Here is a 235,000-nt window from a genome sequence, read left to right as displayed (position 1 = left end):
TAAGGTCTTTCCCTATGTTCATGACTAGTGGTTCAGCTTCACATGACGATGGAAGCCCTCCTCCCGCTAAAAAAATCAAACTAGTTAAGCTGGCAAAAGCACAGCGAAGAACTGTGCGTTCTAAGAAGATATCACAAATCCCCAAGGAGAGTCCAAGTGTGGTGGCGGTTGCGATGCCTGACCTTCCCAGCACTGGACGGGAAGAGGTGGTTCTTTCCACCATTTGCACGCCCCCTGCAAGTGCTGAAAGGAACACCCACAGTCCACTTGCTTATATGCAAATTGAAGATGTCACTGTTGAAGTACAACAGGATGAGGATACTGGTGTAGCTGGCACTGAGGAGGAAGTTGGCGAGGAGGATTCTGATGGTGATGTGGTTTGTTTAAATCAGGCTCCGAGGGAGACAGTTGTTGTCCGTGGGATGAAAAAGCCCATCACGGTCATGCCTGGGCAGAAGACCAAACATTCCACCTCTTTGGTCTGGCAATATTTCTATCCAAATCCGGACAACAACTGTCTTGCCATATGTACCATATGTAAAGGTGAAATAAGTAGGGGTAGGGACGTTAACCACCTAGGAACATCCTCCCTTATACGGCACCTGCAGCGCGTTCATAAAAAGTTACTGTCAAGTTCAGAAACTTTGGCTCGGACCGTAAGCAGTCCAGGGTCACCTAAATCCCTTTTTCCTGTTTTATCCAAGGAATCGATGGATGAGGAGGATGAGGACGACATCTTGCCTCCGTAGAACCAGTTTGTGCAGGGACACATTAATTGCCAGCTTGTTTTGTGGGGGCCCAAACGAACCAATCATTTCAGCCACAGTCATGTGGCAGACCCTGGCGCTGAAATGATTGGTTTGTTAAGTGTGCATGTCCTATTTATACAACATAAGGGTGGGTGGGAGGGCCCAAGGACAATTCCATCTTGCACCTCTTTTTTTTCTTTGCAGTATGTACAGTTTGGGGCCTAGTTTTTCAAACTGCCATCCTGTCTGCCACTGCAGTGTCACTCCTAGATGGGCCACGTGTTTGTGCCGCCCACTCGTGTCGCTTAGCATAGTCATCCAGCTACCTCGGTGCAACCTTTTGGCCATAAAAACAATATTGTGAGCTGTGAGGTGTTCAGAATAGACTGGAAATGAGTGGAAATTAAGGTTATTGAGGTTAATAATAGCATAGGAGCAGAAAAACCCACAAATTCTGTGATTTTAGCTGTTTTTATGCTTTTTTAAAAAAAATACAGATCCAAAACACAAAACCCAGAACCCAAAACACGGAAGGGTGGTTTTGGCAAAACCAATCCAGATCCAAAACACGAAGAAAGATTCAGATCCAAAACCAAAACACAAAACACGAAAAGTGGCCGGTGCACACCCCTAATATAAAGGGATAGTATGGTAAGCCTATATATATATAAAGGGATAGTATGGTAAGCCTATGTATATATAAAGAGATGGTAAACCTATGTATATATATAAAGGGATGGTATGGTAATCCTATATACTGTATATATAAAGGGATGGTATGGTAAGCCTATATATATAAAGGGATAGTATGGTAAGCCTATGTATATATAAAGGGATGGTAAGCCTATGTATATATATGGCAAGCCTAGTTTACTGGGTTGCAGTTCCCACTTGGTTTAGTACATAGGTTCCCAAACTTTGTCCTCAAGAGCAGACTCGATTTCTGCACTCATGTGATTGTACAATGTGACTCTTGTCAAATATGAATTATCAAAATGAAAATGAATGATTTCATGAACCTCAGTTCATTCCATCACTTTTTATTTTTGAAGTCCCCTGACAGCCATCAATATTCATTCGAGATCCAAAACGGTTTTACTCATCTCTATCTGCAACTACAGTATCATCACCGTAGTCCAGGAATGGGGAACCTCAGGCCCAGGGGCCGTATAAGGCCCCCGGAGTCATTTGGTCTGGCCCTCTGAGTTTTTTTCTGATAGCCTCATCTGGCTAGCAGGGTGCCTATAATGTCACCCTGCAGCCAGAATCTATGCAGTAGTGCCGCCTGGAGCATCCGTAGGAAGCTTCAGACGGTCACACCGCTGCCCTTACAGCTCCCCAAAACATCCTCAGGATGCTCCAGGCATTGCTGTAATCACTGGCGATTGTGGCCCCGTCCCCATGTGACATAACACGGAGGGGGCGTGGCCTGTTATATATATCAAAATGGCCCTCGGCAGAAAAAAGGTCCCCCACCCCTGCCGTAGGCAAATAATCTATGACATCATGTTGGGAATCGGTATGTAATGCCGGCTGTCGGGATGCCTCCTGTCAAAATACCGACAGCGGCATCCCGATGGTCGATATCCCGACAGGGGACGGGTAAGTATACTTACCCTCCCCCCTTCTCCCCCTAACCCTCCCTTATTGTAGCCTAACCCTAACCCTCCCCACCCCACACCCTAATCCTCCTCGTTAGTGACTAAAAACCTAACCCTCCCCCCTTAGTGCCTGCCCAACCTTAAACCCCCCCATTGGTGCCTAACCCTATCCCCCTCCCCTAGGGATGCCTATCCCAAACCCCCCCCCCAAAAAAAACCGAATGCTAACCCCGCTATGCTGCCTCACCCTAAACCCCCCCGCGCAGCTAACAGCTAAGACGCCCCCGGCTTACCTCGTCCGGGCTGGCGTCTGTCTGTATTCCGGCATCGGGAATAAGATAGGCGTCGGTATTTCGATGTCTATCTTAAATCCCGTGTCGGGCTTCCACAGTTGGGATTTAGCTGACGGTCTGCTGTCCGCCGGTCTGCTAACTACATCTCTCAAGCTGCATTGAAAGAGTTAAACAGACAAAATCTGTGTGTTGTCATCGAAATTCACTGTTTTTACAATTTACACCGCTGAACTAACACGCAATGCTTCGAGATTTATGGATCTCATGAACTCATGAAAAGTGTTTTGAAAGAAAATGTGCACATTCCCAGTCGAGAATGAAACCGCGGCAGCGCTAATGGAGTTGGATTAGAGGGAACGAAAAAAATAAATAAAAGATTTTCCATGTCCTGGGAATGTGAATGTTATCAGGTAAATTTCAAGCTGGACTAAAAAAAGAACATGCTATACATTAATGACCTTTATATGCTTTAATGCCAAGCCTGCTTTGTTTATGCTATCTGTAGTGAGTTTTACACTAAGTAGATTATATACCGTTGCCTAGTTATTACACAGTGCTCTGTATATTTGGTCTGTTTTTGCTAGCGCTATGTACCTTACATGATAGATAAGTACATGTATTTATTTACTGACGTAACCATATTTATAGCATGAATGACTGCTAATTGCTCCTCATGTATTGTGGGGGTAATATAGTTGTCGAGACTGACCGATTACCCGGGCCTGAAAAGGGGGACTCTTCAGTGGCGATCTATCCCTCTCAGTAATACTCCCGGACTCCTGTATCAGGCTCAGAGACACAGCTGAGCTAGTCAGTAAGCACAGCACTGTCAGAGGCTTCTCCATGTTTACAGTCTTTGTGAAGCTGGGGCATACTTGCCGACAATCAGTTCCCTCCTTCCGGGAGGGAGCTGATTGTCAGCTAACAGCGGGGGGCGTGCCCGGCAATGATGTCACATTTGGGGGCAGAGCTGGGGGTGGAGCTGCGTGATCGCGTCATCGTAGCCCCGCCCCCTCTTCACAATGCCATTATTTTTGGCATGGTGAACCAGGGGGCGGGGCCACGATGACACGATTCAACGCGAATCGCGTCACCGGCCCCCCCGCTGCGGGGGGTTTTCGTTTATTCTCGGGGGTGGTCGGGAGGGTTGCCAGCTGCCGGGAGGCTTGCCTGCCTTTCCGGGGGGCCGGGAGCGGCACCCGAAAATCGGGAGGCTCCCGGCCAAATCGGGAGGGTAGGCAAGCCTGAGCTGGGGATCATTAACTGAGCTCTGAGATTAGGGCTGTCCCAGAAAGGAGCAGCGTGATTAAATGAAGCAGATCTCCACTCAAAGTGGAATTTCCTGTATTAGGAAGTAGCCAGTTATCCACCTGGTTGGAACCTGGCTGGTCCCCGGCCTCATGTGTGGCATAATGGGAACTGGAGGCACTACAATGTGGCATATTGGTCCCCATTTAACAACGGTTGTTAATGAAAGTATTAATTAATACTAAGTAACGTTTGCAGCTCTATTTTAGGTTTCATTACCTGGATTTAACAATATCTATGCAGTCGTTGAGTGAAAACGAAAACCAGGCTACTAGCGCTATCTACACTTGGATGTAGCGCTGACGGATGAAGAATGGAGGAGTGGCTGAAATGAGTGGCAGGCAGGAAGGAGGGGCTAGGGGTGACTGGAGCATGAGCAGACGGCTGGTGAGGATGCCATTACAGCCCGTATGTCGGGTTAGTTTAGGATCATCACCGCTTCACAACACCAACAAGAAGGTGGAGAAGACTATTAGACTCAGCAAATGGTACATTTCAAATAGCGCTCACTGATGAATACATCAGACTGTCATTTCTTATAGGACAGTGATAAGCGCCTGGCGCTAGCGGCACAGTGAATAACACACACCCGTGCCACCAATGATGAAATATTTTGTAGTTACTGCAAAATAGATGGACCAATCAGCATTCGCCTAGGCCTGGATGCTGGCCAATGAGCTGATGGGAGGGGGGTGTTGAGAATTACTGGCATTTGGATTGTGTTGCAGGCATAAGCTGCATAGGCTTGAGAATTGATAAGAATCCTGGGTTTTTTGCTGGTTGGGTGTCTTGACAGGACAGCCTTGTTACTAAGCAGATTAGTAGGGTTTAGTGGTCAGGTGGTTGTTAGCTGACCAATGGTTTTAATTGCGGGTGTGGCTGTGATTGGAGTATAATAGAGGGGTTGTGCATGTGACCACCCTCTTTGTCGAGTCTGGAGGATAGGCTAAGTATCGCACCCTGCACTTCATTGTCTTCCTCCCTTTCTCTGCGCTTCCAGTTCATCCCATCTCACCATGCCCCATCCTAGGAGGTCCGTCCCCCCCCCCCGTTGCTTGGCTGAGTCTGCATGCACAGCCACTAAGGCTGCACCTGCCAGCTTCCCTGTGCGCCTGCTTCCCCCCCAGATCGCCCCCCCTTCACTTACTGTGCCCCTTCTGCCCTGCCCTCCAGGTTCCCCTGACTTGTATTCCACAGCGGGTGCAAGCTCTCCCGCATCCTCTGCTGTTCCCCAGTCACTTGCTCAACCCTCAATTCCCGTCCCTTCGGCGGCCGTCTACTCCGCGTGGTCCTCCCTCCTACTGCATGGTCCCCCAGCCCTGCTCGTACGGCGGGCCTGGCGCCCATTTTACCTTTGGTGGCCATTTTGGGTCCCACTTCAGTAGTGGGATCCAGCCCCTCCTTCCAGCCCCAAGTTAGCTTTGCAGCTAGAGCATCCATGCTGCCTCCTACACTTGCCCCAATACCTGTTTATGGTGCATATCCCCCCACAGCCTGTCCCTTTGCTGGCAGGTTCCTTGCCTGCCAGCACCTTTTACAACCCCCACTTGTCCCCCCCGTCCCCTTTTCCACCTGGCCCCAGCCTTCTTGGAGTGCTGATACTACTCCCCCTATCTTTCCTTCTGTTCTCTCTGCCCCTCCTTCTTCTACGTATCCTCCCTTTGTTTTTCCCTTCCCTGCCTTATGGCTACCCTTATTGGCAGACTGCCTCTTTTTCCGGCCCTTCTCCCTGGCACTCTTGCCCCCCATCCCCACTCCTTTTATACATCATCCTTCTACCCCTGGTTTCCCTCATGCTCCCCCTACACCTGTGCTCCCTGTTCCTGCCCCTTGTTTCTGCTCCTCCAGTGCTTTCCACCTCTGTTTCTGCACCTCCTTTGCCTTCTCTCTCCCCCCCCCGCTGTTCCTGCTCCTGCTGTTTTCCACCCCTCTCCTCCTGTTATCGCCCCCCCCCCCCTTCTGTATTTTTACACTTGTGCATAGTTGCGGGCACTGGTAATGTCGGCGTTGCGCATTATCTTGACGATCTTCTCTTTATGGGTGCAGAAGGGGGCGAGGTTTGTACAGATCTCTTTTCCACCACAGCTTTGTTTTGGGTTTTAGGGGTTCCTGTTGCGCATGACAGAACTGAGGGCCCCTCCTCTTGCCTGTATTATTTGGGCATTGAGATAGATACGGCGGCCGGCTGTTGTCATTTGCCACACGATTAGTTCCGTCAGTTGCTTGATCAAATTGCTGTTTGCTTGGGAGCAGATAGTGTTACATTGCGCGTAGTTTAGTCATTGTTGGGTTCGTTTAATTTTGCTTGTTGTATTATCCCCATGGGACGGGTTTTTTGGTCGTTTGTCTTTAGAGATTAAGGAAGATCTTCGTATGTGGTCCAGTTTTTTGGTACGTTTTAACGGTGAACGCATTTGGCCTTCTGCTCCTGTGGCGAATGCTGCTTTGCAGCTTTTCACCGATGCCGCTGGCCCATTTGGTTTTGGGGCCTTTTTTGACGGGGAGTGGTGCACAGCGCCCTGGCCACCAGCTTGGCATTTGGAACGCCTTACTGGCAATTTACTGTTGTTGGAACTTTTCCCTATTGTCTTGGCAGTCGAGCTATGGAGAAACCGTTTGTCTAGTCAGCATGTAGTTTTCTTGTGCGACAATCTAGGGGTAGTTCAGGCCATTAACAATCAACGCTCTTCCTCCCCTCCTGCTTTGCGTCTCCTTAGACATTTGGTTTTGCATTACTTAGAGGCCAACATTCGCTTTCACGCACGTCACGTCCCTGTAGCGCATAATGCGATTGCTGATTCTTTGTCCCGGTTTAAATTTTCCCGTTTCCATTTGCTGGCTCCGGTGGCTTCTGCTGTGGGGTTACCTTTCCCTCCTTTGTATGGCAAATCATCAGGCTGGATTAGAGGGCCTGGAGCAACGGTCGCTGGCTCCAGTAACACGGAGTGCTTATTCTGCGGCGTGGCAGGACTGGCAGGTTTTCTGTTCAGGGCTGGCAGGTTTTCTTACCCACCTGTACCTCAGGCGGGTAAGTCTACTGCGGAGATGATTTCAATGTTCGTTTGGGGGCATTAACAGCATGGTCTTTCTAAGGCTTCTATGGCCTCGGCCCTGGCGGGTATTTCCTTTTTCAGCAAGTTGAGACCCCAAGTCATTCCTCCTTTTTAAAGCCCTAAAAGGTTGGGCCAAGGAGTTTCCCGCCATGGCTGATTCCCGTAGGCCTATCGACCTTCATCTCCTACTAAGGTTGCTGGACATGATGGACAGGGTAGCTTCGGACTCTATCGAGGTTTCGCTGTTTCGCTTGGCTTTTGCAGTCGCGTTTTTTGGGGCTTTTAGGGTTAGCGAGATTGTAGCTTCCAGCAAGTCCTTGGTCTCCACAGGGTTCATGATGGGGGCCATCGTGTTCCAGGAGTCATCCGTTTTGTGCAAACTTCGGTTTTCCAAGATGGATCAGTTTGGTTGGGGCAGGTGGGTTACCTTGCATAAGCAGGGTGACTCCTCTGTTTGCCCAGTGTGTCTTGCTGCGTTGTTTATGGCTTGCCGCCCGTCAGGTGCTGCCCAATGGTTGGTGCATGCAAATTTGTCCCCTCTTACAAAGTTTCAATTTGCTGCTGTTATACGGTGTAGGTGTAGTTTAATTGCATTAGGTTTAAATGGCGCTAGTTACGGGACCCATTCCTTTCGGATTGGGGCCGCAACTAGTGCAGCTGTGTCAGGAGTGACTAGCAGTGATATCCAAAGGGTTGGGAGGTGGAGGTCCTCTGCCTACAAATCTTATGTTCACTGCAACAAGCTTTAGGAGCGCTTCCTGCACCAACCCGAAACGTTGTTTACCTGCCAGTTATAGAATGGTTAGCATTCGATAAGTGGGGGTGTTAAGGGCTTTTTAAATTATTCCTCCCAGGGACCATCATCTGGCCCACCTTGGTTCACGGTGAAGGTATTTTTAGTTTTTCTTCTTCACTCGGGTTACCTGTTTTCCCCATTTGCATCCCTGCTAGTTTAGTCGCTGTGTTTTGATTTTCTTGTGTACAGCTTGGTTTTGGTGCGGTGGCTCACGGTTAGGGTGTTCTTTCCTTACAGTGGAAAGACTTTGGAGAAGAGCGGATTTGGCTGGTCAGCCATTCCTATATTTTCTGGGCAGAGCATCATGGTTTTTGGGCAGTAGGCATGTTCACTGGATTGGTGTTGCATGGCCTGCTGTGTGCATTTGTTAAGGATTTGTTGTTGGAGTTAGCAGTTAAATGGGGGGTGCCTGATTGGTTGGTCCTGTATGTTGGTGGGAATGATCTTTGTAAGTTGAAAGGTTTGGAGTTATCTTTTCGGTTGAAAGAGTTGGTTGATGCGGTGCCTTTGTTGTGAGTGGCCGAATGTGCGCATTGTCTGGTCTGAAATTGCGCCGCGGCTGGTGTGGCGTGGTGCACGAGATCATAAAGGCTTGGACAAGGCGGGGCATAAGGTTAACAGGGCTGTGAATAAGCATGTTTTTTCTTTTGGTGGCTTGGTAGTCAGGCATAGCTTTTGGGGTTTGGATTTGGACAGATTTTTTCGTCCAGACGGTGTTAATCTTAACAATTTGGGTTTAGGTTTGTTTATTAAGGTTTTGCTTGCTTTTTTGGACTAGTTAGTTTTCTCTAGGTGGCGGGCCAGTCTCCTTTTGATGCTGGCTTTGGCGGGAGAACGCTGCATCTCAGTGGCTTTATTGTGGCGCAAGAGAGCATTGTGAGGGTGCTGGACCTCGATGTATTATGGCGAGTTTGTCCTTCTCATATAAGGGGACCCAGAGGGAGGCGAGTCCTTCACAGCATAAGTGCATCTTTAGGGGGAACGGTTCAGTTATTCCCCATGTATTGCTCCAACTTGAAAGCTAGAATTGAGTATGCAGCGTCTCCTGGCCACCTTGGTTAGGTGAATTAATTAATTGATAAATAAAAGCTGCGACCTTTTAGCCAAGCTGTTATGGTGTCCGTCTCTTTATTTATTAGATAAGTTAAGTGCTAAGTTAAGTAAGGATGTTTAAGGTATTTAATCAGCAATAAACCAATGGAGATCTTATAGCAGGCGAAAGCTGCATAGGCTTGAGAATAGATAATAATTCTGGGTTTTTTGCTGATTGGCTATCTTGACAGCCTTGTTTCTAGGCAGATTAGTTGGGTTTTAGTGGTCAGGTGGTTGTTAGCTGACCAATGGTTTGAATTGAGGGTATGGCTGTGATTGGAGTATAAAAGAGGGGTTGTGCATGTGACCATCCTCTTTGTCGAGTCTGGAGCCCACCCTCCCTTCCAAAGCTTTGCTGCTGGTATTATGTTCTACTCATTTTTATTCCTTGGTTCAGGAAAGGCACAGCATGGCGGGAGAACATCGCATCTCAGTGGCTTTATTGTGGCGCAAGAGAGTGTTGTGAGGGCGCTGGACCTCGATGTATTATGGCGAGTTTGTCCTCCTCGTACGAGGGGATCTAAGCGATTTTGTACGGAAGCGCTCAGACTAGGCTATTATGGTGTCTTTCTCTTTATTTATTAGATAAGTTAAGTGCTAAGTTCAGTAAGGATGTTTAAGGTACTGTATTTAATCAGCAATAAACCAATGGAGATCTTATAGTTTGTTTTTTACTCCAGATTTGCAAAACTTGTAATGCGTTTTAAGAACTAAGGCCCTCATTCAGAGCCGTTCGCTATTTGCGGTCGTTCGTTTAAAAACAAGGGGTGGCTATTCAAATGATCCGTACGCACATTGCAGTCTGTTCACACCTCTAAGTCTGAACGAACGAGCAAAACATACGCTCGTTTATTTGTTAAAAACGCCCCCTGGCCGCTCGCATCCTACGTCATGTCCGCTATTTATTAGATTAATCGAGTACATCGACAAGGGTATGAACTGCTCGCTATTCTTGTGGTTGGTGTTTGCTACCACAAATTTGCGAGCAGTTCTGGCTCTAAAATAACCCAGTGACGTGGTCAATGACGCTGCTGTTTTAAATATACACACCCATAAAACGCCCGTTTTGACCTTTAAGCACGCCTGCGTTCGGATCTCCACTCCCCATTTTCAAGCACCTTCCCCTGTTACCACCCACATACGCCTCATTCTGTCACTCAAAATAGCAGGCACTCGCTATATAGCGTACAAACGATTTTCGGCCGCACTGACTGGTTCGCGCATGCGTACTAAAAAGCGTACGCATGCGCAGATGTGCAAACATCGCTCGGAACGAGCGTACTGCCGCTAACGAGCGGCTCTGAATGAGGGCCTAAGTGACAAAAAGTGATCAGTTCCATCTATGGAAAAAGGAATAAAGCTTCACTGCTGGAAAGTCATTATACAGAGGGTTCAATTGCTGAGGAAAGAAATGAGCTTGTTCTAAAAGCAAATCCTATAAGTGGTTTTATCACTTAGTTGTGCGGTGTCTTATTAGATGTATTATTATTAGCCAGAATACAAGCTCTTCTGCTAATTAACTTTTATAGCTCACAACGTTATCACTTTTATCTTTGTAAACCATATTTTTTTTATGAAAGTAATTATATCCAGCAATTCATTACATTTCCCTTACTGAAAGGTGGCAAAACCTACACACTGACAATGGAATATAATGAACTTGACAACACAGTAAGAAATATGTAATTAATGATGTAAACTACTGTAAAAGGTATACAGCACCTTCTTTGGCAGAGAATGTAAATGGAAAAAAAATGGTTTATTATATTGTGCATTATACAGGTTTATTTTATATTACTGTGGGGGAGATGTATCAAGGCTTGGAGAGAGATATGGGGGTAAATTTACTAAGATTCGAGTTTGGGTGAGTTTGCAATCTCATTTGAGTTTAGGCATGTTTTTCATCTTGCAAATTTACTAAAAGACAAACTCCAGTGAGTTTGGAAGTGAGTTCTCTCTTTTCAGTGTGATTGCAAACTCGAAAAACTCACCATCAGCCAAATTAGGAAGTACTTTACATGAAAAAGGTGCAACTCGCAAGTTTATTAAGAATCAAGTTTCCAATCTCGTGTGAGATTGTAGCAAACTCACTGTGAAGTTGAAGTTTAAAACACCTCACCTCCTGAGCTTCGAGTTTGGCAGAAACATACACAGATCAGTGTGATTTGCCTGTATACCTAATATAAAGTGTTTTTGTTATAAAAAAAAAAGACATAGGGCCCCCCAAAAGCTTAACCAGCCTCGGACTTCCCAGCCAGTCCTGGTTCCTATAATTACGGGGAACAAAATGAGTAGGGTTCTACAGTAATTTAGGTACCAGCACCAGGCTGCAGAGCCAGTCCTGGTCTTAATTATAGGGGGTTAAAAAAAGTGTAGGGGTCCCCCTATAATTAAAACCAGCACTGGACACAAAATGACCGAGGTGTAATGCCACAGCCTGGAGATCCTACTACTGGGTCTACATGGCCAAAGCATTCTCACCCCAAGTCACTCAGGCGAAGCCGGGGATCTCAGGGGAGGTGTGGACCCCCGAAAAAAGGGGTCCCCTCTCTCCCAAAACCCCAGGCTTGGTCTGAAGCCCGGGGCTCTTCCCCGTACCCCTGGGCTGTGGGTACGGGGGTAATAAAGTGTTAAATTGAAAGAAAATTATTGTATTTTACAGTGGAACTACAGGTGCCAGCATGCCTGCCCTTTGGCACTTGTGGAACTACAAGTGCCAGCAGGCAGCCAGCACCCGTACCTCCACTATAAAATAAATAGTTAAATAAAGACAGTACACACCTTAGATAGTAGAAGTTTATCAAAATCCCGATGCCAGCATCATGCCAGGGCTAGGATACTGACACCTGTCGGTAGGTATCCACACCCCCCTCCATATCCTCCCCCTCCCCGCACCCTAAACCTCCGCCCTTAGTGCCTAACCCTCCCCCTAACCCCGCTACTTACCTTCAGGATGTCGGTAGTCAGGATTGTAACAAGTTTCGGAATTCTGATGTGGGCATTCTGACCGCTGGCATCCCTTTTGTTGGGATACTGAACGTATCCCCTTACACTAGCTAACTGTGGTTTATTCTTATCAGAAGTGGGGCTTACCTTGCAGTGGGGAACTCCAATACCTTTTGTTGGCAGCACCACCTATACAGTGCCGTTGGCAGTAAGTATCTGTGGAAGTGGGTGGGTGCAGGGTATATGTTGTGGGCCCCCCCTGGACCTCACACCCTTCACCCATTAAAGATACACCATGGGCTTGTCAACATTTCCCTCCTCACATACACCCCTAACATGACCACATGAGATCCCACACTCATCTCATGTGATCAGGGTCAGAACAGAGATCTATGCTGCCCTGTGCCCTAAACCAGTGATGTTAACCCAGGAGGTAGAGCAGCTGGCTCTGGAAAGTAGAGCTCTGGTTGCACGATGCCTGTCTGTAGCGTTCCTTGGATACTCTGGGTGGCTCTGCAGCAGTACTACTGGCTCCCTGCAGGCCACATGTAGGTGCCATTGGAAAGCAAAGATGCCGACCCCAGAGCCCTGCACCCTCGCACCGGCACACCCCAAGTAACGCCCCTGTATGTGACACAGACAAGAAGTAGATGGAGGCTGTAAGATTCTCATAACAAAGTAAAAATGATGCTGGAACCTTTGATTCATTGTGCCTCAAATTACAGCACATGAATTACAAAGGCTGCAAACTCTGCCACAAGTGGCTTCAGCAGAAGAGCAAAATGTCAGGAAAGTAGAGTAACATCATTCTAAATACAGGGACATTCCATGCCTTCACGTATGCCGATAGGATATTGGATCTCCAGAGAAGGTTTCCATTTAATCCCGGATATTTGCAGAGTGTGAGGTCACCAGGATGTTCCCTATCTGATGTCAGGCAGCCGGATGCATTATGCTGTGATGGATTTTATTGCACCCGCAAAGTGAAAATACAATGAATTTTATAATTGAAAAAAAGTCTATCTGCATAATGAGGAACGCAGGAAAGATATAGACAAGTACGAGTTATTTATATGGCAACTAGATGACGAGATTGGATCTACTGTACGCATGATATAAAAACCCAGCATAGGACATGCTGTATAGAAACATGTCTTATGCTTTAAGGTACATTACCGTAGTCGCAAGCAGTGGCGGCTCGAAGATTCAAATAGGGGAGTCACACCAACTGCCAGTGAGTCCCGGCCATCTATGTGTGACAGCGTGAGAAATGGCAGTTGGTTGGGTTCCCCTATTTGAATTTTGGACAGCGCTGCAGGCCCACCTCTGGAGCCTCCACTGCTCACAAGCATTAAGGTACATTACTGAAGTCGCTTACAGTGAGTATTTACGCACAGCGTGATTGACAGGAAGCGTTTGGGGGAGGTAACGGAGAGTGGAGGTAAGGAGCACAGGCGTGTCTCGACTGTTGTGGGAACTTGTCTACTCTGCCACTGCAAGCCCATACTCAAAGAAATACGGATCCCGTGTCTCACTTCCCACGGCCATTCTGCGGGATCACAGACCCACTCAGGACTGCGACAATCCAATGGTCTGAGGGTCTCATTCAGACCCGCTCGCAAATGCTTGATCGCTCGCAAGCAGGTCGATGTTGGGCTCTGCCCACGCACAGCGGCCGCACTGCATGTGCGCAAGCCACGGAGAGAGACAGAAATTCTCTTGCTCCGGGGCTCATTACAAAAGGGGCGGCTGTCGATGGTGTACGACAGCTCGCCCCGTTTTGTAGGCGTGGCGGGGGGGTGGCTTCACAAATGGAGGCATTCCCAAACGAATGCCTGCCGTTTGTGGGCGGCCCCACTGACATCACCAGTTTTGCGAGCAGCTATGAATGAGGTCCTGAGACCGATGCTGCGTCCTTGTACACAGAGTCTGAGACATTTTACGCAAATGTTTGGATTTGCAAAACCGCAGGTGGGTGATACATCTCCCGATGGAGAAATATTTTCCCATGGCAGCTGCGTACACATTTGCGGCAGCTGCAGCATTAATCAGGTCCTATGTATTTTAGGGATGAGTGGGTTCGGATTTCTGAAATCCGAACCCCCCCGATCCGAGTCGTATCCGAGTCAGGCTCGACTTTCCCCGCCTGACTCGGATCTGAAATCGAGGCAAAATGTCATCATCCCGCCTTCCGAGTCTCGCGGGTTTTGGATTCTATAAAAGGTTCCCGCGTCGGCGTCATTTCTCACTCCGGCTGTCTACAGTGAAGAGGGAGGGTGGGAGCTAGAGCTGGCTGGGCTGTGTTGTGTTGTGCTGCTGTTGTCCATAGGGGCTGGCTGGGCTGTGTTGTGCTGCTGTTGTCCATAGGGGCTGGCTGGGCTGTGTTGTGCTGCTGTCATAGGAGCTGGCTGGGCTGTGTTGTGCAGTCAGTTGTCCATAGGGGCTGTGTCCACTCCAAAGTCTATAGGGGCTGGCTGGACTGTGCTGTGCAGTGTCTCATAAAGGCTGTAGTCCTAGAGGGGTGCTGTAGTGTTGTCCAGGGGGTGATCTGTGCATCAGGGGTGTTCCCCCAAAGTGCACTCCAAAAAAAATGTTGTTTTTTTTTCTGTGTTTGTGAATTGTGTGCGCAGTAGCCGCACGTGCATCAACAAAGTAGCGCCAAGCGTGCGCCTGTGTCATAAGTAAAGGGCCAGCTGGTTTGACCATTAAAGGGTGCTGTAACCCCCAAAGTGCACTCCAAACAAAATAAAAAATTATTTTCTGTGTTTGTGAATTGTGAGCACTGTGGCTGCACGTGCATCAACAAAGGAGCAGCGCCAAGCATGCGCCTGTGTCATAAGTAAAGGGCCGGCTGGCTTGTCCGTTAAAGGGTGCTGTAACCCCCAAAGTGCACTCCAACAAAAATAAAAAAATATTTTCTGTGTTTGTGAATTGTGTACACTGTACGTGCATCCTCAAAGCAGCAGCGCCAAGTGTGCGTCTGTCCATTAAAGTCCAAAGTGCGCTCCAACAAAATAAAATAATCTTTTTTTCTGTGTTTATGTGTGAAATTTATGCGCAGTAGCCGCACCTGCATCCTCAAAGCAGCAGCGCCAAGCGTGCGTCTGTCTGTTAAAGGGTGGTGTAACCCCCAAAGTGCGCTCCATAAAAAATAAAGCATTTTCTTCTGTGTTTGTGAATTGTGTGCACTGTACGTGCATCAACAAAGGAGCAGCGCCAAGCGAGCGCCTGTGTCCCATAAGTCTGTTAAAGGGTGGTGTAACCCCCAAAGTGCGCTCCACAAAAAATAAACAATTCTTTTTTTCTGTGTTTGTGTGCGAAATGTATGCGCAGTAGCCACACGTGCATCAACACAGCAGCAGCGCCAAGCGTGCGCCTGTGTCATAAGTCAAGGGCCGGTTTGGACATCTGGTCCGGACTGAAGGATGTGCCAACAATTTCTGACATGTCTACTGTCACCACTGACAGAATGGTGGAGGATTACATCGGTGACAGCATCCAAGTAGACATGTCAGACAGTCCGTACCTGTACTGGCAGGAAAAAGAGGCAATTTGGAGGCCCCTGTACAAACTGGCTCTATTTTACCTGAGTTACCCCTACCTCCAGTGTGTACTCCGAAAGAGTGTTTAGTGCAGCCGGGAACCTTGTCAGCGAAAGGCGTAGGAGGTTGCTTCCACAAAATGTGCAGAAGATGATGTTCATAAAAATTAATTATCAACTCTTCCAGGGAGACCAGCCTCCAGATCCTACAGAGGGACCTGTGGTGGTGGATTCCAGCGGGGATGAATTAATACTCTGTGAGGATGAGGATGTACACAACACTGAAGAGGGTGAGGAATCGGTGAATGAGGAGGATGAGGACAACATCTTGCCTCCGTAGAGCCAGTTTGTGCAGGGACAGATTAATTGCCAGCTTGTTTTGTGGGGGCCCAAACGAACCAATCATTTCAGCCACAGTCGTGTGGCAGACCCTGGCGCTGAAATGTTTGGTTTGTTAAAGTGTGCATGTTCTATTTATACAACAGAAGGGTGGGTGGGAGGGCCCAAGGACAATTCCATCTTGCACCTCTTTTTTTTTTTTGCATTATGTACTGTTTGGGGTTTAGTTTTCAAACTGCCATCCTGTCTGCCACTGCAGTGTCACTCCTAGATGGGCCACGTGTTTGTGCCGCCCACTCGTGTCGCTTAGCATAGTCATCCAGCTACCTCGGTGCAACCTTTTGGACATAAAAACACTATTGTGAGGTGTGAGGTGTTCAGAATAGACTGGAAATGAGTGGAAATTAAGGTTATTGAGGTTAATAATAGCATAGGAGCAGAAAAACACACAAATTCTGTGAAAATACAGATCCAAAACACAAAACCCAGAACCCAAAACACGGAAGGGTGGTTTTGGCAAAACGAATCCAGATCAAAAACACAAAGAAAGATCCAGATCCAAAATCAAAACACGAAAAGTGGCCGGTGCACACCCCTAATGTACATACACATTGCAAGCACACACAGATGTAAGCAGAGACATGTTGTGACCGATACTGAGGTGTCTTCCTCAGCTTTTTCCTATAGTGTTCCACTATTATCTGATCTTAATTGCATTAGTACTGTAACTCTGTAATAGCACCCGTGTACAAGACAAGTACCTGCTTTCCTTAAAATATGTAACCCTCATATGTACAGCCATGGCCAAAAGTTTTGAGAATGACACGTATTGGTTTTCACAAAGTCTATACTGAAGTAACATTACTAGCATTTCCTAAGTGTCAAAGGCTTTTATTGACAATTACATTAAGTTTATGCAGAGAGTCAATATTTGCAGTGTTGACCCTTCTTTTTCAAGACCTCTGCAATTCAAATCAACTTCTGGGCCACATACTGACTGATAGCCGCCCATTCTTGCCTAATCATTGCTTGGAGTTTGTCAGAATTTGTGGATTTTTGTTTGTAACACCCGTCTCTTGAGGATTGACCACAAGTTCTCAATGGGATTAAGGTCTGGGGAGTTTCCTGGCCATGGACCCCAAATTTTGATGTTTTGTTTCCCGAGCCACTTAGTTATCACTTTTGCCCTATGGTAAGGTGCTCCATCATGCTGGAAAAAACATTGTTCCTCACCAAACTGTTTAAACATTTTTTGACAGAGATTAGCTTTGGGGGACTGTCTGAAGGCTGCAGGGGGGTTCCCGCAATGTTGTACCCCAAAACCCCAATTCTGCACTATTTTCCACTGCTATTCATAGGCAAAACTTTTTTGCCTATTACATTGCATTGGCTTCCCGCCTAGGCGGAAAGTCTTTCAAATTGAATACGGAGATACTTTTCCGTCTGGCGCAATAACATCATCGGCGAAAAGTGTCCGCCAAAAACACGCGAAAACAGCTTTTCGCTCCAAATTGAATACGGCCCATAGTATAGTAAGATTGCAAATTAATTTAGCTAGAGCAGGCAATACGCAAATAGACTACCTGAAGCAGCCAGATACTGCAGCTGGTGGTCATCACCCTATAACCAGGTACAAGAGGTGCACTGCCTAAGAGATGGATCTGCGGGGGGGGTGGGGGTCCACACTTAATGATGTTGCATCTCCAAGAATTATGCTACAATTTCATGAACATACCTTTATTGTACACAACTTAGAATTGTCCAGGCATACGGGGGCACAGGTTCACCATGTGGACCAATCTAGATGCAGATGTATTTTGCTGTTACTGCGCAGTTTGGAAATTCATATATCTATGCCTCAAAAACATGTTTTTACTAATTCGTGGTATTATGGGGTCTATGTACTAAGCCCTGGAGAGAGCTAAAGTGGATGGAGATATATTTGGGGAAGATGTATGAAGCTCTGGAAAGTGATAAAGTGGAGAGTGATAAACGACCAACCAATCAGCTCCTAACTGTCATTTTTCAATCACAGCCTGTAACATGACAGTTAGGAGCTGAGTGGCTGGTGGTTTATCACTCTCCACTTTGTCACTTTCCAGAGCTTAATACATCTGCCCCAAAGTACCAACCAATCAGCTCCTAACTGTCATTTTTCAAACACGACCTGTAAAGTGACAGTTAGGAACTGATGGGTTGGTACTTTGGACCTCATTCAGAGCCGCTCACAAAATGCGAGCGCTCGCTCTAAATGAGGGCGGCCGCTTCTCTGTAAAGAGCCGGCCTCCTGGCTGCTCGCTAAGCTGTGGGTGACCACCCAGAGCTTTAGCGAGCAGCCAGGTTGATGGTCGCGATGGTCAAGACCATCGGGGCTTGCGACGAGACCCTTGTGGTAGGGTCTCGTTTACCGCAAGCCACAGGCAGCTTCCTGCACTAACAGAGCAGGAAGCACCCTATTGACATCACTGGTGATGAAAGTGGGGCCGCCTACAAACGGCAGGCGTTCCTTCAGGAACACCTCCGTTTGTCTGGCCACTCCCCCACCACGCCTACAAAACGGGGCGAGCTGTCGATCACCATCAACAGCCGCCCCTTTTATAGTGAGCCCCAGAGTGAGAGAATTTCTCTCTCGCTCCGGTGCTTGCGCATGCGGCGTACGCACGCGGCGAGTGCGTAATGCCCCACCATCGACCTGCTTGCGAGCGCATAGGCGCTTGCGAGCGGGTCTGAACGAGACCCTTTATCTCCGTCCACTTTATCTCTCTCCGGGGCTTAGTATATATAGACCCCTACAGTATCTTTTAAATTACCTTATGCTAAAATTGACTCCAGTAATTTTCAACCTAATTTATATGACTTCACCAAATGCCATTTACTAAAATAACTGTAAAACATTTTTTCTTTTCTTTTGCAGCACCTAATTAAAAAAAACAACCTTAAACCATCTAAAAGTGTATTAGAACAATATAATTACTTATTTAAATGTTATTTAGTTTTCACTTTGTCCAGAGGAATCCATTTAACTAGGCTGATTGACAATGTTTCTGAAATAGTTACAGTGAACTGAAAGTTTAATTTACTAAGCTATTTAAAGACAGAATTGTTTTGAGGATTAAATGAGTGCAAACCAATGAGTTTTAACTAGTTTGCAGCCTGATAAAAGGAAATGGTGACGTATTTCCATTTAATCTAGCACTATGCAAAATGATATGGAAAATGAAACATTAATGTTGTACAATTTGCAATTCAAAACAGGTCTGACCTGATGAAGAGGATATAGTATCTAGAAACATATGTCCCATATGATTGAGCCATTTGTCTAGATGACACATGTTCTATGTGTGGAATAATAGATAATAGAAAATTTAGTGCAGAATATGAATACATTTATTAATAGATTTGACACAATTGAATTAAAAAATGCAATTAATGCAAAATAAAATAGCTTATCAATCTGTGCATAAAAATTGTGCAGCGTTACGATATGTAATTATGGATATGGGTTTAGGTCATGCTTAAAATCAACACAAACGTATTTATAAAATGACCCCGTGTGACTTTGAGCCTTACTCTCCCCTGCAGTGATCTACATCAAATAATCTTAAATTGAAATCATCGTAAACAAGAAGTAATATGGAAAAGAGATGCAAACTGGTTACTTTTAACATTACAGTCTCGCCTGATCGTTTCCAAATAAACCACTGACCTAAACAGCGACCACAGAGTTTGGATCTATCAGATTATAGCAAACAAACCCACTGGTGTCCGTTCACATGGTTGGGCGGCTGAAAGTTAATAAATACATTGAAGGAGAGATGTATCAATCCTTGGAGAGAGACAAAGTGGAGAAGTTGCTAAATGCAATAATGTATACTTTATTAACAAGGAAAAAAGTTTTATCACTTTCTCTGAGCGAAATAACAAGCTTCGTATAACTAAAGATATACTTTGGCTAGGAATGATGGTTCTAGGAAAGCAGTGGTCCATTCTATAAATGCTGGGTAGTCATTATGAGAAGCAGTCGGGAAGCCGACGGACGAAATCCCGACCGCCGGCTTCCCGACTAATCCTGGCAAGTGTCTAATGACAGGCGTCGAAATCCCGACGCCTGTCATGAGACCTATGCCGGGAGCCCGACACCCAGCTTACCGATCGAAGGTAAGCCGGGCGCAGACAGCCGCAGGGGGAGAAGGTTAGGTTAGGGGCTCCTGGGAGGGATTTAGGATTAGGCACCCCCCCGGGAGGTTAGGGTTAGGCTAGGGAAAGGGGGGGTTAGGTTAGGTACCCCCCAGGAGACTTAGGGTTAGGTTGCGGAGAAGGGGGGTTAAGTTTAGGCACTTAGAGGTGGGTTAGGGTTAGGCACTTGTAGGGAAGGTTAGGGTTAGGCACCGCTAAGGGAGGGTTAGGGGGGGTTAGGTTAGTAAATAGAAAATATACTTACCTGTTGGGATCTTCACTAACGGGCTTCCGCTGTCGGGATTTCAACTGCCGGTCATGGTAATTCATACTGATCCCAGTCATTATGTCCTATCCAAATGTGAATTATTGTACTACACTTTTGTGCTAAAATAATAAATAATGGCTCGATACATAAATATACATCCAGTCCAGCTGTTCAGCTTTAATGCATTTTGATTTTCTCTGTATGTGTGCAAACACAAAGTGTTATTACTGTATGTTTAGAAACAAATACTGAAGTCAAAAAAAGTTGATTCATTGCCTGCAGTTATATCGGCAGTAGAGGAGCTCACGCAGTGCGGTTACTTTAGGGAAATACATTCAACATTTTCAACAACGCTATATTCAATTGGCCTGGAGAACAATCGTTGAAACAAAATATCTGATAATCAGTGTGTTATTTTTGAACATAGAAAATGGAGGCTAGCCTGGTCCCCTATTGTTTTATAGAACCGTTCTACGCTATTGCCACTTCAATCTAAAAAGAATTTAAGTAAACATTTTAGAACTTTAATTTAGGCATGAATGAAGCTGCGTCATTATATTTCAGAAGCCGGCTACTACAGATGTATGTGTAGCTTATTAGCACAGAAGCAGCCTTTGAATAATTTCTTGTTTGAATCGTTGATAAGCATGAAACAACGGCATGATTCATGAGTGGAGTAGATGACTGTATAATATACAGCACCAAAACACTCACTGAATATAGCCCTGTGGGTAGGGTTAATTAGTAGGCCATTTGTGCAGTGTTGAATTCTGGTCAACACGGTATCTTCACGCCAAGCTCCTCAACAAATGTGTCCAACTAGTGGAGGGAGGACTTTGATCCATCCACATCAGAAGCTTCAATTATAGTAGTTCTCAAACCTGCTGAATCAGAAAGGAACGCAGCTCCTGACTCCCATCATATGAGACCCGTTCATGTAAGCAGAGGGGCAAGCTAGGGAGAATGTTGGATTTACTCTGTCATTTATCTACCGAGAGGAGAGCATTCATGGATCCCAACACATCATGTCATTTGCATAGAAGGTCACCTTCTCCACACGTTGCTGTACCCTCAAACCCTGCTCATTTGTAATGGCAATAACTCTGGTGACACGGGGCATCCCTGCTCTTGTGCCACTACCCAGACACATGCCCATTAATACAGACTCTACCAACAGGGTTTGAGTATAATAGAGGATTTAAACTTGGGGCCCATACCAAATCTATAGAGATCTTCATACAATTAAGGCCATTCAATGGAATCAAATGCCTTGGTGGCATCCAAAAACACCACCACCCCATCTTCCTCCAAGTCGTGCTGCAGTTGCAGATGAGTGTATAACCTCCGGAGAGTAATAGCTATAGATTTACCTGGCATAAAGCCAGTCTGGTCTGGGTGAACAACCTCCCCAATGACTCGGTTCATGCAGATGACAGGGACCTTGACCAGTATCTTTACATCGGCCGTAAGTACAGTAGGGAGATTGGACGGTAGGAGCCAGGATCATCCCTCAACTTGGGAATCACCACAATTATTGCCTCTGACATGGAACACAGTATAGTAACTAGCTCATTAAGCACATTAAATAAGTCTAAGAGCATCAGGAGAAAAATACGTCTATTTTTTGTACAGCTCAATGGTGAACCCCCCCTGGGGCCCTACCATTAGGAAAGGTGGAAACTGCAATATCAATTAAATTAACTACATATTACATTGTAAGCTTGCGAGCCTTCCTACCTATATATCTGTCTGTTATTACCCAGTTTTGTTCTATTAATGATTACAATTGTAAAGAGCAACGGAATATGCTGCGCTATATAAGAAACTGTTAATAAATAATAATAAATAATAATTATAACAAAAACAACAAAATAGCAATATAATACACAATGGAAGCATTCATTATGATAACTTTGATAAAATCCCAGAATCCGTTGTCGAGCTAATGACCCGACCATTTTCTGCTTAGCACCTGAACCATAAAATATATTTTGAATTTGGACATTTATTTAATTTATATATATTATTCTGATGCGGAGGACTAGTTAGCAGTACTTTTCCCATTATAGGGATGTTCTTCTCTAAGAAATCTGGCTAAGCAACATACCAGGAAGGATAATTAAGACTGTCAATATCCAACTGAATATTTATAGATAATACAAATTTACATGAATAGTGTTCTATGGGGGTCATTCAGACCCACTTGCGAGCGGCAGGCCGCTCGCAAGTGGGTCGATGTTCCCCACTGCGCATGCGCACGACGGAGGGAGCTCCGTCGTGCGCATGCGCGAGACCCGGCGAGCGAAGGACTTTCCATCGCTCCGGGTCTCGCACCAAAGGGGGCGTTCTGTCGATGTTGATTGACAGCACGCCCCCTTTGGTGGGCGTTCCGGGGGCGTGCCTGCCAGAAGGAGGCGTTCCTATGGGAACGCCTACCGTCTGAAGCCGGCCCCACTGACATCACTAGTGATGTCAGTGGGAGTGATTTTGGCTCTGATAGAGCCAAAATCACTCCTGGCCTTGCGGTTGAGAAACCCGACCACAGGGTTTCACTCGCAAGTCCGATGGTCGCGATGGTCAAGACCATCGCGACCATCTTGTTGGACGCTCGTATATGCTGTGGGTGGTGACCCACAGCTATACGAGCGTCCAGGAGGACGCTCCATTTTAATGGAGGTGGGCCCTGATTCAGAGCGAGCGCTCTGGTCAGAGCGTCTGGCTCTGAATCAGGGCCTATATCTGAGTACGCAGATTAATAGATAATAATATTACAAGCTGAGTCTCCCATATCCAAAATGCTTGGGACCAGGGGTATTTTGGATATCGGAATATTACGTATTTTGGAATAATTGCATATCATAATGAAATATCTTTGGAATGGGACCCAAATTTAAACACAGAAAGCATTTATGATTCATATACACCTTATACACACAGCCTGCAGATAATTTGATACAATATTTTCAATATTTGTGGCTCAACCAATGGGCCTGATTCAGACCCAGACGCTATGCTGAGCTCGCTCACATTGAGCGATTTTTTGCAATCTGCGAATGCGTATGAGTAGCAATGCGCGTGCGCGAACCAGTCATTGCGATGGGAAAGTGCTCGCCAGTAGTCGGGCCGCTATTTTGAGTGACAGATAGTGCCGTTTGTGGGTGGTAACAGGGGAAGGTGCTTGAAAACGGGGGTGTGGATGTGCGAACGCAGGCGTGCCCGACCGTCAGAACGGCGTTTAATGGGTGTGCATAATTAGCAAAGTAGCGTAATTACAGACGTGACTGGGTTGTATTTTAGCCAGAACTGCTCGCAATGTTGTGGTAGAAAAAGGCTACCACAAGCGCTGCGAGCAGCTCCGATGGCTCTCGATGTTCCCGATTAATCCTACAACTGCCGGAGATGACGTGTGTTGCGAGTGGCAAAGGGGCGTCTTTATACAGATGCAAGCGCATAGTGCGGCCGCTCGCTATTACTTAGTGGGCGGCTTTACGCGATGCATTGCGAGCACATGATTTAAATAGTGGCCCCTTTTAGCCAGCGAGTGGACGCAAATAGCGTCTGGGTCTGAATCAGGCCCAAAGTTTGTGTACATACATGAAATTAATTTATGTTTCATATACACCTTATACACACATCCTGAAGGTAATTGTATACAATATTTTTAATAATTTTGTGCCTTAAACAAAGTTTGTATACATTGAACCATCAAAAAGCAAAGGTTCCACTATCTTAGTCATATTAAAAATATTCCGTATTTCGGAATATTTGGATATGGGAGACTCAACCTGTATATGGAAGAGATATGTCATTTAGGGGTATAAGCAGTGGCGTAACTAGGGCAGGGCGAGCGGGGTGCGTGCCCTGGGCGCCGTTGGACCGGCGGCGCGGGGGGGCGCCGCCGGCCACGGTACCGGCCCACCCGCCCTAGTTAGCCAGTGTAGCGCCCACCGCAATGAGTGCAGTCGGCGCTACACATTTACACAGGACCAGCGCGCTAGGCTTCCAGCGTCGGTCCTGTGCTTCACACCTGAGCCCGTTCCCTCCCCCTGAGCGCTTGCCCAATAGCGCTAGGAGGCGGGCTCAGGCAGTGCATAACACACGCATCGCCGCCAGCGCTGGCGGCGATGCATGTGTTAAACAGCAGCCAATGAGAGTCAGACTCTCATTGACTGCTGCAGCACCCACTGCGAGAGCCGGACTTCCATCCGGCTCCTGCAGTGGGTAATGGGACAGACGTCATGACATCTGTCCCATTATGCTGAGCGCGCCAGCCCGGGCGGGAGCGGCGTCGCGAGAAGGACCAGGAGCAGAGATTCAGGTAAGTATATTTTTATGTATATATATATATTTTTTTTTAACCTATCTGCACAACGGGGGAGGGGGGTGGCTACTACTGGGGGGACCTCTACTGGGGGAGGGGTGGCTACTACTGGGGGTGCCATTGGGAGGACCTCTACTGGGGGGGGGCTACTACTTGGGGGGGAACTACCACTGGGGGCATTATAAAAGGGGCCTACTACTAGTGGCACTGCACTCGGGAGACCACTACTGGGGGCAATAAAAGGAAGGGCCACTACAGGGGGCACTGGATAGGGGGGATCACTACAGGGTGCCTGCATAAGGGGACCACTACTGGGAAAACTGCATGGGGGGGGACTACTGCTGGGGGCACTATATAAAGAGCACTGCATAGGGGGGGACTACTACTGGGGGCACCATATAAAGGGCACTGCATAAGGGGATACCGCTACTGGGTGCACTGCATTGTGGGGACTGCTACTGGGGGCACTGCATAAGGGGGAACACTACGTGGGGCACTGCATTTGGGGGGCCACTACTGGGGGTACTGAGTAAGGGGAACTAATTGGGGGCTGTATAAGGGGGACCACTACTGGGGATACTGTATAAGGGGCACTACTATGGGCCTGCATAAGAGGGACCACAACTGCATACTGGGGGTACTGTATAAGGGGTACTACTGGGGTTAAGGTGCATAAGGATAGGAATGTTCAGCGTGAAAATAAAGGGGTGTGTCACGTTGACACGCCCCATTTTTAAGTGACCACGCCCATTTTTTTCCGCACACATCTCGGGATGTTGGGGGGGGGGGCTCCCTTTTCTAATTTGCCCTGGACTCCAAATACCCTAGTTACGCCACTGGGTATGAGCCTTGGAGAGCGGTACCAACCAATCAGCTCCTGTTATTTTTCAAACAGAGCCAGTAACAGGGCAGTTAGGAGCTGATTGGTTGGTACTTTATCTCTCTTCAAAGTTCCCTTTCTAGCACTATGGAAAATGACCACATTATATTATTCAAATGATATGTTAGATAAAATCAGTCCAAAGACAGAAGTAAGTGGTAAGTCCCTGAGCGCACCTCCAAAAGCAGCTGGTAGTCACTAACTTAGGAAGGTATAGGTCAAAAAATGAAGGTGTGGTGAGACTAGCACTGAAGGCAGAATATGTCCCAGCTATCTCTAATATCCAGTGACAAAGTGAATTTATTGAATTAATATCACAATAAAACAAAACAAATATGATAAAAATAGCAGCTTTCAAAATGCATACAGTATAGCTGCAAATACAATAACCATGAAATGCACTAAATTCAAAATGTCCTAGAGCAATCAGAATAGCTCCATATCAAAGTGCATATAGTGACAGATTTCATAGGGCATAAAGTATAGCAGCAAATACAGTTACCATGAGATATATAGTACCATGGATAAATAAATATAAAGGGGTGTATTTACTAAGCAGTGTTAGGAGACATAGTGAAAAGTGATAAGGTGCCAGCCAATCAGCTCCCAACTCTCATCTCACAGGCTGTGTTTGAAAAATGACAGGAGCTGATTGGCTGGTACCTTATCACTTTTCACTCTGTCTCCTAACACTGCTTAGTAACTAAACACCTTAGTAACTAGACCCCTATGTGCACTAAGGCCCTCATTCAGACCCGCTCGCGAGCGCTATGCGCTCATAAGCGGGTCAATGGTTGGGCACTGCGCACGCGCCGCGCACATGCACAAGCCCCGGAGCCAGTGACAAATTCACTCGCTCCGGGACTCGCTACAAACGGGGCGGCTGTCGATGTTGATAAACAGCTCGCCCCATTTTGTAGGCGGGGAGGGGGGGTGGCTGGACAAACGGAGGCGTTCCTGAAGGAACACCTGCCATTTGTGGCCGGCCCTACTGACATCACTCGTTATTAGAGCAGGGAGCTCAATGGGGCTTGCGGCAGACGAGACCGTTCCACAAGGGTCTCGTCGCAAGCGCGATGGTCGCAACCATCACCTGGCCGCTTGTAAAAGCTGTGTGTGGTCACCCACAGCTTAGCGAGCGGCCAGGAGGCCAGCTAAAAATATAAAAGCGCCTGCCCTCATTCAGAGCAAGCGCTCGCTTTTTGCGGCTCTGAATGAGGTCCTAAGTTCAAATGTAGTAGAGCAATCAGAATAGCTCCATAAGATAGTCCATACCATTTAGTTACAGATGTGCGGGTTCGGTTTTAGTCGGTTCTTATCGCCAAATTAGCGCAAGTTCGGATTAGTTTGAATTTATCCTATTGGCTATCCAAAACACGTGAGAGCTGGGTAGCCAACATGATGCCGTTTATGAGAACCGAACATATCCGAGTAAAACCGAATCCGGGGGAAAGAACATGAGTTCCGGACATCACCCTGTTCGAGACACTCACAGACAGCCTTGACAAAGAGCTACCCAGCTCAAAACGCGTCGGCGTTGATGTGCTGTATCTACTACCTATACTTAAGCCCGTGAGTGTCTGGAACAGGGTGGTGTCCAAAGTCTGTATGTTAATGAAGATATGTAAATATTAGTCCCATGCCAGAGTTGCACAATCTCCCCCACAGTACGTGTTCACACTCGCTTGATCATAGGATCTCATGTTACATATGTTGGTTGCAGGGTTCTCTGATGGTTATTCCCGTCTTATTTCTTCGTGCTGAAGATCAAATTCATCGACAGAAATGACCCCCGGCACAGAGGCGGAGCAGGGCTCACTGACGCCCTGAGCCGACTCCGCCCCAGAATCTGTGATGTCATGTGAGGTGGCAGTAGAAAGCTGCATGGAATTTCTGGACGGCTCTACACACTGCAAGATGTGTGTCCATTTGGATATGGATAAGTAGAATTACAACACAGAAGGGACTTTATAAACATACATCGGGCAGATGGAGGAATGAAGGTAAGCCAGTTTTGCAGAGGAATCTTTTCACACGGCGCTTGCTCCTGACCCGAGTGCACAAATCGACGAACCATGCTGAGTAGGGATGGACATCTATGGTCGATGTTTGACGGCCATCGATGTTTTCTTGCGATGTTAGTGTTTTCACCATTCGATGGCAGCATTCCGATGTTTGCTGCCATTGAATGGTAATCATTCAGTGGTGTTGCGATGGTGGCTTCTTTTCTTTAAATACTAAAAGCTATGCCTCCCATGGCTGCTGTGTGCTGTGTCTCTGCATGTGATGATCTCCATGGCTCATGCTGTTGGGATCGTTGACCTAGCCCTCCTTCCCCTCTCTGCTAGCTCTGATTGGCTCTCTGAGGCAGTGAGAGCCAATCAGTGTGCAGCCCTGGTCCTGCAGCAGCAGTCACTCACCAACAGATCCAGACTCCCAGTGTCCGCTGTGACATAGCCGCAGCAGCAGGGGAAGTGACAGTGTTTCTCTCTCCTCCTGGTCCGCACCTCTGCCCGGCTGGCCTCAGGTGTTTTTTTTTATTTTCTGCTCCGGCTCCGAGCCCCGCCCCCAATCCCGCCCCTTAACTAGTCATATTAATAGTTTTTGCCATCGAATTCTTTTGATGTGATGGTTAGTTACCATCGCATGGAAAGATTTGATGGTGGAAGCACTGCCATCATACAGTATGATGGTGGGCTTTCCGATGTCCATCCCTAATGCTGAGTAAATACGCAACCCTGAGCAATGACGGTGTTCACATGTAGACAGGGCCAGATCAACAATGGGGCGGATGGAGCTACAGCTCCAGGCCACCAAATAAAAATAGGCCCATCAACACGACAGAATGATTACCAGCTGCCTAACTAGCCATAAATTTTAAGTAGTTAAATAGTTTTTCTAGTCCCCCGTTCCCCCCAAAAAAACAAAATTATGCAATTTTTCTATTTCTATGTAGTTAGGGATGCATTGTGGTCATAGGGGCTCATTCAGACCCACTCGCAAGCGGCAGTACGCTCGCAAGTGGGTCGATGTTCCGAGCGCATGCGCGAGACCCGGACTGCGACAGCCAAGCTATCGCTCCGGGTCTCGCACCAAAGGAGGCGTGCTGTCGATGGTGAGTGACAGCACGCCCCCTTTGGTGGGCGTGCCGGGGGCGTGCCTGCCAGACGGAGGCGTTCCCATGGGAACGCCTACCGTCTGAAGCCGGCCACACTGACATCAGTAGTGATGTCAGTGGGAGTGATTTTGGCTCTGATAGAGCCAAAATCACTCCAGGGCTTGTGGCAGGGAAACCCTACCGCAGGGTCTCCATCACAAGTCCGATGGTCGCGATGGTCAAGACCATTGCGACCATCTTTTTGGACGCTCGTATTTGCTGTGGGTGGTCACCCACAGCTATACGAGCGTCCAGGAGGACGCTCCATTTTAATGGAGGAGGGCCCTGATTCAGAGCGAGCGTTCTGGTCAGAGCGTCCGGCTCTGAATCAGGCCCATAGTTTAGGGGGTGTATACACCAAGGTGACTCTGACCACAGCCACACAGCACCGTTCACAGCTCTTCCCCTTCTCAGTATAGGCCCTTGAACATTTTCAGCTCCAGGCCCATGTGGGCCTTAATCCGGCCCTGCATGTAGACTACGTTTAGAATGGGCCTGTAAATGCATCTGTGCGGAGTTGTGGAAATAATTCTGTTTTCAGATGGGTCTTGTACACCAGGTACAGGTCTGTTGCAGTGTGTACTGACGGTGATGATGACTATCAAACAAAGGGCCTGATTCAGACCCGCTCGCAAGCGGATCAATGGTCCCCCTCTGCGCATGCGCCGCCTCCGGCGCGCGCATGCACGAGCCCCAGCGAGCGACTGTAGGTCAGTCGCTTCGGGGCTTGCTACAAGATGGGGCGGCTGTCGATGGTGAGTGAGTTTTGTAGGCAGCGAGGGGGGGTGGCTGCACAAACGCAGACTTCCCTTAGGAATGCCTGGCGTTTGAGGACGGTCCTACTGACATCACTCGTGATGTCAGTAGTGGACTTCCTGCTCTATTACAGCAGGAAGTCCACTCAGGCTTGCGGGAGCCGAGACCCTACCCCAGGGTCTCGTTGCAAGCCCGATGGTCGCGACCATCTCCAGGCCGCTCGCACAAGCTGTGGGTGCGAGGGGGCTGGTGAAAAAAAAACAAAATACACCCATCAGACCTGCGAGCTGCCTCTGTCAGCGAGCGGGTCTGAATCAGGCCCCAATTGTAGAAAGAATTCAGCTTTCACTGCTGTGGGCAGGCTGTAGGGTGGAGCTCACATTAGAGCTCCTGCCCTAACCAGCTTTATACAAGATAGGAAGAAGCTCCCTGGGAGAAAAAGACATGGGTATAAAACCAGCCAATGAGGATAGAGCTAAGGTTTCTCTGCCTGGTTCTTGTGAGGCCATTTGGACCGTGTAAGCTAAGCGCTAGGGATCGCCAAGGGGATATTCTTTGGTTTATGTGAAAGTCTTCTGCATTCCTGACAAGTAAAGCAAATGGTTAAACCAAAGTTACAGTGTGAGTGTCATCTTACAGGTGTCAGTATCACAAGTGGTGTCCTCCTACTTAAGGAAGTCAAATTCCACTTTCCTCTAGCCCAAACTGATACAAGTAACTACAAGTAACCAGGGCTCAGGAGGAGACCGCTAGGCTGCTGTACAACGGAGCCTGTCAGTGCAGAAATAAGGGGGTGCAGCATACTCCACCCCAGGAGGCAGGGGCGTAACTAGAACTTTTTGGGCCCCATAGCAACATTTTTAAGGGGCCCCCTAACTTAGGTCTTACACAATAACCACAGTAGTTCCCCTAAAACATTAAATGCCCACTGTAATGGTGCCCCTTATTCAATGCCCACTGTAATGGTGCCCCTTACGCAGTGCCCCCAGTAGTGAGCCCCCTGTAATGCCCCCAGTAGTGAGCCCCTTGTAGTTGCCCCCAGTAATGCCCCCAGTAGTGAGCCCCCTGTAATGCCCCCAGTAGTGAGCCCCCTGTAGTTGCCCCAGTAATGAGCCCCCTGTAGTTGCCCCCAGTAATGAGCCCCCTGTTATGCCCACAGTAGTGAGCCCCTTGTAGCTGCCCCCAGTAGTGAGCCCCTGTAGTTACCCCCAGTAGTGAGCCCCCTGTAATGCCCACAGTAGTGAGCCCCTTGTAGCTGCCCCCAGTAGTGAGCCCCCTGTAATGCCCCCAGTAGTGAGCCCCTGTAGCTGCCCCCAGTAGTGAGATCCCTGTAGCTGCCCCCAGTAGTAAGATCCCAGTAGCTGCCTCCTGTAGTTGCCCCCCCTCCCCCCGCACGCGCACACACACACACACACACACACACACAAAACAACCACTTACCTTTATCCCCGCTCCTGTGAAGCGAAGCCAGCGTCCGCTCCTCGGCACTATGGGAGTGACGTCATTACGTCACTCCCATAGTGCACTGCGGGACCCGGAAGATGGAGTGAGCTTCGTCCTCCGGCTGACGCCAGGGGTTTGACTAGGAGCCGGGCGTCCGCTGGTAACACAATCTCAGCGGGCGTCCGGCATATGGAGGGTGCAGGGGGTGCGATCGCTGGGCCGGAGCGCCCCTTAAGCCGCCGGGCCCCATAGCAACCGCACCCCCTGCACCCTCCATAGTTACGCCACTGCCAGGAGGAGACCGCTAGGCTGCAGCACAACGGAACCTGTCAGTGCAGAAATAAGGGGGTGCAGCATACTCTGCAGGAAATGACGCTGAACAATCTTGAGGCGTATCTGGTGGATTCCTTGAATATGGTCCCATACATTCACCGCACAGACGCAACCGAACTGTCATAGAGATTTATATTTAATGCACATATATAATGACAATTAATTATATGTATGGGAAAGTAATTTTTTTTTTGTAAGTTCTTTCATCTCAAGCTGTACACCTGTTGACATTTTTATTTTGCTATAATGTATACGCCATGTTCATTCATTAGCCCCCATTGCCTCGAAAAAGATTGCTCGGGTTGAAACGCGTCGGGTGCCCTACGCTGAAATCCTAGCCCTCTTGCTAAGCATTTACAGCAGAAGAAAACCAAATACAGATCCAGGGAACATCTACAGATGTGTCCACATACATCTTACCTCCGTGCGCTACAAGTCGCGTTAAACATAACGAGTGAGCGCTGTGCAACTTAGTAGGGCTGAGCGTCTTTTTGTGCGACTTTTTACCTTCAATTGCGTCTTATTCACAAAGTGATGCGAATACAGTAAAGCACACAAGCAGCTTCTGCTGATGAAAATGATCTGCGCCAAATATGCTGTGTGCGGCTACATCTGCATGCGAAATGCTACAATGTCAGAGGCTGCGACACTATAACGTAGCATTTCAAATGCAGGTACTCCCGTAGTTTATCTGAGATAAAAAGTTGCACGAAGACGCTCTGCGCCGCTGAGTCAGGTCACTTCATGGCGCGACTAGAAGGGCTGTTTAACCTGCGAGAAAGTAAGATGTATAAGGACACGTCTGTAGCTGCACACCACTGCAATCTCTCTGCTGAAACAGGATAGGGGAACTTGCAGGACCCTAAAGGGGAACTTGAAATTGAAATGTATCATTGCTATGGTCCTAAGTCAGAGGTGCATGGAAATCTGACGCAGCTGTGATCTAGTACAAAGCACATGTGCGAAAATATGCAATTGTCACAGCAATAGGATTTGTATTGAGACGTCTGGAATCTGCCGCATGTGTACAAAGACACGCCATCGATCTTCTGAGCAACCCTGTGGTCGCTCTAAATGTCCGTTGGAAATAAGCTGCTGGAGCCTTACTTGCTGTTTACAAATTCGCCATCGCCCCGAAACGGTCGCGCCACGCCTGCATTTGAGTCACAACTCCCTCCGATTACCTCTCCCTAATCCAAAAGCTCCCTGTCAATCACATTGTCCAAGTCCTCACTGTGACCGCTGTCGGTAATCTAGAAATCTTTATAATGTAAGCTCTAACGAGCAGGGCCCTCGTCCCTCATGTGCTTCTCTTGCCCCTACCCAGGGCTGCCATCAGAAATTCTGGGGCCCAGTACTAACAAAATAGGCAGGCCCCCCCCCCCCCCAGGTATAGGGCAGAGTTGGTCGGAGTTGTGGATAACGTGAGTGGAGCTATATCAGGGGTGTTGCCTAAATTTGTGCGTAAACCAGGGAGGATGGCTAGGCATGGTGGTGGGGGGGTGGTACAGGGCAGGGAAGACTGGCCTGGGGTGGCAAAGGGCAGGGAAGTGTGATTGGACTAGGGGGGCAAGGGGCAGTAGGGGAGGGGCAGAGAAGACAGGCAGGCAGACTGGCTGGACATGGGGGGGCAGCGAAGACAGGCTGGCAGGCTGGCTGGACATGGGGGAGGGACAGAGAAGACAGGCAGGCACGCTGGCTGGACATGGGGGGGGCAGTGAAGGCTGGCTGGACTGGGGCAGAGAAGACAGGCTGGCTGGACTATGAGGGGGCACGGGGAAGACTGGCTGGACTGAGGGAGAGGCAAGGCAGACTGGAAGGACTGGGGGGGGCGTAGGGAAGGCTGGCTGGACTGGGGGGGCAGGGAAGGCAGGCTGGCTGAACTGGGGGGGAGCAGGAAAGGCTGGCTGGCTGGATTGGGGGGGAACAGTGCAGGGAAGGCTGGCTGGACAAGAGAGGGGGGGACACAGGACAGGGTCAGCTTACCTGTTCTCCTGTCCTGAGAGAAGGGAGCCCAGCTGGCAGTGGTGAGGAATGCACCGGGCGGCAGGAAAGGAGAAAGATCATCAGCGCTGTGTCATTCAACTAAGGACTTGAGCCGGCCTCAAACATCAGGGGTGCTGCAGCAGCCCAATCAAGAGCGGCCACTCCTGATTGGCTGATCAAGAGCTGCTGTTCCTGATTGGCTGCCGTTCCGTCAGCCAATCACAGCTTGCGGAATGGCATCCAATTAGGATCGGCCGCCCCTGACTGTCGTTCCGCGAGCCAATCACAGCTCGCGCTCGGCTCCAGTGACAGTCCATAGTTGAAATGTCACAGTGCTAATGATCTTTCTCCCTGCCTGTCGTCGCCGGTGCATTCCTTGTCGCTGTCAGCCGGGCCCCCTCTGTCTCCGGGCCCGGTACTGGAGTGCCGGCAGTCCCCCCCTGATGGCGGCCCTGCCCCTACTTATACTATAATTTACTCATAACTGCCCAATTGGCACCTAACACTTGGTTGCTGAGGCCCTGCTGCTTGTGTTATGCAGCTATATCTATAAACCATGTCCTTGTCCTGCATTGTATTGTACGGCTAATAACTGTTTGTCTTGTGTGCTCATTTATGTACTGTGTAAGGCGCTGCGGAACCTTTGTGGCACCATATAAATAAAGGCTAATAATAATAATCTGTCTTGCTGCACTCGCAGTATAAAAAAATCACTCACATCTGCAAACATTGAATTTTTCACGCAGCTGTGAGTCAGGCGCTATGGGCCTGATTCAGAGCCGCTCGTAAGCGGCCGCTCGTTCGTTCCGAGCGATGTTTGCACAACTGTGCATGCGTACGGATCGTAATACGCATGCGCAAACCAGTCAGTGCGGCCGAAAATCGTTTGTTCGCTAAATAGCGAATGGCTGCTATTTTGAGTGACATGAGGAGGCGTATGTGGGTGGTAACAGGGGAAGGTGCTTGAAAACGGGGAGTGGAGATCCGAACGCAGGTGTGCTTAAAGGTCAAAACGGGCGTTTTATGGGTGTGCATAATTAATACAGCAGCGTCATTGACCACGTCACTGGGTTATTTTATAGTCAGAACTGCTCGCATGATTGCGGTAGGAAAAACCAACCACAAGAATAGCGAGCAGTTCATACGCTGGTCGATGTACTCGATTAATCTAATAAATAGCGGACATGACGTAGGATGCGAGCGGCCAGGGGGCGTAGTTTTCCAAAAAACGACCGCATGTTTGGTTCGCTCGTTCAGACCTAGAGGCGTCCGGCTCTGAATCAGGCCCTATGTTTGTAAGTGAGACTGCATGTTATTCATGGTATATTAAATATAGAAAATAATGTGCTAGAATTGCCGACCTTTTCTCTGAGCGTAAGGCATATAGAGTCCTTCCTGGGAATGTAATATGTCCGACAGCAAGTCTAACGTTCTGCCCGGACATTAATTAATAAGTGTCGTAACACGTAGCTTGCAGTCTGCGTCCCCCAATCTTATCATACCTGCAAATTCTCCTCCTGTGTTTTGTTTTTTGCAGTTTGCTGGAATAAGTTCTAATTACCCTGCTCATTATTATTAGGGGTGTGCACCGGCCACTTTTCGTGTTTTGTGTTTTGGTTTTGGATCTGGATCTTTCTTCGTGTTTTGGATCTGGATTGGTTTTGCCAAAACCACCCTTCCGTGTTTTGGGTTCTGGGTTTTGTGTTTTGGATCTGTATTTTTTTGAAAAAAAGCATAAAAACAGCTAAAATCACAGAATTTGTAGGTTTTTCTGCTCCTATGCTATTATTAACCTCAATAACCTTAATTTCCACTCATTTCCAGTCTATTCTGAATACCTCACACCTCACAATAGTGTTTTTATGTCCAAAAGGTTGCACCGAGGTAGCTGGATGACTATGCTAAGCGACACGAGTGGGCGGCACAAACACGTGACCCATCTAGGCGTGAAACTGCAGTGGCAGACAGGATGGCATTGAAAAACTAGGCCCCAAACTGTACATAATGCAAAGAAAAAAAAGAGGTGCAAGATGGAATTGTCCTTGGGCCCTCCCACCCACCCTTATGTTGTATAAACAGGACATGCACACTTTAACAAACCAATCATTTCAGCGCCAGGGTCTGCCACACAACTGTGGCTGAAATGATTGGTTCGTTTGGGCCCCCACAAAACAAGCTGGCAATTAATCTGTCCCTGCACAAACTGGCTCTACGGAGGCAAGAAGTCGTCCTCATCCTCCTCATCCACAGATTCCTCACCCTCTTCAGTGTTATGTACATCCTCATCCTCACAGAGTATTAATTCGTCCCTGCTGGAACCACAGGTCCCTCTGTACGTTCTGGAGGCTGGTCTCCCTGGAAGAGTTGATCATTCATTTTATGAACATCATCTTCTCCACATTGTGTGGAAGCAACCTCCTACGCCTTTCGCTAACAAGGTTCCCGGCTGCACTAAACACTCTTTCGGAGTACACACTGGAGGGGGGCAACTCAGGTAAAATAGAGCCAGTTTGTACAGGGACCTCCAAATTGCTTCTTTTTCCTGCCAGTACAGGTACGGACTGTCTCACATGCCTACTTGGATGCTGTCACCGATGTAATCCTTTAACAGACAGATGCACGCTTGTCGCTGCTGCTTTGAGGATTCAAGTGCGGCTACAGCCCACACAATTCACAAAGACAGAAAAAAAAAAAGAATATTTTTATTGTTTGTGGAGCACACTTTGAGGGTTACACCACCCTCTAACAGACAGACGCACGCTTGTCGCTGCTGCTTTGAGGATGCAAGTGCGGCTACAGCCCACACAATTCACAAAGACAGAAAAAAGAAGAAGAATATTTTTATTCTTTGTGTAGCACACTTTGAGGGTGTCACCACCCTTTAACAGACAGACGCACGCTTGTCGCTGCTGCTTTAAGGATGCAGGTGCGGCTACAGCCCACACATTTCACAAAGACCGAAAAAAAAAGAACAATATTTTAATTGTTTGTGTAGCACACTTTGAGGGTGTCACCACCCTTTAACAGACAGACGCACGCTTGTCGCTGCTGCTTTAAGGATGCAGGTGCGGCTACAGCCCACACAATTCACAAAGACAGAAAAAAGAAGAATATTTTTATTGTTTGTGTAGCACACTTTGAGGGTGTCACCACCCTTTAACAGACAGACGCACGCTTGTCGCTGCTGCTTTGAGGATGCAAGTGCGGCTACATCGCACACAAGTCACAAACACATTAAAAAAAAAATTTTGATTTTTTTGGAGCACTTTGAGAGTTACAACACCCTTTAACAGACAGACGCACGCTTGTCGCTGCTGCTTTGAGGATGCAAGTGCGGCTACAGCCCACACAATTCACAAAGACAGAAAAAAAAAGAACAATATTTTAATTGTTTGTGTAGCACACTTTGAGGGTGTCACCACCCTTTAACAGACAGACGCACGCTTGTCGCTGCTGCTTTAAGGATGCAGGTGCGGCTACAGCCCACACATTTCACAAAGACAGAAAAAAAAAGAACAATATTTTAATTGTTTGTGTAGCACACTTTGAGGGTGTCACCACCCTTTAACAGACAGACGCACGCTTGTCGCTGCTGCTTTGAGGATGCAGGTGGAATCTAGACGGGATTTGGAACCGAGGACACACTACCTCCATCAATTGTCTAAATCCCACTGCACTAATGTCGGATACCGGACGAACGTCTAACACCAACATAGCAGTCAAGGCCTCAGTTATACGTTTTGCTTCAGGATGACTGCTGTCGTACTTCATCCTCATCGCTAGGGACTGTTGGAGGGTCAATTGTTTAGTAAAAGTAGTGATGTTCCTACTTCCTCTCTGGGATGATGAACAACTCCCAGCAGCAGCAACAGCACTAGTAGGAAGTGGTTCTTGATCTTTCCCTATTTTATTTTTATCAGAGAAAGTTTGGTCCTCCATTTATGTTATATTGATATATATACGTGCGGCTAAAGCGCACACAAACACAGAAAATATTTTTTTATTTTTGCTGGAGAGTAGTGCACTTTGTGGGTTACACCACCCTTTAAGAAATGAGCCAGCCGGCTCTTTACTTATGGGACACAGGCGCACGCTTGGCGCTGCTCCTTTGTTGATGCACGTGCAGCCACAGTGCACACAAGTCACAAACACAGAAAATATATATTTTTTTGGTTTGGAGTGTACTTTGGGGGTTACAGAACCCTTTAACGGTCAAGCCAGCCGGCCCTTTACTTATGACACAGGCGCACACTTGGCACTACTTTGTTGATGCACGTGCGGCTACTGCGCACACAATTCACAAACACAGAAAATAATTTTTTTTCGGTTTGGACTGGAGTGTACTTTGGGGGTTACAGCACCCTTTAACGGTCAAGCCAGCCGGCCCTTTACTTATGACACAGGCGCACGCTTGGCACTACTTTGTTGATGCACGTGCGGCTACTGCGCACACAATTCACAAACACAGAAAATAATTTTTTTTTTGGTTTGGACTGGAGTGTACTTTCGGGGGTTACAGCACCCTTTAACGGTCAAGCCAGCTGGCCCTTTACTTATGACACAGGCGCACGCTTGGCACTACTTTGTTGATGCTCGTGCGGCTACTGCGCACACAATTCACAAACACAGAAAATAAATTTTTTTTTGGTTTGGACTGGAGTGTACTTTGGGGGTTACAGCACCCTTTAACGGTCAAGCCAGCTGGCCCTTTACTTATGACACAGGCGCACGCTTGGCACTACTTTGTTGATGCACATGCGGCTACTGCGCACACAATTCACAAACACAGAAAATAATTTTTTTTTTGGTTTGGACTGGAGTGTACTTTGGGGGTTACAGCACCCTTTAACGGTCAAGCCAGCCGGCCCTTTACTTATGACACAGGCGCACGCTTGGCACTACTTTGTTGATGCACGTGCGGCTACTGCGCACACAATTCACAAACACAGAAAATAATTTTTTTTTTGGTTTGGACTGGAGTGTACTTTCGGGGGTTACAGCACCCTTAACGGTCAAGCCAGCCGGCCCTTTACTTATGACACAGGCGCACGCTTGGCACTACTTTGTTGATGCACGTGCGGCTACTGCGCACACAATTCACAAACACAGAAAATAATTTTTTTTTTGGTTTGGACTGGAGTGTACTTTCGGGGGTTACAGCACCCTTAACGGTCAAGCCAGCTGGCCCTTTACTTATGACACAGGCGCCCGCTTGGCACTACTTTGTTGATGCACGTGCGGCTACTGCGCACACAATTCACAAACACAGAAAATATATTATTTTTTTAGCACTTGGGGGGAGCACCCCTGATGGACAGAGCACCCCCTGGACAACACTACAGCACCTCTTTAGGACTGGGACACTGCACAGGACTTTGGAGTGGACACAGCCCCTATGGAGAACTGACTGCACAACACAGTCCAGCCAGCCCCTATGGACTTTGAAGTAGTGGACACAGCCCCTATTAACAACAGCAGCACAGCACAACACAGCCAGCCCCTATGGACTTTGAAGTAGTGGACAACAGCAGCACTACACTACACTACACTACACAGCCCTAACTCCCACCCTCCCTCTTCACTGTCCACAGCCAAGTGAGAAAATGGCGCCGACGTGGGTACCTTATATAGGATCCAAAACCCGCGAGACTCGGAAGGCGGGGTGATGACGTTTTGCCTCGATTTCAGATCCGAGTCAGGCGGGAAAAGTCGAGCCTGATTCGGATCGGACTCGGATCGGGGGGGCTCGGGGGGGTTCGGATTTCAGAAATCCGAACCCGCTCACCCCTAATTATTATGCATCTCCAGGCTTAGCAAAAACAGGAACTCTGCTAAAGATCTTATAACAGCAGCGTAGAAATAGAAATATACAAGTTATGACAAGTGAGCCTTATAATTATTATCATCATATATTTATCGAGCTCCGAGAAATTAGGCAGCCCAGCACATTGAGGGGGATAATACATATAACTAACACGCAACCACAATGGCGTGTTGCTGTGTAAATGACAACCGAACGCGACACATTATAACACAGTAGACAGTAGTCACTCCTGGCAAGCAACGAAAACACTTTCTAAATAAATATATACAGTATGTTTTTATCCTGCAACCTCACGCTGTTCATTTCAATTACATTTTCTCTTGGACAGAAAGCCCATAGAATTGCCTATGTGCCATAAGGAAGCAGTGCCTGAAATATACATGACACCTCTGTTCTCTCGTGTTCCAAAAATCGAGTTCACCTTCCGAGTCCTGGGAGACATTCTCCACACGTCTGAAATTCAAATGGTTTGCTGAAATTCTTCCTTTAGGCTGAGGAGCCCCAGTGTCACATGTGATTATATTACAAACTGTCCAGTTTTGTTCTGCTCTCTCAATATTAAATCAGCAAGCTGCATTCATTTATCTAAAGGCCCCCAATAATCAGCATTTGATTGCAGCAATCGTGCAATTTGCAATCGATTGAAAAAGAGAAAGATTTTTATACACAATCGATTGCAAATTGCACGATTGCTGCAATCATTTGCTGATATATTGGGGGCCTTTGCTCACTGCACGTACACTACACAGCTGACCCAATTATCTGTTTCATTAATTGGCTACATCGGTGTATCTATAATGGGTGCCGGGTGTGCGATACACATGGACCCCTTGATCCAGAGGGGACCCACAACGCACACCAAGCACCCATAAAATTATACTTACCTCCCCAGAGTGCCATGTCAGGCAGCGCTGCAGAGCAGCAGAAGTCACCGGGAAAACGGCGTAGCGGACAGCTTACCGTGACTTGCGCATGCACAGAAGAGAAGTCTCTCATTGCCATCTTCCCTTTGGCACAAAAGGGGGGTATTCATGAAAGCTTGGAGAGAGATAAAATTGTGGAAGATCAAGTACCAAGCAGTCTGCTCCTGTAATTTTTCAAACACAGCCTGTGACATGGCAGTTACATAGGCAAACGCAGGGGGGGGTTCCATCTGCCTGGAAACCCCCCTCCCCAGCACACACCATGGCCACAATAGAAATAGTAATATAATACAATGTTACTAGTGCTGCATGTTCTTCTCAGTATCACAAATGAAATGATTAGCACCAACTGTGGATCTTTTAAAATGTGTCAGCCATTAATAAATATACCTGTGCACCAACTAGGAGATGTGGAAAACATGCACTGTTAGGGGTGCACTGCTATAAACCATCAATACTGTTAATTATTAATACTGTATAATAATACACTATCCAGTGCATAAGGAGATCAATATGTACATATATGTCCAGGGCAGTGCTAAGTTCTTCTGCTGCTCCCCCAGACTCCGGGACTTGCTCCAATGCTCAGGAATGGTGCCCACATCTGAAAAAAAAACATTCTGCTCAGACAGGATGGACCTACTGCCGCATCTAATGGCTCACTGTGATCACTGACCCTGTATATGGTGGAATTATGCAACACAATACACTTTGTATGACGCATATTAAAGCTGGATAAGTGATAATTATGCCCTCTTCATGGACTGGCCACACTCACTCTAAAATCAAGCATTTGGAAACCCCCCTCTAGAAATCCTGTGTTTACCACTGTTTAGGAGCTAATTGGCTGGTACTTTATCTCCTTCCAAGGCTTATGGTGCATACACACGGTCAGATTTTTCCTTCAGATCTGAACGATAACGATTTAAAAATCATTCAGTCGTTCGTATCTGATGGAAAATCTGACATATCTGAACGATGGACGATGAACGATGCGCGTTCCCGTTTGTCAGATAACGATATCTGACATCTGATGTGTTTGCAGTCAGACTTGAACGATTCCATTCATTTTAATGCAGTCAAAAATCGGTCAATCGTTCAAATCGTTCAAAACTTTGGTAAAATTGTTCAAATCGTTCAATCGTTCATCTGACAAATCTGACAAATCTGACCGTGTGTATGCTCCATTAAGCTGCATACACACAACGATTTTGTTACCAACGATTTTCTGAACGATTTTCTGTCAGATTTTTGAAAATGTAATGAACGATTTTTTTGAACTACAAACGATTTTTGCATATTTCCTTAATGAAATTCGTTGCGTTGGCCAGTCTGACTGAACTACAAACGTGAACACGCATGAACGTTAATCGTTCATCGTTTTAACTTAGAAAGTGAACGATTTTTTCCCACTTAATTCTCTCTCTCCAAGCTTTCATGAATACTCCCTAAATCAGAGGTTACTGCCTTTCCAGAGAGGAGGGGTCCTGCACGGAGCCTGCGCAAGGAACCTCTCCTCTCCTAAACTGCCCCTTATTGGATACTTTATCATTTACAGTGTAGTTCCCACATATTCTGTCTACCGTTCTGGGAAACAAGAACATATTAGCTTTCTGCTAATCGCCATGTGTTAAAATGAAACCACAGCACAAAAAAAACAATATAGCGACCCATTCCTCCACGCCCCGTAGATCTTTATGTACTATCCAGGCAAACCAGGCCCATGACTGGGGCAGCATCGGTCAAGGAGGAGCTTTGATATCTAAAGTAGTTTGTAGATGTTATTTACTTATTTTACAATTATTATTTCTTTGGTTCCGCTTGTCTAATATCTCCCTATAACATTCTGGAAGGGAAGTTGTTAGAAAGAGAGGACAAATTATTTTGGGCAGCGGTGATCGAGCCTCCACATGCAGCATAAGCGTGTGCACAGGCCATGCAGGGTGTGTGCGTGCTCAACACTTAGGTCACGTGGCCGCCAAACATCTACACTGAATATAATCATCGGGGGTAGCAGACACCAATCCTGGCTATTTACCTGGCGCAGGAGTGATGTCGCTAGAATCCAGTGTAACCGTTTCATCAGCCAAACCCCAGTAAGAGGTGAGTGGTGTTTGTCAGGGTGGGAGGATGGGTGGCGGTGGGGGGGTATTAGTGTCTGTGTGGACGTTATGCAACAGCCACACATAGAACCTGCTCACGCCTGAGGCCTGTGGGCCTGATTCAGAGCTGGACACTCTGACAGAGTGCTCGCTCTGAATCAGGGCCGGCCTTCTGTTTTTTTAGAGCGGCCTCCTGGCCGCTAGCATAGCTATGGGTGACCACCCACAGCTATAGCGAGCGGCCATGATGATGGCTGCGATGGTCAAGACTCAGGCTTGCGACAAGACCCTTGTGGTAGGGTCTCGTTGCCGCAAGCCCTAGAGTGCTTTCGGCTCAAACAGAGCCGAAAGCACTCCCACTGACATCACTTGTTCCATGGGAACGCCTCCGTCTGGGCAGCCACTCCCCCGGCCCGCCCACCAAAGGGGACGTTCTGTCACTCAACATCGACAGCACGCCCCCTTTGGTGCGAGACCCGGAGCGACGGTTTGCCCGTCGCTATCCGGGTCTCGCGCATGCGCACGACAGAGCCGGCTCCGTCGTGCGCATGCGCACTGGGCCACCATCGACCCGCTTGCGAGCGCTCAGCACTCGCGAGTGGGTCTGAATCAGGCCCTCAGCTCCTTCCTGCTTTATTGTTACGTTTGTTCTAGCTTGCAACTCTTGTTTAAAATGCCTGATGTTATTACAGATAGCTGTCTCTTTCTTTGATTAAATGTATTGTTTTAACTTATTACGGAGATCATGGGCAATGTGTGCCACCTCCGAAGGTTAGAGAGCCGTCTACCTATGCAGCTCTGATATCAGTTTCCACTTCAAACTTCATTCCTGCAACCTTGACTGCCTAGCCCCCTCCGATGGCTGTCTGGACTGCTAAACCTAAATTCCTCTTGCTCCTACTGTCGCTCATTCTCCCCTCACTCTACCAAATTACTATGAGAAATTAATACATAAAGTACAACAAAAAAATCTGCCAGACAAAAAGTAAAAGACTAGCAATACTGTTCTTCTTCATGGTCTTCAATGTCCGTGAAGGGGATGAAGTCAGGAAGCCGAGGGTCTAAATACCGACCGCCGGCTTTCCGACTGTCAAATCCCGGCAAGGTACGTCGAATTACCGAACGAAGGTAAGCCGGGCGCGGACAGCCGCGCGGGGGGGGGGGTGTTTGTAGGGGGGAGGGTTAGGTTTTAGGGCTCCCGGGGGGACTTAGGGTTAGGCACCCCCCCAGGAGGGTTAGGCAGGCTAGGGGAAGGGGGAGTTAGGGTTAGGTACCCCCGGGAGACTTAGGGTTAGGCTGCGGGGAAAGGGGGGGGTTAGATTTAGGCACTTAGAGGGGGTTATGGTTAGGCACTTGGGGGGGGCAGGTTAGGAATAGGCACCCTTAGGGGAGGGCTAGGGGGGAAAATAGGGTTAGTTATACTTACCTTATTAGCGATCGGGATTTTCACCTCTGCCGGGCTTTCAGCCGCAATACCTACTAAACCTGCGAGAAGCTAGGGTGCCATTTCCTTTTAAATATAAAAAACACGACTTCCGCCCCTAAACGGAGATGGTCGCAGGGTAGTACTGCTCCAGGAAGCCAGCAGCTACATCTCTGTTTTCGGACCCCCCCGTGGGTCTTAACAGCCGGAATACCGCCGCCGCTAGTGCAGGGAGAGTCAAGCAGTGCATGGAGAGGTATTTACTTCTCTCCATGCCGAATAAACAACAGCGCCAGCGCTCAGATCGGGAGAGGCGCGAATCAAAGATGGCGGCCGCGACCTTCCTGCAAACACAGGCCCAAGCTTCTTCTTCACCTTTAACTGTGCCAGCATCTGATTCTCAGGGTGGGGAAGTTCATGCCCCTGTGTTAGCCTCCTATGCTGATATAGTGAAAGCTATAAGAGACACCATGGACCCTCTAATGCAGGGGAATAATTCTTCTGTCATCCACCACAGTTGTTTTCCGTGGCCTTCCGGGTCTTTTGGTGTTGCTGAGCTCTCCGATGCGTTCTTTCTTTTTAAGAATGTTCCAAACAGTTGATTTGGCCACATCTAATGTTTTTGCTATCTCTCTGATGGGTTTGTTTTGATTTTTCAGCCTAATGATGGCTTGCTTCACTGATAGTGACAGCTCTTTGGATCTCATATTGAGAGTCGACAGCAACTGATTCCAAATGCAAATGTCACACCTAGAATCAACTCCAGACCTTTTACCTGCTTAATTGATAATGAAATAACGAGGGAATAGCCCACACCTGTCCATGAAATAGCTTTTGAGTTGATAGTCCCATTACTTTTGGCCCCTTAAAAAGTGGGAGGCACATATAGAAACCGTTGTAATTCTTACACCGTTCACCTGATTTGGATGTAATTACCCTCAATTTAAATCTGAAAGTCTGCAGTTAAAGCACATCTTGTTTGTTTCATTTCAAAGCCATTGTGGTGGTGAATAGAGGCCAAACTATGAAAATTCTGTCAATGTCCCAATATTTATGGACCTGCCTGTACGTATTGTGGGTCTGCCGAAACCATTAAGGGTGAGTCCCTTACACGTTTTATTGCCACATCATTGCCGGACTTGCTGGAAATTGGTGACTCCTGTACTGGCATGATTGTTGAACGAGCACACCGTATTGGACCGCCACGCGACAAACCTGACGCCCGGCCGAGAGTGGTGATATTTCGCTGCTTGAATTGTCTGCATCGCGAAGCTATATGGCAAGCATCTAGGCGACGCCGCTCTCTGGTGTGGGAAGGTCATAAGCTGTTCATCTTTCAAGATTATTCTGCGGAAGTAACCAGGGCTCGCAAGACCTTTTCTTCGATTTGTGCTGGTCTAGTCAAAGAAAATAGGCGTTTCGCCTTAATGTACCCGGCAAGGCTTCGTCTGTTCACTGAAAATTCATTTTTGGATTTTTCAACAGGAAGCCAGCAGCTACATCTCTGTTTTCGGACCCCCCCGTGGGTCTTAACAGCCGGAATACCACCGCCGCTAGTGCAGGGAGAGTCAAGCAGTGCATGGAGAGGTATTTACTTCTCTCCTTGCCGAATAAACAACAGCGCCAGCGCTCAGATCGGGAGAGGCGCGAATCAAAGATGGCGGCCGCGACCTTCCTGCAAACACAGGCCCAAGCTTCTTCTTCACCTTTAACTGTGCCAGCATCTGATTCTCAGGGTGGGGAAGTTCATGCCCCTGTGTTAGCCTCCTATGCTGATATAGTGAAAGCTATAAGAGACACCATGGACCCTCTAATGCAGGGGAATAATTCTTCTGTCATCCACCACAGTTGTTTTCCGTGGCCTTCCGGGTCTTTTGGTGTTGCTGAGCTCTCCGATGCGTTCTTTCTTTTTAAGAATGTTCCAAACAGTTGATTTGGCCACATCTAATGTTTTTGCTATCTCTCTGATGGGTTTGTTTTGATTTTTCAGCCTAATGATGGCTTGCTTCACTGATAGTGACAGCTCTTTGGATCTCATATTGAGAGTCGACAGCAACTGATTCCAAATGCAAATGTCACACCTAGAATCAACTCCAGACCTTTTACCTGCTTAATTGATAATGAAATAACGAGGGAATAGCCCACACCTGTCCATGAAATAGCTTTTGAGTTGATAGTCCCATTACTTTTGGCCCCTTAAAAAGTGGGAGGCACATATAGAAACCGTTGTAATTCTTACACCGTTCACCTGATTTGGATGTAATTACCCTCAATTTAAATCTGAAAGTCTGCAGTTAAAGCACATCTTGTTTGTTTCATTTCAAAGCCATTGTGGTGGTGAATAGAGGCCAAACTATGAAAATTCTGTCAATGTCCCAATATTTATGGACCTGCCTGTACGTATTGTGGGTCTGCCCGAAACCATTAAGGGTGAGTCCCTTACACGTTTTATTGCCACATCATTGCCGGACTTGCTGGAAATTGGTGACTCCTGTACTGGCATGATTGTTGAACGAGCACACCGTATTGGACCGCCACGCGACAAACCTGGCGCCCGGCCGAGAGTGGTGATATTTCGCTGCTTGAATTTTCTGCATCGCGAAGCTATATGGCAAGCATCTAGGCGACGTCGCTCTCTGGTGTGGGAAGGTCATAAGCTGTTCATCTTTCAAGATTATTCTGCGGAAGTAACCAGGGCTCGCAAGGCCTTTTCTTCGATTTGTGCTGGTCTAGTCAAAGAAAATAGGCGTTTCGCCTTAATGTACCCGGCAAGGCTTCGTCTGTTCACTGAAAATTCATTTTTGGATTTTTCAACACCAGATGACGCAGCAGCTAATCTTCAGGAAGAGGCTGAAGCTGTGATGGGTGATTCTTCTTCTCCTCGTGTGGAACCCTAGGGGTGACTGTTACTTTCAGACTAAGTAGTCTGATATTTGATATGTCCATTATTTCCTATGTTTTATATACATGCTTCTAATCCATTTTTCTCTCATACAAGTATGGATATGCTCCGTTACGTTTACGTATTAATATTATCTAGATCTTTAGAGATCTTATGTTGTATTATTTTATTTTACATTGTTGTATTATTATAATGTTGTCGCTGGCAGTGGCGACTATTCTGTCCAAAGTTATATATGTATGCATTCCACCTATATCTTTTAATTCCTGTTATATCGTCCATGGCTGCTTATTTAAAGTGGAATGCGTTCAATAGCTGCGGCTCCTTAGCGACTTGTCCCCGTGATACCAATATTGGTTGTTAAAGTTTACTAAATTTTTTATTGCTAGGAAGTCCCAATTGTAGCCTGATGGTTTGCAAGATTGTTCTTGCACTGTTTTGTTTTTTTTCCATTATTTTTTGTATTGTGAAATATACCCACAATTTTATTTACCCCCATTTTTTTCTTTTTTTTTCATCATTTCTTATATGCAATCCCCCAATTTTTGGTATTTTTTCTTTCAATCATGACAATGTCTTTTCACGATACACTCGTTTCATGTAATGAGCTCTTTGCGGAATTTTTTACAATATCCAGATACTATTTGTTCCTTTCAATATACAATGCAATGGATATGTATGTTTTGATAGATTTGTATCCCCTCATTTTTTGATATGGCCCCATTGAAATTTGGTTCCTGGAATGTTGGTGGGATTAATTCCCCCGTCAAACACAAGAAAATTCTCACTTACATACGAAAATTGAAAATGGATGTTATTATGTTGCAGGAATCTCATCTGATGCCACCGGAAGTTCTTAAGCTTAATTGTATGGGGTATTCAGTTTTGTGTTCTTCCTCGTATTCCTCTAAAAAAAGAGGTGTTGTCACGTTGATTAGGAATCAGTTAACTCCTACACTCCTTTCTTCGTATGCTGACCCCTCTGGTAGATATACAATATCTGAGGTGAATATTATGGGTGATAAGTTCGTTATATGTAACTTATATGCTCCAAATGTGTATTCAAAGAGTTTTTTGCAAGTATTATTAGCTAAGTTATCTCTATATATGGATTCATCTATTATATTTGCGGGTGACTTCAATATGGCATTTTCAGAATATATGGATAGACAACGACCCCCAACACGGGTACGTAACACTCCTTCGTTGGGTATTCCTTTGATGGCCTCGGAATTGTGATTATTGGATGTTTGGAGAGTGTTACACCCGACTGATCGGGAATATACTTGTTTGTCAGCCGCTCACTCCACTCTGTCTCGAATTGATTATATATTATTATCTGAGTCTCTTTTACATAAAGTGGAGGACTCTTTTATTGAACCAATTGGATTATAGGACCATGCATTGATATGGTTTCTTATGGCTCCGGTGGTTGATAGTGGTTCCTATAGACCATGGCGTTTTCCAGCATACCTTGCAAATTCTGCTAACTTTTGTAGCATGTTGGAGGCAAAGTGGAGTGAATACGAAACTAATAATGATATTCATAGGTACAACCCCTCTTTGTACTGGCAAACCGCCAAATCAGTTCACAGAGGGGAAATAATAGCTTACGTTTCCAAACATAAAAAAAAATGCTCCAAATTATATTTACAGGCCCATGCAGACTTAACTACATCTTATAAAAATTTTAAGGTTACTCTTTCCCCTTCTAACAAAGAAATGTATTTAAAGGCGAAGTCACACTTTGATGCCGTGGTTGATCAGTTTGCTGCCCGACATACCTTTACTAAAAATTGAAATTTTTATAAGCATGGTAATAAGACAGGCCGCCTTCTTTCTAATTTGATTAGAAATCATTCCTCCCCCACCTCCATTGTATCCCTTTTGAACCCGTATGGCGATATGGTAAAAAAAAAGTCAAGATATAGCTGAATTATTTGGTAACTTTTATAAAGATTTATATTCAGACCCACACATTTATGAAAGTAAAAAGTGGGAATTTTGGGAACATATTACTCTTCCTGTTATTTCTCAGGAACAGGCAGACATGCTTATTTCTCCAATAACTTTAGAAGTTTTGGCGGGTGTAAAAAAATTAAAGATGTTAAAAACACCCGGTCCAGATGGATATTCTGGGGAAATTTTTAAAATATTACAAATTAATATTTGTCCAACCCTAGTCTCTTTATATAATTATATTCTTACAAATAATTATATCCCTCCATATTTTAATTCTGCGACTATTAAGGTGCTTCCTAAACCGGGTCGTGACCCATTACTTCCGGCATCTTACAGGCCCATATCCTTGTTGGATACAGATTATAAATTATTTATGAAAATAATTTCTAACAGAATAAAATTAATTTTGCCTCAGATTATTGCCCCAGATCAGACGGGCTTTATTTGGGGACGCCATTCTGCGATAAACATTCGTAAAGTGATTTCTGTGATACAATCGACAGCCCTGGCTTCAGATAGGTCACCCAAATCCATTATTTCAATGGACGCCGAAAAGGCGTTTGATCTTGTAACATGGGATCACCTTTATTGCACCTTATCCAAATTTGGTTTCCCTGATCAATTTATTTCCTTATTGTCCACATTATATTCTTCCCCAATAACTCAGGTGTCTAGCAACGGGTATCTGTCTTCCTCGTTTTGTGCTCAGAGAGGTACTCGCCAGGGGTGTCCTCTATCTCCCCTCCTTTTTGCAGTGGCGTTGGAACCTCTGGCGATTGCTTTGAGAGCCTCCATTGACTTCAAGGGTATTTTGGTGGGACCCACTGAACTTAAATTATCTTATTTGCAGATGACATGCTTTTGTTTGTCTCTGACCCAATATCTTCCATCCCGGCTATAATTAAATTACTGACTGGTTTTGGTTCATTCGCGGGGTACAGAATTAATATCCATAAATCTGAGCTGATGCCCATCGCGAATATTTCATCTACTGATTTACAACACCCGGTTTATAATCATTTTCGGATTTCCTCAACTCAATTTAAATATCTTGGTATTAATATCCCAGTGTCTCTATCATCACTATATCATCTAAATTACTCCCCTATTATATCACAATTATCCAAAATACTGGATGCTTGGAAACTGTTACCCCTCTCCCTTCTGGGTAGGATAGCCTCATTAAAAGCGTGGCTTTCCCAAACTGTCTTATCCAATACAGATGCTTCCTATTTGCTTAGGATTGTCGGATGTGAAAGCTGTCACTAAAATGTTTACTTCTTTTTTATGGAAAGGAGGTCATCCTCGTATTGCAGTGACCAAGTTGCAGTTACCCAGATCAAAAGGAGGCTTAGGACTGCCTGATATTCTAACCTTCATGAGGGCTGTACATTTCAGATATATCAGTGACTGGTTACTGAGTAGAGACACATATACACACCCAAAAACTGAATCAGCCATGTTTGCGCCGTATTCAGCTGCAGCATTACTCCATTCCCCTAAGCATCTTATTCCTGATTATATCTTCAAAAATGTTTTATTTCATGACACTTCTGCAGTTTGGCGAGCTATATGTTGGAAACTCAATAGGCCGCACACTATTTCTAGATATGTTCCATTTGTAGGTAACCCATTGTTTACCCCGGGATTAGAAAATTATTTGTTTCTTCAATGGAGGGATAAAGGAATTGCCTTGGTAAAAGATGTTTTTGATCCTGGTGGAATTGTAATACCTTTTAGCGTCATACATGATATGTACGGTATACCCCACAAGCAATTTTTTATGTATCTCCAAATAGTTCATTTTGCTCGTTCTATTATGTCACAAATTTTTTCTCTAGTTTCACCGGATCCGCTTCACAATCTATTGTCATTTATTTTACTCCATCCATATAAAACTAAATATCTTTCATTAGATCTTGTTGGCAATACATATAATAAAGCCTGGAAACAAACGATAAAGTCATGGGGTAGAGACATACCTTCTATAACTTCAGCTGATAACTTGCTTTTATATTACGACTCTACCCTGAGATTTTTGCGCTGCTCTTGGTTGCAGGATGTCCATATCAAGACTATCAATAGAGTGTATATATCACAAGCTCGAAGGAGATTGATGGTAGCGGAGGAGTCGGGTGACTATCTGAAATGTAGGCGCCCGAACGCCACCTTTTTTCACAATTTATGGCTATGTCCGAAAATACGTAAATTCTGGGGGATAGTAGTTTTTATTAATATATTTTTCATTTAAAACTCAGAAGTGATCCTTTAGCGCTTTTGTGTGCCAATTTTAGTAACTGGGACCTTGGTGTGGATAAAAAAAATATAACCCCTCTCCTTACAGTCATTGTAACCATAGCCAAAAAAGTTATATTATGTAACTGGACTACCTCTACTCCCCCATTTTTGGGCTCAATAAAATCATTATTGCTCACTACCTTATAGTATGATAGGCAGACTGTTCTCCCGGATTTAGAGTGTGGTGTGGTTTCCTTTTATAATAAATGGGGCACTTATATTGAGTCGTTAGACTCCTCCACACAGTCAAAAGTGCTAAAAGTGTTTGAAACCACAACATGGTACTTGTATAGAAATGTGACATGATGGCGGACATTCGTGTTGGTGCTTAAGGTGTTTTGCTATATCAATATGATTACCAGAAATTGATTTGAACCTTGTTATATCTTTAAACATTGTATGATTGAATACCTTCCAATCCTCTCCCCTCACTCTCCCCTTATCTTATTATATTATTTTATATCTTAAAATAAAAAAAGGGGAAAAAATTATATATATGTTATTTTATATATTTTTTTTCTTTTTATTTGTAGTATACTACAGTTGATGGTATTATATATAATAGTTTTTTTGAATATGTGGTCAAACTTTTGACTTCAGAAGTTGGATTTATTATTATCCCACTGAGGAAATTTCATGTATATTTTGAAAATATGAACATTATGTATGGTTCTTTTATACCACTATTTTGAAATTTGAAAATTGTAAATTTTTAAAGCATTTTTGAAAACACATTGCTGTATTGTATAATGTTCTATTTGAAAATTATAAAGAGATATTAAAAAAAATATATATAAAAAACACACTTGTATTCTATAACACAAATTGTCAAGTAAAGTCTTAAAACTATTTTAATTCCAAAAAAAAGTCATATATTACATCAGGTTATAAAAAGCATGGGAGTCATGATTGTCTCTTTGAAGTCGTCGATATATGCGAAACTCTCCATCATAAGAATAATATTCAGACCAGGATAAACCGCGGGAGAGATATGATAAGGTGGCTGCAATGATGAAGCATACTGTACCCTGGTCTGTATCCCTGACTATCCCTTTCCCAAACCAGTGGTTCTGGGCAACTGTAAACCCCCCTGTGCCTTGTATCTACCCTATATGTCTCATCTTCCAAGACACAGCACTATGGGAAGGATTTTAAGTAGAGAAGTACAGTACAAATACTATACTAAATGGGGCTAAATTTCAAGACTGAGTAAGGAGGGATGCTTGTAGGAATGTATTGCTAAGATCTATACCTTCACCGCTATTAAAACTCTCTCCTAACTAAAAAGTGATTATGGAAAACATGCCTGACTCTGAAATTTACCCCAACTACAGGTTCACATGTTAGAAGCAGCAGCTACATCCACTGAACTTCTAGCTGGCACTTAGCAACAAATCCTAGCAAACTGTATGCTGACATTACGGTTCTTCCTCTGGGTTGGTCATTATGGAAACCCTGATGGCATCCTTATCTTCCCACAGGCCGTCTATATATACCCAGGTGCCACAAGTAATTTGTTAGGAGTGGGCTGGATTACAGACCCCAGCATATTGACTCACGTGGGTTTAAATAACTGCTAGTCTACTACACTTGCACCGGAGATAGGTTTGCTCTTAGGAGATCTTGACACCAAGCACCAAATCTAGAAAAGCAGCTCGAAACCTTCCTAAGACTACACAGTCAACCCTAGCGGATAGTTATACTGTGCCGCCTGCAATCACATTTTCAAGATCAAGTTCGGCTTCGCTAGTCACATAAGAGCGCACGCTAGAAGATGATGTCAGGGAGTCGCCGGTGACAGACTGGTCGTGGAGGACATAATCATCATCAAATTGTGAACGCTTGGCCTTTGCTGATTCGGATTGTCATTTGGATCATATTACCTTCTGACTTGACATCTCTGAATTCTGCTTTTGTCTGCCACCAGCCCTAACCACAGGTTAGGTTTGTCTGCCGCCAGCCCTTACTCTTGAAAGTTATTGCCCGTTTTTAGTTTGATTTTATATGTATTGCTTTTAGTCCCATTGCAGTCTCATCCACTTAAGACCTTGTAGTCATTCCTAGTGTTCCATTCATCTCTAAACCTCAAAAACAAAACATTTGGGTGATCAGCCTTCAGTAGCTGGAGTTGAAGACCTCAGGACATTTGATTACTGATAAGCGTATCCTGCTTTAATGGAGAGGCGGTTTGCATTGGAAATCAGTTCTGATCACCTCTGTGCTCGTATTGCCCTAACAATCTCCTAAACTTATTGAATTAATGTGTTGGCTACTAATTTCCAAAGAATAATCAGATAATTACAGAAAACATATCATATTAATTAGCTGAAGAAGACGGCCTTTTGTGGACCTTAGAGATATTGCTTAATTATATTCGCAGGGTAATTTTTTTTTTTTTTTATTAGTAAGAACTATTTTTACAGCCCACAAGAGAAGTTTAGCAGCTTAAGAAAACAAGCGGCTTCATATTCCTTTATTTAGTTAATAGGCTGCCTCAATCTTCACCTGTTTGTTTGTATCTTCCTATGCAAAAGAAAAAAGTCTGACATAATGCAGAAAGACTGCACTGTCAGCACTGATCGGACTAATAATCATGACACAGAAGTTTAAAATGTCACATCTACTGCGTGTCGCGCTTTGGCACGCACAGTGCAGAACAGTCACCAAGCTTTTAACTGTAAATTATAGCTAATTGTGCTGATTAAAGTAACCTATCTAATCTGATCCAATCAGGGGATCACTGGAATTCAAAACTTTTTAACTGAAAGCAAAACTTTATGATCTTTGAAAAGAACACGGAAGGGAAAAATAAAGCAGCTTTTAATTCTCTAAGTTATACACATTTCTGTAATTATTGTTATTTTGACTCTGTGCAGTTCCCTTAATAACGCTTTTATACCTAAATTCCGGGTCTGACCCGGAGGTTGGAACAGGGTTCCATACCAGATCAGACCCGGAATTTAGCCGGCGCCGACCCAGGATATTCCGAGTCGGCGCCGTTGACACAGGAGCCGGGTTTGCAGTGAAAGTGGAAGCTTGAAGATGACGTCATCTCCAAGAACCACTGAAGCCGGCGCGCTCCAGGTCATCGTGACCCGGATCAAGCCATTTACATTGCAGGGTTTCACGGGTCATTCCTGTGTTAAACCCTGCTAGTTACCTGGGTTGGATTGCCGGGTCACTCGACCCAAGGAATCCAACCCTCACCCCTTTTACACCAGGGAGCGACCCTGGTTAACCCTGCAATAACCCGGGTTTTAGCTCTGGTGTAAAAGGGGTATCACTGACAATGGATGGGATTAACTTTCTGCTACTGAGTATGAAGGGCCTGGGGGGGGACATGATGTTCTTAAGCGGTCCATTTATTCATGAACGCATTTGCAATGTAATCAAGGTGCAATATTAGCGCCCATTATCGTATTGCAGGATGCAATCATAACACCCGAATTCAACAAATTGCCTAAAAGGAACCCGTCCCTGATATCTGATGGGAGTGAAACGCCCACGTCAGCGGTCTCTTCACTCCTGTGTCGGCGATCCTATGGCTGCGTGGCCTGTAGACAACACGTGCGTGGCAGTCACTGGCGGGGGAGGGTACTTATGGAACCCTCTCCCGGCTAGTATTGCGATGTGTAGCCCGTAGGCTGCAGCGTCTTACGCCATCTTCAGATTGCGCAAACTGCAGGGACCAAGTTCCAGAACTTTGTAAATCTGACAGCATTCCCCCGAGGAGACCTATCGGGGATGCAACTGCTGCCGGAAATGGGGGGACAGCCGTAGATTTTAGAGATATCTGCTGCAATCCCTCCATAATACATGTACTAAATATTTGCAGGTATCCACCGAAAACGGGTGTTCGCAGCGCTAAAATCCATCAGTATCAGTGGTGCCGAAGCAGCCTGTACTTTTACTGCATGAGAAAAACAAACTTGCATTGCATTGGCCTCCCCTCCCCCCCCTAACATTGCCGCTAGGTTAGTCCAGGAGGCGCACACTTTAGCAGGATTCTTATGTGATTTTAAAATAAATGTTAAGTAACAATATTATAGACACAGATAATGGTTACAGAACTGTGTAACAATGTGTGATTGCATCCCCTACTGTGAAATGGTATACGTTTAGGATGCCGGCGGCCGCAATACCGACCGCCAGCTTCCCGACTCCTCAATCCCGGCGAGGGTTAAATGACAGGCGTCTAAAATCTAGACGCCTGTCATGACCCCTACGTCAGGAGATCGGCAGTCAACAACCCGATCAAAGGGATGCCGTGCACTGCGAGCGGACAGTTAGGTTTAGGGCTCCCGGGAGGGACTTAGGGTTAGGCACCCCCTCCGGAAAGATTAGGGTTAGGCTAGAGGAAGGGGGGGGTTAGGGTTAGGCACCCCCGGGGGGAGGTTAGGCACCCCCCAGGGGGGCTTCGGTTTAGGCAGTGGGGAAGGGGGGGGGGTTTAGGCACTTAGAGGGGGGAGGTTAGGATTAGGCACTTGGGTGGGGAGGCACCCCTAAGGGAGGGTTAGGGGGTAGGTTAGGTTAGTTAGTACTTACCTGGGGACGATCGGGATTTCCAGCGCTGTCGGGTTGCCGCTGCCTGGATCTCTTCCTCTGTCAGCCTGACGGCCGGCGGTATTACATACCGATTCCCTGTGAAATATAAGTGGTTAGTTACTGAGAAGCCCTAGTATGGGAACAGCACACGTCACCAGGGCTGAAGGCTTCAAATTTACTTCTTAAATTTCACAGTAAGGGGCCCATTATCCCTGATAATACATAAGTAGTACAGTATTCAAATGCAATATATAACAATTGACATAATAAATTAAATTATGATTTTGCATAATTAAGTCTTTTGATTTCAACATTTCTTTTTTTTTAAAAGGGAGAAAGGTCCTGTAGAGAAGACAGCGGGGCCGATAGGTGCACTGTGAGCTGTAGAACATCTGGCTGAGGTAACAGAGAAAGAAAAGAAGGAGTCACAAGAAATTATATATATATATATATACACACACATTAGTCGAATACAATATGAAGCAGTTTGAATGATATATACTGTATTGGGCAAGTGTGAACTAAGGTCTTATGGGGAGATGTACTCTAGCGTTGAAAAGTGATAAAGTGCCAATCAATCAGCTCCTGTCACTTTACAGGCTGTGTTTGAAAAATGGCAGTTAGGAGCTGATTGGTTGGTACTTTATCTCTAGCCACTTTCTCCAAGACTTAGTACATAGATCCCTAATATTATCTTTCATGAGGTCATGTCAGAGAGGGACAAAGAAAATAATATCTATCACAGCTCACGGTACATAAAGTCACATCGCTCATGAATTATATCAGCGTTAGGCAGTCGCTTCCATGTTCTCAGCCAATCAGCGTGTCCCAATTCGCTTAAATAGAGTGACCGTGAGTGATCCAGTCACTGCCGTCACGGCTCTCCACTGAGCGAATCCATCGGATTATCCATTTTGCCAAGATCCCAGGATGCCTACATGGATCGGGGAGGACCTCATTCCAGATTTTGTGAGTATCAAAGTGGGGAACGCGAGGGCTGTGCTAACAACGATAGCTTGACAGGGTAAATATCCATGTCAACATGGTTAGAATGTCAACAAATTCATAATGTTGACATTTAAACATGTCAACATCTGTTTTGCATACTTTACACTAACCCTAACGCAAAAATGTACTGTCGACAGTCTGGTGTCAGCATGTTAAATGTTGACACCACGAACATGTCGACATTTGTGCATATCAACGTTTTTCGTGTCAACCTTTTGTCCATGTCGGCATCCTGAATGTCAACAGTCTAACCGGATCCCAGATTTGAGATCCGTCCTCTGTACGCAGTGGCAGCGCGCATGTTGCGGGCTGAGCCAATAAGCAGCCTTTTCATTGGATTTGACCATACTCAGACGCTCTGCTCAATCCAATCATTTTTCCTTTCAATGTGTAGGCGAAGTTTTTTTTCTCTTTGGGTGGCAGACATTCAACATTTACAAACTTGGTAGATGGACGCTAAGCTGGTCAGTTGCTTCCGTGTCCTTCCTATTAGGAAGATAGTCTGCTCACGTTAGACTGATAATGTAGTCTGGAGATGAAGTCGCACTTCAGAAGTTTGTACTGTGATTCGACTGTGAGCAAAAGTAACTGTGGCAGCTTCACGCACCAGAGGCCCAGGCTGCACGCACCAGAGACCCAGGCATCACGCACCAGAGACCCAGGCATCACGCACCAGAGGCCCAGGTTTAGCTGGGTAAGCAGGCCGCACCTTGGTTCGACGGTTTGAAAGTGGTCCAGCGTGACAAATGGGTCTCCTCTACGACTGAAAAAGGTGGAGCAGGAGGGGAGGAGCAGCACAGGTCACCTAGTAGGAGAGGGACTGACTTTACGGGTGTCACTCAAAACATCCTAGAGTGACACACTTGTGACATTAGTGCCAAGGAAATCTCTCAGCTTGCGGTTTATTGGGGAGATTTATCAAACATTGTCAAGAGGACAAGTTGTCCGACCAATAATATTCGAGCTATCAGTTATCTAGCGCAGTCTATAAAATGATAGGTACATGCTGATTGGGTACAGGCTTTGCTATACAGGCAGGTGCATAAATATTGGGACATTGACAGAATTTTCATATTTTGGCCTCTATTCACCACCACAATGGCTTTGAAATGAAACAAACAAGATGTGCATTAACTGCAGACTTTCAGATTTAATTTGGGGGTAATTACATCCAAATCAGGTGAACGGTGTAGGAATTACAATGGTTTCAATATGTGCCTCCCACTTTTTAAGGGGCCAAAAGTAATGGGACTATCAACTCAAAAGCTATTTCTTGGACAGGTGTGGGCTATTCCCCCATGATTTCATTATCAATTAAGCAGGTAAAAGGTCTGGAGTTGATTCTAGGTGTGACATTTGCATTTGGAATCAGTTGCTGTCGACTATCAATATGAGATCCAAAGAGCTGTCACTATCAGTGAAGCAAGCCATCATTAGGCTGAAAAATCAAAACAAACCCATCAGAGAGATAGCAAAAACATTAGGTGTGGCCAAATCAACTGTTTGGAACATTCTTAAAAAGAAAGAACGCATCGGAGAGCTCAGCAACACCAATAGACCCGGAAGACCATGGAAAACAACTGTGGTGGATTACAGAAGAATTATTTCCCTGGTGAAAAAAAAAACCCCTTCACAACAGTTGGCCAAATCAAGAACACTCTCCAGGACGTAGGTGTATATGTGTCAAAGTCAACAATTAAGAGAAGACTTCACAAGAGTGAATATAGAGGGTTCACCACAAGATGTAAACCATTGGTGAGCCTCAAAAACAGGAAGACCAGATTAGAGTTTTCCAAACAACATCTTAAAAAGCCATTACAGTCCTGGAACAACATCCTATGGACAGATGAGACAAAGATCAACTTGTACCAAAGTGATGGGAAGAGTATGGAGATGGAAAGGAACTGCTCATGATCCAAAACATACCACATCATCAGTGAAGCATGGTGGTGGTAGTGTCATGGCGTGGGCATGTATGGCTGCCAATGGAACTGGTTCCCTTGTATTTATTGATGATGTGACGGCTGACAAAAGCAGCAGAATGAATTCTGAAGTGTTTTGGGCAATATTATATGCTCATATTCAGCCAAATGCTTCAGAACTCATTGGACGGTGCTTCACAGTGCAGATGGACAATGACCCGAAGCATACTGCATAAGCAACCAAGGGGTTTTTTAAGGCTAAAAAGTGGAATGTTATGCAATGGCCAAGTCAATCCCCTGACCTGAATCCGATTGAGCATGCATTTCACTTGATAAAAACAAAACTGAAGGGAAAATGCCCCAAGAACAAGCAGGAACTGAAGACATTTGCAGTAGAGGCCTGGGAGAGCATCACCAGGGATGAAACCCAGAATCTGGTGATGTCTATGCGTTCCAGACTTCAGGCTGTAATTGCCTGCATAGGATTTGCAACAAAGTATTAAAAAGTGAAAGTTAGATTTAGGATTGTTTAGTTTGTCCCATTACTTTTGGCCCCTTAAAAAGTGGGAGGCACATATAGAAACCATTGTAATTCCTACACCGTTCACCTGATTTGGATGTAATTACCCTCAAATTAAATCTGAAAGTCTGCAGTTAAAGCACATCTTGTTTGTTTCATTTCAAAGCCATTGTGGTGGTGAATAGAGGCCAAAATATGAAAATTCTGTCAATGTCCCAATATTTATGCACCTGACTGTATCTCCCTCTCAGCAACAGCAGCAAAATGAAAAAAAAAAAAAAAAGTTATTTCCTTAATATCTCAGTTGGAAGAGATTTGGGGATATTAAGCCACGAGCTAGTGAACCAATTAAGCCTCCAAATCAGTTGACCGACGCCTGCAGAACCCCTATTCACTGCCTGAAGCACTCAGAAGTGCCCGGTTGCCACGGGTGATGAATTAAAAAATTAATACTCTCCTCACAGATCTGATTACTGGATGGTGACATAAAATGGATCCTGTCAGTTTAGCGCTGTTATATAAATCCCTATCACATTATTGTAATTTGAGTTAATTTAATGCAATTGAACTTTTCTTGTTATTGCTAATGTAAGGGTCTCGCTGACGTTTCTCCAGACACCCCGGAGAAACTGTTCTCAGCTTTGATACATTTCTCAAATACTAAATGTGACCTTGTATGTGTGTATGTGCTATACTAGTGCTGTTATTATCGTTGTGGATTTGTAAGGCGCTGCGATTTGTGGGTCGGCTGGTGAGAGTGTATTTTTAGAACAGGGCGCTCATTTCTGTACTGCACATACTGTATGTTGGTATATTACTGTACAATTCTACATCTCCTTACTACCTGGAGAAGGGAATCGAAGGCGTAGCGCAGTAAACATGTCTTCCCATAATTGTGATACCATTGGAAGTGTTTTAGGAGGTGTCTAATTGGTGGTGGGTGCTGGAAGGCTGGTGTAACAATCTGCAATAATGGTAATAATGATGATCAGCAACTAACGATAGCCTGGCGATTACCTGGCGCAAACGCTACGGAGTTTGTGCAAGGTGCATCATGAGGTTTTCCCAACTGAACAGATGGAATGCCCATGACTAGGCTTTATCTTGCGTGAATCTTTTCCTGTGTATATTCCGGGCACAAATGTGTCACACTCTGGATTTATGATGTCCCCTTAGCCTAGTGTCTGCGTTGGAATGTACAGATTGATGGTGACCATATATAAAAGCTCCATGATTGATGAAACCTGCACTCACCTCTCACATACAAATATCTGCTCTTGGGGAGTCTCCCCTCACCGCCCTGGGCTCACATACAAGGAAATTATTGAGCCTGTAATTCCGTGGTTCTCAAACTCGGTCCTCAGCACCCCACACAGGTGACGTTTTGCAGGTCACCCAGCAGGTGCACAGGTGTATTCATTGCTCACTGACACATTTTAAAAGATCCACAGATGGAGCTAATTATTTCACTTGTGGTTCTGTGAGGAGAGCTGAAAAACATGCACTGCTTGCGGTCCTAAGGACAGAGTTTGAGAACCTGTGCTGTAATTGAAACTTATGGATACAATGGGTTTATTACAAAATTATTATTGATCTTCCTGTTACACAAATTTAGGAGATATATATATATATAATTATATACATATATATATATATAGAATGAGACACTACAATTAATTATAAGGCCTACCTACAGTATGAAATGGTCCCAGACAATATATTAATGATCGTGAAGCTACAATTTACAAAAGTGATAACTCAATGTCGGCACTTTACTCTGGTTTAAAACTTTTTTTAAATGGACATATTCTGTGGATATAAATTTTCCAATTTAAAAATAAAAAATAGCAACAAAAACTGCTGCTTGGTACATTGACCCCCTATATGGAGCTTTATCCTCCGTAACACATCCCAAATAATATCAGCACCCGAGTGGAATATTTTCCCTTCTATCGCCTCCCTTTGCAATCTCTACAGGCATCAAGCACCACTTCTCTTATCTCCCATTCTCTCGGCTTTAGTAAATTACCTTTAGCTCAAGCATTACAAGGCAACCTGTCCATCACAGACACTGGATTACATTTAGACTTTGCTTATGTGTGGAAGACGTTCTTCTACTTTAATTGGTGACTCACACGAAACAAAGACAGCCGCAGCGTTCTGTTACTTTGAGTCACAAAGACAACCGCAGCGTCCTGTTACTTTGAGGAGTCACAAAGACAGCCGCAGCGTCCTGTTACTTTGAGGAGTCACAAAGACAGTCGCAGCGTCCTGTTACTTTGAGGAGTCACAAAGACAGCCGCAGCGTCCTGTTACTTTGAGGAGTAACAAAGACAGCCGCAGCGTCCTCTTACTTTGAGGAGTCACAAAGACAGCCGCAGTGTCCTCATACTTTGAGGAGTCACAAAGACAGCCGCAGCGTCCTGTTACTTTGAGGAGTCACAAAGACAGCCGCAGCGTCCTCTTACTTTGAGGAGTCACAAAGACAGCCGCAGTGTCCTCATACTTTGAGGAGTCACAAAGACAGCCGCAGCGTCCTGTTACTTTGAGGAGTAACGTGAATCCACAAGTGTGAAATGAACAATACATTTAGAGAACAATGAAGAAGGGTAAATTAAAGCCGGAGACTGGAAAAGACATAGCAGCCGTGCCTAGCATTGCCGTGTTTATGCGCAAGACCTCACGAATACGCACAGGGGGCCTAATTTTGAGTTAATGCTCAGAAATTAAAGAGTCTCTTCGCCTGTATTAAGCACTACGAACATCTATGTGCACTCGCCGCCCCCAGTAATCCGCATGTGAAAGTAGCAGTCATCTTTATCCGCACATATTCGCACCAAATCCCTATACCTGATGCGAGAGATCTGGCGTGATGTCTGCGTACGCTCAGCTCCGTGTAGCCCGCAAATTCTTCTAGCATGTCCACTGCACGCCCTCAGAACGCTAAGGAGTCAATCCTATTCCATGCGATGTTCTCATGGGTGAGAGTCATCGCGGCAATGGCTGCGCTTGACGGCCATTGTCGCGAGGTGCCGGTCTGTTGCAGGTGTTTTAACGCTGTTGCAACTCGCACCCTTTGCATGGAATAGGATCGACCCCTAAGATCCTGCGTGCAAATGGCCAGTAACACACACACAGCCGCAAGTGTGGGTGCGACTGAGACGGCTGCAATTCTGAATTGGCCGTAGTTACATATGTTTAGCATGTACAAGTGCGACAAAACCGCAAGACAAATCTGCAAGAATCAGGCAAAGAACGCTTAGCCTAACTGTGACCATACTCAGTATTACGCACAGCCTTGCCTAGCGCGCCTGCTTCAGCTGTGAGCGGTTTAAACTCCGAGGTAATTGTGTCACATACAGGAGGAAGCAGAGTTTAATGTCATTAGATCAGACGCATTCTCCTGCAGGACACACAAATGCTCTGCGTCGTTCCATGTCTCTACGTACACTTTGTAAGACGTGTCAGGTTTTATTTACTTTTTAGTTGTGATTTTCTATTCTAGTACTTGCCAAGCCCATCGTTATATGGGGAGGGGGAGGTGAATTTCTCTGACTTTGCATACATTTGCAGCATTGTAGAATAATTAAGGATGACAGGCCAGTTCTTTATGTATTTCTATAGGATAAACCAAAGAGACAGGCGGACGCTGCTGCTGCTTTGCAAAAAAAAAAAAAAAAATGAAAGAAAACTTTTCACGTACTGTATAAGCAGCCGGTGACATGGAAAGACCAAGTGCGCAATTCTTACAATTTGCCTCCAGTTTTATTTTACCATAAAGAACACACAGGGGAGATGGGTTTTAAAACATTTTTATTGACATAAGTAATATTATGAAATTATTATTTATTTTTTAAAAAAAGGGAAAACATACAGCAGAAAATATTGCAAACTTCAAAAGCTCATGTAGGAGAATTTTGGCCGATTGTGAACTGAGGTGAAAGACAAGCGGAGAGGGCTAATTAGCCTGCGGTATTCACCCTTATGACAAACAATTTCTTTGCGGTTAGGACGAATAATCGCTCGTTGGAGGCTTGAAAGCCTAAGATGGGATCGCTGATCTCTAGACTGGCTACCTGCTGCTTAGCAACCTGCCCCACGTGTCTCCCCTCTTTCCTGTTGTACAGAACGGTGGACATCGGAGTGGGCTGGCGGTAGATGAATATCCTGCGTACGCACTCACACAGGGCCGCGTAGGAGAAATCGGGAGCGCACGTGAAAAACTTCTTATCTTGCTTCGATGCCTGGACGTAGCCTGAAACGGGAAGAAACACAATGTAAACACCTAGTGCTCTGATTGGTTGCAGGATGGCTGTAGCTCCACCCATTAACTTATCCACAGGAGGTAAAATAAACACTAATGAAACATTTAAAAAAAACAACTAAAATAAATGTATAAGAAAATAAACAAATAAAATAATTAAACCTCTGTACAGAATGCAAACAAATCATACAATACTCGGTAAAACAGGAAGAAAAGTTCATATCTATGTTTAAAAAATTCTGTTAAAAAACAAATAATAAAAAATGACAAAGACGTTCTGGAAGAAAGATATATGGGTCCGATTCAGAGATGAACGCAATGGCAATACTTTCGCAGTTGAGCGATTAACTATAAGTCGCACAGCGCATGCGTCAAGATACATTACCGTAGTCGCTCGCAGTGGTTTTTTTTACAGTCATTGAGCGTTTGTGGGAGTGGCGGCTTAGAATGCAGATGTGTCACGACCGTTTTTGTGGAGTCTAATAGCCTGCATCTGCGATCCCGTACACAGTAGAAATTGCGCCAAAGTTTCACATCCCGCGCCCATTGGGAGTAGCCATAGGCTTACTCGGAACTGAGATCAATCGAATCATCTGCGGCCAATGCTGCGCCTTTGTGCGCAGGTGCACGGATTTGCAAAGCCGCAGTTGGCGTCTTAATACGTATTCCCAGGATGGCAGCGGCATTTGCATTTTTACAAACAGCATCTGCGTACACAGATGCAGCAGCATTAGCGTACATCTCTGAATCGGGCAGTTTATTGTTTACAAAAACATACAAACCGGCGCCGGAGTTATAGACTCTGGGCACTAGAGTGTGCCCAGAGTCTATAGTGTATGCACAGGTCACCGGGAAAATGGCCGCGGCGGCCATTTTCCAGTCATTTTACAGCGTCGGACCCCCACCCCCGACGTGTGATTCTGTAATATTATGGGTGCAGGGTGTGCAGTGCGGGGCCCCCCTGGACCCAGGGGCCCGTGTTCCCCGACCACCATGCACCCATTATAGATACGCCCCTGGGTCTTTATAAGCACATTATATTTTAACCTGAAAAGTTTACCCAAATAATTTAGCATAAACTGCACAGCAATAAAGTTCTACTAAAAATAATAAAAAAGGACAAAAGTATCACAGTTCCTTACATGTGACTAATTATGTTGTGACGGATTTGGGTAGCATAACTAAGATTCCACCTGAATTTAGCTTCTAAAGACACAGAGAAACCATATAAGGACAAAAAACAAAGGCAAGAACTTGCTTCAGTGTATTTACAAATATTACCTTTACTCAACTGAATTAGTATTAAGTGATGGAACATTATGTACAGTGCAGTGGGTGTTATAGGTCCACAGTACGCACCATTTAAGCATAATCTCTCAGCTGTCTAAACTACCCCCACAAAATGCTATGACCCCTGGCAGCAGTGCTGGAAAGATGTTTTTATATTTCTAACAGGTCATTAAACCGATATTAATATGAGCTTTTCTTCTTGTCAACGCAAAATAAACAGCAGCGATAGGTGAGATTCTGTTGCCGTGGAAACAGGATTTAATCTTGCAAGCGACAAACTTGCCGTGCCACCTGACGATGGTCTATAGGACATCCGATTCCTGGTCAACGGGTAAGCTGCAAGTGCCACAAGAGTTACAGGCTTCGGCGCACAAGTCCGCTCATCTGCGTCGCGACACCAATTTCATTTTCACACCATCCTAAACACTTTTTTCCCTTATTTGCAGATATAAGGCAATGCAATGCAGACCAGGCATCAGATTCTATGTGGCTTTACAGCAAAACGTGTTAATTCCTGCTGCTATCTTATGATGCCGGAAAGCAGCTAATAACCACCTTAATGATCAAGAGTTTTGACAAATAATCAATATACACCTTTTTCCTCCTTCTCCTTAAAACAAAAACACATTTGTAAAAGTGTTAATACTGTATCGATTTAAAAAAAAAAAAAAAAAAAAAATCTGTTTCCAAGAATAAAAAAAATTGCAACATAACTATAAGTGTATAAAACATATGTACAAAAAAAACATATTGCAATTAAAAAGTGTAAATGTAGCATGTGAAAAAACAAGAGCTATGGTAAGAACTTACCTTTGTTATCTGTTTCTACGAGGTCCATAGGGTCCACAGGCCAACCCCTCCTGTGAAAACCAAAGAGGACGAACAAAGAATCAAACTTCCGAATGGAAGTAGTCCGGTCCACATAAACTTTGAGAGCATGGACAATATCTAAGGAAGCCTCACTAGCCGAGAGATCATACGACCGGCACAAATGTTTCCTGATTAATGTGGAACTTAGAGACCACCTTAGGAAGAAAACCCAGACGGGGGCGAAGCACTGCCCTGTCCTGGTATAAAATCAGAAAAGGAGAACGGCAAGAAAGCGCGCCTAATTCTGACACTCTTCTGGCTGAAGCAATCGCCAGGAGAAAACAGTCTTAACTGTCAACCACTTGAGTTCCACCGACTCAAGAGGTTCAAATGGAGGACCCTGTAGGGCCAGAAGCACCACTGCCAAATCCCAAGGAGCCACTGGGGGGACAAAGGGAGGCTGAATCCTGAGAACACCCTGGAAAAAGGTGCGGACATCAGGCAGAGTAGCGATCCTACGCTGGAACCACACAGAAAGTGCAGACACATGAACTTTCAAAGAAGCTAGGCGAAAGCCTAGGTCCAACCCAGACTGATGGAACGCCAAAATCCTAGAAACACAAAACGCTTGAGGATCATAGTTTCTGGACTCACACAATTGAAAATAAGTATGCCACACTCTGTAGTAAATCCTGGCGGAAGCAGGCTTGCGCGCCTGTAGCATTCAGCTGATGACTGAGCTGGAAAAACTTCGGGACCTTAAGACTGATATCTCAAGAGCCACGCCGTCAAAGACAGATGACCCAGATCCGGGTAAAGGCAGGGCCTCTGAGACAACAGGTCCTGACGTTGAGGCAGAAGAAGCGGAACGTCGATTGATAGACCCCGAAAATCGGAGTACTAAGGACGTCTGGACCAAGCTGAAGCCACCAGCAGAAGCGTGCCGCCGTCCTGTTTGAATCTCCCAAGGACCCGAGGCAGCAGGAATATCGGAGGGAATAGATACGCCAGCTGAAATGTCCATTTCACTGACAGCGCGTCCACCAGGCTTGCACCGGCGTCTCTTGTCCTGGACCCATACATAGGCAGCTTGCGATTGTGATGGGAGGCCATAAGGTCCACCTCCAGCAGTCCCCACCTGTCCACGAGTAATTGAAATACCTCCGGATGAAGGGACCATTCCCCGGGATGCACGTCGTGACGGCTGAGGAAGTCCGCTGCCCAAATGAGAACTCCTGGATTGAAGACTGTCGAGATGGCCGGAAGGTGGCACTCTGCCCCAGGTAGGCGTCCAGGGAGACCATATAATCCCCCGGTTCCATAGCCAGAATGATGGAGCGCAAAGTCTCCATCCTGAAAGTGGGCACTCAGAAGAACTTGTTTAACGATTTCAGGTTGAGGATAGGCCGATAAGACCCATTGGGTTTCGGAACCAGAAATAGAGGACAGTAGTAACCAGTCCCGCGTTGAGAAAGTGGAATGGGAACAACAACCCCTACTTTCAGCAAGAACGCTATGGCTTCTTGAATCTGCAAGGCCTTGGTCTTATCGTGAGAAAGACTCGTGCAGAAGAACTGTTGGGGGGGGGTCTGTGAGAGAAGGACAGGGCAGGACAGGGCGTACTCCTGAGAGACCACTTCTCGCACCCAAGCATCCGTGGTGGTGTTGCACCAGCACTGGGCGAATTGAAGAAGTCGACCTCCCACTCTGGGATCCCCCAGAGAGAGCCCCGTCCCATCAGGCTGAAGGCTTATCCTCTGGCTTGGAAGCAGGGCGTCTAGTGCTCCAGGCCTGCTTCTTTGGTTTAGGAGCAGTCTTGGTTGACGATTGCCTCGGGAAGGACTGACCCTTGGACTTACCCGGAGTACGATAGGTCCGAAAGGCTGAGGTCCTAGCCTTAGAAGGTGCAGCTGCTGATGGCAGAGATGCCGACTTAGACTTTGCCAAAGTATCAACAATTTTGTCCAGGTCAGGACCGAACAAAATCTCCATTAAAGGGTAAGGCCTCCAGAGGCCCTTCTTGGAGTTTGCATCCGCTCTCCAAGAACGAAGCAACAAAGACCGGTGAGCAGAGATCGCTGCCGCCAAAACTCTGGAAGTCAGAAGACTGGCATCCAAAGACGCTTCTCCAGTATAGGAAGCGGCATCCCTCATCTGTCCAACTAAAGCTCTCAATGGCTTTAGCCACCCAAGAGATGGCCATGGACAGACGGGCCACCGCACCAGAGAGAGAATAAATGGATTTTAAGTATCTACTTTCTTGTCCGTGGGCTCCTTTAGGGATGAAATGGGCGGCATAGGCAAGGTAGCACTCTTGATTAGGCGAATAACATGAGAATCCACCGCAGGCGAGGTTTCTCACTTTTGCAATGACTTGCAGGAAACGGATAACTAGATGCTAAACGTTTCTGCGGCTGGAACCTCTTACTAGGCGACTGCCAGGCCTCCGCCATATAATCAGTCAGCTGGTCAGAGAGAGGAAAAACAACAGAAGTCACCTTTGCCTGCTTAAAATTTGGATACTTGGACTTAGGGGCCGGGGCGTCATCCTCTATATCAAGAATGGACCGCACCGCCCGCACCAATGCCTGCACATTAATGGAAAATTTCGTCTCCACTTTCCGGGCAGGGGAATCCGAATCAGAGTCCTCAGGCAATTCCCCCTCATCCGAGGACGCATCTGAGTCTGATAGTTGCTCAGACTGGGATGACATAACCGTGCGCTTTGACGCCTTGTGAGGCTTGTCACTACGCAACATAGTTTGAAAGGCTGAAGATGAAGCCGCCAAACTCTGGACTGAATTGGAGAACACATCCACCCATGGTGGTTGACCCGCTTGCAGGAGACCCTGGAAGGGAATGACGGACTGCTGCGTCATTGGAGGAGACTGAACATACATAGGGAAGCCCGCATATGAACAGTCTGAGACCCAGGGGGAGACTGCAATAATTGCGGTACAACCGGAGAAAGAGGGATGGCTGTTTGGGGTAACCCCCTATGGGGGAGAGCAGTCTGGACCGCCATACGGTCCGCGATAGAAGCCAGCACCTGAGAAAACACAGCCCAAGGAGGATCATGTCCCGAAATTGGGGGGTTAGAAAGACCAGGTAACTGACGGCACCTCACACACAGCCCATCCTGTGATAAATCACCCATATTCCCCTCTGCAGCGCAGCGTCTGCAGGAGAGCAGAGTGGGAGCCGTAGAGCGCTCAACTTCCTCATCAGATATGATAAAATATATATACCCAGATATATACAGCAACACAACAGGGAAGCTCAGAATGTACTCTTGGCGCACCCACAAGTATGCAGCACACAAGACCACAAATATGGCATCGGGCAGCACACCACAGTATGTGACCGACCTCACAAATACATGAATTTCTATAAGTGAGATCCAAGAAAAGCCCTTCCCACACACACCTGCCAGGCATGTAGGAGAAGGAAAGGGATAGTCATAGACTGAGTAAGTAGAGATAAAGCACAGACAGTCAGCACTAGCAAAAGTCACATACAATGCAGAAAGTTAATACTCTCTGCACTACAATCAACAGCCCAGATTCAGTGTCTGGGAGGGCTATAGTGCTGTGTACACTGACCTTTAGCAGGGGAAAGGTACACAGGGGGACCGACCGCACACTGCCTGCGAGATCTGCGCTGCCACTGGAGAGAAGATGGCCGCCGAGCTCAGAGGAGGAGTGGCCGCAGGAGGAAGCAGCTCAGCATCGCCAGACCTAAGCGGATAGGCGCGCTGAGCTGAGGGGAGGAGCCGCTAAACAGGGAAGGCTGCCTCCCCTGGCTAGCAATTAACCCCAGGGATGCTGGCTCAGGCTGACGAATAATACCCTGGTGGTCTAGTGGTCCCGCGGGGTATGCCTTCCGGAGAGGGGGAGCCCGCCGCCACTGCTAGCGCCTCCGTCCCCAGAGACCGGAGGCATGCGACTACAAGCAGTGACCCGCGGCTTACCTTATCCCAGGCGCCCCAGCAGCAGTCGTGGGAGAGCCCAGAGCCCGTGCTAGTACAGACTCTGGGGTCCCGCCACGATCCCCAGATCTGTACTGGCGTCGCGGCGCCAGCGGGGTGTAGGAGCGGCAGCTTGGACGTCCAATGGACAGTCTGATGCTGCCGCTCTGAAGAGTAAATAATAAAAAAAAAAAAGTAATTAAAAAACTCTAAAAAGAAGCTTAGGGGCTGCCAAGCAGCCCCCCTGCGCTAAGGTAACCCGACTCCGGCCGGGCACCAACTAACACTGAGGTGCCTGTGGCTGGGGTGGGGTATAGAGGAGGATGGACCCAGTGCATCCTGGGAGCAGCAAAATCTTTAACTGTGTGGTGCCCGTGGATCCAGATCCAGCTATACCCCAAGGTCAACCCTGTGGACCCCCTATGGAACCTGAAGTAGAAACATCAAATAAACTAAAATGGACTATAAACTAGAATATCCAACCAGTGCATCACCAAAATGTGTATGTAATAGAAGTTTCAACTGTGAAATTATGATAAATGTGAGTTGACTTTTTAAATGTAACCAATATTTGTTCATGGCAAAGGGCCATATTCAATTAGAAGCAAAAAGTGAGTTGCCAGACTTTTGGCCATCATCGTTGATTTCAGATGCAAAAAAGTATCGTGCGCGTGGTCGCGTATCACCGTATTCAATTGCAAATATGCGAAAAAGGGACCCGGCAAATTGAAATTGGCGAAAAGTTCTGTCAGTTTTTGGGAAATCAGGCTGACAGCCCCCTAAAGATGCTCTGACATGGGGGTTAACTATGGGTACCCCTGAACAGGTCTGCTAAAGGTATTTGTGGTTTTTAAATGGTCTCAATTGGTGCTATTTAGCGTCTTTCAGCAAGTGGTGAAGAATAGCACTTTGCAACTTGTTTGGGGTAAAATAAGTATTCCCATCAAATTTGGGGTACATGAAAATGGGTGCAAGCATTAAAAAATGCACCTTCTGCAAACACCTGCAATCAAAACACACCTCCCCCATACTTCCAGACCCCCCAAAAGGCTATTTTGTTAGTTTTTGAACTTGTACCCCCACTTTTTCAAAGTGCTTTTTTGGGGTGTCCTTTGTGTTTTTATAAGCAGTTAGCGTCGGGGGGGGGGGGGGCGGGGGGATTCCAGTGGTCCCCGCAACATTGCACCCCAAAACCCTAATTCTGCACTTTTTTCCCGCTGGGTATTCACAGGCGATACTTTTTCGCCTATTACGTTGCATTGCGTTATCGCGCCGGCGAAAAGACGCTACAATTGAATACGTGGATAAGTTGAAACCAGCGAAAATTACATCATCGGCGAAAAAAAGTATCGCCGAAACGGACTTTTCGCTTCTAATTGAATACGGCCCTTAGTATCACAGGTGCCAGAGATGATACAACAACGGGACGGAGGACAATGATACACAATCTGCTCTATAACGTATCTGACTAATCAGATATAGAGCTTGGTGTCTGTCCTTCACACAGTGCGGCCGGTTCTCGTTTAGGAGCAAAGTAAAAAAAAAAAAAAAAAAAGAGTAAGTTTGCACCTGGGTAAAACCATGCTACACTGCAAGAGACTTGGATTTGGGAGGGGTGTCCCAGCTCTGATCTAAATTACACTGTAAAAGTAAAGCTGCCCACCATTTGTGGGCTACATGCAAAAGCAGCCAATGTTTACCCTGCATGAAAAGAAATAATTAAATGTTTTTGCCAACCCCAATTGCTCCAGGTGCTGTCACCTGCATTTTGCCCTGCTCCCAACTCACACTCAGCCCCTGTATATCCTGCATTACAATCCCCCCACTGTTTATACATAATGGTAGGGAGGTGCCAAATGAACGTTGTCCGCTTACCAAGAGCATTGAATGTTGCGGCGTGCTCGCAAAAATCATCACCTTCCGCTGCAACCGGCTGCCACAGAAGCGCGTCCACGTCATGTCTCAGCGAGAAACACGGCATCATTGTCGGTGTTGCCACCAGGGAAAATAGGTATTGGTTGCTTCCAAGATTTACCTAAAACACAGAGAAATGCCCACTTCAATATCAGTAAAATATCACAGACCTGTCGTGGACGACACGTAACTGTCATGGATGTACGTAATGGCAATTCAGCAGCAGAGGGGTAGAAATATGGGATCATGGTTATTGGGGTAAATTGCATTGAGGTCCATGGTATGGAAACATATAAAATTATATACTGTATCTAGAGCTCTAAAGAGGCATATACTGTACACTAGACTATTTGCTCCATGAGTGACATCATCTAGTGTGTCCCCAGCAGGGGTGTGTGCTCAGTGTCGTTAAGGACATCAAACGCACACACTGATATCATTCACGATATCGTTCAGTGCCGGGCTCCTTCCCTCATCTCCGAGCATGCAACAGCCTGACAATATCGTCCGTTTGGCCTGCATGTTCGGGCGATGAATGACAAAGACCAACGACCTGCGGGAGCGCGCATCGTTGGTTATTATCGTTCATCGTTTTTGCATACAAACTGGACGATATAGTCCAGAATATCGACAAGTGTGTCCCCGCCTTTAGAGGAGGAAACGGACAAAAAGAAAAGTGATAGAGAACTGTTTGTTACGTTAAGGTAACGGATGGACAGTAATCAGAACAATATGCTTGTAAAAAGTAAAACTACATGATAGTACTTATTCAACAATGCAACCGACGATAGAATCCATGTCTATTTTGTCTGCAGAGCGTTTAATCGCACGTTTGTAAATAAAAGTTCGCAGGACTTCTTGTGCCTCATTAAGATGCGTCTTAGAACCTTGGTTCTGGCTCTTTGTACTGGACCTGCACAGAGATCCCATGGAGTTGAGAGTCAGCTCATGATCAGTAGTCTCATGTGAGATGCTCTGCAGTAAGGACCTGCTACTGAAAGCGGCCCGATCGGTCGCTCTCTCACCCATAAAGCCTCAGACTAGAGGGAAATGTGGGAGCTGGTACAATGTGGACTATGACGGAAAAACAAAATGCATCCCCATCAATCTGTTATTTAACGGACAAGCCGAGCATCATGGGAAATGTAGTACGGCAACAACTAAAATAGGTCTCCCATTAACTTAGCCAGCAGAAACTTAATTCATTATTCCAGATCTCCACTGTAATTGCATTCATTATTGAGGCAAAAAGACTAGTGATAATAATAATAATACTAATAATAATAATACTAATAATACTAGATTAGAAGGCCTACAGTACCAAACAAAACTCAGCAGGGGTCTAGTTACTAAGCAGTGATAAGAGACAGAGTGAAAAGTGATAAGAAAGTGATAAGGTGCCAACCAATCAGCTCCCAACTGTCATTTTTCAAACACAGCCTGTGAGATGACAGTTGGAAGCTGATTGTCTGGCACCTTATCACTTTTCACTCTGTCTCATATCACTGCTTAGTACATAGACCCCTTAGAATGCACAAAAATTAAACACCATAAAGACAAAACAGATGTAATCAGAAGCTGTAAGATGGAGTAAAGGCCCCCACACACAGAGCGACATATCGGCCGTACCCGACAGTTTTGAACGATATCGCCTCTAAACGGTTCAGTGTGTGGGCATGATATCCTCCGCTGCGCGCTCCTCTGGGGTTGTCCGTCGCTCTTCCAGATCTTTCATCACGTACAATTGATCTGGGGGATCGACGAACGATCCCATGCAGCGCTATGCGGGTGGGGAAGGGGATGCCGGCATTTTGGGTGGTCGGCCACCGGATCGCTCCGTGTGTGGGGACTGCCCGCTATGTCGGCCATTGCATTGCAAGGTGCATATTGCACAGTGTATGGGGCCCTTTACTTTACTAAAATATTACTTTACAAGAGATGTGGCCCCCTTACCCCCGGGACCCATAGTCATCGCATCCCCCTGCAAAGGCCATAGTTATGACCCTGGTAATTACTATGTGGAGTTTCTAATGACTGTATATAGGGCCTGATTCAGACCCGCTCGCAAGCGCATTGCACTCGCAAGCGGGCCAACGGTGGCCCAGTGCGCACGAACGCGCGTGCCCCGTAGCGAGTGAGACCTTCACTCGCCCCGGAGCTCGCAGCAAAACGGGGCGGCTGTCGATATTGATCGACAGCTCGCCCCGTTTTGTAGGCGGGGTGGCTGAACAAACGGAGGTGTTCCTGAGGAACGCCTGCCGTTTGTGGGCGGCCCTACTGACATTACTCGCGATGTCAGTAGTGGACTTACGGCTCTATTAGAGCTGGAAGTCCACTCGGCATTGCGAGTGCTGAGACCCTACCTTAGGGTCCCCTCGCAATGCCGATGGTCGCAATAATCGCGACCATCTCTTGCCCCCTCGCACTAGCTGTGGGTGGGCACCCACAGCTTAGCGAGTGGACAGGAAAAAAAAAAATACTCTCCACCCTGATTCAGAGCGTGCCTTCACAAATAGCGAGCGGCTCTGAATCAGGCCCATAATCCACGCACAGTGTGACTACTTACCGTTTCCTGTACGCTAATTGCTGACATAAGATGGGGCCACTTCAAAATCTTGAACCTGACCAGACATTTTCTGGCTACACAGTAGAATTGAATGCGGCTCTGTATCCCTAGTGCTCCCCCCAAACAGCAATCAGGAGGGGGTCCCTCTGCTATCTTAACAGTGGACCCAGTGGAGAGAGGGTAGGAGCCAGTAGCATTAGAAGGTTATCCATTTGGCATTGGAAATCTCCATTTCAATAAGCATCGTCTCTATACCCACTGCAGCCATTGCTGGGGACATCACACCTTTAAGTATGAACAATCTACAGTCTGAGTTCTTCTTCATGTAAATACAGCAGATAAATGTTGGGACTTTTGAATGATGAAGTGACAGATGTGTAAGACCAATAGGCAGTGACGAGGATTATTTATACCCCATTACACTATTGCGACCATAAAACGAAAAAAAACAAAAAAAACAAACATACAAAAAAAAAAAAACTACAGATGTGTCCTCCTAAACTCTGGTTTCAAATAACCCCTCTTTACGCGCCAGGTCCAGGGTGACTCGGCCACACCAAGCGTCTTTCTCCCTCAAAATGTTCTTATCTGCATAAATAAAACAGCTGGAAGTGACCAATCTACTTTGCACTGATCCATTTGATGTGCGACATTTGTGTATCTGTGAGCGAATGTATCGGAATCTGTGTAAGAGGTGCTAAGGTCACATTCTATTCTCACGCCAAGTTCCGCTGTGTTTCATCTGTGAACCATACTTGCCTACCCTCCCGATTTGGTCGGGAGCCTCCCGAAAATTGGGTGCCGCTCCCGACCTCCCGGGAAGGCAGGCAATCCTCCCGGCTGCCGCTCACCCCTCCTGTCCCCCCGCAATTCCATGTAAAACCCCCGCAGCGGGGGGGGGGGAGCGGTGACGCGATTCACGCGGAATCGCGTCATTTTGGCCCCGCCCCCTGCTTCACACTGCCTGTAATATCTGCAGTGTATAGCGCGGGCGGGATGCAATCGCGTGGCTCCGCCCCATCCCGCCCGCAAACCCTTGTCATCTGGCCGGCCCCACCCTCGTTTGCTGGCCACGCCCCCCAGTTATGCCGATCTGGCTGCTCCCTATGATGGCACCCTGCAGCCAAAATCTATGCAGCAGTGCCGCCTGGACCGTCCTTATGACACACACCGGCTGCCCTTACAACTCCCCGGAGCATCCTCAGGATGCTCCGGGCATTGCTGTAATCACTGTCGATTGTTACCACGCCCCGTGTGACATCACACGGAGGGGGCGTGGCCTGCACCAAGCCAGCGAATAATGTCATATATATCGAAATGGCCCTCGGCAGAAAAAAAGTTTCCCCACCCCTGATTTACAGTGTCTATGTCAGGTTGCAGCCTGGGATCGTCCGCCTCTCACCTATGTACGGGCGTCTTCGATCTGTGTGGCGGTCAGGCGCCAGGCGCGCGGGTGAGTAGTGGACTGAGGATTCTTCCCAGTGTCTGCTAGGACTTCCATACCGCGTCTACGTGTCGCTATCGCGTTCATTGGTGCAGCCATGCGCTGGTCTGTGTCATCTGATCTGGCCCGGCCAATGGTAGTCTCGCGGTCACTCAGCTGATCTCTACATCCAATGACCAGCTACCTAAGGGTATTTAAGTCTGGCTTCGTGAACAGGAAATTGCCTGTGCAACTTCGCTTCTCTAGTGACTATTTGCTGAGACTGCGTCCTAGGCTACACACTATTCTCTAGTGTTCTCTACCAATGAATCATTCCTTATGTTACCGATCGCTATTCAGCGTCTGGATACCCAGTTACCTATCCTTTGCTATACAGCGTCAGGATCACCGGAGCTGTTACCAATAGCTAATCAGCGTCTGGATACCCAGTTACCTATCCTTTGCTATACAGCGTCAGGATCACCGGAGCTGTTACCCATCGCTATTCAGCATCTGGATACCAGTTACCTATCCTTTGCTATACAGTGTCAGGATCACCGGAGCTGTTACCCATCGCTATTCAGCATCTGGATACCCAGTTACTAATCCTTTGCTATACAGCATCAGGATCACCGGAGCTGTTACCCATCGCTATTCAGCGTCTGGATACCCAGTTACCTATCCTTTGCTATACAGCGTCAGGATCACCGGAGCTGTTACCCATCACTATTCAGGGTCTGGATACCCAGTTACCTATCTTTTGCTATACAGAGTCAGGACAACCGGAGCTGTTACCCATCACTATTCAGCGTCTGGATACCCAGTCACCTATCCTTTGCTATACAGCGTCAGGATCACCAGAGCTGTTACCCATCACTATTCAGCATCTGGATACCCAGTTACCTATCCTTTGCTATACAGCGTCAGGATCACCGGAGCTGTTACCCATCGCTATTCAGCATCTGGATACCCAGTTACCTATCCTTTGCTATACAGCGTCAGGATCACCAGAGCTGTTACACATCGCTATTCAGCATCTGGATACCCAGTTACCTATCCTTTGCTATACAGCGTCAGGATCACCGGAGCTGTTACCCATCGCTATTCAGCATCTGGATACCCAGTTACCTATCCTTTGCTATACAGCGTCAGGATCACCAGAGCTGTTACACATCGCTATTCAGCATCTGGATACCCAGTTACCTATCCTTTGCTATACAGCGTCAGGATCACCGGAGCTGTTACCCATCGCTATTCAGCATCTGGATACCCAGTTACTAATCCTTTGCTATACAGCATCAGGATCACCGGAGCTGTTACCCATCGCTATTCAGCATCTGGATACCCAGTTACCTATCCTTTGCTATACAGCGTCAGGATCACCGGAGCTGTTACCCATCACTATTCAGGGTCTGGATACCCAGTTACCTATCCTTTGCTATACAGCGTCAGGATCACCGGAGCTGTTACCCATCGCTATTCAGCATCTGGATACCCAGTTACCTATCCTTTGCTATACAGCATCAGGATCACCGGAGCTGTTACCCATCGCTATTCAGCATCTGGATACCCAGTTACCTATCCTTTGCTATATAGCGTCAGGATCACCGGAGCTGTTACCCATCGCTATTCAGCATCTGGATACCCAGTTACCTATCCTTTGCTATACAGCATCAGGATCACCAGAGCTGTTACCCATCACTATTCACCATCTGGATACCCAGTTACCTATCCTTTGCTATATAGCGTCAGGATCACCGGAGCTGTTACCCATCGCTATTCAGCATCTGGATACCCGGTTACCTATCCTTTGCTATACAGCATCAGGATCACCGGAGCTGTTACCCATCGCTATTCACCATCTGGATACCCAGTTACCTATCCTTTGCTATACAGCGTCAGGATCACCAAAGCTATTACCCATCGCTATTCAGCATCTGGATACCCAGTCACCTATCCTTTGCTATACAGCGTCAGGATCACCAGAGCTGTTACCCATCACTATTCAGCATCTGGATACCCAGTTACTAATCCTTTGCTATACAGCGTCAGGATCACCAGAGCTGTTACCCATCACTATTCAGGGTCTGGATACCCAGTCACCTATCCTTTGCTATACAGAGTCAGGACCACCGGAGCTGTTACCCATCACTATTCAGCGTCTGGATACCCAGTCACCTATCCTTTGCTATACAGCGTCAGGATCACCGGAGCGGTTACCCATCGCTATTCAGCATCTGGATACCCAGTCACCTATCCTTTGCTATACAGCGTCAGGATCACCAGAGCTGTTACCCATCACTATTCAGCATCTGGATACCCAGTTACCTATCCTTTGCTATACAGCGTCAGGATCACCAGAGCTGTTACCCATCGCTATTCACCATCTGGATACCCAGTTACCTATCCTTTGCTATATAGCGTCAGGATCACCGGAGCTGTTACCCATCGCTATTCAGCATCTGGATACCCGGTTACCTATCCTTTGCTATACAGCATCAGGATCACCGGAGCTGTTACCCATCGCTATTCACCATCTGGATACCCAGTTACCTATCCTTTGCTATACAGCGTCAGGATCACCAGAGCTGTTACCCATCACTATTCAGCATCTGGATACCAAGTTACCTATCCTTTGCTATACAGCGTCAGTATCACCGGAGCTGTTACCCATCACTATTCAGGGTCTGGATACCCAGTTACCTATCCTTTGCTATACAGAGTCAGGACCACCGGAGCTGTTACCCATCACTATTCAGCGTCTGGATACCCAGTCACCTATCCTTTGCTATACAACGTCAGTATCACCGGAGCTGTTACCCATCGCTATTCAGCGTCTGGATACCCAGTCACCTATCGTTTGCTATACAGCGTCAGGATCACCGGAGCTGTTACCCATCGCTATTCACCATCTGGATACCCAGTTACCTATCCTTTGCTATACAGCATCAGGATCACCGGAGCCGTTACCCATCGCTATTCACCATCTGGATACCCAGTTACCTATCCTTTGCTATACAGCGTCAGGATCACCAGAGCTGTTACCCATCACTATTCAGGGTCTGGATACCCAGTTACCTATCTTTTGCTATACAGAGTCAGGACAACCGGAGCCGTTACCCATCACTATTCAGCGTCTGGATACCCAGTCACCTATCCTTTACTATACAGCGTCAGGATCACCAGAGCTGTTACCCATCGCTATTCAGCGTCTGGATACCCAGTCACCTATCCTTTGCTATACAGCGTCAGGATCACCAGAGCTGTTACCCATCACTATTCAGGGTCTGGATACCCAGTTACCTATCTTTTGCTATACAGAGTCAGGACAACCGGAGCTGTTACCCATCACTATTCAGCGTCTGGATACCCAGTCACCTATCCTTTGCTATACAGCGTCAGGATCACTAGAGCTGTTACCCATCGCTATTCAGCGTCTGGATACCCAGTCACCTATCCTTTGCTATACAGCATCAGGATCACCGGAGCTGTTACCCATCGCTATTCACCATCTGGATACCCAGTTACCTATCCTTTGCTATACAGCATCAGGCTCACTGGAGCTGTTACTCATCGCTATACAGCGTCTTGATTCCCAGTGCAGCTACTCGTGACAAAACAGTATCTGGATCTCCAGAGTTTATCGCTAATCAGTCTATGAATCATCGTGCAGATATTCCTCCAGTACATTCCACCATCACTTCTCAATTCTGCCATTACCGGTTCTTAAATTTTTAGTTCTGTCCCTTGTCTTCTCGATTCTCTCAGATACCTACTCTGGGGGCTGCGACCTGTTCACTTAGTGCAGCGAAACCCATATCCCGCTTGGAGGGGTCACTGGTGAATACCATCAAGTGGATTAGACCCCGCGCCTCAGAGTAGGTCTCTTCAACATCTGAAGGTAGCCTATGAGGAAGACTTATATATTGCCTCCTCGTCTACTACCATCTGCTCACCATAGCCCCCCGGCCACTAAACCCACAGCCGAGGACAATCAACACCAGGGCCTGACAGTCTAGAAAGACAGTCAATAGGTTGACACTAGATGGTTGACAGGCAATAGGTCAACAGGGTCAAATGGACGACATGGTTAAAAGGCTGATATCATTTTGCATGGTTTTTAGGGTTAGGATGAGGGTTAGGCACTTGGCGGAGGCTTAGGCTGCGGAAGGGCATGGTAAGAGTTAGGCACTAGGGGGAGAGTTAGGCACTTGGTACAGGATTAGTGTTAGGCTGTGGAAGGTGATGGTTAGACACTTGGGGTAGGGTTAGGATCTTGGCAGATGATTAGGGTTAGGCTGTGGAAGGGGACGGCTAGGGTTAGGCACTTGGTAGAGGATTAGTGTTAGGCTGTGGAAGGGGACGGTTAGGCACTTGGTAGAGGATTAGGGTTAGGCTGTGGAAGGGGACGGTTAGGGTTAGGCACTTGGTACAGGATTAGTGTTAGGCTGTGGAAGGTGATGGTTAGACACTTGGGGTAGGGTTAGGATCTTGGCAGATGATTAGGGTTAGGCTGTGGAAGGGGACGGCTAGGGTTAGGCACTTGGTAGAGGATTAGTGTTAGGCTGTGGAAGGGGACGGTTAGGCACTTGGTAGAGGATTAGGGTTAGGCTGTGGAAGGGGACGGTTAGGGTTAGGCACTTGGCAGTGGATTAGTGTTAGGCTGTGGAAGGGGATGGTTAGGGTTAGGCACTTGGTAGAGAATTAGTGTTAGGCTGTGGAAGGTGATGGTTAGACACTTGGGGTAGGGTTAGGATCTTGGCAGAGGATTAGGGTTTAGCTGTGGAAGGGGACGGTTAGGGTTAGGCACTTGGTAGAGGATTAGTGTTAGGCTGTGGAAGGTGATGGTTAGACACTTGGGGTAGGGTTAGGATCTTGGCAGAGGATTAGGGTTTAGCTGTGGAAGGGGATGGTTAGGCACTTGGTAGAGGGTTAGTGTTAGGCTGTGGAAGGTGATGGTTAGACACTTGGGGTAGGGTTAGACACTTGGCAGTGGATTAGTGTTAGGCTGTGGAAGGGGATGGTTAGGGTTAGGCACTTGGTAGAGGATTAGTGTTAGGTTGTGGAAGGTGATGGTTAGACACTTGGGGTAGGGTTAGGATCTTGGCAGAGGATTAGGGTTTAGCTGTGGAAGGGGACGGTTAGGGTTAGGATTAGCGTTAAAAGAACAAAAAAAGTGTCTACCTTTTCTGTGTCGACCTTACTGTACTGGATGTGACACCTGCTTTGGTTACATTGGTTGTTGCGATTATTAAAGTGAGTGTGTGTTTGTCTCACAATTGTCAAGTTGTTAAAAATGAAATCTAATCAAACACTGCGCATTAATCAGAAGAATTGCTGAATATATTTAGCATTTTTTCACTGTTGCTATTCTTTAAAACAAATTAGTAATTATAATGAAGTGCCCCATGGATAAGGAATTATGGACAGAAGTAACAAAACCAGTGCATGGTAACTGCTGCCAGACTGCTTAGTAGGGGTACAGCTCCAGCATCGTAATATTTCTGTTAACTGCAAAACATATTCTTAACAGTCTAAACCAGGCATGTCAAACTCAAAATACCAACCGGGCCGAATATTCAAGGTCTACGAGTGTGTGGGCTGCAACAACAAAAAAAAGTCTTATATGCAATTTTGAAAGGTTTATAATTAAGAAAAACCAATGCAGTGCCCTCTGTAGTAGTGCCCCTTTTGCAATGCCCCCTGAATTTGTGCCCATTATGCTGTGCCCCCAGTAATGTCGCTAGTAGTGCTCCGTATGCAGTGCCCCCAGTAATGTTCTTAGTAGTGCCCCTTATGCAGAGCCCCCAGCAATGCCCCTTATGCAGTGCCCCCAGTAATGTCCCTTATATTGTACCCCCAGTAATGTCCTTAGTAGTGCCCATTATACAGAGCCCCCAGTAATGTCCTTAGTTGTGCCCCTTATGCAGAGCCCCCAATAATGCCCCTTATGCAGATCCCCCAGTAATGCCCCGTATGTTGTGCCCCCAGTAATGTCCTTAGTAGTGCACCTTATACAGAGCCCCCAGTAATGCCCCTTATGTTGTGCCCCCCAGTAATGCCACTTTATGCAGAGCCCCCAATAATGCCCCTTTATGCAGAGCCCCTAGTAATGCCCCTTTATGCAGAGCCCCCAGTAATGCGCCTTATGTTGTGTCCCCAGTAATGCCCACTCCCAGTATAGAACAGACCCCACTCATCTGTCTGTGCAGTACTTACCTTTCTTCACGACGACCGCAGGGCACCGCTCCAGTCCACGCTGTCCCATTTAGACACTGCCACTGACTGATCGAATTAGATCCAGAGTGGCAGATGCAGGCTCCGCTTGTCACCCGTGCACTGCGTCACTGGGAACGCTGGCCTCAGAGACCACTGTTGCAAGCTTGTAATAGTAAACACTGCCCGATCGAAGCTGTGCTCCGATCGTGGTAGGGGTGTGGGACGCATATTATATATGTGAGCCCAACACTCTGGGGCCGCAGAAAATGTTTATTCGGGGCGCATGTTTGACATGCCTGGTCTAAACCCTGATGCAAGCTGTACCACCGAACCCCACTCTCTCTCTCCCCCTCCCCCACACACTCTCATTCCTGATGTCTGAAGACATAAACAAACAGATCAAGGTCACACTGAGAAATTATATAGATTCCCTAAGTCCTGGATCTCTTGCCCTTTACATCCAAAACTCCACTGACTAGTTCATACACCTGTACAAGTAAGTGGTTCATTTACGATTATAAAAGTCTTTACATTTATTTACAGACGTGTCCATACAAAACTTTGCAATGTGATGTGACTAGGACGCACCAGAAGACTGTGCTGATTAATTTGGTATGTGACACTTGTATATCTGTGGGCATCTAAATCTCTGAATCTGTACTCAGGAGCACACAGATATACAGGTGTCACATATCACATTACTCAGCGCAGTCTCCCATATACAGACTCAGGAGCACACAGATATACAGGTGTCACATATCACATTACTCAGTGCAGTCTCCTATATTCAGACTCAGGAGCACACAGATATACAGGTGTCACACATCACATTACTCAGAACAGTCTCCCACGTACAGACTCAGGAGCACACAGATATACAGGTGTCACATATCACATTACTCAGCGCAGTCTCCTATATACAGACTCAGGAGCACACAGATATACAGGTGTCACATATCACATTACTCAGCGCAGTCTCCTATATACAGACTCAGGAGCACACAGATATACAGGTGTCACATATGACATTACTCAGCGCAGTCTCCCATATACAGACTCAGGAGCACACAGATATACAGGTGTCACATATCACATTACCCAGCGCAGTCTCCCATATACAGACTCAGGAGCACACAGATATACAGGTGTCACATATCACATTACTCAGAGCAGTCTCCCATAAACAGACTCAGGAGCACACAGATATACAGGTGTCACATATCACATTACTCAGAGCAGTCTCCCATATACAGACTCAGGAGCACACAGATATACAGGTGTCACATATCACATTACTCAGCGCAGTCTCCCATATACAGACTCAGGAGCACACAGGTATACAGGTGTCACATATCACATTACTCAGCGCAGTCTCCCATATACAGACTCAGGAGCACACAAGTATACAGGTGTCACATACCACATCACTCAGCGCAGTCTCCCATATACAGACTCAGGAGCACACAGATATACAGGTGTCACATATCACATTACTCAGCACAGTCTCATATATACAGACTCAGGAGCACACAGATATACAGGTGTCACATTACTCAGCGCAGACTCCCATATACAGACTCAGGTGCACACAGATATACAGGTGTCACACATCACATTACTCAGCACAGTCTCCTATATACAGACTCAGGAGCACACAGATATACAGGTGTCACATTACTCAGCGCAGTCTCCCATATACAGACTCAGGTGCACACAGATATACAGGTGTCACACATCACATTACTCAGCACAGTCTCCCATATACAGAGTCAGGAGCACACAGATATACAGGTGTCACATATCACATTACTCAGCGCAGTCTCCTATATACAGACTCAGGAGCACACAGATATACAGGTGTCACATATCACATTACTCAGCGCAGTCTCCTATATACAGACTCAGGAGCACATAGATATACAGGTGTCACATATCACATTACTCAGCACAGTCTCCCATATACAGAGTCAGGAGCACACAGATATACAGGTGTCACATATCACATTACTCAGAGCAGTCTCCCATATACAGACTCAGGAGCACCCAGAAATACAGGTGTCACATATCAGATTACACAGCGCAGTCTCCCATATACAGACTCAGGGGCACACAGATATACAGGTGTCACACATCACATTACTCAGCGCAGTCTCCCATATACAGACTCAGGAGCACACAGATATACAGGTGTCACACATCACATTACTCAGAACAGTCTCCCACATACAGACTCAGGAGCACACAGATATACAGGTGTCACATATCACATTACTCAGCGCAGTCTCCCATATACAGACTCAGGAGCACACAGATATACAGGTGTCACATATCACATTACTCAGCGCAGTCTCCCATATACAGACTCAGGAGCACACAGATATACAGGTGTCACATATCACATTACTCAGAGCAGTCTCCCATAAACAGACTCAGGAGCACACAGATATACAGGTGTCACATATCACATTACTCAAAACAGTCTCCATATACAGACTCAGGAACACACAGATGTACAGGTGTCACATATCACATTACCCAGCGCAGTCTCCTATATACAGACACAGGAGCACACAGATATACAGGTGTCACATATCACATTACTCAGCGCAGTCTCCCATATACAGACTCAGGAGCACACAGATATACAGGTGTCACATATCTCATTACTCAGCACAGTCTCCCATATACATACTCAGGAGCACACAGATATACAGGTGTCACATATCTCATTACTCAGCACAGTCTCCCATATACAGACTCAGGAGCACACAGATATACAGGTGTCACATATCACATTACTCAGCACAGTCTCCTATATACAGACTCAGGTGAACACAGATATACAGGTGTCACATATCACATTACTCAGCACAGTCTCCCATATACAGACACAGGAGCACACAGATATACAGGTGTCACATATCACATTACTCAGCACAGTCTCCCATATACAGACTCAGGAGCACACAGATATACAGGTGTCACATATCTCATTACTTAGCACAGTCTCCTATATACATACTTAGGAGCACACAGATATACAGGTGTCACATATCACATTACTCAGCACAGTCTCCCATATACAGACTCAGGAGCACACAGATATACAGGTGTCACATATCACATTACTCAGCACAGTCTCCTATATACAGACTCAGGTGCACACAGATATACAGGTGTCACATATCACATTACTCAGCACAGTCTCCCATATACAGACACAGGAGCACACAGATATACAGGTGTCACATATCACATTACTCAGCACAGTCTCCTATATACAGACTCAGGAGCACACAGGTGTCACATATCACATTACTCAGCACAGTCTCCTATATACAGACTCAGGAGCACACAGACATACAGGTGTCACATATCACATTACTCAGCACAGGGTCCCTTATACAGACTCAGGATCACACAGATATACAGGTGTCACATATCACATTACTCAGCGCAGTCTCCCATATACAGACTCAGGAGCACACAGATATACGGGTGTCACATATCACATTACCCAGCGCAGTCTCCCATATACAGACTCAGGAGCACACAGATATACAGGTGTCACATATCACATTACTCAGCACAGTCTCCTATATACAGACTCAGGTGCACACAGATATACAGGTGTCACATATCACATTACTCAGCACAGTCTCCCATATACAGACACAGGAGCACACAGATATACAGGTGTCACATATCACATTACTCAGCACAGTCTCCTATATACAGACTCAGGAGCACACAGGTGTCACATATCACATTACTCAGCACAGTCTCCCATATACAGACTCAGCAGCACACAGATATACGGGTGTCACATATCACATTACCCAGCGCAGTCTCCCATATACAGACTCAGGAGCACACAGATATACAGGTGTCACATATCACATTACTCAGCGCAGTCTCCCATATACAGACTCAGGAGCACACAGATATACAGGTGTCACATATCACATTACTCAGCACAGTCTCCCATATACAGACTCAGGAGCACACAGATATACAGGTGTCACATATCACATTACTCAGCGCAGTCTCCATATACAGAATCAGGAGCACACAGATATACAGGTGTCACATATCACATTACTCAGCGCAGTCTCCCATATACAGACTCAGGAGCACACAGATATACAGGTGTCACATATCACATTACTCAGCACAGTCTCCCATATACAGACTCAGGTGCACACAGATATACAGGTGTCACATATCACATTACTCAGCACCGTCTCCCATATACAGACTCAGGAGCACACAGATATACAGGTGTCACATATCACATTACTCAGCGCAGTCTCCTATATACAGACACAGGAGCACACAGATATACAGGTGTCACATATCACATTACTCAGCGCAGTCTCCCATATACAGACTCAGGAGCACACAGATATACAGGTGTCACATATCACATTACTCAGCACAGTCTCCCATATACAGACTCAGGAGCACACAGATATACAGGTGTCACATATCACATTACTCAGCACAGTCTCCCATATACAGACTCAGGAGCACACAGATATACAGGTGTCACATATCACATTACTCAGCACAGTCTCCTATATACAGACTCAGGAGCACACAGATATACAGGTGTCACATATCACATTACTCAGCACAGTCTCCTATATACAGACTCAGGAGCACACAGATATACAGGTGTCACATATCACATTACTCAGCACAGTCTCCTATATACAGACTCAGGAGCACACAGATATACAGGTGTCACATATCACATTACTCAGCACAGTCTCCTATATACAGACTCAGGAGCACACAGATATACAGGTGTTACATATCACATTACTCAGCGCAGTCTCCTATATACAGACTCAGGAGCACACCGATATATAGGTGTCACATATCACATTACTCAGCGCAGTCTCCTATATACAGACTCAGCAGCACACAGATATACGGGTGTCACATATCACATTACCCAGCGCAGTCTCCCATATACAGACTCAGGAGCACAGATATACAGGTGTCACATATCACATTACTCAGCGCAGTCTCCCATATACAGACTCAGGAGCACAGATATACAGGTGTCACATATCACATTACTCAGCGCAGTCTCCCATATACAGACTCAGGAGCACAGATATACAGGTGTCACATATCACATTACTCAGCGCAGTCTCCCATATACAGACTCAGGAGCACACAGATATACAAGTGTCACATATCACATTACTCAGCGCAGTCTCCCATATACAGACACAGGAGCACACAGATATACAGGTGTCACATATCACATTACTCAGCACAGTCTCCCATATACAGACTCAGGAGCACACAGATATACAGGTATCACATATCACATTACTCAGCACAGTCTCCTATATACAGACTCAGGAGCACACAGACATACAGGTGTCACATATCACATTACTCAGCACAGGGTCCCTTATACAGACTCAGGATCACACAGATATACAGGTGTCACATATCACATTACTCAGCGCAGTCTCCCATATACAGACTCAGGAGCACACAGATATACAGGTGTCACATATCACATTACTCAGCGCAGTCTCCTATATACAGACTCAGGAGCACACAGATATACAGGTGTCACCTATCACATTACTCAGCGCAGTCTCCCATATACAGACTCAGGAGAACAGAGATATACAGGTGTCACATATCACATTACTCAGCGCAGTCTCCTATATACAGACTCAGCAGCACACAGATATACGGGTGTCACATATCACATTACCCAGCGCAGTCTCCCATATACAGACTCAGGAGCACACAGATATACAGGTGTCACATATCACATTACTCAGCGCAGTCTCCCATATACAGACTCAGGAGCACACAGATATACAGGTGTCACATATCACATTACTCAGCGCAGTCTCCCATATACAGACTCAGGAGCACACAGATATACAGGTGTCACATATCACATTACTCAGCGCAGTCTCCCATATACAGACTCAGGAGCACACAGATATACAGGTGTCACATATCACATTACTCAGCGCAGTCTCCCATATACAGACTCAGGAGCACACAGATATACAGGTGTCACATATCACATTACTCAGCGCAATCTCCATATACAGACTCAGGAGCACACAGATATACAGGTGTCACATATCACATTACTCAGCACAGTCTCCCATATACAGACTCAGGAGCACACAGATATACAGGTGTCACATATCACATTACTCAGCGCAGTCTCCTATATACAGACTCAGGAGCACACAGATATACAGGTGTCACATATCACATTACTCAGCACAGTCTCCCATATACAGACTCAGGAGCACACAGATATACAGGTGTCACATATCACATTACTCAGCGCAGTCTCCTATATACAGACTCAGGAGCACACAGATATACAGGTGTCACCTATCAAATTACTCAGCGCAGTCTCCCATATACAGAGTCAGGAGAACAGAGATATACAGGTGTCACATATCACATTACTCAGCGCAGTCTCCTATATACAGACTCAGCAGCACACAGATATACGGGTGTCACATATCACATTACCCAGCGCAGTCTCCCATATACAGACTCAGGAGCACACAGATATACAGGTGTCACATATCACATTACTCAGCGCAGTCTCCCATATACAGACTCAGGAGCACACAGATATACAGGTGTCACATATCACATTACTCAGCGCAGTCTCCCATATACAGACTCAGGAGCACACAGATATACAGGTGTCACATATCACATTACTCAGCGCAGTCTCCCATATAAAGACTCAGGAGCACACAGATATACAGGTGTCACATATCACATTACTCAGCGCAGTCTCCCATATACAGACTCAGGAGCACACAGATATACAGGTGTCACATATCACATTACTCAGCACAGTCTCCCATATACAGACTCAGGAGCACACAGATATACAGGTGTCACATATCACATTACTCAGCGCAGTCTCCATATACAGACTCAGGAGCACACAGATATACAGGTGTCACATATCACATTACACATTACACAGCGCAGTCTCCCATATACAGACTCAGGAGCACACAGATATACAGGTGTCACATATCACATTACTCAGCGCAGTCTCCCATATACAGACTCAGGAGCACACAGATATACAGGTGTCACATATCACATTACTCAGCACAGTCTCCTATATACAGACTCAGGTGCACACAGATATACAGGTGTCACATATCACATTACTCAGCACAGTCTCCCATATACAGACTCAGGAGCACACAGATATACAGGTGTCACATATCACATTACTCAGCGCAGTCTCCTATATACATACTTAGGAGCACACAGACATACAGGTGTCACATATCACATTACTCAGCGCAGTCTCCATATACAGACTCAGGAGCACACAGATATACAGGTGTCACATATCACATTACACAGCGCAGTCTCCCATATACAGACTCAGGAGCACACAGATATACAGGTGTCACATATCACATTACTCAGCGCAGTCTCCCATATACAGACTCAGGAGCACACAGATATACAGGTGTCACATATCACATTACACAGCGCAGTCTCCCATATACAGACTCAGGAGCACACAGATATACAGGTGTCACATATCACATTACTCAGCGCAGTCTCCCATATACAGACTCAGGAGCACACAGATATACAGGTGTCACATATCACATTACTCAGCACAGTCTCCTATATACAGACTCAGGAGCACACAGATATACAGGTGTCACATATCACATTACTCAGCACAGTCTCCTATATACAGACTCAGGAGCACACAGATATACAGGTGTCACATATCACATTACTCAGCGCAGTCTCCCATATACAGACTCAGGAGCACACAGATATACAGGTGTCACATATCACATTACTCAGCGCAGTCTCCCATATACAGACTCAGGAGCACACAGATATACAGGTGTCACATATCACATTACTCAGCGCAGTCTCCCATATAAAGACTCAGGAGCACACAGATATACAGGTGTCACATATCACATTACTCAGCGCAGTCTCCCATATACAGACTCAGGAGCACACAGATATACAGGTGTCACATATCACATTACTCAGCGCAGTCTCCCATATACAGACTCAGGAGCACACAGATATACAGGTGTCACATATCACATTACTCAGCGCAGTCTCCCATATACAGACTCAGGAGCACACAGATATACAGGTGTCACATATCACATTACTCAGCGCAGTCTCCATATACAGACTCAGGAGCACACAGATATACAGGTGTCACATATCACATTACTCAGCACAGTCTCCTATATACAGACTCAGGTGCACACAGATATACAGGTGTCACATATCACATTACTCAGCACAGTCTCCCATATACAGACTCAGGAGCACACAGATATACAGGTGTCACATATCACATTACTCAGCACAGTCTCCTATATACATACTTAGGAGCACACAGATATACAGGTGTCACATATCACATTACTCAGCGCAGTCTCCCATATACAGACTCAGGAGCACACAGATATACAGGTGTCACATATCACATTACTCAGCGCAATCTCCATATACAGACTCAGGAGCACACAGATATACAGGTGTCACATATCACATTACTCAGCACAGTCTCACATATACAGACTCAGGAGCACACAGATATACAGGTGTCACATATCACATTACTCAGCGCAGTCTCCTATATACAGACTCAGGAGCACACAGATATACAGGTGTCACATATCACATTACTCAGCACAGTCTCCCATATACAGACTCAGGAGCACACAGATATACAGGTGTCACATATCACATTACTCAGCGCAGTCTCCTATATACAGACTCAGGAGCACACAGATATACAGGTGTCACCTATCAAATTACTCAGCGCAGTCTCCCATATACAGAGTCAGGAGAACAGAGATATACAGGTGTCACATATCACATTACTCAGCGCAGTCTCCTATATACAGACTCAGCAGCACACAGATATACGGGTGTCACATATCACATTACCCAGCGCAGTCTCCCATATACAGACTCAGGAGCACACAGATATACAGGTGTCACATATCACATTACTCAGCGCAGTCTCCCATATACAGACTCAGGAGCACACAGATATACAGGTGTCACATATCACATTACTCAGCGCAGTCTCCCATATACAGACTCAGGAGCACACAGATATACAGGTGTCACATATCACATTACTCAGCGCAGTCTCCCATATAAAGACTCAGGAGCACACAGATATACAGGTGTCACATATCACATTACTCAGCGCAGTCTCCCATATACAGACTCAGGAGCACACAGATATACAGGTGTCACATATCACATTACTCAGCACAGTCTCCCATATACAGACTCAGGAGCACACAGATATACAGGTGTCACATATCACATTACTCAGCGCAGTCTCCATATACAGACTCAGGAGCACACAGATATACAGGTGTCACATATCACATTACACAGCGCAGTCTCCCATATACAGACTCAGGAGCACACAGATATACAGGTGTCACATATCACATTACTCAGCGCAGTCTCCCATATACAGACTCAGGAGCACACAGATATACAGGTGTCACATATCACATTACTCAGCACAGTCTCCTATATACAGACTCAGGTGCACACAGATATACAGGTGTCACATATCACATTACTCAGCACAGTCTCCCATATACAGACTCAGGAGCACACAGATATACAGGTGTCACATATCACATTACTCAGCGCAGTCTCCTATATACATACTTAGGAGCACACAGACATACAGGTGTCACATATCACATTACTCAGCGCAGTCTCCATATACAGACTCAGGAGCACACAGATATACAGGTGTCACATATCACATTACACAGCGCAGTCTCCCATATACAGACTCAGGAGCACACAGATATACAGGTGTCACATATCACATTACTCAGCGCAGTCTCCCATATAAAGACTCAGGAGCACACAGATATACAGGTGTCACATATCACATTACTCAGCGCAGTCTCCCATATACAGACTCAGGAGCACACAGATATACAGGTGTCACATATCACATTACTCAGCGCAGTCTCCCATATACAGACTCAGGAGCACACAGATATACAGGTGTCACATATCACATTACTCAGCGCAGTCTCCATATACAGACTCAGGAGCACACAGATATACAGGTGTCACATATCACATTACTCAGCACAGTCTCCTATATACAGACTCAGGTGCACACAGATATACAGGTGTCACATATCACATTACTCAGCACAGTCTCCCATATACAGACTCAGGAGCACACAGATATACAGGTGTCACATATCACATTACTCAGCACAGTCTCCTATATACATACTTAGGAGCACACAGATATACAGGTGTCACATATCACATTACTCAGCGCAGTCTCCCATATACAGACTCAGGAGCACACAGATATACAGGTGTCACATATCACATTACTCAGCACAGTCTCCCATATACAGACTCAGGAGCACACAGATATACAGGTGTCACATATCACATTACTCAGCGCAGTCTCCATATACAGACTCAGGAGCACACAGATATACAGGTGTCACATATCACATTACACAGCGCAGTCTCCCATATACAGACTCAGGAGCACACAGATATACAGGTGTCACATATCACATTACTCAGCGCAGTCTCCCATATACAGACTCAGGAGCACACAGATATACAGGTGTCACATATCACATTACTCAGCACAGTCTCCTATATACAGACTCAGGTGCACACAGATATACAGGTGTCACATATCACATTACTCAGCACAGTCTCCCATATACAGACTCAGGAGCACACAGATATACAGGTGTCACATATCACATTACTCAGCGCAGTCTCCATATACAGACTCAGGAGCACACAGATATACAGGTGTCACATATCACATTACTCAGCGCAATCTCCTATATACAGACACAGGAGCACACAGATATACAGGTGTCACATATCACATTACTCAGCGCAGTCTCCCATATACAGACTCAGGAGCACACAGATATACAGGTGTCACATATCTCATTACTCAGCACAGTCTCCTATATACATACTTAGGAGCACACAGATATACAGGTGTCACATATCACATTACTCAGCGCAGTCTCCCATATACAGACTCAGGAGCACACAGATATACAGGTGTCACATATCACATTACTCAGCGCAGTCTCCCATATACAGACTCAGGAGCACACAGATATACAGGTGTCACATATCACATTACACAGCGCAGTCTCCCATATACAGACTCAGGAGCACACAGATATACAGGTGTCACATATCACATTACTCAGCGCAGTCTCCCATATACAGACTCAGGAGCACACAGATATACAGGTGTCACATATCACATTACTCAGCACAGTCTCCTATATACAGACTCAGGAGCACACAGATATACAGGTGTCACATATCACATTACTCAGCACAGTCTCCTATATACAGACTCAGGAGCACACAGATATACAGGTGTCACATATCACATTACTCAGCGCAGTCTCCCATATACAGACTCAGGAGCACACAGATATACAGGTGTCACATATCACATTACTCAGCGCAGTCTCCCATATACAGACTCAGGAGCACACAGATATACAGGTGTCACATATCACATTACTCAGCGCAGTCTCCCATATACAGACTCAGGAGCACACAGATATACAGGTGTCACATATCACATTACTCAGCGCAGTCTCCCATATAAAGACTCAGGAGCACACAGATATACAGGTGTCACATATCACATTACTCAGCGCAGTCTCCCATATACAGACTCAGGAGCACACAGATATACAGGTGTCACATATCACATTACTCAGCGCAGTCTCCCATATACAGACTCAGGAGCACACAGATATACAGGTGTCACATATCACATTACTCAGCGCAGTCTCCATATACAGACTCAGGAGCACACAGATATACAGGTGTCACATATCACATTACTCAGCACAGTCTCCTATATACAGACTCAGGTGCACACAGATATACAGGTGTCACATATCACATTACTCAGCACAGTCTCCCATATACAGACTCAGGAGCACACAGATATACAGGTGTCACATATCACATTACTCAGCACAGTCTCCTATATACATACTTAGGAGCACACAGATATACAGGTGTCACATATCACATTACTCAGCGCAGTCTCCCATATACAGACTCAGGAGCACACAGATATACAGGTGTCACATATCACATTACTCAGCACAGTCTCCCATATACAGACTCAGGAGCACACAGATATACAGGTGTCACATATCACATTACTCAGCGCAGTCTCCATATACAGACTCAGGAGCACACAGATATACAGGTGTCACATATCACATTACACAGCGCAGTCTCCCATATACAGACTCAGGAGCACACAGATATACAGGTGTCACATATCACATTACTCAGCGCAGTCTCCCATATACAGACTCAGGAGCACACAGATATACAGGTGTCACATATCACATTACTCAGCACAGTCTCCTATATACAGACTCAGGTGCACACAGATATACAGGTGTCACATATCACATTACTCAGCACAGTCTCCCATATACAGACTCAGGAGCACACAGATATACAGGTGTCACATATCACATTACTCAGCGCAGTCTCCATATACAGACTCAGGAGCACACAGATATACAGGTGTCACATATCACATTACTCAGCGCAATCTCCTATATACAGACACAGGAGCACACAGATATACAGGTGTCACATATCACATTACTCAGCGCAGTCTCCCATATACAGACTCAGGAGCACACAGATATACAGGTGTCACATATCTCATTACTCAGCACAGTCTCCTATATACATACTTAGGAGCACACAGATATACAGGTGTCACATATCACATTACTCAGCGCAGTCTCCCATATACAGACTCAGGAGCACACAGATATACAGGTGTCACATATCACATTACTCAGCGCAGTCTCCCATATACAGACTCAGGAGCACACAGATATACAGGTGTCACATATCACATTACTCAGAGCAGTCTCCCATAAACAGACTCAGGAGCACACAGATATACAGGTGTCACATATCACATTACTCAGCACAGTCTCCTATATACAGACTCAGGTGAACACAGATATACAGGTGTCACATATCACATTACTCAGCACAGTCTCCCATATACAGACACAGGAGCACACAGATATACAGGTGTCACATATCACATTACTCAGCGCAGTCTCCCATATACAGAGTCAGGAGCACACAGATATACAGGTGTCACATATCACATTACTCAGCGCAGTCTCCTATATACAGACTCAGGAGCACACAGATATACAGGTGTCACCTATCACATTACTCAGCGCAGTCTCCTATATACAGACTCAGGAGCACACAGATATACAGGTGTCACATATCACATTACTCAGCGCAGTCTCCATATACAGACTCAGGAGCACACAGATATACAGGTGTCACATATCACATTACTCAGCACAGTCTCCTATATACAGACTCAGGTGCACACAGATATACAGGTGTCACATATCACATTACTCAGCACAGTCTCCCATATACAGACTCAGGAGCACACAGATATACAGGTGTCACATATCACATTACTCAGCACAGTCTCCTATATACATACTTAGGAGCACACAGATATACAGGTGTCACATATCACATTACTCAGCGCAGTCTCCCATATACAGACTCAGGAGCACACAGATATACAGGTGTCACATATCACATTACTCAGCGCAATCTCCATATACAGACTCAGGAGCACACAGATATACAGGTGTCACATATCACATTACTCAGCACAGTCTCACATATACAGACTCAGGAGCACACAGATATACAGGTGTCACATATCACATTACTCAGCGCAGTCTCCTATATACAGACTCAGGAGCACACAGATATACAGGTGTCACATATCACATTACTCAGCACAGTCTCCCATATACAGACTCAGGAGCACACAGATATACAGGTGTCACATATCACATTACTCAGCGCAGTCTCCTATATACAGACTCAGGAGCACACAGATATACAGGTGTCACCTATCAAATTACTCAGCGCAGTCTCCCATATACAGAGTCAGGAGAACAGAGATATACAGGTGTCACATATCACATTACTCAGCGCAGTCTCCTATATACAGACTCAGCAGCACACAGATATACGGGTGTCACATATCACATTACCCAGCGCAGTCTCCCATATACAGACTCAGGAGCACACAGATATACAGGTGTCACATATCACATTACTCAGCGCAGTCTCCCATATACAGACTCAGGAGCACACAGATATACAGGTGTCACATATCACATTACTCAGCGCAGTCTCCCATATACAGACTCAGGAGCACACAGATATACAGGTGTCACATATCACATTACTCAGCGCAGTCTCCCATATAAAGACTCAGGAGCACACAGATATACAGGTGTCACATATCACATTACTCAGCGCAGTCTCCCATATACAGACTCAGGAGCACACAGATATACAGGTGTCACATATCACATTACTCAGCACAGTCTCCCATATACAGACTCAGGAGCACACAGATATACAGGTGTCACATATCACATTACTCAGCGCAGTCTCCATATACAGACTCAGGAGCACACAGATATACAGGTGTCACATATCACATTACACATTACACAGCGCAGTCTCCCATATACAGACTCAGGAGCACACAGATATACAGGTGTCACATATCACATTACTCAGCGCAGTCTCCCATATACAGACTCAGGAGCACACAGATATACAGGTGTCACATATCACATTACTCAGCACAGTCTCCTATATACAGACTCAGGTGCACACAGATATACAGGTGTCACATATCACATTACTCAGCACAGTCTCCCATATACAGACTCAGGAGCACACAGATATACAGGTGTCACATATCACATTACTCAGCGCAGTCTCCTATATACATACTTAGGAGCACACAGACATACAGGTGTCACATATCACATTACTCAGCGCAGTCTCCATATACAGACTCAGGAGCACACAGATATACAGGTGTCACATATCACATTACACAGCGCAGTCTCCCATATACAGACTCAGGAGCACACAGATATACAGGTGTCACATATCACATTACTCAGCGCAGTCTCCCATATACAGACTCAGGAGCACACAGATATACAGGTGTCACATATCACATTACACAGCGCAGTCTCCCATATACAGACTCAGGAGCACACAGATATACAGGTGTCACATATCACATTACTCAGCGCAGTCTCCCATATACAGACTCAGGAGCACACAGATATACAGGTGTCACATATCACATTACTCAGCACAGTCTCCTATATACAGACTCAGGAGCACACAGATATACAGGTGTCACATATCACATTACTCAGCACAGTCTCCTATATACAGACTCAGGAGCACACAGATATACAGGTGTCACATATCACATTACTCAGCGCAGTCTCCCATATACAGACTCAGGAGCACACAGATATACAGGTGTCACATATCACATTACTCAGCGCAGTCTCCCATATACAGACTCAGGAGCACACAGATATACAGGTGTCACATATCACATTACTCAGCGCAGTCTCCCATATACAGACTCAGGAGCACACAGATATACAGGTGTCACATATCACATTACTCAGCGCAGTCTCCCATATAAAGACTCAGGAGCACACAGATATACAGGTGTCACATATCACATTACTCAGCGCAGTCTCCCATATACAGACTCAGGAGCACACAGATATACAGGTGTCACATATCACATTACTCAGCGCAGTCTCCCATATACAGACTCAGGAGCACACAGATATACAGGTGTCACATATCACATTACTCAGCGCAGTCTCCATATACAGACTCAGGAGCACACAGATATACAGGTGTCACATATCACATTACTCAGCACAGTCTCCTATATACAGACTCAGGTGCACACAGATATACAGGTGTCACATATCACATTACTCAGCACAGTCTCCCATATACAGACTCAGGAGCACACAGATATACAGGTGTCACATATCACATTACTCAGCACAGTCTACTATATACATACTTAGGAGCACACAGATATACAGGTGTCACATATCACATTACTCAGCGCAGTCTCCCATATACAGACTCAGGAGCACACAGATATACAGGTGTCACATATCACATTACTCAGCACAGTCTCCCATATACAGACTCAGGAGCACACAGATATACAGGTGTCACATATCACATTACTCAGCGCAGTCTCCATATACAGACTCAGGAGCACACAGATATACAGGTGTCACATATCACATTACACAGCGCAGTCTCCCATATACAGACTCAGGAGCACACAGATATACAGGTGTCACATATCACATTACTCAGCGCAGTCTCCCATATACAGACTCAGGAGCACACAGATATACAGGTGTCACATATCACATTACTCAGCACAGTCTCCTATATACAGACTCAGGTGCACACAGATATACAGGTGTCACATATCACATTACTCAGCACAGTCTCCCATATACAGACTCAGGAGCACACAGATATACAGGTGTCACATATCACATTACTCAGCGCAGTCTCCATATACAGACTCAGGAGCACACAGATATACAGGTGTCACATATCACATTACTCAGCGCAATCTCCTATATACAGACACAGGAGCACACAGATATACAGGTGTCACATATCACATTACTCAGCGCAGTCTCCCATATACAGACTCAGGAGCACACAGATATACAGGTGTCACATATCTCATTACTCAGCACAGTCTCCTATATACATACTTAGGAGCACACAGATATACAGGTGTCACATATCACATTACTCAGCGCAGTCTCCCATATACAGACTCAGGAGCACACAGATATACAGGTGTCACATATCACATTACTCAGCGCAGTCTCCCATATACAGACTCAGGAGCACACAGATATACAGGTGTCACATATCACATTACTCAGAGCAGTCTCCCATAAACAGACTCAGGAGCACACAGATATACAGGTGTCACATATCACATTACTCAGCACAGTCTCCTATATACAGACTCAGGTGAACACAGATATACAGGTGTCACATATCACATTACTCAGCACAGTCTCCCATATACAGACACAGGAGCACACAGATATACAGGTGTCACATATCACATTACTCAGCGCAGTCTCCCATATACAGAGTCAGGAGCACACAGATATACAGGTGTCACATATCACATTACTCAGCGCAGTCTCCTATATACAGACTCAGGAGCACACAGATATACAGGTGTCACCTATCACATTACTCAGCGCAGTCTCCCATATACAGACTCAGGAGAACAGAGATATACAGGTGTCACATATCACATTACTCAGCGCAGTCTCCTATATACAGACTCAGGAGCAAACAGATATATAGGTGTCACATATCACATTACTCAGCGCAGTCTCCTATATACAGACTCAGCAGCACACAGATATACAGGTGTCACATATCACATTACCCAGCGCAGTCTCCCATATACAGACTCAGGAGCACACAGATATACAGGTGTCACATATCACATTACTCAGCGCAGTCTCCCATATACAGACTCAGGAGCACACAGATATACAGGTGTCACATATCACATTACTCAGCGCAGTCTCCCATATACAGACTCAGGAGCACACAGATATACAGGTGTCACATATCACATTACTCAGCGCAGTCTCCCATATACAGACTCAGGAGCACACAGATATACAGGTGTCACATATCACATTACTCAGCACAGTCTCCCATATACAGACTCAGGAGCACACAGATAAACAGGTGTCACATATCACATTACTCAGCACAGTCTCCCATATACAGACTCAGGAGCACACAGATATACAGGTGTCACATATCACATTACTCAGCGCAGTCTCCATATACAGACTCAGGAGCACACAGATATACAGGTGTCACATATCACATTACACAGCGCAGTCTCCCATATACAGACTCAGGAGCACACAGATATACAGGTGTCACATATCACATTACTCAGCGCAGTCTCCATATACAGACTCAGGAGCACACAGATATACAGGTGTCACATATCACATTACACAGCGCAGTCTCCCATATACAGACTCAGGAGCACACAGATATACAGGTGTCACATATCACATTACTCAGCGCAGTCTCCCATATACAGACTCAGGAGCACACAGATATACAGGTGTCACATATCACATTACTCAGCACAGTCTCCTATATACAGACTCAGGTGCACACAGATATACAGGTGTCACATATCACATTACTCAGCACAGTCTCCCATATACAGACTCAGGAGCACACAGATATACAGGTGTCACCTATCACATTACTCAGCGCAGTCTCCATATACAGACTCAGGAGCACACAGATATACAGGTGTCACCTATCACATTACTCAGCGCAGTCTCCTATATACAGACACAGGAGCACACAGATATACAGGTGTCACATATCACATTACTCAGCGCAGTCTCCCATATACAGACACAGGAGCACACAGATATACAGGTGTCACATATCTCATTACTCAGCGCAGTCTTCTATATACATACTTAGGAGCACACAGATATACAGGTGTCACATATCACATTACTCAGCACAGTCTCCCATATACAGACTCAGGAGCACACAGATATACAGGTGTCACATATCACATTACTCAGCACAGTCTCCTATATACAGACTCAGGAGCACACAGATATACAGGTGTCACATATCACATCACTCAGCACAGTCTCCTATATACAGACTCAGGAGCACACAGATATACAGGTGTCACATATCACATTACTCAGCACAGTCTCCTATATACAGACTCAGGAGCACACAGATATACAGGTGTCACATATCACATTACTCAGCACAGTCTCCTATATACAGACTCAGGAGCACACAGATATACAGGTGTTACATATCACATTACTCAGCGCAGTCTCCTATATACAGACTCAGGAGCACACAGATATATAGGTGTCACATATCACATTACTCAGCGCAGTCTCCTATATACAGACTCAGCAGCACACAGATATACGGGTGTCACATATCACATTACCCAGCGCAGTCTCCCATATACACACTCAGGAGCACAGATATACAGGTGTCACATATCACATTACTCAGCGCAGTCTCCCATATACAGACTCAGGAGCACAGATATACAGGTGTCACATATCACATTACTCAGCGCAGTCTCCTATATACAGACTCAGGAGCACACAGATATACAGGTGTCACATATCACATTACTCAGCGCAGTCTCCCATATACAGACTCAGGAGCACACAGATATACAAGTGTCACATATCACATTACTCAGCGCAGTCTCCCATATACAGACACAGGAGCACACAGATATACAGGTGTCACATATCACATTACTCAGCACAGTCTCCCATATACAGACTCAGGAGCACACAGATATACAGGTGTCACATATCACATTACTCAGCACAGTCTTCTATATACAGACTCAGGAGCACACAGACATACAGGTGTCACATATCACATTACTCAGCACAGGGTCCCTTATACAGACTCAGGATCACACAGATATACAGGTGTCACATATCACATTACTCAGCGCAGTCTCCCATATACAGACTCAGGAGCACACAGATATACAGGTGTCACATATCACATTACTCAGCGCAGTCTCCTATATACAGACTCAGGAGCACACAGATATACAGGTGTCACCTATAACATTACTCAGCGCAGTCTCCCATATACAGACTCAGGAGCACACAGATATACAGGTGTCACATATCACATTACTCAGCGCAGTCTCCATATACAGACTCAGGAGCACACAGATATACAGGTGTCACATATCACATTACACAGCGCAGTCTCCCATATACAGACTCAGGAGCACACAGATATACAGGTGTCACATATCACATTACTCAGCGCAGTCTCCCATATACAGACTCAGGAGCACACAGATATACAGGTGTCACATATCACATTACTCAGCACAGTCTCCTATATACAGACTCAGGTGCACACAGATATACAGGTGTCACATATCACATTACTCAGCACAGTCTCCCATATACAGACTCAGGAGCACACAGATATACAGGTGTCACATATCACATTACCCAGCGCAGTCTCCATATACAGACTCAGGAGCACACAGATATACAGGTGTCACATATCACATTACTCAGCGCAGTCTCCTATATACAGACACAGGAGCACACAGATATACAGGTGTCACATATCACATTACTCAGCGCAGTCTCCTATATACAGACTCAGGAGCACACAGATATACAGGTGTCACATATCACATTACTCAGCGCAGTCTCCTATATACAGACTCAGGAGCACACAGATATACAGGTGACACATATCACATTACTCAGCGCAGTCTCCCATATACAGACTCAGGAGCACACATATATACAGGTGTCACATATCACATTACTCAGCACAGTCTCCCATATACAGACTCAGGAGCACACAGATATACAGGTGTCACTTATCACATTACTCAGCGCAGTCTCCCATATACAGACTCAGGAGCACACAGATATACAGGTGTCACATATCACATCACTCAGCACAGTCTGCCATATACAAACTGAGGTGCACACATATATACAGGTGTCACATATCACATTACTCAGCGCAGTCTCCTATATACAGACTCAGGAGCACACAGATATACAGGTGTCACATATCACATTACTCAGCGCAGTCTCCCATATACAGACTCAGGAGCACACAGATATACAGGTGTCACATATCACATTACTCAGCGCAGTCTCCCATATACAGACTCAGGAGCACACAGATATACAGGTGTCACATATCACATTACTCAGCGCAGTCTCCTATATACAGACTCAGGAGCACACAGATATACAGGTTTCACATATCACATTACTCAGCGCAGTCTCCATATACAGACTCAGGAGCACACAGATATACAGGTGTCACATATCACATTACACAGCGCAGTCTCCCATATACAGACTCAGGAGCACACAGATATACAGGTGTCACATATCACATTACTCAGCGCAGTCTCCCATATACAGACTCAGGAGCACACAGATATACAGGTGTCACATATCACATTACTCAGCACAGTCTCCTATATACAGACTCAGGTGCACACAGATATACAGGTGTCACATATCACATTACTCAGCACAGTCTCCCATATACAGACTCAGGAGCACACAGATATACAGGTGTCACATATCACATTACTCAGCGCAGTCTCTTATATACAGACACAGGAGCACACAGATATACAGGTGTCACATATCACATTACTCAGCGCAGTCTCCCATATACAGACTCAGGAGCACACAGATATACAGGTGTCACATATCACATTACTCAGCACAGTCTCCTATATACAGACTCAGGTGCACACAGATATACAGGTGTCACATATCACATTACTCAGCACAGTCTCCCATATACAGACTCAGGAGCACACAGATATACAGGTGTCACATATCACATTACTCAGCGCAGTCTCTTATATACAGACTCAGGAGCACACAGATATACAGGTTTCACATATCACATTACTCAGCGCAGTCTCCATATACAGACTCAGGAGCACACAGATATACAGGTGTCACATATCACATTACACAGCGCAGTCTCCCATATACAGACTCAGGAGCACACAGATATACAGGTGTCACATATCACATTACTCAGCGCAGTCTCCCATATACAGACTCAGGAGCACACAGATATACAGGTGTCACATATCACATTACTCAGCACAGTCTCCTATATACAGACTCAGGTGCACACAGATATACAGGTGTCACATATCACATTACTCAGCACAGTCTCCATATACAGACTCAGGAGCACACAGATATACAGGTGTCACATATCACATTACTCAGCGCAGTCTCTTATATACAGACACAGGAGCACACAGATATACAGGTGTCACATATCACATTACTCAGCGCAGTCTCCCATATACAGACTCAGGAGCACACAGATATACAGGTGTCACATATCTCATTACTCAGCACAGTCTCCTATATACATACTTAGGAGCACACAGATATACAGGTGTCACATATCACATTACTCAGCGCAGTCTCCCATATACAGACTCAGGAGCACACAGATATACAGGTGTCACATATCTCATTACTCAGCACAGTCTCCTATATACAGACTCAGGAGCACACAGATATACAGGTGTCACATATCACATTACTCAGCACAGACTCAGGAGCACACAGATATACAGGTGTCACATATCACATTACTCAGCGCAGTCTCCTATATACAGACACAGGAGCACACAGATATACAGGTGTCACATATCACATTACTCAGCGCAGTCTCCTATATACAGACTCAGGAGCACACAGATATACAGGTGTCACATATCACATTACTCAGCGCAGTCTCCCATATACAGACTCAGGAGCACACATATATACAGGTGTCACATATCACATTACTCAGCACAGTCTCCCATATACAGACTCAGGAGCACACAGATATACAGGTGTCACATATCACATTACTCAGCACAGTCTCCCATATACAGACTCAGGAGCACACATATATACAGGTGTCACATATCACATTACTCAGCGCAGTCTCCTATATACAGACTCAGGAGCACACAGATATACAGGTGTCACATATCACATTACTCAGCGCAGTCTCCTATATACAGACTCAGGAACACACAGATATACAGGTGTCACATATCACATTACTCAGCACAGTCTCCCATATACAGACTCAGGAGCACACAGATATACAGGTGTCACATATCACATTAGTCAGCGCAGTCTCCCATATACAGACTCAGGAGCACACAGATATACAGGTGTCACATATCACATTACTCAGCGCAGTCTCCCATATACAGACTCAGGAGCACACAGATATACAGGTGTCACATATCACATTACTCAGCGCAGTCTCCTATATACAGACACAGGAGCACACAGATATACAGGTGTCACATATCACATTACTCAGCGCAGTCTCCCATATACAGACTCAGGAGCACACAGATATACAGGTTTCACATATCACATTACTCAGCACAGTCTCCCATATACAGACTCAGGAACACACAGATATACAGGTGTCACATATCACATTACTCAGCACAGTCTCCCATATACAGACTCAGGAGCACACAGATATACAGGTGTCACATATCACATTACTCAGCGCAGTCTCCTATATACAGACACAGGAGCACACAGATATACAGGTGTCACATATCACATTACTCAGCGCAGTCTCCCATATACAGACTCAGGAGCACACAGATATACAGGTGTCACATATCACATTACTCAGCGCAGTCTCCTATATACAGACTCAGGAGCACACAGATATACAGGTGTCACATATCACATTAGTCAGCGCAGTCTCCCATATACAGACTCAGGAGCACACAGATATACAGGTGTCACATATCACATTACTCAGCACAGTCTCCCATATACAGACTCAGGAGCACACAGATATACAGGTGTCACATATCACATTACTCAGCACAGTCTCCTATATACAGACTCAGGAACACACAGATATACAGGTGTCACATATCACATTACTCAGCACAGTCTCCCATATACAGACTCAGGAGCACACAGATATACAGGTGTCACATATCACATTAGTCAGCGCAGTCTCCCATATACAGACTCAGGAGCACACAGATATACAGGTGTCACATATCACATTACTCAGCGCAGTCTCCCATATACAGACACAGGAGCACACAGATATACAGGTGTCACATATCACATTACTCAGCGCAGTCTCCCATATACAGACTCAGGAGCACACAGATATACAGGTTTCACATATCACATTACTCAGCACAGTCTCCTATATACAGACTCAGGAACACACAGATATACAGGTGTCACATATCACATTACTCAGCACAATCTCCCATATACAGACTCAGGAGCACACAGATATACAGGTGTCACATATCACATTACTCAGCGCAGTCTCCTATATACAGACTCAGGAGCACACAGATATACAGGTGTCACATATCACATTACTCAGCGCAGTCTCCCATATACAGACTCAGGAGCACACAGATATACAGGTGTCACATATCACATTACTCAGCGCAGTCTCCCATATACAGACTCAGGAGCACACAGATATACAGGTGTCACATATCACATTACTCAGCGCAGTCTCCCATATACAGACTCAGGAGCACACAGATATACAGGTGTCACATATCACATTACTCAGCACAGTCTCCTATATACAGACTCAGGAACACACAGATATACAGGTGTCGCATATCACATTACTCAGCACAGTCTCCCATATACAGACTCAGGAGCACACAGATATACAGGTGTCGCACATCACATTACTCAGCGCAGTCTGAGGTGCGTCCTAGCGGCATCACATTGTGACTTAGACGCGTTTTCGGCAAAAAAGAAAAAAACACGCCCAATGCTAGCAGAGTAGCACGGGATCTAGCGCCTCACTCGCGCCAGGCAGGTCGCGCTTTTTGGCGTATTGAGGCTAGATGTATGAGGACACACCTGTACTTTGATTTGATTTACAATAAGTTAATTATTACTACTGTCTGTGACTATGACTGCATTATACTTCGTTTATTATAGCCTGGATTTAATTGTTATGATCATTTCTATCTTCCTTTGTCCACATTCGTTTCCATCCAGCTATCCACTACGACTAGACCCAGGAGCTTATCCCTCAGTGTATTGTTCAGGACATACCCAACCAGGAGAGAAACGCCAGCTGCGCCCGTCACTGGAATCCACAATGACTCCGTCCAACGCTCAACAGCAAAAGCAAAGTACTTATTTTATTACCTGGTAATACATGTCATGAACAAATATAACATTATAGTTGTCTGCTATCCTGGGAAATGTGTTTAGTAAAAGACTAAACCTGTCTGTATTCGGCAATGAATTCAGATTCTAATAATTAAAACTAAGTACTATTTTCTAAAAAAAATAAATAAGATTGTTTAAATCCTCTGTAGAAAGTTTTGCTAGCAGTCAGTATCACATGCAGCTACTGACAGGAACCTGACGTTTCCCAAACAGCTCCGGCTTTATATTTTCCCTTCCGACATCCAGCTCAGTATGCTTAATAGCGCGCAGAGCCTACATCACAGCGAGCGGCCTCGGAAGGCGGCGGCAGGGCTGTCTTCGGGAGAGCCGTAGTCTACATTCTCAAGGCTTTCAAATCCGGGGAAAGTCCACTTGAGAATTGCAGAATAAATTAAATTGCCTGTGTTCTTTTAAGTGTCATTCTACATGCCATTTTTCATATTAAATATTAATTGTCAAAGACAGTGGTGATGAGAAAGATAAGAAGCCTTGGTATTCTATTCATCGCTGATGTGCATGACAGCCACAGCTTATCCTCCGGCACGGGAACTGCCTATGCAAATGGCTTATAAAAGGTAGTTTCATGTAGCAAGTGGTTAGAAAAAGAAACCCAAAAAGATAAAAGGTTACTATGTATAAAAAGTGCAGTATAAAACATTCATACCCCTCTCACACTAAAGTGCCGGGTCCAACCTAGGTCCAGGAAATCCGGATCTCCCCTATCTGACCTGGGTTACCCATTTACACTGCCCCTTACCCGGGTTCTGTCCACTCTGCCTGCTTCCCGAGATGGATTTGGAATCCCTACCATCTGCTTCTCGTAGCACAAATCGAGACTCTTAAGAACAGGCACCATTTTTTTTTTGTCAACCTTTAACTGCCCAGTGCTAGTGACTCTGTGCCCACTGCAGCCTCGCTTTCCTGTTCTCAGCTGGCAGGACTGGCACCCAGTGTGGTCTTTTGCTGCTATAGCCCATCCACTTCAAGGTGCTTTACGTTCAGAGATGCCCTTCTGCATATCACGGTTATAAAGCATGATTATTTGAGCCACTGTCACCTTAAGGTCACCAATCTGCCCATTCACCACTGACCATTCCCATTAACAAGGCGTTATCACCCACAGAGCTGACGCTCATTAGCTGTCTTTCCATTTTTGTGCACAGTTCTGTATAAACTGTGGACAAAAGAAAAAGGATGAGAATCCGTTTCTGAGATAACCCTCATCATTCAACGGTCAAAGACGCCAATTCTGGTATCTTGGGACAACAACTGAACCTCTTGCTGCCACATGACGATTATTAATTTGCATTAACAAGCAGGTGTACCTAATAAAGTGGCCACTGAGTGTATTATAAGAACTTGTGATATAAAATATATGAGTACCTTTTTTGTAGACTTAAAGTCTCTACAAATTAGATGATCTGTAAATATTGTTTATTCATTTTCCTGCTGGCTTCTAAGGGTTAACTTTTGTTTTTAGCGATTTAGAGATTTTGCCAAAAATGCGTCTAAGGCCCGTATTCAATAATCGGCGAAAAGCCCGAGGTTGGACTGTTCGCTGTCATCGCAGATTTTCCTGGGGATAAAGTATTGGGCGCATGCCCGCATTCCCACGTATTCAATTAGGAATTGGCAAAAACGGGACCTGGCGTAAAGGTAAGTATCGAAAAGTCCTGTCACTTTTGGGGAAATCAGCCTGTCACCCCCCAAAACATGGTCTGACATGGGGGATTTTTAAACGGCCGCGACAGTGTTTAATGCGTCTTTAAAGAAGTGGTGAAGAATAACATTTAGCTTCATTTAAAAAGATAAAAATAAAAATAACTAGTCCCATCAAATTTGGGGTACATAAAAATGATTGCAAGCATATTTTTAAGTCCCTAAAGTGATTCTTTAAAAATCATAAAAAATCCACCTGCCGCTACCACCCGCATTCTAAAAAACACCTGCCGCATACTTGGGAACCCCCCTCCTAAGTCTATTTTTGCTAGTTTTTTAGTTTGTCCCCCAACTTTTTATTTTTTTGCCCCTAAAATGAAACCACTGTTTTTGGGGTGTCCTATCAAACTTTTTCAAAATGTTTTTGACACAGATTACTTTTAGGGGACATTCCAAGAGGTGCAGGCCAGGGTACTTTTACTAAGTCTGCACCCCTAAACCCCAATTCTGCACTTTTTTTCCGCCACCTATTAAGTGGTGAAAACTTATCCCTGGTTTTTGACAAAGACTTTTCGCACCTGCAAAAAATCTTTGATATTGAATATGGGGATAAGTGAAAATGGTGAAAATGACGTAATTGGCGATAATCCGTTTTCGCAGCCTAATTGAATACGGCCCTGAGTAGCAATGTGATGTGACTAGGACATACCAGGAGACTGTACTGATTAATGTGATATGTAACATCTGTGTGCACCTGAGTCTGTATATGAAGCACAACGGAACTTGGAATAAAATAATCTGCGGCCGTTACATTGTGGCGCTTTGTATACAGATTCAGAGGCTCAGTCACACACAGATATACAAGTGTCACATATCATATTAATCAGCTCAGTCTCATGGTGCGGCTTAGTTAAGGTGCCCATACACTGTGCGATATAGCGACCGATCCGAAGGATTGGTACGATAATGCTGCTATATCGTACCGTGTGTGGGCATGATATCGGCCAGTGCGCGCTCCCTTGGGGTCGTACAACGTACCTCCAGATCTTACAGCATGCTCACTTGATCTGGCGATGCGATGTACGATCCCATGCAACGCTATGCAGGTGGGGGAGAGGCGTGCCGGCATATCAGGCGGTTGGGCGTCCCGATCGCTCCTTGTGTGGGGACCGCCCAATATGTTGGCCATCAGTTTGCTAGTCTAATAGCAAGGTGCACCCTGTATGGGCACATTTACTTAACGACGCATTTTCGGCAAAAAAGACGCCCGGCGCTATCAGAGTCTCACGGGACCTGGTGCGCGGAGAGGAGCTTTTTAGCGTGACTGCAGCAAAGATGTGTAGGGACATTCCTGTACATATTTTTTGAAGTCTGCAGCTCACAAGTACAGTAATTAGGTTAGAAACTGCTTTACTATAAAGTACCAACATTCATCCAACATAACGGTCGTTTATTTTACATTGTGTTTTTTATTTTTTTTTGTGTGTGTGTATTTGTACTCTTACAGCTTTTTTTCTTTTGTTTCTTTTATGGAAAATAACATAATTTAACATTATACAATATATTTTATGTAAAGAAGCAATTGTAATTTCTTCAGTTTTATAAAACGAACTAGTCTGAAGAACTTCAAAGGAATATATTCTTACCGATTCACCCGTGGAGGATGAACACATGAATATTGTAATGCCAGAACAGAGACTGCCACTGTAGCCACATTAATATTAACACGGATCTGCTACTGTTAGATCTCAGACAATAAGTGCACAAGTCACAAATCTGATCATAGTTTCGTACTTTTGCAGGTCGATGTAACCGTGTCAGTTGACGTTAGGGATCCACCATTACATTTTATACATGCGTAAATCCCCCCTTTATTATTTATCTCAGTCACGCTGCAAATTGTCTGGTGGAGATATAGAAGTAGTGAACTGGGACACACTACCGTCCATTACTTACATATCAATGGCCCGTTCTGAGGCATCCGCCATGCACACCAAAGCTCCCACACACTAAGAGCACATACGTCCATTACTTACATATCAATGGCCCGTTCTGAGGCATCAGCCGCGCACACCAAAGCTCCCACACTAAGAGCACATCCATCCATTACTAACATATCAATGGCCCATTCTGAGGCATCAGCCGCGCACACCAAAGCTCCCCACACTAAGGGCCTCATTCAGAGGCGGTCGGAGGATGCAAGCGGTCGCTCAGAAACTGGGCGGCCGCTTTCATCCTGACCGGCCGCCTCTGTTTCGGTCGTTAGGCTGTGAGTTAACACCCACAGCTCTAACGACCGCTAGGGTGATGGTCGCGATGTTCATTGACCATCGCGACTTACGACGAGACCCTAGGGTAGGGTCTCACTTGTCGTAAGCCCTGGAAAGCTTCTGGCTCTGTCAGAGCCGGAAGCTCTCCACTGACAGCACTAGTGATGTCAGTGGGGCCTCCCCAAATGGCAGGCGTTCCCATGGGAACGCCTCCGTTTGGGCTGCCACCCCCCCTGGCCCGCCTTCCAAACGGGGCGAGCTGTCAATCAACATCGACAGCTCGACCCCTTTGGAAAGAGACCCGCTACGACCAGCGCTGTCGGTCGTAGCGGGTCTCACGCATGCGCACGAAGGAGCCGGCTCCCTCGTGCGCATGCACACTAGACAAACAGCGAGGCGGCTGTAGACCGTACGGCCGCCTCTGAATACAGCCCTAAGAGCACATCCGTCCATTACTTACATATCAATGGCCCGTTCTGAGGCATCAGCCACCCGTTCTGAGGCATCAGCCACGCACACCAAAGCTCCCACACTAAGAGCACATCTGTCCATTATTTACATATCAATGGCCTGTTCTGAGGAATCAGCCACGCACACCAAAGCTCCCACACTACGAGCACATGCATCCATTACTTACATATCAATGGCCCGTTCTGAGGCATAAGCAGCAAACACCAAAGCTCCCACACTAAGAGCACATCCGTCCATTACTTACATATCAATGGCCCATTTTGAGGCATCAGCCGCGCACACCAAAGCTCCCACACTAAGAGCACATCGTCCATTACTTACATATCAATGGCCCGTTCTGAGGCATCAGCCGCGCACACCAAAGCTCCCACACTAAGAGCACATCCGTCCATTACTTACATATCAATTGCCCGTTCTCAGGCGTCAGCCACGCACACCAAAGCTCCCACACTAAGAGCACATATGTCCATTACTTACATATCAATGGCCCGTTCTCAGACATCAGCCATGCACACCAAAGCTCCCACACTAAGAGCACATATGTCCATTACTTACATATCAATGGCCCGTTCTGAGGCATCAGCCGCGCACACCAAAGCTCCCACACTAAGAGCACATCCGTCCATTACTTACATATCAATGGCCCGTTCTGAGGCATCAGCCGCGCACACCAAAGCTCCCACACTAAGAACACATCCATCCATTACTAACATATCAATGGCCCATTCTGAGGCATCAGCCGCGCACACCAAAGCTCCCACACTAAGAGCACATCCATCCATTACTTACATATCAATGGCCCATTCTGAGGCATCAGCCGCACACACCAAAGCTCCCCACACTAAGAGCACATCTGTCCATTACTTACTTATCAATGGCCCATTGTGAGGCATCAGCCGCACACACCAAAGCTCCCCACACTAAGAGCAAATCTGTCCATTACTTACATATCAATGGCCCGTTCTGAGGCATCAGCCGCGCACACCAAAGCTCCCACACTAAGAGCACATCCGTCCATTACTTACATATCAATGGCCCGTTCGGAGGCATCAGCCGCGCACACCAAAGCTCCCACACTAAGAGCAAATCTGTCCATTACTTACACATCAATGGCCCGTTCTGAGGCATCAGCCGCGCACACCAAAGCTCCCACACTAAGAGCACATCCATCCATTACTAACATATCAATGGCCCGTTCTGAGGCATCAGCCACGCACACCAAAGCTCCCACACTAAGAGCAAATCTGTCCATTACTTACATATCAATGGCCCGTTCTGAGGCATCAGCCGCGCACACCAAAGCTCCCACACTAAGAGCAAATCTGTCCATTACTTACATATCAATGGCCCGTTCTGAGGCATCAGCCGCGCACACCAAAGCTCCCACACTAAGAGCACATTCGTCCATTACTTACATATCAATGGCCCGTTCTGAGGCATCAGCCGCGCACACCAAAGCTCCCACACTAAGAGCACATACGTCCATAACTTACATATCAATGGCCCGTTCTGAGGCATCAGCCACGCACACCAAAGCTCCCACACTAAGAGCCCATCCGTCCATTACTTACATATCAATGGCCCGTTCTGAGGCATCAGCCGCACACACCAAAGCTCCTACACTAAGACCAAATCTCAATAGTTTGAAAAATTGCTTCTTGTAATCGGGTCTTTTCACTGAGACCTAAAGTAATTTGACAGGTACCACCAAGACATTCTGCACTTTTGATACAAGGACGTCAGATAGATATGGCTATATACCCCCCATACCCCACCTCACCATAATGATTAGCAATGGATTGCAGCATAAAGGGGAATGCGGATAATAATTTATGAATAAATATGATCCGGTGTGAGGGTGTCTGCATTATAGCGTCAATGCTGTCTGTTTTTGTACATAAAGGAGTTTGTGTGTCCAGGCTATAATAGTATTTTGTAGTACTGTGTTTAAATGATAGAACTGTGGTTTCCCGGAATTACATTATTAGAGCAGAGACTGAGCTTAGTGCTTACTTCGTCAAGAGGCTAAGAGCCCGATACAGAGTTGTACTCTATTCTGATGTTTTTGCAGTTGAGTGATTATCGGCCGCCAGTGCATGTGTCGGAATTGCAATGCGCAAGCATCATAGCGCATTACTGTAGTCTCGCCTAGTGAGTACTTACTCGCAGTGTGATTGACAGTCAGGACGCATTTGGGGGAGGTAACAGGGAATGTTGGGTAAAAACGCAGGCGTGTCACTGCCATTTCGGAGACGTGTCACATCCTGCGCCTACCCACGGCCAGTCTGCGGGACCATAGACTCACTTAGGACTGAGATAACTGAATGATCAGTCACCGATGCTGCATCTTTGTAGGCAGAGATGTGGCTTTGCAAAGCCGCCAGCGCACGGCTCAATACATCTACCGGCATCTGCGACATTTGTATATTGTGTGCATTGCATCTGCATACACATTTGCAGCGGTTGCGGCAGCATTAGTGTACAACAGTGAATCAGGCCCTAAATTAGCTATAGTGGGCGTTGTTTGGAGAACTGTACGCTGATGTGCAAGGAAAGTGGAGGACCGTGCGCTGATGCACTAGGAAAGTGGAGGACCGTGCGCTGATGCGCTAGGAAAGTGGAGGACCGTGCGCTGATGCCCTAGGAAAGTGGGGAGGACCATGCGCTGATGCACTAGGAAAGTGGAGGACCGTGCGCTGATGAGCTAGGAAAGTGGGGAGGACTGTGCGCTAATGCGCTAGGAAAGTGGAGGACCGTGCGCTGATGCGCTAGGAAAGTGGAGGACCATGCGCTGATGAGCTAGGAAAGTGGGGAGGACCGTACGCTGATGCGCTAGGAAAGTGGAGGACCGTGCGCTGATGCATTAGGAAAGTGGAGGACCGTGCGCTGATGCATTAGGAAAAGGGAGGACCGTGCGCTGATGCATTAGGAAAAGGGAGGACCGTGCGCTGATGCATTAGGAAAAGGGAGGACCGTGCGCTGATGCATTGGGAAAGTGGAGGACCATGCGCTGATGCATTAGGAAAAGGGAGGACCGTGCGCTGATGCATTAGGAAAGTGGAGGATAGTGCGCTGATGCATTAGGAAAAGGGAGGACCGTGCGCTGATGCATTAGGAAAGTGGAGGATAGTGCGCTGATGCGCTAGGAAAGTGGAGGACCGTGCGCTGATGCATTAGGAAAGTGGAGGACCGTGCGCTGATGCATTAGAAAAAGGGAGTACCGTGCGCTGATGCATTAGGAAAGTGGAGGACCATGCGCTGATGCATTAGGAAAAGGGAGGACCGTGCGCTGATGCATTAGGAAAAGGGAGGACCGTGCGCTGATGAGCTAGGAAAGTGGAGGACCATGCGTTGATGCATTAGGAAAAGGGAGGACCGTGCGCTGATGAGCTAGGAAAGTGGAGGACCGTGCACTGATGCATTAGGAAAAGGGAGGACCGTGCGCTGATGCATTAGGAAAGTGGAGGATAGTGCGCTGATGCATTAGGAAAAGGGAGGACCGTGCGCTGATGCATTAGGAAAAGGGAGGATAGTGCGCTGATGCATTAGGAAAGTGGAGGATAGTGCGCTGATGCATTAGGAAAAGGGAGGACCGTGCACCGATGCATTAGGAAAGTGGAGGATAGTGCGCTGATGCATTAGGAAAAGGGAGTACCGTGCGCTGATGCATTAGGAAAGTGGAGGATAGTGCACTGATGCATTAGGAAAAGGGAGGACCGTGCGCTGATGAGCTAGGAAAGTGGAGGACCATGCGTTGATGCATTAGGAAAAGGGAGGACCGTGCGCTGATGCATTAGGAAAGTGGAGGACCGTGCGCTGATGCATTAGGAAAAGGGAGGACCGTGCGCTGATGCATTAGGAAAGTGGAGGATAGTGCGCTGACGCATTAGGAAAAGGGAGGACCGTGCACTGATGAGCTAGGAAAGTGGGGAGGACCGTGCGCTAATGCGCTAGGAAAGTGGAGGACCGTTCGCTGATGAGCTAGGAAAGTGGAGGACCATGCGTTGATGCATTAGGAAAAGGGAGGACCGTGCGCTGATGAGCTAGGAAAGTGGAGGACCGTGCGCTGATGCATTAGGAAAAGGGAGGACCATGCGCTGATGAGCTAGGAAAGTGGAGGACCGTGCGCTGATGCATAAGGAAAGTGCAGGACCGTGCGCTGATGCACTAGGAAAGTGGAGGATAGTGCACTGATGCATTTGGAAAGTGGAGGATAGTGCGCTGATGCATTAGGAAAAGGGAGGACCGTGCGCTGATGAGCTAGGAAAGTGGAGGACCATGCGCTGATGAGCTAGGAAAGTGGAGGACCGTGCACTGATGCATTAGGAAAAGGGAAGACCGTGCGCTGATGCATAAGGAAAGTGGAGGACCGTGCGCTGATGCATTAGGAAAGTGGAGGACCGTGCGCTGATGCATTAGGAAAGTGGAGGACCGTGCGCTGATGCATTAGGAAAGTGGAGGACCGTGCGCTGATGCATTAGGAAAAGGGAGGACCGTGCGCTGATGAGCTAGGAAAGTGCAGGACCGTGCGCTGATGCATAAGGAAAGTGGAGGACCGTGCACTGTTGCATAAGGAAAGTGCAGGACCGTGCGCTGATGCATAAGGAAAGTGCAGGACCGTGCGCTGATGCACTAGGAAAGTGGAGGATAGTGCACTGATGCATTAGGAAAGTGGAGGACCGTGCGCTGATGCATAAGGAAAGTGCAGGACCGTGCGCTGATGCATTAGGAAAGTGGAGGACCGTGCGCTGATGCACTAGGAAAGTGGAGGATAGTGCACTGATGCATTAGGCTCTTCTCAGGGATCTGTGTAGTTTGTGAACACACAGTATTGTTCTCAGCCTTAGTGTCCTTATTGTGCACTGATTTGCCTGTTTTAAAGGTGACATCTACACTCAGAAGGTGGTGCAAGCACGGTTACAGAAGATGCCTGACTGTGTTTAGCCCCGGCTTCCACAATAGGCGTTCTAGAGCATGGAACTAGTCTTCATTCTTGCACCCTGCACCTTTCACAACCCGTGCATTTCCTCTTTCCTGCCTGGGGTGTCGCTCTCTGCTCTGGTGCTTCTAGGACACACTGGTATTTATATTATAAGTTTGTTGCATCAGCTGAGTGTGCTAGAAGCCCACGGGTTGTGACAGGTGCAGGGTGCTAGAATGAATACTATGGAACAGCAGCAGCAAAACTACATCTTGCAAAGGAAGGACTGAGCTGAGCCTTTCCTTGCCACTGTGTGTGGTGTATGGCATTCTGAAAATGTAACATTTTTCGGCAGTAAATTTTCCCGTCTTAGTTAGAGGTGATGTTTTCTTTACGACTGTGAAATAGTGTTTAGATTTGAGGTGTCCTTTACACGGTCTTTCCCCTTGAACTCCTTTAGTAGATGCTGAAGAAGTACAGACTGGCAGCAGCCGCAGCACTAGTACTGGGCTGCTCCTGCTCTTCTATCGACTGATCTACAGTATGATTGGGTTTATAATTTACACCAGTACAGGAGTAAAGCTACTGTAGTTGAGCTTAATGCCACCATACCAAGTTAACGTATAATGAGATAGGTAAAGGAGGGACTGTTACCTTTACCATGAAGTTTTATCAAAATAAAAAGACTGGAGATTTTTTTTTGCCATCACCAAACAAAAGAAAAAAGTTTTTCCCCACTTATGATTTTTGGTGTACAGCTGCTGGGGACACGACAACACCCACTATGTTCTGTAATATACGCTGCATCTCAAAAACACACTATACAAATTTTTTTTTTTTTTTTTACACACACTGGATAAGATTATTTTCTTGTAATAATTATTTTGAGGCAAAGTTGACAAGCATACCAACACACAGTAAGAACAGTAATATGCGCGGCGTCTCAAAAGCACATACTTATTGAAAATAATTTCATTTAAGTTGAATTAGAAAAGACTGCAGGGTATGTTTTTAGACAACAGAAAAAAGTTTATTTATTTTTTCTTATACACAGGATAAGAAATTTTGGGGTGCAGCTCACTCAGACGCAACACAGTATTTTTGGACAAATAATCTTAAAATCACAACGTCTCTACCCCCATACACAGTGACAATATATATATATATATATATATATTATATATATATATATATATATATTACAGTGAATAACAAAAAAAACAAAGTGAAAGTTCACTTTTAAACAATCATACATTGCAGCACCTCCCTGTAGCCTGCTTGCAGAGCACTGGATTGCAGTTGCTAGCTAGTGTGTCTGACAAACACACATAGAAAGATCCCTGAAGTCACCCTTATTACCCACTATAGCAACCTAATGGTTTTTTTCTATACAGCCCTCACCCTTCCTCTAGACCAGGCTTGGCCAACCTGTGGCTCTCCAGGTGTTGTGAAACTACAAGTCCCAGCATGCCCTCCTCCTGAGCCGCTAGTAAAGCATGCTGGGACTTTTCACAACAGCTGGAGAGCCACAGGTTGGCCCGGCCTGCTCTAGGCTCTCCTGTGTGAAGTGGTGATTGATCACGTGGGAGGGACTCTGATGTGCAATCCAAAACATGCAAGAGCCGACATTTCCAGGAAAATTACGTGATGCCTCTATCTAAGATCCAAAGTTGTCAGGAAGAACCAAACCAGAATTCAGATCCACTCGGAAACCCCAAGTTCAGGTGTTTTTGAATTGCAGCAATCAACGCGCACATCTCTATTTTCAGATGGCAACAACGCAAGCACACGAACCGCCCTGTAATATGGGAGTATCATTGGATTGTTGGTCGCTTGTATCTAAAGCTCTATGTGACGCTGAGTTCTACGTAGGGGGAAGAGAAGCCTGTTTCTGACGGATCTCTTCACCTAGCATGGGGCTGGTGCAAGTGGAGATAGTAATGACGATGGACGCGGCAGGCAGCATAATATAAATGGGAGGCGCGGGTTTTCGCTTACAGAAGCATGAACCCCTGCATTAGCCCCATGGAGTCTTGCATTAAGGCCCTCATTCAGAGCCAGACGCAATTAGCGCTCGCTCGTCCTGAAAATAGGGGTGGCTATTCAAATGAACCGTTCGCTGTTTGCGGTCTGTTCACACCTCTAGGTCTGAACGAGCGAACAAAACTTGCGGTCGTTTTTTGGGAAACTACGCCCCCTGGCCGCTCGTATCCTACGTCATGTCCGCTATTTATTAGATTAATCGAGTACATCGACCAGGGTTTGAACTGCTCGCTATTCTTGTGGTCGGTTTTTGCTACCACAATTTTGCGAGCAGTTCTGGCTATAAAATAACCCAGTGACGTGGTCAATGACGCTGCTGTTTTAATTATGCACACCCATAAAACGCCCGTTTTGACCTTTAAGCACGCCTGCGTTCTGATTTTCAATTCCCTATTTTCAAGCACCTTCCCCTGTTACAACCCACATACGCCTCTTTCTGTCACTCAAATTATCAGGCATTCGCTATTTTGCGAGCACATGAATTTTGACCGCACTGACTGGTTCGCGCATGCGTATAACGATCTGTACGCATGCGCAGTTGGCCAAACATCGCTTGGAGCGAACGAGCTTACGAGTGGCTCTGAATCAGGCCCAAAGTTAGTAACTCTGGCTCCAGCCACTTTGCGTGCGACTCAGAATCAGCAACCCTGTTTGCAGCACAGTTGCACCCCCACAAAAAGAATTCTGTTTCTTGATTCATTTAAAACTGAATTTGTGAGGGATTCATTACCGATATTGATTATACATAATTATTGTATGGTCATCAGTATATTTGCTTCACTATTAGAGCTTTCATTGCCAACAGAGTAATAACATGCTCTTTTACAGTTGCTTTTAAAGCAGTGGTTCCAAAACTTTCACGGATCACGGCGCCCTAGAGTACCAGCATTGTTTCCACGACACCCATGGGCCAAAACTTTCTTACAGAGAAATTTGGCAAAAATTAAATGACATAAATTGTGCTTATACGTCACCCTTAGGTTCAGTTATGCGGTGGCTGACAGGGCTGTGCTTCTTTTTGTCCACAGATTTTTTTTATTGGCAGCCATTAGTACTGGTTTTGCCTAACACACGGATTAAAAATCATTTTATGTGGTACCGGACCACCAATCTGAGGCACCCCAGCAAGTGTCCTGAGGCACCCCAGCAAGTGTGCCGAGGCACCCAGTTTGGGGACCACTGTATTTAAGTAATATAAGAGTAAAGTAAGACAACAAAAAATAATTTAGTTTAAAGTAAACTAGGCAAAAGTGTAAATACCCTCATTAAAAAGAATCATATAGACATCTATTCACAACTTGTAAAAAACGTTTTACAGTTAATATTCCTATCTGCATCAGCGGTACATACTCACCCTGTGCTCGCTAAGATGAGGGATGTAAGCTGCGGGCGGTTCAATGAACAAATGACATTAGCTGGAGGCAGTACAAAATATAAAACAGCAAAATGGGCAGATTAAAATAAATGCAGCTGGAATTCTAGGACACAGTGCCAAGCATTATTAGTGTTCTCCTTTTAACATAACAGCATCGAAAGCACCCTGAATCTGCAACCAAAGAGAAATAATAACCCCTGTCCTCATGAATATATTGTTTTATGTGCTGTGCGCAGGCACTGCTGAGATTATAAAGTTGTGTCTAGGAGGTTGGTACACATGGAGAACAGGAGACATTGTCCAAGATCACTGTTAGTGTTCTCCTTTCAACATTACAGCATCGCAAGCACCCGGAATCTGCAACCGAAGAAAAATAATAACCCCCATCCTCATAAATATATCATTTTACAGGCACTGCTGACATTATAAAGTTGTGTCTAGGAGGTTGGTACACATGGAGAACAGGAGACATTGGGCCCGATTCAGAGCTGAACGCTCTGACCAGAGCGCTCGCTCTGAATCAGGGCCCTCCTACCTGTTTTAGGAGCGTCCTCATGGACGCTCGCATAGCTGTGGGTTACCACCCACAGCTTATGCGAGCGTCCATGATGATGGTTGCGATGGTCAAGACCATCGCGACCATCGGGCTTGCGACGGAGACCCTGCGGTAGGGTCTCGCTTCCGCAAGCCCTGGAGTGATTTTGGCTCTATCAGAGCCAAAATCACTCCCACTGACATCACTAGTGATGTCAGTGGGGCCGGCTTGAGACGTTAGGCGTTCCCATGGGAACGCCTCCGTCTGGCAGCCACGCCCCCGGCACGCCCACCAAAGGGGGCGTTCTGTCAATCAACATCGACAGCACGCCCCCTTTGGTGCGAGACCCATAGCGATGGAGAGCCCGTCGCTCTCTGGGTCTCGCGCAAGCGCACGACGGAGCTCCCTCCATCGTGCGCATGCGCAGTGGGGGACATCGACTCACTTGCGAGCGTACTGCCGCTCACGAGCGGGTCTGAATGACCCCCATTGTCCAAGATCACTATTGTTATGTAGTAAGAGTTCTTTATAGGGAATGAGCAATCTGAAGCAGGAGCTCCCCCAACCCCTGTCTCCTGACTAGTAGAATGGAAAGGGGCACTGGTTGGAGAACCATTGCTGTTACAGAAATACAGTCCACCAATCACAATGTTCTACAGGCACCGTGTCGGGACACTTTTCTAAAAAGTTATCAGAACAGCAAAACCTGACTTCACTCGCCCTTTCTCCATCTGTCAGATCAGACACCACAGTGCAATAGACAGAGCGTAGACAACTCGCTGCTAGTACCGGTGGTGTCACATAAGAGTTTTGCCATTTTTACGCTTTGTATACTTAAACAAGCTGGCCTATTGAAATGAAAGGGTTTTCCCTAGAGGGGGTCACAAAGCTGCTGTACATGCTGTACCACGGCTCCGGCAAAAGGTGCTCCATGTAAGTCTTATTTCCTTACATCGGTCTCACAGGTGAGTAAACTGCTGCTGAAAAACTGTTCAAAGTAAAGACAATAATTGCAAATGTTATGAGACAGCCTTCACAAAATCTTAATGAATGTGAAGTGCTCAGAAAGAAACCTCCACCCCAAGAGGATGGAGAGAATATAGTGATAGTTATACCTGACAGACTTAGAGATAAAAGACAGTCAATCAGCAGCTAGCAAACAGTCACATACAATGCATATGGAATATAATTGCAATCTGCTCTAAATCAACTACAGCAACGCAAAGGAATGGCAAGACATAGAGCACCATATACCTTAACCACAGCAGAACTATACAGGGAGACTGACCCAGACCCTCCTGAGACCACAGCTACAGGGCGCACTAAGCGTCTCATATACACGTGGAGGGTAGGCGGAGCAACCCATACGCGCAAACTGCATCTGGGTTGGGGGAGCACCTACCTCCCTTAAGCTGCGTTAACCAGCTGGCCTTGTGGCAACAGATAGCGTCTGCTGCCGATCCCCAGCGTCAGACGATAAAGCCCCGGCTGGTGTAGTAAGGTCATGGACAATCCCGGGCCCTGACAGCAGCAGCTTCTGGTGAGTCTCAGACAACAAAAGCAAGTATTGCCGCGAGCGGTTCCTCGTAACCAGGGAATCGTTTTACCTGACATCTCCGAACATCCGTTGCAGTCCAGGTAGCAGCATTGCTGCTAGCTAAGCTTAGCCGCCGAAATCACCAACACAATTACTAATGTTGCGGGCCTAGCGGAGGTAGATGGTGCCACAGAACGTGCGTCTTAATTCAGATGCTTGGTACTGAAAACTCAGAAAAACATAAAATAAAAGCTTAAGACTGCTCTAAGGAGTCCTCCTGGTACAAAGGTGCGTCTTGATCCTGCTGCACCAAACGAACAACTGAAGTCCTATGGCTAGGGGCGGAATATATATAGGGAAGGACCCGGAACATTCCGGGAGCAGAAGCTTTAATTGTTTGGTGCCTGGTCTTCCAACCATAATATCCCCATGGTATCCCGAAGAAGAAAATGTATTTGCTCATCCGGCATCCAGTTGACCAGTCTATGTTGAGGACACCTCAACGTCCTCAACATAGACGGGGGAACTAGATGTCGGATGAGCAAATTAATTTTCCCGGAAAAAGTCCTACATGCAATTTTTTTTTTAGCAGCGGTTTACTCCTCCCCTGACCTCTGCTCTTCTTTACTATCTTATCTAACCAACTGCTCTACACGCCAGTACACTATGGGCCTGATTCAGAGCTGAACGCTCTGACCAGAGCGCTCGCTCTGAATCAGGGCCCTCCTACCTGTAAATGGAGCGTCCTCAAGGATGCTCGCATAGTTGTGGGTTACCACCCACAGCTTATGCGAGCGTCCATGATGATGGTCTCGATGGTCAAAGACCATCGCGACCATCGGGCTTGCGACGAGACCCTGCGGTAGGGTCTCGCTTCCGCAAGCCCAGGAGTGATTTTGGCTCTATCCATGGGAACGCCTCCGTCTGGCCGGCACGCCCACCAAAGGGGGCGTGCTGTCAGTCACCATCGACAGCACGCCCCCTTTGGTGCGAGACCCCGAGCGAAGTATTTCTCGTCGCTCGCCGGGTCTCGCGCATGCGCACGACGGAGCTCCCTCCGTCGTGCGCATGCGCATTCTCACAACATCGACCCGCTAGCGAGTGAAGTTTGCTCGCGAGCGGGTCTGAATGACCCCCTATGTGTATACAATTCAACATGTCCAAAACAGAATTTATAATTTCCCCCCATTTCCTAGAGTCACATCCACTGAAATATCCCTTAATCAACAAAACCACAATTTCTTCAACTGCCTTGGTGTCTTACCTTGATGTCATACTGCTTCAATCACCACGTCTATTCTTTAGTCTGTCATCTAAACTCCAGAATATTGCTAAAATACTCTTGTTTGTTACTGAAAATGTGATCAAATTTCTTATCCATTCCTTCATCTCCCGCCTCAACTACTGCAACCAGCTGCAATTCCCCTCTCCTTGCTTTAATTCATCTAACATGACGCAGTTATCCTCAACTTCTGCTCTCACTGCATCACTCTGCAAATGTCTACCCCGACACCCGGAACCATGTTCAAGTTACCCACCCTCCTCTACAAAGCCCTCAACAACACAATCCATTCAAACACCTCAAACCTCATCTCAACACCCTACCCCTTACTCCCTCTAACATCTACCTCTGACCTGGGCGTCACCTGTGATAAGTACCTCTCACTCCTGCCTGCGAGACCCCCCCCCATATTGTTAGACATTTGTGGAATCCCCTATGAAGCCAGAACAAACTCTCCCACAGCCTTGATATCTTTAAAGCTTTGGAAAAACCCACAACTCCTTTAGATGTTTAGTGTTGATTTTAGCACCCTGCACCTGTCATAACCTGGGCAGTTCACTTTCCTGCCTGGGGTATCACACTCTGCTCTGGTGCTTCTAGCACGCTCTGGTCTGTATCTCAGCAGTTTGTGACATCGGCTGAGTGTGCTAGAAGCACCGCAGCAGAGAGCGACACCCCAGGCAGGAAATAGGAACTGCACGAGTTGTGACAGGTGCAGGGTGCTAGAATGAACACTACAACTTACTCTACTTCCGACTACGCTACTCACATTGGGAAATCTCCTATCTTAGGACCTGAAGAAGACCCAATCGCTAGCAAGCGGCCGCCCATTGCAGACTATGTTCGCTAATGTGCGCATGCGTGTAGTACGCAGTGTGCATGCGCAAACTAGTACGAGCGATCGGAATGTGCTTGCTCGCCCAGCCAAGACAGCCCAGTGGAATGAGTGACAGGACAGGCCATTTGAGTGTGGTAACAGGGGCAGGACAGTAGGGAGTTGTGGACGCAGGCGTGCCAGAGTGTTTCAGTGCCGTTTCAGAAGCGTGCATAATTAACAGGGAGTGTCATAGGACACGTCACCTGGTTGATTTTTACACAGAACTGCTCGCAGTGCTTGCGGTAGGGTACAGTCAAACGCAAGCGCTGCGGTCTGATCCGATGGTTCCCGATGTACCGATGGTTGTATATATTTCCTGGAGATGACGTATGCTAGTGGGCGGTAAAACACAGGCTGGTGGGCGTCTGTAAGCACAAAGTGATCGCTCGCCAAGACATAGTGGGCGTGCTTATGCCTTGTTGTGCGAGCAGATGCCTTGACGTCACTTAGCTGAATTTCTATACGCTGGGAGCGAGCGGCCGCATCTAGCGAGCGGCTCTGAACCAGGCCCTTAGTCTCTACGTTGAATCACACTCAATCCTCCTGTCTTAGATTTGCTCCGTTCCCAATAGATTGCAAGCTCTTTCACTTACCCGGTGAGGCGGGGGGGGCGAGCCCCAAGCGGGCTCTCACAGGCCACGGGAGTCCTGTGCGCACAGGAACTCCATACACATGGACTGCAGTACTAGGCAAACTTACCCTCTCCCCACTGTTATGCTGCCAGGTACTTTTCCTGTCTCTTTCTCACGAGACTCATCAGCTGCCGCCTATGTATTTCTTACCCTGCAATGCCATGGCAACAGGGAGGATACACTGCCCGCACTGACAGCAGAGAAAGTACCTTTATACCTTCACTGGGCCTTTGGTCAGGGACTCTCATTTCCAGTCCAATACTCATGTAAGACTGGCAACAGCAGATCCCTGTTCCTTAGAAGTACACAGGCACTATCTTTCAATGTCAGCACTCTCTAATGGGAACTCATTATATGTGATTATTGTATATTGAGGGACGCCTCAAATTAATAATTTAATTTATATTTAATAATAAACGCAGAACTGTGAGGTCGGTGTCATCACTGTACTTATTGGTGACATATGCAGTGATTTACTTATCAATTGACATTTTGTCCATATTTATTTCATTTTTCGCCTCATAACTTTTTCATGTTTCTTAATAACGTAAGATTTAATATAATAGTATTCCAGTTAACTCTATTGTTTACCCTTGTGAACTTGTTAGCCTATCAAGGGCTTCATATATCTTATTTCCATGTGATTTATGTATGTTTGCACGTTGCACTTTGGTCTTTCGGTACTTACTGGCAGAGCCAATATTTAATGTTTTTTTTCTTGTGATAAAATTGTGTATATATTTTATTGGTGTAATAAACAGCACTGGCGCTTTCACTCACATTGGTCGCTGTTTTAAATCCAATTAATACCAGTTGATAAGAACATTTAATGGGTAGATTTCAACTGCATTAGTACTTTCTGTAATTTATGCTGCTCAATCTTGAGGATATGGTACTATTCGCCTGGTTATTTTTATAATAATGTCTGTCTTTTACTAACAACAGTGTGGGCACACACTTCTTCAATTTTCCACTCGGTGTAACTATTGGGCAATACTTTATACCCTATTCTCTATAAAGAGACTTTCTTTTCTCTTGGATACTATACCAAAATGAGGGCCATATAAAGCATTTTTCATTGTGCTATACGTCTCCTTTTTTTCATGGGTTATATAATCACAGCAGCATTTTTTATTATTTCATTCTTTGCTTCATTCTATTTTTATCTAATTAATAATAAAAGTGAATTTTTATTACATATGATATAGTGTGCCTCAAACATAGGAGTTTTCTTTCTCTCTTACCCTTAAAACAAGCTAATTTACTCCTTGGGGGCACCTTTATCACTACGGTTTACTTATTAATAGATTCTCATTAATTTATTCACATATCATATTCCTCAATTGGAGAACATCTCTTTCATCCACCTGTGCTGCGTCCCCTTTTTCCCACGATCCCCCTCTCCTTTATATAGCTCTCACATGACCCCTTTTATCCAATCAATCGCTAACGTTCGAGGCGCGGCAGACACTCAGTGCTGACCTGCTCGAGTAAATGGGGAACTCGTACCCCCTTCCTGCGCAGAACACGGGAGTCACTGCACTAGGAATACACTGTAAGCGGCATCTTCAGTGCGTAGTTTATCGCATGTGACAGAAGAATACAGTAGAGTTCCCCGGTGACTTCATTGTGTTATACCAGGCTACTCGCCAAAGTCAGGGGGGGATATGTGTTCACAAAGTCAACATTCACTATGTTATGATGTCAACATGGTTAAAATATCATCATCTAACAACATGAAAAAAATGTCGACAGGTGGAAAAAATGCCGACACGCAGGTTAGGGTTATCATTGATGACATTATGTAGAGTACTGTGGACCTAATTCAGATGTTGGCGTGGGTTGGGTATGGGATACCGGCAGTCGGTATGCCGGCTGTCAAAAGACCGTCAGCGGCATCCTGATAGGTATCCTAACCCTCTCCCCTTAACCCTCTAACCCTAGCCCTCATTTTCTGCATCCTAAGCCACCCTACCCCGCTCCCTAATCCTACCGGTTAGTGCCTAAACCTAACCCCCCCGGGGGTGCCTAACTCTGACCTCCCCTGTCCGCGGCCTAACCCTAACCTCTCTCCGCATGCCCACAGCCTCACACTACACCTAACACCCCCACCGCGGTTAACAGAACCCGATATACTTATGATCGGGATGCCAGCTGTCGGCCTTTCCTGATGTCAGGATTCTGATGCCAGTCTTCTATCCGCGGTTCGGGAGCCTGCATCCTGATGGTATAATAACTACATCTTTATTTAACAATACTTTTCTGGACGGTTGAAGAATGATCATATTTTTCGCACGGCAGTGGCGTACTGGATCACAGCGGCGATTGCATTATCGTACACATCGGAAACAGGCCCAGTATGTTGCCTACATAATGTATGGTTTCCTATCAAGGGGTAATTGGATCATCTTAAAGCAAAAAGCGCCAATGTTGATTATTTCGGCGGCTGTAAAGTTACAATACCATGATGACAATAAAAACAAACCGGTAATTGTGGAGAAGTCAGCTAGTCGTTAAGAGCCGATGTAATGTGTATATCGTTCATGCTGTGCCGCCAAGAAAATAAACTCGTCTTCTCCAAAACGCTCAAATAACCCTTTGAATATCACACTAATTATATACTGACATTTAGTGTAAAATCGGCGTCATGATGACATTTAAACTACTAAGAATGGCATAGATAAATTACTAAGGAAAACCTGGGCTTCTGATTGAAAAAAAAATAAATAAAAAGGATCATTTGAAGATGAACTCCGGTGATCCTTCCTAACGTTTGCTCCTGTCTATTGTCCATCAGATGCGGGCAGAAACAGATACGTGTAACGTAGGGGGCGCACGCAAACTGTAACGCAGAAGGGGCACACGAGCTGTGACGTAGAAGGCGCACACGAGCTGTGACGTAGAAGGTGCACACGAGCTGTAATTTAGAAGGCGCACACGAGCTGTAACGCAGAAGGCGCAAGCAAGCTGTAACGCAAAAGGCGCAAGCAAGCTGTAACGCAGAAGGCGCACGCAAGCTGTAGCTGTAACGCAGAAGGCGCACGCAAGCTGTAACGCAGAAGGCGCACGCAAGCTGTAACGCAGAAGGCGCGCACAAGCTGTAACGCAGAAGGCGCGCACAAGCTGTAACGCAGAAGGCGCGCACAAGCTGTAACGCAGAAGGCGCGCACAAGCTGTAACGAAGAAGGCGCGCACAAGCTGTAACGCAGAAGGCGCGCACAAGCTGTAACGCAGAAGGCGCGCACAAGCTGTAACGCAGAAGGCGCGCACAAGCTGTAACGCAGAAGGCGCGCACAAGCTGTAACGCAGAAGGCGCGCACAAGCTGTAACGCAGAAGGCGCGCACAAGCTGTAACGCAGAAGGCGCGCACAAGCTGTAACGCAGAAGGCGCGCACAAGCTGTAACGCAGAAGGCGCGCACAAGCTGTAACGCAGAAGGCGGCACAAGCTGTAACGCAGAAGGCGCACACAAGCTGTAACGTAGAAGGCGCACACAAGCTGTAACGTAGAAGGCGGCACAAGCTGTAACGCAGAAGGCGCACACAAGCTGTAACGCAGAAGGCGCACACAAGCTGTAACGTAGAAGGCGCACACAAGCTGTAATGTAGAAGGCGGCACAAGCTGTACGCAGAAGGCGCACACAAGCTGTAACGTAGAAGGCGTGCACAAGCTGTAATGTAGAAGGCGGCACAAGCTGTAACGCAGAAGGTGCACAGAAGCTGTAATGTAGAAGGCGGCACAAGCTGTAACGCAGAAGGCGCACACATGCTGTAACGTAGAAGGCGCACACAAGCTGTAATGTAGAAGGCGGCACAAGCTGTAACGCAGAAGGCGCTGTAATGTAGAAGGCGCACACAAGCTGTAATGTAGAAGGCGCACACAAGCTGTAATGTAGAAGGCGCACACAAGCTGTAACGCAGAAGGCGCACACAAGCTGTAATGTAGAGGGCGCACACAAGCTGTAACGTAGGAGGCGCACACAAGCTGTAACGTAGAAGGCGCGCACAAGCTGTAACGTAGAAGGCGCACACAAGCTGTAATGTAGAAGGCGCACACAAGCTGTAATGTAGAAGGCGGCACAAGCTGTAACGCAGAAGGCGCACACATGCTGTAACGTAGAAGGCGCACACAAGCTGTAACGCAGAAGGCGGCACAAGCTGTAACGCAGAAGGCGCTGTAATGTAGAAGGCGCACACAAGCTGTAATGTAGAAGGCGCACACAAGCTGTAACGCAGAAGGCGCACACAAGCTGTAACGCAGAAGGCGCACACAAGCTGTAATGTAGAGGGCGCACACAAGCTGTAACGTAGGAGGCGCACACAAGCTGTAACGTAGAAGGCGCGCACAAGCTGTAACGAAGAAGGCGCGCACAAGCTGTAACGCAGAAGGCGCGCACAAGCTGTAACGCAGAAGGCGCGCACAAGCTGTAACGCAGAAGGCGCGCACAAGCTGTAACGCAGAAGGCGCGCACAAGCTGTAACGCAGAAGGCGCGCACAAGCTGTAACGTAGAAGGCGCGCACAAGCTGTAACGTAGAAGGCGCGCACAAGCTGTAACGTAGAAGGCGGCACAAGCTGTAACGTAGAAGGCGGCACAAGCTGTAACGCAGAAGGCGCGCACAAGCTGTAACGTAGAAGGCGCACACAAGCTGTAATGTAGAAGGCGGCACAAGCTGTAACGCAGAAGGCGCACACAAGCTGTAATGTAGAAGGCGCACACAAGCTGTAATGTAGAAGGCGGCACAAGCTGTAACGCAGAAGGCGCACACAAGCTGTAACGCAGAAGGCGCACACAAGCTGTAACGTAGAAGGCGCACACAAGCTGTAATGTAGAAGGCGGCACAAGCTGTAACGCAGAAGGCGCACACAAGCTGTAACGTAGAAGGCGCGCACAAGCTGTAATGTAGAAGGCGGCACAAGCTGTAACGCAGAAGGCGCACACAAGCTGTAACGTAGAAGGCGCACACAAGCTGTAATGTAGAAGGCGGCACAAGCTGTAACGCAGAAGGCGCACACAAGCTGTAACGTAGAAGGCGCACACAAGCTGTAATGTAGAAGGCGCACACAAGCTGTAAGGCAGAAGGCGCTGTAATGTAGAAGGCGCACACAAGCTGTAATGTAGAAGGCGCACACAAGCTGTAACGCAGAAGGCGCACACAAGCTGTAATGTAGAGGGCGCACAAGCTGTAACGTAGAAGGCGCACACAAGCTGTAACGTAGAAGGCGGCACAAGCTGTAACGCAGAAGGCGCACACAAGCTGTAACGCAGAAGGCGCACACAAGCTGTAACGCAGAAGGCGCACACAAGCTGTAACGTAGGAGGCGCACACAAGCTGTAACGTAGAAGGCGCGCACAAGCTGTAACGAAGAAGGCGCGCACAAGCTGTAACGCAGAAGGCGCGCACAAGCTGTAACGCAGAAGGCGCGCACAAGCTGTAACGCAGAAGGCGCGCACAAGCTGTAACGCAGAAGGCGCGCACAAGCTGTAACGCAGAAGGCGCGCACAAGCTGTAACGTAGAAGGCGCGCACAAGCTGTAACGTAGAAGGCGCGCACAAGCTGTAACGTAGAAGGCGGCACAAGCTGTAACGTAGAAGGCGGCACAAGCTGTAACGCAGAAGGCGCGCACAAGCTGTAACGTAGAAGGCGCACACAAGCTGTAATGTAGAAGGCGGCACAAGCTGTAACGCAGAAGGCGCACACAAGCTGTAATGTAGAAGGCGCACACAAGCTGTAATGTAGAAGGCGGCACAAGCTGTAACGCAGAAGGCGCACACAAGCTGTAACGCAGAAGGCGCACACAAGCTGTAACGTAGAAGGCGCACACAAGCTGTAATGTAGAAGGCGGCACAAGCTGTAACGCAGAAGGCGCACACAAGCTGTAACGTAGAAGGCGCGCACAAGCTGTAATGTAGAAGGCGGCACAAGCTGTAACGCAGAAGGCGCACACAAGCTGTAACGTAGAAGGCGCACACAAGCTGTAATGTAGAAGGCGGCACAAGCTGTAACGCAGAAGGCGCACACAAGCTGTAACGTAGAAGGCGCACACAAGCTGTAATGTAGAAGGCGCACACAAGCTGTAAGGCAGAAGGCGCTGTAATGTAGAAGGCGCACACAAGCTGTAATGTAGAAGGCGCACACAAGCTGTAACGCAGAAGGCGCACACAAGCTGTAATGTAGAGGGCGCACAAGCTGTAACGTAGAAGGCGCACACAAGCTGTAACGTAGAAGGCGGCACAAGCTGTAACGCAGAAGGCGCACACAAGCTGTAACGCAGAAGGCGCACACAAGCTGTAACGTAGAAGGCGCACACAAGCTGTAATGTAGAAGGCGGCACAAGCTGTACGCAGAAGGCGCACACAAGCTGTAACGTAGAAGGCGTGCACAAGCTGTAATGTAGAAGGCGGCACAAGCTGTAACGCAGAAGGTGCACAGAAGCTGTAACGTAGAAGGCGCACACAAGTTGTAATGTAGAAGGCGGCACAAGCTGTAACGCAGAAGGCGCTGTAATGTAGAAGGCGCACACAAGCTGTAATGTAGAAGGCGCACACAAGCTGTAACGCAGAAGGCGCACACAAGCTGTAACGCAGAAGGCGCACACAAGCTGTAATGTAGAGGGCGCACACAAGCTGTAACGTAGGAGGCGCACACAAGCTGTAACGTAGAAGGCGCGCACAAGCTGTAACGAAGAAGGCGCGCACAAGCTGTAACGCAGAAGGCGCGCACAAGCTGTAACGCAGAAGGCGCGCACAAGCTGTAACGCAGAAGGCGCGCACAAGCTGTAACGCAGAAGGCGCGCACAAGCTGTAACGTAGAAGGCGCGCACAAGCTGTAACGTAGAAGGCGGCACAAGCTGTAACGCAGAAGGCGCGCACAAGCTGTAACGTAGAAGGCGCACACAAGCTGTAATGTAGAAGGCGGCACAAGCTGTAACGCAGAAGGCGCACACAAGCTGTAATGTAGAAGGCGCACACAAGCTGTAATGTAGAAGGCGGCACAAGCTGTAACGCAGAAGGCGCACACAAGCTGTAACGCAGAAGGCGCACACAAGCTGTAACGTAGAAGGCGCACACAAGCTGTAATGTAGAAGGCGGCACAAGCTGTAACGCAGAAGGCGCACACAAGCTGTAACGTAGAAGGCGCGCACAAGCTGTAATGTAGAAGGCGGCACAAGCTGTAACGTAGAAGGCGCACACAAGCTGTAATGTAGAAGGCGGCACAAGCTGTACGCAGAAGGCGCACACAAGCTGTAACGTAGAAGGCGTTCACAAGCTGTAATGTAGAAGGCGGCACAAGCTGTAACGCAGAAGGTGCACAGAAGCTGTAACGTAGAAGGCGCGCACAAGCTGTAATGTAGAAGGCGGCACAAGCTGTAACGCAGAAGGCGCACACATGCTGTAACGTAGAAGGCGCACACAAGCTGTAATGTAGAAGGCGGCACAAGCTGTAACGCAGAAGGCGCTGTAATGTAGAAGGCGCACACAAGCTGTAATGTAGAAGGCGCACACAAGCTGTAATGTAGAAGGCGCACACAAGCTGTAACGCAGAAGGCGCACACAAGCTGTAATGTAGAGGGCGCACACAAGCTGTAACGTAGGAGGCGCACACAAGCTGTAACGTAGAAGGCGCGCACAAGCTGTAACGTAGAAGGCGCACACAAGCTGTAATGTAGAAGGCGGCACAAGCTGTAACGCAGAAGGCGGCACAAGCTGTAACGCAGAAGGCGCACACATGCTGTAACGTAGAAGGCGCACACAAGTTGTAATGTAGAAGGCGGCACAAGCTGTAACGCAGAAGGCGCTGTAATGTAGAAGGCGCACACAAGCTGTAATGTAGAAGGCGCACACAAGCTGTAACGCAGAAGGCGCACACAAGCTGTAACGCAGAAGGCGCACACAAGCTGTAATGTAGAGGGCGCACACAAGCTGTAACGTAGGAGGCGCACACAAGCTGTAACGTAGAAGGCGCGCACAAGCTGTAACGCAGAAGGCGCACACAAGCTGTAATGTAGAGGGCGCACACAAGCTGTAACGTAGGAGGCGCACACAAGCTGTAACGTAGAAGGCGCGCACAAGCTGTAACGTAGAAGGCGCACACAAGCTGTAATGTAGAAGGCGGCACAAGCTGTAACGCAGAAGGCGGCACAAGCTGTAACGCAGAAGGCGCACACATGCTGTAACGTAGAAGGCGCACACAAGTTGTAATGTAGAAGGCGGCACAAGCTGTAACGCAGAAGGCGCTGTAATGTAGAAGGCGCACACAAGCTGTAATGTAGAAGGCGCACACAAGCTGTAACGCAGAAGGCGCACACAAGCTGTAACGCAGAAGGCGCACACAAGCTGTAATGTAGAGGGCGCACACAAGCTGTAACGTAGGAGGCGCACACAAGCTGTAACGTAGAAGGCGCGCACAAGCTGTAACGAAGAAGGCGCGCACAAGCTGTAACGCAGAAGGCGCGCACAAGCTGTAACGCAGAAGGCGCGCACAAGCTGTAACGCAGAAGGCGCGCACAAGCTGTAACGCAGAAGGCGCGCACAAGCTGTAACGTAGAAGGCGGCACAAGCTGTAACGCAGAAGGCGCACACAAGCTGTAACGTAGAAGGCGCACACAAGCTGTAAAGTAGAAGGCGGCACAAGCTGTAACGCAGAAGGCGCACACAAGCTGTAATGTAGAAGGCGCACACAAGCTGTAATGTAGAAGGCGGCACAAGCTGTAACGCAGAAGGCGCACACAAGCTGTAACGCAGAAGGCGCACACAAGCTGTAACGTAGAAGGCGCACACAAGCTGTAATGTAGAAGGCGGCACAAGCTGTAACGCAGAAGGCGCACACAAGCTGTAACGTAGAAGGCGTGCACAAGCTGTAATGTAGAAGGCGGCACAAGCTGTAACGCAGAAGGCGCACACAAGCTGTAACGTAGAAGGCGCACACAAGCTGTAATGTAGAAGGCGGCACAAGCTGTAACGCAGAAGGCGCACACAAGCTGTAACGTAGAAGGCGCACACAAGCTGTAATGTAGAAGGCGGCACAAGCTGTAACGCAGAAGGCGCTGTAATGTAGAAGGCGCACACAAGCTGTAACGCAGAAGGCGCACACAAGCTGTAATGTAGAGGGCGCACACAAGCTGTAACGTAGGAGGCGCACACAAGCTGTAATGTAGAAGGCGCACACAAGCTGCCTGGGGCAGAGAATAAACCTCTCTCTTTCAGGTGGAAAAAAATGAAAACAGATAAATGGTTCAACCTTTATAAAAACTTTTTAGACGTGTTCCAGGCAGAGAACTACATACAAATTGTTCCCTTGGTGGGAACATCAGTCGCAGACCCTCCGATAATCAACCTTCCGACTACATCTATGGTCACGCAGAATGGGCGCACGTACTGAGGGGGTTATTTTTGCTGCGCACAGGATCGAAGAAGCAGGATTTGATATGCCCCGATACGCTTGACATTTTTGCCGCCACTCTTCCTACAAACGGTCCCTGACGGTCAATCACACTGCGGGGAAAAAAGGCGCTGCAAGAGATTACGGTATTTTTAGCGCTTGCGCAGTTGACAGATTATCGGTAAACATTGGTATTCTGTACATTTTTATTTATTACCAGTTATTTATATAGCGCACACATATTCCGCAGCGCTTTACAGAGAATATCTTACCATTCACATCTGTCCCTGCCCCAGTGGAGCTTACAATCTATATTCCCTACCACATGCTCGCAAACATACACACTATGGTCAATTTGTTGGGAGCCAATTAACCTACCAGTATATTTTTGGAGTGTGGGAGGAAACCGGAGCACCCGGAGGAAACCCACGCAAGCACAGGGAGAATATACAAACTCCACACAGTTAGGGCCGTAGTGGGAATCGAACCCATGACCTCAGTGCTGTGAGACAGTAACGCTAACCATTACACCATCTGTGCTGCATGAATCAGGCCCACCCTTAGTGACTTTGGACAAGTGGTGTGGTCTCCGTGTGCCTCAGGCGGCAAACACTAGCTCACCAACCAGTGCCCACGTGGTGACTGGTAAGATTCATGCAGCCCTCATGTGCCCCACTGACGGCCCAGGGTATGAGAGCGCTCTGGAGAACCGCAGAAAAAGAGAATTACTGTAATAACGTTAAAGTGTTCTTGGGCTTACTATCATACCAACGAGTTTGCTCTTTAACTACCCTCCAAGCCCTGCACAAGAAAAACTATCCATCCATAGCTTTCACTGATGAGATCTGACAAGATTGAAATAGGTGGTCTGCAAGCTAAATTGATGGTTCGGCCGTACCCTGAGAATGTTTCGGAGGCATGGCTATAGGACGAAAAGGAGCAATTTCCATATTTCTGTACAGAATTCCTAGAGCGGGGCTTAGGGGTCCATGTACTAAGCCTTGGCGCGAGATAAAGTACCAACCAACCAGCTCCTGTCACTTTACAGGCTGTGTTTGAAAAATGACAGGAGCTGATTGGTGGGTACTTTAATTCTCTCCAAAGCTTAGTACCCCTTAAGCATTCACTGGTTCCATGTGACAACACTGATTTATACAAGCTAGAGAATGGTACTGATTGTGGAGGATATATTGGCTTCTTTTAATCCTCTTCTTATAACAACACAGGTATATACTGGGAAATTACACTTGCATCAAAAATTAGATTTCTAGACTTTTTTTTAACCATATGGGGTTCATATTGTAAGTAACCTATATATAAAAGCTGAAATGTCTGAACCGTAATATTTCAGTAGATCATAAAATGCTCAGCTGGCTTGGTATAACCTTGTAATTCATTCTAAAAAATGAATTATCCTATATAATCACAACACTACCATACGTTTGTTTTCAGCTGAAGAGGCCTTGGACAAATAAATCTAAATTTTGTATTAATAAAGTTATTCATCTTAATAAAAGTTACGTGGCCACCAGACTATAAAAACAATTAATTTATCTGTCCCAGTAACATCCTAATATAATGCTGGGCTATACTGGTCACAAAACAGGGGTAACCCAACTTACCACATGGGTGGCCTTCAAGCTGTTACTATCAAATCTACAAAGCGTCGTGCTGTCTTCCAGGGAGATGTCGCACTCCTCCAGCTCCTGAGCGTTGCACGCCGGCTTCTCGCGATCTGGGTCCGGGTTCTGACAATACAAAAACCGCAATTCAAATTATTCCTTAGAGGGCTGGCAACATGGCTTACAGCGGTTATAGACCAACAAAGGCGGAAATTACGCAATCCGAAGCAACCAATCAGACCCCTGCCTTCATTAGACCGATTTGCTCTAGATCCAAAAACGCCAATGACTGATTTGTTGCTATGGGTGATTGCATTGTGAGCGCTGGAACCTATGTTAGCAACTTCACCTTTAGGGCAATAGTTAAAATAAAATGTCACTGAGCAACCTGTCTGCAGGAGCAATAGAGAACTTTACAGCCAGAATATTCAATCTCCTGCAATGCAGAGGACCTGTCACCATGAATTATCATCACCTGGGTCAACAGTATAGGGGAAAATAAAAACCCCAAGTAAACAAGCTGGTTATTTACTGTACAAATGTCTCCATTATTTTCCATTGATTTCGTTTTAATCTGCTTTCACCACTTCCTGCACAATGTCAGTGGCAAAAAACCACACATACAGTACAAGCAGTGAAAAATTGCAGAGCTCCTTTGCAGCAATTTCTAGCATCCTTGGACAATTTACAAAATGAAAGCACATTTTTGATTGGTTGCTATGGCCTACATCATCTTTTCAGCATAGTTACCTGGGCACAAGTATTTCGCTATCAATGGAACATTAACATAAAGAAAAACATTTGAGTTTTAAGAAGAGTAACAACAGCTGGGGCTTGCTAGCTGTTGTGGAACTACAAGTACCATCATACCCTGCCAGTCACCGACTCTGGGAGTTAGGTTACATCAGCTAGAGGTCCACAGATACCCTTTTCGTTTTGAAGGTGAAATAACTAAAATCATGCAGACTTTAGTAAAACTGTAACAGGAGGGTGCCATGTACGCAGGAGAGATTGGCAGAGGACATTTTGGAAAGCATGTACACAGGAGAGATTGGCAGAGGACATTTTGGAAAGCATGTATGCAGGAGAGATTGGCAGAGGACATTTTGGAAAGCATGTACACAGGAGAGATTGGCAGAGGACATTTTGGAAAGCATGTACACAGGAGAGATTGGCAGAGGACATTTTGGAAAGCATGTACGCAGGAGAGATTGGCAGAGGACATTTTGGAAAGCATGTACGCAGGAGAGATTGGCAGAGGACATTTTGGAAAGCATGTATGCAGGAGAGATTGGCAGAGGACATTTTGGAAAGCATGTATGCAGGAGAGATTGGCAGCGGACATTTTGGAAAGCATGTATACAGGAGAGATTGGCAGCGGACATTTTGGAGAGTATGTACACAGGAGAGATTGGCAGCGGACATTTTGGAGAGTATGTACACAGGAGAGATTGGCAGCGGAAATTTTGGAGTGTATGTACGTAGGAGAGAATGACAACGGACATTTTGGGTGTGACCTGAGCCGTTTTATTCACCTATGGATGGAAGCTCATATTGGAAATCCCAATTCGCTTTAGTTGCGGCGAGGTTGTGCGACTTTTAGTTCAAAAAGCAAATAGAGAAGTGCACAAAAAGTAGAGAAACCATCCTGGCAACTGAGATAGCAGGACCATACAGAAGACTGTTAGTGGCCATAAGGAAAAGACAGGAGGTTCTTAACCACTTGCCTGGCGTGGTCGCATCGTTTGCGACCATGCCAGGCAGTGCGTTAAACGGACATTTATTTATTTATTTATTAACAGTTTCTTATATAGCGCAGCATATTCCGTTGCGCTTTACAATTGGAAACATTGATAGAACAAAACAGGGTAATAACAGACAGACATAGAGGTAAGAGGGCCCTGCTTGCAAGCTTACAATCTATGGACATAGTCTCAAATGATTCAAACGGTCAGTGATGCACAGTGGGATAATCTTCCAAAAGCAGTGGGACCTCCCGGGCCCCTCTGTGTCCCTGCCGTGCTACCGATCACTGCTGATCGGTTACCGCGACAGGACCCCCCCTCTCTACAGAGAGGAGCAGCTGCCAGGGAATTGTACATTCTCCAGCCATCAGACCCCCATTGTGTAGATGGTGCTGCTCAGAGGAGCAGCAACTGGGGAAATTAAAGTTGTGATGTCGTGAACATCGATGGTCCGATATATCAATGACAGTTATACTAAAAATTGATGTTAATTTGATGCGTTTAAAAAGAACATTTTAATACGTTTTAAACAGATAGTGACCCAATTCAACCATATAATAAAAAAAAACGTCAATTTCTGACTGGTTTTTTTTGGAAAAAAAAAAATTGCCAGTTAAAAAGGTGTCAAATGGCTGTTTTTGCACTTTTTATTAATGGTGGAAAAATGAAACATGCAAACATTTTTGGGATACAGAAAAATGTCTGTAAAGTGATTTTTCTGTGTTTTAATACAAGCTTGTAAAAAAGTTGGGGAAAACGCTTTTCGCTCCCATTCGCAAAAGCCAAATTCTAAGCCCCTCTCACCATCAATAAAACAGTGCTACAAACCTGTCTCACATCATTTCCACCTTCACGTACCTATGTGTTTCTTAGCATAAATATCTCATTTGCATCAAATTTGTAACATTTATTTCAAGTTCCATAAAATACATACAATAATGAACAGATATAAAACTTATACTGGATATTTGTGCACAATGGGGGTCATTCAGACCCACTCGCGAGCGGCAGTACGCTCGCAAGTGGGTCGATGTTGCCCACTGCGCATGCGCACGACGGAGGGAGCTCCGTCGTGCGCATGCGCGAGACCAGATGAGCGAAGGACTTTCCTTCGCTCGGAGTGTCTCATCAAAGGGGGCGTGCTGTCGATGGTGAGTGACAGCACGCCCCCTCTGGTGGGCGTGCCGGGGGCGTGCCTGCCAGACGGAGCCGTTTCCATGGAAACGCCTACCGTCTGAAGCCGGCCCCACTGACATCACTAGTGATGTCAGTGGGAGTGATTTTGGCTCTGATAGAGCCAAAATCACTCCTGGCCTTGCGGTTGAGAAACCCAACCGCAGGCTTTTACTCGCAGTTCTGATGGTCGCGATGGTCAAGACCATCGCGACCATCATTTTGCACGCTCGTATATGCTGTGGGTGGTGACCCACAGCTATACGAGCGTCCAGGAGGACGCTCCATATTAATGGAGGTGGGCCCTGATTCAGAGCGTCCGGCTCTGACTCAGGGCCAATGTCCCTTGTGGGTCTTTGATTAAAAATCCCTCACCCTTTTAGGTGGTTGCGGTGGGCTAGCTCTCTATAGCTGTATGTCCTGGGCATATGGCACGGCACCACCGCAACACGCTTCGTGGGGAACCCAATCAGGGATTTAATGCACCAACAGGTAATCCAGTTCCAAGTATGCGGACCACATATTAGGAACTGGATTACCTGTTGGTGCATTAAACCCCTGATTGGGCTCCCCACGAAGCCTTTTGCGGTGGGTGCCGTGCCATATGCCTGGGACATACAGCTATAGAGAGATAGCCCACCGCAACCACCTAAAAGGGTGAGGGCTTTTTAATCAAAGACCCACAAGGAACATTTTGCACAAATATCCAGTATAAGTTTCATGTCTGTTAATTATTGTATGTATTTTATGAAACTTCAAATAAATGTGTTCCAAATTTGATGCATATGAGATATTTATGCTAAGAAACACATTGGTTTATATACTTTTTGGCATATATATGTTCATCGTCAAGTTCAAGTGCCTATATTCACACACTAACTCTGGTATGCATATGCAACTTTAGGGAGGGGTTGTGTTGCTAGCAAGGTGTATGACTGGCTGCTCGTGGTCCTGTTTATTGTGCAAACAGTGGTGTCACTATTTTTTCTACCTCCACATGCCAGCCCCATGTTATTTACACCCCCTCATACGTGTCCCACATCATTTACACCTCCACATACCTGTCCCACATCATTTACACCTCCACATGCCTGTCCCACATCATTTACACACTCCACATACCTGTCCCACATCACTTACACCTCTACATACCTGTCCCACATCACTTACACCTCCACATACCTGTCCCACATCACTTACACCTCCACATACCTGTCCCACATCACTTACACCTTCACATACCTGTCCCACATCATTTACACCTCACCATACCTGTCCCACATCATTTACACCTCACCATACCTATCCCCCATCATTTACACCTCCACATACCTGTCCCACATCCTTTGCACCTCCACATACCTGTCCTGCATCATTTACACCCCACCATACCTGTCCCACATCACTTACACCTCCACATACCTGTCCCACATCATTTACACCTCTACATACCTGTCCCACATCACTTAGACCTCCACATACCTGTCCCACATCACTTACACCTCCACATACCTGTCCCACATCATTTACACCTCCACATACCTGTCCCACATCATTTACACCTCACCATACCCGTCCCACATCATTTACACCTCCACATGCCTGTCCTACATCATTTATAACTCCACATACCTGTCCTACATCATTTACACCTCCACATACCTGTCCTACATCATTTACACCTCACCATACCTGCCCTACATCATTTACACCTCACCATACCTGTCCCCCATCATTTACACCTCACCATACCTGTCCCACATCATTTACACCTCACCATACCTGTCCCCCATCATTTACACCTCCACATACCTGTCTCACATCATTACACCTCCACATACCTGTCCCCCATTATTTACATTTCCACATACCTGTCCTACATCATTACACCTCCACATACCTGTCCCTATCATTTAACCCATTATTGAGCTTTTTAGAGAAATTCACCTGAAAACGGACGTCTTTATTGGACAAACTATGCTATTTAAACCCCAAGATTTTCCCTACTTTTTCACCTGCTCAGGGGCTTGCGCACAAACAAAATGTAAATTTCCTCAGAAAAGCAATGGGAGCTTGGAAATGAATTGCAACTGCAATTCGTGCTGTGAGAACAGCTCCTAGGACCCAACTCGCACCTTATTAGATCGACCCCTATAGAATCCTTCCCAGCAAAAGAAGTTCTATTATACCCCATGAAGGCTATTTATCCATTTTCTGTGGTGTACTTGCCCATTATTGTTCACTTTGATATAGACACCTATGTACTGTGGAGAGAGACATTTTGATCACTGAATTTAGCTCTAGTTTCTCCAGGAACTAGTAAATCATTGAGGCATGAGGCCCATTGTGCTTCCCACCCCAGTGATTCTGCTAGTTCCTACACAAGTCATACATTTCACAGTCATGAATAGTGATTTAGGGCCTGATTCAGACCCACTCGCGAGCGGCTGTCCGCTCGCAAGTGGGTCTATGTTCTGGACTGAGCATGCGCACGACGGAGGGAGCTCCGTCGTGCGCATGCGCCAGACGCGACGAGCAAAGGAAAGTCCTTCGCTCGTTGTGTCCGATCAAAGGGGGCGTGCTGTCAATGTTGATTGTGGTAGGCGTGCCGGGGGCGTGCCTCCCTGACGGGGGCGTTCCCACGGGAACGCCTCCCGTCAAAAGCCGGCCCACTGACATCACTAGTGATGTCAGTGGGAGTGATTTTGGCTCTGATAGAGCCAAAATCACTCCAGAGCTTGCGGTTGAAAACCTCAACCGCAGGCTCCGGCTTGCAATTTCGATGGTCGCGATGGTCTCGACCATCGCGGCCATCAAAATGCACGCTCGTATAGCCTGTGGGTGGTGACCCACAGCTATACGAGCGTCCAGAAGGACGCTCCATTTTCATGGAGGCCGGCCCTCATTCAGAGCGTGCGCTCTGCTCAGAGCGTACGGCTCTGAATGAGGGCCCTAGACCCCTCAGAACCATATCAGATACGGTCATTTTTTTTAATACAATTTGGAAAATGGACAATTGCTGCAATACAGCCCGTGCACTCATTGTAACACACATTCATCTACTGATTTTCCAAGCAGTGAATCTGCTTACCAAGCTTTCCGAGGTGAGATGCATCAGTTGATTGGCTATTGCGGAACTTTGTACAGGATCTGCAACGTATTCTCCTTGCTTATCACCAACAATTAATTCTGTCCACATACAGCCGGTGTCTCTTTTGTCCAATGTGACCTCTACACTGCAAGAAGAGACACAAATAAATAGTACAATATTTGGACTTTTACTGTAGGACACCCAGCATTTACCAACATTAGATTCAGGTGCAAATATTGTACTTAGAACATAAACCAAACACTGCGGCTTAGTGGTGACTTGACATGAATGAGCCCTTCTGAAGTGTAACGCTGGGTACACGCCTATATAATCTTCGGGCCGTTCTTTCGATTCCAACCCGTTCACGTGATATTGAGAGAGTATGTATACAACTTCCATCATGCTTTGTCGGGTGAAAACGGGTCGAAAGATCGCATCTTAGGTGCCACATCAGACTAAGGGCCTGATTCAGACCCACTCGCAAGCGGCTGTCCGCTCGCAAGTGGGTCGATGTTGTGCTCTGCGCATGACGGCGGGAGCTCCGTCGTGCGCATGCGCCAGACGCGACGAGCGAAGGACTTTCCTTCGCTCGTTGTGTCTGATCAAAGGGGACGTGCTGTCGATGTTGATTGACAGCACGCCCCCTTTGGTGGGCGTGCCGGGGGCGTGCCTCCCTGACGGGGGCGTTCCCACGGGAACGCCTCCCGTCAGAAGCCGGCCCACTGACATCACTAGTGATGTCAGTGGGAGTGATTTGGGCTCTGATAGAGCCAAAATCACTTCGGGGCTTGCGGTTGAAAACCTCAACCGCAGGCTCCGGCTCGCAGTTTCGATGGTCGCGATGGTCACGACCATCGCGGCCATCAAACTGCACGCTCGTATAGGCTGTGGGTGGTGACCCACAGCTATACGAGCGTCCAGGAGGACGCTCCATTTTTATGGAGCGTGGCCCTCATTCAGAGCGTGCGCTCTGCTCAGAGCGTACGGCTCTGAATGATGGGCCTAAAAGTAAAGTGTATAGGTACTTCTATAGGTCCGTTATTGCGATGCTTCCTGCCCTGATCTGCTGTGAGTGTAGCCTGAAATCGGGAGTGTTTGTATGGTGGTATATATCCAAATATGCCGAAATATTGAATAATTTTGGCATGACTGAGATAATGGAACCTTTGGTTTTTGATGGTTCAATGTACACAAACCTTGTCTAAGGCACAAATTATTAAAAATATTGTATAAAATTACCTTCAGGCTGTGTGTATAAGGTGTATATGAAACATAAATTAATTTCATGTATGTACACAAACTTTGCTTTAGCCACAAAATGATTGAAAATATTGTTTAAAATTACCTGCAGGCTGTGTGTATAAGGTGTATATAACACATAAATGCATTCTGTGTGTATATTGGGGTCCCATTCCCAAGATATTTCATTATGATATGCAAATATTCCAAAATACGGAATATTCAGTTATCCAAAATACCCCTGGTCCCAAGCATTTTGGATATGGGAGACTCAACCTGTACAACCTTATCTTTCCATATTTTGACTCAAAAGAAAAGGCATTGACTACTACACTAGTTTTATCATAGAATATGGTCTTAATTATTTCGCTGTTTCTGTACTTACATTTTATTGAAATTAAATAAAAGTTAAAGATTTTATTTTAACTCGTGCGCCACACAAAGACAACTCCTGTTGGTTCTCTGTTTGAATATAATCTTTCCATATTTTGGCAATATGGGAATCGAAGGTTTTTAATAGGTAGTATAGGTGTGTACACAAGGTATGTTCATGAACTTCACCATTGAAAAATCCTTAATTAGTAAACTCCTTCATCGATATTACAAGCTAATGGTCATTTAATTATTATTATTTATTTGTATAGTATTTGCAAATTAAAATCTATCCACTGATAGATCACAGAGGGTCCTATTAAAGCCAGCAAGAGCTGCCGTTAAAAAATACACGTTAAAAATTGGGCGGATTTCACGATCTGAGAATGATACATACGATTCCCAGCCACTTCCCACACAAGACAAATATTTAAATCAGAATGATGAAAAGTGGCGGATTACCGGGAAAAAAAAAAAAGCAAAAATTATAGAGCAACCTTCTTATATTCTAACAATACTTACTAATTGTGTGACATTAAATGGTTTTCGTTTTAACGCATTTTAGTTTTCGAAAACCTTGGTACATGTTCCCCTCAGAGCGGTACACACGACTATATCAGACTACTTTTCTCCATTTAAATTTTCTGAATGACTGATTAGAAAATTGAGGACGTGTGTGATGCTAATTCAACTAAGCAATTAGCTTGAAATATCGCTATAATCCAATTATTGTCTTCTCTAAGGGGGTACCAACAAATGAGTCCAGGCCATCTTTGGAGAATGAGCAATAATTTATCTCTTTTCACAGTTTCTTTGCTTTATTCTATGACATAGGAAAGGCGTGCAGGTATACATGAGACAATAGCCTCTAATTTCATTACTTTTCAGGAGGAAGGATAATGAGCTGTAAGAGTAGCAACAAACGTGTCCACGTCTGTACTTGAGGAATGGCGCTGAAAGCCACCGCCTAACTGTATTATAAAAGATGTAATGACGAGGCGACGAGGATCTGTACAGCAAGTTTACAGCTAGATTTTGAAACTAAAAAGGGGGGAACTACAGGTTTTCGCCCCAGTGCTGTCGTCCATCATTCATTCTAATCAACAAAACATGCATAAGGGACCAAATTAACGAGGGACGACCAACAGACTTATTCAAGCGTAAGAGCAAACTAACTACATGGGAGCGCCCCGTTACCACTTAGGAGACAGTGTTGCGTACAGGGTAGGACTGGCCCACAGGGGAACAGGGGAAATCCCCGGTGGGCCCCACTGCCTGTGGGCCCACCCCTCCTCTAGGTGTCAGATTCCAGACCTCAAATTATAGATTGTTACTCTATTAGATACTCAGTTACCAGGAACTCTGATCAGCATGGGGACTTGGTTCTCTTCTATAGAAACTACACCAAGATTTGCCCATTGGTTAGCCAAGCATCTGTGGTGGCTGGCCACACCCCCTCTGTTGGATGACCACACCCTTTAAGCATGGGCCCCTACCACTGTTTTCCCCGATGGGCCCTTTATGTCCCAGTCCGACACTGGTTGCGTATAACCAATAGTTGCGCACGCTCAGCCCGTTGCGATAAACATACAAAATCCATCCTGAAAGCCCATTACCCTCCTGCGGGATGAGGTCTGTTTTTTTTTTTTTTATCTCTGGCTCCTCCAATTTGGGATTATGGAATCAGCGAAATTTAAGTTCACCTCTTCAATATATAAAATGTAAAAAACAAAAACAAGAGTGCACTTACCCATGACAAATCGATCACTACTAACTAAAAATCTAATTCGCATTATGATTGTGTCTTTTAGCAAATGAAAAAAAAAATATTATAGTAAAACAAATGGGTGCAATGTAGATACAGCCACCTTAGGCGATATTCCTAGATGCCGAAGGTGATACGACAGTCTCAGCAACAATGCGCTTCACTTCCCACTTACGGTAATGCACTTACTGGGGGGAAAGTACACATTACCATTTATATAGGTTCCGTCTCCATGTTTTCATATGAGGTATATTGGCTGAATCCTATGTAGTTAATGCCCTTTTTTCAACACTTATTAGTCTTACACATCTATACTTTACACTGCACTGTCACTCTTTTTCCATTTTTCATGTGATGCCCTGGGGGGGGGGTCCTGGGCTGGTCCCGGACGTGAACCCCTTAGTGTTAGGGACTGCTAGTGACAGAGAAGCCGTGACGTGGCCTAGCAGCTTCCCATGTATTTGCAAATGCATGCAACCAATATCTCTGAATTTCTATGACCATATAGTCTTCATATATTGTTGCAAGTATTATTCAGTGTGCTGAGGAACAATAGGGGGTTAAACCCCCCTCCTTTTTCTACTTAGTATGACCCCTCCCTTTCATGCACCTGAATAGTACTGCTAGATTGATTAAGCAGCTGCCATTTTTATTTGGTAGTTAATGCTCTTATCTGTAGAGGTGATCGCTTCAATGTTGTCCTGAAACTTGTGCCCATGGAAATAATAACCGGTAGAAGTAGGGGAATAGTGCATCACCTTTGACAATTTTATTAAGTTTAGAAAATAAAGCACAGACACAAATATCCAAAAGACATATAATATACCCAGAAAATAAAAACTGGCTGCGTACCGGACAGGGATATTAAATGTTCCTGTAACAGGTGGTCTCAGATGACCCCCGGCTGGGTCCCTGAAATCTCACCTCTTTGGGCAGCTTATCATATCCCAGAACCACCCACATAATCTTCATAAGCCCAGCTAGCTCCCATCCATACAGTGCTGACATAAAGTTACACATGTTCTCTTATACACTGACCCCGGGCCAACACTGCTAAGTGACTGGATCATAGAGCTCACCAAGTACCTCTGCAATCTGTCTGGAGCCCACCAAGTACCTCTGCAATCTGTCTGGAGCTCACCAAGTACCTCTGCAATCTGTCTGGAGCTCACCAAGTACCTCTGCAATCTGTCTGGAGCTCACAAAGTACCTCTGCAATCTGTCTGGAGCGATATACAATATGTAGCACCTATACTTGTGTTTCACGCTCCTATTTCCCTATACAATGAAAGCAAGAAAGCAGGGCCCTTTGACCTCTGGGCCTGATTCAGAGCCGGACGCTATTTGCGCTCGCTCGTTCAGAAAAAGGGGCCGACTATTTAAATTGAGCGCTCGCTCTTTGCGGTCTGTTGACGCCTCTATGTCTGAGCGAGCGAGCGAACGAAACATGCGCTCGCTATTTTGTAAAGACGCCCCCTGGCCGCTCGCATCCTACGTCATCTCCGCTATTTATTAGATTAATCGAGTACATCGAAAGGCGTCTGAACTGCTCGCAGTGCTTGTGGTTGGATTTTCCTACCGCAATCATGCGAACAGTTCAGGCTAAGAGACAACCAAGTGACGTGGTCGATGACGCTGCTTTGTTAATTATGCACACCCTTAAAACGCCCGTTTTGACCGTTTGGCACGCCTGCATTCGGATCACCACTCCCCGTTTTCAAGCACCATCCCCTGTTACCACCCACAAAAGCCTCATCCTGTCACTCAAATTAGCAGGCACTCGCTATTCTGCGAGCGCTCGATTTCCGACTGCACTGACTGGTTGGCGCATACGTATTACGACCCATACGCATGCGCAGTTATGCGAACATCGCTCGGAGCGAACGAGCGGCCGCTTACGAGCGGCTCTGAATCAGGCCCTCTGTCTATTATTACAGGGTCTTTTTTTATTACCATTTTGTTTCCAACTGTAAAGCGCAATGGAATCTGCTGGCACTACATAAGTAATGTTTCATACACACGTAGCGATCAGCCAGCGATACGATATCGCTGGCTGATCGTCCTGCACCCTCCCTGGTGTGCTGGATTATCGATATCAAACATCCAGCACACCACCAAGTCACCGACGTCTATAGCAATCGCGGGTCCCTATAGTAACCTGCTCGATATTGCGCAAGTTGTTACCGGCACACACGGCCGATGGACGATAGAGCTATCATCCATACGTGGCCGTACATCGTTGGTCGATGGTGAGTTGGTAGGGACCTTTTAAATGACCGATTTGAGCGATAATGGTAAATCGCTCATTTATATCACTACATGTGTACGCACCATAACTGTTACTAAATAAATATAGTTGTTTCAGTATGATATTGTATGAAAAAGGACCGGACCCAGAAAAAATACATCAGAGTTATATCATTATACATCAGAGTTACATCATTATACGCCAGAGGTACATCATTATACGTCAGAGGTACATCATTATACGTCAGAGGTACATCATTATACGTCAGAGGTACATCATTATACGTCAGAGGTACATCATTATACCTCAGAGGTACATCATTATACCTCAGAGGTACATCATTATACCTCAGAGGTACATCATTATACCTCAGAGGTACATCATTATACATCAGAGGTACATCATTATACTTCAGAGGTATATCATTATACCTCAGAGGTATATCATTATACCTCAGAGGTATATCATTATACCTCAGAAGTATATATCATTATACATCAGAGGTATATCATTATACATCAGAGGTACATCATTATACATCAGAGGTATATAATTTTTTATTTGTATATCACCAGGTGAGACTACACTTCTAAATCACAGTGTCAGAGCACACCGGTTATGGAAAGGGAAAGTGAGTCATAATTAGTAATTATTTAAAAAAACACACATAGAAAGCTAAATATAGGGGCATATTAAACTAGCAGCGGGACTTACCACGGTCTTGTAGCTCTCGAGTTAAGTGCCGTGGGCTATACAATTACAGCCTCCAGGCTACACTTACCGTAGATTTCTGTTTGCAATCTCCTGGGGTTGGAACTGAAATACACATTCAGTGGGGCTTTCGGAGCAGTTATCTCATAGCTACGGGCACTTAACCTGGAATTTACGGATTACCGCGCTTTAGACGCAGGGCTTACCGCGCAAGGAAACAGGCTGCTAATTGAGGCGTTAAACCTGGAAGCTGCAGCCATGTAGTAAGTCCTGCGGCTGAATGAATGTGCTCCAAATATTTGTACACCAGCCGCACGTTAAGTCCTGTGACTAGTCGAATATGCCCCATATATTTGTACGCCAGTAACGCAATATGCTGGCACTATATAAGTAACTGTTACTACATAAATATGGTTATTTCATGTATGAAGGAGGGCAGGACCCAGGAGGAACGCATCAGAGGTATATCATGTTTATTTGTATATCCCTGCTTTATAAAGACTGTATAGGGTGGGGTAACCTGGAAGACCTCACTTCCCATTCATAGGGGCCTATGTATCAATGCTTGATGTGAGATAAAATTGTGAGATATAGATCACCAACCAATCAGCTCCTAGCTTACATTTTGCAGGCTGTGTTTAAGAAATGATAGTTTGGAGCCGATTCGTTGGCGATATATATTTCACAATTTTATCTCACATCAAGCTTTGATACATATGCCCCATAGTGTCAGAGCATCTTGGTTATGATGGGAGAAAGGGAGTCATAATTACCAATAAGGAGGAGCTAAGATTGTATTTTTATTTATATTGCGTTATCGGTATCACACATCCATGGACGCAATGGTCAGATTGCAATTGTACCACCTGTGCCAAATTCTAAGGACAGCCCCTGTTAAACATATTCATTTGGGTTTCCTGAAAGAATTCTGACCAATCCTAGGGCAATCTCAATGTTTAGCCATGCCAATCAATGCAAGCGGTAAGACTGCAAAAACGCCACCTTGCAACTTACAATACACGCATGGTACAGCGATAGGAAAGTCATTACAGACTTCTGCATAGTTATTTTGTGGATGCCCAACATCGTCACATATGTTAAAACTACATTACCCCCTATGTGGGAGAACATTAACGTTTCTCACCTTAAATTGCCTGCGGAGCGCAAGTGAGCAGGAGTTCCTATTACAGGGCGCTCTCTCCCCCTCCTAAGCCTCACACTCCCCTGTGAGTGCAGATTATAAGGACTCTACTCTCAATAGTTAATGTTTCTCTAAGGAAAGGCTCCAGGTATAATCAAGGTGATAGCTGCCCCATGTTTGTGACTGTGTGGATAATAATGCAGTCACCATTTTGTTGCCGTTCCTTATTTCACTACGCTATCGGCATCTAGGGCTGACACCGATTTGAAAGCAAAGTAAATATAATCAATTTCGCATGTAGTTCATTTAAAGCATGCCCTCCAAACCAGCCATCTCTCAGTTACTGAGGGAGCCCGTTCTGCAGCTATACCATACTCTCACTCCTGTTAGGAGAAAGGAGCTCATCTTACAGCAGACAGAGGGCCTTATTCAGACCCGGTCGCAAGCGATGAGCACTCGCAAGTGTTTAGGCCCTGCGCACACGCAGCGGCCGCACTGCGCGTGCGCAAGCCCCTGAGCGAGAGAGAAATTCTCTCGCTCCGGAGCTCACTACAAAAGGGACGGCTGTCGATGTTGATCGACAGCTTGCCCCCTTTTGTAGACATGGCGGGGGAGGGGGTGGTTTCACAAACGGAGGCGTTCCTTAAGGAACGCCTGCCGTTTTGTGGGCGGCCGCACTGACATCAGCAGTGATGTCAGTGGGGAGCTTCCTGCTCGATCAGAGCGGGAAGCTCCCTGGGGCTTGCAGTTGCCGAGGACCCAACCTTAGGGTCGCAAGCCCCGATGGTCGCGATGGTCTTGACCATCGAGACCATCAACCTGGTCGGTCGCTAAAGCGGTGGGTGGTAACCCACAGCTTAGCTAGCGACCAGGAGGCCGCACTTCAAAATACAAGCGGCCGCCCACATTCAGAACGAGCGCTAGCATTTTGCGAGCGCCTCTGAATGAGAGCCATAGAGTGACTGACAGCTTTGCAGGCTTTTTTTTTTGCAGAAAGGCACAATGTGGATTGGTTTATTCATGCACTCACAGGGAGAGGGGCAGTTGATGTCTTAGGGGCCTATCCATTAGCAGATGTTTTTCTGAACGCTGAAAGACAAAAGATATCTATTGAAAATTTTGGTGGCTTTGCTGAAAGATATCTGTCATGTACACGACAGATTTTTGCAAAAGACTAAAGATGAACGATATCGCATGACATCATTCAGGGAGCGGATTTTTTTCTCTCCAGCGCTTTGTAGCTGCTGTTAATATTGTTCGTCGTTTACCGCATATAAACTGCCAAACATTTCTAATATCTGGCAGCGATATGCGATAATTGACCAACACGTTGGAAAGACGAAAGATGAAATTTATCAGACGCGGGAGTGCGCATCTGTCATCATTCAGAGCCTATCCATTAGCAGATAAATTGAACGACTGAACGAAATATCGTTCAGTCGTTCAATTTATCTGTTAATGGATAGGCCCCTTAAGGAAAAAAACATAACTGCAGTCTCAGGTATACGTCACTGAGCAATGGGCCTGATTCAGACCCGCTCGGGAGTGCTAAGCACTCGCGAGCGGGTCGATGTTAGGCCACTGCGCATGCCATAGCCGCCACTGACGTGCACATGCGCTAGACCTGGTCGCTCTGGGTCTCGCATCAAAAGGGGGCGGCTGTCGATTGTGATCGACAGCTCGCATCGTTTTGGAGGTGTGGCGTGGGGCTGGCTTCACGAACGGAGGCGTTCCCATGCGAACGCCTACCTTTTGTGGGCGGCCCCACTGACATCACCAGTGATGTCAGTGAGAGAGCTTCCGGCTTTATTAGAGCCAGAAAGTTCTCTGGGGCTTGCGGCCAGGAGACCCTACCACAAGGGTCTCATCGCAAGCCCGATGGTCGCAACCATCATCCTGGCCGCTCGCAATAGCTATGGGTGGCGACCCATAGCTCTGCGAGCGGCCAGGAGGACACTCCAAAAAAAAACAAACAAAAAAAAAACCGCCCTGATTCAGAGCGAGCGCTCTTTCAGAGCGTCCGGCTCTGAATCAGGGCCAATGTATCCAATCTTTATCATTCATATCTAATGATAACTTGGTGTTTATTGGTCGTCAAAAAATAAAACATCAAATGGTTAATACTGTAGCTAAATACATACTTCTCACTTTTAGCACTCCTTGCCTTGCATAGTTATTAAAAGAAAAATTAGAAGTTTTAATTAGAAAAGTTGTTTTGAAAAACTTATATTGGCTCCTCAAGGTGTCACCGCTAATGTATCCATATGTTCACTGATAAAGCAAAGACTCTTATTAAAGTTATTTCGGGAACAAGAAACAAAGAACAATTAGAGACGTATTACAGCAGATGACACCGATAACAGAAGACGGTGATATATTGTTCACAACTCGCGCTATTCCATCCATCGTTTAAAATAGAATCTCCCAACACCTCCCTCCCACTCCTCCCTTCATTTGCACCATTATATAGAGAGAAAAGGTCCATTAGAGACTGCAGACTATACCCGCTGTCAACAACTTAGATTCAATTACTTCATTGCGAGAACTGAATTCCCATAGGGGAAGGCAATAAACCTGGTTTAACGACTCTGCATTACAATCAGCCGCTCTTGTGGCCTTATTCAGAGGCGGACGCAGGGCCGATGGCGCACGCAGGCTGCGTCGCACAGTGCTTGCCTCCCAGGTGGTCCGTGCATAGAGACGCAGTGCCACATCACACGCAGGGACTGAGAATTAAAGTGGGCGTTTTGTGAAGCCAACGCAGCCGTGTGAAGCCGACGCAGGCGTGTAGTGAGCGTGTCGCTGAAAGGCGCACAGCCACTCACGCAGGAGTCCGTACCCGGACGGAGGAACTGCATCGGCCACAGGGCTGGTGCACGTTTCGCTGGTGCGACAGATAGCGCGTCTAAAGACGCGTCAAGAAGTATTTTAGCATCTACGGAGGCTGACAGCGGGCGCCTCAGTTCTTGCACATTCGGACCCGCGGATGTACACCAGGGAGGTGCTTTGTAGTGGCGTTAGCATAAAGACGAAGATAAGACTGCGGGGAATGACGCAGTCTCATCCTAAGCAGATTGAGCCCCAACGTGTTTATGGAAGACTTCTATGGCCCAATATAGGGGACTCATTGTCTAGAGTTAGATGCACCCTGCTAGCATGGCAGCGGGCTTACCATAGATTTGCAAATATATCCTAAGGGTGCTCCTGTTTCCTCCCACAAGGCCTACCGGCAGATGAACTGGCTGCTTGCAGCAGATGTCTCCATACTACGTTGACTGTGTTATGGGGCTACGTAACAAGCTCTGGAAAGCGTCTGGTGGTCATCTTCATTAGCTAAAGCAATCTGCAGATATCCCATATGAGGGAACAGCCGGAGACGGATCTATAAAATGCCTCCACGGTGGACAGGACCTTTTCCCAATGCACAAGTACAGCCGCACTCATCACCGGGCGAAGCTCTTAACAGAGCCTTTGTGCTGGGGAAGGGTCCCTAGGTAAATGGCTCCGAATACATAAATGTGCAAATAACACGCATTCTTTTTCAGAACCAAATTGTCCAATAGGTCCCTATAGCTGGTCGGACCTCAGAGACACAGCGAGGTTTTATAATAGATTGGTCATTTGTAATCATGGCCCTATAGCTGGTCGGACACAGCGAGGTTTTATAATAGATTGGTCATTTGTAATCACAGTAGTAAGAAAGAGAAAGGTTCATGCAGTAGTTTTAAAATCAAAAACGGTCATTTTAAAAGGTGATGGAGGCCATATTAACCTTAAATTAATTAATTCCCACTGTGATGTACTGTATCACCTTTAATTGTGCTGTCATTTGAACTGTTTACTTCTGAATGCGTAACACAAAATGATGGTCGTTGGGCACAAAGACACATCCACGCACAGAGTCCAAACGTCCACCTCCATCGAAATACAAATCCGTGCGCCTATATAACAGCGAGTCCGATAACCATGCACAGCGAAAAGTCGTTCGAGTTTCTTAAATATGGTTTTGCTCCGTGTCTGCACTTCCAAGAACAGCCGGAAAGCCGCACATTTAAAAGGAGCTCAACCGTATCCAAAGAAATGTTGTCATCTTGTGTCGAGTTTATTAGAATAACATACAACATACAGGTCTACGGCGCAGTGTCACAATCTGGCAGATCATCAACACCCCCGAAGCACCAACTACGCTGGGCTTACGTCAAACAATTTTAACTATTGTTGATGCAATTATTATTCACTTACTAACAGTTATTTATATACACATTATATGCAGCAATTTACAGAGAATATTCATATCATTCCCTGCTCCAGAGGAGCTCACAATCCATAATCCCCAGCACAAGGAGGCTAGCAGTAAGGTTATTTTTCTTTGTCAGACGTCATTTAACCAACCAGATCTCTCAACAGCATTTGATACTGTGGACCACGGGATTCTAATTGAGCGCCTGAAAAAATTCTGTGGACTGGATGGCACAGTCCTTAGCTGGTTCAAATCATTTCTGACCGGCAGGTCACAGAGTGTTTCTTCTGGAGTAAACTCTTCATCACCATTAGTGCCACTTCCATGCGGTGTCCCACAGGGTTCTATACTATCTCCCATGCTTTTTGCAGTATACATGCTACCATTGGGTGAACTAATCAGACGTCATAGCCTGGTCTACCACTGCTATGCAGATGATACACAACTGTACCTGTCCTTTGCTCCAGGTACAAAGGACCCCATAACAACCCTAAATGGCTGCCTAGCTGAGCTTCAGGAGTGGATGAGTGCCAGTTGGCTGCGACTGAACCCTGATAAAACAGAGGTCCTTATGATAGGTCACAGGACAGGGCTACAGCATAGCCAACCAACAGGACTTACGCTTGGGGGATCAGAATTACAAAACACTGAACATGTGCGGAATCTTGGTGTTGTCCTGGATATCAGCCACAATCAAAGCCTCATTCTTTCATCTGAGGAACATAGCCAGAATCAAGCACTTAATACCCTCAGAAGATCTGCCTAAAGTCATACATGCATTTATATCATCACGTCTAGACTACTGCAACGCCCTCTACCTTGGACTCCCAGCGAAAGAATTGCACCGCTTGCAGATGGTACAAAACGCAGCTGCCAGGCTATTAGCCAACCAGCCCCGTTCCAGCCACATAACACCCATTCTCTACTCCCTTCACTGGCTGCCTGTCAGATGGCGAATTGTTTTCAAGATTGGATTACTAACTTACAAAGCCCTACATGACCATGGCCCAAGGTACCTAAAGCAGCTTCTGATTCCGTAAGGTCCCACACGAGTACTGCGATCCGTTGACGAAGGGTAATTAACAGTACCTAGAATCTCCCGGAATTCGTCTGGGGGTCGAGCTTTCAGTATTGGGGCTCCAACCTTATGAAACGCACTTCCCCGCACAGTTCGAGAGGCCTCCACTCTAGAATCCTTCAAAAGTAGACTCAAGACTCACCTCTTCACCCAAGCATTTCACTAATGTCCCTTGTTTAAGATTATTTTGTACTGTAAAGGCACATGTAAAGCACTTTGAGTCCTTTAGGAGAAAAGCGCTATATAAATAAAATTATTATTATTATTATTATTAAGTACTAAAGTGTGGGAGGAAACCGGAGCATTTGGAGGAAACCCACGTAGAAACAAAGAGAACATACAAACTCCACACAAGATAACTGATGGTTTTCGTACATCTCCAATGATTTTTGGTCTGCACATGCATACGTGATGTGCTGAGAGATCGCTTGCACAACCCACCCCTAAGCCGTAGCATGTCGCCTCCGTCTTGTGGGAGTGTCGAGGCCGGCGTCTACAGACACAGATTTGCTGGCCTCGGCTACGGAGGCGAGAGCCATTCTGAGTCGCCTTAAACTTACTCAGATGGCCGATCCACGACCGATGGTGGCCCGATGGTGCATCCTCGGACACAGCTCTTGGATCTGCGATGCCGGGAGTGGGCATCTTCTGTCCTCAGGCACCTCCTGCGCCATTAGCATATTTTTCGCATCGCTGCTGACGTCCAAAGGTGCTTCAGCGATGCAAACTGCGTCCATCTTTGAAATCAGGCCCCTGCTCTGGACATGACAATAAAGTTTTATGGTTCAATGAACAGCCAGTAGCCCCCTGTATTGGCTAGGAACCATTTGCAGCTTCGGAATTTAAAACGCAGGAAGGTAGAAGGCATCGAGCTTTAGAGATCAATGAGAAAAACCATCATGTGAACTCAATAAAGAACTGGATTTCATCAAAGAAATCACACATGGCAGGCTCTCAGGTGTCATTACAATGTGAATAAAGAAAATTGCCTGTGTGTGTCCTATATATAGATCCGCAAGATGCAAAAAAAAAAAAAAAAAAAAAAGAATAACTACAATAAAAGAGATGCTTAATGAAAGGAAAGGAAGAGACAAATTACCGATCTTCAAGGCCGTACACTTTGATTGCATGATATAGAATGAACTGCAATAACTACAGCACTTTACTTACTGCGGCGGTAAATATAAAAAAAAAAGTGCTGTCAAACAGAGGCAATCTAGCGTTCACGCCAATTCCAGGATGCTTTTACGGCAATACTTGGTCCAGCAGCAGAAGAACAGAAGAACGAGCAGATGAGATGTAGCAGGTAATTGACACAGATAAAAAAAAGCAAAAAGTACAGAGGGATTGATAAGAGGCGTAGGATCAAAAGAGTGCTGACTGGTTAAAAGAGGGTTTGTCGGATGAATCGGGGGTTTTATGATAAAGGAGAGGTCAATAAAGAAACTCCCAATTAAAGCACAATCCGTCTGTACTTTCAGCCGAGGCCGGCGATTTGGCAGATGTAACAAACATTTCATCTCGGAAGCGGTGGAATGCTCCGCACTGCGAGGAATCATTAAGTGGCTTTTTTTTTTCCCTGTCATTTGAGATGTGCTCTCCTTCATGGCACATTAAGCATGCGAGACATAACAAGCCGACAGAAAAGCTTCCTCCGCGCGCTTTTACGGTAGTCTGTAAGGCTGATGCCAACGTCTCGCTGTGCCATTGGCAAAGTGATTTCTATTTTCCCATTTATTTATATATGGGAAGATTTTGTTCAATGGCTTCCAAAATAAAGTTTAATATCTACTAAGGCAGGGCTTGATAATTTTTTCTAAAACCTAGGAAGCCAGGATGAAAGTGTGCGAGCCAGATCACTGTCCCCTCAAAAAAAATTACAGGAGTGAGCGAGGAGCACAGCTCTGTGTGTTATCCAGCTGTTCTACACACTACACTAGTCCACAAAAATATGAGATATGGTAAGAACTTACCTTTGTTATCTCTATTTCTATGAAGTCCATAGGGTTACACAGGATACGTTGGGGTTTAGGCGATGGCGGCAGACATCGGGCACCTGAGAGTTAAGTTTTCAGCCTCCCAGGATGCACTGCTATACCCCAGCCAAGGCATCACAGTTACGTAACAAGCCATAGGCCGGAGGAGGAGAAGAAAGAGAGAGAAGAAAGTCTGGAACACACAAGAATATCATTCTCACCAGAAGGTGACGGAAAAAACGGTGACCAGATCAAAGCCCATCTGCAGTACAGGTGCGACAGGGCGGGAGTCCTGTGGAACCCTATGGACTTCATAGAAATAGAGATAACAAGGGTAAGCTCTTACCATATCTCATATTTTCTATTTCAGGGTCTACAGGAAACCTTGGGGATTTCCCAAAGCAGTATCCTTTAAGGGTCAACATAAATCCTTAGAGCACATACCACATCCAAGGAGGCCTCACCAGCTGGGAGTTCTGGGGAATTAAAGGCCAGCACTATAATGTCCTCATTAATGTGGAAACTAGATACCACCTTAGGTAGGAAACCAGGGCGAGTGCGAAGCACCACCCTGTCCCTCTGAAAAATCAGAAAGGTAGGGCGACATTAGAGAGCCCCCAAATCTGATACCCTTCTGGCTGAAGCAATGGCCAGAAGAAACACAGTCTTAGCTGTAAGCCATTTTAAATCCACTGAGCCCAGTGGTTCAAATGGCGGTCCTTGGAGAGCCCTAAGGACCACAGCCAAGTCCCAAGGAGCCACAGGTGGAACAAAGAGAGGCTGTATGCGAAGGACACCTTGCATAAAGGTGCGGACATCAGGAAGAGTAGCAATCCTACGCTGAAACCACACTGACAGGGAAGAAACTTGAACCTTCAGGGAAGCAAGGCAAAAACCGTGATCTAAGCCCGCCTGTAGGAAAGCCAAAACCTTGGATATCCTAAACACCTGAGGATCATAGCCTCTAGGGCGACACCATTCAAAAAAAGTATACCACACTCTGTGGTAAATTCTTGCAGAAGCCAGCTTCCGAGCTCTGAGCATGGTGTTAACTACAGAGCTGGAAAAACCCCTGGACCTTAAAAGGGCTGTCTCAACAGCCACACCATCAAAGACAGATGACCCAGGTCCGGGTAATGGCAAGGACCTTGAGACAACAGGAAGACTCGAGGAAGAAGGGAGAACGGAGGGAAGAGGTACGCAAACTGGAAAATACACCAGACCGACAGAGTGTATACCAGAAGAGCCTCCTCATCTCTTGTTCTTGACCCGTACACACACAGCTTGTTGATGTGTCGGGAGGCCATGAGGTCTATCTCTGGAAAGTCCCACCTGTTCACTAGGAGTTGAAACACCTCCTGGTGAAGAGACCATTCCCTTCGATGCACGTCTTGACGGCTGAGAAAGTCCGCTTCCCAGTTGAGCACTCCTGGTATGAACACAGCCGTGATGGCTGGGAGACTGCTTTCCGCCCAAGCCAGAATGCGGGGCACCTCTGTCAGTGCCGCCTGACTTCGGGTTCCTCCTTGGTGGTTTATGTAGGCCACTGTGGTGGCGTTGTCCGACTGTACCTGCACGGGTTTTCCGTGGAGAACATGTCTTGCCTGCTGAAGAGCTTTGAATACTACTCGAAGTTCCAATAGGTTGATTGGAAGCGCAGATTCTGCTGGTGTCCACCGTCCCTGAAAAAAAAAAAGTGGACCTGTTACTGCTCCCCAGCCCCGGAGACTGGCGTCCGTCGTCAGAAGGACCCAGTCCGCAATCCAAAAGGGGCGCCCCTTGTTTAGGTGAGCAGTCTGCAGCCACCAGGCCAGAGACAGACGTACCTCCGGGGAAAGCACTATTTTCTGTGTCTTTATCCGATGGGGCAACCCATTCCATCTGGAGAGGATCAATTTCTGCAGAGGTCTGGAGTGAAACTGGGCATACTCCACCATGTCGAACATCGACACCATGGATCCCAGTAACCTCATTGCTGAGTGAATAGACACTCAGCGACTCTGCAGGCACCTGCATACTTTTGCCTGCAATGCAGAGATCTTTACCTCTGTCACAAAGATCCTCTGTTGTTGAGTCCAACAGGGCTCTGAGATGGAGCATCCTCTGTGAGGGAACCATGGAGGACTTCTTCCAGTTTATCAACCAACTGTGATTCTGCAACACTGATATTGTCAGTTGCATGTGGCACTGAAGTATCTCTCGAGACCCTGCCAAAAACAGAAGGTCATCCAGATAGGGCAACAAGCGGACCCCCTGCATCCGCAGGTGGGTTGCCATGACTTTGGTATACACTCGAGGCGCTGTGGCCAGACTAAAGGGCTGAAACTGGAAATGTTGATTGACCACTGCAAACCTGAGGAAATGTTGGTGTGCTCAGAAAATGGGATATGCAGGTAGGCATCCTGAATATCCAAAGACACCATAAAATCCCCAGGCTCCATTGCCAATATGATGGAATGCAGGGTCTCCATCCTGAACCGAGGAGTCCTCAAGGACTTGTTGAGGGATCTGAGGTTGAGCATGAGCCGGTAAGACCCATTGGGTTTCTGTACCAGAAAGAGATTGGAGTAATACCCCATTCCCCTCTGGGGCAACGGAACAGGCACTATAACTCCAGCCTGGAGCATAGAGCATAACACTTTCCGGAATTCCAGGGCTTTGCCTTGATCTGACTGAAGGCCTGTGGTGAAAAAACGGCTGGGAGGCCTTCGCAGAAGGAGAGGGCTTACCCCCGAGAGACCACTTCTCTTACCAAAGTGTCCGTGGTAGTCAGATACCAGCACTGGGCGAACTGAAGAAGTCGGCCTTTCACTCTGGGGTCCCACAAGGGGAGGCACATCCCTAACGTCCGACTTCGCAGATTTCCTGGCCCCTGACTGTCTTGGAAAGGACTGTATACTGGACTTACCCTGGCCCCTATAGGGCCGAAAGGACGAAGTACCAGACCCTGATGGGACTGCAGCCAATGGCAGACATGCAGATTTAGCTGCTGCCAGCGTGGCCACAATTTTGTCCAGATCAGGGCCAAACAGGACCTGTCCAATGAAAGGTAAGCATTCCAATCCCTCCTTGGAATCTGCATCCGCTTTCCAAGAGCAACCACAGGGAGCTGCGAGCCGCTACTGCTGCCGAGGAGATTCTGGAAGTGAGGAGACCTATATCTAAGGCTGCCTCATTAATGTACGTGGCTAAGTCTTTGAGATTGCCTACTAACTCCACCTGCTCAGCTGAACAGTCAGTGTCCAGAGACGCCACCAAGTTATCTGCCCAGTGCTCCATGGCTCTGGCTACCCAGCACACGACCATAGCCGGTCTTGTAAGCCCCTCCAGCAAGGGAATAAATGGATTTTAGGCAAATTTCCACCTTGCGATCCGTAACATCCTTCAAGGAGGACATGGAGGGCATGGGCAATGTTGCACTCCTCACTAGGCGTGTGACATGAGAATCCACCTGTGGAGGGGTTTCCCATTTGGAAAAATAATTATCTGCAAAGGGGTTATGCAAAGGCCAGTCTTTGAGGTTGGAACCGCTTACCCGGATTTTCCCACGCCTCCTCTAAGTGGTCCACTAACTGACCAGATAGAGGAAATACAGTGGCATCTCCCTTAATATCCTTAAAGAAAGCGTATTTGGATTTAGCCACGGTGGGATCCTCATCCTCAATAACAAAGGCCGCACGGACTGCCAATATAAGGCCAGGTATAACGACTTGAGACTTAGACCTCGCCTCCTTTATACGAAGGGGCTCTTGGTCTGAAAAGTCAATAATCTCACCGTCAAGTCATCATACTGATGAGTCTGAGAAAGCCGCAATGGTGACTTCCCCTGTAAAACGTCCATCAGGTTCTGTACCGTGTTGGACAACGAATTCACCCACACAGGCTCCTGCGAGACCTGGGGGGGCGAAAGCGGGAGACACTGGGGTACCATCAACTGCCGGGGGAACCCCTGCATGGGTTATGAGACCACCGCCTGCTGCGATAACCCCATCTGGGGAAAAGCAAGGGGCGTCGCCAACTGGCCCACAAGGATTGTAAGTGCCTTAGCAAAACAAGCCCAGGGTAGTTCCTGAACAGATGCAGTGACAGAAATCGGGCGTGATATAACATGCCCTACATAAACCCTCCGTGTTCACATCTCCCTCCGCTAACTGTACATTGCATTTGGTACATTTTAGCTGAAGGGGATATTCTCGTTCACTCCCAGACATGATTAGTGTAAATGGACTCCCCTCACAGAAAAACACTTTACTGTGAGGTAATGAACACCCTGCAACACCGCACTGCAAGGGCTTTAGCAGAGAAAGAACAGGGATAGTAAAATGGCTGACAGTCAGAAGTGAAAGTACAGTCAGACAGCACTAGTATATAGTCACATACAATGCAGAAATAAATTCCCTGCACTACCAGCACTATGATCAACTACGCAGACACAGAGCCTGGTAGGAAACAGTGCTGCATACGCTGACCTTATCAGAGGAGAGGTATGCGGGGGACCCGGACCGCGACGCCACCTGTATCACAATCCAGCAGTGTTCACCACTTCCTTGAAAATGGCCACTGAGGAGCAGAGAGGAGGCGGGCCCGGGGGAGGAACGCTGACACAGCCCGCCAGACAGCTGTGGAAAGGCACTGTGCAGCAGGGGAGACGCCGGCTGTGAGACAGGGAAGGCGCGCTCCCCTGGCATGCTATTAACCCCTGGGACGCTGGAGCGTATCTTAAGCGTTGCAGCACGCTGTGCCTGGTGGTCTAAAGGATGCGCAGGATCAGTACCTGGCTCCATGCGCAGCCTGTCCCTAGAGAGCCGCCCTGCCTAGGGACAAATAAAACTCTGAATCGGCGGGTACCCACCGCGGGTGCCCGCTGCTTACCTGAGTCTCCTTGTTTCCGGCCACAGCCTGGATATATCGGGGTCCCCGCTAGCTGAGACCTCTGGTATCCGCCAGGATCCCCGGAGCAGTACTGGCGTCCTGTCCCAGTGGGGTTACGGAGCGGCAACAGGGACCTCTAATTAGCTTGTCCCTGCTGTCCGCTCATAACAGTGCAGCAAAGCTGCATTGTCAAAAAACTGTTCTGCAGCCCCCCTCTGAAAAGGTGATCCAACTCCGAGCCGGGCACCTACGAAACGGAGATGCCTTGGCTCGAGGCGGGGTATAGGAGAGGGACCTGAGGTGCCCGATGTCTGCCGCCATCGCCTATACCCCAAGGTATCCTGTGAATACCCTATGGACCCTGAAGTAGAAATGGCCACAGTTGAATGGATACAGTAAAATAGAGGCCCCTTCACTGCTCTGCACAGCTCCCCTGCTCCACCCCTCCACCCTCCAATTATAATGGACCACATTTCACATAAAATAATGGTGCCAGAAAGTACAACAAAACCCCCCTCCCCTCGTGGTCACACCACTATCCCTCTGAAGCCGCTCCGCAATCCCTGGCCACACATAAACCCTACTACCGGAGAGCTCTATGCAGCCGGAGATAGGAGACAGTAGACAGCCGGGACGTACAGGAGGATCAGCGTAGACTGGGACAGACAGCAGGGATCAGTGCAGGCCAGGATGGAGAGGAGTCGTCAGCGCAGGCCGGGACGGACAGAAGCACAGCAGTCACCACAGGCGACACTCAGAACATGCACTCCTGTGCATGAGATGAACACCTAATGTACTAAGAGTATAAGAAAGATAAAGTGGACAGAGATAAAGTACCAACCAATTAGCTCCTAACTGCCATTTTTCGAACACTGTAAAGTGACAGTTAGGGTTGGATTGGTTGGTACTTTATCTCCGTCCACTTTATCTCTCTCCAAGATTAGGTGCATAGACCCCTTAGATTTTAGGAGGCCTTGCCCGCGCTATGCCCTGTGACACCCAGCACCAGGACATAACAGTTGTTATATGTTACAAGAACAGGCTATGAAGTCCCAGGACTATAATACTGAAGGGGGAATGCAGCAGCCTCTGGTTTTGTGAGTTTGTTGCCTGTAACAGAACTGGGACTAGACACAAAGCCGCCAGAAACTCGCAAAGATCAAGTCGCTGTCCGGATTTTATTATTATTTTAACACAAGTTACGTTTCTGGCCTATTTGTCATTTCAAACCAGCCTCAAATTGCTGAAAAATACTAACAAGTTCACCTCAAACTGGCTGGGTAATAACTTGGGATATAGGGCCTGATTCAGACCCACTCGCGAGCGGCTGTCTGCTCGCAAGTGGGTCGATGTTATGCACTGAGCATGCGCACGACGGAGGGAGCTCCGTCGTGCGCATGCGCCAGACGCGACGAGCGAAGGAAAGTCCTTCGCTCGTTGTGTCCGATCAAAGGGGGCGTGCTGTCAATGTTGATTGACAGCACGCCCCCTTTGGTGGGCGTGCCGGGGGCGTGCCTCCCTGACGGGGGCGTTCCCACGGGAACGCCTCCCGTCAGAAGCCGTGATGTCAGTGGGAGTGATTTTGGCTCTGATAGAGCCAAAATCACTCCGGAGCTTGCGGTTGAAAACCTCAACCGCAGGCTCCGGCTCGCAATTTCGATGGTCGCGACCATCGCGGCCATCAATAAGCACGCTCGTATAGCCTGTGGGTGGTGACCCACAGCTATACGAGCGTCCAGGAGGACGCTCCATGAAAATGGAGCCCGGCCCTCATTCAGAGCGTGCGCTCTGCTCAGAGCGTACGGCTCTGAATGAGGGCCATAATTTGCCACAAACCAGCAACCTATTACCTTCCAGTCTGAATGTTTAACGGCACCACGACCGTAATGTAGGATTCTGCCATGACTGGGTAGACCGGCTTACAATTTAAACTAGTTAATGGAAATGATGTGATATGAACATAATTAGCAGGTACAAGGGGTTGAGTATGGATTGCCGGCGGTCAGAATGCCGCTTGTCGGAATACCAACAGTGGCATCCCGACAGTCATAATCCCGACACCCATAAGGTAACAAGGTAAATCTAACCCTAACTCTCCCTCCCTGATGCCTAATCCTAACCTCTCCCTCCCTGATGCCTAATCCTAGCCTCCCCCTCTAGTGCCTAAACCTAACCTCCCCCTCCTAGTGCCTAAACCTAACCTCCTCCCCTAGTGCCTAAACCTAACCCCCCCAGTGCCTAAACCTAACCTCCTCCCCTAGTGCCTAAACCTAACCTCCCTCCTAGTACCTAAACCTAACCTCCCCCCTAGTGCCTAAACCTAACCTCCCCCCCCCCCCAGTACCTAAACCTAACCTCACCCCTAGTGCCTAAACCTAACCTCCCCCCTAGTACCTAAACCTAACCTCCCCCCTAGTGCCTAAACCTAACCTCCCCCTCCCCACACCCTAATCCTGACCCTAACCCTCCCTCCCCGTTGCTTAACCCTCCCCTTAGTGCCTAACCCTAACTCCGCACCTTAACCCTAACCCTCCCCTAACTGGCGATACTTACCTTCGGGATGCCGTCGTCCAGGATGCTGGTGCCGGGGATCCCAACGCTGTTGGGATTAAGGCGCCGATATTTAGAAAGTCTGCATCCCGCACACGCCAGGATGCCGACTACATCCCGGTACAAGTAGTGAGAAATTTAAATATAACAAATGATAAAAATATCTGTGATATTTTATAATTAAGATAAAAAATAAACTGTTGGTGCACCTACATTCCTGTTCCAGCAGGAAGATCATACTAAAAAGGTAAATAAAAGAGATATTCAACCAATCCAGAAACAGCATAATGCAAGAAACGATAACCGTTACAAACAAGGCAAATCTGATTGGTTATGGCTTAACCAATCAGATAGCACATGTTCCGCATCAGAGTAACTTTCTGCATGTGACAGCACCTGCTCTGTATCAGAGTAAAAGACCCCATACATCCGGGACCCTGCAAACCGGAATTGCAGAATCGGTGGAATCCAACATTTTGGATTTCACAGATTTGACGATCATAATCAAAATCTGATCATGATTTGCAAATCTGTGAAATTTAACATGGTGGATTTCACCAATCCTCCGACGGATCGCGGAACATCGATGGCCGCCGGTCAGCCTTTCCAGAACGGCGGATGGGCGTTTCCAAGCGCAGGATCACGCAATACCCCGTTAGGTGTATGGGAACCTCAACTTTCTGTCTGGTACATAGTACCTACTTCCTATATGTGGTATACACACATGCTCTAGTATAAAAGAACTAGTAAAGAAAGGCTGTACCATCAATGTCAATGATTATAAGCCATCAGTAGAGATCCATCGATGGCTGAGTGCTGTATATGCACAGACCTCAGCCATCGGCCGGTGCTGTCAATGTTTTCTCAGCATCGACTATCGCCATCGATAGCAAAACAAAAACCCACTTGCCATCATCATAGATCATCGATTGTTTACAACCATCGATCGTTAATGGCCATGCCTAAAAATTACCCAGAGAGAGACAGGCACACAGATTCACACTATAAAACAAATTTGAACGCAGGTGTAATAGCGGATAGATCTTGTGGAGATCAGCATACTGCGTGTACGCCAAAGAAAGAAAACCACGCCTGCGCATGTGCCAAATTAACTATATGCACATGGACAGAGGGGGTCATTCAGACCCGCTCACGAGCGGCAGTACGCTCGCAAGCGGGTCGATGTTCCCCACTGCGCATGCGCACGACGGAGGGAGCTCCGTTGTGCGCATGCGCGAGACCCGGACTGTGACAGCCAAGCTGTCGCTCCGGGTCTCGCACCAATGTCGATGTTGATTGACAGCACGCCCCCTTTGGTGGGCGTGCAGGGGGCGTGGCGGCCAGACGGAGGCGTTCCCATGGGAACGCCTACCGTCTGAAGCCGGCCCCACTGACATCACTAGTGATGTCAGTGGGAGTGATTTTGGCTCTGATAGAGCCAAAATCACTCCAGGGCTTGCGGCAGCGAGACCCTACCGCAGGGTCTCCGTCGCAAGCCCGATGGTCTTGACCATCGCGACCATCATCATGGACGCTCGCTATAGCTGTGGGTGGTAACCCACAGCTATGCGAGCGTCCATGAGGACGCTCCTAAAACAGGTAGGAGGGCCCTGATTCAGAGCGAGCGCTCTGGTCAGAGCGTTCAGCTCTGAATCAGTCCCAGAGTTCGCTAGTCTGTGCGCATTGATCAGTCTGTCGACGGAGCACACTATCTGTAAAATGGGCAGCAGCCATTCAAACACACGGATCGTTACCGTGTCATGGGAATGTACGCCGGCTTCCTTGCTCGCTTGTAGAGTGCGGATGGAAACTCTATGCCTTTTTTTAGACAGATCTTTTGTGCTCAACATAGGGTGGGTATAAGCCCACAAACAAATAATCTGAGCTGACCCTCACTCACCAGCTATTTATACTCCGGCCGCTCTGAAAACTTTTATTGAAGTTTACTGGAGACAACAACTCTCGTGTGTGAGCAATATACAGCTTTAGACAACCTGCTACAGTGTTACAATTTACCAGCGTTGTACTGATTGAGAACTGCTACATACTAACATCTTTAATTCTCCAAGACTCTGCTGGATAGTGTGATTACCATTATAGGTGTTGCTCTATTATACAAACTACCTGCCACACACGGATTTCTATGTGTTGATTTTACTGGATGCAAATACTTTTTATTCTCATCATTACTGTAATTATTATTATTATTATTATTATCGTTTATTTATATGGCGCCACAAGTGTTCCGCAGCGCCTTACAAGGTACATATCCAAAAGTGACTTACAGTAAAATACAATACAATGAAGGACAAGGACATGGATAATATACATTGATACATAGGTGGCCATACCACCCACATAAGCAGCAAAGCATAGGCACCAAGTGTTAGGTGTCCTAGTGGTGAGTAAGAGGTAGATGAACATATAGTAAGGAGAAGCACAAGAGGGTAGAGGGCCCTGCTCGCAAGAGCTTACATTCTCAAGGGGAGGGGCAGACAGATGGGCATGATACAGATGGGGAAGACAGGGAGGAGGGAGCATGTAGTAGCAAGTTAGGATGAGAGCTGGAAAGCGTTGATGAAGTAGTGGGTCTTGAGAGCCCGTTTGAAGGATTGTAGAGAGGTGGAGAGTCTGATGGGGAGAGGGAGAGAGTTCCAGAGGTGGGGAGCGGCACGGGCAAAGTCTTGGAGGCGGGAGTGGGAGGAAGTAATCAGCTGGCATGAGAGGAGGTGTGCATTTGTTGAACGAAGAGGGCGGACAGGAAAGTGGAGGGAGATGAGGTCAAAGATGTAAATAGGAGAGGAGTGTGTGAGGGCTTTGTAAGTGAGTGTGCTTGAATTGGGCTCTGAAGGGGAAGGGGAGCCAGTGGAGGGCTTGTAGGAGAGGGGAGGCAGATGTAGAGCGTTTGGAGAGGAAGATAAGCCGTGCAGCAGCATTAAGGATAGACTGGAGAGGAGCGAGATGGGATTTGGGGAGGCCAGATAGGAGAAGGTTACAGTAATCCAATCTTGAGATGACCAGTGAGTGTATTAATGTCTTAGTTGCATCCTGGGTGAGAAAGGGTCTGATCCTGGAAATATTTTTAAGATGGAAATGACAGGACTGTGAGAGGTTCTGGATATGTGGTTTAAAGGAGAGGGAGGAGTCCAGGAGACAGCAATTATACTGTTGTAATCGCCACCCATTTCTGGGATATTTTACTAATGTTGATTATTGAGTATTTTTCTCTTCTAATAAATATCGGTACAATGGACCTCATTCAGAGTCGGTCGTACGCATCCTATGTTTCCAAACCACGCATGCCTACGATCAGTTGTGCGCACAAGACCTTGCGATACAAAATGCTGTCGATCGTACGGCTTACGAGCAGGAAGTGGCTTCAGGGAGTTGATTGACATGAAAGGCCGTTTGTGGGTGGTGACAGGGGTGGTGTTTTGAAAACCCAGGCGTTCCTCACCTTTTTCAGGGCGTTTCAGGGGTGTACATAAATTACCTACTACGACCGACACAGAAGGCCGGAAGTAGTAAAACGTCACTCTGCGAGCAGGTTAGAGGCCTGGCTGATCGTACAGCTTGAGGTTGGGGATGTGCTCTCTCAAGCCCCAGAGTACAATCGATACTATTGAATGTTACTGATGTTAGGAGTGATGTTTCTATTTTGAACCACACAATGCAACCAGCTAATAATCGTTTGTTGTAGCTAATAACACTGCTAATTGGCATGTAATTGATTCAGCTGCGTTTGCATAAGCGGATAATAAGAATCGATACATTTCTGGGGAATGGCTTATTCTATGCGTTTTTTTGGTAATTTTTGGAGTCATTTGCACACAACACAAGCGGCCGCAACCATCAAAAGAAAATTACCACACAGAGACTGACAATGACTGACAACGATTGACTCGATCGTCACTATCACTCGTTAGCTAGAGGAGGTGCATTGTTCACGTATGGGCGTCACTTTGGTTACGACCGACCGGCCGTACGATCGCTTCCTTTTTCAGTTTTGCGGTCGGTAGGCGTACGACCGCCTCTGAATGAGGTCCAATATCCCTTGCTGTGAGAGATAAGCGCCGCCTATTAATTTGTTCTTTTTTGACTTTAGACGTAATAACAGTGGGGGAGATGGGCTTCCGCATACAGATGCACGGATTTAGCGTGTCTGCAGGTGTATACACCTTAGTATACATATTACAGAGACCTAAGTAGACTGCCATGGCCTAACAGAAGAAGCTCAGAACCAGGCCCTGTGTGCCTCCCCGTATTATTTACCATCGGACACTCCTGAGGACACACTAATCCTGCTCCCTTCCAAATTGTATGCACATATATCATTTTATCCAGCACTGCACCGGATTGCGCCAAACATTATACTATACCGCCCCTATTCAACTACATGCAATATTATTTACGGCTGGCGCTTCTGAAACGCTCTGCTCTTCTAGCCAACAAGTAATCAATCATTTGCTACAGTCTGACAGTACACTAAAGCTTGCTCCATCTGTGTAAAGCTTTAGGCTCCTGCGCCCTGCCCTCTCCATTTCATAGTAACTTGTACCCGCAGGAGCTGCGCAGCACTAAATCGCTCTGCTTTCAGTAACAGTATGAATATGACCTTAAAACAGTTATTTTCCCAGTTACATTATTTCGTTCAGTTAAGTGATACAAAGGCTTTAAATGCAAGGTGACAGGCAATTCCTCCCCAGCAGCCAGCTCATCGTCATTTGCTATAATGTGCAAAGCATGGACTGTACAATCGTTGTCTTTACACTTCACGCTGTCAAAATGTAAGTCTTCAAAATGCAGGAAACTTGTATTAAGAGCGCATTGGTTATAAGAAGATTTCTGCACAGGTCGGCATGCAGGGACGGCAGAATCTCTGCCGACAATCAGAGCAGGCAGCCGCGGCTCGTCTTTTTACCTCTGTGCGAACACTCCGAGCTTCTGGCAAATTGTCTGTGTGTGATAGGTGACATGTCAGAGCATAAACCAAGCATGAAGTCCAAGGAACTGTCTGTGTGTGATAGGTGACATGCACAGGGCAGGAGCATGGGACCTAGGAAAATAGGAGCAGCAATTATCCCAGCTGGAGCCAGATCAGGCTCCTACAGTCAGCATTTCAGTTCACAGGTAGAAAATAAAACTACACCAACAAAGCAGAAGTAGACCTATTTGAAAAATATATACAGTGCATCCGGAAAGTATTCACAGCGCTTCACTTTTTCCACATTTTGTTAAGTTACTGCCTTATTCCAAAAATGGAATAAATTCATTGTTGTCCTCGAAATTCTACACACAATACCCCATAATGACAACGTGTAAAAAGGTTTTTTTGAGATTTTTGCTAATTTAATAAAAAATAAATAACTAAGAAATCGCATGTACATAAGTATTCACAGCCTTTGCTCAATACTTTGTGGATGCACCTTTGGCAGCAATTACAGCCTCAAGTCTTTTTGAATATGATGCCACAAGCTTAGCACACCTATCTTTGGGCAGTTTCGCCCATTCCTCTTTGCAGCACCTCTCAAGCTCCATCAGGTTGGATGGGAAGCGTCGGTGCATAGCCATTTTCAGATCTCTCCAGAGATGTTCAATCGGATTCAAGTCTGGGCTCTGGCTGGGCCACTTGAGGACATTCACAGAGTTGTCCTGAAGCCACTCCTTTGATATCTTGGCTGTGTGCTTAGAGTAATTGTCCTGCTGAAAGATGAACCGTCGCCCCAGTCTGAGGTCAAGAGCGCTCTAGAGCAAGATTTCATCCAGGATGTCTCTGTACATTGCTGCATTCAGCCACCATGCTTCACTGTAGGGATGGTAATGGCCTGGTGATGAGCGGTGCCTGGTTTCCTCCAAACATAACGTCTGGCATTGATGCCAAAGAGTTCAATCTCTGTCTCATCAGACCAGAAAATTTTGTTTCTCATGGTCAGAGTCCTTCAGGTGCATTTTGGCAAACTCCAGGCAGGCTGCCATGTGCTTTTTACTAAGGAGTAGCTGCCATCTGGCCACTCTACCATTCAGGCCTGATTGATTGTCCTTCTGGAAGGTTCTCCTCTCTCCACAGAGGAATGCTGTAGCTCTGACAGAGTGACCATCGGGTTCTAGGTCATCTCCCTGACTAGGGAACTTCTTCCCCGATCGCTCAGTTTAGACGGCCGGCCAACTCTAGGAAGAGTCCCGATGGTTCCGAACTTCTTCCAATTACGGATGATGGAGGCCACTGTGCTCATTGGGACCTTCAAAGCAGCAGATATTTTTCTGTATCCTTCCCCAGATATGTGCCTCGAGACAATCCTGTCTCGGAGGTCTACAGACAATTCCTTGGACTTCATGCATGGTTTGTGCTCTGACATGCACTATAAAGTATGAGACATTATATAGACAGGTGTATGCCTTTCAAAATCATGTCCAATCAACTGAATTTACCACAGGTGGACTCCAATTAAGCTGTAGGAACATCTCACGGATGATCAGTGGAAACAGGATGCACCTGAGCTCAATTTTGAGCTTCATGGCAAAGGCTGTGAATACTTATGTACATGTGATTTCTTAGGTTTTTTTTTTTTTTTTTAAATTAAATTAGCAAAAAAAACTTTTTACACGTTGTCATTATGGGGTATTGTGTGTAGAATTTTGAGGACAAAAATTTATTTATTCCATTTTGGAATAAGGCTGTAACACAACAAAATGTGAAAAAGTGAAGTGCTCTGAATACTTTCCAGATGCACTGTATATGTGTGTAATAATAATAATATATATAGTTATCTGTTATAGGTGTAGACTAATTTATTACAGGGGGGAACCCAAAGGAATTCTTTGTATTTACAGATGTGTTTCACATACGCCTATCCTCAAATTGCGTCAAATCAGATTTTGCAACTTTGCCGCGCCGTTTCTTGCCACGCAGTCCTGTACCAAACGTGCATCTTATTTGCATCGCTAATGCGTACTTGCCTATTCTCCCGGAAGGTGCGGGAAACTCCCAATTTTTGGGGTAGTTCCCCGCACCCCTAGAGTGGCCAGATCACCCGCAACCTGCCCACTTCCTAGCGAAGTGGGCAGGATAGGGAGACAATTGCCGGGAATCGCGGGTCTGTACAGAGGGGGCGGGGCTAAAATGCAGCGAAAAGCATCATTTTAGACTTGCGATTCGCAGCATTTTGCGATGACGGGGGCGGAGCCTGATGACAGTCCTGCCCCACCCCCTAATGTGGTATGCCGCAGCTTCTCTCCGGGCTTCATTCACAGAGTAGAGACTCAAAGTACAGGCAAGTATGTGCTCATGCAAGAAAACCCCAATGCCCGAATAGCCCGGACACTGCCGCTAGTCAGGGTGATGAGGCAAAAGACAGATGACTAGTACAAGTGAGCATTACGTGCATCCCACCGCGCAGAATTGTTCTTAATTTGCGGCTTTGTACCAACTGCACTGCGACAAACACTATTCACAAGCGCCCAGCACACTATAAGAGACTCTGGCCAGGATGCATTGTGAACACCGCAAAGGACCACTCTCTCGGTAAGAACGTCCCTTTGTGATGGAAGGACTTCTATGACCCGGCGTCCAAATGCGCATGAGCTGTAGGACGCACCAGCCGCGGGGGTCCTAGGAGGGATCAGATTGGGTCCCTCTCACAGCACTCTACGAATAGAAGCCCATAGGCTTTTATGGGTAACGCCATCAGGAAAATGGGGTTACCCACCGCATCCAATTTGGGGGGTTTGACCGCATTTCTCGCTTTGCTCTGGATGAAGCTAGGATGCGACACAGAATCTAAATTAAGAGACGTTTATAAAAGCTTGGGGATGGCTTTCCCTGGCGGACCATACGTATCGTATCTCGCTATATGGCATATACCACGCCCCTCAACCAATGGAGGAACAAGTACCCCCCGGCTGATCTCCTATCGCTGTCACCATCTTAGGAAGGGGAGAGCAGAGGCACAGGTGAGGAAAAACAGGTTTTGTTTTTATTAAACAAAGAATTTATCCTAAGGAAAATGTATTCAAATATTTTTTTATTAAAAAAAAAAAAAAGATTGTCAAAATGGAAGCCTAGCGCACTGCCTCGTGTTTTACCTGGAACGCTATTAGGGGCAGATTCAACGGGATACGTTTAAGTGTCAGAATGCCGACCGCCGGCATCCTGAAGGTAAGTAGCGGGGTTAGGGGGAGGGTTAGGCACTAAGGGGGAGGGTTAGGTCTAGGGTGCGGGAAGGGGGAGGGGGGAGGGTTAGGATACCAACCAACAGGTGTCGGCATTCTAACCCTGTCGAGATGGATTTTGACTGCCGGGATCAAGGGCGACGGCACCCCGAAACCATCCCAATTCAACTAGCCGCGAGCACCCAGTGCAGCCTCGCACACTTCCATGGTAATTATAACAGATTAATTTTGCTTGCAGGATGCAAAAAGAAAATAAATTACAAAAATGTTACTGAGTGTTGGCACGCAGTGTTCCTATGGGACCTTGGGGGTCATTCAGCCGATGTGCTTGGACCGGGTTGATGGCCCCCCACAGAGCATGCGCACGACAGCGCCGGCGTGCACATGCATGAGACCCGCTATGACGGACAGCGCCGGTCGTAGCAGGTCTCGATCCAAAGGGGGCGAGCTGTCGATGTTGATTGACAGCTCGCCCCGTTTGGAAGGCGGGCCGGGGGGGTGGCAACCCAAACAGAGGCGTTCCCATGGGAACGCCTACTGTTTGGGGGCGGCCCCACTGACATCACTAGTGATGTCAGTGAAGAGCTTCCGGCTCTGACAGAGCCAGAAGCTCTCCAGGGCTTACGACAAGGGAGACCATCACCGGAGCGGTCGTTAGAGCTGTGGGTGTTAACCCACAGCCTAACGACCGGAACAGAGGCGGGCGGTTAGGAAGCAAGTGGCCGCCCAGTTTCTGAGCGACCACTTGCATCCTCCGACCGCCTCTGAATGAGGCCTCTTTTGCTTAATTTAAGTGCCCCCTAGTGTTGAGTTAGGATGATCCCCAATTTCTCTGTTCAGTTGCCCCTCCCCAGCTAACCTCCCTCCCAACCTGGTTTTGCCAAGGTGCAACTAACTACATTACCTCCGTTTACCTATTAAAGGGCGGCTTTATAGTTCAAACAGCTTATTCCTGTTTCTTGTAATCCTCACTTCAGCGATATGCTCCGTTTGGGGCAAAGCCATGTCAGAACAATACAGCAGCAGTTCTAGCCTCACTATATGGACGATGTGAGATCTTGAGATGATATCGATGTGAATTAGTCCCTGCCCCAGTAGAGCTTACAATCAAAATCCATTACCAAGGGAACATGCACGCGGCCCACATTTAGGCTCCGACTCAGAGGTGCGCGCTAACTGCGCGCAATGCCGATATTCATGCAATTTGCCGCAGTATCGCTGACACGGGACGCCATGATCAGAAGGAGAATTGGCACCTGCCATAAGGCACCCAAGTGGTATGGCGGATAACCACAAGAGTGCCTGTGCGGTATGGCAACCTCGATGTTGCAACAGATGGTGCGTCTGAAGGTGCACTCTATCGGATTAGAGCCACTGCCACCTGCTCCCATACCTCTTAGATTATAAGTAATTTGGAGACAGCACGGTGGCACAGTGGTTAGCCTTGCTGAGCAGGTTGTATGTTCTCCTTGTATTTGCATCAGTTCGCTACCACATTCCAACGACACACTGAGGCTAATGAGGCATCTGATGAAATTCAGACTGGGATTGGAATTGATGTGAATAATCTCTGCAAAATGTAGGGGCTCAATCCAATTAGGTGCGAAGGGGGAGAATTGCCTTTGGGCCGGCATGGAAGCTCCGGCAATGGCACGGCAATCCACTACCCTCCCGGCCCAATCTCGCCCCAGACTCGCCCGTAAGTGCGGCATACATATACCGAATTGGGTCAAGCCCTAGGGGTTATGCGAGTCCACCCACATTACCTGTAGAATGTGAGCTTTTGGGAGCAGGGCCCTCTCTCCCCTACGTAATTATGTAACTTGCCGGGTTGTGTATTTATGTATATATATAAGTAGATTTGAATATTTGTTTGTTACTCATGTACTAATGTAAGTTTGCTGTATGTTATATTCCCTTTCTATAGTGCTAAGGAACCCTTGTGTTGCCGCACAAAGAAAAGATAATGATATATAAACAACTAAATAAATCCAATAAACCAGCTCATTTGTGCAGATCAGCCTTCTACTTCATATATTCACATCATCATTTGTATGTGTCAGGATTCCCCGCAAAGCACAGCGCTGCGTAATATGCCGGCAATTTGTAAATGAATGTAGTTAATAATAATAATAATTAGTAACAGTATACTTTGGAACGCTGGAAGGAAACCAGAGAACACCAGCTGTAGACTAATTGGAATCATACGCGGGCCACCATTATTACTATAATTATTATCATCATCAGTTATTTATATAGCGCACACATATTCCGCAGCGCTTTACAGAGAATATCGGTCCATTCACATCATTCCCGGCCCCAGTGGAGCTCACAATCTAAGGGCCTGATTCAGACCCGCACGCTCACTCTGAGCGATGTTCGCACAACTGCGCCTGCGTATGGTTCGCAATGCGCATGTGCAAACCGTCACTGCGATCGGAAATCATGCGCTCGTAAAACAGCGAGGGGCTGCTATTTTGAGTGACAGAATGTACCGTTTGTGGGTGGTAACGGGGGAAGGTGCTTGAAAACGGGGAGTGGAGATCCGAACGCAGGCGTGCACAACGGTCAAAAGGGCGTTTAATGGGAGTGCATAATTAGTAAAGGAGCGTCATCGATCACGTCACTTGGTTGTCTTTTAGCCTGAACTGCTCGCAGTGATTACGGGAAGAAATTCCTACCTCAAGCGCTGCGAACAGTTCAGATGCCGTTCGATGTACCCGATTAATCTAATAAAAACAGGAGATGACAAGAGTGATTTGCGAACGGCAAAGGGGCGTCTTGGAAAAAATAGCGAGCGCATTTAGTGGACGCTCGCACAGACATTGAGGCGTCTTCAAACCTCAAAGAGCGAGAGCTCAATTTAAATATCCGGCCCCTTTTTGAAAGCGAGCGGCCGCAAATAGCGTCCGGGTCTGAATCAGGCCCTAAGTTCACAGACAGACAGACAGACAGACAGACAGACACACACACACACACACACACGTTAATTTTTGTTGGGAGCCAAATAACCTACCAGTATATATTTGGAGAGTGGGAGGAAACTGAAGCCCCCGGAGGAATCCTACGGAAGCACAGGGAGAATATAAAATCTCCGCACAGTTAGGATTGCTGAGAAGTAGCGATGCTGACCACCGTGCAATACATTTAGATTTATAACATTTACAGAGACAATATTAGTAAGTGTGCAGCATCTGTACCGGTCACAGTACGGAGCCCCCTGTCATTTTCCCGGTTTCATCCGAAGCAGGTAGCGCTGCTCCTCCTGTGATTACAGGTATTAGACACATTAAATCCACTTAGAAAAAGCTTTTAAGGAGTGAACCAGCGATGTAGGACAAAGGCCATCCTCTCTTACATCACATTTATGCTGCTGATCTTTCATAGAGGAAACAAATGGAAAGGTAAGTAATATCATTACTGCTCAATTCTTTTTATATGTATATTCCGAGGAGCTTCAGGACAATAATTTGCCAACTATTAGAGTCATTTAAAGAAGCGCAGACATTCGCGTGGAAACGCCTGGTCTCATCACAGCGTACGTCAGCGCAGGCACATTGGCGGGAATGAGTGACCTGCTTGTGCGGTAAAACTTATGTTTACTGTGGGTAAATACAACAGCAAAATAACCCCAACTAATATAAGTAAGAGGGTGCATGCTGAGACACTAGGCTCAAATAACGTAACAGATTATGGTAGAAGCGGTTACAGTGTCTAGGGGCAAATGCAGTGGGGGGGGGGTCCAAATGCTTTATTTTACAGCTCATTTGTGCAGCCCATGAAAGAGCAGAATAAGCTGCAATCTGCCTGATACATAGTGCAGTATAGGCCATACTGTGATCAGGCCAGTGATCACAGTAACCTGTTATATGAGGCAGTAGGACCAGCCATACATAGTGCAGTGTATGTAATACATCAGACATATACAGGACCAGTGATCACAGTAACCTGTTATATGAGGCAGTAGGACCAGCCATACATAGTGCAGTGTATGTGATACATCAGACATATACAGGACCAGTGATCACAGTAACCTGTTATATGAGGCAGTAGGACCAGCCATACATAGTGCAGTGTATGTGATACATCAGACATATACAGGACCAGTGATCACAGTAACCTGTTATATGTGGCAGTAGGACCAGCCATACATAGTGCAGTGTATGTGATACATCAGACATATACAGGACCAGTGATCACAGTAACCTGTTATATGTGGCAGTAGGACCAGCCATACATAGTGCAGTGTATGTAATACATCAGACATATACAGGGCCAGTGATCACAGTAACCTGTTATATGAGGCAGTAGGACCAGCCATACATAGTGCAGTGTATGTAATACATCCTATATATACAGGACCAGTGATCACAGTAACCCGTTATATGCGGCAGTAGGACCAGCCATACACAGTGCAGTGTATGTAATACATCAGACATATACAGGGTCAGTGATCACAGTAACATGTTATATGTGTCAGTAGGACCAGCCATACATAGTGCAGTGTATGTAATACATCAGACATATACAGGACCATTGATCACAGTAACATGTTATATGCGGAAGTAGGACCAGCCATACATAGTGCAGTGTATGTAATACATCAGACATATACAGGACCAGTGATCACACTAACCTGTTATATGAGGCAGTAGGACCAGTCATACATAGTGCAGTGTATGTAATACATCCTATATATACAGGACCAGTGATCACAGTAACATGTTATATGCGGAAGTAGGACCAGCCATACATAGTGCAGTGTATGTAATACATCAGACAAATACAGGACAAGTGATCACAGTAACCTGTTATATGAGGCAGTAGGACCAGTCATACATAGTGCAGTGTATGTAATACATCCTATATATACAGGACCAGTGATCACAGTAACATGTTATATGCGGCAGTAGGACCAGTCATACATAGTGCAGTGTATGTAATACATCAGACAAATACAGGACCAGTGATCACAGTAACACGTTATATGTGGCAGTAGGACCAGCCATACATAGTGCAGTGTATGTAATACATCAGACATATACAGGACAAGTGATCACAGTAACCTGTTATATGAGGCAGTAGGACCAGTCATACATAGTGCAGTGTATGAAATACATCAGACATATACAGGGCCAGTGATCACAGTAACATGTTATATGTGTCAGTAGGACCAGCCATACATAGTGCAGTGTATGTAATACATCAGACATATACAGGACCAGTGATCACAGTAACCTGTTATATGTGGCAGTAGGACCAGCCATATATAGTGCAGTGTATGTAATACATCCTATATATACAGGACCAGTGATCACAGTAACATGTTATATGCGGCAGTAGGACCAGTCATACATAGTGCAGTGTATGTAATACATCAGACAAATACAGGACCAGTGATCACAGTAACATGTTATATGTGGCAGTAGGACCAGCCATACATAGTGCAGTGTATGTAATACATCAGACATATACAGGACCAGTGATCACAGTAACATGTTATATGTGGCAGTAGGACCAGCCATACATAGTGCAGTGTATGTAATACATCAGACATATACAGGACCAGTGATCACAGTAACATGTTATATGTGGCAGTAGGACCAGCCATACATAGTGCAGTGTATGTAATACATCAGACATATACAGGGCCAGTGATCACAGCAACCTGTTATATGCGGCAGTAGGACCAGCCATACATAGTGCAGTGTATGTAATACATCAGACATATACAGGACCAGGCAAATGGTCGGGCATATCTATGTTGTGATTACCCGAATGCACCATTACTGAACCGGTACAGGAGCGTTTGCCCATCCTCCTCCGTCCCTCCAATCACAAGGAGGCGCAAGTGCAAGATGTGACCGGACCTGCATTCGTACATAGTCGTACCCTTTTTGTTTTGCGAGCGTGCGCAGAACCTATTTGCGTACTTTACGCTATGCAAACGGGCGTGCGCCCAACAGGGCAATGCGCACAGTACCTGCAATGAAAACTTTTGCAATTAAAGTAGCAATATTTAAATGAATTTAATTTCATGCTATGCTTCACCTGCTAGAACGTCATTGTACTGGGAACATCTTACCTCCTGTCATCCGTCAGAACCCACGTGCTGCTCTCAGGATCGATCAGGGAGTACAGTTGGCCTTTCAGGAAGGGGTCCTGCTCCTTCAGCACAACGCTGATGTTATACGGGGAGAACTGTATCTTTATGTCCTCTCTGGCTGTGCCTTCCGGGAGGCGGAAAGTCAGCGTCAGATCCTCTGCTGTTTGTTGCCAGACATACAGGGGTCCTGCGGAAGAGACCACATATTAAAGACCGCTCAAAGCCCTGACCACTAATGACCGGTATATATAATGGGTCACATCCTTATAGCTCAATTCTGGCGATTCCCTATAATTCCAACTTTGGAAGATATAGAGAAAACTGTCCAACATCACTGTGAGTTTGAAACGGTAGGAGTATATTACTCTTTGACATCAAATCCACTGATTCAATGGTTAGTGGTCAGACCCAATGTATAAGATATAAGCCTTAATCCGTAGATAAACAATGGATTACAGGTTGACCGATGGATAATTGGGAAAGAATTGATCACCCTTGACTTAACATTATGACTACATAGACTGCTTTAACCTTCAGTCTTTGGGGGTCATTCAGACCTGGTCGCAAGCACCAATGTGCTCGCAACCTGGTCGATGGGTAGCCCTGCACATGCGCAGCGGCCGCACTGGGCGTGCGCAAGCCCCGAAGCGAGAGCCTTTTTTTAGTAATTCAAGAGTGACTAGGAGATTGTTCAATTTAACGTTAACCTCTATTTCCTAATAGGTTTTGCAGAACATGATTTGGTATCAATTGCCATAGACACACACACACACACACATTTGTTTGATCCTCAGGTAAGCTGAACACGGACAATGATCCCCAGTTGACAACTCAATTCCCTTCCTGTCTTCTGTTTGATTAGATGTCAGATGACACCCAGTCACAAAAACATAAGGAGCAGGGAGGTGGTGCTGTCATCTATACCACCCAAATACTTGTCCACGGCTGGGAGAAATCTGCCCGGAGTACAACATGAAAGGGAGCTGTACTGTGAATTTACAATGGGATCGAGCGTCCTTGATGGTCAACATCCCCGGTTCTCTATTTTGCAACTGGACAGAAAGGACCCAATTCGGACTCGGATGCAGTGAAGCGATGCTTTAAGTCTACCCACGTGTAGGTGTCGCAACGTGCACGCCAATGTTCGCGGTACGAATGGGCGCATCCGATCAGGCCCAAAAACACCCGACAGCCAGAACATATTTTATTTGAAATGGTTCAGGGGTGTCCCTATAATATAAACAACCTAAATAATGTAAACCATAGTCTGTTTGTATCATATACCAGATAATACTATTGTATCAAAAAATAAATAAAAAGAGGAAAAAGAAGAAGAAATAAAAGTCATAGTATTTTGTATCTGTCACACAAAGGAAACAGACCAGTAGATTGCTCTACGCTGAATAGGAGAGTCTCATATAACACCAGCATGGTGCCGAGAAATCACTTCTGGATGTGAAAATTGTGGAGCCAATAAAACTCTCAGATAATGTAATGTGCTGGTAAATGTATCAATGAATTAACTCGGCCCGATCTCTCTCTATAGCCAGAGATCCAGAGTCCGGGCTCTTAAGGGGCCTATCCATTAGCAGATAAAATTGAACGATGAACGATATATCGTTCAATTTATCGGTCATGGATAGGCCCTGAACGATGACAGATGCGCACTCCCGCGGCCGAGAAATTGTGTCTTTCGTCTCTCCAACATGTTGGTCAATTATCGCTTATGGCTGACAGATATTAGATATATCTGTAAGTTTATCAGCGGTAAACGACGAACGATATTTTTAATGAAAATTAATAGAAACATAAAAAAAAAAATCCACTCCCTGAATGATGTCATGCAATATCGTTCGTCGTTTGCAAAAATCTGTCATGTACACGTGAGATATCTGTCACCGCAGCCCCAGGAATTTTCAAGGGATAAATCTTTTGTCTTTCATCATAGAGAAAGATCTGCTAATGGATAGGCCCCTTTACAGGCACATGTGCTGGGGGGTATGGGTTTGAGACAGGAGAACTAACCGCACTTGTGCTTTACGGGGGATGTAGTTATCAGACCAGAGGATGGCATTCCGCCGGTCTGAATCCCGACACGGGACTTAGGCATTGGTGTTTCAATGCCGATCTTAATCTAGATCCCGGAATCAGGAAGAACTGCAGCCCGAACGAGGAAAGTCCGGTACGCCCTTAGCGTTAACCGCGCGGAGGGTGGGGAGGGGGTGGAGTGATAGGTTTAGGCTGCGCAGCGGGGTTAGGGTTTTGGGGGGGGGGTGAGAGGTTAGGGACAAAGGAGGGAAACTTCGGTTTATGCACTAACGGGGAGGGTTAGGGGGAGAAGGGAGACCCCTGTCAGGATACCAGCCATCGGGATGCCGCTGTCGGTATTTTGAAAGAAGGCATCACGACGGCCGGCATTACATACCGATTCCCTTTTAGGTGGTGTATTAACGCGTGGCTGAACAGGACCTGCTGCTTTCTACAAGCTTACACGTTCAAATGTAGAAACTACTTATGGTGGGGACAGCACGGTTATCTTTATTTTTTTAAGTCTAACGTAAATTTGCATTTTGTGTGTTTATTATAGCGTGAGGAGCACAAACAAAAATGGTTTTACTGTAAAAGCTACGGTGAATCTGTCTAAATAATAACTTTTCAAAATAAGACTCATTTAGGGAATTGCAGATTTATTGAAATAACTAGTAAGTTTGCTACACTAAATTATATATCATTTAGTCTGTTATTCTGATTCTAATTGATATGAATCGCTTCGTTAATGAAGGCGGTGAGGCTACGGAATCCAATGGCGTAAAACTGGCTCAGGCGGGCTGCATTACGGTTTGGAAAATGTAGCTGATATCACGATAAGACATCAGCTATTAGTATAAACATACAACACCAGGCGGTATTTGAAATATAAAGTTAAAGCTGTTTGTAAAATATTTATAAAAAGTCGCTACTCAATAAATAGCTCTGATATTACTACTTAACAATAAACAGTTAATATAAGAGGTGATTTCTGAAGTTATTCACCTCAGGGTGCGCTCACATAGACATAAGGATAAATGTAAGACAGTAAAATATTTTATTAAAATTACACAATAGTAAACATTTATAAATCAACATCTAAATGGCCATTCCTGCATAGCCTTCATAATGGATGAATAATAACGTGTGTGAACAATCAATCAAAGGACCACTTATATAGATAAATGTATTGGTTTACTTAAAGAATGTTTTTATGTCCAAATGAGACAATAATGCTCTCCAGTCCCATCAATAGTTAAACACCTGAGTAAAGCTGGCCACACACTAGACCAACTTACATCCAACCAGCCCAACTAGTTGATTGGTTGGAATGAAAATCTGGTAAGGTATGAAAGCAAATGACAATCAGCAACTTGCTCCCAAATGCCGGAAAATGGACAAAGGGCCTGATTGAGAGCCGGACGCTATTTGCGCTCGCTCGTTCAGAAAAAGGGGCCGGATATTTCAATAGAGCGCTCGCTCTTTGCGGTCTGTTGACGCCTCTATGTCTGAACGAGCGAACGAAACATGCGCTCGCTATTTTTTTTAAAACGCCCCCTGGCCGCTCGCATCCTACGTCATCTCCGCTATTTATTAGATTAATCGAGTACATCGAAAAGTGTATGAACTGCTCGCAGTGCTTGTGGTAGCATTTTCCTACCGCAATCATGTGAGCAGTTCAGGCTAAAAGACAACCAAGTGACGTGGTCGATGACGCTGCTTTGTTAATTATGCACACCCTTAAAACGCCCGTTTTGACCGTTTGGGACTCCTGCATTCGGATCACCACTCCCCGTTTTCAAGCACCTTCCCCTATTACCACCCACAAACGCCTCATTCTGTCACTCAAATTAGCAGGCATTCGCTATTTTGCGAGCACACAATTTCCGACCGCAATGACTGGTTCGCGCATGCGTATTACAACCCATACGCATGCGCAGTTGTGCGAACATCGCTCGGAGCGAACGAGCGGCCGCTTACGAGCGGCTCTGAATCAGGCCCAAAAACTGTTGTTTGAACAAATTGTTTAGATCAAACATTTAACAAACTTGTCTGACGCCATTTTCATCTGTTTTCTGGCATTTAGGAGCAAATTGCTGATCATCAGTTACTCCCATCCGTTACCAGATTTTCATTCCAACCGATCAACTAGTTGGATGGTTGGATGAAAGTTGGTCTAGTGTGTGGTCAGCTTAAGAAGGGATAGTGAAATTTCCAAGCAAGTTTCAGCTGTTAAATGTCCACTCCAGTGTGCCTGAAGTAATCAATCAACACTCTCTGCAGCCAACTAAGGAAGGTTTAAGGTATCTATTTCAAAGAGGGTGATGATATAGTAATACAGTCTCGATATATTTACCCAGCTCTCCGCTCCCTAACGTCTGTAGGGGCACTGCTGGTCTGTAAACATTGCTGGCATCTGGCTTTTCCAAAGGTGTAGAATCCCTTTCTCCGTGTAATTACAGGGAAATAGATGTTGTTTGTGTGTGCTCTCCCCTCACACAGCGGGTTCTCGTTCTTGCTGCAGAGCCGCAGTCTTGGACAGGAGGAGATATTGTAGTCCGGATATGAGAGATCCCTCAATGTCCGGCAATTAAGGACTAAATGTAGGTGACTTAAAGTATTACTGCCACGCGCCGGGCGCCTTCCCGGCAGGACCAGTGTCATGAACGAGCTGCTGCTCAGTAGGTAATCCTGTCACGCTCCAAGACGTCTTCCGACAGGGCTAGTGTCAGGACCGAGCTGCCGCTCAGTAAGTGGTGCTGCCACGCTCGGGCGTCTAACGACTGGGCCGATATCCAAAAGAGCAAGCGCTCAATAATGCGATGTATTTAGCCGGCGTCTCCTGTCTCCTAGCTCAGACTGCACTTCCTGGTGTAGCGATCAGCTGACGCGTTTCTCAGCCAATCCACAAGGCCGTTTCATCAGAGGCACCTGTCGTTAGTCCTTAATTGACGCACATTGAGGGATCCTTATTGCTGACCAGGACGCCGGTGACAGTCTATATAGAGACGTTACTGATACCTCATTAAAGAAGTGGCATACTGGGTTGTGCATACTGGGTTGTGGATTATAACAAGAGATATGGTAAGAACTTACCTTTGTTATCTCTGTTTCTACGAAGTCCATAGGGTCCACAGGGTGACCTTGGGGTATATAGCTGGATCCTGGATCCTCGGGCACCACGGAGTTAAAGCTTTCAGCTGCTCCCAGGATGCACTTGGGTCCAACCTCCCCTATACCCCGCCCCCGAGCCACAGGCACCTCAGTTGGTAAGCAGCCCAGGCCGGAGGACGAGACGAAACTGAGAGAAGGAAGACTGGAACACACAAGAACCATACTCACAGAAATGGGAGACGGAAAATCGGTGACCAGTCACAGAGCCCATATGAAGCCAGGTGCGTCAGGGCGGGTGCCCTGTGGACCCTATGGACTTCGTAGAAACAGAGATAACAAAGGTAAGTTCTTACCATATCTCTTGTTTTATACTTCAGGGTCCATAGGGGTCCACAGGGTGACCTTGGGGATGTCCCAAAGCAGTCCAACTAAGGGCGGGGACGCTCCTGTGCTGATAGGAGAACCTGGCGCCCAAAGGATGCATCCTGAGAGGCAAAGGTGTCAAACGCATAGAACCTCAAAAAGGTCTGAATGGAAGACCAGGTGGCCGCCTTACAGAGCTGAACAGCAGAGGCGCCACGGCTAGCAGCCCAAGAAGGGCCCACAGACCGAGTGGAATGAGCCTTAACAGAGGCTGGAACAGGTAAACCCTCCTGCATATAAGCCTCAATAATAACAGAACGAAGCCAACGGGCTAGAGTCTGTTTGTTGGCAGGCCAACCCCTCTTGTGAAAACCAAAGAGGATAAACAAAGAATCAGACTTCCTCACAGAACTAGTCCGGTCCACATAAACCTGGAGTGCACGGACAACGTCTAGGGAAGCCTCCCCAGCCGAAAGATCAGGCGACTGAAAGGCTGGTACAACAATTTCCTGATTAATGTGGAACCTGGAAACCACCTTAGGCAGGAACTCAGGACGAGTGCGAAGCACCGCTCTGTCCTGATGAAAAATCAGAAAAGGGGGACGACAAGAAAGCGCCCCCAAATCTGAAACCCTCCTGGCAGAAGCAATTGCCAAGAGAAAAACAGTTTTAAAAGTTAGCCACTTGAGCTCCACTGACTCCAAGGGCTCAAAAGGCGGACCCTGTAAGGCCCGAAGAACCACCGCCAAATCCCACGGGGCCACAGGTGGCACAAAGGGAGGCTGGATTCTCAAAACTCCCTGGAAAAAGGTGTGTACGTCCGGCATAGCAGCGATCCTGCGCTGGAACCACAACGACAGAGCAGACACGTGCACCTTCAGCGAAGAAAGACGTAATCCTAAGTCCAAACCCGACTGAAGGAAAGCCAGAATACGCGAAACCCGGAACACCTGGGGATCATAGTTTCTGGCCTCGCACCACTGAAAGAAAGTGTGCCACACTCTGTGATAGATCCTCGCGGAAGCAGGCTTGCGCGCCCTCAGCATGGTGGTAATAACGGAGCTAGAAAAGCCCCAAGACCTCAGGACGGCTGCCTCAAGAGCCACGCCGTCAAAGATAGTCGACCCATATCCGGGTGAAGACAGGGCCCCTGAGACAACAGGTCCCGCCGTTGAGGTAGGAGGTACGGAGCGTCGATGGACAGGCTCCGCAGATCGGAGTACCACGGCCTTCTGGGCCACGCTGGAGCCACCAGGATCAGTGTGCCTCCGTCCTGTTTGAACTTGCGCAGGACCCGAGGCAGCAGAGATATCGGAGGGAACAAGTAAGCCAGTTGAAACAGCCATTTCACCGACAGCGCGTCTATCAGACTTGCGCCTGCGTCCCTTGTCCTTGACCCGTACACAGGCAGCTTGTGATTGTGACGGGACGCCATCAGGTCCAGCTCTGGCAGCCCCCACTTGTCCACGAGTAGTTGGAATACCTCTGGATGAATCGACCATTCCCCGGGATGCACGTCGTAACGGCTGAGGAAGTCTGCCTCCCCATTGAGGACTCCTGGGATGAAAACTGCCGAGAGAGCTGGAAGATAGCGCTCCGCCCAAGCCAGGACGCGGGACACCTCCGACATCGCAGCTCGACTGCGAGTCCCTCCCTGGTGATTGATGTACGCCACCGTGGTGGCGTTGTCTGACTGCACCTGAACGGCCCTTCCGTGAAGAGCGGTGCCGGACAACTGCAGGGCTCTGTATACTGCCCGCAGTTCCAGGATGTTGATGGGAAGAAGCGCTTCCTCCGCCGACCAACGACCCTGAAGTGACAAGGAGCCTGTCACCGCCCCCCAACCCCGGAGACTGGCATCTGTCGTGAGCAGAACCCATTCCGGGATCCAAAAGGGGCGCCCCTCTAGGAGATGAGCCGTCTGCAACCACCAGGCTAGGGACAGACGCACCTGCGAGGAAAACACCAGCATCTGAGAGCGGATCCTGTGTGGCAATCCGTTCCATTCCGAAAGAATCAGCCCCTGCAGGGGCCTGGAATGGAACTGGGCAAACTCCACCATGTCGAATGCCGACACCATGGACCCCAAAACTCTCATCGCTGAGTGCACCGACACTATGCCACTGCTCAGACAACTGTGAATCCGCAGCTGTAAGGAGGAGACATTCTCTGGAGTCAGAAAAATCAGTTGCTGACGAGAGTCCAGCAGGGCCCCCAAATGAACCATCCGCTGTGATGGGATGAGGGAGGACTTCTTCCAGTTGATCAACCAGCCGTGCGCCTGTAGACAAGCGACCGTCAGGTGGAAATGCTGGATCAGTACCTCCGGGGAGCTTGCCAGCAAGAGGAGGTCGTCTAGATACGGTAGCAACCGTATTCCCTGGCTCCGAAGATGAGCCGCCATGACCGCCATCACCTTGGTAAATACCCTTGGTGCCGTGGAGAGACCAAAGGGTAGAGCCCTGAATTGGTAGTGGTTGTGGAGAATAGCAAACCGCAGAAACCGTTGGTGCGATGTTGCTATAGGCACATGGAGGTAGGCGTCCTAGATATCCAGGGAGACCATATAGTCCCCTGGTTCCATCGCCAGAATGATGGAACGCAAAGTTTCCATCATGAATTAGGGAACCCTGAGAAACCTGTTCAGGGACTTCAAATTGAGGATGGGGCGATGAGAGCCATTGGGTTTCTGCACCAGAAACAGCGTAGAGTAATACCCCATCCCACGTTGAGACTGTGGCACGGGTATAATGACCCCCGCAGTCAGCAAGGCCTCTATGGCTTCCTGAACCTGCAAGGCCTTGGTTTTGTCCTGAGAAGGACTTGTGCAAAAAAACTGGCCAGGCGGCCTGTGCCGAAAAGACAGGGCGTACCCCTGGGAGACCACTTCTCGCACCCAGGCATCCGTGGTGGTATAGTGCCAGCACTGGGCGAATTGAAGAAGTCGGCCTCCCACTCTGGGGTCCCCCAGAGGGAGGCCCGTCCCATCACGCAGAAGGCTTATCTTCTTGCTTGGAAGAAGGGAGCCTAGCACTCCAGGCTTGCTTCTTTGGCTTTGAGGCGGTCTTGGGTGCGGACTGCCTCGGGAAGGACTGACCCTTTGCCTTGCCCTGAACCCGAAAGGAACGAAAGGCCGAGCTCCGGACCTTAGCAGGTGTAGTAGCTGAAGGGAGGAAGGCTGACTTGGATTTTGCCAGGGTATCTACTATTTTGTCCAGGTCCGGACCAAATAGTAATTCTCCATTAAAAGGTAAGGCCTCCAAGCCTTTCTTTGAATCCGCGTCTGCTCTCCAAGACCGCAACCACAAGGATCTACGAGCAGACACTGCTGCCGCCGAAACCCTAGAGGTCAACAGGCTAGCATCCAATGATGCTTCTCCAATGTAGGAGGCGGCATCTCTCATCTTTCCTAACAACGCCCTCTGGACGTCCGGAGCTTCATCCGTAAACGTGTCCTCCAAGGCGTTGGCCCACCCCTCAATGGCCTTGGCCACCCAGGAGATGGCCATGGTCGGCCGGGCTACAGCCCCTGAGAGAGAATAAATAGACTTTAGACAAGTCTCCACCTTCCTGTCCGTAGGATCCTTCAGCGAGGATATAGACGGCAATGGCAAAGTAGCACTCCTGATGAGGCGTGTTACATGGGAATCGACTGCAGGCGGAGTTTCCCATTTCTTACAATGCGCTTCCGGGAATGGATAATTGGACGCCAAGCATTTCTGTGGCAGGAAACGCTTACTGGGTGTCTGCCAGGCCACCGCCATGTGATCAGTCAACTGATCAGACAAGGGGAACGCTGCAGAAGTAACCTTAGCTTTTTTAAAACTAGGATACCTCGACTTGGGAGCGGGTGCCTCATCCTCAATCAGAAGAATGGCCAGCACCGCCTTAACCAGAGCCCGCACATTGATGGAAGACTTAGTGTCTACCTCCTGGACTGAGGCCTCTGAGGCTGAGTCATCCTGCACCTCACCATCATCCGAGGACCCCTCAGAATCCGAAAGATGCGCAGCCTGCGCCATGACTGAGCGTTTAGACGCCCTGGAGGGCACGTCACTGCGCAACATCGACTGAAAAGCCGAAGATGCTGCCGCCAAATCTTGGACAGTGTGGGAAAGCGCATCCACCCAGGGTGGAGGAGCTGCCACAGGACCCTGAAACGGCACCACAGCCTGCTGTGCCACAGGGGTGGACTGAATATACATTAGCAACCCCGCATAGGGACCAACAGGCTGAGACCCCGGGAGAGTCTGCAATAATTGTGGGACACCCGGGGAATGGGGGATGGCAGGCAGAGGCAACGCCCTAGTAGGGGCGGCAGTCGGGACCAACAGACGGTCCGTGATGGACACCAGCACCTGGGAAAACATCGCCCATGGTGGCTCCTGCGACATGGGAGGTTTAGACATACCAGGGAGCGCCTGGCACCGTCCGCACAGGCCGTCCTGTGACAAATCTTCCCTATCCACTCCTGCAGAACAACGCCTGCAGGAGAACAATACCGGAGCCCCGGAGTGCTCATCTCCTCCTCAGACATGACTTAGGAAGAAAACGTGCGCACTCACCAGTGTGCTGAACAACAGCCCACAATATGGTACTGTGTAGCACACAACTGTATGTGACGGACCTCACAAATACGTGATTTATATAGGCGAGGTCTGTAGAAACACCCTTCCCCCGCACACCTGTAGGGCTTGTAGGAGAAGGAAAGGGATAGGTATAAGCTGACAGTAAGTAGAAAAAAGACACAGACAGGCAGCACTAGCAAAAGTCACATACCATGCAGGAAGATATACTCACTGCACCTTTCCACTACAATCAACCTCCCAGATTCAGTGTCTGGGAGGGCTATAGTGCTGTGTACACTGTCCTTGTCGGGGGAGAGGTACACAGGGGGACCGGTCCGCGTGCTCCCTGAAGATCTGCGCTGCCACTTGAAGAAAATGGCCGCTGGAGACCTCAGAGGAGGAGTGGCCGAGTAGCTGCAGCTCAGCGACGCCAGACTACGAGCTGAAAGGCGCGCTGAGCTGAGGGGAGGAGCCGCTAGACAGGGAAGGCTTCCTCCCCTGACTAGCAAATTAACCCCCGGGTTGCCGGCATCCCGCTTGCTGCATAATTTACCCTGGTGGTCTAGTGGTCCGGCGGGGTATGCCTCCGCTGGAGGGGGGGGCCCGCCGCCACCGCTAGCGCCCCCGGTCTGTCCCCTAGACCGGGGGCATGGGACTGCATTTACAAGGAACCCGCGCTCCGCCGCTAATCAGCGGTGCGCGGCTTACCTTAATCTCCCCGGCGTCTTCCGACAGCAGTCCCGGGGGAAGCCAGAGTCCGGCTAGTACAGACTCTGGCTTCCCCCACCGCGATCCCCAGTTCAGTGCTGGCGTCGCGGCGCAAGCAGGGAGAAGGAGCGGCAGCGTGGGCGTCTGTACAGACAGCCCATCGCTGCTGCTCTGGAGAAAAAAACTATAGTAAAAAAATTAAACTAAGTTAAAAAATAAAAAGCTTTAGAGGGCTCCTGCAGCCCCCCCCCGCAGGGTGACCCGACTCCGGCCGGGCACCATCTTAAACTGAGGTTCCTGTGGCTCGGGGGCGGGGTATAGGGGAGGTTGGACCCAAGTGCATCCTGGGAGCAGCTGAAAGCTTTAACTCCGTGGTGCCCGAGGATCCAGGATCCAGCTATACCCCAAGGTCACCCTGTGGACCCCTATGGACCCTGAAGTAGAAATATTGTACTAACGAAGAGAGCTACATTACTAACAAGTTTCGGTAACTATCTGAAGATCACAATCAGTTCCCTCTGGACCTGATTCAGAGCCGGACACTCTGAAAGAGCGCTTGCTCTGAATCAGGGCGTTTTTTTTTTTTTTTTGGAGCAGCCTCCTGGCCGTTCGCATAGCTGTGGGTGTCCACCCACAGCTATTGCGAGCGGCCAGGATGATGGTCGCAATGGTCAAGACCGTCGCAACCTTGTGGTAGGGTCTCGTGGCTGCAAGCCCCAGGGTCTCGTGGCTGCAAGCCCCAGAGAGCTTCCGGCTCTAATGGAACCGGAAGCTCTCCCACTGACATCACTGGTGATGTCAGTGGGGCCGCCCACAAACGGCAGGTGTTCGCTTGGGGACGCCTCCGTTTGTGAAGCCACCCCCCCGCCACGCCTACAAAACAGGGCGAGCTGTTGATCAACATCGACAGCCGCCCCTTTTGTAGTGAGCTACGGAGCAAGTGCTTTTTGCACTCGCTCCGGGGCTCGCGCGTGCGCACTGGGTCACCATCCACCCGCTTGCGAGCGGGTCTGAATCAGGCCCTCTGTTTGCTACATCTGATCTGCCATGTTTTGCTGCTATATCTACCGACATCTATTACCATCAATGCTAATTATGGAAGTTTGTGAATAAATATAACCTGTCCTGCTTTGTTACTAATACGACTAAAACACCGGAACTTCTAATTACCTTGCTGACCATCTGATACATATATACCTAATCACTAACCAATGTCGCTACTCACTAATAGATTTAGCATCAATATTGGAGACCATTGTCTTATTAGTACCATCTATCATTAACTGACTGCTTGCTCATTAATAGGACTATTTGGTTTGATTGCGACTTATTGTGACCAATTGGTCAGTTCTCATGTTAGCTATATTTTATCTGTGAGCACACAAGATTATTGATAGAGTTTATTTTGGGTTTATTCTTTGGCTCATTTGCATATCCTGGTGTATGATTTATGAACATTTTTAATCATTTTATTCATTACATGGTAATATAAATATTATTTGAAGTGAAATTAAACAATTATATATGTGATTGCTTCAGCGCTTCCCTTAGCCAGTTCTTGTTCCATGCTGACATCTGTACAACTAGAAACACCGGTATTACCCTGCAAGCCGGAGTCTGCTGGGGCCTGTAGTGCACCTGTAACAATATATAGTCATACATTTTAAAAATAAAAGCACACCACCCCGTGCACTCATTCATAATCCCTTGGGGGTGATTCTCTTCTGTCCGCTTTAAAATTTATTTTGGGGGAAACCAAAAAAAAATGATGGAGCTTGCATGCTCCTAGAGGACCCTCGCCACGAAATGACCACTGCTTGTCATTGTAATCCATAAAGAGCAGCTCAGCTCAGATTGGTCAGAGTGTGAGAAAATCTCTCAGTAATGGTACGGAGTGTTGAGGTCTAAGGAACTACCATAACCTACAATGCTACAGACTGGGGGCTAGATGACATTATGACAGGGGGACCCTTTGCTGCGGGATGCTGTCTCAAGCCTAGCGCTGGCCCATCCCTGTTATACTGATTTGGCTTAAATCTGTGCAGTTAAGGCTCGTACAGCTCTGCATACAGACGAGGACACACTATTTTTGCATGCAACATTTTTATGTTACGTATGCAAAGTTTGACTCCAAGGAGAATATTTACTAAAGTGTGGGTTTTTAGAAGTGGAGATGTTGCCCATAGCAACCAATTAGATTTTACTTATTTATCTAGCACCTTCTAGAAGAGAATAGCTAGAATCGGAGTGGTTGCTACGGGCAACATCTCCACTGCTAAAACCCTGCATTTTAGTAAATATACCCCAAACTCTGTGTAAGCCCCAATTTTTTTTATTTTTATTATTATTATTAATCTTTGGTACAAAAAAAAAATTACAAAAACAAAAAAAGAAATTCTGAACCCAAACGGTTTTCTTTTATTTCCTCCCCCCCTTTCTATACATGACTTTCTGAAATGAAGATTGAGCCTTACCAAGCAGGCAGCAGTTGTCATGTTTTTGTTTTTAAGGCTATAATCAAATGTGAAGTCGACTTCTATTACACTCTATCAAGGGACCCCCTCCCCTGGTTTACTACCGCTACCAGCATTGTTACGCCAGACAAAGCGCTGTTACTTTTGGATTGTATAACAGAGGTAATGCCTGCTCCGTGCATGTAGGAAACAAAATAAAAAATTAGATCTTGTCAAGAAATTAAGATGAAAAACAAAAAAACAAAACAGTTCTTTTTGTTACTGTCTACAGAGCGCCCAGGTTTAATGCCATGAATTACGTTTGCTCAAATTGACATAATTGGTCTCTGCGATGACCACCATTGTCCGTATAATTTCACCGCGAAAAGAACGGTATAATTACACTGCAGCTGTGACATCACTACAATTAGCTGCTGTCACGAGGTCTAATGCGCAACGGGGTCCTGTATGTGAGCGCGGTACACGAGTAACTGGCTAGTGTGATATGAGAGGGAACGCAGGGGTCTTTTAAAGTAATACATGTTATTTCTGAAATACTCTGATGCAGACGCACATGTGACTGCAAATCAGTTTTGTGGACTGACTTTGCGCATTTTACACTTTGCGTGCTGTGGAGCCCTGCCTGTGCATCATCGGGAGAGGAGTGGTTGTACGCAATAGTCACATCTCAAATTTGTGGCAGCTGGGGTAGAATGGGGTGTTGGCATGTAGGCTAAGCTTAGCCACAGCACGAGGTAAACCTGTCAACAGAATTACAGGCCATGCAGAATAAATGCGCCAGTTTTCAGGCAAATGTTTTGCAAAAGGGCTAGGGCTAGGGCAAGAGCGGACTCAATGATGGCGGCTATGGAACCACGGAGCTAGGGTCTGCTCTCTACACTAGCCACCGGGACTGGGGTCTGCTCTCTACACTAGCCACCGGGACTGGGGTCAGCTCTCTACACTAGCCACCGGGACTGGGGTCAGCTCTCTACACTAGCCACCGGGACTGGGGTCTGCTCTCCACACTAGCCACCGGGACTGGGGTCTGCTCTCCACACTAGCCACCGGGACTGGGGTCTGCTCTCCACACTAGCCACCGGGACTGGGGTCTGCTCTCCACACTAGCCACCGGGACTGGGGTCTGCTCTCCACACTAGCCACCGGGACTGGGGTCTGCTCTCCACACTAGCCACCGGGACTGGGGTCTGCTTTCCACACTAGCCACCGGGACTGGGGTCTGCTTTCCACACTAGCCACCGGGACTGGGGTCTGCTTTCCACACTAGCCACCGGGACTGGGGTCTGCTTTCCACACTAGCCACCGGGACTGGGGTCTGCTTTCCACACTAGCCACCGGGACTGGGGTCTGCTTTCCACACTAGCCACCGGGACTGGGGTCTGCTTTCCACACTAGCCACCGGGACTGGGGTCTGCTTTCCACACTAGCCACCGGGACTGGAGTCTGCTTTCCACACTAGCCACCGGGACTAGGGTATGCTTTCCACTGTAGCTACCGTGACTGGGGTCTGCTTTCCACACTAGCCACCGGGACTGGGGTCTGCTTTCCACACTAGCTACCGGGACTGGGGTCTGCTTTCCACACTAGCTACCGGGACTGGGGGTCTGCTTTCTACACTAGCCACTGGGACTGGGGTCTGCTTTCTACACTAGCCACCGGGACTAGGGTCTGCTTTCCACACCAGCTACCGGGACTGGAGTCTGCTTTCCACACTAGCTACCGGGACTGGAGTCTGCTTTCCACACTAGCTACCGGGACTGGAGTCTGCTTTCCACACTAGCCACCGGGACTGGGGTCTGTTTCCTACACTTGCTATTGGGACTGGGGTCTTCTTTCTACATTAGCCATGATTACTTAGGTTCTAGCTATCAGGAGATATAGATTTAACAGGGAGGTGTGGCAGAGAATGGAGTAAGGGGCCTCCTGATATACAGAACAATATCCCTGGGTAACGGAAATATAAGAATGACTGCAAAATATACAGATTTCCTTTGCTTCACTACGTTCGGGTAACATCTGTCTGTTCTGTCTGTCCAAAATGATGCAAGAAACAGGCCACACCCACTTACCAGTGTGACATCACCCATTCAGAAATATTGGCATGAGCAGTGGTTCCCGTGGGGCACTTGCAGGGGTGTCACGGGTTTGTGGTCCAGGACCAAAGCCAATTATTCATGGTCAAAGTGATGGGCCAAACCAGTGCTGAGGGCTGCCAGTCCTAATATATCCCACCATAAAATGCCCACCATTACATAACGGAGCCTAAGGATGACAGGTGAGCACAAATTTTCTCAAAATAGTCATATTTGCTGAATTTCTCCAAAAAAAAAAAAAAAAGATCACTTTTGGCCAGGGCAGCCATGAAAAAATGCTGGTACTCCAGGGCGCGGTGATTCAAGAAAGTCTGGGAACCACTGGCTCTTAGGTGAAAGTCTAGAAGATTCAGTGAATGCCCAACCCATTGTGAAGAGTACCCCAATTAACAGCTTGCTTAACATTTCAGATGCCCCCAAAATAATATAACAGTAGAAGTTTATTAATTAAAGAACGTCCTGTAATGGTTCATCATTTATAAATCACACAGAATTGTAGTACATACATTGCCAGGCAATGATTTAATATACAATGTAGGGACCAACACATACACCGCACCATAGGCACAGCGTTCCCGCTAGGCTGTTTTAGTGGGGCGCAGCGCTGCGCACTGCCCGATTTCAAAAGGGCACAATGCCCTTTTCGCCTGCGGCCCACTAAAACAACCAGCCGGCTGACATCCCCACCTGCCGGACGCAGTGTCCTATGGGTGGGGAAAATTGCGGTGTAGCGATCACTGCCGGAGAATAGATGCTGGGCGCATGCACAGAGAGGGGAGACCTTGGGGGCAGCCCGACATGTCCGTAAGTGCCGGGCTTGCCCCCAAGAGTGATGAAAAGGGGGTGTGTCTGAAAGACATCCCCTTTTCTCGTGGCCACGCCCCCTTTTCACTCCCTTCGGCGTGTGCGCTAAAGTGCCCTTTCTCTAGGTCCAGTGCTGGACCTAGAGTGAACACTTATGGGTGCAGGTACTTACCTCCTGTCTACCGAAAGCACGTATCACCGGCATAGTCTACGGAAATACGGAGACGATTCTAGGCGGACCCCTTACTTATTCTTGTTGCTCCCCCTTAAGTACAAGCGGTACCCAAAATGTTATGCATCTAGGAGGCACAAGCAGTCTGCGCTGATTAAGCTGATATGAAACCCTTTTATAATTGCGCACGCCCGAGTCAGTATATGAAGCACAACGGAACTTGGCGTGGGAAAAGCTGCGGCTGCTACATTTTAGCACTTCCTATACAGATTCAGAGGCTCATTCAATTGGCCGCGAAAATTGCCGTTTGGAGAAAGGTTTTAGATGATTTGCGCTTTTCGCCTATCTCCGTATTATATTCCAGGACGTTTTCGTCTAGGCGCAAACTCCATAGGCAAGAACAGGCAAAAAAGTTTCTCCAGCAAAAGGCCGGAGAAAAGAAGTGCAAAATCCATATTTTGGGGTACAAATGTGGGGACTTGGGGCCTGATTCAGAGCCGCTCGTAAGCGGCCGCTCGTTCGCTCCGAGCGATGTTCGCACATCTGCGTATGGGTCGTAATGCGCATGCGCCAACCAGTCAGTGCAGTTGGAAATCGTGTGTTCGCAAAATAGCGATTGCCTGCTAATTTGAGTGACAGGATGAGGAGTTTGTGGGTGGTAACAGGGGAAGGTGCTTGAAAACGGGGAGTGGAGATCCGAATGCAGGCGTGCCAAACGGTCAAAACGGGCGTTTTAAGGGTGTGCATAATTAACAAAGCAGCGTCATCGACCACGTCACTTGGTTGTCTCTTAGCCTGAACTGCTCGCAGTGATAGCGGTAGGAAAATCCAACTACAAGCACTGCGTGCAGTTCAGACGCCTTTCGATGTACTCGATTAAATCTAAAAAATAGCGAAGATGACGTTGGATGCGAGCGGCCAAGGGGCGTCTTTACAAAATAGCGAGCGCATGTTTCGTTCGCTCGCTCAGACATAGAGGCGTCAACAGACCGCAAAGAGCGAGCGCTCAATTTAAATAGCCGGCACCTTTTTCTGAACGAGCAAGCTCAAATAGCGTCCGGCTCTGAATCAGGCCCTTGGTTCAGAACCCTTTGGACACCGCGCCCCCCCCCCCCCCCCCCTAATGACTAATTAGGCATAAACAATAAAAAAAAAAATATCCTCATACACCCCAAAAGAGACATGTAATTTTTGGGACAAAAATTTAAAAAGTGTTGGAGAATGGGTAAAAAGTGAGGGGACAGGTATTTTGGGGGGCTTTATGGTTGAGACAGGTGTTTTTGAGATTGCAGGAGGCTGCAGCAGGTGTGTTTTTGAAATCTTCATTTTAGAGACATCAAAATATACTAGTACCCATTTTCATGTACCCCAAAATAAGTTCACTAAACCCCTTTATTAAGGCTACTACTACTATTCTATATTGATTCCCAGGGTCACTGAAGCTTTTTATGGGGTACAGTGATTTCCGCCAAAAGAGAGAGGTCCTTTTCGCTGATTCCGCTTTGGAGAACATTCGCCGATCCGCGTTTTTGCCTGTTTTACAATTGTAAAAGGGCGAAAAGCGGGGACGAGCATGGAGAAAACATTGCGTCAAAATAGGTGAATTCAGTCCGCTTTTTGCCGGATGACACTTTTCGCGGCTAATTGAATTCGGCCCTGAGTCGCACACAGATATGCAAGTCTCGCATATCAAATTAATCAACACCGTCTGCTGGTGCGTCTTAATCGCATCACATTGTAGCTAAGACGCATTACTGGGGCGAAAAAGAAACAAAAAAGATGCCCGACGTTAGCAGAGTCGCACAGAACCTGGCGCGTCAAGAAAGGCTGCGTGGCACGACTGCGGCAAGAATGTACGAGGACGCCATCTGTATATGAGAAAACGCCAGCGAAGGCTTCGGTAAGGTTGTGGTTGGCCTGAATTTGGACATGGCAGTCGTGTTATATGCCGACATGCAAAAAAAAAGTCGACATGGCCATAATGTTGGCAGTCAACATATCATTTTACTACTGTTAGAGCCCTAACCCTACCCTAACCTTTTAATGTCGACATTGTGAATGTCGATATAACGACCATATACCCCTCAATAATGTGCGTATAGCATTTATGCTAGTCAGGACTTCTAAGTAACCTTTTCAGTGCCCTCTACCTTTGCCCGTTTCATAATCGCTGACACAAACTTCAGGACGGAAATAATCACTTTGCAATTGGTATACACATAGCAGTTCCTTACAGCGATGCGCGGAAATGCCATCGCAGATATAAACCATCCTGATATCTCCGGTTCCGTTCTGCCCAGCATGTTCTGAATGTGGAATGAAGTGTTTACAGGAAGCAAATGACCGCAGGGATAAGCAGACAAACTACAGGCAGATTGACTTCATTTCTCCGGGAAACACATAGATTGGATGAACGTTAATAAACAAAGAGAGGATGGCATCCGAGAAAGGGGCTCACTGAGCCAGAACAAGAGGCTCCGAGAGAAAATATAGGAACGCGGTTACTGGGGAATAGCAGACGCAGTCGTCACGCATCACCATCAACACAATTTAGAATGAAATAAACCCTCTGTTGTACAGTGACTGGATTCAGGCATGTCTGTAACTTATGCCGTCATGAATTATGCAAAGAAAACGAGGGCGCTGAAATACGGCTGAATCGTCGATGTGACGAATTTCGGATTCTGATAGAACAAAAAACTTTTTTTCTATTATTACAACCTCTTGTAACGGGAGCTTTCCTTTTTTTGCTACAAATGTGTTCTCGCACAATGTGGTTTCACTCGCGCCAAACAGCCCCTCTGGGTTCGCCGGGATCTATCCAACTTGGCCAGCCCCCAGCGCCTTCTTAAAATGTGCATCTTAATCGCATAAATAAAACAACTTAGAAAAGACAAAACTACTTCTGCGATAGCACCGATCAGTCTGATGTGTGACATTTGTACATCTGCGTGGGAATAAGTCTGTATCTATACATGATGCGTCTCTATGCAGCGCCCACGTTTTTTTCTCACGCCAAGTCCCGTTGTGCTTCACCTACGACTTTGTACGGGTTTACAACTAATTCCTGTGCCGATAAAGTGGCAGCCCAGCGTCTCTTGTATATTGTGAGCGGCTTTTCGCTGCGCCTGCGATGCAAATAAGATGCAAAGTTTAAAGAAAAGAAACTATGGCTGTATGGCGTATTGAGGCTGGTGTATGAGGACACATTTGTACATTTTGTCTCGGACCATTTTATGTGCTTCTTGGTACAGGTTGAGTCTCCCATATCCAAATATTCCGAAATACGGAATATTTTCAGCATGACTGAGATAATGAAACCTTTGATTTTTGATGGTTTAATGTACACAAACTTTGTCTAAGGCACAAATTATTAAAAAGATTGTATAAAATAACCTTCAGGCTGTGTGTATAAGGTGTATATGAAAAATAAATGAATTTCATGTATGTACACAAACTTTTTTTGATGCACAAAATTATAAAAAATATTGTCTAAAATTACCTGCAGGCTGTGTGTATAAGGTGTATATAACACATAAATGCATTCTGTGTGTATATTTGGGTCCCATTTCCAAGACATTTCATTATAATATGCAATTATTCCAAAATACGGAATATTCCGATATCCAAAATACCCCTGGTCCCAAGCATTTTGGATATGGGAGACTCAACCTGTACATCTTTTTGCATCTATACTGTAATGGTGCGTACACACTGGGCGATAAAGTGGACGACTGAACGATAACGATATCGTTCAGTCGTCCACTTTATCGTCCCGCGGGTCGTTCGTCATCATCGTTCATCGGGCTGACATGCAGGCCAACCTGATGATCTCGTCAGGTTGCTGCATGTCAGGGAATGGGGGAGAGAGCCCGGCGCTGAACGATATCGTTCATGATATCGTTCAGCGGCTGTGCTCAATGTCATGAACGACATTGAGCACAGCCTGCCGGGGACAACACTACACGATATCGCTCAGGGAGCATATCGTCTAGTGTGAACCAACTATTAGTAATTATCTAGTCAAAAATGAAAATATCTCAAGTACTTATAAAAGCAGAATATATAAGAGATAAAGCCGGATCCAATGCCAGCAGCTCAATTATAGGTCATGGGACTCTCAGCAATGACCACAGTGCAATCTGACCCTTCTCAGAATTACTGCGGGTCAGCCACCTTCTTACACTCATCACACACTTTACAAAAATGACACAAATAGAGCAGAACGGTCATTTGCAATGCACACGTAGCCGCAAACGCTCCTTGTTCTGTGACCCAGGACCTAACACATGCACCGACACTATGGGCCGTATTCAATTAGATGCAATAAGCAGGAATCCGCAAAAAAGTATCGCGGATGACGTCATCTCGCCAGGCCGAAAGTTTCCTCCGTATTCAATTCCAAACACTTTTACGCAATGCAATGTAATAGGCGAAAAAGATTCGCCTCTCAATAGCAGGCGGAATAAAGTGCAGAGTTGCGCTTTTGGGGTGCAAAGGTTGGGAAACAACTCAGCACCCTTGGGAAAACCCCCTCCCAAAAAAATGAGGAACACCCTAAAAAATGACTTTGAAAATGGAGGCGAAAATGCACAAAGTTGGGGTACAAACTTTTAAACTAGCGAAATTGACTTTTGGGGGGTCTGCAAGTATGGGGGTTTTTCACGATTTTCTACACTTCACTTTAGCGACCATAAAATATGCACCCACACCTATTTTCAAGCACCCCAAATTTGACAGGACTACTTATTTTCACCAAAAAAACCAGCAAAATGCTATTCTTCAACACTCGTGCAAAGACGTTAATTAGAAGCAATTGACAGCACTTAAATACCCCAAATAGCTTCAGAAGGGCTATTCGGGGACTTCTATATTGGTCCAGAACCTTTATTGTAGCTTACAACAAATATACCTGTCATAAGAAACACTGACTTAGGTCACTAATTAACGTAATGTTCTTCCTTTTTACCACCCTGTCCCCTAAGTTTTCTTCCTTTCCCTCCCTTTTCCCTTTACTATCTACCAATTATACCTTTTACATTGATATTGTTTAAATGGCATATGTAGATACACTCCGTGTAGCTTAAATATGTATTTACTCCATGCAGCATGACGTGCAGTTAGCTGCCAGATAATATCATTCACATCCCGCAGTGTACACGCAGGGAAAGCAGCTCACGAAAAGCTGCCAACATAACTGCACGAGCCTCCGTTTTGACTCCGCCCCCGCTATTTGATTGGGCCAGTCTACTCGCAACTGAGTTCACTGCTGACTGGCTGTTATGAATGTCAATCATTTCTTACAGCCTCCTGACTGGTTTACTGATCCTAGATAACCCGTGGGAGCCTGCAACTCATTTGTAGCTGACTCAAGCCTTGCTGGTGAAACGCGCGTCAGTCTCCAGGGTGCTCTGCATGTGCACGATGTACACCCAGGGTGTATTGGGATCTAACTTTTCAACTAATTGTTAGGTTGGAGTTTTTCTTTTATGCAGCGTCCGCGATACTGACATCCTAGACGCAGCCCCTGTCTATTTATATTGCCACATTGTAACAGCAATCTTAGGGCTTGATTCAGACCCACTCGCAAGCGGCTGTCCGCTCGCAAGTGGGTCGATGTTGTGCCCTGTGGAGATAGCTCCCTTTTTTAAGTTTTGATTGACAGACAAGAGGTATATATCCTGTTTTTTACCTCTAATCATATGGTGGTATTGTTACTTGTGCGGTGAGCACCCTCCTTTTTCCCCCTGTTTTTGTCCTTCATTTTGAACATCATCTGAGGAGCCTTCTTTTATTTATACATAATCTCCTGGCTCTAGGGAGCACCGTCAACTAGAGTTATTTGCAACCCGGTATGGGCTCATATACGTAGTTTATGTTGGCTAACAATATATGATTACTATATCAAACATTTCTGTGCGAATTTCACTCTAACTTCTTCTTATACATCATCTGAGGCACAAGGTTCTCCCGCCGGGTCTTCCTCGGGCGAGGAAGACCGTCATTCGGCAGTGGATGTCCCTTCTTTAGTGAGGGTGGTTAAATTAATCCTGAACACAGCGGATGATGACCCGGCCCCTAAACAACCCCAATGTTTAAACATCAAAAGGTGGTTAATGGTGCATACACACGGTCAGATTTTTCCTTCAGATCTGAACGATAACGATTTAAAAATCGTTCAGTCGTTCATATCTGAAGGAAAATCTGACAGATCTGTCAGATGAACGATTTGAACGATGCGTGTTCCCGATGGTCAGATAACGATATCCGACATCTGATGTGTTTGCAGTCAGACTTGGACGACTCCATTCATTTTAATGCAGTCAAAAATCGTTCAATCGTTCAAATCTTTGGTAAAAATCGTTCATCTGACAGATCTGACAAATCTGACCGTGTGTATGCTCCATAAGGCTGAATTTCCTCAATCAGACCAGCTCACTGAGCTCATGGGGGGGAAAGCTTGGTGTACTCCTGGCAAACTGTTCCAGGTCCCAAAAAGACTAGCGTCTTTTTATCCTCTCCCTCCTGGTGAGTGTACAAAGTGGGAGGTCCCAGCTATCGTTGGCAGAACTGCCACCTGCAAAATAGCTCCCGTACTGAACCTCTAAATGGAGACGAAAAATCTCACTCCAATGCAGATTGTGTATGGTTTTATCCTGTTGTCTTATGCTGGGTACACACCTGACAGATATATCTGCAGCTGATGGTTGTGCATACACACTGAACAACCATCGTCTGTCTTCTGCTGGAAGTGTAGGGGAGGTCGGCAGACCGCCTGTACACACAGCACAAAGGACAGCAGATATATTGGGCATCGGCTGCGCAGCACAGCTGATGCGATAGGTGAACGAAATCTTTCACAGACATATTGCTGGTACACACTAACCAACGGGCACCAGATATATTGGCCGATCAATTGATAGGACAATATATCTGCCAGTGTGTACCCAGCATCACTGTACCATCTATTCCTCTCCTCTTCTCTAGTAACCGTGGGGGAGATGGATCAAACCTTCTAAATAGTGGACCAGTGGACAGGTGGAGAAGTTGCCATAGCAACCAATCAGCTTCTAGCTATCATTTTAAAGGATCCATTTAATAATGCTCACTAGAAGCTGGACCATTTTAGTCATCTTGTCTGTACTTTGAATGGTTTGTGGCTCTGCAGAGCTTTGCGGCCTTTATTATTATGAAGATGATGAACAATAAGGCACAAGTCACGCACTCAATATGGCATAAAGATAAAAATCGGAATAAAACAGTAATAACATAATATAAAATGTCATTAAAAATAATATCACATACCAGTAATATCTGAACAAAGGGCCTGATTCAGAGATTTACGCGAATTTAATTGACCGCTATGGCGAAAATATGCTAATGTCTTCCTAAGCTACCAGAGCATAGGGACGCCCACTGCTGCCTTCTCATAGCCATCTGTTAACCGCAAAAACATGGGGAACATCGACGAGGATCGGGCAGCCACGCAGCCTCTAAATTAGTCTGACCTGTCGCAAACCCTGCGGCTATGCTCACAGTGAAGGAAGCAGCCACCGGCTTCAGTGCACCCAGGAAAAAAAAAAAAAAAAACCTGCCACGCCCCCGTTTTCTGAGTTGCTGCCTGATGCCGCCTCCGCTAAATCCCCAAATGGCAAAGCCTGTCAATCAGGCTGCAGCATCCGGATACTGCGATCGAGCTCACAGAAGGAGATCTGCGCAGTACAGGTGCCGCACATGCGCAGTACAGGTGCCGCACATGCGCAGTACAGGTGCCGCACATGCGCAGTACAGGTGCCGCACATGCGCAGTACAGGTGCCGCACATGCGCAGTACAGGTGCCGCACATGCGCAGTACAGGTGCCGCACATGCGCAGTACAGGTGCCGCACATGCGCAGTACAGGTGCCGCACATGCGCAGTACAGGTGCCGCACATGCGCAGTACAGGTGCCGCACATGCGCAGTACAGGTGCCGCACATGCGCAGTACAGGTGCCGCACATGCGCAGTACAGGTGCCGCACATGCGCAGTACAGGTGCCGCACATGCGCAGTACAGGTGCCGCACATGCGCAGTACAGGTGCCGCACATGCGCAGATATTCAAATACAACCATACACTTTGAATCATTCTCATTGTCTTTTGCGGTCAACATTCAAACTGTACCCAAGTCATGTTACATTTATATAGAAACATACCCAAAATACAGTCTTATCTTATACACACTGCAAAAGCTCTAATACATGCACTCATTATTTCCTGCAGTGATTATTGCAATAGTCTCCTTACTGGTCTTTCCTGAAACAGATTCTCAGCCCTACAATCTATACTGAATGTAGCTGCAAGGCTGTTCTTCCTCACCTGCTGCTCCGCTCTGTCAGTCCCTCCTTTGGTTACCTGTATTCTACAGTATAAAAAGGAGAGTTATGGTAAAAACTTACCTTTGTTAACTCTCTTACTTCGAAGTCCATAGGGTCCGTAGGGAGACAATGGGGTGTAGGTGGTACTTGGAGGACCGGACACAAACAGCAACGAACGCCATCCCAGGATGCTCCGGTCCTTCCCCCCTATACCCCGCCCGCAGCCTAAAGGCAACACAGTTTTGTCAACAAGCCCAAGGCAGGATCAGGATAGGAGAGCAGGAAGACTGGTACACTGAAGAATCACACTCTCACACAGAGAAGCAAACAAGTGACCAAGAGAGAAACCCATAGAAGCCAGGTGCGTCAGGGCCGGTGCCCTGTGGACCCTATGGACTTCGAAGAAAGAGTTAAAGCAGTTTGTTCATGGGCGGGGACGCTCCTGAGCTGAAAGGAGAAACCGGCGTCCATCCTGAGAGCCAAATGTATTAAAGGCATAGAACCTAAGAAAGATGTGGACAGAAGACCACGTGGCGGCCTTGCATAGTTAAATCGGCAAACGCGCCACGGCGGGCTGCCCGTGAGGGAACCACAGGGTGAGTAGAATTAGCAGATACTGTAGCCGGCACAGGAAGGCCAGCCTTCATGTAAGCCTGTGAGATAGTTATGCAAAGCCATCTGACCATAGTCTATTTGTTAGCTGGCCATCTCTGCTTGTGGAATCCATATAGGACAAAGAGGGAATCCGTTTTCCTGATGGAACCAGTACGGTCTACATAGATCTTCAGAGCATGGACCACATCCAAGGAGGCCTCACTTGCCGAGAGGTCTGGTGATTGAAAGGCCGGAACTATAATTTCCTCACTAATGTGGAAACGAGAGACCACCTTGGGAAGGAAGAAAGGGCGTGTGACCCTAAATCCGATACCCTACAGGCAGATACTATAGCCAGTTAAAAAGAGTCTTCGCAGTGAGCCATTTGACGTCTACCGAGTCCAGGGGTACAAATGGAGGTTCCTGAAGTGCGTGGAGAACCACTGACAAATCCCACAGGAGGGACAAAGGGAGGTTGTAAATGGAGAACACTCTGCAGGAAGGTGTGAACATCCAGCAGTGGAGCAATTCTGCGCTGGAACCAGATGGACAAAGCAGAAACGTGGACGAGGCCAGGCAGAGTCCGAGATCCAATCCAGCTTGAAGAAAGGCAAGGATTCTAGTAACCCTAAAAACCTGAGGGTCATAGTTTCTGGTAGCACACCACTGGAAATATGTATGCAACACCCGATGATAAATCCGGGCAGAGGCCGGCTTACGCGCTCTGAGCATGGTCTGGACCACAGAGTTAGAAAACCATTTAGACCTTAGGATAGATGTCTCAACAGCCATGCCGTCAAAGACAGACGGACCCGGTCCGGATGTAGACAGTGACCCTGAGACAACAGTTCCAGTCATTGAGGAAGTTGGAGAGGAGCATCTATGAAGATCCTTTAAGATCAGAGTACCAATGGCGTCTGGGCCAAGCCGGAGCTACCAACAGGACCGTGCCTCCTTCTTGCTTGAACTTACAAAGAACCAGAGGGAGACTGGTGGGAAGAGGTATGCCAAATGGAAGTTCCACTTCAATGACAACGCATCCATGAAGGCTGCTTTGGGGTCCCTTGTCCTGGACCCGTACACTGGAAGCTTGTGGTTGTGTCGTGAGGCCATGAGGTCCACGTCCGGTACACCCCATTTGTCCACTAGGAGCTGAAAGACTTCTGGGTGTAGAGACCACTCCCCTGCGTGCACGCCGTGACGGCTGAGGAAATCTGCTTCCCAATTGAGAATCCTCTGGATAAATACTACGGAGATGGCTGGGAGATGGCGTTAGGCCCATGTGAGAATGCGGGACACTTCTGTCATTGCTGACCGACTTAGAGTGCCTCCCTCGTGATTGAGGTAGGCCACTGCCGTGGCTTAGTCAGCCTGTACTTGTACTGGCCTGCCCTGAAGAATATCCTGAGCCAGAGTGAGGGCTCTGTAGATGGCTCAGAGTTCTAGGACGTTGATTGGCAAGATCGCCTCGGCTGGTCTCCAGCGTCTTTGGAAGAAGTGCTGGTCGGTCACTGCGCCCCACCCATGGAGGCTTGCCTCCGTGGTGAGGAGTACCCATACCGGGATCCAAAAGGGCTTACCCTTATTTAAGTGGGATGTCTGTAGCCACCAGGAGAGGGACAGGCGAACCTCCGGAGAGAGGCCAATCGTCTGGGATCTGATAAGATGGGGCAGCCTATTCCACCTGGAGAGGATCAGGTGTTGTGAATTGACACTCGGCGACTGAGGCGTAACCTGCGCACTCGGTGTGGTAGTGCGGAGATTTTGTCTGCTGTCAAGAAGATTCTCTGAGCTTGAGAATCCAGGAAGGCTCCCAGAAGCGCCATTCTTTGAGAAGGGGTCAGGGAAGACTTTTTCCAGTTGATCAGCCAGCCGTGCGGTGAAGGACCTCTGGAGAGCTTGCTAAGAGCAAGAGATAATCTAAGTATGGGAGCAGTCTGATACCCAGACAACGAAGATGGGCCGCCATAATTGCCATGATCTTGGTAAAGACCATTGGAGCTGTAGAAAGCCCAAAAGGCAATGCTTGAAATTGGTAATGTTGCTGTGGGACAGCAAACCATCGATATCGTTGATGAGAGTAGGTAAGCATCCTGAAGGTCCAGAGACACCATAAAGTCCCTAAGTTCCATAGTCAGGACAACAAAGCTTAGGGTTTCCATATGAAACCCGGGCATCTTGTTAAAGACTTGAGAATGAGGATAGGCCGATAAGACCCATTGGGCTTCTGAACCAAGAAAAGGGTAGAATAATAACCTGTCCCTCGCTGTGACGACAGGACTAGAATTATTACCCCTCAGAGCAGCAAGGACTGAATGGCCGACTGGAGGAGCCGGGCCTTGCTTGGGTCTGAGAGAGGGCTTGTGCAAAAGAACTGCTGGGGTGGTCGCCTCTGGAATGAAAGGGCGTACTCGAGAGAGACCACTTCTTGTACCCAGGCATCTGTGGTGGTTTGACACCAGCACTGGGTGAACTGAAGAAGTCGGCCTCCCACCCTGGGGAAGGCCTGCCCCATCAGGCAGAAGGCTTGTCCTCAGATTTGGTTGCTGGACGTCTAGTAGCCCAGGCCTGCTTGGGTTTAGGCTTGGAGGTCCTTGCAGATGCCGACTGTCATGGAAAGGACTTCGCTTTTCCCTGAGGACAAAAGTACCGAAAGAACAACATGCGGGGCCTTGTAGAAGCTGCAGAAGGCAAGAAAGCCGTTTTAGAAGCTACAAAGGTAGTCACAACCTTGTCCAATTCTTGGCCAAACAGGATTTGTCCAAAGTAAGGCAGAGACTCCAAGGCCTTTTTAGAGTCAGAGTCGGCCTTCCATGAACGTAGCCAAATGATACGGCGGGCCACCACCGAAGTAGCTAATGCCCTGGAAGCTAGGTGACCAGTATCCAAAGCTGCTTCTCCTAAAAGGAGGCTGCATCCCTAATGTGCGAGATGCAGGACAGCTGTTCCCGAGAAGTATCAGAGGGAAATGTGTCCTCTAGGGCCTCTGCTCAGCTCTCAATGGCTTTTGCCACCCAGGCGGTTGCCATGGCAGGACGAGTAATAGCTCCTCTAAGAGAATACAGGAGCTATTACTTTAGGGAATATGCTGTATAGATAGGTAAGATAGAGTTGTTAACCAAGGGTGTCATGTGGGAATCTACCGCTGGGAGAACTTACCAGCTGGCGCAATCAGATGCTGGAATAGGCTAAAAAGAAACTTTTTATTAGGCGGATTCCAAGCTTCACTCATTAGGTCAGAAAGCTGATCAGAGTGAAGGAACTCCAGCAAAACCACCGTTTGTCGTTTAAAAAGTGGTTCTTTTGCCCTAGGAGTGGGCTCTGCATCTTCTATTTGAAGAATTGATTTAACAGCTCTCACTACTACAGGCATAATCAATTTAGATTGATTGCGGCTCCTTCTTCCCTGAGGGGGAGTCAGAGAGGGAGAGGTCTGCATCTTCTGCCTCCCCAGATGATAACTCAGAATCAGAGTGCGGGGTAGACTGGGAAGATAGCACAGCACGCTCAGTAGCTTTACTGGGTAAGGCCTCTCCCTTTGCAACATGTGTTGAAAAGCTGAAGAGGTAGCCGCCAAACTCTGCACTGAGGTAGAAAGTAAGTCTACACAGGGAGGGGGCAAAGGAGGCATTGCAGGGATTACCTGATGTGGGAATACATAGGGGTAGCAACCAAAGTGGCCGCTAGGTGGTCCGCAATCTTTGCCAACACCTGTGAAAAGGAAGACCAGAGGGGCTCCGGAGGGGGGGCTGCAGGGGCCGACAGGCCAGGTGAAGTTTAACAAGATGCACACATACCATCTTGAAGTAAATCCTCTGGGGATAAACCTACCAAACAAGACTTACAGGAAACCAGGGTAGGAGCAGTAGCCTGCTTGTTACTCTTGCCTTTGCTAGACATAGCTGCAAGGATAGTATAACACACAATATGGCACAGTGCAGTGAGCAACACATATATATGTACGATATGGCACAGTGCAGTGCGCAACACAGGTATACAGTATGTGACAGCCTTCAGAAATACAAGCAGATGTGAAGTACAGTGAACCCCTAAACACCAGTATGCCAGGGTTACTGTGAAAGATAAATGGAAAGCTGACAATAAAAAGCCAGACAACAGAGCTAGCATAAGTCACATACATTTATGCTGATCGCAGTGACATGTATTGTAACTGCAATGGGCACTAATATCAATTACACAGACCGTAGTGGCTGGTAGGAAATAACGCTATATAACCTGAACATAGTTGAGGTATATATTGAGCCTGCATGTGGCTTGCTTGTTACCAGTGGAAAATGGCTGTCGGAGGTCTCTGAGGAGGGGGAGGGGGGGCAGCTCAGAGGTGGCAAGACCGCAGAGCAACGGCACTCTGAGCTGGGGGAGGGGCTGCAGGGAGAGAGCTGACCTCCCCTGTGCTGACATTAACCACCAGTTCCCTGGCCTATATGTGCCAGTAACGTATGCCCTGGTGGTCTAGTGGAGTCTCGGGCAGACCGGTGTCCACATAAGCGCCTCCGCTCTGTCTCCGGAGGTGAGACTGCCAAGACCGCCTTACCTGTCCCCTTGCGCTGCAGTCTGTGTACCGAGGAGGCACGCTAGCCAGGTCCCCGGGTGCCCTGTCGAGTGTACCTAGCCTGTGGCCAGAGTCGAGGCACCGCGGAGGGGTGATGAAGCAGCATCGCAGACATCCAGAGGACTGTCTAGCGCTGCTTGCACTGTTACAGTAAAGTAAAATAAATAAAATCATAAAAATAAAGCTTGGGCTGCTTAAAAGCAGCCCCACTGTTCTAACGGTGATCCAGCTCCTGCCGGACACCAACGAAACTGAGTTGCCTTCAGGCTGTGGGCAGGATATAGGGGGAAGGACCGGAGCATCCGGCGACAGAAAAAGCTTTGCAATTGGTGTCCGGTCCTCCAAGTACAACCTACACCCCACTGTCTCCCTGTGGAGCCCTATGGACCATGAAGAAGAAATTCTTTTATTTACACATAAGGCTATTAACCAAACCACACCAACATACATCTCTTCACTTATCTCCTAATCTCTCGTAACCCGACCACTCCGCACTGCACAAGATCAGCATCTCTCATCCACACCCATTACTTGCTCCCATTCATGGTTATAGGACTTTTATCAGGCTACACCCACTCTGTGGAATGACCTCCCACGCACAATAAGGCTTTCCTCTAGTCTCCAAACCTTCGGCGTTCCCTGAAAACTCACCTCTACAGACAGCTCATCATATCCCAGAACCACCCACATAACCTCCATGAACTATCCTACCCAATTATATCCCACTCTATCCAGCCCACACATAATCTCCATAAGCTATCCTACATATATACATCCCCTCTATACAGGACACACATATCCTCCATAAGCTATCCTACCCAATTACATCCCCACTATACAGCCCACACATATCCTCCATAAGCTATCCTACCCAATTACATCCCCTCTATACAGACCACACATATCCTCCATAAGCTATCCTACCCAATTACATCCCCACTATACAGCACACACATATCCTCCATAAACTATCCTACTCAATTACATCCCTACTATACATCCCACACATAACCTCCATAAGCTATCCTACCCAATTACATCCCCTCTATACAGGACACACATATCCTCCATAAGCTATCCTACCCAATTACATCCCCTCTATACAGACCACACATATCCTCCATAAGCTATCCTACCCAATTACATCCCCTCTATACAGACCACACATATCCTCCATAAGCTATCCTACCCAATTACATCCCCACTATACAGCCCACACATATTCTCCATAAGCTATCCTACCCAATTAAATCCCCTCTATACAGCCCACACATAACCACCATAAGCTATCCTACCCAATTACATCCCCTATATATAGCCGACACATATCCTCAATAATCTATCCTACTCAATTACATCCCCTCTATACAGCCCACACACATAACCTCCATAAGCTATCCTACCCAATTACATCCCCACTATACAGTAAACACATATCCTCCATAAGCTATCCTACCCAATTACATCCCTTCTATACAGCCCACACATATCCTCCATAAGCTATCCTACCCAATTACATCCCCTCTATACAGCCCACACACATATCCTCCATAATCTATCATACCCAATTACATCCCCTCTATACAGCCCACACACATATCCTCCATAAGCTATCCTACCCAATTACATCCCCTCTATATAGCACACACACATAACCTCCATAAGCTATCCTACCCAATTACATCCCCTCTATACAGCCCACACACATATCCTCCATAAGCTATCCTACCCAATTACATCCCCTCTATACAGCACATACATATCCTCCATAATCTATCCTACCCAATTACATCCCCTCTATACAGCACACACATAACCTCCATAAGCTATCCTACCCAATTACATCCCCACTATACAGTACACACATAACCTCCATAAGCTATCCTACCCAATTACATCCCCACTATACAGCCCACACATATCCTCCATAATCTATCCTACCCAATTACATCCCCACTATACAGCACACAAAGGGCCTGATTCAGAGCCGCTCGTAAGCGGCCGCTCGTTCGCTCCGAGCGATGTTCGCACAACTGCGCATGCGTATGGGTTGTAATACGCATGCGCGAACCAGTCATTGTGATCGGAAATTGTGTGCTCGCAAAATAGCGAATGCCTGCTATTTTGAGTGACAGGATGAGGCGTTTGTGGGTGGTAACAGGGGAAGGTGCTTGAAAACGGGGAGTGGTGATCCGAACGCAGGCGTGCCAAACGGTCCAAACAGGAAATTTAAGGGTGTGCATAATTAACAAAGCAGCGTCATCGACCACGTCACTTGGTTGTTTCTTAGCGTGAACTGTTCGCATGATTGCGGTAGGAAAATCCAACCACAAGCACTGCGAGCAGTTCAGACGCCTTTCGATGTACTCGATTAATCTAATAAATAGGGGAGATGACGTAGGATGAGAGCGGCCAGGGGGTGTTTTAAAAAAAATAGTGAGCGCATGTTTCGTTCGCTCGTTCAGACATAGAGGCCTCAACGGACCGCAAAGAGCGTGCGCTCAATTTAAATATCCGACCCCTTTTTCTAACCGAGCAAGCGCAAATAGCGTCCGGCTCTGAATCAGGCCCACATATCCTCCATAAGCTATCCTACCCAATTACATCCCAACTGTACAGCCCACACACATATCCTCCATAAGCTATACTACCCAATTACATCCCCTCTATATAGCACACACATATTCTCCATAAGCTATCCTACCCAACTACATACCCTGTGTAAAGCCCACACACATATCCTCCATAAGCTATAATACCCAATTACATCCCCTCTATATAGCACACACAGATCCTCCATAAGCTATCCTACCCAATTACATCCCCTCTATACAGCACACACATAACCTCCATAAGCTATCCTACCCAATTACATCCCCTCTATACAGCCCACACACATATCCTCCATAATCTATCCTACCCAATTACATCCCCTCTATACAGCACACACATATCCTCCATAATCTATCCTACCCAACTACCTCCCCTCTATACAGTACGCACATAACCTCCATAAGCTATCCTACCCAATTACATCCCCATTATACAGCCCACACATATCCTCCATAAGCTATCCTACCCAATTACATCCCATCTATACAGCCCACACATAACCTTAATAATCTATCCTACCCAATTACATCCCCACTGTACAGCACACACATATCCTCCATAAGCTATCCTACCCAATTACATCCTCTCTATACAGCACACACATAACCTCCATAAGCTATCCTACCCAAATACATCCCCTCTATACAGCACACACATATCCTCCATAAGCTATCCTACCCAATTACATCCCCTCTATACAGCACACATAACCTCCATAAGCTATCCTACCCAATTACATCCCCTCTATACAGCACACACATAACCTCCATAAGCTATCCTACCCAATTACATCCCCATTATACAGCACACACATAACCTCCATAATCTATCCTACCCAATTACATCCCCTCAATACAGCCCACACATAACCTCCATAATCTATCCTACCCAATTACATCCCCTCAATACAGCCCACACATAACCTCCATAAGCTATCCTACCCAATTACATCCCCTCTATACAGCACACACATATCCTCCATAAGCTATCCTACCCAATTACATCCCCTCTATGCAGCCCACACATATCCTCCATAATCTATCCTACCCAATTACATCCCCACTATACAGCACACACATAGCCTCCATAAGCTATACTACCCAATTACATCCTCTCTATACAGCACACACACATAACCTCCATAAGCTATCCTACCCAATTACATCCCCTCTATACATCCCACACATAACCTCCATAAGCTATCCTACCCAATTACATCCCCTCTATACAGCCCACACATAACCTCCATAAGCTATCCTACCCAATTACACCCCCTCTATACAGCCCACACATAACCTCCATAAGCTATCCTACCCAATTACATCCCCTCTATACAGCACACACATCTTCCATAAGCTATCCTACCCAATTACATCCCTCTATACAGCACACACACATATCCTCCATAAGCTATCCTACCCAATTACATCCCCTCTATACAGCACACACATATCTTCCATAAGCTATCCTACCCAATTACATCCCCTCTATACAGCACACACACATATCCTCCATAAGCTATCCTATCCAATTACATCACAAACATATCTTCCATAAGCTATCCTACCCAATTACCTCCCCTCTATACAGCACACACATATCCTCCATAATCTATCCTACCCAATTACATCTCCTCTATACAGCACACACATATCCTCCATAAGCTATCCTACCCAATTACATCCCCACTATACAGCACACACATATCCACCATAATCTATCCTACCCAATTACCTCCCCTCTATACAGCACACACATATCTTCCATAAGCTATCCTACCCAATTACCTCCCCTCTATACAGCACACACATATCCTCCATAATCTATCCTACCCAATTACATCTCCTCTATACAGCACACACATATCCTCCATAAGCTATCCTACCCAATTACATCCCCTCTATACAGCACACACATATCCTCCATAAGCTATCCTACCCAATTACATCCCCTCTATGCAGCCCACACATATCCTCCATAATCTATCCTACCCAATTACATCCCCACTATACAGCACACACATAGCCTCCATAAGCTATGCTACCCAATTACATCCTCTCTATACAGCACACACACATAACCTCCATAAGCTATCCTACCCAATTACATCCCCTCTATACATCCCACACATAACCTCCATAAGCTATCCTACCCAATTACATCCTCTCTATACAGCACACGCATATCCTCCATAAGCTATCCTACCCAATTACATCCCCAATATACAGCACACACATATCCTCCATAATCTATCCTACCCAATTACATCCCCTCTATACAGCACACACATAACCTCCATAATCTATCCTACCCAATTACATCCCCTCTATATACCGCACACATAACCTCCATAAACTATCCTACCCAATTACATCCCCACTATACAGTACACACATATCCTCCATAATCTATCCTACCCAATTACATCCCCACTGTACAGCACACACATATCTTCCATAAGCTATCCTACCCAATTACATCCCTCTATACAGCACACACAAATATCCTCCATAAGCTATCCTACCCAACTACATCCCCTCTATACAGCACACACATATCTTCCATAAGCTATCCTACCCAATTACATCCCTCTATAGAGCACACACACATACCCTCCATAAGCTATCCTATCCAATTACATCCCATATATACAGCACAAACATATCTTCCATAAGCTATCCTACCCAATTACCTCCCCTCTATACAGCACACACATATCCTCCATAATCTATCCTACCCAATTACATCTCCTCTATACAGCACACACATATCCTCCATAAGCTATCCTACCCAATTACATCCCCACTATACAGCACACACATATCCACCATAATCTATCCTACCCAATTACCTCCCCTCTATACAGCACACACATATCTTCCATAAGCTATCCTACCCAATTACCTCCCCTCTATACAGCACACACATATCCTCCATAATCTATCCTACCCAATTACATGTCCTCTATACAGCACACACATATCCTCCATAAACTATCCTACCCAATTACATCCCCACTATACAGCACACACATATCCACCATAATCTATCCTACCCAATTACATCCCCCGTATACAGCCCACACATGACTTTTATATATGTTTCTAATATACACTCACACATCCCGCTGACCAAAGGTCAACATTCCTGTGTGACTGGATCATATATAACCCACCAAGAACCTCTGCAATCTAGCTGGACCGCTATGTAATAAGTAGCACTTATCCTTGTGTATCACATTCCTATCTCCATGTAGATTGTAAGTTTGCGATTAGGTCCCTTTTATCTCCTTTGTCTATTTTATGACTGTTTTGTTCACCATTGTAAAGCGAATAGAATTTCCTGGATCTACATAAGTTAATAAATAAAATAATTTCTGCCTTATAACAATAGCAAATAACAGCTTTATTACTGGGATTGTTAATGTGCTCTCTTGAAGTAAGTAGAAATGAAAGGAAAATGCGTCATATAGAACAGCGCACGTTGGGTACGATGGCCATTACAACCCATGCCTTCTGTTTTCAGACCCTTTGTGAGGTGTTGTAAAAACACCAACACTGAGGGCAGTATGTATGATGCCCAAGCTGGCAGCAGCTTCTGTAAAGGTATAGAGATGTACGGGGGAAGAATAGGAATTATATATCCGACACAAGGGTTGAGTTCCGGTTGCTGCATTGGTCCTCTTCTTTCCCACCACCCCCAAATCCAAAGAGGCTCCCCTACTCCAATTACCTCTATGGCTCCTTGTGGGTGCTGGTACAGACTACATGGACAGACTTGCACAATAATGGTCAGGGATTATTTATATGCTGGTCATGGTTGAGCACATACCACCAACTTTTCATTGCAGTTGATCAAATTACCCCTCTCTAATAGAGCCAAATTGCCATATTCACCCAAACAGTGCCCATCTGAGCTACGACACACCAGTAGCTCAGCGTCTATGCCATGAATACTACCTCAATATTGCCACCATCATCTCGGTCACCTCTCCTGGCCCTTCCTCAGACTATACCCACATCTGGTAAGATGAGAGAACTTTATGTCTAGTGCCCATTGTACAGTGGATGCAGCTGTACCGCCTGTCTCTGTAGAGATTATTGAGCTCTATAATAAACACGAATGCTGTACTTCAGGCATGTCAAACTCAAAATACCAACCGGGCCGAATATTCAAGGTCTAAAGAGTGTGTGGGCCACAAGAAGAAAAAAAAAAGTCATATGCAATTTTGAAACGGTTATTATTAATAAAAACCAATGGTGCCCCCTGTAGTAGTGCCCCTTATGCAATGCCACTGTAGTTGTGCCCATTATGCAATGCCCCCTGTATAAAAGTCCCTTATGCAATGCCCCCGTATTAGAGCCTATAACGCAGTGCCCCCAGTAGTGTCCAATATGCTGTGTCCCCAGTAGTGCCCCTTATGCAATCCCCCAGTAATGCCCCTTATGCAATGCCCCCTGTATTAAAGCCTCTTACGCAGTGCCCCCAGTAATGCCCCTTATGCAGTGCCCCTTATTCAATGCCACATGTATTAGTGCCCCTTACACAGTGTCCCCAGTAGTGCCCCTTATGCAGTCCCCCCAGTAATGCCCCTTATGCAATGCCCCCTGTATTAGAGCCTCTTACGCAGTGCCCCCAGTAATGCCCCTTATGCAGTGCCCCTTATTCAATGCCACATGTATTAGAGCCCCTTATAGCCCCAGTATAGAACAGGCCCCACTCCCCTGTGCAGTACTTGGCTCTCTTCACGCTGGCCACTGCTCCCGCGTAGACGCTGCCGCTGACTGGATCTAACTAGATCCAGCAGGGCAGACACCTCTCATCATGAGTGACATCATGCCGTCACCCGCAAACTGCATCACTGGGAACGCTGACCTCTGAAGCGATCAGAGGTTACTTTAGTCTCTGATCGCTTCAGAGACCAGCGTTCCAAGTTTTAAATGGAGTAAACACAAATATTATGTGGCCCAGTCACCACTGCCACGATCGGAGCTGAGGGTGACTGGGCTGCATAATATATGCGTTTGGGCCCACACTATTGGGCCGCATAAAATGTGTATTTGGGCCGCGAGTTTGACACGCCTGCTGTACTTACTGAGAGCAGTCGCCACTGAAATACACAACGTGCCTCCCATAGGTCACACTGTCCGATATACATAGACCGCGGCACAACACTCGTCTTTCTCCCATCGTATACGTGGCCCAGGTCATGTGACTCTCTCACCAGTTCTACAAAGCGCCTCCATGAACCTTGGTCACACAAACCAGATTAGGAAACAAATAAGCGCATGTCGTCTCCACTTCTGGAATGAAAATTAAATATTAAAGCCAAAAAGTCCATCGATTTATAGAAATGTACTGGATATTAAATTTTTTTTATTTATTTTTTAATAAATTGTATTTTTCTTTTTGAATGGTCTTTTAAAAAAAAGGGACATTTAAAGCGATATAAAACGTTCACTCCCTAAACATGTATTATTTCTTTTATGTAGCTGAATAGAGCCACTGTCGAGTGAACGCAGGTATTACCGGTGTACGGGGGAGAAACGCGTTTGGCTTTCAGAAATCTCACATCAGAATGAAAGTGCAGCCGAAAATACCGCTTTGCAAATTACCTTTCTTTTCCCCCTCGTCCATTCTCTCTTCCTCGGGCTGATTCAGCTCACATCCAATGAAGCTGAAGGGCTTGTAAGAGAGGATTAGCAGCCCCTTTCCGTCCAGTTCAATAGCCGCGTAATGCGGGACGGATTTGCCGTGAAGCATCCTGCGTTTCACGATTTCACACGTGCTGCCTGTGAATACAGAAAGAGACACATTGTGCAGAGTCGCCTTCAAATCAAACTGAACAACCCCATTACAGCCGCGCCAGCTTTAGGCAAATTGCTCAATTACAAACACTGGTGTTGGCAGCAAAAACTCATTTGGCCTTAAGATTGCAGCAAAATTGCAGTTTGCCACATAATTGCCAGTCAAACCTCCTGCTGTGAGAGTCAGTGTATTTCTGGAGGGAAATGAGAATCAGAGAACTACAGAGGGGTTTCCTCATATTACGTGGTATTCACCGGGAATCTGTGAGGCGGAGATACGAGCTCTGTGAGGATGGTTAGCTCTGAACGTGCGTGCATGTTACAGCTTCCCAACACAAGGGGGCGCTGAGGCATACTGGTAAAGGAGCCCACACACTGAACGACTCGCAAATGATGCAATATCGTTAACGATTTCCCCTGAACTCCCCAACATTTCCCTAGCAGTCCTGGACTGACGATATCGCGCATAAAGTGTTCATTTCATTCAAATCGCGCAAAATATCTGACAGTGTGTGGGCACCTTAAGGGTTGCCCGATGTAGAGATAGGTCTGACACAGTTACACACAAAAAGTTATTTTAACGAAAAAAACGAAAAACAAAACATATCTAAGTGTAATATTAGAGGGACTTCATTCACAGTCGGTCGTAAGCGGCCGCTCGGTCGGACCCAGCGATGTTCGCAAAACAGCGCATGCGCAAGTTTCGCAATGCACGTGCGCAAACTAGCTGTTGCGATCGGAAATTTCTCACTCCTTCAACTTGGCCAGGTCGTTAGTTTGAGTGACAGGATGAGGCGTTTGTGGGTGGTAACAGGGGAAGGTGCTTGTGAACGGGGGAGTGGAGATCCGAATGCAGGCGTGCCTGACTATGCAAACGGCGTTTTATGGGAGTGCATAATTAACTAAGTAGTGTCATGGCACATGTGACATGGGAGGTTTTTACACTGACTTGATCGTAGTTCTTAAGAGAGGGTATGGTCAACCTTAAGCTCTACGACCAGCTCCGATGGTTGCCGATGGTCTCGATTAATCCTTATATGCCCGGAGATGACGTGTATTGCGAACGAGAAGAGGGCGTCTTTTTAGTCTTACAGCCGCATTCTCCTCTCGTTCGTCCAGCTAACGATCCCATCTTAACGGCGCGACTTGCGAGCGCTTCATTTGCATATCCGGCCCCTTTTCCCTTACGACCGAGCGGCCGACTCTGAATGAGGTCCAGAGTCTCTAAATGTGTTCCACTGCCTTCTTTAAAAGTGCCCATAAAATAAAAAAATAAAAAAAACTATTTTATTCAGACCTGCCATGACCACTTTGGCCCTGCTCACCCGTTTGTGAAGGGTTTAGCCTGAGAAGCCCTAATGACAAAAGAGGTTCCCCACAATACGGTTGACCCAGTATTTGACTGCTGCATATAAAATGATAATAAACCACAACCCACCACTAGGTCTTTAAAGACAGGCACTGCCCATTCCTGGGGGGAGGGGGAGGGGGGAGCTATTTCCACTGGGTATTTATATAATTTTTTTTTCTCTTTTGAATTTAAATGCAATGTCCCAGTTGAAGCTGTTTGCTGGTCTCTGCCACCTCCATGCATGTATAAAATTAGGCCGTTTCACGATAATAAGGCTCTCTGGTAGCTCGCTAAAGAGGGAACTTCTGCTCAGATTCAGATATATATACGCTAACGCCATCACAGCTGTAAAATTCTACGCAGCGGATGTACGAAAATAGGCAAGTGTCGCAGTCGTCTGGATTTGTATAGAGACACCTTTCCGGCGGCTATGCAGCATGGTCGCGCAAAGTGGTCGCAGGAACTGAGACGCCAGAACCATTTTTTCTGATGTGTCAAATGTAGAACGATGTGAGAAAGTAGCGCAATAGCACAGTATTAACGCCATTTCAGAGGCGTGCATAATTTAGACGCAGCATCATAATACACGTCACATGGCTGAATCACACACTGAAGCACTCGCAGTGCTTGCGGTAGGGTATGGTCAGTCTGACAAAGCTGTTTGACACAGGGAAACGCGTTAGACAGACTCAGGGACTGATTCAGGGACTGATTCAGACCCGCTCGCAAGCGTATAGCGCTCGCAAGTGGGTCGATGGTGGCCCAGTGCGCACGCGCGAGCCCCGGAGCGAGCGCAAAAAGCACTCGCTCCGTGGATCACTATAAAAGGGGCGGCTGTCAATGTTGATCGACAACTCGCCCCGTTTTGTAGGCGTGGCGGGGGGGTGGCTTCACAAACTGAGGCGTTTGTGGGCGGCCCCACTGACATCACCAGTGATGTCAGAGGGAGAGCTTCCAGCTCTATTAAAGCCGGAAGCTCTCTGGGGCTTGCGGCCACGAGACCCTACCGCAAGGGTCTCGTCGCAAGCCCGATGGTCACGATGGTCTTGACCACGCGACAATCACCTGGCCGCTCGCAATAGCTGTGGGCGGTCACCCATAGCTATGCGAGCGGCCAGGAGGCCGGCTCTGAATCAGGGCCTCAGTAGATTAAACCCAGATTTCTTACACAATAATTTATTGGATCACCAGGGTTCTTTGGAGTGAGCGGTTCTGTCCTAATATTTTACCCCTCACCAAATCACAGGACAAATGGGAACCCCTGAGTGAATTGCACTAAGCTGTGCGAAATTCTAGGACACCAAGGGATACCACCCGTGGAAGGGCTTTGAAAGATACTACTGGACACAGGGCCTGATTCAGACCCGCTCACGAGCGGGTCGATGGTGGCCCAGTGTGCAACCGCGGCGTGCGCGAGCCCCGGAGCAAGTGAGACCTTCACTCGCTCCGGAGCTGGCAGCAAAACGGGGCTGTTGATCGACAGCTCGCCCCGTTTTGTAGGCGCGTAGGGGGGTGGCTGAACAAACGAAGGAACGCCTGCAGTTTGTGGGCGGCCCTACTGACATCACTCGTGATGTCAGTAGTGGACTTCTGGCTCTATTAGAGCTGGAAGTCCACTTGGCATTGCGAGTGCAGAGACCCTACCACAAGGGTCTCCTCACAATGCCGATGGTCGCGATAATCGCGACCATCGCCAGGCCACTCGAACAAGCTGTAGGTGGTCACCCACGGCTGTGCGAGCAGCCTGGAGGCCAGAATTTAAAAAATAGGGACGCCCTGATTCAGAGCGAGCGCACGCAAATAGCGTGCGCCTCTGAATCAGGCCCACACTGAACAGCAAGTTACCTACCTGCAGGTTAGGTCACAGAACCAGTCATTCCAATGATCTTTCTCTTATTAAGTTATACTCTGGGATATATAGTATGTACATATTATATTCTATTTGGACACATTCTAATATCAATTTTTCATTTTTTACTGTGTTCTTCCTTTTTTATGCATTATATACAGATTTTTACATATCCATGGTTTCTTCTATGTGAGACCTATATTTCATTATATGTTATAGTAATAAATCCTTCTTCATCTACACACCAGGCATGCCAAACTCAAAATACCAACCGGCCGAATATTCAAGGTCTAAGAGTGTGTGGGCCGCAACAACAAAAAAAAGTCTTAAGCTGCATACACGCACAACGATTTTGTTACCAACGATTTAATGAACGATTTTCTGTCAGATTTTTTTAAAGTGTAATGAACGATTTTTTTGAACTACAAACGATTTTTGCATAGTCCCTTAATGAAAATCGTTGAGTTGACAAGTCTGACTGAACTACAAACTACAAACGTGAACGCGCATGAACGATAATCGTTCATCATTTGACTCAGAAAGTGAACGATTTTTTCAAACGATAACGTTTAACTATAATCGTTCAAAAAATCATCGTGTGTGTATGCAGCTTTATATGCAATTTTGCAAGTTCTATTATTAATAAAAACCAATGCAGTGCCCCCTGTAGTAGTGCAATGCCTTATGCAATGCCCCCTGAATTTGTGCCCGTTATGCAGTGCCCCAGTAATGTCCTTTATGTTGTGCCCCCAGTAATGTCCCTAGTAGTGCCCTTTATGCAGTGCCCTAGTAATGTCCTTTATGTTGTGCCCCCAGTAATGTCCCTAGTAGTGCCCTTTATGCAGTGGCCCAGTAATGTCCTTTATGTTGTGCCCCCAGTAATGTCCCTAGTAGTGCCCTTTATGCAGAGCCCCCAGTAATGCCCCTTACGCAGAGCCCCCAGCAATGTCCTTAGTAGTGCCCCTTATGTCGAGCCCCAGTAATGCCCCTTATGGAGAATACTGTGCCCCAGTAATGTCCTTAGTAGTGCCCCTTATGTAGAGCCCCCAGTAATGCCCCCAATGCAGAGCCCCCAGTAATTCCCCTAATGCAGAGCCCCCAGTATTGCCTCTTATGCAGAGCCCCCAGTAATGTCCCTTATGCTGTGCCCCCAGTAGTGCCCCTTATGGAGAATACTGTACCCCAGTAATGTCCTTAGTAGTGCCCCTTATGTAGAGCCCCCAGTAATGCCCCCAATGCAGAGCCCCCAGTAATTCCCCTAATGCAGAGCCCCCAGTATTGCCTCTTATGCAGAGCCCCCAGTAATGTCCCTTATGCTGTGCCCCCAGTAGTGCCCCTTATGGAGAATACTGTGCCCCAGTAATGTCCTTAGTAGTGCCCCTTATGTAGAGCCCCCAGTAATGCCCCCAATAATTCCCCTAATGCAGAGCCCCCAGTATTGCCTCTTATGCAGAGCCCCCAGTAATGTCCCTTATGCTGTGCCCCCAGTAGTGCCCCTTATGGAGAATACTGTGCCCCAGTAATGTCCTTAGCAGTGCCCCTTATGTAGAGCCCCCAGTAATGCCCCCAATGCAGAGCCCCCAGTAATGCCTCTTATGCAGAGCCCCCAGTAATGCCACTTATGCAGAGCCCCCAGTAATGCCCCTTATGCTGTGCCCCCAGTAGTGCCCCTTATGGAGACTACTGTGCCCCAGTAATGTCCTTAGTAGTGCCCCTTATGTAGAATACTGTGCCCCAGTAATGCCCCCAATAATGCCCCTAATGCAGAGCCCCCAGTAGCGCCCCCAGTAATGCCCCTTATGCAGAGCCCCCAGTAATGCCCCTTATGCAGAGCCCCCAGTAATGCCCCTTATGCAGATCCCCAGTAATGCCTCTTATGCAGAGCCCACAGTAATGCCCCAATGCAGAGCCCCCAGTAGTGCCCCTTATGCTGTGCCCCCAGTAATGCCCCTTATGCAGAGCCCCCAGTAATGCCTCTTATGCAGAGCCCCCAGTAATGCCCCTTATGCAGAGCCCCCAGTAATGCCTCTTATGCAGAGCCCCCAGTAATGCCCCTTATGCAGAGCCCCCAGTAATGCCTCTTATGCAGAGCCCCTTATGCTGTGCCCCCTCTCAGTATAGAACAGGCCCCACTCACCTGTGCAGTACTTGTCTTTCTTCACGATGGCCGCTGGGCGCCGCTCCAGTCCTCGCCTTCTTCCCTCCCACCCCGCGTAGATCCAGAACGGCAGGCGCAGGCTCCTCTCATGATGTCACCCGCGCGCTGCATCACTGGGAACGCTGGCCTCTGAGGCTTCTGATCACTCCAGAGACCAACGTTGCCAGGATTACACAGAGGTAACACTGCCCGATAGGAGCTGAGGTCCGATCATGGCAGGGGTGTGGGCCGCAATATATATATATATATATATATATATATATATACATACACATACACACATATGTGGGACCACACTGTCGGGCCTCATAAAATGTTTATTTGGGCCGCATGTTAGACATGCCTGATCTACATCTACCGTTGTGCTAGATTTATATATTCAGACATTATATATTGTATTACTATTGATTATGTTTATTTTCTTACTATGCTATTGCGCTACTTTCTCACATCATTCTAGCCGGTCTTAAGACGACCACTTTCCCACGTCATCGCCAGGAAGTGTATTAAACAATCAGTGACATCGGACCATACGCAGCACTTGTAGCTGACCATACCCTACCACAAGCCCTGCGAGTGCTGCTGTGTGTAATGCAGTCATGTGACGTGTTAAGACGCTCAGACAAGCCTGCGTTCGCACCACCACACCACCGTTACCATCAACCAACCCGTCACCACCAACAAATGGCTCGCCCTGTCACTCATTCTAGCGGGGCGTCTGTATACAGGATGCGAATGCTTCCAGATCGCATGGACTAGTTTGCGCACGCGCACTGCATCTCATACGCACATTGCAAACATCGGCAGGTCTGCGTGCGGACGCAGCCTAGCAAGCGGGTCTGAATCGGGCACTTAATTCATTAGAATATAATCTATGGACCCGCTACTTCCAGTGGCAGCACTGGCCTGCATTAATCTGATATACGGCCTATCCATGTACTAGGAACTAACTACCTCCACTGTGTACAAGGGTTAACTTGAAACGGTGGCGGCTGTCGATGTTGATCGACAGCTCGCCCCGTTTTGTAGGCGTGGTGGGGGGGTGGCATCACAAACGGAGGCGTTCCCAAGCGAACGCCTGCCGTTTGTGGGTGGCCCCACTAACATCACCAGTGATGTCAGTGAGAGAGCTTCCGGCTCTATTAGAACCAGAAGCTCTCTGGGGCTTGCGTCCACGAGACCCTACCACAAGGGTCTCGTCGCAAGCCCGATGGTCGCGATGGTCTTGACCATCACGACCATCATCCTTGCTGCTCGCAATAGCTGTGGGTGGTCACCCACAGCTATGCGAGCGGCCAGGAGGCTGCAACTAAAAAAACCAGCGCCCAACCCTGATTCAGAGCGAGCGCTCTCTTTTTGTGAGCGCCTCTGAATCAGGCCCTGAATTCAATGTCATAAAACTTTATTTTATTGCTGCATGCAGCGCACGCCTCCTGTAACTCTAACTGCGTACACTCTGATCATTCTGGGCATTTCATTTTCATTTGCTTTTACCCCGTATTCAATTGGCAATGCAATGTACTAGGCGAAAAAGTTTCGCCTATGAATAGCAGGCGGCAAAAAGTGCAAAATTGGGGTTTTGGGGTGCAACGTTGCGGGAAAGCCCCTGCTGCCATCAAACAGTCCCCCAAAGGTAAACTGTCAAAAAATGAAAAAAAATGAAAAAAAAACACTTAAGGACACCCCAAAAATTGACTTTGAAAAAGGGGGCGAAAAAAAAAATTTTCACTATTTTTTCAACTTCACTTCAGCAACTTTTAAATATGCTGACCCCCATTTTCAAGTACCCCAAATTTGCTGGGATAAGTTATTTTCTGGAAAAAAAAACCTCCTGAATACTATTCTGCACCACTTATACAAAAACGCTATTTAGCAGCTATTGAGCCCGTTTAAAAACCACCAAATACCTTCAGCAAGCCAAATCGGGGGGGTACCATAGGGAACCCCCATGTCAGGGCATCTTTTGGGGGGTGTCAGACTTATTTACCCAAATCTGACAGTACTTTCCGCTTGTTTAAGTTTCACCGGGTCCCGTTTTCGCCTACTTTCAAATTGAATACAGCGACATGCGGGCACGCGCGCGATACTTTTCCGCCTGCAAATCACGCGAAAAGTCCAGGGAGGCAAAAAAGTATTGCGGGTCCGCTCAAATTGAATACAGGCCTTAGTATCATTAGGAAAAGTTACATTTCAACATTGCTCTTGTATAGGACCATTGGAGCAGCATTTAAAAAGGCAAAAAATTTAAAAAATAAATAAAAAATTAAAAAAAAAAATGTACCTGATGACATCAATAATTGCCTTAAGGCAACTAAACATAAAACAAAAGTACTTTGAAAAAAGGTGTAGAAAGCAATAAAAGAAAAAAAATATATAATTAATAATAATAAACTAAATAATAATAAAAAATAATAATGTCACCAGGAGATGAAAAAACTGTTTAACATGTTATTTTTACCCAGCTGGGTGTATTTGCAGTTTGCAGTCCTAATAAATGAGGGATTGGATGTATCCTGCAGGATAATCTATCATTACACCGCCAACGGCATCATTAAAACCTGCACGCCTGGCAATCAGCATTCCTTCCCTCTTCAGTTTCCTCAGTCAAGTTTTCAAGAGTCCTTCAAACAAATTCATTTCCAGAAAAGAAAAATGACATCACATGATTTCGCTATGTAGGCTGCAAAACTGACCACATTTGGTGAACAAGAATGGCTGAGAAAGGCAGGCGTGTATAGCGAAAGGGATTACGGCGAAATCAACGCCCTAATGATGGAACATTTGTGTTATAGGGCGGGCGGGCAGGGGGGGAAACAAGCACAGCAATTAAAACATTCTTCCCTAGCAAACAGTTCCACAGGAGGTATAATCCATGTGCAGCATGAGAACCGGTGACCGCAGCACAAGTATTTATCTGCCTTACTGCGACCGTTCTTATAAATTCCAGCGCTGCGAGACCTTGCTGAAAAATGCTCATTTCTGTGATAAAACACATTCTAAAATTCCAAACTTGTAAAGACTGCAGAAGATGTAGGATTGCTACTTTATGTATAAATTATTATCCATATGTCATTTTAGAAATAAAATGTAGAATACTTGCCATCGCATTTTCAAAACAGATCTCTCTGTTATACAAATTATTGCACTGTACGACATGAATTAAAGCTGGCCTTTGCCTGGACACTATAGGATCTTCGGGGCCTATTTATCAACTTGGTTTTTCATAATGTTATGTATCACGGCAATGTAAGAAGAGCCTAATACAGGAAATCTGACAAAAAAAAGGAAAGTTATGGTAAAACTTACCCTTGTTAACGCTCTTTCTTCGAAGTCCGTAGGGTCCACAGGGGAGACAATGGGGTGTAGGTGGGACCTGGAGGACCGGACACCAACAGCAATGCTTTTCAATCCCAGGATGCTCCGGTCCTTCCCCAGTTTTGTTAACAAGCCCAAGGCAGGAGCAGGATAGGAGAGAAGACTGGTACACTTATTAATCACACTCTCATACAGAGAAGGGAACAAGTGACCAAAAGTAGAAACCCATAAAAGCCAGGTGCGTCAGCGTGGGTGCCCTGTGGACCCTATGGACTTCGAAGAAAGATAACAAGGGTACGTTTTTACCATAACTCTCCTTTTCTTCTTCAGGGTCCATAGTCCTCCACAGGGGAGACAATGGGGATGTCCCAAAGCAGACATGGATGCTCCTGAGCTGAAAGGAGAACCCTGCGCCCGAAGGAAGCATCCTGAGAGGCAAATGTATCAAAGGCATAGAACCTAAGAAAGGTGTGGACAGAAGACCATGTGGCTGCCTTGTATAGCTGATCAGCGGAGGCGCCATACCGGGCTGCCCACGAGGTACCCACAGAGCGAGTAGAATGAGCAGATACTGTAGCCGGTACAGGAAGGCCAGTCTGCGTGTAAGCCTGTGAGAAAGTCATGCGAATCCATCTCGCCAGAGTCTGTTAGCTGGCCAACACCCATTATGGAATCCATATAAGATTAAAAGGGAGTCCAATTTCCTGATAGTACAGTCCACATAGATCTTCAGAGAACAGACCACATCCAAAAGAAGCCTCCCCTGCCGAGAGGTCTGGTGATTGAAAGGCCGGAACCCTAATTTCCTCATTAATGTGGAAACTAGAAACCACCTTGGGAAAAAAGCAAGGGCGCGTTCTAAGAAAAGCCCTGTCGTGATGAAAAATTAAAAAAGGGGAGCGACATGAAAGCGCCCCTAAATCCAATACCCTACGGCAGATGCTATAGACAGAAGAAACAGTCTTTGCTGTAAGCCACTTAATATCCCACTGATTCCAAGGGTTCGAATGGAGGTTGCTGAAATGCGTGGAGAACCACAGACAAATCCCACGAAGCCACATTAGGGACAAAGGGAGGTTGTATACGTAGAACACCTTGTAGAAAGGTGTGAACATCCAGTAGAGGAGCAATTCTGTGCTGGAACCAGATGGTCAGAGCAGAGACGTGCACTTTCAGAGATGCTAGTCGGAGTCCAAGATCCAATCCAGCCTGAAGAAAGGCAAGTATTCTAGAAACCTTTAAAACCTGAGGGTCATAGTTTCTAGGGGCACACTACTGGAAATATGTATGCAATACCCAGTAATAAATCCTGGCAAAAGTCGGTTTACGATCTCTGATCATGGTCTGGACCACACAGGTAGAAAAGCCCCTTAGACCCTAGGAGGGATGTCTCAAGAGCCAAGCTGTTAAAGACAGATGGGCCAGGTCTGGGTGTAGGACAGGGACCCTGAGGCAACAGGTCTGGTCGAAGAGGAAGTTGAAAAGGAGCGTCTGTGGAGAGACTTTGAAGATCGGATTACCAATGGCGTCTGGGCCAAGCCGGAGCTGCCAACAGGACTGTGTCCCCTTCTTGTTTGAGCTTCCGAAGAACTTGAGGAAGAAGGGATATTGGAGGGAAGAGGTATGCCAAATGGAAGGTCCACCTCACAGATCATGCGTCCACGAAGGCCGCGTTGGGGTCCCTTGTCCTGGCTCCATACACTGGAAGCTTGTGGTTGTGCCGTGAGACCATGAGGTTCACGTCTGCTACCCCACATTTGTCCACCAGGAAAGACTTCTGGGTGTAGACACTACTCCCCTGCATGCACGTCATGACGGCTGAGGAAATCCGCTTCCCAATTGAGAATTCCTGAGATGATGGCTAGAAGATGGCGTTCGGCCCATGTGAAAATGCGGGATACATCTGCCATTGCTGTCCGACTTAGAGTGCCTCCTTGGTGATTGAGGTAGGCCACTGCTGTGGCGTTGTCAGACAGTACTTGTACTGGCCTGCCCTGAAGAATATCCTGAGCCAGAGTGAGAGCTCTGTAGATGGCTCTGCGTTCCAGGACGGTGATTGGTAAGATCGCCTCAGCTGGAGTCCAGCAGCCCTGGAAGGAGTGCTGGCCAGTCACTGCACCCCACCCGTCGAGGCTTGCATCTGTGGTGAGAAGTACCCAGTCTGGAATCCAAAAGGGGTGCCCCTTATCTAACTGGGATGTCTGTAGCCACCAGGCTACGGACAGGCGAACCTCCGGAGAGAGACTCATTGTCTGGGATCTGAGCAGATGGGGTAGCCAGTTTCACCGGTAGAGGATCAGGTGTTATAGGGGCCTGGAGTGAAACTGAGCGAACTCCACTATGTCGAAGGTGGATACCATGGACCCCAGGGCCTGCATTGCAGAGTGAATTGACGCTCGGCAACTGTGTAGTAGTCTGTGCACCCAGTGCTGTAAACCAAGATTTTGTCTGCTGTTAGGATATTATCTGAACCTGAGAGTCCAGGAGGGCTCCCAGATGTACCATTCTTTGAAAGGTGTCAAGCAAGACTTTTTCCAGTTGATCAGCCAACTGTGCGTTTCTAGAAAGGCAATGGTTATCTGTAGATGGTGGTGAAGAATTTCTGGGGAGCTGGCCAACAGCAAGAGATCATCTAAGTATGGGAGCAGTCTGATCCCTTCATGACGAAGATACGCCGCCATAACTGCCATGATCTTGGTAAAGACCGAGTAGACGTTGAAAAGCCAAAAGGCAAAGCCAGAAATTGGTAATGTTGCTATAGTAATGCACACCGGAGATATTGTTGAAGAGAAGGCACTATAGGTACATGTAGGTAAGGGTCCTGAATGTCCAGAGACACCATAAAATCCCCAGGCTCCATAGCCAGGATAATATAGCAAAGGGTTTCCATACCAAACCTGGGCACCCTTATAAACTTGTTCAGAGACTTGAGGTTGAGGATAGGCCGATGAGAACCGTTGGGCTTCTGAACTAAGAAAAGGGTAGAATAATAGCCCTTTCGTTGCTGTGAGGAGGAGACCGGAATTATTACTCCTAAGAGCAGTAAGGACTGGTCTTTTGAAGCAGCAGGGCCTTGCTTGGGTTTCAGTATGGATAGGCAAGGTAGCATTCTTGACCAGATGTGTCACGTGGGAATCCATTGCTGGGGGAACGTCCCATATAGTCCAATCACTATCAGGAAGTGGATAGAAGGAGCTTAAACGCTTAGGTAGCTGAAATCTTTTAGTGGGCTGTTTCCATGCCTCACTCATAAGATCAGATAGCTGATCAGAGTGAGGAAACTCTGGTAAAACTACCTTTTGTCGTTTAAAGAGTGGCTGTTTTACCTTAGGAGTGGGTTCTGTCTCTTCTATTTGAAAAATAAATTTTACAGCTCTCACAAGTGCAGGTATATTCAATTTAGAGGGGTGTTCCTAGTCTCCCGAAGGGGAGTCAGAGTGAGAGAGGTCTGCGTCTTCTGCCTCCTCAGATGATAAATCAGAATCTGATAGCTGGGTGGACTGGGAAGATAACACAGCATGCTTAGGTTTTGCAGCATTTGTTGAAAAGCTGTATAAGTATCCACCAGAGTCTGCACTGAGGTACAAAGTACGTCTACCCATGGGGGAGGCAAAGGATTTGCAGGGAGTACTTGCTGTGGCCATCCCATAGGGGGAGCTACCACAGGGAGCTACCACAGGGACCGTTAGATGGTCTGCAGTTTCTTGCCAGCACCTGTCAAAAAGTAGCTCAGGGTGGGTCCTGAGGGGAGGACACCAGGGCTGATGGACCCGGGGCAGTATAACAGAATGCACAAAGACCATCCTGAATAAGGTCCTCTGAAGCTAAGCCCGCTGAGCAGGACTTACAGACACCAGAGTGGGAGGAGCAGGCTGCTTGTTATTCTTGCCTCTGCCAGCCATAGCTACCAGAATAATGTAACACACAATCTGACACAGTGCAGTGAGCAACCCAGAGGTATGTGTAATATGGTACAGTGTAGTGCGCAACCCTGATATATAGTATGTGATAGCCCTCACAAATATATGGAGATGTGAGGTACAATGAACCCCCTTATACCTTAGTATGCCAGGGTTATAGTAGAAGGGAAAGGTATAAGCTGCCGGTAATATGAAAAAGAAAACAGACAGCAGCGCTAGCACAAGTCACATACAATGCAGAATATACAATATAACTGCAGTGGGCACTAAACTCAACTACACAGACCGCAGTGGCTGGTAGGAAGTATAACCTGGCCCTTGGGAGCGGTATACAGGGAGACAGGACCCAGCGTTACTGGAGACCTGCATGCAGAAAATGGCTGCCGTGAGACTCTGAGGGGGCAGAGGGTGAGGGAGGAGCAGCAAGACTGCAGTGGAATGGTGCCCTGAGCTGGGGGAGGGGCCGCAGGGAGAGCGCCTTCTCCCCTATGCCGACATTAACCATCAAGTCCCCTGGCCCTAAATTGCGCCTTGCACTAGTGATTGTAATCCCCTTGTGGTCTAGTGGAGTCCCAGACGAACCGTTGTCCACATCAGCACCTCCGGTCTGTCTCCCAAGACGGGAGGGAAGACTGCGCACAGACGTGGGTCTCCGCGAGCGGGGATCCGCTTTACCTGTCCCCTTGAGTTCCGGGGAGCCTTGCTAGCTAGGTCCCCCTCAGAGCCCTGCTGAGAGTACCTAGCCGAGGGCTGGTGTCACGGCGCCGTGGAGGGGTGATGGAACAGCAGTGCAGCGCTCAGTACTAAAACAAATGAAAATAAATCATAAAAATAAGCTTAGCTGGCTTAATAGCAGCCCCACTGTTAAAACGGTGATCCAGCTCCTGCCAGACACCAACGAAACTGAGTTGCCCTCAGGCTGTGGGCGGGGTATAGGGGCGAATGATGGAAGCATCCTGGGATTGAAAAGCTTTGCTGTTGGTGTCCAGTCCTCCAAGTCCCACCTACACCCCATTGTCTCCCCCTGTGGAGCCCTATGGACCCTGAAGAAGAAAGGCTAATTATTGCTGCAGACTGTAGTCACCATTATTATCAATGGGGTCTGCAGTCTGACCCCGATGAACCAAAGTTTGGTCTCGGTTGGCTTAAGCCATCCTCAGATGGCGTAAACTGCTTTACGCCTATGGAGGCATATTCAGCCCCGCAGCCTCTGGAGACTGAGACTTAGGCAGGTGCGCAGTGTTAGTTTCCCAAAAATGTGAAAGCCTCCCGATATGCCTGGGATGTAACTCGCCAGAAACACTGGTTACATTTAGTATATAGCAGTGATTCTCATGAAAATATAAATGATAATCTCTGCTGCAATGTACGCTGAAAGAAAAATGCTGCACTCTCTCGAATCTTTGTACATAGGCCCCTTACCCAAATGAATGCAAAGGTATTTTAAAAGCATATAAAAGTGAGAGGGGACCTTTAATGGCTTTGGTATGGAATGCCCGCTCTCAAGATCATGGCGGTTAAAATGCCGACGCCACTATCCCGTCAGGGTTAGGATACAGACACCTGTCGGTAGGTATCCTAACCCTCCCTCTCCGGTGCCTAAACCTAACCTTCCCCTAACCGCACACTAACCCTAACCCTCCCCATAGTGCCTAACCCTAACCCCTCCCCCTACTTACCTTTGGGATGCCGGCGGTCGAGAAGCCAGCGCTGGGATTCTGACAGGCGCCAGGATTCCGGCACCTGTATTCTAATCGCCGCCATCCCATGTGCCGGGGTTATCACCGCAACCCTTTTTAATATTCTCCAACCTCCCCACCTCACCCTGTTTTTAGCGGTAAGATTAAATTTGCTTGTGAGGCTCCTTTGGAGCTTGTGCGAGTTGGGCTGCGCTCTAAGGGGAAATACGGTAGAGCCACCGCCACTGGTTTCTGTTCTAACCACTTAAGGTCGCGAGCAAAAATAAAGCATAAACATGCAAAAGCCATGTTTTAGGCCACGGTCATGGACGGCGCTTATTGAAGAGCTTTCAAGGGTAAAACTGCTTCGGAACCAAGTGGCTAACTGAATTCTCCCCTGTAGGCTTAATAGTAGCAGCAAAGTTCCGTCAACGTTCATTAGATTATATAAAAGACAAAACTATAATACTTTGGTAAAGTCAAGCTTTCATCACATGACCAGTCTTTGCCTCTGCGGACGGGTTGGGTATGAAATCCCGGCTGTCAGGTTGCCACTGGTCAGAATCCAGACACCCATAGGGAATAAAGGTAAGTTTTATCCTAACCCTAACCCTCCGGCTCCAGTGCCTTACCCCTAACCTCCCCCCTAGTGCCTAAGCCTAACCTCCCCCTCCCCGCACCCTAACCCTCCCTCCCTAGTGCCTAAGCCCAACCACCCCCTCTAGTGCCTAAGCCTAACCACCCCCTCCCCACACCCTAACCCTCCTTCCCCAGTGCCTATCCCTAACCTCCCCCTCCCCGCACCCTAACCTTCCCTAGTGCCTAAGCCTAACCTCCCTCTCTAGTGCCTAAAACCAACCTCCCCTTCCAGTGCCTAAGCCTAACCTCCCCCTCCCCCTCCCCGCAACCTAAAGCTAACCCTCCTTCCCCAGTGCCTATCCCTAACCTCCCCGCACCCTAACCCTCCCTCCCTAGTGCCTAAGCCTAACCTCCCCCTCTAGTGCCTAAGCCTAACCTCCCTGCAACTTAAACCTAACACCCCCTCCCCGATGCCTAAACCTAACCTCCCCCTTCCTAATCCTAATCCGCCCTCCCTGGTGCCTAAACCTGACCTCCCCCTCCCCTCCCCGCACCCTAATCCTCCCTCCTCGGTGCCTAAACCTGACCTCCCCCTCCCCGCACCCTAATCCTCCCTCCCTGGTGCCTAACCCTAACCCCGCACCCTAACCTCCCCCTAACACCCCGATACTTACCTTCGAGATGCCGGCGGTCAGGATACTGGTGTCGAGATTTCAGCGCCGGTATTTAGACCATCGGCATCCCGCACGCCGGAATGCTGACTACATCCACCTGCGGATATTGTACAGGTTATCGAATTTCTCAATAGTTGCTGTTATATTGTTCCCTGATGTATGGGAGATAAGGGAGCGCTGTAACCGCAGCTGGGGGTGAAATTCTGAGGAAATATCTGCAAAAGTGTCTATTTATTATTATATATTATAAACTATGTCCATTATGTATAATAAATTGCAGAGATTTGTCTCACTTAAATGAAAACTGCACAATTAGAAGTGAATCATCTTCGCATCTATTACCAAGTCATTACATTTAGCGCCCGCTCTAGAAAACCGTGCTCATTATATATCATTAAGCGCATCAAGACGGTTCCAGGTGCCTCTTCCACTGACAAAGATAGTTCACTGCTCCTAGGTTACTAATCCCATTTCAAAAGCTTCCCCATACGAATTATCCAATGGACGTCTAAAGTAACGATTCTCAAATCTATTCTTCGGGACACACTAGCAGTGCATGTTTTCCATATCTTCTTGCCGCAGCACAGGTGTATTCATTACTGGCCGACGCTGCTTCTAATTATCTCACTTGTGATTTTGTCAGGAGACCTGGAAAACATGTACTGTTATAGTGTGTGCCAAGGACTGGATTTGAGAAGCACTTTTCTAAAGAAATACATTCATATAAAGATTTGCGCTGTACAAACAGAGGGCCTAATTCAGTCCCGCTCACGAGCGCTGAGCGCTCGCAAGCGGGTCAATGTTGGCCCAGTGCGCATGCGCACGATGGACCTGAGCCCGTCGTGCGCATGTGCGAGACCCGAATAGCGACGGCCAAGCCGTCGCTATGGGTCTCGTACCAAAGGGGGCGTGCTGTCGATGGTGAGTGACAGTACGCCCCCTTTGGTGGGCGTGCCAGGGGCGTGGCTGCCTAGACGGAGGCGTTCCCATGGGAACGCCTACCGTCTGGGGCAGGCCCCACTGACATCACAAGTGATGTCAGTGGGAGTGCATTTGGCTCTGATAGAGCCGAAAGCACTCCAGGGCTTGCGGCAGACGAGACCCTACCACAAGGGTCTCGTCGCAAGCCCGATGGTCGCGATGGTCTTGACCATCGCGACCATCTTTTTGGCCGCTCGCTATAGCTGTGGGTGGTCACCCACAGCTATGCGAGTGGCCAGGAGGCCGCTCTAAGATTAAGAAGAACGGTCCTGATTCAGAGCGAGCGCTCTGTCAGAGCGTCCGGCTCTGAATCAGGGCCAGAGGCAGATAGACCCATAGCAAAACGCGAGGGCGGCTCTGCAATGCTGATTCGGGAGCAGAACGGAGACCATTTACATGCGTCTGGCACTTGCGCTTACAGACGGGGCTCCGGATGGGTGACCCGAAGCCACTCTCCCCTCCAGGTTCCATAGCGGCTGCACCCCCTGCCAGAGAGGTAGTTCTGCCACTGTGTACATATGGTGCCAGTAACAATGCAAAACAGCCCTTCTGAAGCTGCACCATAGTTGTCGTGTGCTCTCGTGAGTGTGTTACAAAGTTCCTCCTGATCTCACCTCTAGCTGCACCTCTCTCCTTTTATGCTGTACACAGAAATACCTCACTTTCTTATCAAACATTCGTTTATAGAGGAAGGAGGATGGGAAGGAAAATAGAAGTTGGAGAAAGTAGATGGGTACTATAATGACCACTCACAGCCGATAGCTGTGTATAAACTTCAGATGGACTCCATACACCTAGCTGGGCCTAACTAGACACGGGTGACTTTCTTACTGTCTATCTGTTAATCCACACCCGAATAATTCATCTCCTTTTATTGAAATTGGTTTAATTGTAATAATAACGATAATAACAATGTGTCTTCCTTTCTAAATATTATACTAGTACATGTAAACACATAACATCACCATTAGTGAACATTAATTCATCCCGTCGCATTGAAAGCTGTGCGTGCGTCTCGTTAATGTATAGGTTATACCGTCATAACACCACGGCAATTACACTACTGTACAGTACTGTGTATGTACTGATTTTCATCCCGTTCAATGAGCTTCTGCGATATAATTAAAAAGATTGGTTGTGCGAACATGCAAATACACTGCAGTAGTGTCCTGAACGTGATTGGCCGGCTTGTCAGGGATCTCCACCCACTTCTACTGTACGGTATTCAGTAGTGTAAATTTCTTCAGTGGAGAACTCGCCACCCAGCGGTTAAGCGGTGTATTACATGCCATAGATTCTCTTACGTTGTAGAACGCCACGGTGCGCCACAGTACAGCCATCACACAACTTTAAATGGCGCGACTCAGAACCTTAATGTCGTGCTATGAGCAACAGACTAGCTGGGCCCATCTGTAAGGAAAGTTAATCTACAGGACATTGCTTTTAGCTACAAATTGGCACTGTACCCTACCAACCACACGCTTGCTTTTATTCTGTCACTTGCGCTAGATTAATAAAAGCTAATTATCTATTGGTTGTTGTGGTTCGGTGGAGATTTTTCCCCTATATATACACAATATTAGTAAATGTCTTCTGTCTTTCACAGAAATTATATTACACAAATATAGGCTATAAGACAGGCCGTGTTTTCACGTTTTTCCGTCCTACTCACAACACAAATAGGAAAAAGGAAAACACAGACGTTAGAGTTGCTCTTAGCTTGTTATACAGAACTACGTAATAGTTTAATATAAAAAGCTTTTTGGCTGCACAGAGATGTTACCATTCAGGTATATCCACATGCGGGGATACAAGTAGCCCTTATTTGCGCAGTTTAGAGCCTCTGCGGAGAGCAGGGAAAAGTAAGAGAACAGGATTAGCCGAGTAAATAAATGTGTGGGAGTAAGTGGACAGATGAGGCACAAAAGGTTCATCATGAGGGACGGCGGAGATCGCGGCTTACAGCAGAATGAGTCAATGACTAGTCGGTCTGTGGGCGAGGGGGGGAATCACAGCGCAGGGCACAGAAACGTTTCACAGAGGAATAAGTCAGTCACACTGAAATGGTTTCTCAGGTTTCTCAATAGGCACAAAGCTGAGAGACATAGAAGATCTAGTCAGCGTGCAAGAAAATGGCTGCTGGTTTTGGCAACTACTGTATATTACAGATTTGTAAGCTCCACCTTTCCTCACTTTCACCTTTGCCCCCAATACTTACAGTGAACCCTGAACCTGTCTCCTGCACCCGTTAACTAGGGCACAGGTTTCAGCCAGCCGCTGACTTTGTGGTTCCTATAACAGTATAGATGCACAATTGTTTGTATCATAATAATCTCTTATCGACCATTGAGGAGTTCAAAACACCGATGGTGGTTACCAGCGGTTCTCAGCCAATGATGATGAGTGGCAGCCAATGTTTTATTTCTTTTTTTCTTGATAGGACAGAGCTTAGCTCCGCCCCGATTTTTTATTGACCTGCGGTCCGCCATGCCCTCAGCAGCGGTGGCCATTGAGGGGGGTGCTAACCATCGATGGTTCACCATAGATGGTCTTTGTGCCATCGATGGTAACTAATCGATAGACACCCCACTGGTGGCCATCCCTATTCTCTAATACCCCTTTTCAGACTTGAGACCTGGGTCCATGCGTGTTCACATGCAAAAAATACGTGATTTTCATGTATGTGTGAAAGGGGTATTCTATAATTCTATACATAGTCTGTATAGCGCAGGTGCACTGTGCATCTTACACATACTCCCTCTCCTCAGGTGGTGACAGTTCTCCAAATAAAAAGGCAATTAAACTGCGTGATTGGCGACCAAGCAGCTGCAGGACCAGCCACGAAGACAGGAACGGCTCTAAAGTGGTGCTGCGCCCTGTGCAGTAATGGCTGGCGCGCCTTCTCTCCTCCTGCAAGTGGCAAAACCGCATGTGACCGAAAAGGGGTGTGACCTAATTCTATAGACCATGCACTATATGACATAATTTGGGGCGTGCCAATATGCATGCCTCCCATTTCTCGTCATGCTGGGGCAAACCCAGCACTCCATTAGCAGGTGGGCTGCCCCCAGCCGTCTCCCTGCACTCACTGGTCGCTTCACCAGCACTAATGTTCTCTGCTTAGCAAAATAGAGCTGCGGCGGTGCGTGTCCCCGACACCCGCGGGATACATTGGCCACGGGTGGAATAGTGGTCGAAAAATGGTGGGGAAGGACTGGGCCCTCTATGGAGTGGTGCCCCTTATCGAACCACACTGGTCAAACGCCCCAAGAGTGATGAAGAGGGGGGGGGAGAGAGAGAGAGAGAGAGGGGGGGGGGAGAGAGAGAGAGGGGGGGAAAGAGA

The 235,000-nt window shown here is 46.8% G+C and overlaps 1 protein-coding gene across 1 annotated transcript; it reads right to left on the bottom strand.

The window, feature by feature from the left end:
- Positions 1–62,263: 62,263 nt before the first annotated feature.
- Positions 62,264–215,136, bottom strand: LOC148501220 (nudC domain-containing protein 1-like; the record flags this gene model as incomplete). Its single annotated transcript, XM_088450789.1, has 6 exons — positions 62,264–62,722; positions 70,674–70,833; positions 134,409–134,534; positions 140,418–140,562; positions 176,864–177,071; positions 214,960–215,136. Coding segments are annotated over 6 exons (1,109 nt in total), but the record flags the coding sequence as incomplete, so codon positions are not given.
- Positions 215,137–235,000: the final 19,864 nt, after the last annotated feature.

This window comes from Taudactylus pleione, unplaced genomic scaffold (genome assembly GCF_031769625.1).
Source record: "Taudactylus pleione unplaced genomic scaffold, aTauple2 ptg000524l, whole genome shotgun sequence".
NCBI lineage: Eukaryota > Metazoa > Chordata > Amphibia > Anura > Myobatrachidae > Taudactylus > Taudactylus pleione.
The sequence above is the reverse complement of the archived record's forward strand: the minus strand, read 5'-3'. Positions and strand labels throughout refer to the sequence as shown.